At 41.4% G+C, this 288,358-nt stretch overlaps 1 protein-coding gene across 1 annotated transcript; it reads right to left on the bottom strand.

Annotated features, from left to right (window-relative positions):
* Nucleotides 1-91,067: 91,067 nt before the first annotated feature.
* TOX3 (TOX high mobility group box family member 3) lies at nt 91,068-214,077 on the bottom strand. Its single transcript, XM_070386863.1, has 7 exons — nt 213,557-214,077; nt 125,646-125,711; nt 121,179-121,433; nt 105,248-105,517; nt 100,705-100,932; nt 98,515-98,595; nt 91,068-94,103 (listed from the first exon to the last, which is right to left on the bottom strand). Exons 1-7 carry the CDS (start codon nt 213,641-213,643, stop codon nt 93,423-93,425), a joined length of 1,668 nt encoding a protein of 555 aa, XP_070242964.1. The 5' UTR covers nt 213,644-214,077; the 3' UTR covers nt 91,068-93,422.
* Nucleotides 214,078-288,358: the final 74,281 nt, after the last annotated feature.

Here is a 288,358-nt window from a genome sequence, read left to right as displayed (position 1 = left end):
CTATAACTGGCAATACCAAGTACTGGTGAGGATGTAAAGCAACCAGAATTCTCAGACATCACAGGTGACAAGGTGCCACAGTATAGTCACTCTTGAAAACTTATTGGTGGTTTCTTGTAAAGTTAAACAGACACCTCTCATGTGACCCAGTTATTCTACCCCAAGTTTTCACCCGAGAAAAATGAAAGCATTTATCCAAGTAAGGATTGATCGATCACGTGAATGTTTATAGCCAATTTATCTGTAAGAGCTGAAAGCTGAAAACAACACAAGTATCCTTGGAAGGGCAAATAAATAAACAGTGGTACAGTTGTACAATGGAATACTTTTCAGCCATAAACAAGAATGCTTTCTTGATAAATATACATTAAATGTACATCAAACAAAGACATTTAATAAACAAAGACTTTACTGCTGCTGTTGTTAGTCACTAAGCCCTGACCGACACCTTTGCAACCCCATGGACTGTAAACCACCAGGCTCCTCTATCTCTGGGATTTGCCAGACAAGAATACTGGAGTGTGTTATCATTTCCTTCTCCAGGAGATCTTTCCAACCCAGGGATCAAACCCAGGTCTCCTGCATTATGTGAATTATTTTACTGCTGAGCCACTAGGGAAGTCACCCTAAAGCTGACAGAAAAACAAATCTCAAAGCATTATGTGTATATGTTTCCATTGATGTGACACTCTGAAAGAGGCAAAAGTATCGTGACAGCAAACAGAACCCTGGTTGCCAAGAGTGGAGTGAGGATTTGGCTACAAAGGGGCATTTCAGCGGGTACTGGGGAGGGTGACAGAATCCTGACTGTGGTGGTGGTTATGTGACTCCATGAATGTGTTAAAAATTCTTCAATCAACACACCCACACATGGACACACATACATAACATTTAAAATGAAAAAGAGAGGAAATAAATGGTTCAGGATCAATAATCCAACACTTCAGAAGATGCCAACATGGTATGCTCCCTTCTTAATGAGATTTGTGATCTAACTAAAAAGACAAAATGAGCAAATTCTGGGGAGCTATCACTAAGCATAATATTAATTCCTGTCATTTGTTAAGCATTTACCCTGTGCCAGGTCTTTTAGTGATGCTATCTACCATCTAATCCTCCCAACAATATTATGAGTCAGAGAAATGGTGTCAAAGCCAGGAACGACTCCAATGGCCAGGCTACCCTGCACGTAAAGCCAGAAGAACAGAACCGTTTCCATCTTTGTAGGGTCTCTATCAGAAATCAGGGTTCCAGAAACACACTGGCACGTCATTTTTCACAACAACTGCTTTGTTGCTGATGAAGACGCAAGGGTATTTTTTAATGTGTATGCCTTATCACGACAACAAAACCGTCTCAGCACAAACTTAAGTGATGGCTCATATGATCCCATCACTTCTTGCTGCCATGTGGTACACAAATGGCTTCTGATCTAAATAGAAACTGTTGGCAACTTCTCCCCATAAGGAAACGAGAGGTAACTGTCTAGTCTGGAAAATTAGATTGCATCCATCAGAAATGTAGTTAAGGTACAACCAGGACTGCAGAGACTCCCCTATAAAGCAAAAATACAGTCAACGTACTAGAAGCTGGAAACATACTGATGTTTCTCAACCCTGAATTCACACTTAGTGCAGCATCTACAGTGATTGATAACTTTCAGCATCATTAAAAAGCAGATATTTTCTAGCAAACAGGTTCCCCAGGTCTGAAGGAGGAAGTCGAGGCTTTCCTAAAATGCTCATTTCTGGGTTTCATGTCCCTGTTTCAAGCCCTGCTTGTTTATCAGATGAAGAACCAACATTAGCTGGGTCTCAAAGCCTTCCCTACCCTACCTTCTCTGGCCACATACCAGGAAACCCAGCCATCATCTTGCTAAGCTTTACCTCTCACAGTCTCAGCCATCATGGGGATAATGGCTTTCCTAGCTCTACATTTTCTGGGGAGGAACTCTGATTGGCTCCTCCTCCATCAGATGACCATGCTTAGACCAACCAGCTGTGACCAATGAGGCAGACAAAGCTATGAAGTGGGGCGACGGTGGAGCAAAAAGACAAAGCAGTATTTCCAACCCAAAGAAAGCCTCTTTTGACCACCCCCAGGGTTCTGTTCCTCCTAAACTCTTTACCATAAAAGCTAACAGGTACTGAATACTTATTATGTGCTGAGCCCCTTACACCACCTTCACGTGACGTTTGATGACGTAAACGTTATCATGCCTATAACTGAAAAAGCTGAAGCACATGGAGGTTATGTAACTTGCCCAAGATCTCACAATTAACAAGTGACAGAACCGGGGCCTGGGCTGTGACCACAGGGCATCATTTCTAATTTTTGAATATGTGCTGTCTGATCGGGTATTTATCATTTCACTCTTATTCCCACCTCTCCAGCTAGACTAGGGATGGAAGTCAGGTCTTCTCACTCTCTCTCTATGCCCACATCTTAGCCTCGGACCTACCCTGCAATCAAAGCCCAGCAGTGCCAGCGCCCCAGGTGACATGCGATCAGAGTGCCTGCCAAGGAAGGAACAGATGGGTCTGCTAAATGGTGAAATCAAGTCCCTGCCACTGTAATGGCAATAAGCATTCCACATAAAATAATTACTTCCAGTTTGCTTGGCGGGTTGGACGAAGTCCGGGGGAAGGTTAATTTATCTTTCACAGCTTTGAGCCTTCAAGCTGTGGTTTCCCAAGTGAAAAGGGCCTCTCTTCAATGATTCTTTGCAAGATCCATTTAATCATGACAGAATTACCTCCTCATCACTGAGTGGCAGAGTCTATTTGGAGTCCACTTGCCAGAGAGGAAACAGAATGGAGGGGATTATTTAAGTCACATGGAAATTTAAGTCTATAGCAAAAGTCTACGATACAGTAGGTAGAATACTTAAATAGCATCAAGTTCTAGATACCATGTAAAATCTGTGTAGTGATTTTCTCATCTAAGGAATGGGTACAACCACATATAGCCAATATATTTACAGAATATGAAGGATATTACATAAGATAAAGTTTACTAAATAAAACCTAGAATGGTTAAAGGTGCTTAGATCCTTCCAGGAACAGAATCCAGTCATTGATAGAGCCTTTTAGTCTAAGCTCAAATGGCAGAACTTTCTGTCTTTCCTTGTAATTAATGCTTCCACCCTTCTTCATCACCTCTGTTTTCTGAGGCTCTGCCTTTCTCCCTTTAGAACCATCTGTTAAGATTTTTGCATTGAGAGGGTCGGAAAAGCCAACTTTTTTGTTTATGTGTCTTCAATAAACAAATACCTACTCCCACTGAATGGCAAAGGTCTAATATTGATCAGAATTTGATGTCATCATATTATCTGATTCAATTCAACCCAATCTCTTTTTCAGGGAAATTTGGTTTGTCATTGCAATTCCTGGTGGCCAAAGCAAAGATAGGACATGGATTTCATCCACAAATGCCTTATCTGGTACCTCAGACAGACACTAATCCTAAAGCAGCCTTGCCTACTCAGTCTGGCCAGAAGCTACTCCCCAGTAGTAGCAAGAAGATAATTCCACACACTGGGAAGACAAGCACAGCGTAGTAAATGTTTGTAGAGATCTGTCAGTGGTGGGAGACATCCAATATATTTTCTAAAAGAATACAGAAATAGGCATAATCATAGAAGCAAAAAAAACTGTAGCTGACTTGGAAAATGGCCTTAATTACCCATTATGTTTTGAGGCAACATGTATTCTTGCAGTCTCCCCAACAGCTAGATTCCCTTCTACTGTTCAAGTCTTTTGTGTGTAACTTCCTTTCCCCAAGTCCAAGTAGTTTTCTGAATTTAGAATTTAAGGTTGACAGTCCTTTTATTTCAATATTTGAAAAATGTCAAACATCATTTTTCTTACATCCATGGTTTCAAAAGACAAATCCACAATCACTTGAATTCTGTCTTCTCCTTAAGCTATCCTTTGTCTCTCTCTAGTCGCCTTCAAGATGTTTAATTTGTCTTTAGTTTTCAGTACGTCAATTGTGGTCTGTCTTGGCATAGATTTCTTTATGTTTATCCCATTTGGGATTAACTCAGCTTTGTAAACATGTAGGTTCATGGTTTTTGCCAAATTTACCAAGTTTCGGTTTTTATTTCTTCAAATATTTCAATACTGCTCCATCTTTCCTCTCCTTCAGGGACTCCAGTAGTACATATGTCAGCTCTTTTTGTTGTCCCACAGGTTCCCGAGGACTTTGTTCATTGTTCTTTCCATTTATTTTCTCTCCTGTTTAAACTGAGGAAACTTTATTATTCTGTCCTCAAGTTTACAGATTTTATCCTCTGTCATCTCTACTCTACTATTCACCCATCCACTGAATGTTTTATTTCAGTTATTTTATTTTTCAGTTTTATAATTTCCATTTTGTTCTTTTTTTATAACTTCAACTTTTTGCTGACATTTGATATTTTTTCATTTGTGTCAGGAGAATTCATAACTGCTATAAGACGGCTGCTTTAAAATCCTTGTCAGATAATTCTGCTTTATTGTAGTCTTGGCATCTATTGATTGCCTTTTCTCACTCAAGGTGTGATTTTCCTCATTCTTGGTATGAACAGTGATTTTTTTTTTTATTGTATCCTGGGAACTTTGGATATTGTATTATGAGAGTCTAGATTCTATCTAATCTACTTTTTTAAGTAGGAAGTCCTCCTGTTGTAATGTAGTATGAGAGCTAAGTAAAATGGAATAAAGTATATCCCTTAAAGAGTTATTTTAAGCATTTACTGAAGTAATGTATGCAAAGCAGTTCAACCGATGCTTAGCATGTTGTGAGTTCTCACTAAATGAAGAGAAGAACTGACATAATTGATACAATTGAATAACTGATAATGGTTGCTAACGGCAGGACAATGTCTTCTACTTGTCTTTTATCTTTTATAGGACTGAGCTCACAGTAAGTGCCTAGTGAATACACCACACTAATAAAGGTATCAGGAAGGAGCAGATTAAACCTGCTAACTCAATTTCTTATCCCACAATGACACTTGTTTTAATATGAAGATTAGAGCTGGCTGACCAACGGCATTCACACCATTTGCTGTCACACAACATAACATTACTGTCTCTTCCACGTCTGTCTCTCTAGGGACTTCTGTATCAAAAGCAATTTCCCATGGGACTGACATCCTTAACTGCACAGAATAAAAATCCTTTATCCACAATGATGCGGATAGTCTTCCCTCCCTCCTCTAGTCCACTAGTTTCCTATTGCCACTTTTAAAAAATATAACCAATAGAACTTGGATTCAAGTAATAAATGTACGAGGAATGGAGGGCAGAAAATTGTCAGATGACACTGATAGCAATATTGTACTTATGGACTCATATTAGGTTTTTGAGACAGTTAAATGGAGAGAAATGCAGACAGACTGGTGGTACTCTGTACTCACACAGATGGCAAGAATCGCCCCTGCCATGCTGCCAGAACCTCAGTAAAGAGGGGCTCTGAAGAGAGTGTATCTGAGGGCAACTGTGTCGGAGGAACTTCTCTTATTCTAAACCCTAATTGTGAACATCATTGGAAACAATGGTCAAGCATTCCCCTCTATCTCATCTACCACTCTATAGCTGGACTTTTCATTCCACTGCCATTAGCATATCTAAATAGGTATTAGTATATCTAAATATAATATATAGTATATCCCTATATACTAATATAGGGATTAGTATATCTAAATATCTAAATACTATTAGCATATCTAAAATGACATTTTTGTATCACTGATCCTTGAGCTATCAAGGAATTTCTTTTTCTTCAACACTAACCTCCTCAATGGTAAAGAATCCACCTGCCAAGGCAGGAGACTTGGGTTCAATCCCTGGGTCAGGAAGATTCTCCGGAGAAAGAAACGGCAACCCACTCTAGTATTCTTGCCTGGAAAATCCCATGGACAGAGGAGCCTGGTGGGCTACAGTCCATGGTGTCGCAAAGAGTTGGACATGACTGAGCAACTGAACAACAACAAACAACAACAACCTCCCGTTAATCTATTTTGTGGAGTATGGCAGTTTATTTAGTCCTATTCCCACTCCAGTCCACCATGCTTTATTACTCTGGAGGAGCACTTCCCAACAGGAGGCAGTTTTTCCCCCAGGGGATATGTGACAATGACTGGAAGCATTTCTGGTTGTCACAACCTGGAGAAGAGAGGAGAGATACAGGCCAGCGCTATCAGCATCTAGTGGATAGAGGCCAGGGATGTTGCCAAGTATCTTACAACATGTAAGATGATCCCCATCCCCCAAAAAAGTATCTAGTCTAAAATATCAATGAAAATCAAAGCTGTGAAATCTGCCTGGAGACGGGAAAACAAAGCTATCTCCCAAGACAGAAATATCTTGCAGCTAGAGTTCCACATGTACTTAACTGGAAAGCAGAAGTGAGATCCATGAGGCCACAGTGGTAAAGCCCTCCCGCAAGCTCACTTGAAGTTTTTCTGCCGAAGTTGTGGTTCTAGCTCTATTCTGAGTGTCAAGTGTTAGAAGCATCAAGGTTTCCACTGAAAGTATGCTACACGTGACTGGATTTTCTCTTGGCTTCTCTGCTCCAGGCTGTGTAGCATTTAATTTTCTTCCACTAGCTCTCCTAGAAATTCTTGTAAGTGACTTAATGACCTATCATAAATCCTTTCCTACTTAAACTAGTTAGAGTGCATTATTTTGTCTGCAATTAAAGAAGCTAAGTAATACAGCAGATGATTATAGGCAATCAATCTTCAAGGAAATGGGAAATATGAGATTGATTAGGGCCTGGTTGAGTCTGAAATCAATGCAGATTCAGTTAGCATTAGAAAATGGAACTCTTGTAAGGTTTTGGAGGGCTAAGTGGATGATGCTAGAGACCATTACAAGACACAAAGAATGAAAAAATAGAGTGGATTAATACAGTAGATTAAGGATGGTTACAAATTCTGTGACTTATCCATCTGTTCCCTCCTTCCCCCAAACTGCAATTGTCTCTTGATTTCAGTGAATACAATACAGCAAAATTAGTCCTGTATAACTACGGAGGCGGGGCCTTAGGGGTCTGCAGTAAATGCCTTTCCCTCTTAGAACATTCTCTTTTGGAAGCCAGTCACCATGCTGTGGGGAAGCACAAACAATCAGGAAGAAAGGCTTGAGAGAGCAGAACCAAGGTGTCCTTAGCTGACAACCCCACCTAAATCTTCAACCAACATCTAGTATCTACTACCAGCCTTTTTTTTTGTCACCTGTCTTGAATATGCCAGTCCACGGTGACCCTCAGATTGTTGTCCCAGCAGTCACCACTAAATCCAGTCAATCCACAAAATTGTGAGAGGCAGTAACTGGTTACTGTTGTAAGCCACTAAGCTTCAGAGTGGTTTATTACGTAGCAACAGATTACCAAAATGGTTGGCTAATTCTAACTGCACAGGCAAGTCTAAAAAATAAAATGACAAATTAAAGATTTCATTCCCTATTTAAGGCATAATTAGAGAATCACAGTTTCGATGAATAACCTAAAAGGAGGTGGCTACAAAAATAAGATGTCAAGCTAATCTTGTGGGTTGCTCAACATTCAACACAGATTAATTAAACAGCCTCATTGGATTTCTTATGTACAAATTAGAAAATGATTTGGAAAGAAAAGGATGTTTAGAATAAGAATGATGAGAGTGAAGAGGGTTTGAAGGCTTCTGAAGACCTCTAACTTTCCAAATGTGACCTCCCATCGCCAACAGAAGCAGCCCATCTTTAGCTGTCTGATGAAGCGGGCCCTGCTTCCTAAAACCAATAAAAGCCTCATTGAAGAGAGTTACTATCACAGAAATCCAACTATTTATTTGACTCAATATACTACAGGGGCTTCAGGCTTAAAACCAGAGTCAGATCTCAATCTGCCCTCGGTTGTCCATTTTGGAGTAAAACTAGAAAAGAAGGGACACGCTAAAAGAATGCCAAGATTTTGCTAAACTATGTCAACACAGCCCAGGAAACATATGTGAGATTAAAGAGGGAGTAACATAACTCTTGGAGAAGGCAATGGCAACCACTCCAGTACTCTTGCCTGGAAGATCCCATGGATGGAGGAGGCTGGTGGGCTGCAGTCCATGGGGTCGCAAAGAGTCGGACACAACTGAGTGACTTCACTTTCACTTTTCACTTTCATGCATTGGAGAGGGAAATGGCGACCCACTCCAGTGTTCTTGCCTGGAGAATCCCAGGGACGGTGGAGCCTGGTGGGTTGCCGTCTATGGGGTTGCACAGAGTCGGACATGACTGAAGCGACTTAGCAGCAGCAGCAGCAGCAACATAACTCTGAATATGACTGAATTTAGTGATGTGGGTTTATCTACCAGAGATTCTAATATCAGTGGGCTCATTCAAGCAGCTGGGAGTGGTTCCAGATGACGGACAGAAATTTTGACTCTGTGGTGTTATACTGTAAATAAAGTCAATATTCATGATATAATGTAGAAGGAAGATGACAAAGATGCAGGGAGAAAGGATGTTGGAGCAAATTCATTATATTCCATTCTACTCACCCACCTTTGAGAGTGTTCAAGAACACTCCCTTACCAAAGCAGTGAGAAATACACTGACAACAGAAGCAGCAGAATCTTTGAAAAGGGCTGTAGTGGCTTCTACTCCATGCTAGAAGTGAAGATTCAAGACACTGTCATTGAAAAGCACCCTCTGATTTCAGTGGGGTTGATGGCGTGGCACAACCACCAGAGGCAAAGTTAGTATGATTACTGTAACAGGCAGCACGGCTGGAAGGCTGATCAGAAGGGTGATCTGCGTGGCTGGAAGGATGACCCAGAGGGGTTTCTGTTAGGGGTCATTTTTGAAGGTTTTTTTTTTTTAATTGAAGTATAGCTGATTTAGATGTAATCATTAAACAAACCTCAGATGTTATCATTAAAATACACATTTTCTAATTTTTATATGGTTGCTATTATAGCAATTATATAATACAAAGAGACTGAATTTATAGTAATGACTATTATAATTAGCATTTTTATAATCCTAGTTATGGTTGAATATTTTTATGTATTTATTGATCATTTTTGTCTCTTTAGTTATTTTCATGATCTTTCCTAATTTTTTAGAAAATGAATAAGCATAATTTTAATATAAAAAAACCTATTTGAGTACATGTAACTTTTTGTCTATTACACATAATTCATCTTAGTCTCCTATTTGGGTTTTAACTCTTATTCTATCAATTTTTAGATTTTTGTATTCTAATGTAGTCATATTTGCATGTACATATAACTTAGGAGTTCTTTATTTTTTATAGGGGACTTCCCCATTATGAGATTAGATTTAAATCAAATTATGTTTCAATTTAGTTATTTTTGTTTAATACTTTAAATATTTACATTGTCATTCCATTTGTATATTATTCTTGACTCCACCTTCAGAAAATCTCTATGTTCAAATAATCCAAAATAGAATAAAGCACTCGAGGAAGTATTTTCTGTCTTTCCAATATTTGATGTACATTTTTCCCAATACACTTATTCTCTCTTTATAATATAACATAACCTAATATTGTAACTGGAGCAGGAAATGACAACCCACTCCAATATTCTTGCCTGAAGAATCCCATCAACAGAGAAGCCTGGCAGGCTACAGTCCATGGGGTCACAAAGAGTCAGACACAACTAAGTGACTAACACATAGTTGATTTATGTTTTATTGATAACTGTTCAGTGGGAAAGAGGAGATGCATAGAACTTTGAAGCACCATTGGACTGAATTCTTCTGAATTATCACTAATCTGGGACCTCACAATGCAATTATGGACCAAGGGTTAGAGTGGGGTTGATAGTAGAATTTAGGCCTAAGCCACATAACCGTGGGTTCAATGGATACATGAACCCATGTTGATTATTTCACTAGTTCCTGAGTTCACAGTAGGAATAGATATTCTCAGAACACTGTTCGAGTGAGAGGTTTATGGGAAAAGGATTGAAGGGAAGCTCCTTACCTCTGTACAACAATAGTAAACCATAAACAATCCTAATCCCTATAGGAATACAGAGATTAGTGCCAACAACCAAGTCTTGGAAGATCAACCCTATCACAATCTCATTTAGTTTGTCTATTTAATCTCAGCAGAAGATGGATGGATCTTAGAGAATTACAATGGCTTATTCTAAGCTTAATTAGGTGTTGACTTCAATTGCAGCTACTATTCCAGATGTAGTCTTCTCAGTGGAGTAAATCAATACAGCCTCTGGCACCTAGTGTGCAGATATTGATCTGTCTAATGCATTTTTCTCTATCCCCATTAGCAGAAAATATCGAAAGTAACTATTAAGTAACCCATAAGGCTGCCAATTTAGAGGGAACGTCAGAGCAAGAGAAGACTCTCCAGCTGGCCCAGCTCAGTCAGGTGGCCTTTATGTTTCCTCAGATCCAGTGATGTTTGATTTGCGAATGGTCCAGGTACTGTTAAAGGCTTGAGGCAACAAATGTTAGGAGAATCAGAGTTGCAGCCTTTAGAGTTGGTAGCAAAGCCATACTCTTTTCTCCTTTGAAGAAAACAGCTTTCTCAAAGCACCTAAATGCCATGAAGTCATAAAAACAGAGCTTGCTATCATGAAGTGGATGTTGTCTGATTTACCGAACCATAAAGTCAGAGAGGCCCTGCAGTGGTCCATCATCAAGGAGATGTGATATATATAGAATTGGGCTTGAGCAGATATTTAAGGTGTAAGTTATTTTCACTCTCAGCATAATTATTCCTGCCACACTGCAGTCCCAGGACTCATAAGGAGTCCTTATGATCAGATGTCTGAGGAGGAAAATCAGGCCTGATCAATGGTGGCAGTGAGAAATGGATAGCTGTGCCATTTCAGACCCACTCAAGAATGACCTTAAAGGACAATGGAGAATGGGAGTTTTCCAGTAGGCAGGATTTTAAGGACTTCGTCTCATGATGCAAGGTCTGGGCATTTGGAAAGAATAAGATTCCCTGATTGGTAACAAGAAGGTTTTAATGAAGGTTGGATGATTCTAAATGGGCTCAGAATATGAGAGTACTTTTGTTCCATGTGAGTGTTCAGAAAAGAACCCCACTGTATAAGTTCTCAAAAATAATGCTGCAAATCATATCCCTGTGGATGTCTGTCAATGTTTTTCCAGACACTAATGAATGGGTTCATGGACAAAGTGGTCACGGAAGCAAAGACAGAAGAAATGCACAGGCTTAATAACAAAACTAATTCTGGCTATCACCATCAATCAGTGCACCAGGGTTTTAAATACTGCATCATTTTCTGAGGACCAGACTGCTACCTGGTGGCAACTGATTTCACTGGAACTTTTCCTTTATGAAGGAACAAAAATGTGCTCTTACTGGAATAGATATTTATTCTCTCTATGGATTTGCAGTCCGTGTTCACCATGTCTCCCACAGTCCCACCAGGCACAGAATCTCTAAACGCTTTGTTTATGATCATGGTATCATACACAACACTGTCTCTTTATTTTACCACAAAAGCAGTAAGGCAGTATCTAATGTTCATGAGGATTTACTTGTCTTTCCATGTACCCCACTATCCACTGGAGCTGGTCTTACAGAATGATAAGAGTGATCTACTGAATTATCAGCTGTTGGAGATAATATCTTGAGATACCAGATAACTGTCCTATAGCATGTAACATGTGCGTTGAACAAACAAGAGACCAATATTGTGGGGACATTTCTCTCACAGACTGAAGAGACAAGAGATAGAAACACAAACAGGAAGGTGAATGGCTCCTTTCACCACAACTAGTAACCCCTAAAAAGGTATTTCTTTTTTATTTCCACAGCCCTGATATAGCAGTCTTGATAATTCAGGCAGAAATATCTTCTTCCATAAAGGACACGTATGTTCCATTGAATATGAAGTTGAAAGTCCCTGTTGGCCACACTATGTTCCTCAAAAGAAAGTGCTGGCTAAGATGATCGAGGCTTACTCTGAAGGAGAAAGAGAATTTAAGAGAGGGACCCAAAGGTTCCTATTACTACCATTTTCAGTGATAAAACTTAATGAGAGATGAAAGAAACAGCAACTTAGTAATACCAAGACTTGTACCCCTAGAAATGAATGAGTCAGTAGATAAACCCCAAGGTAATATGAACTGGGATGCAGAGGAAAAAAAATTTTAATTCTAACTATGAGCTCATGACACACTGCAGAATCAAAGACTGAAGATGTTACCCATACTTATCCTTATTCTAATATCTAGATATTTATATTAACTATTTTTATTTTCCCTATTATCTCATATGATGAGTGTTCACAGTAATTACCTTTACAAATTAAGGTATAGTTTGCAAGTATCAAGATAGATTATGACCAGAAAAATAAGGTAACATCACTCAAGAGATGAATCCAATGACTGATAAGAATTTGGATCTTACCTTTTGGATATGAGGATGAGCCGCTTTGCTTGTTTGAGAGGTAGGTTTCATTATATTAAGCAAGAGCATGTTATTGATATTCTTATTTTCTGGAAGTTTCGGTGGAATACAAAGAGTAGGTATCCTGCTGAATATACAATGGACAAGAATATGATAGAAAATGCAGAATGGCTCACCCACTACTATTCTAAACTCCTTGTATTTCTTTTTCACAGTAGAAGTCACAAAAGCAAAGACAGCATTTCCCAGACTCTCTTGCAGCTATGGTTCTGCAAATAGCTTCCCCTCATCAAGTAGACCTATCTGTTTGAGATTAAAAGGATGAAGCAAATATCACAAGGCTGAGACCACATGACTCTTCTGGCACACATAATGCAAGTGTTTCCTTCTTCTGTGATAGTTATGTCCATGTTTCTCATGATCATTCCCTAGTTTCATGAGCGTGGACTTAGGCCAGTGGCAGAAGTATGGTTCTAGCTTGGCAGGGTAGACCATTTTTCCCAGTATGTAGCATCCAAGCTTGATCCCCCAACTCCCCCAGACCTTAAATGAACTACTTTGTATCATATATCAGCATGCATCTGGTATGTACAACTAAATCCCTGATTAATATATGGAGAAAGATAAACATTCAAATAGAAGAGTTTAGCTTAATTGTCTCTTTCTCTGGAAAAGCTTCCTTCTTCTCCTATGCACTTAGGCAAATTCTAGGCGGTCTTGCTATAATCTCTAATAGTTATTTACTTTCCTCACCATAGCATTTGACACTGTTGTTCAAGGCAGTGTTAGATCCTCCCTCCCCTCCACTTAAAATGGATATATTTTGGTAATAACTCCCTGTAATTTACTCATATTCTGATGAGAGCATATGGGGTTTCCTTTAGCAAACATCCTTCTCTCACTGTCAGTTCAGGGTATTTGGGCATGTAACCCCAAACTGGTCAATCAACATTGGCCCTGGCAACAAGTCTACTTGTTTCAGAAGTAGACTGTGATGCAAAGTAGGACCAGAGTATGAACTTTTTGTTGGAACTATTACAAACAAGATGTTCTTGCACTGGGCTCCCTGAGGTAATAATATATTCTGTTATTTCTTGCTATATTAGTTATCACTTGAAAAGAAACACAATAAAACCAACAAAACACAGAATTCAGATATAGAGAATGAGAGGTCAGTTCTGATGACATTATTTGACCACCATGAAAAAAAAAATCAAACAGTACAAAGAAAATGCAAACCCCATCTGAAACCTCATCATTCAGAGACAGTCTCCATTAACATTTGTATGATATATATATATATATATATATCATAAGAAAGAACAAACACAGTTTTTCATAAATGAGATCCTCTTATGGAAAAAACTTGAACAAATTTTTTGCCAACCCAATATATACTATTTTATTATAAATATTTTTCTTTTTATTCTGTAATTTAATTTTGTTCCCCTTTCCCTGTTTCTTCTCTCCTCACTTTTTAATCCTCTGCCCCACCTCCCAGCAACTGTTATAGGCCTAGTGTATTTATTCCATACATTTCTTCTTGATCAAATACATATATGCATTAATATATGTATTTAGAATTATTGTTGTTTCTCATTATTATAAAAATGGTATCATACTGTACACCTGACTTTGCATATAACTTTCCTCACTTAACAATACATTATGAAAATTCATCCAAGTTAAATGATACAGATTTAAGCTATTATTTTTTAAATTAATTTATGTATTTTAATTGGAGGCTAATTACTTCACAATATTGTAGTTGTTTTTGTCATACATTGACCTGAATCAGCCATGGGTGTACATGTGTCCCCCATCCTGAACAACCCTGAGGGATGGGATGGGGAGGAGGGAGGGGAGTTAAGCCATTATTTTTATTGATTACAATTCATATACTGTGGATGAATAAGCCACATTTCACTCCGCCATCCCTTTGTTATTTGATAGTTTGTTTCATTTTATTTTTCTTTTTTTTCCCCACCCCACTACAAGGTATGCTAGAATAAAGACAATATAATATACTGGTCTTTTTTTTTTTTTTTTTTTAGCAGCAGATTCCCAGGAATGGTATTGCAGGGAAGGAAGGGATATTGCCAGACTGCCTTCCAACAGGCTGCAACAGTTTCCATCTCCATCAGCAATGTGTGAGTGCCTCCTTTTCCTTGGCACATCACCAGCATGAGGTGATAACGCACTTGAAATGTTTGCCTTATATCTTTAATTAGAAATACTGCTGACTAGCAGTGAGGTTAAGCATCTTTTCATATGCTTCTCGTCCATTTGGATTCTCTCTTCTCTAAAGAACTCTGAGTTGTTGGTCTTTTTATTATCAATTTGATGATGCACAGGATACAATGTATAAAATCACAAGATACTCTTTTAGGAAAATCTGCAAAACATATATGTAATATATATATGATATATATGTATGAGACAAATATACATATGACAAATAACTAGTTAATAGATCTAATATACTAAGAAGGTCTTTATGATTCCAAACTTTCACCCTCACAATGAAATATGGCAATGGGAACAATGAAAAAGATGGTTGATTTGCTCAGAGATCCAGAGATCCCCAAAGCATACCTGCTCAGAGATCCCCATAGCATACCTGAGAAGAATTCAGAACCCCTAAAAAGTCTGGTGGTGAAGAGCAAGTTTTGTTCATCCCAAATAGGAGAAAGTAATGGAAAGTATGAACTGAAAATGATGAAGAGGAAAGAAGAGGCTGGAGCTTTAAATAATATGAGTCAAGGCATGGCTGTGCTGCTCAGGCTTAGAGTCAAAGGTGGGAGTGAATCAGAGCTTGATAAAGGTCACCCTTAATCCGCCTTTTCTGCAACTCCCATGCTGTTCACCACTTTTAACTACAGCGGGGGTGTCTCATCACCCATACCATGCAGAGGCCCAGATCTTCGTTCATTTGTTCTTCCAAGCAGACCTAAAAGGTAGAGTGCCTTTGTGGTCCACAGAGCTGGCAAGAAGACCAAAAGTCACAGGAGAAAACGGTTTGCAGTGAGACCCTGGGCCACTCCTCACAGCTGCCAAGCCTTGAATTGTTCTTGAATTGTTCAAGTTGCCATAACAACGTGCTACTGTTAAGTATAAAGGTGACCCTACTGGTCCACCCCAAGAGGGCAGCTTAGACTGGTTTCCTGCACATATGATGAGCTGTTGAAACATAATCAGAGAAGACTAAATATGGCAGAAACATAGAAACCAACCAAGTCAGTATACAGCACATTCATATACTCGGCAGACATCACCAATCAATCCAAGACCCTTTTATTTTGAGCCTGAACACAGCTCCACAATTCTTCTTTCAGTGCTCCTTAAACATGGATGCATGTTGGAACATGAGACTAACACAATCTGACATCCCTGACCAACCTTTAGATGATAAAGGAGAAGTTGAGAGGGGGAAATGAGTTATCCAGTAGCACAAAATGAGCAAGTATCAGAGCAAGGGAGAAAGTTCAGTTCAGTTCAGTCGCTCAGTCATGTCCAACTCTTTGCGATCCCATGAACCGCAGCACAGCAGGCCCCTCTGTCCATCACCAACTCCCGGAGTCTACCCAAACCCATGTCCATCGAGTCAGTGATGCCATCCAACCATCTCATCCTCTGTCATCCCCTTCTCCTCCTGCCCTCAATCTTTCCCAGCATCAGGGTCTTTTCAAATGAGTCAGCTCTTCGCATCAGGTGGCCAAAGTATTGGAGTTTCAGCTTCAACATTAGTCCTTCCAACAAACACCCAGGACTGATCCCCTTTAGGATGGACTGGTTGGATCTCCTTGCAGTCCAAGGGACTCTCAAGAGTCTTCTCCAACACCACAGTTCAAAAGCATCAATTCTTTGGCACTCAGCTTTCTTTATAGTCCAACTTTCACATCCATACATGACCACTGGAAAGGGAGAATGAGGTTGGGAAAAAATCAGAAAAGGAAAAGAAATTCAATTTACTCAGTGTGTTCCTGCCATGTAACTGAGGCACTGTGCTTGCTGCTTTGCACATATCATCTTAGGACAGACCTCAGGTCCTGTAAGTGTGCGGTATCAGCTGTTCTCTTGATTAGTGTCCTCTATGGACAACAGCACAGACATACAAGACACAGTGCTAAGATGATTGCTCCTACTGCGGCAATGGGCTGAGTGATGCTAACTAGGTCGTGGGTGCAGTGTGATGAAAGGCACGACCTTGCTATCATCACCCCTAGGCTCTAATCAGACATTTTCACTTTAGCATGATGACTTTGGACCTATGCCCAGAAAGCGTGGCACTCTTAAAGGCAGCTGCCATGCCTTATCAGGTGACAATCTCAGCCATGTACTTAATATGTACAAGAACCAGTTTGCTTGGCACAGAAAAATTCCTACTCCAGGACCACATGCTGTATCAGTAGGAAGTACTGTGCTTTCTCACCACAGCCAAGTGCTACCCTTTATCACAAAAAGAGCCAAATAAGAAAATGAAAAACTCAGTCCCTCCCCAAAACACACTCTACCACCATCACCACTGCTGACACTGGGCAAAATTATGGCAAAGACATAGGTGATGACATCATCGTCACTGAGGATGATGTTAAATTTATCTAACTATTAGACACTGTATGATTTCACTGTTTCATAAAATTTAGTCGGCATTTGCCAAACTCCTCTGGGATCTCAGAGAAAAAGACCTGGGGAAACAAATTCAACAGCACATGTTCAAGAACTATATTTTCAAATAATGCAACATGAACTTTGCAGTCTGACAGACACCGGTTCATGTCCTGACCCTGCCACTCAATTATGTGACCCTGGGCAAGCTACTTTTCTGAGCCTCAGTTCCTTCAACTGTAAAACTGAAGGTGAATAATAATGAACTAATAGAAGGGCTTCCCTGGTAGCTCAGATAGTAAAGAATCCATTTGCAATACAGGAGACCTGGGTTCGATCCCTAGGTCGGGAGGATTCTCTGGAGAAGCAAATGGCAAGCCACTCCAGTATTCTTGCCTGGAGAATCCCATGGACAGAGGAGCCTGGCGGGCTACAGTCCATGGGGTCGCAAAGAGTTGGACACGACTGAGTGACTAACACTTTGAATAGGAGGCAAAATACTTCTCACAATCCTTAGCACACAATAAACTTTTTATATTTAATGTTATTAAATATTTTAGTATCAAGCCCAATAGTGTAATAATAACAATGATGCCAGCCAGGGTTCTTGGTCTTCCTCAATCATAGATATTAATTAGAGGCCAGACAAGAAATTCAGGCAAGGCTTTGTTTGGGCCCCTGCCGCACCAGGGAGCAGGGAAAACAAGTAACAGGTTTCCTTGTTGCTTGCTCCTGGAGTCCAGGTGAGCTGGTTCCTTACATGCGGTGAGGGTAGGGGTGCATCCAAGGGCAAGGTAAAAGGGGTGGCTCCGGTGTTCTGCCCACCTCTTTGTGATGCTGTGTGCAGGGAGCATGCACAGTACCCCTGCTTTAGCTTCCAACTCTTCAGAAGTGGCCTCTGTGTTTTTTAGTCTTTTTGTATCTTTTATTGAGAATTTGCCCCAATTGCCCATGCACACAGTTATCTTTAGTCCCTTATAGTTTCTTTGTATTTTTTTGCTCAAGGAGACATCTGTCCAGGTGAAAGCACTGCAGCGCCACAGCAAAGGGTTCCAGGTCCCAGCCTGTCTCATTAATAGACGATTACTATTCCTGCAGTCCCCACAGTCATCCTCTCCACTCTTTCAACCCATTCTCACATTCTCCTAAATGAGACCACCCTACAGAGCACTTTTGTTCATTCCTTTTCCCAGGGAAAGGCCAACCCTTCCCCATCTATCCAGAAGGTTTCATCTTCAGAGTCAAGTTAAATGCCTCCTTCTGGGAAGCTCAGTCTCACCACCTAAAAACCGTCCTTTGTCTCTGACCTTCTGAACCATGCACTCTGGCACTTCTTTCAGTCAACACTGAAAGAACATCTATACTGTACTAAGATTTTTTTCATCACACTGTCTCCTATCACATAGGATTGCATTTGAGTCTTTGCACTGACTGGTTTTCCTAAACCATGTTTTCCTATTTCCCCTGCAATGTCACATAATTTGATCCTCCCCATTTTACAAGTGTCAGATCAAATACTGCCTCTGCAGAACACGTCTCACTGTTTTCCAGTTGCATCCTACTCCCACCAGTTATTCTTCATCGGTTTTCTTCATTCGTTTACACAATTTTCCATATTCCTCCCCTACTGTAAGAGATAATCCATTAGAATAGGAATTTTACTTATTGTGTTCACTGCTGATCAACCAACACACAGAAAATTACCGAGCACATAGTATATACACAATAAATATTTACTAGGTGAATCAATATTTTTTCTTTATTCTTCCAATAATATTAGAAGCTTCAGGGCAATACCTTCTAGAGCAGATATTCCATTCATAATCAATTTACTGTGTCTGAGACAGCATTACTCAAGAGTTAAATAAAATAACTGGTAATATACAAACTCAGTGGGAAATAATATTAGAGTATATATCCTTGTCACATACTCACTAGATTATAAGCTCCTTGGGGGTAAAAGTCATCTCTTTTTCATCCTGTGCTTCCTTTAGTGCCCAGCAAGCACCATGAAATGCACATATATAATAACAGCTTAGCTGTGTCAAATGGAATTGAATAGAATAGCACAAGCATCTGCAGAAATGTTCAAACACATACAAGCAGCAACAATAAAACTGCAAACTCATACCCAGTTCCTCTGCAGCACTGGCTCAGATCTTAGAAAAGCACTATCTATAATTAGGCATTTTGTTCTTTTTATATCAGAGGGATGAGAAAGGAGCTCTTACTTTCTGGGTGGCTGGGGAAGCAGAAAATAAACCAGTGCCTGAAACAGAAATGAAGATGCTTGATTCTTTGTTTTATCACCAGAACTCAGATTAAATGTGCCAGTCTGCATTTCCTCATTCTTAAATGGACCCTCTTTCCAGTCTCAGCCTTGTCATACCTGACCAAATATATCTCTTCCCACTGGAAGTCTAGGCTGATAACAAAATATTAGTCACATTTCCTGTCTAGGAAACATCATGTAGGTGCTATGGCTAATGATCTTCTTCTCATTAATTTATATATTAATGAGGAAGAAGATTGTTGTTCAGTCTCTCAGTCATCTCTGACTCTTTGCAAACCCATGGACTGCAGCACACCAGGCTTCCCTGTTCTTCACTGTCTTCCAGAGTTTGCTCAAACTCATGTCCATTACGTCAGTGATACCATTCAACCATCTCATTCTCTGTGGGCCCCTTCTCCTCCTACATTCAGTCTTTCTTTCCAATGAGTTGGCTCTTAACATCAGGTGGCCAAAGTATTGAAGTCTGCGTTTTAATACACTGTCTAGGTTTATTATAGCTTTTCTTTCAAGGAGCAAACTTCTTTTAATTTCGTGGCTGCAGTCACCATCCACAGTAATTCTGAAGTCCAAAAAAATAAAATCTGTCACTGTTTGCACTTTTTCCCAATCTATTTGACATGAAGTGATGGAACCAAATGCCATGATCTTAGTTTTTTGAATGTTGAGTTTTAAACCAGCTTTTTGACTCTTCTCTTTCACATTCAGAAGAGGCTCTACTCAAACTCTTCCAGAGAACTGAAGAGGAAGGTAAACTCCCAAACTCATTTTATGAGGCCACCATCACCCTAATACCAAAACCAGACAAAGATGTCACAAAAAAAGAAAACTACAGGCCAATATCACTGATGAACATAAATGCAAAAATCCTCAACAAAATTCTAGCAATCAGAATCCAACAACATATTAAAAAGATCATACATCATGACCAAGTGTGCTTTATCCTAGGGATGCAAGATTCTTCAATATTCACAAATCAATCAATGTGATACACCACATTAACAAATTGAAAGATAAAAACCATATGATTATCTCAATAGATGCAGAGAAAGCCTTTGACAAAATTCAACACCCATTCTGATAAAATCTCTCCAGAAAGCAGGCATAGAAGGAACATACCTCAACAAAATAAAAGCCATATATGATAAACCCACAGCAAACATTATCTTCAATGTGAAAAATTGAAAGTATTTCCCCTAAAGTCAGGAACAAGACAAGGGTTCCCATTCTCACCACTACTATTCAACATAGTTATGGAAGTTTTAGCCACAGCAATCAGAGAAGAAAAAGAAATAAAAGGAATCCAGATTGTAAAAGAAGTAGAACTCTGTTTGCAGATGACATGATCCTCTACACAGAAAACCCTAAAGACACCACCAGAAAATTACTAGAGCTAATCAATGGATATAGTAAAGTTGCAGGATATAAAATTAATACACAGAAATCCCTTGCATTTCTATACACTAACAATGAGAAAACAGAAAGAGAAATTAAGGAAACAATCCCATTCACCATTGTGACAAAAAGAATAAAATACTTAGGAATATATCTACCTAAAGAAACAAAAGATCTATATATAGAACACTGATTAAAGAAATCAAAGATGACACAAATAGATGGAGAAATAGACCATGTTCATGGATCCAAAGAACCAATACAGTGAAAATGAGTATATTACCCAAAACAATCTACAGATTTAATACAATCCCTATCAAGCTACCAATGGTATTTTTCACAGAATTAGAAAAAATAATTTCACAATTTGTATGGAAATACAAAAAACCTCAAATAGCCAAAGCAATCTTGAGAAAGAAGAACGGAACTAGAGGAATCAACCTGCCTGACTTCAGACTACACTACAAAGCTACAGTCATCAAGACAGTATGGTACTGGCACAAAGACAGAAATACAGATCAATGGAATAAAATAGAAAGCCCAGAGAAATCCGCACACCTATGGACACCTTATCTTTGAAAAAGGAGGCAAAAATATACAATGGAGGAAAGACAATCTCTTTAACAAGTGGTGTTGGGAAAACTGGTCAACCACCTGTAAAAGAATGAAACTAGAACACTTTCTAACACCCTACACAAAAATAAACTCAAAATGTAATAAAGATCTAAATTTAAGACCAGACACTATAAAACTCCAAGAGGAAAACATAGGCAAAACACTCTCTGACATAAACCACAGCAAAATCCTCTATGACCCACATCCCAGAGTAATGGAAATAAAAACAAAAATTTAAAAATGGGACCTAGCCAGGACATGGAAGCAACCTAGATGTCCATCAGCAGATGAATGGATAAGAAAGCTGTGGTACATATACACAATGGAGTATTACTCAGCCATTAAAAAGAATACATTTGAATCAGTTCTAATGAGGTGGATGAAACTGGAGCCTATTATACAGAGTGAAGTAAGCCAGAAAGAAAAACACCAATACAGTATACTAACACATGCATATGGAATTTATAAAGATGGTAACAATAACCCTGTATACGAGACAGCAAAACAGACACTGATGTATAGAACAGTCTTTTGGACTCTGTGGGAGAGAGAGAGGGTGGGATGATTTGGGAGAATGGCATTGAAATATGTATAATATCATATATGAAACGAGTCGCCAGTCCAGGTTCGATGCACGATACTGGATGCTTGGGGCTGGTGCACTGGGACGACCCAGAGGGATGGTATGAGGAGGGAGGAGGGAGGAGGGTTCAGGATGGGGAACACATGTATACCTGTGGCAGATTCATTTTGATATATGGCAAAACCAATACAATACTGTAAAGTTAAATAAAATAAAATTTAAAAATAAAAATTAAAAAAATAAAATAAAAATGGGACCTAATTAAACTTAAAAGCTTTTGCACAACAAAGGAAACTATAAGCAAGGTGAAAAGACAGCCTTCAGAATGGGAGAAAATAATAGCAGATGAAACAACTGACAAAGAATTAATCTCAAAAATACACAAGCAGCTCAATATCAGAAACATAAATGACCCAATTAAAAAATGGGCCAAAGAACTAAACAGACACTTCTCCAAAGACATACAGATGACTAACAAACATATGAAAAGATGCTCAGCATCAGTCATTATCAGAGAAATGCAAATCAAAACCACAATGAGGTATCATCTCACGCCAGTCAGAATGGCTGCTATCAAAAAGTCTACAAACAATAAATACTGGAGAGGGTGTGGAGAAAAAGAAACCCGCTTACGCTGTTGGTAGGAATGCAAAATAGTACAGCCACTATGGAGAACAGTGTGGAGATTTCTTAAAAAAACTGAAAATTGAACTGCCATATGACCCAGCAATCCCACTGCTGAGCATACACACTGAGGAAACCAGAATTGAAAGAGACACATGTACCCCAGTGTTCATCACAGCACTGTTTACAAACACTAGGACATGGAAGCAAGCTAGATGTCTACTGGCAGATGAATGGATAAGAAAGTTGTGGTACATATACACAACGGAATATCACTCAGCTATTAGAAAGAATGCATTTGAATCAGTTCTAATCAAGTGGGTGAAACTGAAGCCTATTATACAGAATGAAGTAAAGCAGAAAGAAAAACCAATATAGTATATTAACACATATATATGGAATTTAGAAAGATGGTAATGATGACCCTATATGTGAGACAGCAAAAGAGACACAGATATAAAGAACAGACTTTTGGATTCTGTGGGAGAAGGGGAGGGTGGGACAATTTGAGAGAATAGCATTGAAACATGTATATTACCATATGTGAAATAGATGACCCGTCCAAGTTTGATGCATGAAACAGGGCACTCAAAGCCGGAACACTGGGACAACCCAGAGGGATGGGATGGGGAGGGAGGTGGCAGGGGGTACAGGGATGGGAGACACATGCATACCTGTGGCTGATTCATGTCAATGTACAGCAAAAACCACCACAATATTGTAAAGTAATTAACCTCCAATTAAAATTAATCAATTATTTTTTTAAAAAGAAATAGAGAACAGACTTGTGGTTGCCAAGGGTGAGAGGGAGTGGGGGCAGGGAATGATTGAGAGTTTGGGATTAGCAGATACAAACTATTATACAAACTATTATCCTTGTTGGATAAACAACAAGGTCCTACTGTATAGCATTATATTCAATACCCTATGATAAACCATAATGGAAACGAATGTGAAAAGAATGTATGTATGTATAACTGAATCACTGTGTTGTACAGCAGAAATTAACACAACATTGTAAATCAACTATGCTTAAATAAAATATTAAAAAACAAACAAAAAAAAAGAGTTTCTTTAGTTCCTCTTCATTTTCTGCCATTAGAGTGCTGTCATGTGCATATCTGAGGTTGTTGATATTTCTCCCAGCAGTCTTGATTCCAGCTTGTGAGTCATCCAGCCCAGCATTTGGCATGATGTGCTCTGCATATAAGGTAAATCAGCAGGGTGACAATATACAGCCTTAGTGTACTCCTTTCCCAATTTTGAACGAGTCCATTGCTCCATATCCAGTTCTAACTGTTGCTTCTTGTCCTGCAGAAAGATTTCTCAGGAGACAGGTAAGGTGGTCTGGTATTCCCATCTCTAAGAATTTTCCACAGTTTGTTGTATTCCACACAGTCAAGGCTTTTTAGCATAGTCAATGAAGCAGAAGTAGATGATTTCCTGGAATTCTATTGCTTTTTCTACCATCCAGTGGATCCTGGCAATTTGATCTCTGGTTCCTCTGCCTTTTCTAAAACCAGCTTGAACATCTGTAAGTTCTTGGTTCACGTACTGTTGAAACCCAGCTTGAAGAATTTTGAGCATTACTTTGCTAGCATGTGAAATGAGTGCAATTGTACAGTAGTTTGAACATTCTGTGGCATTGCCTTTCTTTGGGATTGGAATGAAAACTGACATCTTCCAGTTCTGCGGCCACTGTTGAGTTTTCCAAATTTGCTGACATATTGAGTGTAGCACTTTAACAGCATCATCTTTTAGGATGGGAAATAGCTCAGCTGGAATCCTATCACCTCCACTAGCTTTGTTTGCAGCAATGCTTTCTAAGCCCCACTTGACTTCACACTCCAGGATGTCTGGCTTTAGGTGAGTGACCACACCATCATGGTCATTATCTTAACGACCTATTTTGTATAGTTCTCCTGTGTATTCTTGTCACCTCTTCTTAGTCTTTTCTGAGGAGGAGGGTAGTAGCTACCATTTATTGAATGCATATTATGTGGTTGATTCAATGTTAAGTGAGTTACACATGCCACGCTCTGTAGTTGTTATAAAAATCCTATGCCTAAGTATTATTGTTGCTGGTGTGTTTCCCTTTTTAAAAAAACTAAACCTGGGAATGGTGAAACCTGAGTATGGCATGTTGTTTGGTCCACAGTATTGTATCAATCACAATGACATTGATATGTCATGACATCATTGATATCAATACCAAATTTCTTGGTATTGATCATGTCCTTTTGAATCTGAGATAATATTGGGAGAAGCTGGGTGAAGAATGCAAAAGAATTTTGAACTATTCTTACAACCTCTTATGGGTGTAAAATTATTTCAAAATAAAAACACTTTTTAAAAATAAAGAATAATCCTGGGACACAGGGTGATTATACAGCTTGTCCAGATCACAAAGTTTGTATATGAAGAGATCAATTTGAACCCATGTTCTTCTGGTTCTAAAGCCCAGGTCTTAAGGGCTGCAGTCCATGTTCCTGTCTTCTCCGGTTTTCCTTTCAGGTAACATGAGCCCTTTAGCACCATGTTGTTCTCCTTACACTGGTCACTGGGAAGCTCGGGGTTAAGTGGTGCCAAACTGCAGCATAATTGGAATGCCTATTTCATTTCTCTTAGGTCTATTTCCTTCCAGCATTTATCCAACTTGGTCTTTCACAGACTCATTTTTTTCACTTTTTTTGTCTTTTAGCAAACTAGCTAAATCTTTTTGGAAAAGATTCCAGGTTATAAATAAAGTTAAGAATCTTTCTCCTCAAGTTTCAAGAATATTCTTACCCTTGATTTTCTGAAACCAGAGATTACTTGGTACCACTCAGTTAGCATCTCTGAGTCCAGATCCTAAATCAGGGAGGCACTCGAAGCAAGAGATGAGATAGAAAACAATGGCTTCAGGTTGCAAAGGTAAGAGGCCTTTCTTATCTTCATTTTATTTTCTGAAAATTAAATACTTGGCAGGGTTTTCCTTGAGCTAATTACCATCCCTTCTTAACATTTTAAGTAACTGCTCATTTAGAGTAGTGAATGATTGCTCTGAGATTAGAGTATAGGGAAAATCTTTCTGTTGGGAATAATCCACTTATGCGGCTGTTTGTTTGAAGCAGAGATAAACAGAGATTTTTTTTTTTTTCTTGACATGCCAGGCATAAGAGAGAACAGGGTGATTAATGAAACTCTGCTTTTTGCCAATAAATTTCTGACTTCAGATACAAGCTCATAGTTGTTGAGTTTTCTGGGGATTTTTTTCTTTCTTTCTTTCCTTTTAACCCAAAGGAAAAAGAAAATGGCACCACTCAGATTCTAGAGCCCATTTAAATCTGTTACACTGCGGACTATTTTCGGTTCTTAAAATGGTTTAGGTAATTTTTCATTGGCTCTACTGGGAATGCCACTTTGTGCTCTGTTATTTATAATCTGCAGAAATTAATTATGCTGCTAATTAACAGCTTGCAAACAAATTATTGCTCAAGGAGTTATTTATTCAGTTATGAAAGCACAACTTTAGGCTTCTATGTAGATTCTTTCTGACAGCTCTTTTATATCTTGCTTTTGTTTCTGAATTTTTCTGCTTCTAAGGTTCAGCAAAGGTCTGCTTGCAAGGGATGACAATTAGTCAGGATCTGGGTAGCCAGGAACTGGGTCAGCTGCTCTACTTGGGGGGAGGAAAAGGCAGGAGGGTTGCAGAGCCTGCTTAGTATGCACTCTGGAATTGATAAAGACATTCCTTATGTGAGTGGTGGCTCTTGCAACAACCACCACAAGGTTTCACATGCCCATTTTTGCACCTCCAAGACTCTTAGGAGAGCCCTGGAGGGCAGTGCTGACATCATACATGGAGGAAAGCAGGAATGTAAACACATGCCATGTGTTTATCATTGGTAACACTACCATTCTCTATGCCCATGCTCATGGCAGACAGCAAAATGGATCACCGACCTACTTCAACCTCTGAAAATTTTTCAACATGGTCTTCCAGGTAGGCATTGCCAACTGTTGGTATCCTGGTAGGAGTTAAAGGGTTTGCCAAATTAAGCGGTTTGATATTCCCAACTCATGTAAACAACTTTTCATGGCTAACCAAGCTGTGGGACTGGACAATGGGATGGAAGAAACTGTAGAGAAGAAACCTCTTTTTCCCTTGGCAAGACCTCAGAGGGGCACTCAGGACACAATCTGACTCTAATTGACCCTACCTGCCCAAGGAGACACCTAAGAACTGCCCCCAGGCAAAGTCACAAAGCATCAGCTCTGTATGAAGGGCCACGTTGGACAGTTCCTGCAGGAGCAAGGAGTTCATCACAGAAAGAAAACAGAACACTGGCAGGGTTTGGAGTACCTGCTTCTGATTCTTTGTATTCCATTCAGTAGCTGTGAGATCCTTAGTGAGTCTCTTTCTCTTTCTGTTCCTTAGGTGTTCATCTGCCAAATGAAGATGGTGCACAGGGTCTCTGAGATCCTTCTAGCTCTGGGTGTCTGATGTTCCAGTGCTGCTGTGAGTATCAGATACACATGAAGATTCCCATGGTCAGGTCTATTCCAATTAGAAAAATCAAGACGCCAAAGCAACTCACTAAACCATTCCTGCAGTCAGATAAGAGGAGCAGAGATGGGTTTCAGGATCACACTGAAGAACGTTGAAGAAAATAATATGAGAAAAACAAGTGTGAAAGTCACCATGTTCGCATTCGATAGCTGGCACACTCCAAGCAACATTTATCCCTAAGTTCAAAGGAATCAAAACCACCTTGTGGCTCTGGAGACATTCATATCCCCAGGCTCCTTTCAGTACTTCAACACCCCTAGAAGCTCCTCTTCCTCTGTCTTAACTCACCAACCCACCTCTCACATATTCCAGAGCTCAAAGCCTAGTCCATTTTCAGCAAATGCAATCACTTTCTTTAAGCCCCTGTTTTTAAGGCTAAGAAATAAGAACCTACATTTATCTCATCAGAGAAGTCAAGTCACAAGCCCAAGTTCTACAGCCCAGAAGTAGCAAAGCTAGGCTTTGATATCATGACTTATGATCATTGGTCCTGCACTGTCCCACACCACTGCGTTCCCTGTCATGTCTTTACTTAGTGATCAACTTCAGGAAACTGAGAAGTCAATTTCAGGCCAATCCAAGGAGGCACCCATGAAGCTCCCTTTCTCAGAACCCCCTCCAAGCAGTAAAAACTTTGTCTGAGGACTTTTTAGCCTTTGAGGGAGGCTAAGTGCAGCAAAGGACAGAACATGGGCTGAATTTGAATTCTGGCTAGCCCTAACCTGATTAACTTTCTGACATTGGACAAGTTTCTGAGAATGCTTTGAGCTTCAATCTTTTCATCTGAAAAAGGGCCACAATAAACCCTTACCATGCCCAAAGACATGTACAAAGATGTTCATCACAGCCTGGTTTACCATTGTAAATATAGCAAAGAACTGACGATAATCCATCAGTAGGAAAATAAACAAAGAGATTGATCTTTAGTCATAAAATGGAATACTTTACAGTCAAAATGAATGAATTAGATATGCCTGTATTAAGGTGAACAAATTTCAAAAACTAAGAGTGAGTAAATGGCTGGGAAGTATGTAATACAAAACATAGTGTATATTCCATATTTTTATGTTTGTATGCCGATGTACTAAGAAATAAAAATATACTTGGGAGTGACACTCAACAACCTCAGAATATTGTTTCCTCTGCAGAGGGAAGAAGGGAAGGCCTGTGAGTAGAAACTTCTGTTTCTGCTATGAGTACTACATGATTGCCTTTAGGTCTAGTACTTGTTTCTAGAAAAATTTCAGCAATTTGGGGCTTTCCACACTGCATCCTATTTTAGGTATACTATGGACGTTCAATATTTAAGGGAACCTTGAATAATCCCTGCTTTAACAAAGAATCCTTCTGTTAAGCAGTCAATGTCTAATTTTGTCTGTCAACTAGAGTAAAGTTTGAAGCTGCTTTCTAAAAGATGCTCATTCATTTAACAAAGATTAGTTAAGGTCATCGCTCTGCCAGTCACTGTGCTAGGTTGCTAGGTAGGCGTATACAGAATTAAGCAAAATAAACATGGATCCTGAGAGTTTGCAGCATGGAGAAAACTAAAGATGTAAACAAACTAAATTCTGTGTAAGACATGAACAGTGCTAAATTCTGTGTAAGACATGAACAGTGTGTTACGATAAGAAATACTGAAGAAGTGGCAGAGTGTTTCAGTCATCTATGAGGTGTAAAAACCAATTCAAAATTCAGTGTCTTAAAATAACAACTTACCATTTCTCACAATTCTGTTGACTGATTAGAAGGTTCTTCTGCTTCCCATGGTATTGGCTGGGGTGCAGAGCTGCCTGAAAGGTTCAAAATCGCCTCATTCCCCTGGCTGTAGAGGTGCTGGCTGGGAGCCCAACTGGTGACTGGTGCGGAGTTCTCATAAGTCTTTCCACAAACCTTCTAGAACTTCATCCACATGGTGGCTGGCTTTCAAGCAGTGTTCTGAGTAGAAAAGAGGAAAACTTCAGATATCTTAAGGCCCAGCCCCCAAATTACACAGGGTCACTTCTGTTCCATTCTGTTGGTCAAAACAAGTCATAAGATTATTCCAGATTCAAGAGTAGAGAAGTCTGACTCTATTTCCAAAAAAAACTGATTTTTTTTTTTTAGAAAAATTTTAAAACATCAGTGCTGGCGGTCAGGGACAAACTGTGCTGCTTTCAGGCACCTCTGAAAAGCATGAGGGGGGTCCTCGCAACCCCCGATCCATCACCGTCACTCCCAGGGCCCCTACGAGGGACCTGAGAGAAGCAGGAACACAAGACGCATGCCCGTCATGTACGCAGAGAGGACAACTGCGGGGAGGAGGCCTTGGGTCCCACGAGGCAAGAGGCGCGCCTCCCTGACCGTCTCCACCCACGGAGAGCTGCTTACCGGAAGCACCTCTGCAGTGGGGACCCCAGGGGTTCGCTGGGCACAGAAGATGATGCCACCGCCGGGCCTCGGGCACCTGAATGAACTGCCCGGAGCTCTCCAGGAGCATCGTCCAGGGGCTTTGCCGAGCGCAGCACTGCAGCAGGAAGTCCCCACCGCTATTCCCGCCCAGCTGAGCGAGAGGCCCTCTCGCCAGATAGCAAGGAGATCGCGCGAGAGCTTGTGCTGCACAGAGGACCAGGACCCTCCCGTGCTGCGAGGTAGTGGGTGAGACATACATACGGGGTCTGACCTGAGGCTGCACCCCAGCCTTCCACGCACTACAGGCCACCTACAGGCAGCGAGGGGAGGCGAGAGTCTCGCAGAGGGAACCAGAAGAGCAGCTGTGTTTGCCATGATCTTCCATCCCTTGTCTGGTGTAGCTTAGGCCTGGGCCTAGCCGAGAATGACATCACTACATCCATCTGCCCCTACTTCTTTTTTTTTTTTTTTAATTTTTAAAACTTTTTACTTTTTTTTTAATTAAAGTATAGTTGATTTACAATGTTGTGTTAGATTCAGTTGTTCGTCAAAGTGATTCAGTTATACATAGATATAGATCTGTATTTTTATTTTATTTTTTAATTGAAGGATAATTGCTTTACTGAATTTTGTTGTTTTCTGTTAAACCTCAACATGAATCAGCCATAGGTATACATATACATCACCTCTCTTGTGAAACTCCCTCCCATCTCCCTCCCCATCCCACCCCTCTAGGTTGATACAGACCCTGTTTGAGTTTCCTGAGACATACAGCAAACTCCCCCCCTCCCCTGGTGTGGAAGGAAGATTCCACAAGTGGTTTGTTGGGGCATTAAGTGAGATTGAAACAAACACCCAAAAACGAGAAACCAAAGATGAACCCCAGACAAATGACAGTTACAAAATCAGGCAAATGATATTTAAATTAATGGAATATACACATATACATATACACCCATAAGCAAAATCAAAACACTCCAACTAAAATACAGTAGATTGACCAGGCAAACAAAGGAAATAAAAATTTTATCTACCAGTTAAGAACAAAACTAACTGAAGCACAAACTGGAAAACAAAACTAAAGCAAAGTGCCAAGTGGGGAATAAAGCAATGAAAGCAAAACTAACAAATATGTTGAGAGGAAAGGAAAGAAAGAAAGAAAGGATACTCAAAGTTATATAGAGGTAGATTAAGAAGGTTTATATACATTAAAGATTAACTGCAAGGGGAAAAGAACAGTAGGAAAAGCAAACAAAGGAATAAACGTAGAAAAAAATAATAATAGGTTTAAAAATTAAAATTAAAAAAAAAGAGAAAAGATAGAAAAAAAAAAAAGAGAAGAAGAAAGAAAAAAAAAGGAAAACTCCACAGAACTGCAAAAGCCCAATGTATAGGCAGAGGTTTATAACAACAATAAAAAATGTTACTTAGAAAAAAAACAAAAACCTCAAAAGCTTAATTAAATTTCATAGTGCCAATAAAATCAACAACTACAAGGCGGTGGGGGGGGGGGCGGGGAAAAAGAAAGTAAAAAAAAAAAAATCCAAAAGAATTTACAGAACAAGTCAAAACATAAGAATAAGAAATACTTTTCTTGAGTCACTGCTGTCAGAGTCCTTTCCCTCTTTGAAAGTCACACTCCACACCTCACCTCCCTAGGATGCCCTCTAACACTGTGCTGGTCTCTGGACCTGCTGTGGGGGCAGCTCAGATTCTAATCTGTTCCTACTCCTGTGTGTTCTTGCCTCCAATGTCCATAGCTATCAGAACTAGTGCATTTTCTTTTGTGGGAGCTTTCAATGTCCTTTTGTGTACTCCATAGACACAGAGTCTGCCTAGTTGGTTGTGTGAATTTAATCTGCAGCTTGTACAACTGGTGGGAAGGTTTTGGGTCTTCTTCCTTAGCCACACTGCCCCTGGGTTTCATCTATGGTTTTATTTCCACCTCTGCATGTGGGTCATCCACTGGGATTTGCTCCTGAGGCTTCCCTGGAGGACTTGGGTCTGCCCCAATGAAAGCCAGGGGTGGAGGTGGTGCAGCTGCTTGGGTCACAGGGGTTCTGGCAGCACCAGGTACTCAGGGGAGTTGGTGTCTAGGGCAGCAGGAAATATGTGCTCTAGAAGGGTATGGCAACCAGTATTTGCCAATATGCTCCAGTATTCTTGCCTGGAGAACCCCCCTGACAGAGAAGCCTGGCAGGCCACAGTCCACAGGGTCGCAAAGAGTCAGACACGACTGAAGTGACCCTGCACACAGACGCAAGACTTTTTTTGCCTGTAGTGGCTCTGCCCCAGTGAGGACTGAGCATGGAGGTGGTGCAGCTGCTTGGCTTGCAGGGACCCTGGCAGTGCCAAGTGTACACGGACACGGACTGCCTCTGCCACAGTAGTTATGGCCCTACCAGAGTCTTTTTTCAAGCCTCTTGTAGCTGGCGATCAGAAAGCCTCTTTGGCCAGTCTTTCTCCATAGATCCGCCCATTCAGGCACTTAGAGGGCTCCTTGCCTGGGGTCCTTCTCTGTTGTTCGCCGCATCAGGCACTTAAAGAGGCACCCTAAGTAGTGTCTTACTCTATAGTTTGGGCATCAGTCACTTAAAGGAGCACCTTAGGTGGGGTCCTACTCTGTAGTTCAGTTTGTCAGGTGTTTGATGGGCCAGCATCTCTATTGTTCAGCTGCCGATGTCGGCACATGGGGAGAGAGAGGCTATGGTGATGGCTCCACCCGCTACGCATGACTCAGCAGTATAGCCTTGCTTCCATGGCTGCCTGGCTTTCCTCCACAGGCATTTCCCACCACAATCTCCTCCCTCACATCCCCTTGATCCCTCTCTGTACTTAACAGCAGCCCACGCCCTGGGATTGCTCCACAATCCCTAAACTCCAGCTCCCAGCCACTGCACCTGCTAGGGGACCTGCATCCCTGTCTGGGGTATACATGGCTGCGGCAAGGACTGTCTGATTCTCATTCCATTTCAGCTACCACAGATCAGCTGTTTCACTCTCAGCCTTAAATGTTTGTCCTCTGACTCAGACAACTGCCCCGATATGGGGATCGGACCCCTGCTTCAGTTCTGCCACCTGCCCACGGCTCATCCAGTCCTACGAACACTCCTGTTTTTCCCGCTAGTTCCTTCATCCCACCTAGTTTTACATGGTTCTATGTGTTTTTCCCGCTGGTCAGGTACTCCTGTTTGCTCTCAGCTGGTGGTCTGCATGCACTTGTGTGTCTGTAGGTGTATTCCTGGTGTATCCATAGAGAGATGTACTCCACGTCCACCTAGTCTTCCACCATCTTGTTTCCATTGTTTTCTTTCTTTCTTTTTTTTTTTAGGTTATTTCCCCTTATAAAAGTGAAAGTGCTAGTGGCTGAGTCCTGTCGGTCTCCTTGCAACCCAAGGCACCGAAGCCCACCATGCTCCTTTGTCCATGGAATTCTCTAGGCAAGAATACTGGAGTGGGTTACTATTCCCTTCTCCAGGGCATCTTCCCCCCCAGGGATGAAACCCAGGTCTTGTGCATTGGAGGCAGAGTCTTTACCATCTAAGCCACCTGAGTAGTCCCATATACATTTTTTTTTTCAGGTTCTTTCCCTTTATAGGTTGTTACAAAATATTAAGTTGAGTTCCCTTTGCTATACAGTAGGTCCTCACTGGTTGTCTCTTTTGTAGGTAGGAGCGTGTATATGTTAATCCCAAACTCCTAATTTATCCCTGACCCTCTGACTCTACTTCTTGATGGGAGGATTGGCGAACAATTGACCACCTTGTTCAGTCCACCAAGCAGAAACAGGAATTGACTACAGTTGAGGAACTGCTGTGTACCATGTTTTTTTCACAAACATTCACTGAGCTTATCATCAAAGCAAAGTCTCTAAGAAGTCTTATGGTAAAGAACATGATTTCACTTACTGTTAAAAAAAAAAAAAGTATCTTTTATTTATTTATGTCTGTACACATTTTTCATTTATATTAACCCAAGTGTCTTTCAAGGTAAGTTGACCATAGGTACTTTTTTTATTCAGAGAATTCCTGTAACTAGCATCTTTGCATTCAGTTTGGGAAATAAGCGTTCTAAAAATGAAGTCGATTTTTATAGATTAGAGTTGCCTAATGCAGAGTCCAAAATGACATGTATCTCATGTTCTTTGGAGAAAAAGTTCTTCCGTGTAAATCAGAAAAATTAATAAACACTCTGACACAGCCTGCATGACACAGCCCAGGCCTGAGATTGGGGAGGCCGGGGGGGCTCTGTCCAGGAGAGAGTGAAGGAGAGGGATCTGGGTTCTGTCACCTACTCAGGCCTCCCTAGACCTTCAGCAGTTTCCTAATTCCTCCGGTCTAGGAATGACAAACTCTGGAATTTAAATTTGCGTCTAGAATAAAAATCTACAAGGAAAATGCCATCAACCTATATAATACTACAACCACCTGGATAATTATTAGAGATGAACTGCTGTGAATTACATGAAAGACCAAAAAACCCCTCTTGAACACAATCCAGCCTCCAGCAGACAAGCTGTGATGTTCGGCAGCCTTGGCGGTTGTGTTACAATTGAATTACAAGGAGAAAACAGCTCTGTGCTGATTTCATAATTATCATGATCTACTATTATGATCCATCACCAACAGAGCAGTTGGTGAAGCAGCAATAAATCACCATTATTTATATTGCAACAAATCACAAGGAAGTATCATTGAGAATCATAATTCACATTCACTTCAGATCATAATTACCCACATATGACTGTCTAGGTATGTCATGAAGGAAGCATGGAAAAAAATCATAAACCACACTGTCTTGGAGACTTGGCTTCCCTTTTTAAGATGTGCAAGGAAAGAAAAGACAAATCTTGCTATTTGTTCCCCCCAATTATCTATCCTGGCCCTTCTCAGATCACACCAAAAGTGGGCTAAGTTGTAGGGTCCACCTTTAGGGTGAACACTAGCCAAATTTACAAACTTCTGGCTTGACACATGTCCTGGGACATGCTTTAGGCAAGATTAAGGTTTCAGACAGAAATTGGATTTAGATAAGCCACTTTTTTTTTTTTTTTTTTTTGCCATGTACCAAGATTCTAGGATCAGTACGAGTACTATGCTCTTCCTATTGGGATCTGAGGCAAAGAAAAAAACAGTGTTACTGGTCCTGTCTTTCTTTAAAATTATGATATTTTTGCTCATCATGGATTGCTTATATTCATTTTAATTTTTTAAACTCTTCCATGAAAAACATTATTTATCTCAATGACTGGGTTTTCTGCCTTTCTCTTAAATTCTGCACCCTAGAAGAATGCCTCAGGTCCTCATTCTAATCCCAGTCTGTAATTTTCTCAGTTACCTCATGGGGTAGATACAATTATTTACATTTTAGGGATGAGAAACTAAGTCTCAGTAACTTGGTCAAGTTATATTCTGGATGGGTTTGAAATTTCACTGAGAGGGAGAATAAGTTATGTACTTCTTTTATTTTCTTCTCTCATCTTACATGATGTCATTGAATAAGGAAGCCGAGTTAGATTGGGTTCTAATTCAAAGGCAGAGACCTGCAGCAACAACTTACCATAACAGAAAGGAGAGTGGACTTCTTGTTAGGGAACCATTGAATGAAACCTGCCTGCCTTGACCAGTCACACTAATAACCACTTGCATAAGGAATTCTGGTGCTGCTGCCAAAAACTAACCAGAAGAATTCGGGAGGGGCCGAATGCAGAGAGGAGATGCCAGTCAGCCTCCCAGAAACCTTCACTCTTGAATCCATCTTGGCTGAGAGATGCATGTGCCACCAGGAAAGACCTTGAGTCAGACCAGATATGAGCACAAGCAAGCTGATTGGCCAAAGACAACCAGAAAGCTAACCCCATTCCCTTAAAACCTAAGACTGCAAGCCACATGGCAGGCAGTTTCTCCTGGGTTGTCTTACCCTGCTGCTCTTCACCCCAGCACCCCTTTTCAGTAGTCTTTGGCTTTCATCAGTATGTGTGTCTCCTCAGACAATTCCTTTCCAAGTGTTAGACAAGAGCCCCTCTCTGGGGTCCCCCTTCCAGAGACATTCTGTGCAGCCCACTTCCTTATTCCCTTGAGAGCAAGGACTCTTAACAAAGAGCCTACAGGGGTCAGCGGGGTTTACAGGGTCCACAAACTCCCTCAAAATCATATGAAATTTGTGTGTGTATACATGTATGCTCTAGACAGAGGATCTATAGGTGTTATCATACTCTTAAAAGAATTTGATCCCCCCAAAATTCAGAACCACTGCCTTATGACAGCTGGGGTAACTTTTAGTGTAAAGTCTTACAGTAAGTGATCCAGACACAACGTGTTAATTATACGTCTATCAGAATCAAAGAGGCTCCATCAAAGTAGCATGCAGGTATTGGTACCAAAGGTCCAACAGAAAGTTTTACATCACACTGTCCCTCTCCAGAAGCTTGAAGTGTGTTAGTTGATCAGTTGTATCCAGTTGTTTACCACCCCATGGCCTGTAGCCCACCAGGCTCCACTGCCCATGGAATTCTCTAGGCAAGAATACTGGAGTGGGTAGCCCTTCCTGATTCAGGGATTGAACCGAGGTCTCCTGCATTGCAGGTGGATTCTTTACCATATGAGCCACTAGGGAAGTCTCTAAAAATGATGAGACCACAGTAACTAAAATCTTTATTGGGTACTGCTGCTGCTGCTAAGTCACTTCAGTCATGTGCGATTTTGTGTGACCCCATAGATGGCAGCCCACCAGGCTCCCCTGTCCCTGGGATTCTCCAGGCAAGAACACTGGAGTGGGTTGCCATTTCCTTTTCCAATGCAGGATAGTGAAAAGTAAAAGTGAAGTTGCTCAGTCGTGTCTGACTCTTAGCGACCCCATGGACTGCAGCCTACCAGGCTCCTCCGTCCATGGGATTTTCCAGGCAAGAAATGGTAAGTGCTTTAAGTGAATAATTCATTTAGTCCTCACAGGGATCAACAAAGGGAGGATGCAATTCACTCCCTCTTCCTCATCAGTGAAAGGGAATTGAAACCACTTTGGGGGAAAAAATGGGGGAAAAGAGTCCACTCCTATAGAAACCTCATTTGGAAATAAAGAAACAGTAAGGTGATTGCCCTCTGTTCCTTATTCCTTCCTATTGCCACCCCTAAGCATCCACATCAGTAGAGAAGAACTGCAAAACCATGGGTCAAACATAAGGAGGCTGGTACCAAGTTAGATGCACAATTCAACCCCTCTGCTCCACCCTGGGCCTAAGTATTAGGTTCTCCAAAACATTTTACACAAAACCCAAACTGAACAAACATTTTTGTCAACCCAAAATTTTCCTGGTTTATGAAGCAAAGGAACCAGCAAATACCCTTGATCAGGACAAAAATAACTTGTAAAAGTAGAAGAGAGCAGGACCTATGGGGCCTTCCCAAACAGACCCCTCCTCCATGTCCTCTGCTTTAGCTCCTCTCTGAAGCACCTAAGATAATAGTATCTGATGCTTGTTTCTCAATTCTTTCAGATGCTAAAACCATCACCAAATGGAAGAAATATACTACTTGAACACCAGGAACAGTAGCCCCCAGACCTAAGGAGGGATGATATTAACCCTGTGACACCACCTGGTTATCTCACCATAAACCAATCAGAATTATGCATGAGCTGACCACATATCCTGGACCACCCTTCCTTCACTTTGCCTTTCAAAATGCTTTGCTATCTGGATGGGAGAGGAGTTTGGGGGAGAAGGGATACCTGTATATGTGTGGCTGAGTTCCTTTCTGTTCACCTGAAACTATCACAACATTGTTAATCGGCTATACCCCAATATAAGGTAAAAAGCTTTTTTTTTTTCTTTCCATCCTTTATTTTTTTTAATTTTTTAATTTTCAAACTTTACAATATTGTACTGGTTTTGCCAAATATCGAAATGAATCCACCACAGGTATACATGTGTTCCCCATCCTGAACCCTCCTCCCTCCTCCCTCCCCATACCATCCCTCTGGGTTGTCCCAGTGCACCAGCCCCAAGCATCCAGTATCGTGCATTGAACCTGGACTGGCAACTCGTTCCATATATGATATTATACGTATTTCAATGCCATTCTCCCAAATCATCCCAACCTCTCCCTCTCCCACAGAGTCCAAAAGACTGTTCTATACATCAGTGTCTGTTTTGCTGTCTCGTATACAGGGTTATTGTTAAGAAATGCTTTGCTGACACCCTTCCCAGAGTAACAAACCCCCATTCTCCTTGTACTGTTGTCTTACAATAGAGCTGCTCTTTCCTTCACCACAACCTGGCGTCAGCAGATTGGCTTTACTGCTCATGGAGAAGTGGACCCAAGTAGTTGGGTAACAAACGTTTCCTTGACACAAACTCAAGTGTGCTTTCCCTATGAATATAAGGGCCGTTTGTGCATGTATGTGTACACACACACACACGCCTCCCTTCTGGGATAGGAGCATCCTCCAGCCCCTGGAAATTCACTCTCACTATAGCCCATCTTTTCTAGTATCTGAACCCTCCCAGAGTAATCATTCTCACTACCTTGCAGATAGTGCCAAGACCTTACCAGCCCATTCAAAAGTAGCATCTCAGTCCCCCATCTCTCTTGTACATAGCAAGACTTCCAGCTAACACTGGGCATTGCACAGTCACAAGTGAATCCAGTTCATGTTCCTGACCATTGATCCACCATCAATTTTTTCCAAGCCCCAGGCATGTGATTATCTGCAAAGCTGACTTACAAGATAAAATCCCCAGGCCTCTCCCCTCCCCCTCCTCCTCCAACAAGCAGACATTGATTTTACACAGAATGTGCGTGGCTTTGATGGTGTTATTGCAATCAACATGAAAAATACCACCGCAGTGCTTATCCGGATGTCTCAGTTGTTTTGCCTCATAGCACAAGTGATTGTTTAAAGAGGCTTGACACTGTTGGAGTCTTTTGTTTTATGGATTTTGCAAAGCATTGCTCTTTGTCTCCTGGGCTGGCAGAGGAGAAAGCTCTTTTTTCAAGGCAATGGGCAGTGCTTTTAGAAAATAGGATCCAAGGTGGGAGCTGATTCTATAATTCCTTTAAGCGCCTGCATTTAGGCAGCCATGGTTCCACAGGAGAGACTGCACCTAACTTGTCCATGCTTGTAACTTGCTTCCTCTGGCCAAGTTGAGGCAGGAGATAGATGGGCCCCCAGAGCAAAAAGCTGGACTTCATTCTCTGTTGACAGATACTCCAATAAGAGTATGGCAGGACAATCAAGGGAGGAGGTGAGGCCCTGCCCAGATATGATATAAAAGACCACATATTCTTCATTCTCAAGTCAGGAGACTTCCCCAACTACACATGGGCAGAAAAGCTCTTTGGAGGTTTAAAAAGGAGGGTGCACCACCCCATAGAAAATGATGTTAACTACCCATAGGCCTCTTCGGTAGAATCCATCTTGGTTAAAAGATGCATCTGTACACATGGGAGGATCCTGAGATAAACCAAATACGTACTTAGAACCAGGCAAACAAGATGATTGGCCAAAGGACACTGGAGAGAAATGCCCCATAAAAGGGTCTCAAACCACCATGAGGGCACAAATCTCTCTCTGAGCCCATCCGTGTGTCTATCCACATATACTGTACTGACTTTCCTCCTAATGAATGCTTTACTTGCTTCACCACTTTCCATATCTATGTGGAAATTTATTTCTACACAGCTGACGGGCCAGGGCCTTGTCACTGGCCATTGGTTCCTGATTGTCTAGAGGCTAGGATTCTGCTCTTTCACCACCTCAACCCAACCTCAATCTCTGACTGGGAACCAAAAGCCCTGCTTCAAGTTGCTACAGGCCAAAGCCACCCAAAATCATGTTCACCCCTGATCCTTATCGCCATCTGTTTTCCATGATGTTCTACATTCTTATTTCAGGCAGATCCTCAGTAACTAAATGGATTTGCTCCCTCTCTTTTACTTCCCTACATCTCTCTTTCCCCCATGTCATTGCTGAGCGATTATCTGACTGATCTGATCCAAAAAAAAAAAGTCAAGAAAGAAACTTGGAACACACACCATACCCCTCCCACACAAGCCAAAGATCCAGACACCCACCCCCAATCTCCTCTCTCCCCCCAGCTGTAACAACACAGCCGTCTGCACCCAGTGCGCCCACCTCTCCCATCAGAATGAGAGGGAGGCCCTCCAAAAGGCTGGACTCTTCCACATGTTTGCCCTATCTACCTGTGGTATATTGTCTAATTCAGTGCTGAGTTTTGATTACGTTGTAAATCAAAGTGTGGATAAGGATTTAGTTGGATAATTATGAGACTGGGTATGTGAAAGCGATTGATAAATTCTCAAGCAGGTTAACTAAACCTGGGCATTACTGACATTTTGGACCTGATAACTGATTCCCTTGTTTGGGGGGAATGTCCTATACTTTGTAGGGTGTTTAGGAGCATCAAAAGTCTGCAGATATTGCCAAATAGCCCATGAATGGCAAAGTCACCCCAGTTGAGAACCACCGTCCTAGCGCATCACAGGATTACAAGACCAACCTTAACACAAGTTCATGAAGAGGTGATAACCTAGGACAAAGAGAACTGCTGAATTTAAATTTAGGCTCACTCACTCATCATGCCTTTTCCTACCTCTAATCTCCTTGGCACCCTCTACCAAACCGACACAATGATATCATGTCGAAATCACTGACCTGTCTCCTGAGGGTCAGCATGAAGCTGTACATTTCTGTTGGCCCATCAAATCTCCTGGCTCTAAATTTAACTGTTGAATTTGTTAGATAATGCTTATACCCTAGTTGGGGTTCTCTGCTTATTAAAGTATATAAAACAAAACTGGGCAGTGCTTGATGACACCCTTAAAGAAAGGGATCTAAGCTCAGAGTTAGGGCAAGTGGGTTTGGGGTCCAGGTCATCTGGGAGCCACTGAGCAACTCCCCTGCCTTCTTTGGCTGCCTTGTTTGACTTTCTTTCAGTAGAAGTGCAGAAAAAGAAGAGCTTGGACCCAATTAAGGATCTTCAAACTGTTGTATGCATTTCTAAAGTTTAATAAAGGTATTATTGCAGGAACCCCCTTGGGAGAAAATGTGAGATGAGGAGTGCTAGGCTGCCATTCAAATGCTGAGTCAGTAAGATCAATTTTCTTCTTATCTATTCTTCATACTGGACTTCCAGGTTACATTTCCTTCCTGAGAGAACGTTTCAGCATCTTGTGTGTGTGTGTGTGTTTAAAAGAAATAATTCAATGGCACTTGTCAAGTCACAGTAAGGAAGACTTCAGTCAAAGGGTGGGGAGGCTATCTCAGTAGTTATAACCACAGGCATGGGATTTCGCAAAGGGCAGAGAGATTACACTCAACTCTGAATATAGCATAGGCAAGAGGAAATTTATGGGCAAGTTCTTGCGGTCAGTGGATGGAAAATTACTAAGAGAAAATAACAGGGGTAAAGGGGGGTTCCATCTAAATCCAGCTAACACAACTCTTGCTGAAAACTGGCCAGGTTGGTCAGATATTACCTGGAGGTGGGCGGTAAAGAATGAGGAATCCGATCAGATATCAAAGGTGATCAGATATTGAGAACGGGGGATTCTGATTAAATTGCATTATCAGTATTCTTGCTAAAACTGGATTTTACCAAAAAAAAAAAAAAATGGACTGATAGGCCTGGGAGAAGATTCAGGAGTCTGACTACAGTTTGGTCAAGTAATCTTTATCAGTATGTATAAGTGTTATTGGGGATTCCCAGGTGGTGCTAGTGGTAAAGAACCCACCAGCCGATGCAGGTCAAACCCAAGAGACTTGGGTTTGACCCTTGGATCTGGAGTATCCCCTGGAGGAGGGCATGGCAACCCACTCCAGTATTCTTGCCTGGAGAATTCCATTCACAGAGGATCCTGGAATCCATGGGGTCTCAAAGAGTCAGAAACAACTGAAGCAATTTAGCAGGCAGGGAGGCATAACTGTTATTAAAATTTTTAAATCTCTAGGTTAGATAATATAAACGAATCCTTCAGGTTCTAGGATTCTAGAAAAACTCTTAATATAGACATAATTTTGTGTACAAAAATACTTGAATAGCCACTAAAGGCAGACTTAAAGAGACCAAGAATTTGAGGCAGAGCAAGGGTAGGGGTTTCCTCTACCTTTCTAAGTTCTCAGCTGGGGTCCCTATAACAAAATACAGATTAACAAGAGAAAAATATACAAATGTACTTAAAGTAAGTTTTATGCAACTCAGGAGTTTTCCTAAGGAAATGAATACCCAACGAACAGTCAAGGAGTATTTTTATACCAGGTCTGATAAAGAATGAAACAGTTGTGGGAGAAAGTGACAGGACAAAATGGGATAGGAGGTCATCCAGGCAAATGGAGGAAGCTTAAGCTTATCAAGGCCTGTTTATTTGGATTCCTGATGGTGTCCTTCCACTTCCAGAGATAAAGGTGCTCCTATGGGAGATGGGAGGACTCCTCTCATCTGAGGGTCTTAGGATCTGCGTCCAGGGAAGACCAGAAAGTCCTTCCTGCCCCTCCCATTTCCCAAATTCCTTCCGTTTAAAATACTAGTTTTGCCACAGGGCTATATCTTGGCATAGAGTGTTCTGAAGCCTATCAACCCATTCCTCCTTCATTTCACTGATACAGCATAACTGCGATGGGAAAGGACCAAAAATAGAGTACAAGTAAGTCCTCTACACACAAACGTCAAGCCTCGAACTTTCAAAGACGCACAGGAGCATTCACATATCCAGCCATGTAAATTAGTTCACCTGTCTGGCATACATTGTCTCATCCGTGCGTCCTCTGCAGATGGCTGTGCAGCTTGCCCTTCGTCTCCTGTTGCTGACGATCCTTCATCTCTCCCATCTCCCACCCCTCTCCCTCCTCCAGTCAGTAACTCTTCTTGCCTGTTCGTTCAGTGCCCGCCCCTGTACACCAGCTGTTGTGCTGTACTACTGCACTTTTCAAGGTACTGTGCAGTAAGGTTGGCTTCCCTTGTGGCTTAGACACCACTGCCTGCACTGTAGGAGACCCAGGTTTCATCCCTGGGTCAGGAAGATCCCCCAGAGAAGGAAATGGCAACCCACTCCAGTGTTCTTGCCTGGAGAATCCCATGGACAGAGGAGCCTGGCGGGCTACAGTCCATGGGGTCCCAAAGAGTGGGACACGACTGAATGACTAACACTTGCACTATTTTCACACAGTAAGGCTAAAAATGTTTTCTTTTTTTCATGTGTTTCTTTGTAGTTTAAGTATTATTTGTGTTGAAAGAATTATAAACCTGTTATAGTACAATACTGTATAGATGAATGTGTCACTTGGGTACCTGGGCTAATTTTGTTGGACTTAATAAATTGGACTTAACGAACACACTCCTGGAACAGAACTTTCTAGTTTCTAGGAAACTTACTGTACATTGAGAAGAGCCTGAATTTAAAGGATATATGAGATGGTAGCAAAGGAAAGGAGTGGGTTTGAAGTTGGGGTTTAATCATCTCTTCTCTCCTCAACCATCACCTTCTCTGGCCCAACTCCTTGCCTCTGTGCTCAGGACTTGAATGCAACCCAGATCTACCAGCGCAGGCAACCACTTCAGCCTCTCCCAGCCCCTCTGAGCCTCTGCAGGGGACTGACTGGAGCCCTCTGACTTATTTCTGAAGCCTGAACCTTTGACAGCAGGCCAGTCTGGCAGCCCAGCTCTGCAAAGTTTGCCCTGAGCCCCACATTCCTCCTGTTTTATTAATACTGCACAGAACGAGAAGAACCAGCCTGAGTGGCAGCTACAAAGACACTCGTCTCCTAAAATGTGATATTTGATCACAGGAGGATTTTGCGGTGGGATAGTTTATAATCCTAAATTTAAATCCTTCCTGAATTTCAGACGTTCCAGTATCAAAAATCCTTTTAGGATTTTTCAAAGTGTGTAATCTGTTTAGAAATTTAAAAAAAAAAAAAAAAAAACCTCTCTGGCCCATTCTTTCTCCAAAAATAGGCTTGCTACATTTTTAACTTCCTTTAAAAGAAAGAAAGAAATGCCTTTTAAAAAAAATTAAATTTCTTGTTTATTTCACTTCAGGGGCAACTGTTTCTAAGACATCCAAAGAAATATTCTTACTAAAATAAAGTGAGATTTTTTTTCCAGTGACTGCAAATGAACCCAGAAGAAACATTTATTTTAAAAGGGATTAAGGAGGGAGAGAAAGGAGAAGCTGTGTTAAGGAAAAGAATTAGAAATACACAAGAAAGGAAAAAAAAAAACTGTCTTCTCTTTCTGCCATACCTCAAGCAACCTTAGGAGAAAACAGGCAAGTTTGCCTATTATAATTTAAATGAGAGGGTGGAGAATAAGTATTCCCTTGAGAGCAGAAGAAGGTGAATGATTGGGAGGGAGGAGGAAGTGGGGAGGGCAGAGAAGGAAGTCAAAGGAGGAAGACTCAAAGGCCACTGAAGGCATGTGCCCTGTTCTCTTCCGAACAAGCCTTTCTCTCTGGGTAGACTTGAGACCTTTCTGAGGGTTGAATAAAGGCTGAAGTCAGGAAAGAGTCCCTAAAGACAGTCCACAGGTAGAGATTGCCTCAGAATGGCTGAACCTCCTGGACAAATTTTTCAGTGTGATTTTCATTCCATTTTCATCATCTGTTATAACATAAAATTTCATCAACTGTAAATGTCAGTTCTTCCCTTTATTATTTGCTAATGTCATAAAAATCTGAATTGTTTGCTTTGTTAAAGGGCTTGCTGGGCATTGACTTTTCCTTATTTGTACTTTACTACCCCAAATGTGTGGGGTTTATTTATTTTTTTAAGAAAAAATAACATCCCTTTTGAAATGGGATTTAAATAACAGAGCAAGGTTTGCCATTATCATAAATGTATAAAGTGCCTTGTGAGTAATAAAATGGATCATGGATTCAGGATAATTCAAACTGAAATGTTATGTTCAGTATCAAGATTAGATTACGTTAATGCAGTTCATTTTAAATGGTTTAAAGGCCATCAGATGCATGTGAAAAGAATCTGTATCATAACTTAGAATAAATAGACTGAGACATTTGTTTATAATGTCAGTGCTAAACAAATCTATTACTACATTTCTGCATGTAGCGTTATATTACCACTGCTATTAAACAAACAGAGCATGAAGATAAATTATAGCTTTAATTATAAACATTACCTTTGCGTATTTATTAATTTAAAATGGAACAATGTTCAATAACCTTAGGTTATTTATATCAGCTAACATTTTAATTAACTGTGTTGTGTTTATGCGTCTTGGTAATTGTTGCTACCAGGCACATGGAGCTCCTTGAATAATGGAGGCAATCTAACCTATCCCTGTGCATATTACCCATTAATGGCATGGTAACGTTGTAACTCCTGCCAGAGTGAGACTCTGCTGCACAGGCTTCCTGGGTGAGAGCCTAAGGCTCCAAAATTTGCCTTTCTCCTTGGAAACCACCACTGAGGAGCACCTGAAATTCCTGGACAGACTGTGGAGAAAGGTGGCAGAGGAGCCAGGAATTATCTTGTGAAGTAAATAGTCAGCATCTTTCAACAAGGTTGAGCTACAGAATCAGCATAGTTGAGCATATGGCCAGAGGCCATGGCCCTGCCCCAATTGAGCTTCACCTGAATATACCCAGCACAGACAGGAACCTTGGTTGTAAGATTCAGACAGGCAATAACACAATTCTTTATTTTTCATTAATCAATTTTTTTTTTGAAATCTCAATTCCAAGAGGTTGGTGAGAAATCCTTCCTCAGTCTTTAATGAAGCTGTACTAAAATTCAGAACCCAGAACAAAAAGGCGGACAATTCTAGACCCCCTCCCACTGTATTTTTCTAACAATAATCTTTGTCTGCTTTTCCATTGCTCTCTTGGAGCCTTGTTGCTACCCATTTTCATGCCTGGAGAGGTCTGTGAAAGCTTTCCCGTGCCTCTGAACTTGTCTACTGTAGACAGACCATGCATTCATAGCCTCTAGGCCAGGCCATCTCTTTAAGGAACTGGCCCAGACCAATGATTGAGTCAAGTTATAGCAACAGGGCTCTTCTATCCAAAGCGAGGAGAATCTCCACTCCCTCCTTCCTGTGTAGTATTCTATCCATCCCAAAACATTCCTTCCTTTTGTCCTTTTCAGTTCAGTTCATTTCAGTCACTCAGTCGTGTCTGATTCTTTGGGACTCCATGAATCGCAGCACGCCAGGCCTCCCTGTCCATCACCAACTCCCAAAGTTTACCCAAACTCATGTCCATTGAGTCTGTGATGCCATCTAACCATTTCATCCTCTGTCATCCCCTTCTCCTCCTGCCTTCATTCTTTCCCAACATCAGGGTCTTTTCAAATGAGTCAGCTCTTCGCATCAGGTGGCCAAAGTATTGCAGTTTCACCTTCAGCATCAGAACTTCCAATGAACATCCAGGACTGATCTCCTTTAGGATGGACTGGTTGGATCTCCTTGCAGTCCAAGGGACTCTCAAGAGTCTTCTCCAACACCACAGTTCAAAAGCATCAATTCTTTGGCTCTCAGATTTCTTCACAGTCCAACTCTCACATCCATACATGACCATTGGAAAAACCATAGCCTTGACTAGATGGACCTTTGTGGACAAAGTAATGTCTCTGCTTTTGAATATGCTATCTAGGTTGGTCATAACTTTCCTTCCAAGGAGTAAGCATCTTTTAATTTCATGGCTGCAATCACCATCTGCTGTGATTTTTGAGCCCAAAATAATATAGTCAGTCACTGTTTCCACTGTTTCTCCATCTATTTCCCATGAAATGATGGGACCAGATGCCATGATCTTCGTTTTCTGAATGTTGAGTTTTAAGCCAACTTTTTCACTCTCCTCTTTCACTTTCATCAAGAGGCTTTTTAGTTCCTCTTCACTTTCTGCCATAAGGGTGGTGTCATCTGCATATCTGAGGTTATTGAAATTTCTCCTGGCAATCTTGATTCCAGCTTGTGCTTCTTCCAGCCCAGTGTTTCTCATGATGTACTCTGCATAGAAGTTAAATAAGCAGGGTGACAATATACAGCCTTGACGTACTCCTTTTCCTATTTGGAACCAGTCTGTTGTTCCATGTCCAGTTCTAACTGTTGCTTCCTGACCTGCATATAGGTTTCTCAAGAGGCAGGTCAGGTGGTCTGGTATTCCCATCTCTTTCAGAATTTTCCACAGTTTATTGTGATCCACACAGTCAAAGGCTTTGGCATAGTCAATAAAGCAGAAATAGATGTTTCTCTGGAATTCTCTTCCTTTTCCATGATCCAGTGGATGTTGGCAATTTGATGTCTGGTTCCTCTGCCTTTTCTAAAACCAGCTTGAACATCTGGAAGTTCATGGTTCACATATTGCTGAAGCCTGGCTTGGGGAATTTTGAGCATTATTTTACTAGCGTGTGAGATGAGTGCAATCATGTGGTAGTTTGAGCATTCTTTGTCATTGCCTTTCTTTGGGATTGGAATGAAAACTGACCTTTTCCAGTCCTGTGGCCACTGCTGACTTTTCCAAATTTGCTGGCATATTGAGTGCAACACTTTCACAGCATCATCTTTCAGCATTTGAAATAGTTCAACTGGAATTCCATCACCTCCACTAGCTTTGTTCATAGTGATGCTTTCTAAGGCCCACTTGACTTCACATTCCAGGATATCTGGCTCTAGGTGAGTGGTCACATCATCGTGATTATCTTGGTCATGAAGATCTTTTTTGTACAGTTCTTCTGTGTATTCTTGCCACCTCTTATTAATATCTTCTGTTTCTGTTAGGTCCATACCATTTCTGTCCTTTATCAAGCCCATCTTTGCATGAAATGTTCCCTTGGTATCTCTAATTTTCTTGAAGAGATCTCTAGTCTTTCCCATTCTGTTGTTTTCCTCTATTTCTTTGCATTGATCGCTGAGGAAGGCTTTCTTATCTTTTCTTGCTATTCTTTGGAACTCTACATTCAGATGCTTATACCTTTCCTTTTCTCCTTTGCTTTTCACTTCTCTTCTTTTCACGGCTATTTGTAAGGCCTCCCCAGACAGCCATTTTGCTTTTTTGCATTTCTTTTCCATGGGGATGGTCTTGATCCCTGTCTCCTGTACAATGTCATGAACCTCTGGAAGTTCACAGTTCACATATTGCTGAAGCCTGGCTTGGAGAATTTTGAGCATTACTTTACTAGCGTGTGAGATGAATGCAGTTGTGTGGTAGTTTGAGCATTCTTTGGCATTGCCTTTCTTTGGGATTGGAATGAAAACTGACCTTTTCCAGTCCTGTGGCCACTGCTGAGTTTTCCAAATTTGCTGACATATTGCGTGCAGCACTTTCATAGGATCATCTTTTAGGGTTTGAAATGGCTTAACTGGAATTCCATCACCTCTGCTATCTTTGTTCGTAGTAATGCTTCCTTAGGCCCACTTGACTTCACATTCCAGAATGTCTGGCTCTAGGTGAGTGATCACACCATCGTGATTATCTGGGTCACGAAGATCTTTTTGTATAGTTTTTCTGTGTATTCTTGCCACCTCTTCTTAAAATCTTCTGCTTCTGTTAGGTCCATACCATTTCTGTCCTTTATTGAGCCCATCTTTGCATGAAATGTTTCCTTGGTATCTCTAATTTTCTTGAAGAGATCTCTGCTGCTCAGTCACTTCAGTCATGTCCGACTCTGTGTGACCCCATAGAGGGCAGCCTACCAGGCTCCCCAGTCCCTGGGATTCTCCAGGCAAGAACACTGGAGTGGGTTGCCATTTCCTTCTCCAATGCATGAAAGTGAAAAGTGAAAGTGAAGTTGCTCAGTCACGTTGGACTCTTAGCGACCCCATGGACTGCAGCCCACCAGGCTCCTCCGTCCATGGGATTTTCCAGGCAAGAGTACTGGAGTGGGGTGCCATTGCCTTCTCCGTGAAGAGATCTCTAGTCTTTCATATTCTATTGTCTTCCTCTATTTCTTTGTCCTTTTAGACTTTGTTAATCCATTAAACCTAAAGACCTGCGTGCTGAGTCACTCAGTCCTGTCTGACTCTTTGCAACAACCCTATGGACTGTAGCTCACCAGGCTCCCCTGTGCCTGTGATTCTCCAGGCGAAAATACTGGAGTGGGTTCCCATTCCCTCCTCCAGGGGATCCTAAAGACAAAATATTCAAAGCAGAAAAATGGATTTCCCTGTTGCTGAGGGCAGACAGATCTTAGTTTTCATATGCCACCTCAAACTCCAAGAAATTAGGGTGAAAAAGAAAGTAGGATTACGCAGGAATGGGGAGCAGGGCTCTCTGTAAACTGTTGCCCCACATTTGTGTATCCATCACCTCCTTTATTCTCCAGTCCCAGCAGTCACCACTCTATCTGAAGAGCCTCTGGATAGGGAATATGCTGAGGGGAGGAATTCTTTGTCACTAGACTTTTAATGTTTCTCTGGGATTCCCTGATTTCTCAGCAGGGAAAGAATCCAGCTGCAAATGCAAGGAGACACAGGTTTGATCCCTGGGTTGGGAAGATCCCCTGGAGGAGGGGCACAGTGACCCACTCCGGTATTCTTGCCTGGGAAAATCCCATGGACAGAGGAGCCTGGTGGGCTACAGTTCACAGGGTCACAAAGAGTTGGACCCACCTGAAGTGACTGAGCAGATTAATATCTCTAGAACTGAGCACGCAGCCAAGCACAAAAAAACTACATAATATGTATTTGTTGAAAAAATGAAAACAAGAAAAGTGATGATCTCCACATCAGGTATTAGCCGACTCTTGGTGTAACACGACCTGAAAAACAGCACTGTCTCCGCCTTCAGCAAACAAGAGGATCAGTCCTGCAGGTCAACGTATCTTGTTGACCTGTAAGTGTTCTCACGCTAGACCTGGTATTACAGTGATATCTGCAGCCAAAATGTTCATGCTTTGTTTTCTGTGACAAGAGTATGAGGTAATCAAAATGGCAAATGTTTTAAGGGACATACACCAAAAAATTATCTAAACAAACTCTTCTTGTATACTTATTCTTTTTGTTTGTTTTCCTCCATTCTTCAAAAATTTTAGCCAAATGGTGAGAATATGCACACACACACACACTCTGCAGTTTTCACTTCCATCCTCTCACCCTTCCCATACACCCATTTACCATCACCTCCATCTAGAAGACAGGAGATCTGGATTCCATTTTAAATCTTCTACTGACCATTTAGGTAAGCCTTAAACATCTCCAGATCCCTAAGACCCTGCTTATTCGTCAACGGAATAGGATTGATAATTTCATCCTTACTTTATGAGATTGCTCATTGCATCCAATAATACAATGAATAAGAAGACATTTGAGCAGAAATAATATCTCATCTGGTGAAAGACATTATTTTACTAAAAATTTCTTTGTGAGGATTCCTAAATAGAGAGCACTTTTAGCAACAAGGTCATGGACAAGCTCAAAAGTGCTGCATCACACTGTCAGTGGTAGCAAGGAGCTGGATGTCACTGGATATCCATAATTCGATGTGGAGGTGGGTAAACGTGGTGTATGACAGTGAAATACTACACAGCAGTCGAAAATAATGAACTCCGGCGACAGAGCAGAATCGCATCACGTAAACCAAGTTAGAAGTAGAGCACGGTTTATCAAACAATGTCATAATTCAGATTCAAAGCAAACACATGGAAGGCAGCACTAGTGTCTTTCAAGGCTGCATTCTCCATACATGTATAAATGTATATAAAGTGGGTCAGAAGCAGTGTGTGCATTTAAGATATTAGCAAGGACATCTATAGGCAAAATAGGCATGGGACTGGAGATGAAAAGAGATGCAGAACACAATCAGAAATGAAATAAAAATGGTTCAAAGGCTCAGATGATAGTATGCTGTGAACTGAGGAATAAGAATGACCAAATCTCTGCACTTGATATATAAATACTAACTTTTTTTCCAGAAGGTAAAAAAGCACTTGTATTAATTTGCCAGGGATGTCATAATGAGCCATCACAAACTGAGTGGCTTACAGAACAGAAATTTGTTATCTCACAGTTCTGGAGGCTAGCAGTCTGAAGCAGCGTGTAGGCAGGGTGAGTACCCTCTGAGGTTTGAGGGAAGGATCCATTTCAGGCTTCTTTCCTTGGCTTGTAGGTTGCCATCTGAATGCTTACATGGTTCACATTTCTTCCAGGTAAACATGTCTGTCTCCAGATTTCCCCCTTTTAATAAGGACATTGATCATATTGGTGAAGAGTTCATCCAGTGAAGACTTCGTTGCCAAATAAGTTCACATTCTGAGGTATCGAGGATTAGGACTTCAACTCACAGATTTGGCAGGGGCACAATTCAACCTCTAACAGAGATGTATCTCAAAGACAACTTAGACAAGCATGAATATGATGATCTAAAAATTATTTTGGATGTCTCAAACTATGGTCCTAGAGATCATAAAACATTGAGGCTGAAAATTAAGGAATTATGATAAGTATTTCTTTAATTATGAGCACAAAAGCAATATGTATAAATAGGTATGTTATGTAATTCGTGATTTTTAATACATATGTCTAAACTAATCAAAGGAACATAATAAAACATTTGACTGTTTCTAAATATCTCTAGAAGTTTATAAATTAAGTTAGCTATAAAACTTTAAAAACCTTCTCCTTAGGAAGTTAAAGGATCATCCAAAAGTCAGCTCTCTTTGTATGAGAATATATATCTGTAGGCTTAGCTAGAAAAGTGTATATTTACTCAACTCTGGCTTGCCTAGCCAGGTATCTTCTCTACGAGGGGCCCCCTCCTTACCCATTAAGAATTAATCACTCTGTTTTCTGGATGACAACTTGTTTATTTATTCTCTTGTTGTATGCTATAGTCATTTAAAAATACACATTTGTCTTCTGTATTAAATTATGACTTTCTTAGGGGAGAAGACTGTGTCTCAGTCACCTTTGCAGCGTAAACACCTGACCCATTCTTCCTAGATGCATAATAAATATTGTGGAACTGAACTCAGCCTTTGCTTCAAGATTTCCTTTTTTTAATTAAATATGTAATACATGTTTCTTACCGAAAATTTAAGCAATGTAGATTTTTAGATTGTCTGGAAGAATGCTTTCTAACAAAATATAGGCCATGTAGTATATTTGACCCTCTCAACAGTATATCTTGTATAATAAATAGTTTTCTTCATTGTTACATTTAATGGCTGTACCATGTTCTACTAAATGGATGTTGTAATTTATTTAACCTAGTACTTCAATATTAACTAAGTATTTATTTTCAAGTTTTCAGCATTGGAAATGCAAGTAGAAACAGATAGAAACTTATAAGACTTTAACAGTGGCCAAGTATAACTAAAATAAATAATAATATAAAAGACTTGAATAGCATAAGAAAGATCAGATCTTGAGGGTAAACATTAAAATGTCCTTCCCAAAAACAGAAAAATTTTCTTTTCTCTAAAGCATCATACAATAAATAGCTTATGAAAAATGAACACTATTTCACAGAAAAAAAAAGCTTTCCAAAAGATATAAAGAATACAGATCACATTCTCAGATTTTTTCAATAAAATAAGAAACTGACAATAAAAATAAAGAACAAGTCCTCTTCTCTGGAATTAAAAAACAATCCATTTAACATTCTCAGGTAAAAGTTGAAATGTAAACCAAAATGGCATAAGTCTAAAAATATTAAATTGTAGAATGTGCTACCTGTCAGAATCTCTGGGATACTAATAAAATGATAATCATAGAAAAATTATAGCCTTAAATATTTATGCCAATAAAAATAAAGCCATTAAAACAAATTTCCATCTCAAAATAGTAAAAAAAAAAAAGAAGAAGAAGAAGAAGAAAGGAAGCAGAATAGAAATAGTAAAGATAAAAGCATAGTTAATGAGATAAAATCCAGAATACAGTTAAGAAGTAAATCAAGGATGGTTTCCTTTTTAAAAAATCAGCAGATACACAAACCACTCAATAATCTAATCATGATGAAAAGGCTGGTGGGAAGAGATGGGTTGGGGAGAATACAAATACATATACATAAAGTACATGTTGACTTTGAAATACTTGAGGAAGATCCAGGTGAAGATGTCTACAAGTGGTGGACGTGTGTGTCTGAAGCTCAGGAAAGAGCTGCAGGCTGGGAATAGGAACTTTACAGCCCATAAAGGTGACTGAGTGAGATAGACTATTGTCTGGCTGTCTCCTATTCACTCAGGTCCATTCTTTGTCCCTTTCCTGCTAGTTGTAGTACATTTCCTGAGCGTCATTGACTACTAGCTTCTGCCTGGCTTCACCCAGTGGGAGACTCTGGAGGAGACAGGAGGGCAGAGATGGGAAAAGTCAGGGTATTGCTTCCTCTGTCTCTGTTTCCAGTCACTTCTCCCACAGTGGTTGCCCCTTCCTCTGGGGCCCAGCTCCGGGCTAGGTAGCCTCTGCTGTGCTCAAGCTTTCACGGGCAGCCCTGGCTCTGGGTAGTAGATCCTGCCACCTGCTCCCATTATACCTCCAAGCCTAGGAGTGCCGGAGGTTTCCCCTTGTTGCTACTGTCTAGGTTGTCTCAGGTTCCTGCATTCAGCTTTGCCATTCTCACCATCCTTTTCCTGGTTTTCCTGGTGGCCCAGAGAGAAAAGAATCCACCTGCAATGCAAGAGACCCAGATTCGATCCCTGGGTTGGGAAGATCCCTGGAGAAGGGAATGGCTACCCACTCCACTATTCTTGCCTCGAGAATTCTGTGGACAGAGGAGCCTGGATGACTACAGTCCAAGGGGTAGAAAAGAGTCAGACATGACTGAGGACTAAGCCTCTCACTTTCTACCATTTTATAACCAGTTGCCCTTATTAACTTGTCCTCTGTTCGACTATCTGGTGTTGGTTCTATTTTCTGAGTAAGACTTAAGTGTCAGTTTCCCACTGCTGAGCAAGAAGGGAAGAATTGATCATCCAAACTGGGAAGCCCCAACATTCAAGGGTCAGACAGAAGAAAAGGAGCCATCAGTGAGGCAGAAACAAAAATAGGAAACTCCATTCAGTGGTCCTTGTGATTCTCTCTCTTTCCCTCATAACAAAGCTGTATTTGGGGACTTTCTGGTGGTCCAGTGGCTAAGACTCCATGTTCCCAATTCAGGGGGCCTGGGTTTGATCCTGGCCCGGGAGCTAGATTCCACAAGCTGCAGCTGAAGACCCCTCATGTCACAGCAAAGATGGAAGACCCTGCAAGCTGCAGCTAAGACTTGGTGCAGCCAAATAAATTTAAAAAATTAAAAAACCAAAATATTTTCATTGGTGTCCCCCAGAAACAAAATGTTAAGCACCAAAGGAGAAATGGCAGGAAGATACTGGGGTCCTGCCTTTCAAACTCCCTCCATACATCCAGGACACTCACTCTCTCGGAAAAAGGACCCTCAGCCAGACATAATATTTTCCTTAGTGGCTGAACTGACTGTGTTTATAATCTTAATAAGACACCAGTTAAGTCAGCCCTACTGCTTTAGCTATCATTTAATTGCCTGTGGTTTATATCTTATATATTCAGTGGTTATGCAATTGAAAATGTAACCATTGAGGCACTTAACAAAGAAGACAAATATTAACACACACTGCATAAGAAACTCAGATTAAAGAAAGTGATTTTACATTTCATCAGAATTCCCGCCCCCCCACCCCCCCCACCCCACCCCAAACTACTGGATAAAGCTTGGGTTCACATGCTGAGGGCAAATTCTCTTCCACCTAAGCTTAACTATGCATTTTTTCCCCCATCAAAAGATCTGCATAGCAGGGCTTATAAAATCATCTAACTAAATGTGCCTCATTAACCTGTATTTATCTGTGTTGAGTACCTGGTAATCCCTGATGTTTCTGAAATTGATTCTCTCCCTCCAGGTGAGTCTGAAAGAAACCTGGGCCGAGGAAACTTTAATGGATCTGTTGACATTTCCACAGATCTTAAATGCCAATCCCTCTTCCCTGACTACTAGTTCCCATCCATTTTACTTGTTCCTGTGGATGTTACAACTCGCTTTATCTTTGCCTCCAAGCAGAAGCTATGACCTAACAGGGAACTTTGACCTCCCCACAGCTGCCCAGAACTCCTGCAGCCCGTCAGAGGGATCTGGTGGTCTCAATGACAGATGACACTGCAGTCAGGAAGTGAGCAAAAATTAATTATGTTTTCAGGAACTGTGCAATGTAGTCCCTACAGGATAAGAAGCAGGACTATAAAAGACAGAGCCCATGGGACATCCAGGTTTCCCTGGTGGCTCAATGATAAAGAATCCACCTGCCAATACAAGAGACACAGGTTCGAACCCTGGGTCCAGAAGATCCCCTGGAGTGGGAAACAGCAATCCACTCCAGTAGTCTTGCCTGGGAAATCTCATAGACAGAGGAGCCTGGCAGGCTACAGTCCATGGGGTCGAAAAGAGTCAGACACAACTTAGCAACTAAATGACAACAACATGGGACATCCTCTGGCTGTATCCACAGCTGCCCAAGCTTCCTGGACAGTGCCCCCAGCTGACCTGGTGGTGGGTGTTCCATGAGGGCAGGAACCCACTTTGCTTCAATGCTCCCAAGCCTTTGCCCATAGTAAGCGCTCAAAAACTATTCATTGAATGGCTGAAGGAATGGATCTCAAGTAAACTTAATGTTACTTATTTGGAATGGCAAATATAGACACCAACTTTCAAATCTGAAGAGATTTAAAAATCATCTAGGTTTCTGCCTTCTTTTGAAGGTAACTATGGTATCATAACCAGCCTTTGGAATCAGACAAGCACTCCACATGTAAAAATGTCGTCTCTGAGTGAGTGACTGACTGAATTGCTCCAAGACTCAATTTCCTCATCTGTAGAATGGGATAATAGGTACATTACAGGGTTGTTGTCAGAATTAGATGACATAACACATGTTATTTATTAAGAAGAGTGATCAGTTCTCAATATATATTAACTCTCATTACTTAGATCAGGGAATTTGGTTTAAGTTCACATACATATTTTTTATTTTTTGAAAAATGGGAACTTCTTTCCCAGACAAAATATTGATAGAAATCTCACTAATATGAAACAGATTGGACCTTGGTAGACTCTGGTGGGGGTGGGGACTCACAGATTTCTAGTCAGTTTTTTTCTTGTCCCGGGAGGTGGCCCCAGAGTCCTTTCCAGTAAAACCTAAGTTTCTGGAGAAAATCATACTGTATTTACCTGGATCACTCCTCTCACTTCATAGTCAAGGACACTGACCCTCAGAGAGGGGAAGTGACTGACCTAAGATCACACAGCAAATCTCTGACTCAGGGTTCCTGGATTTTCCTCTCTGCTTTTCCACTGCTTCCTGTAGAAATAACCTAGTCTTCTCCTTCTAGAAATATCTCTTGTTGGTGTTAGACCAGCTCATTGAGGTCTCTTCTCTTGATTAGGAGTCCTAATGCTATTTGCCTGCCTGCAATGTCCCCTTATAATAAGTTATTATTTCAGTGTATTATACCAAATTACTTGCTGAGATGGATAAAGACAGGGTAGTACCTTGCATCTGGCATTGAGAACACATCCAGTTTCACTGTGGTCACTTGTCTTTTTCTGTGCTTTGTCATTTTGAAAATAAGCCAGAAATGTAAGAACTGCTTAGCAAACCTCAGATAAATGGTGACTTACAGAATGCTTCCCTCTGAGATCACACATAAGTCAGGATGCCTGATACCACTACTTCTACTAAACATTGGAATGAGGTTCCTGGGTACTATGATAAGGCAAGAAAATAAAAAGACAGAAATTTAAAAGAAAGAAATAAAATATTCACTATTTATAGGTGACTTCATTTCTTATAAGAAATTTTTTTTTAATTTACAAAACATTAGAATAAATTAGTGAATCTAGCAAAGTCTCTGGTCATAAAGTTAATACACAAAATTCAACTTATTGTTAGCTACCAGCAACAAAGAAAAAGAAAATAAAATTTTAAAAACTGACTGAAAACATCAAAGCATTAAGAATAAATTGAATGAAAGATATGTAAGATTTCCATGATAAGAACTACATGACATTGAGAAATATTAAAAATAATCTAAAAACAATAACATAATGAGCACTTTGATGTTGTATGCCAAACACCCTGGTAGACTGAGCATACAAGTCATTTATGCTCTTGAGCTTGCAGTCTGGTGGGATAATCAATAACCATAACCATGCAAATTAAATGTTATATTGCAAACATGGGAAGGGCTACCAAGGAAGGTACACGGTGTTTCTGAGAGCTTTAGAGATCGGCCCCAGTCAAAGAACTAGGGAAGAGTTCTCAAGGAGAGCACTGAAGAAGAAAATCAGTTAAATAAATGAAGAGAAAAGAACGTTCCAAACAAAGGCAAAAGCATGTGCAAAGCCTTTGTGCAAAGAACAAATATGAACTGTAATTGAATCAACCATTCTTGGTATGGGAGCTACAGTATCTCAGATGGTAAAGAATCCGCCTATCATGCAGGAGATCCGGGTTTGATTGCTGAGTCAGGAAGATCCCCTGGAGAAGAGAATGACAACCCACTCCAGAATTCTTGCCTAGAGAATTCCATGGACAGAGGAGTCTCGCAGGCTACAGTCCATGGGGTCACAAGGAGTCAGATAAGACTAAGCAACTAACACTTTCACTTTCACACTTTCTCGGTATTGATGGTTATTTAGGTCATGTGGTAGACTGTCTGCCAAAGAGGCTGCAAAGATTCCCTTCCCTTGGGAAGTACCCTATTATATGTGCTCTGGGCTACTTCATATGACTTGCTTTGGCCAATGGAAAGAGAGCAAACGTTGATGGAAATGGAGACTTAAAAAAATGTTGTACGCTGGGGCTTCCTCTCTCCTTTTGTACTTAGAACTCTGAGACCACCACATGAACAAGCTCAGGCTAGTCCACTCAAGGTTAAGAGACTACGTGGAGCACAGAGCAGCTATCTCAACTGACCATCCAGCCTGTCAACCTCCAGACACCATCCAAGACCTTCCAGCTGCAAAAAGACAGCTAATCACAGACCTCAGAAAGTCCAAAAAGTGGGACTTCCCTGGCAGTCCAGTGGTTAAGACTCTGTGCTTCCACTGGAGAGGGCACAGGTTCGATCCTCAGTTGGGGAACTAAGATCCCACATGCTACGAGCTACAGCTAAAAGAAAAAATAAATAAATAAAAGGAGAATGTTTTTGAAAAAATAAAGTAAAAAAAAAGTCAAAAAGCCAAGTCAGCTGAGACTAGAAGAACCACCCAGCTAACTCATAGAATCATGAGCTAAATAAAATGGTTGTTATTTTAAGCCATTATAGTTTAGAGTAGTTGTTGGGCAGTAAAAGCTACCTGCTGCAGGTGGTCTGCAGTTTTCTGCTCTGACCAGCAGTGCATCAGGAAATGTCTTTGCATATACATCTTAGTGTACCTGCCACATAGCACGCCCCTAGTAATTGGTACCATTATTATTATTTAGATAAATTAGGAAACTGCGCAGATGAAGAAACTGAGATATAGCTAAATTAAACTGAAATTCCAAACGCACACATGGGGAGGGAGATATTTGGGAATTAGTGGCCAGTTCTTCAAACTCAATTCAACATTTATTCAAATCCACCATCATCTTATTTTGCTAAGTGGAGCAAAAGCAACACAAATTTCAAAGTCAAAAATCAAAAAAGTTCCAATTCAGTTTGCTGGGTTGCAATGAGTCTACATTTTTAAAAACATATGCTATTTATTCCTGAAAACAAACTGGAGCTTGTCAGGATTTTAAGAAGTGTGTTCCCACAAGAAAGACCACTGGGAAGTTTGGCTTCAGTTTCAGCGGAGAAATATTGCTGTCCCCCAGGAAGGAAATGTAGACAAACATTTTTCTGCTACCTGATTGGTCTAATAGTAGCCACAAATCATGAAGGGTTAAACAAAGATTATGAATTCTCTTCTGCAAGGGATGGTAAAGTTTATTTTTTTGTCCAGTTTGTAGAATTACAAAAATATTACTTTCCTAGAACTTGGAAGGAGAGTTTTGCAGACAATATGAATTTCAGGAAAATATTTTTGCCATTAATTATGTCATAAGCAAAAGAGTAAAATAAACTGTTTATTATCACATATAAAATGCTTTTGATCAGTCAACTGAAAAACTAATTTCATTTTCTCATTACACTGCCTCAGGCATCCTTTAACGTCAATTTTTATTACACCAAAAGCAAGGAAATTAAAATGATCAGTTAGGGTGCAGAGAGAAACATTTGCTTCAGAATATTTTTAAGTGAGAATAATAAAGCACTGAACCTCTTTATCATTCATAATAATCACAACTCATCTGATGAGGGAAGAATTCTGTTCGAAGGGTCTAGGATACCATCTCAACCTAACCCTCTCCTGGAACCCTCAGGGTTGCTCAGCAGTGAAAGATGTACCAGAGGCCCTGTTCATGTCGAGGTTGTGTTAAATTTCCAGCCCAATTGGTTCAAAGTTTCACAGATAGACTAGAGAAAGGAGAGGGCTCTATTTTCACCCAAAGAAGCTAAAGGAGAAAGCTTTGCAGGAGAGTGGGGAAGCATGGGCTTGGTCTCAGTCTTTGGGCTCAGAAGCTGATTTTATGGAAGAAAAATAATTTGATAAAAAATAAGAAGTTAGGAGACACATTTTCAGAACTTGGCCCTGCACCTTTCAAACTAAGTGATCATGGGCTCCATTCACTGGCTGAGTGTCCTGACTCACCACAGAGTTATAGAGCATTAACAAGCTGTGTATGTGAAAGCACTTTGTAAGTCATAATCAGAGCCCCTTTTACAATGGTTGTTGAGATAACAATGTCTGGGCTGGGGTGGACGGAAGACTTCACTGCTTCTAATGGAGGATCATTTTCTATGTACAGAGCTCTTGCTTTTTGGTTATAGAGGAAGAAGTTATTCTGCTGTAGTGGGGGGATGGGAAAGGAAGAAAGAAGGCCTTGGCAAGGGAGTGTTGACAGAACCTCTGTCAGCTGGAACGATCTGAATGAGTGCCCCACAGCAAAAGGGATGGGGAGAAACTGAAAGAGCCATAGCTGTGTGGGACCTATGCCAATGTCCTGATCCAGAGTCTGGATGACAAAGCTGTTGAGGGGTCTTGTTCTCTGACCCACTTCTCCACATACACTGGATATACATCCTCAGCGTCAGGAGTTGGATGCTGTTGCATTTTAGGAAACACAGGTGGTGATGCAAGCCTTGACAAGATGGCCAAGGCAGAAGGCAAAGAGGAGACTGGCTCTTCAGTACGCAGAGCTGTCCCTGCCCCAAATCTGGGACTGTCCTAAAAAGCTCTGGCCAAATTCCCTTATTTTAACTGTTGTGCCTCGTAAGAGAAATGAATATTAGCTGAGGCCACAGCCTGTCCACTCTGGCTACACACAGGCCCAGTGGAGAAGCACTATCCTCTGAGAAGTCAACAAGCATCCCCATTTTCCCAATAGTCAAGGCATAGATTTTTGAGCCTGTACACTCTAAGTAGCTCTGTATGCCACTACTGCTAAGTCACTTCAGTCATGTCCGACTCTGTGCTACCCCATAGATGGCAGCCCACCAGGCGCCCCCGTCCCTGGGATTCTCCAGGCAAGAACACTGGAGTGGGTTGCCATTTCCTTCACCAATGCATGAAAGTGAAAAGTGAAAGTGAAGTCGTTCAGTCGTATCCGATTCCTAGCGACCCCATGGACTGCAGCCTACCAGGCTCCTTCATCCATGGGATTTTCCAGGCAAGAGTACTGGAGTGGGGCGCCATTGCCTTCTCCGTCTGTATGCCAAGTAGGAGCCAAAACAAAATAAAACCCTGCCCTCAAGGTTAAGTCAATCTACTATGGAGTCTAAATGGGACATGACCTGACATAACTTTAAGAGCAAATAGTAAACAATATATAACTGTGTATTTCCAGTTAGGAAGGATGGACAGTGACGGGTGGGGACAGGTAACTTCTCAGAAGAGGACACAGCACTCCCCAATATGTAAGACCTTATTATTGATAAGTCTCATTTATTTTACCTTTGTCCGACTCACTTCTGAGAAATGTGTTGGTTTTATTCCCATTATAAATTCCAAGAAAGGACTTGCTGATGGGTCACTAAGTCCAGATATTCAATCAATATGGTCAGTGAGGTCTCCTTATCTCTCAGCTTTGCTTTTCTCAGTACCGGCTCCACTCTCAAGCAGGCACTATCATGGGATTGGCTACCAAGAATTCCAAACTCATATCTTTCTAATATCAAGAGAAAGAAGACTTTGAAGCAACTCAAATTCTCAGCAATAGAAGACTGGTTTAAGATGTGACTATATATACATATATATGTATATACCCATGCATACATAATGTGGTATGGTGTATGTGTATGTATATATATGTTGGCTCACCTGTAAAGAGTCCATGTATTAATGCAGGAGATGGAGGAGATGCGAATTTGATCCCTGGGTCAGGAAGATCCCCTGGAAAAGGAATGGATAACCCACTCCAGTATTCTTTCCTGGAAATCCCATGGACAGAGGAGCCTGGCAGGCTACAGTCCATGGGGTCCCAATGAGTCAGATACAACTGAGCAACTTCACTTCATTTCATATATATACACATATATATAATGGAATACTTCAGCTATGAAAAAGAATGAAACATTGCCATTTGCAGCAATGTGCAGGGACCTAGAGAACATTATGCTTAGTGGAACGTTAGACAAATACTATATGATATCACTTATATGTGGAATCTAAAAAATAATGCGAATTAATCTATATACAAATAAACTATATAATCTATATAGATTCATAAATATGGAAAACAAACTTATGGTTATCAAAGGGGAGAATGTAGGAAGAGGGACAAATGAAAAGTATGGGATTAACAGACACAAAATACTTTATATGAAATAGATAAGCAACAAGGATTTACTGTATAGCACAGGGAATTATACCCAATATCTTATAGTGGAATTTCTATAGCATAATCTTGAAACAACAACAAAAGAACGAATCACTATGCTATACACCTGAAATCAACACACTATTGTAAATCATTTACGCCACGCTAAGTCGCTTCAGTCATGTCCAACTCTTTGGGACCCTATGGACTGTAGGCCACCAGGCTCCTCTGTCCATGGGATTCTCCAGGCAAGAATACTGGAGTGGGTTGCCATGCCCTCCTCCAGGGGATCTTCCTGACCCAGAGACGGAACTTGTATCTCTTATGTCTCCTGCATGGGCAGGCGGGTTCTTTACCACTAGCACCACCTGAGAAGTTACCTCAATAAAAAAAGAAAAGGGAAAAAAAGAGAGAGAGAAGGCATCTCTTTTCTGATAGTTTAAAGGCAAGTTACCGAATCAAGTCTCTTTGGCCCTGGATGCCCTAGTTTGGGTCATGTGCCATAAGAGCCAGGACAATACAGTACCCTGATTGGACAGACTTGGGCCACATAACCTTTTCTGGGGCTGAGAGAAAGGTGGTTTCTCAAGGTAAACAAGTTATCCTTGCTGGAAAAGGGTGGCAGGAAGGCACACATCAGCAGATGGCTGTGTAAGCACCAGCAACTACGCTTCACCCTCTCCCCAGCTTCCTTTAGGGTTCCGTTTGGAGCAGGAGAGAATCTAAGGGCAGATCCTCGATTGCCTCAGGCCTGTGGCATCCGACAGGCACATGCAGGTACAGGGCCAGGATGGAACCACCCTGCTTTCTTCCAGCCAAGATCTCCCAACCTGATGAAAAGGATGATTAATCCAGCTGCCTCGCTCTAATCCACCAGCCCATTTGGTAACCATCTGCCCTTCTCTTTCCACAAGGCAGCCCCAATTAAAGAGGCCTGTATTTGTTTTTTTGGAAAATGTTATGATTTTTCGAGTAAACAGTAGAAACTTTATAAAGCCATGAGATTTATTGAAACTGCCAAACTGTCTGGACTTGATCAAACTGGTTTATGCTGGTTTCAATATGTGCTCCGTTCTCTCCGTTTTATTATCATAAACAACCATTTCTATTTATTTACATAGGACCAGAACTTTTCTTTATGTTTTTCACATATTATTTCATTTGATCCGCACCAAATCCATGTGTGGATAAGTACCATTTCCAGGCCTGCTTGACCAAGGGGGACTCTGGCAGCCTAAGTGATGAAAGGTTTCCAGACTCAACTTGGTGCCAGGCATATGGTGCTTGGAGCCCAGGTCTCCCGACTGAACCCCATGTTTGTTCTGGTGTAGTCTGTTGTGCCTTGTAACTTATCCTGGGGAGATATCTCGGTGGTCCCCACTCTACTCACATACCCTCTGGCCTCTTTCGTCATCAGTACAATATGAAAAAAAAAGGAATAAGGCAAAGACCCACTTGCTCATTATCCATATTTGCGACTTGTACTACTTCAGACCTAGACAGCCAAGGTCATCACTTTATTTCAGTACAATCAATCGGCAATTTACTGCTTTTAGAAAAAAAAAAAGCCACTGTCCTAAACACAAAGATACACAGATGAATAAGAAATATCACTAATGTTCAAAAAGCCTGATGCCTAGTTGTGGACACAAGACAAACTTGAAAAAAAATTATCTATGCTTTTGTAAGTTATATAAAAGTTTAAAAAGATAGATGATAGATAGAGTTTGAAACAAAATAAATGGAAAGATGTCCCTACACAATCAACAATAAAAAAAATCCATACAAATTGTAAAGAGGGCAAATGAAGAATAGGTTCAAAGAAAAAAATGGTATCTTAAAAAGGCACCCTTTAAAGACACTCCTTGCCAAATCAAACCTGTTGAATGACAGCAAATTTCTTGAAGTTCAGGGTTAAGACTTGGGTCCTCCTAAAAGTGTGGCAAACCCTATCCCTTAGGCTGTTTATGAACAATTAGACATTATATTTTAAGCAAGAATCTAGTGACGTACTGGAACTGTTCTTAAATTTTGAAGTGCATGGGCTTGTCTTGTCTTTATTAGTTAATCATAGGCCTTGTTAAGGTTAAGAAATAAACCTTGTTTTCTACCTTTTCTTCCCCTCCTCACCAAGAGTCTGTATTCACAGCAAAAGCTAAATTCTATAAGACTGGTATTGAAACAAATCTAATTTAGCTAATGAGCTCTAAGTACACTGGCTGCTTTAACCATGCAGTGTTTAGGGAAAACATTCCCTAAGAGGCTGGCAAAGCTCAGAGCTAGATGAGAAGCACACCATCGATTCAGCTACTTTCAGTAGCTTGACTTCCATTTGCTCTCACCTTCAGTTTTCCAGCTAGCATACCGTGCTACTGCTGCTGCTGCTGCTAAGTCGCTTCAGTCCTGTCCGACTCTGTGCAACCCCATAGACGGCAGCCCACCAGGCTCTCTAGTCCCTGGGATTCTCCAGGCAACAACATTGGAGTGGGTTGCCATGTCCTTCTCCAATGCATAAAAGTGAAAGTGAAGTCGCTCAGTCGTGTCTGATCCTTAGCGACCCCATGGACTGCAGCCTACCAGGCTCCTCTGTCCATGGGAGTTTCCAGGCAAGAGTACTGGAGTGGGTTACCATTTCCTTCTCCTAGCATACCATAGATCACCTTAAAAGAAAGGGAAAGATGAGGAGCTTTGTTGACTAGAGACTTATCCTGGGGAGATATCTCAGTGGTCCCCACTCTACTCTTAGAGACCTTTCCTTCATGGTCATTTGAACCAAAAAGGGACCTATATCTCATGGAAATTCAAACAGATTTGAGCACCCAGGACTATTTGAAGATGCACCTGAAGAGTGCACAGAATAAATAAAGTAATTGGAATCTTTTTATTAAATTCCATGCTTCAAAAATTTCCATTTTTTCTCCTCCTCTACCCTGTTAAATACTTCCACTTGTGCTTGTAAGATCTGTGCTGAAACTGCCTTAATAAATTATATCTCTTCCAAGCAATGAGTTGATCCAGCCTTGTTTGGTACATCTGTTATAACACATCACAGTCTCCCATAATTACTCTTTTATTTAATTCTACACATTCTGATTTGCTGCGTCGGTGCCAGGCGAGCACTAGGAGTGTGGTAAGTGCCCTTCATTCAAAAGGAGTTCTTCAGAACAGTGTGAAGTGAAATTAAAGTAATTATTAAGTCATAGAAACGAAATGCAATTCCACAATCAACAGCAGGGCTGGCAAATAGCTAGCACGCCAGAGTAAGAATTGTTCCGGGCTTCTTTCTCCGGTAACTCCTCATATCTGGTTCTTGATGATGACATGCAGTGAATGAAGAGGCAGGAAAACATAGACTTGAGGACTGCTTGAAGATTTAAAAGGAGGCTCCTCCCAAACACTGATGGAAACCAGAGAAGCAGCAGTCTCAGAGGCAGAGTGGAGGGGATATGTGTGATACTGTGGCTGGACAAGCCTGCCTTCTCCAGCAGCTCTCTTTAGTTTCATGAATATTCTGTAGGCCGAGAAGCTTTTAGGATAGCAGAGACAATTAAATTCAAGCTTTTCACCATTGGCTCTCTTGCCCCAGAGTGAGTAATAGGGCACAGAGCAATAGACTGAAATTAGATTGTAGCAGAACATGTGTACTGACCTTTTCTCAGAGCAGGTCTGTCTACTTTGTGCTACAGTTCCACTTGTAGGAAGTATTGTACTCCTAGCTGGAGTAAAGGTTAAGAAATATGTGCATCTTAATTCATCTGGATTTCAACCCTGCTCTAGTCTTCGGCTTAACATGTAAGACCAGCCTGGACTGGCTTCAATGAAACTGAGGAGACAACATTTTTTAGAGCTTAGTCTTACACTGAATTTTTTTTTTAATTATTATTATTGTGCAAAGTGGTTCTCAAAGCGGTTTCTTGGGAGGCAATGTTAGTGTTACCTGGAATCTTGTCAGAAATTCAAAATTCGAGATCTTATGTTAAACCTACTGAATCAGAAACTCTAATTCAATAAGCACTGCCAGTGATTTTGACACACACATTGCTTGAGAATTTGTGTGTGTGTGTGTGTGTGTGTTAACCCTCCAGGTGCTTTTAATGTGCAGCCACTGATGTAGTTCAGTGTTTCCTAAAATGTGGACCGTAGCAAGTAACACAGGTGACACCCAAATAATGAAAGATAAGTCACCTTGGGTGGTCTGGAGGATATGATTTCAAATGACACTGGAACGCAATTTTAAATAATATTGAATCTCTTAGAAAGAAAGCTAAGCCTTTTCAACACTTCTCCCTACTCAAGAAGACTCAGTTTGGTACTAATAGGCTCTCTAATATCTCTCTAACACTTAGTAATCTCTCTTTTAAATAAAAACATAGCAGGTCTTGGCTCAGAACCTTTTAACATTCAATAGTATCAAGAGAGAATGTGATTAATATCTTTACATTTCATGTGGGTTATCCTTATAGGTTGCTTTCTATTAATCTCAAAGGATACCAGGTTTCATTGTGATAAAAATTTTCCTTTTCAATTAAGTCTTTTTCTGGAAGAAGAGTAAACTAATTTAAAAAGAAATTCTAAGTAAATCTTTCAAATAATAGAGTACAAATGACTCCCAGGAACTCACATATAGGACAAGGAGGGCAGGCAATTTCTAGGACAGTACTCCATCAGTAGAGACTAAGCCTAATTTCCCACGCCAGCTCAGCTTGTAATTCCAGGCCTTGACCTTCAGAAAGATGACCTAAAGCTGGAGACATCTGCCATCAGCAAAGAAAAATTCCATTCTGGTTACTGCCCGATTTACTAAGATATAAAAGTGACTCATGTATTTCAGAACAATTGCTAATCACAACATTTGGAATCAAAAGGGTTCTAAATTACCCAGAAAATTAAGATATCAACAGTAACCAATCACTCAAAATTTAGATTGACTTAATTGTTTTGGTCTTGAAAATTTTTCCATTTTCTAATTTTTATAAAAGCAACAAGTTTCTCAATATAACATTTTTTGGGGAAAAAAAAGAACCAGACAGAAGAAAAATATCACACCATCTATATGTGTGCTCAGTCATGTCCACCTCTTTGGAGACCCCATGAACTCTAGCCCACCAGGCTCCTCTGTCCATGGAGTTTTCCAGGCAAGAAAATTGGAGTGGGTTGCCATTTCCTCCTTCTGGGATCTTCCCTACCCAGGGATTGCATCCACATCTCCTGCATTGCCTCTTGCATTGACAAGTGGATTCCTTACCACTGAGCCACCTGGGAAGCCCCTTCTATATTAAGCATAGATGTCCCTAAAGTGAAGTATTAAGATTTTGATCAATTTCCTTCTAGTCTTTTTTTCCCCATGAGCTTGTAGTACCAATACATATACAATTCTGTACATGATAGCATAGCTTTTTCTTTTCTATTTTAGTGAGTTTTGTTGTGTGAATAATAAAAGAATAAATAAATGATATTATAATAAAGGTTTCTATGTCTATATCTTCTATACATAAAGTATACCACTTAGGTTGCTTTTGACTACAAATAACAGAAAACCTATCTCAAATTGGCTGAAACAAAAAAGATATTTATCAAGTCACATAATAGAAAGCCCAAAGTAGATCAGACTGCAGTACTCTGGCACCAAGGATCTAGGTTCTTATGTCTTCGTAGCATGGGCTCCATCCTCAGACTTGTAGTAAAAAGGTTCAGTAGTTCTAGGTATCAGGGTCAGCTTCCCATAGAAAAAGAAAACAATCTCTCCCTTTAGGCCTTTCTTAGCAAAAATAAAACTTTCTGCAGAAATTCCTCCAACAGACTTCTCACCTCTCATGAGATAGAGTTGGATCTCATGCCCACTTCTGACTCGGTCCCTCCCTGGTCAAGGAAAAGGGCCTACCCCGATTGGCTCACACCAAGCTTCTCGCTAGGAATGCATTTGGGTGAGTCACCTGCCATTCCCTTCAAAAAATGAAAACAGGTAGAGAGGTTTTTTTAAGTATATTGACATTGCAAATAATGTGGTGCAATGTTTAACGAAGATATTTAAAACTCTTTCAATGGCTAGTTGCTTTTGCCAAGGGCATAAAATTTAACTAGCCTCGAGACAACTTCCTCTATACTTTGGTCCACTCTGTTTCTCTAGCTTTATTTACTCACCATTTTCAAGATATTTTACATTCTAATCAATTTTTATTCTCCCTTGTTCCTTGAACACAGCATTTTCTTAACGGATGATGTCCTAATCAAGTTTTACATCAACTGCAACTCCATAAACCAACCCCTTATACTTACTTATATTTATAGAATATCTCTTAGTTAAACAGCATCACCCCATCATACATTTGTTGACTTACCTCCTACAGCCATGTTTTACATTTGTCTATCCAATATCTACTCTCCCCTGGGTCTTGCTGATGGCACTCTAAATTTCCTGAGAAATATCCGTTCCCCTCTATCAATCCATGTGACACTCAACAGGGAATAAGGACCAGGCAGCCACAATGACTGTTTTAAAGAGGGACACATGACCCAATCAGAGTCCATGAGGCTGAAACCCAGAATTTTTAACACTGTTTAGAAGAGAGTTTGGAGAAGGCAGTGGCAACCCACTCCAATACTCTTGCCTGGAAAATCCCATGGACGGAGGAGCCTGGTAGGCTGCAGTCCATAGGGTTGCGAAGAGTCGGACACGACTGAGCAAGTTCACTTTCACTTTTCACTTTCATGCATTGGAGGAGGAAATGGCAACTCCTTCCAGTATTCTTGCCTGGAGAATCCCAGGGACAGCGGAGCCTGGTGGGCTGCCGTCTATGGGGTCGCATGGAGTCAGACACAACTGAAGCAACTTAGCAGCAGCAGAAGAGAGTTTGCTTTTTGTTGAGACTGCTGATGAGATTTAAGTCTGGAAATCCTGGCAGGTATCTTGTTACCAAAGAGATGTCCTATCTGGGAATAAAGCCAACATAAGGCAAAGGAGATATAAATCAAGAGATGGAGAAGATGAGGGACTTTCCTGGTGGTCCAGTGGTTAAAACTTTACACTTCCAATGCAGGGGTTACAGGTTCAATCTCTGGTTGAGGAACTAAGATCCTGCATGTGGTTTGGCTAAAAAATAAAAGAGAGGGAAATGAAGAAGATGAAACCAAACTTGGAGAGGACCATTGACCACCAAGGATCCAGCTATGCCTAACACAATACTACCTCTGGGTTTTCAGCTGTGAACCAAAGCATCCCCTTTTTCACTTGCACCAGTTTGAATGTCATTCCATCACTTGCAACCAAGACAACCATGGTTAACATGGTCCCTTCTTCATCATTCTAATTCTGTTCACCTGTAAAGGTTTAGTTCAAGCTGCGATTCATGGGGTCGCAAAGAGTCGGACACGACTGAGCGACTGATCTGATCTGATCTGATCAAGTACAGTGCCACCTCCTCCAAGAATCCTCCTTCATCAATCCTAAGATTCACTTTCCCTCTCTCTTCTGAACACATAGCACCCAACTTATAAACAGTTTCAGCTATTTATGGCCTATTGTGCCTTTAAAAAAAAAGTGGGTTTTAACCCTAAGTAAAATATTGCAGGAAAAGGCCATGTTTCACAGATACTTTGTAGTCATATTAAAACTTAAAATAGAGCTTAGCACATAGTAGAGACTTTAAAAAATGAGCTAAAGATACTTACTATGCACCAGGTACTTGAGAAGGGACCAAGATGCGGGTGAACTTTTCAGATACAATGTGAATTTCCTGCTATGACCCAAGAGGACACAACTATCTCAATCTCTGAGGGAGGTCTTTGAAAATTAGAACCCCCAACCACTGCTGGCAAAGAAAAAAAGATGAAGGCCAAAATGTCATCTCTATTAAATTAACAGAGACCAAGGTGGAAGATGGGGATTCCATGGTGGCTCAGTGTAAAGAATCCACCTCCCAAGGCAGGAGATTTAGTTTTGATCCCTGTGTTGGAAAGTTCCTCTGGAGAAGGGAATGGCAACCCACTTCAGTATTCTTGCCTAGGAAATCCCATGGACAGAGGAGCCTGGTGGGCTACAGTCCACGGGATTGCTAAGAGATAGACATGACTTAGCAATTAAACAACAGCAACAAAGATGGAAGATGAACTGTCAGGAACGATAGTCTCATGAGTTTACTAACTTTCAAGCCCACATCAGGAAGAGCTAACTATCTAGTCTTGGCAGCACTGAACCAGGAAAGCTTCCTTTGGAGTGAAAGGAGAAGCAGAGAAATCATACTCTGATTTTATTGCCAACAGACAGCTCACTCCCAAGAGGAAAAAAGTCAGATTCGAACCTACCATAGCCAGTAAATCCCTTCATGTTTACAATCAAGTATATCACTTTCCTGCTCCAAGGAAGGGATGAAGAGGAGAAAATCAGAGGTGTCACATCTGAGACTTTCCTTTCACCCGGAAGGAAACATCAAGGGCAGAAAAGAAGCATTCCCCCTACATGTGCTTCTAGCTACTTACCTTGGTCAAACCTTAGGGGCTTGTGACTTACACTTGCTAGTGGTCTCCTCTTAAATTCCTAGTGACAGAGGACTTCCCTAGTGGTCTACTGCTTAAGACTCTGCACTTCTAATGCCGGGGGCACAGGTTCAATCCCTGGTCAGGGAACTAAGATCCCACATGTGGCTCAACCAAAAAAAAAAAAAAAAAAAGCAAAACACTCCTAGGGATAGAAAAAGGTTCTCAGAGTGATTATATGGAGATAATCTAAGAGACTTTGTGATACCATTGAGGAGAAGTAGACACAATGTCACTTCATATGAAGAATTTCATGATTTCAGCCTTGGCTTTTCCTCCTTCAGGGTTTGCTTTCCCAAGTCTTTCTTTGCAGGTTTTTGGGACTATGCTGCAGTGGAATTTTATGCTTCAAGAAGAGAGTTGATGAATCATGGGAAGTGTAATTGACAAAGAATTGGCATGTTTTTCACTCTGCTTTTTTCTGCATCAGCTGAATAAGATTAGTGTCTTACATGGATTATTTTTTCAATAATAGGGAAGGCTATGTTGGCAACAAAAATTGCAAAACAGCAACATCATAAGCTTGCCTAACCATCCAGTGGAAAAGAATTTTCAACTTGAAAAACACTCTTGGTCCAGCAGATCAAAGGTCTGAGTAACAATTACAACTGAAATCATTAAGCATCGCTTTTTTTTCCCCCTGTGGAGAAATCAGGTCCTCTAGGATTCTTAGGGAGAAAAGCAGAAACATTAGTGGAAGACCTTACGTAATAACCTTTCTGTAAAGCCTGGATGGCACACGTGATTTTGTGAGACATTCAAGTCACATGTCATTAATCAGAAATGACAGTCTTTATTCACGTATATTTGACTGAAGCTGCATAATTTCAGACTCCAATAGGTCTAGATAAATGACCCTAAGTATTGTACTTTTTCAAATTGACAGTGATTGATGATAGAGGAAAAAAACAAATGCTGAAAAGGGACCCTGAAGTAAACATTGAAAATCAGTCATAGTACTTTGTGGGGAAAAAAAAAAGTTTGGGGATTTTCTTCACAACTTTTCCTCTTTCTTAGCATCTCTACCTCTTAATTTTCAGTTTCCTCATTTGTGCAATGCCAAACAATCTGTATTACAACTCGAATCTCAATGAAATACTATGACTGATATAGCTGTGTTCGTTCAAATAGGAAAAGAAGATAGTGACTAATAAAAAAATCCTCCATTCAACAGATATTTCCTGGGACTATTCTATATACTAGGGCTTCAGCAGAAACTGAGACAGGTATACTTTTGGTTCTTTGGGAGCTTACATTTTAGTGGCAAAAGGCAGGCAATATCTAAGTTAAAAAATGAATTAAAAAATAAGATCATTTTAGAGTGCTAAGTTGCATAAAGAAAACAAAACAGAGTGACTTAACAGAAAGTGATGTGGGATGAAGAGATAACATTTTGGCTAAATAAGAACCAGTTTTTCAAAGAGCATATTATGCAGAGGGAGTAGCAAGTGCAAAGGCCCTGTGGCAGGGACAAGCTTAGCACCTGAGAAGACTAGAAAGGAGGCCGGCACAGCTCCTTTACTAAGATGAGAATGGTAGTAACTCAGGATGGAGAAGTAGTCAGTGTTCAAATTATATAAAGCCTTTTAGGTCATTATAAGGATTTGAGGTGTTAGGCTGTATGAGATTTTAATAAAGTGGAAGGAAGCCTCAATCCTATTAAAATAATATCTACAATCCATTAACCATTATGAGCAAGGCACTGTGGCAGATAACACTACGTTTTCATTATTGTACTACCTCCTTGCAAAAAAGGGTTATCATTGCCTTTGAAAGATAAGGTAATAAGCTCTGAGTAAGATCACAGGGCTAGTAAGTAATGAAAGCAAATTGATATTCAAGCTTCAGTCCATCTAATGTGTGAAAAGTGTGAAAGTGTTAGTCGCTCTCAGTCATGTCCAACTCTTTGCGACCCCATAGACTGTAGTCTGTCCATGGGATTCTCCAGGCAAGAATACTGGAGTGGGTAGCATTTCCCTTCTCCAGGGGATCTTCCCAACCCAGGGATCAAACCCAGGTCTCCTATATTGCAGGCAGATTCTTTACTGTCTGAGCCACCAGGGAAACTCTCAGTCCATCTAGTTTCAAAGTCAAACAGTGCCCATTACACCACACTGAGTCCCATCATCTGTATTTTCTTATTTTCACAGAAATATTAAGGAACTAATGCACACATATTCCAAACGGCTGCCCTTAATGAATATATAAGAATGTATATTGATACTGGATAGAGCTCTCTTTATCCCTTGAAACTAGTTAATAATTATTTTAATTATATATATAATAATTTATTAAATCTTCCCAGTTCAAATTACTGTGTAGCTTCTGTTTCCTGACTAGACCCCAACTAATACCATTCATAGCCACACCACCCATATCCTGCAGTGTCATATTGTTCACTAATGTAAAAAGGCTCTAAAAAGCACCAGTTCAATTTTGTTTAACCAAGTTTCCCAGGTTTATTTGACCATGAGACCTTCTGAAGAGCTGAATACCTATTACTCAAGTACTTTCAAGTGCACAGTATTCCACAGTTCAGTTTCAGAAATGCTGCTTTGGGGACTCATCACTAATCTAATTAATGTTTCCTAAGAAGGCAAAAGCTCTCACAGCCTCCAAAGGTCCTAATTTCAATTTAATACATTACCAAATATCTAAAACATTCATGAAACAGAAAGCTTAACAATACATGGAAATGTGAATGTGAAAATTGCCATAGAGAATTTTCTGGTGGATAGAGGAGTGAGCAATTTATCTTGACTGGAGGAAATACCAGGAAAACATGCTTTTTGGAAACAGGGACATGTGTAGTCAATCTTAGAGGATGAGCAGATTTTGACAGAGATGCATACAATAGATTGGGAGAGGAAAGAAAAGCAGTCATGTGTAACAGGATGAAAAGAGGTATAAGCATTAGTCAAGACTCATATGCTATGAATGACAAAACCTGACTACGAATGACAAAACCAACCCAGTGGCTTTAGTAGGAAATGGAATATATTGGCATGAAAATTTGAGAAGTCCAATCTATGCTATAGGCAGCTGGAACCAGAGACGTACATCATGTCCCCAGACTCAGCTTGACTCTTGCACCTCTTGGCTTCATTTTCCTCCCTTGGACATCATTTTCACCCTAGTGTGTTTCTCCTAGAGGTGACTGTGATAAACTTAATGTTTGTTCCTGAGCAACGTGAGTTAACCAAGAGATTTTTCCATCCTTAGCGACCTTGACTGTGACCGAGTCACCTGCCCACCTCTAAATCTATCCCTGTTTACCAGTAAGATGTGATTCTCTGATGTGCCATGCCTGGTTCGATCATCTATCTCTGGTTCAGGAAAGGATTCAGCAATACCTATACCATATAGACAAGGGAGAACCAGAATTTAGTTACAAAAAGAAGAGGAACAGCTACTGTTGTTTTTTAGTCATTAAGTTGTGACTCTTTGGGGACCCTATGGACTGTAGCCCGCCAGTCTCCTCTTGTCCATGGGATTCTCCAGGCAAGAATACTAGAGTGGGTTGCCATTTTCTTCTCCAAGGACTCTTCCCAACCCGTGGATTGAACCCGCATATCCTGCATTGGTGGGCAGATTCTTTACCACTGAGCCACCAAGGAAGCCCAGAATAGTTATTAGGCAAGCAAAAAAATCTTATAACTTCTACTTAACTATGAATATAGGAAAGAATAGAAGATGAAATAATGCTAAATTTGATACTGAAACTGACAACCCCCAAATTCAGGTGAGTCTTGTCCATACATGAAGTCAATAGGACATGAAACATGGAAAAGTCACAATTCACTCTATGGCACACATCAGCTCTCTCAAACTAGCAACAAAGCTAGGTGGGAGGGGTGGGGGGAGTCCATAAACTTAGATCTAAAGACAGTTGCATGACAGCAGAAGAGAGCGAGATTTGAAACTTTTCAGCACTCACGGAGTTAATTCCATTCTGGTATTTTTTGAGCAAAGTCGACTGATGACATTTTTGCGGGGAGGAGAACAGGGACCGAAAGTAGGACAAGAGGATACTGCTTCCTGACAGTGGGTTCCTAGAGCTGATGTTAGATATTCAGGTGCAATACAAGAATAAGGACAGCAAATATCACCCTATTTGAATGTTCTTTCTCAATTCCTCATTAGCCGAGAGACTTAATATTAGATTAACAAACTAAAGCTGCCACAATGCTGATGGGGCCTGGTGAGGAACTGCTAACAAGATGTGAACATGCTTAATAAAATGACCAACTCTTGCTGATATAGAGCCAACTAATTACCTGCCACATAGCCAGGCTGTGTTCTCCCGGCTGGAAATTGATAGCAGGCTGTCAGTGTGAGAGGGGACAAAAGGCAGCTCAGGGTTGAGGAATAAGAAGAAAGGCTTGACATATTACAGTGGACACTGTTACCCTAGATCAAATTATCTTGGTTTGCCAAGAGTCATACTGTCAGGCAAGTCCAAAGTAGGATTTTTTTAGGAAAATCTAGAGTGATTAGAATCCCATCCATGAACCAAATATTGGAGAAGGGGGGGTGGGCATGGAAGCTATTTTAAGGTTTGGTTTTCAGGAACAGAAATAAAAGAAAGTATACTAGTTCTGCTGCTACTGCTGCTAAGTCGCTTCAGTTGTGTCCGATTCTGTGCGACCCCATGGACTGCAGCCTACCAGGCTTCTCCGTCCATGGGATTCTCCAGGCAAGAACACTGGAGTGGGTTGCCATTTCCTTCTCCAATGCATGAAAGTGGAAAGTGAAAGTGAAGTCACTCAGTCATGCCTCACTCTTAGTGACCCCATGGACTGCAGTCTACGAGGCTCCTCCATCCATGGGATTTTCCGGGCAACAGTACTGGAGTCGGGTGCCATTGCCTTCTCCCATACTAGTGCTATAGAACTCAATTTGAGAAACATATCTTTTTGCAGATATTCCTTTCTCTGTGATTTTAAAATATGCACACATTACATTTCTAGTATAAAGAAATTCCTTCTTACAAAGACTGTCCATTTGGGAGACTCTGACTATTGCATTGTATTACTTTGAAGATCACAGAGTTGCAAATCTTGTAGTGTTTAAGACTGAAGTTTAGCTAGAGATTTCTGGTTAAGTGAAAACAAACAAACAAACAAATAATATGATCCCTAGAGTTTGGCCTTTTGGGAAGCATATCCATGTCCATTTAGCAGACTCACCTCACTTAAGAAGGCAGAAGCTACCTCCCAGTGCCTGGGAATTAAGAAACTTTGAATGAAAATAGAACAACTCACTGACTATGTGCTCATGTCAAAGCATTTGGCCTGTTGGCCTTTCTTGACCCAGCTGTCAAACAGGGGATCATGGTTCTTTTTTTTTCCCACCACATGTTTATCTCATACATCAATGTTACATCCAAAGATGAACATTCATTCTCACACAAAGGAGATATTGACCAAGAGAGCCCAGGGAATTGGCTACTTTCTGAAAATAAAATGATAGGAAGCAAAATAAGGCAGCAGACACAGAACAGTAGGTCACACAGGTCTGCAAAACAATAGCTACAGTTTGTTCATTTGCTTAAAGGGTCAAAGTCCCTCATTTATCATGTTTTTCTTCTTTCCAGGGCAAATGAATGAAGGGTATACTATAGAATAGAATCTTCTTCAACCAGCTAGCAGGTTTATTCTATTAGCTCATCAGTAACTCTGACTTCAGCAAGTCATACCCTTTGGTTGGTGCCTCAAGCACCAAGTGTATTTCCATATTAGTAGTCTTTCATTGTAAGTAACAAAAACTATCTCTGATCAATTTAAAGACAAAAGAGAATGCATTAAGCTTATTGATGGAGTGAAGAATTGAGTACTCACAAGAATTTGGGAAGGAAGAACCCAGCCTACTATGGAGATCCCATAGAGAAGTTCCTAGACTCTTTCTTAACTAGTATATTCCACATCAATGGGTTGATAGGACTCACCTAGGAGTGCTTGTTAAAGGAGGAAGGTTCAAGAGGGAGGGGACATATGTATACCTATGACCGATTCACATTTATGTTTGATGGAAAACAAAATTCTGTAAAGGAATTATCCTTCAATTTAAAAAATAAGTAAATTTTTAAAAATAACAACAAAAACAACTCAATTTTCAGGGAGTAGCCTAGAATCAGCATGCTTAACAGAAAAAAACAAGAAACACTGAGAAGTAGTAATATGAATTCTCCTCTACTGGTCCTCTGGCTCCAGTACAACTGGCAATTCCAGAAAGAGATAATCTGATTGGCTCACCTGGAGAAAGATGTCTCTGATCCATCAGCTATGACCAGAAGGGCTGCATCAGGGGACACTATCCCATGCGTCAAGATGCAGTTCCAAAGAAGGAGAAATCACAAATAGCTTGGAAATCACCACTAAGTCATTCTATCACCAATAAAATAAGCCAAGTCATGTAGAAACTCATTATCAGGTCTTTACAATTCATTTAGAGTTCTGAAATACTGTATCAATAATTTTTTTAACTATGAAACATAATTCTGCTGGAAAGTTGGAGGAAATGTCCTATTTGCAAATCCAACCTGGATTAGGAGTTTGGATGGAGCAAGTGGAAAGAAATCAAAATATAGTTACAGTTACAAATGAAACATCAGAGACAACACTTATGTAGAGACAACCCCCAGGCCCACACCCTGAAATGCTCCCAAATAGGAGTGCATCCCTATCGTGCTGTATGGAAAGCATCAAGTCCGTAGACAAGCTTGAGACAACCCCAACACCACACTCTGAGCTGGCTTTCAGGAGGTCACCTTCCACGTCTTCTCCTCTTTCCCTAGGAGGCCCCACAGCGACTGATTTTGCCAATAATGGAAGGTTTACAGTCTTCTTTGTCCACGAGGTCTTAGTCACAGTGAACGTTCAATAGATGGCTTTGCTGCGGGCGTATTTTCAAATGCCAGGAAAGCATCTGACAGTGTTGGATGTTTGGAGGGCCATTGTTCAGAAGATTAAGTGCTGTCCCATGTTCAATCATTTATTCCACAGCCACACAGGGAACCTAACCGGAGGAGAAAAGTGAAGTCTGGGTGCTTTACTGGATGTTTCGGGGAAGAATGTCTCTCCTTATTTTATATAGTGTTCAAGGAATTTATTTTATATATTGTTCAAGGAATCTGAACAATAAGCAGGTCATATTGTCACATTCTGAGGGACAGACAACTGGAATAGACTCCAGGCAATGTCCTCTCTTCAAAAGGCAGGCTGAGGGCAAGAGAGAACACATTCCCAAAGCCACAAAACTAATTTTGGCACACACCCAAAGCAAGTGGTACCCTTTCCCCAGACTCCTGCTAGATGCTTTGTATCAGCCAACTCTCTAAGAAGAATTTCCTTTGCAGAAGTGTTTGACGAGCACTGTCCATGCTACCCAGTGGGCACTCTCTCCTTCTGGCAACAGTACTCTGTTTTCATAGGGAAACCACCTCTCCCTGTTTTCAGTCCATGTACTTCTAGACGAGCCGCATCCATTCTCTCCAAGGTAGAAGAGGTGACGAGCTTAACCAATCAGAGCAGGCCATTAAAGTAGTCGACAGTGATTGGTTTATGCTCAGGCACAAGACCCAATCAGAACCAACTTAACACAATGAAATTTTCCTGGGATGGTGAGTGGAGTACATCCTCTTTTCTGTTGAGAATGCCAGCAGACAGGATATCCTGAGATGGTACTTCCAAGAGTCAATAAGTGGCACCTGAGGATGCAGATGGTTCTGTAGATGGCAGAGCAAAAGCACAGAGAAAATGAGGCCTGACTTATTGATGACTTGCTTGTGCTCTTGGTACCAGCTGAGCCTGAAACCAGTCCTGTCCCTGGACTTCTCAGTTACTGGAGCAAATCAATTTCTTTATTTTCCCTTGGCCAATTTGATTTGCTTTTTACCTCTTGCAATTGAAAACCCTAATTAAAACAGGAATGAACAGAATAATGCATTTTGGTAATTCTGTTTCTTTAAAGAATACTACCTGTTGAGCACTTGCTGTGGGCTTCTAAAGAAGTAGAAGGCATTGTCCTTCTACCAATATTTGCTTCGTTGCTGAAGGAAAAGACAGTGCTCATACTGCTCCAATCTGCACAAGGTATGGAATCACTCTCCCACTTAAAGCAAAGAATAATTTGGTCATTATACCAAATGATTTCTGAAAGAGTTGAGGTGATACAAAGAGAAAGATCCACATGGAAGGTAAAGGGAGGTTTTCTAGGAGGTGAGATAAACTGGGTTTCTTTCCCCTTATGGGCCTGGTGGAAAGAGCTTCAGGTTGACCAGTGTTAAGGGTCTTGTTCAACTCCATAATCCTCTTTGGTGCCACCAGGAAATAATGAATTTAGCTTTCCTTTCTTATGTGCTCTTTGGCCAGTTGCGTTTTGAGAACCATCCTGATGCTCCAGAGGCTAATTTAGGTCAGCTGAACTTATCCTGTCATCCCTCTGCAATTACTGTTAGGGAATGCACTATTCTTAAATGTCTTACTATTGATTTCTCATGAAAATTACCTAGAAATCAGTCAACCAATATTTTTAAGCATCTTTTGTAGACTCAGCACTTTCCATGGTGGTGAAGGAATACAAATGACCACATGTAAGCCGTGATCTCTGTATCCATCTGATTTAAAATCAGTAGTGACGTACACAACAAGTTAAAAGTCTTTAGGTACTTATTTGGCTTTAACTAAAGCACAGTGGTTGATTCAAGAAGAGGGAGGTCAAAATGTAAGCATCTTCGGCTACTCATTCTCATTAAGTCCAATTCATGACCTTACTGAAGTCACACTCAGTGGATAGATTAAGCAAGGTTTACTGAAGGTCTGGGCTTCCCCAGTGGCTCTGGGGTAAAGAATCTGCCTGAAATGCAGGAGACACAAGAGACCCGGGTTCTATCCCTGGGTCAGGAAGATACCCAGGAGGAGGGCATGGCAACCCACTCCAGAATTCTTGCCTGGAGAATCCCCATGGACAGAGGAGCCTGGCGGGTTACCATCCATGGGGTCTCAAAGAGTCAGACATGGCTGAGCAACTAAGCACAGCACAACACAGCACTGAAGGTTTGCTGAGAGTAATATTTGAAAGATACAAGTCAGAAGGATGAGAAATACTCCATTTCTACTTGTAAGTTTCCATCATATGGGAAAATATGCTAAATGTCATTGAAAAACTGGTTGATTAGTTTGGCAGAACTTCCAAAGCATTCTGTACATTCACAAGTCAGTGAAAGATGGTTTATGAGATGCTAAGTTCCTGCATGTTGGACTCAAAATGTATTTCTTCTTTATAACCTTTCACTTCGCCCTCTTTGTTAAAGATCAGAAATCAGGGAAAAGATTGGACAAGTAACCAGGACATAATTGCTTCAGGTAAAGAAAGTCAGAAGTCTTAAAGGGCAAGTGACTTTATCCTGCTATGGGAATTTCCCTGGGTTATTGTACTGTCACATACTAACTGTATTCTGTCCAGCACCTGCCTACTACCATTACTCTTTTCCCATAAATCATCTAGCATATTTTGGGATGTCCCTCAAGGTCCAGCAGTAGTCAGGTAGAGTGAGAATATGCATGTTGAGCCTACCTTTCTATGTGTCTGACATTCTATCACAGTCCTCACCAAACTGTTTTATAATGACTTTCATCTATAATTGCCTAGATTGCCTTGCTTCTGCCCTTGTTGCCCCTTGGTTTATTTTGAACCCAGAAGGTTCTGTTTCAAACATAAGCCAGTTTGTATCCCTCTACTGCTCAAAATTCTCACTCCCTTTTCAGAGGAAAAACCCAAGTCCTGATAATGGCCTAAAAGATCCTATATAAGTTATTCTCAGGGAATAGGAAATTAACAAAACCCAGGGACACTTCCCTGATGGCTCAGATGGGAAAGAATCTGCCTGCCATCCATGCAGGGGACCTGCATGGATTCGATTCCTGGGTTGGGAAGATCCCCTGGAGAAGGAAATGGCTACCCACTCCAGTATTCTTGCCTGTCCATGGAGGATTCCATGGACAGAGGAGCCTGGTGGACTACAGTCCATGGAGAAAGCTAGGGAATTCCAAAAAAACATATACCTCTGTTTCATTGATTACGTCAAGGCCTTTGACTGTGTGGATCATAATAAACTGTAGAAAGCTCTTAAAGAGATGGGAATACAGACCATCTTACCTATCTCCTGAGCAGCCTGTATACCGGGCAAGAAGCAACAGCTAGAATCCTGTGTGGAACAACTGATTGGTTCATGATTGAGAAGGGAGTATGACAGGGCTGTCTGTTGCCACCCTGTTTGTTTAATCTATACTGTGAGCACATCATGAGAAATGCCGGACTGGATGAGTTACAAGCTGTAATCAAGATATGCAGGAGAAATGTCAACAACCTCAAACATGTGGATGAATTCACTCTAATAGCAGAAAGTGAAGAGCAACTAAAGAGCCTCTTGATGAGGGTGAAGGAAGAGAGTGAAACAGCCAGCTTAAAACTAAATATTAAAAAAACTAAGATCATGGCATCTGGCCCCATTACTTCATGGTGAATAGAGAGGGAAAAGGTGGAAATAGTGACAGATTTCCTTTTTTGGGCTCTAAAATCACTGTGGATGGTGACTGCAGCCATGAAATCAGCAATGACGAACCTAGACAATGTGTTGAAAAGCAGAAACATTACTCTGCCAGCAAAGGTCTGTATAGTCAAGGCTATGGTCTTCCCAGTAGTTATGTACAGTTGTTAGAGCTGGACCGTAAAGAAGACAGAGTACGGAAGAATTGATGCCTTTGAACTATGGTGCTGGAGAAGACTCCTGAGAGTCCCCTGGACAGCAACAAGATCAAACCAGTCAACCTTAAGGGAAATCAACCCTGAATACTCTTTGGAGGGACGGATGCTGAAGTTGAAGCTCCAGTATTTTGGTCCTTTCATATGAACAGCTGACACTTTGGAAAAGTCCCTGATGCTGGGGAAGATTGAGGGCAGACAGAGAAGAGAGCATCAGAGGGTGAGATGGCTGGATGGCATCACCAATGCAATGCACATGAACTTGGGCAAACTTCAGGAGATACGAGGGACAGAGAGGCCTGGTGTGCTGCAGTCCATGGGGTTGCAAAGAGTCAGACGTGGATGCGCGACTGAACAACAACAACAACTTAAACAAAAACAACATCGATGCTGCACCCCAAACCAACTATACCACTCACTGGGGCCGTTGCTTATTTATAAAGGTTCCCCAGGTGGTTTCTTTTTTATGTTATTATTATGGTGAATTTTGAACATATACAAAATTAGACAAGAAAGTAAAAAAGTACACTGACATACATGTATTCATAATCCAGTCCCCACATTTCTCAAATCCATGGCCAAAGGGGATGGTCTTCACATCCCCATCCACTTCCCCCATCTTGCACGATTATGGAGCAAATCCTAGACATCATCTCTTTCTATCCATACATATTTCAGTAGCTTGAAATGTTAAGGACTCACTTTTCTGAACATAACCACAATATCATAATCACAGCTAAGGAAACAGTGATTGTGATTCACCGAGGACTGAGAGCCACCACCCTACAAGGCCTAACTCCCTGTTTCCACTTGAACTTCATCTACTTCCTCCCATACCCATTTCCTCCAGTTCCTTCAGTCACACTGCTATCTTGCACTGTCTCAGACACAGTCTCGAGCCCTTGCACTTGCCGTTCTCCTTGCCTGGATGCTCTCCCCCCAGGTAGACAAACGCCTTTTCACCTTGCCCATCATCACTCTCTCTGTTAGGCTTTCTTTTACTGTTCATAACAGCAGTTTATCCTTTGCCCATCCCTTGATACCCTCCCCATCCCCCTTTCTTGCTTCTTTTTATTCACTGCATTTTGTACCCAAATTCTTATTGAACTAATAAAACCATATCCCCCTTCACATTATAATTCCACGAGAGAAGGCACCATGAAAATATTTACTGAACAAACGCACGAGTCAATGACTCAATTGGGTATTATTAGGCCTACCAGTGTACCAATGAGATGGTGGGATAAAGGGTAAGAAGTAGAATAAATAGATACTCTATTTCATAAAGCTTAGAGAAAACCCATAAAATCTGTAAACACGAAAAGGTAAGACTAATTAATAGGTAACATATTCACAGAGAGCTATTAATGGAAAGCACAGTGTTGGAAATAAAATCTGAAGCTCTGAGGTTAACATCAGAATGGACAACTGTTCTGTTTTATTAACATTCCCTTGGGCTGCTTGTACCAGAGAATTAAGCCTGGTTGTTAAAAAGGCACACCATAGAATACAGTCATAAAGAAATTGCTGGGACTTCCCCAGTGGTCTAGTGGTTAAGACTCCATGCTTCAACTACAGGGGGCATGGGTTCGATCCATGGATTGGGAACTAAGATCCTACATGCCATGCAGTGTGGCCAGAAATCAAAAACAAAACAGCTGCAATATATTGATCAAATTTAGCAGTACATAAATACATACACATGTGTTATACATTCTACATAGAACAAATGAAGTGTGCAAGGACAGGTCCAAGTAGACAAAACCCCAGCACCCTTGCACACTAAGCATTCATTCATGGTCTCTTTTGTAGGAGAACCTGGTCTCAGGGCTTACTGTGCAGGCTGCCACTCTCATGGAGCATTCCTGGCCATCTGCCAGGTATAGGGAATAGCCTGATGGCTGAGAATTTCTGAAAGGCTGGGTCTGCTCACTCTGGCATAATACAGTACTAAAGCTATACTTCACTACTTCCTCTTCTAGGGCCAAAGAGGATTCCTGGAAGCAGTCCCTTTGGAAACCATACTTAAAACAGGTTGTTTCAATCCAGGCTTGGAACATTAAGTATTGGCCGTTGCTATAACAGAGACATAATCCTCACTCTCCCTGGCTTCTGAGGCACAGACATCATGCTTGTATTTACCTGGTAGATAAATAATCAAGGACACCATCATTAAAGCAACAGGTGGTGGACTTGCACAAATAATGGTCTCCATCCTGGCACCCAATGTTCAGATGGGAAAGATGCTTTTCACTTTTCGATGATAACACAATGCACCTTGGAAACCCCAGATGCTACTGTAATAAAGACTCCAGTCATTAAAACATAGCAATTACTTTTGAGATTCACAGGCAAAAGTTTAACAGTGGCTGCCCACACATGAGTTTGCACAAGGGGCAGTGGGAGAGCTCTACTGATTTCCATGCCCATTACACATGTGTTCAGAAACAAGTCTCTCACCAAAGTCAGTCCTTCTGAAATTTACTTCCCATGCTTTACTGTTGCCTGCAAGAAACACCACAGAACCCATGAACACAGACCCGCTTTGTAAATGCAATTAAGAGGAAACAAAGTTTCTCTTAAAACTCTAATGAATTTGTTTTTTTGCTTGCTTTCCTTGAGGGCAAGTAGGACTAGGCTCATTTTTTTTTTCCTTTTAGAAGACATGGGTGTTCATGTACATAATGATTGGATGTCTGTAGATTGACTAATTCCATTTAGAAGCATTAAAATAAGAACTGAATTGATGTGCAATGGCTGTTATTTGGCCCAACAGAATTTTCTTTTTGCTGGTTTGGAGAAAGATGAAGAAATGAGTACTTTCCACAGATTAGACCTGTTTTTTTGTTTTTTGTTTTTTTTTTTAACTTCTAAAACATTGTTATTCGCACCCACCCATTCATTTGGGTGACCGAATGCAGTAAGCTTCTGAAGCCCTGTGGGTGATTAGAAAGTGACCTTACTGTTGGAGGTAAGTTAGCGCAAGTGAGTCTCCCAAGGATGCAAGAAAGAGAACCTGGCCTTTTATATTTGCCATTTTGCCAAACCTGGTATGAGTTTGTAAACACCATAAAATATGTTACAATGTTTACAGCATATGTCTCTTATTGTTAAGAACTATTGTGAAAGTAGAAGCAGAGTCTACTTCTTAAAATATTTTTTATATAATAGTTATGGCATCCAATTATACAATAGTAATTGTGAATAATTATACCAAACCCCAGTCTGTTTTACGACTACTTCTCACGCTGAGCTCGTAGACTCTATATAAACACCATCTGTATCAAACATAAAACTCTTAGTTGCTCTAAGAACACAGGCTGACGAAATGTAGCTGATTAGTTTTGGAGCCAAGTAGCTTCATGGCTATTGCCTGGGTGCCTACAAACCACATGAATCCAACAATCTCCTTCTTCTTGGGCTCCATTCTGTTTCTTTGACACACAGCCTAGTTACCTGTGTGCTCAGCATCCTTGCGGAAATGATGCCTAGGTGCTCAGACCAGTGATATGCTTCTGCAGAGGTTTTGCTTAGCACTGAATGTGCTTAATTTGCTCTGCAGAGTTCTGTTCATTTTCTTTATGTGTAGTGGTGATTTAAGCACTTGAAGCTGGCCAAGAGCACCGCTTCCTAAATTTCCCTTGGCTAAATGCTATCGAGGTCTTTGGGTGCCAGACCATTCCCCGGGAAATCTCCAAATGAAGCTTTCCCCTGAAGATGTTTGTCTCTATGCAAAAGGTTTTAACAATGAAAGGGAAGAACAATGAAAAAAACAGGACTCTGGGCTCTGAACAGTTTTTGGTTCAAGAACTTAAACCCTAAGAGTCAGCAATCCCATTCCTGGGGATATACCCAGAGAAAATAGTAATTTGAAATGACACATGCACCCCAATGTTTGTTGCAATGCTATTTACAAGAGCCAGGACATGGAAGCCATATAAGTCTCTATTGACAGAGGGATGGATAAAGAAAATGTGGTACATATACTATGGAATATTACTTAGTCATAGAAAAGAATGAAATAATGCCATTTGTAGCAATATAGATGAACCTAGAGATTATCATACTAAGTGAAGTAAAATCAGACAAAGACAAATATCATATGATTTCACTTATAAGTGGAATCTAAAAAATGGTACAAGTGAACTTATTTATAAAACAGAAATAGAATCACAGATGTGGAAAATAAACCTATGGTTACCTGGGTGGGGAGGGGGAGATAAATTGGGAGATTGGGATTGACATATACACATTACTATATATGAAATATATAACTAATAAGGTCCTGCTGTATGGCACAGGGAACTCTACTCAATACTCTGTAATGACCTATATGGGAAAAGAATCTAAAATAAAAGTGAATATATGTAATGTATGACTGGTTCAATTTGCTTATACCTGAAACTAACAACATTGTAATTCAACTACGTTCCAATTAAACGATAAATAAATAAAATACTAAATTTAAACAAGAAATTGTAAATCAACGCTATTTTAATATAAAATAAACATTAAAGAAAAAGAATTTAAACCTCTATAGATAATTACCTATCTCAAGAATCTGACCTTCACATTTTGTCCAAAAAATGAACGACATACATACTTTGTCCGCAACAGACAAGTAAGTTGTTATTTGGCAATAAACAAACTTCAGACATAACTGACAACTGGTAACTTGTGTCCAGCAGTTGAGTGAACCTCAGAGGCCCATTTCTGGGCTCTTAAAGATCTATATGCAAATGTTATTGCCACCCTTTTAACATACTTACATCTCGCAAATTTTCTGTGCCAGAAAGTCCTGCTCTTCTTGCTAGATTTTAGAATTTATGCTGCAAGAAAAAAATGATATTTATTGGTAAGACATTTTCTCCAAATAGCATAAACAATGATGACTTTTTTTTCTACATGCAAAAAAATACTGCATTTCTGGGCTTCCCAGGTAGCACTAGTAATAAAGAATGCAGGGGCCAGTAAGAAACGTGGGTTCAGTACCTGGGTCAGGAAGATCCCCTGGAGGAGGACGTGGCAACCCACTCCAGTATTCTTGCCTGGAAATCCCTATGGACAGAGTAGCCTGGTAGGCTCTGGTCCATAGGGTCATAATGAGTAGGACACAACTGAAGCAATTTAGCAGTGGATCAATTAAGGGGAAAAAAAGTACATTTCCCTTGTGGAATTAGCTCTTTGGAAAGAGCTATAACTGTACTCACATTAGTCGGCCAGAATATTCTGAACATCATTAAAAAGTTCCATGCTAGGTATGCCAGCCTTTGGATACAATTTATAAAAATGTTATTATGAAGAAAATGGTGCTAGTCCTTCCAGGTAACCATCCAAACAGCCGAAGATGGATATCTTAATTTGGAATCCAAAAAAAAAGCACACGAGAGGTCAGACTCTATGTAGGTAATTTCCTCAGATGCTATTATTTGTCCCCTGGGAATCCACATATTCAATATCAATTATGGAGGAGAGGATTAAGAATGGGCAGAAAGGGTGAGGGTGGAACAGCAGGTCTGAATGATTTGGGCTAAGATCTTGTATCAGATTTGCAAATTACCAATTAAGGTGGGTTTAGAACATAGCATCATCTTCGCTCATTGCGACAACTTGGAAATTAAGGCTTCCACTGCATGGCAGAGGGATGTTGCTTAACAGGAATATTATCAAAAAGATCTTACTTGATAACAGTAGATCCTTGGAAGCAAGGCAGACTGACCAGAAAGAAAAAGCAGGCAAAAATCTGAAAATAAACATAAGACCTGGATCTCAAAATAACCACGATCCTGTTGACTTTGAATAAGTCACTCAAATACATTATGAATGAAAGCTCCCAAGTGTTCATTCACCAGAATGCTGGTATCTGGTATTACGAATCTGTTAGAATGGTATTCATTTCTATTCAACCTTAGCAAGTGACTATTTTCAAGGTATTTTTAGTAGTGTTTATATAAAGTTAAGACAATAATAAAATCTTGTGGTCAGCAGACATACTTAACTTCTGTATTTCCTTTAACAAGTGGCAGCCTCTGGCAGAACACTGCCCGCTTAATGAGCGAGAAATGGACAGGTAACTTATGAATCAGCGTCCCTACCCATAATCCCTAGGGAGACGCATTCCCTATCCTGTCATTGATTTCCCATGCTCAATATTGATTCACAGGATTCATTAAATTATGTATAACAGTGCACACCTATGTTGTGTTTATCCTTCTCAATTTTCCCTAAAGCCTGTTTCATTTTTCCATTCATAAACACAGAGAAATATCACGCTTTCGCACTTTTGTAGCACCTCCAACCCCAGCATTCGAAGCCCACAGGTCAAAGTTGTTTACCCAAATAGAAAATAATTAGAGAGATCTCAAACAATCAGACTGGAAGATATTCACACTGTAAAAACTGCCATGTGGCATTATGCCCCATTGAGAACACAGGCTAGGGGGCATTTGCTTTGGTTTACTGCATGACTAGCCATGAGGAAAACATGGATTAATTATTCTCTTTGCTACTGTGATGGATTTCTGTCATCTATCTATCTATTAATATCTACCTATTATCTATATATCACCCATTTATTCACACATATATTTATTTATACACCCTACATAAAAACATATGACAGATATAAGTACATGTCAAATATATATGTCATACCTATACAAATATTAGAAGATAAATGAAATAACAGGTCTAGAAGGAGAAGATTTCCATTCCATTTCTGACTATGTCTCTTACAAGCAAAGAGATACTGGAACAAGTCAAGACCCTCGCCCTGCCTCAGTTTCCTGATTTGTGACGTGAGGTTCATTCCTGTACTATCTAGAAAGGGAATTGAATGAGCAAATCCATAGCAAACTGCTTTGAAAAGTGCAGGGTGCTCCACAAATGCTGGGGATATAATGAGATGTTTTACAAAAGAACATTATTTCTCTGCTAAGAAGTGTACATCCACATTCGCGTTTTCTGTCTGTGAAGGTTCTTCTTTGAAATTAAATTGAGACCATAACCAACATCCCTCCCAGTGCTGCCTGAGGTTTTACTCAAGCAACAAAGCAAGGCCTTCTTTTTATCATTCATCGCATTTGAGTTCAAGCACCAAGAGGTACTTTTTACCAGTGGAGAAAATAGCTTTCTTTTCACAGCAGAAACACAGAAAATGCCCTCCCTCTGGATGCTAATGTGAGAATGAGGCTTATTCTGCGGTCGTCTCCCCAAACGCCTCGATTCGGCTTTGTTAGTGGCATGTTTCTGTACCAGGAAGTTGGGAGTGGTAAGAGTGAGTCTGAAGCCATTGCCTTATTATTTATGTGAAGAATTAAAATATTGGGATACATTTTCAAGTGGGAATCTTGTTCCTTTTCTCCTTTGGCTTTTAGGGCCAAATAGATACTCTCATTTTCAAAAGTAAGTTAAGATTAAATCCCTTATGCATTCAATCAACCCTGATTATCATACGTTCCTTACTCAGACACCTTCAGTGCTTTTCGATTTAAGTCCCCAGCTGGGCTTACAGAACTTCTACAAATCTATTCTCAAATTTCCTTTCTAGCCCTTTCTCCTGCTCAGTCTTCCCTCCCCCACCCCATCACCACCCAAAGCACCGTGTGTCCAATTTGCTATATCCTCTACAGCTGTTTTTGTTTTTGTTTTTGTTTTTAAGATTTGTTTGTTTATTTATTTCTGGCCGTGCTGCATCTTGGTTGCCGTGCGCCGGCTTTCTCTAGTTGAGGCAAGTAGGGGCTACTCTCTAGTTGCAGTGAGCAGGCTTCTCATCACTGTGGTTTCTCTTGTTGCAGAGCATGGGCTCTAGGCACGAGGGCTTTAGTAGTTGCGGTGCATAGGCTTAGCTGCCCCGTGGGATGTGGGATCTTCCCGGACCAAGGATTGAACCCATAGTCCCTGCATTGGCAGGCGTATTCTTAACCACTGGACCACCAGGAAGTCCTCGGTTGCTGTTCTGATGGTGTCTGTGCTTTCAACCCAGGTGACTTTTCTCCTGCTCCTTCTTGTCTGGAGATGCCTCCTTCTATCAGGATGGGGCTTCCCTCTCTGGCCTAGTGAAATTCTGTCCAACCTTTAAGGCACGTCTTAAATGCCAATAATCCCAAGGAGCTTTCCCTAATACCCCTGACCAATTGCAATCCCTTCCCTTTCCAAATAAATTGTAATTTTCTTCAATTACAACAGCAACAAAACCTCATAACCACCCATGTGTGTTCTGTTGGCATATCGATCTACTGAGTGCTTTCCCTACCACAATTGGAAAAAAAAAATTCCCAAAGTTAAGGATGGCTTTTATTTTTTTAACTTGTATTATGGAAAATCTCAAACATATATAAAGTCGTCAACAGAAGGCCCTGTTTATTTTTGCATCTCCTTTGGGATCTATCATAGTGTTTTGCATGTAGCAGAAGTAAATTTAAGTAATTAGGGCCTTAGGCAAATAGAGCTGTCGGTCGGCATCTCTGACTCCACGTTTCCTGGATGGTTACGCTTTTCCTTGGTAACACCCCAGCACGCACAACCCACACACCTGTGGGATCGCAGTCAACACGGGTTAAACCCGTTCACCAACTTTCAGATTTAGGGAAAGTGCTAATCCTCTGAGTTACATCAGACAGTCAGCAAAAAGAACCGTATTTGAGAGGATAAGAACAAAACCTAGATAAGAATATTTTCCAAGAGAATTTTAATCTGGGTGTTATTTATGTGGTCTTTCAAGTAAGGCACATTTCTTCTACACATGAAATATTTGATGGATAATCTTCAAATACAAGGGCTCTTTACACCCATTAGAATCATAGCTTTTCTTTCACCTTGCATTATTAACTGATACAAATATCATTTTGAAGAATCCTCCCTTTATCAAAACCTCATGCCAGACCCTTAATTCTAGCACTTCAGACAGATATTTCAAAAAATTTTGTGCTCACTAGGCCCATTAATTTTTGCTATTACGGTGTATTGTGTGTATGTGTGTGTGTGTGTGTGTGTGTTTTGGGGAAAACGAAATCTTTAAAGCAAACCAGAATTCTTGAGTGATAGATTACACGCCCATGCTGTGTCACTTCCAATTAACTCAAATTGACTGTACACCACGTTATTCTGTGAGTGCATGGAAGATCAATAAATATGGGGAAAATCCAGCCCAGCTCCCCACTTTCCCATCCGATCCTAGTAGGTCTGAGGCGGATCATGCTCCTGTGATGTGTGTGCCACGGCTCAGGCAGGCAGGTGGTGCGGAGACACCATTCAAACTTGGCCTATTCAATCCCAACTCCTCTAACTCGCCATTCATGCATAGCAAAACACCATCTGGTCCTATTTTGCCTCCAGCAATCACAGCTGACCAAAAACGATAATAACAGCTGTTGCAAAACAAAAGCCAAACAAAGGGGGTGGGGAAGGGGGGGAAAGAAAGGTTAGATGGAAGTCCAGTGCTGAAAAATGCTCCGTGAAGTGAGAAATGGGAGAGAAACCATTCAGATGTCTGAATGGACACAGCAGAGGACTTCTACTTAAACCTGAGATATTCATCCATCTGTCTAGAAAGCCTTCAAACCTCCGTCCGGTGGTAATGTATTGCAGAAATTATGCTGGACGAAGGCATTTAAGCTTCTGTTCTGTGAGTTGGGAGCTAACGACCCCATGTCAGCTAGAAAATGAAAACTCCTTATATTCTTTCATCATAAAGCAGGACAGGTTAATGCAAAAAATAGAGCCTGTTTAGCCAGAGTAATAAAATAACTTGCACACGGCAGGGGAGAGAAAAGGTGTGTGTGGCATGGAGGAGGGGATGAGGGGCGCCTTGTTAATGTCGGTGGACCCCTGAAGAGGGAAAGTAGAGAGGTGTCCCACTCATCAGCTTCTATAATGTTCATGCCTATTTTTCATTACCCTGATTCATTTCTGACTTGTAACCAAAAAAAAAAAACACACACACCACATACACCACGTACTTACTTATGTCTCAGAAATAGGAATCAATCCTATGTACAAAATGAAACACAAGTTGACTCATAATATGCTTTTAGCAGATCCTGAGAATAATATGGTAACAAGGTCGGGGAATTTGTTTCATGATTCAAGCTTTTTGACATTTTCAAGATATAGTTTTGCCTGGTGATTAATTTTTGAAACTGCAGTAATTAAGCTATTTCTTTCTTGAAATGGACCGTCAGTGGCTTAGCAACATTTAATCAGATGTGATAAAACCCAAACTTTATAAAAATCATTTAATAGATGATACACCACCTGCTTCTAACTGCAAACAGTTGAAAACAGACTTCATTTGCAATTAAGTCTTATCACTAGTGACATTTTTTTTCCGAGCAATACTTCATGGGCTTTCAAAATGACAATTACAGAACTAATACACAATTACTGTCACATGTAGTTTAGCAATTAATTTTGAAGACATTTGTCTAAAGGTTTCACAACAGAATATAAAATGGTTCTTATTGTTATGTAATGTTAGTTTCAATTCACAGAAAATCTTTTACCATCAGCTCTGCCTCTGATGGGTCTGGTGTAAGCATCTCATTTCTTTGTGGAATACAATTGCCCCCTTGTAGATGTGATTAGGCATCATTCTTAGACTGTTTGAACACTGATACCTGTCAACTAATACATCTCATGAAAAGCTTCAATTTAGACATAAATTTTTGTACAGCCAGAAATCTATAAATTTATAATTAGAATCTCTTGCTGTTCAATATTTGTACATAATACAGAGGACGAGAGGATTATGAAATATTGAAAGCTGAATTCATTATTCATAGCCCACAACATACAGTAAATATTCTTTGAAATACAACAACAACTTTGAGGAATCCATATTCCATTATTTTTTGAATGTCTTGCACACAGTAGCCATGGATACCACCACTCACACCCTCATTTTTTTTTTTCCAGATTAGGATTCTGGTCAGGGTTGACACTTGCTGTTTTTAATTTTCATTTTATCATAAGCAGTTGAAGACTGTTGCCAGTGGTAATTTGCAATTTTTATCAAGACCTCTTCATTATAGCTTCTGACAGGACAGATGCTGTAATTAATCATGCACGACAACTGGGGATAGTGGTCACAGTGTTCTCAAAGAGGAGTCACTACAGAGCAAGAAGAGGGGAAGGAGTGGGCACTGAAATAATTATTTTGGCTTAAGAATTAGCATTCACCAGCCATTTTAATAGCAATAAAGACACAATGCCAGCTAGTTCGAGCCCCAAATAGAAGACGATTGCTTTTTCCTCTAGACATACCTTGCCCTTGCATCTTAATAAAATGATAAGTATAAATGATTACTAATGGTTCTATTTGTTTTGTTATTTTTTGGCCCCACCGCACAATTTGTAGGATCTTAGATCCCCTACCAGTGATCGAACTTGTGCCCTCATCATTGAAAGCTCAGAGTCCTAAACCACTGGGCCACCAGGGAATTCCATTAATGGTTCTATTTCTAATGGTTTAGCTTCTTTTTAACAGGCCCTGGTGTGGGGGCCATGCAATCCACATTCTTAGCTGTAAATCTCATATTTTCAGCTAAAAATAGAAGACACCATGGCTTAAACACAGGTTGGTATGGGATCTATTTCCCCCATCTTCTACATATTCAAGGAACCACAAGTGAAATTTGACGTATCATTTTATTTGAAAAGTGAACAGTTGCCTGGTTGTTGCATCAAAATACAGTCCACAGTTTTTACTGAAATGTGTTTATTCTATAGCAAGATAAAAGCATTTTTGTTTTAGTTAAGCAAAATACAAACAACTTAATTGCTGCTATCATAACTCATAAAAAAGTATAAAACAGCATAAAAACACAATAAGCAACATAGCAATGAATGGTTTATGTCACCAGTGTTTACGTTAAAGCCTCATTTATGAAAACTTTACAACACATGATATGAAAACTTACAACTTTGAAAGAAAATATTTACATTGATTATTCAGATGTGATGCGCCTTTTAAATATTCTACCGGTATTACATCATAATAAAAACTCTTGCTTTTTTTTAAATCTTAACTTTGTAATAACTGTCTTCATTTAAGTGCATTTCCCTTTTAAAAATACAGTGTTTTTAATTTTCGAAACTTGTCACTCAAAACACAGAATATAATATTCACATTCTTTTCTTCTAATTGGAATGAATAGAATGGGCTAACAGTGGTCAGAGTGTTACAACATATACTGTGGTTTGGTTTGGAGAAGTCATGGGTAAAAAGTGAAAAGGAGTCAATCATTGAATCTAATCACTTGCATTTTTTTTTTTTTGGAGAGATTCAAGGAAAAAAATAAGAGCTTTGGCAAAAGTCTGTGATTTACATTATTTTTTTTTTCATGACAAAAAAATGCCATCAACGATTGACATCATACAAATGTTTGTATGAAACTGGATCTTCAGATTTCAGGTAGTTACTGACTGTGCTTTTTATTTTCAGGGCTTCGGAAGTTCCAGTCGCCTTGAAGTGGGGCTTCTTCACTTCAGGAGAAATAAGGCCATTTGCTATGACTCAGAGAGGCCAGTTTATTATAGTCATCAGTCTGTCCTAGGATTCATGACACGGTTTGATTCACATATTGTAGGTAGAGCCTGAATAAATAAAAAAGCCATCACATAGAAGAGCACAGCTTTTCTTATTAAAAACAGAGTAGTTTCGAGATCTTTCAGCTCCACTGTTTAGTTCTTCTTGCCTATCTAATAGACACTGGAGAGGACCGCCGCGATCGTTACACCTTTCTGCATCACCACCAAAACCCGACTCCACGAGCTGCAGCCGCCTGGGGTGTACCCTCTGACGGCCACTCTCTTCCAGACGCGGCACAACCGCCTGCCCCGCGCGTTCGTCTTTAGAAAATACTGACCTGCGATAATACTTGAGTCTGTGTCTGAGACTGTATCTGCGACGGGTGCTGCTGAGAGGCCGGCTGGGGGCTCCCGAGGGCAGGGATGGGGGACGTGATCTGGGAGGTGACTGGGGAGTGCTGCCGGGGAGAAGGCTGGGACTGATGTTGCATGTGCTGCAGCTGCTGTAGCTGGAGACGCTGCTGCAGCTGCTGCTGGTTGATATGCTGCTGGAGCTGCTGCTGCTGCAGCTGCACGTGGTGCTGAAAATGCTGCTGCTGCAGCTGCTGCTGGAGCTGCTGCTGCTGGAGCTGCTGCTGCTGCAACTGCTGCTGCTGCAACTGCTGCATCTGCTGCTGCTGCTGCTGCTGCGTCTGCACTGAGGGGCTCACCTGGGCGGAGGACGCCGAGCCCACCATGGAGCTGATCAGCGGAGCCCCAAGGTTCGACGGCATGTTGGCGGCGATGGTGACCGACGTGACCATCGGGTTCACGGGGAGTCTCATGGTCAAGGGTTTGGGAGCGATCGACCGAGGGAGCGACGGTTGGAGAGTCTGAGGGGACGCTGACACGGTTCCGTGCTGAGACAGCGGAGGGTTGAGAAGGAGGGAGGAGGTCAGATTGGTGGACGCCAGGGTCTGCTGAACGGAGCGAATGGTCTGGGCTTCTGCTGATTCTGCAGCAGCCTGCATTTGAGGGGAGATGGTTGGAATGTTTTTATAAGGACTGTGAATGGATGACCAAAATGGTCAGCGTTACTCTTGCTTCCCAAGCACTTTGTGGGAGGACTAGGCAGCTCCTCCCGGAGGTGAAGTCCAACTCCCCACGTTTTGAATCTGAGCTGGCTTGGCACCTTTGCTCTGGTCAACAGAGAGTAATGGAAATAAGGCTTCAAAGACTGTCTGTCTCTCTCAGAACCTACTACCAGGTGATGACAGACATGTGGCCCTGGTACCAGACTCAGTTACTAGCTTACTGCCAGCCAGCCCACTGCCACGTATGGTTATAAGTGTGCCAGCTGCACACAGATGAGAAGGATTTGGCGACGCTGCCTTGCCTTGGCCTAGATCTGAAGACCCAGCTAGTTACCTGGCACTCTCTGAGATACACGCTTATCTTTGTAAGTCACTGGGCTTTGAGTCTATACAAGTGTTCCACAGCACTACTGTCCTGAAAGATGACTGATGCACGTTTGAGTGAGTAACAGTTGCTCAGCATTGAACCCTGAACTAAGATCACCACCAAGAACCATTTTGAAAGACAATGAGAATAGACTGCCCGACTCCAAGTCTAGCTCCACTACTCAACAACTCTGTGATTTGCGGCAAGTTCATTCACCCATCTCCATTCACTCCGTTTCCCTATCCATAAAATGGGGTTTAATGGTATTCACCTTGTGTAGGGGTTGTGAGAATTAAATGTACTCATATATAATTGTTAAGCATTTACAACAGTGCCTGGCCTACAGAAAGCACTTGGTAAATGTTAGCTATTTTCACTCATTAACAAGCTCTACTGCCAAAAAATGACTATTACTAGAAAACTTCAAAGCCCTGTATATAATATACAGAGCCATGATTATTTATAACAGTGCTTACTTGCGTATAAGAAAAACATAATTGAATTCTTTAGAAACACTTAATTGAAGAACTTTACAACCTTAGAAATATTTTGGTTTACCAAATACTTTCAAATTTTTCCAAAATTTATCAAAGACGTCATGCATAAGTGGAGAGTGTTCAACTCTCATGTGACTGAACAATCTGATATAAACAAACAATCTGGAGCTCAACATGCAGAGAAACTGCCTAATATATTTTGTACTAAAAACACATAATTACCTCCACAAAAATATTTTACTAATGCAACTGTGATTGGAATGACTTCTCTTAAAGACTACTTTTTCTTCCTATTCTTCATAAAATTAGGGTTTTTTTGGAGGGGAGTAGGGACAGGGGAACTTGGAAGCATCAAGCTGCCATCTACTCTCTTTAATGATTTTGAATGTTTATTTCTAGATTTTTATTACTTACATTTATAAAATCTACTATTAGAAGACACTCGAGGAATGACTTTACATGGAGAATCACTGGAGGTAGGAAAAGCCATGGCTGATGGCTTCTGTTTGAAGACCTTATCAGTGTAAGACTCCATCCGTTGGTGGATAGTTTTCTGATTTTGCACAAAAGCTCAGGGGATGGGGTGGGAGCGGGGGCTGCACATGACTTGAGGGTGGAGGGTCATGTTCTAAAGTCTTTGGTTAAGAAGAAACCCACAAATGTTCATAATGATCTTTAGAAACCATTACGTCATCCACAAAGTAGAATATGCACAGTTTTCTACATGTAAACGACACATTATTTTTAAATACTCAAATATTTAAAAATTGCCAAGACAGTCTTAAGGAAGAAACTACAAGAGATGTCTATACTTAGACACCTGGGCAATCACGCCATTGCACCTTTAAGATGCTCCCCTAGCAGAGAATGGAAAAGCGGATGAGTCTGAAGAGCTCCTGCTCACCTGCTGGTTCTACTCCTTTATGGTTTAATATTAAGCTTCGATTAATTTTGTTGGTTATTCTGAAGACTAAAAGTGATAGCTGAGTCACATCTTAAGGGAGGGAGTTTCAGGCTCTGAATGTAGTGCATGCTCAGTTGCTCCAGTAGTGTCTGACTCTTTGCAACCCTATGGACTATAGCCCGTCAGGCTCCTCTGTCCATGGGATTCTCCAGGCAAGAATACTGGAGTGGGTTGCCATGCCCACCTCCAGGTGATCTTCCCAACTCAGGGAATGAGCCTGAATCTCCTGTGTTTCCTGCATTGCAGGTGGATTCTTTACCGCTGAGCCACTGGAGAGGCCCTCTGAATGTAGAGGCTTAAGTTCAAAGCACATGTGATGCACCCTTGTTTATTATTTCTAATGCTGAGGCTGAAATCTTGCTCCCTGTAATCCCGCTCCTTGAATGAGTTCCATCCAGGACACAGAGATCAAACTTAAGCTTTCCTTCCATGATGGCTGTTATACTTGAGGACCAAAATCAAATGACCCCAAATCCTTGCTTCCATGATTCTTTTAATTATTTAAATATGATTTGACTTTCAGCCCATACCATCATGGGGACAATGAACTAGAGGGCCTTCAATTAGTCACCATTTCTCTTTATATCATGGGGACCAAAAAAGAGAGAACCAATTCTTCAGATGTGATCTAGTCATCAAACTATACAGTTAGATGCTGCTTCCTGTGAGATCACCATATTAGCAGCTATTTCACACTTTAGGGTCTGGTTGAAGTTATTCTAAACTTATACCACAAGGGCCATTTTAGTTGCCTGCTATGTCCCTGGCCATTTAGTTGCCGGCTATAAATTTGAGGTGTTCTCAACTGCCCTGGGGCTTCCCAGGAGGCTCACTGGTAAACAATCTGCCTGCCAAGCAGGAGACACGGGTTTGGTCCCCTAGGTTGGAAGATCCCCTGGAGAAGGAAATGGTGACCCACTCCAGTATTCTTGCCTGGAAAACTCCATGGACAGAGAAGCCTGATGGGCTACAGCCCATGGCATTGCTGGAGCGCGACACGACTTAGCAACTAAACAACAACAGTCCTTACCTATTGAAAAAATAAAAGCAAAACAAACCTACCCCTAAAGAATTTTAGATTTTCTTTTTAAATCACCATCCTATTGGATAGATTTTCCAGTATCCATGGACTCAGTCTATCCATTGGGAAACATTTCTGAATCAGTTTTTAGTATCCGAAAGTAAAACTTTTAAGTTATCCCTTCTAAGTCAGTCATAGACCTGATCAGCCTAATCACAGATGCTATTTCCAGAGTGCACCCTGAGTTACTGGCTCTTGGCTTAAATCCATGTACGGTCAATTCTTCACACTCTAATGCACAAAGATCACCTACACCTGCTTCTGGCTAAGTGAATGAATAAATGATCCTCTTGAGTACATGCACATTGTTACTCTATTCACGTCACGCCATCTAATTAATCAATTCTTAACATCTATAGCCCACACATTCAGTGGTTTTCTACCAATGCGCGAGTCTGCATCCAGAATCGGTGTATCTCTCAATGTGCATCTTCCAGAGTCCCAGAAAAAGGCTTTGCTATGGACCACCTGATGAATATTTTCTCTTTCTAATGAAATGGGCAGTGTCCTAAGAACTGTCAAAGACAACCTCTCTTGATCAGGTTCTGAGCAGCTGCCAATGGTAGCTCTTAATATAAAGAAGAAACAACTCAGGTGAAAAAGGGAAAAAAGGGCTAAATTCTTTTTAAATGGCTTTGCCAGCAACACCGACCATGCCCTGAGGCCCTGTGTGGTACTTTGAGGCCACGACAAAGACAATGAAATGGAATCTCTGCTTGCCAGAGGAAATACATCAAGAGCAAAAACATTAGTTCACATTATCCTCCCCAAAGCCTTTCTAAATTCTAGGAAGGCTAAAGACAAAGTTAATTAAATGTTAAAATAGAAGGTAACAGCTCATGCTCCTTTTGGATCAAGGTAATAATAATCCAGAGTGACATTTGCTTTAGAATACCGGTGCATTTTATAATACAGCAGGGCCCATTGTATACTCTATGTATAATACATGTATACATGTCTTTTTTTTTTAAGTACTTGGAGCATAATTTTATTTTAAATAATCATGAGGTTTATTTATTTATATGATGTGGAACCGTTTGGTCAAAAATGCAACATCCTCTATTACAATAATGCAACCACTGGAGAATTTATGATCTGCTGTCCAAAAATGCCTGAGAAACATACTTCTCAATTTAAATAGAGGACATTAACACAGATCTCAGCCCCTGACAGGAAGAAAGGGGGCTGTTTAAGACTTGTCTAAATAGCTTCAGCCAACACACGCAGAGATCAGTGAATCTTTTGGAAACAGTTTGGATTCATTAGCTTGAATGAACTCTTATTTTTTATGCCATCATTTGAGTTATTTCTAAAGAGAACAAATAAGTTTATGAGTTATTCGAGGTGCTATCTTTTTGAGGAATAGCATTTATGTTTTCAATGCTCCAGGGCTGTTTTCAACTCTCTAACGCAGAGATTGGCCGCTCTTTTACCTTAGAAACGAGGCTGGCCCTGTATGCAGCCAGGGCTTTCAGGTATTCTTTCTTGGCAGCTTCCGTTTTCCTTTTATATACCTATTAAAAGACCACAATTAGCACCACCTTTAGCGTACACATTCTCAGCCATAAAATAACTGCTGTGCAAATTAGGTTGCAACAGAACTCACATAAAAAGTTGGTCTCCCCGGCTTTGATTTTTAAATGTGAAAACACACACACAGGTATTAAAACAAAACCAAACCCTGCCACCCTCACTGGGGCACGGTTTTGATGTTCACTATTACAAACAGAAAAATATTTCGGCTAGCAGCACAGAATTCATGAGAATAACAGCTGAGGGCCTCCTGTTCAGGCAGTAAATAAGGTAATGCGAATGAAATGTGTGGCAAACAGTTTAAATTATAGAAAATTAACAATTTCTCCATCATGTCTTCTTTCCCTCACATCCATTTCTAAACTGAAACAAATCAGAGGATGAAAACCCAGCAACAACAGCGAGAGCGAGTGAAGACAGAAGAGAAAAGATGGAGACCTTTCTTTTTGAGGAAAAAAAAAAATCAGAAATAGTGAAAGATATAAGATTTCCATTAGTGAGACCAATGATTTACATAAATAAATCCCAGTATACAAAACCTGATTTGGGCTTCCTTTTCTTGAACAGTGGTCTGATGGCTAGCTGTTACACCAAAATGCAACTATGTTTTTTTCTCCAGAATTTAAAAGTTAGACGCAGCAGTTTGCCAGCCCCTTAGGATTACATTTCTAGGGTAGAAGACGGGGCTGCTACCTAGAGCATGGAGCTCAGTGCAAACAAACAGGCGGATTCTACAGCAGCATCAGCCCAAGGTAACCAGCTGGTAGGAATGAGTTCTTGATTAAAGGAAGGAAGGAACAGAGAAAGAAAGAAAACCAAGGGTTTTCCATTCTATTCCTGAAACAATTATTCTGGTTTACTACTAACAGGTATAGGATATTCAAAAGCAGAGACATTACTTTGCCAACAAAGGTTCGTCTAGTCAAGGCTATGGTTTTTCCAGTGGTCATGTATGGATGTGAGAGTTGGACTGTGAAGAAAGCTGAGCGCGGAAGAATTGATGCTTTTGAACTGTGGTGTTGGAGAGGACTCTTGAGAGTTCCCTGGACTGCAAGGAGATCCAACCAGTCCATTCTGAAGGAGATCAGTCCTGGGTGTTCTTTGGAAGGACTGATGCTAAAGCTGAAACTCCAGTACTTTGGCCACCTCATGCAAAGAGTTGACTCATTGGAAAAGACTGATGCTGGGAGATTGGGGGCAAGAGGAGAAGGGGGGACGACAGAAGATGAGATGGCTGGATGGCATCACCAACTCGATGGACGTGAGTTTGAGTGAACTCCGGGAGTTGGTGACGGACAGGGAGGCCTGGCGTGCTGCAATTCATGGGGTCGAAAAGAGTGGGACATGACTGAGTGACTGAACTGAACTGAACTACTACAGGGGTCTATTCTTGTGAGGATCTGTGAAATTAATGCCTATGAATGGTCATTGGAATTTCACGGAGAAGACACAGGAGAACTGAGCCCCAAGGAAGCCATTCTTCTCTGCATTTGTGTGGAGGACTTGCATGGGGAAAGACAGGACACTAGGCCCTAAGGAACTGTCTTCCACCAGCATGGCTAATCTCTCAAGGCCTCTCATACAGCCACATTTTCAAATGAACATGGAATAAAATTTCAAATGCTCCTTGACAATAATGAAACACACAGAGATGGCTTCCAAGTTTGGAAACCCACCAGGAGAGCACAAGGGTTCAGAAAGATGATCAAAAAAAAGCAAGCAGGATGAACTTAATCTCTCTGTAGTGCCCTTTGTGACAAAGTGGGGGTGGGGGGAGGGTTGGGGAAATTCTGCATTATTTAAAATGAAAAGATTATCATAAAAAGTTTATGCTTGCAGGATACTGCCTGGATCTCCTCCAACTCTCTTCTGAATAGGTTCTGAACACACACCCTTTAAGGGAACTGAGAAATCCAGACAAGTGGAAGGTACTTTGGAGTTATATGTTTGTGTTTTTTTAATTCCATAGCTTAGAAAAATGCTTTCATGAGAATCAATCATATTAAGGGGAGGCATTCACCCAGAAAAGGAGTCAGGAATGTTCTTGGAACATTGAGTTATATGGCTGATGGGCCTTTGCCTGAACTTACCTGCTTTTGTTCCTCCCCGAGGCTGTCCCACATAGATGCTACGATTTTTGAGACCTCTCCAAAGGTCGCATTGGGGTTCTGACCTTTAATTGCTGCCTGTGTGTCTCTGAAAAACAGGGCATATGCTGACACTGGCTTCTGTGGCTCATTGGGATCTTTCTTTTTCTTTTTCTTTGGAGTCTTGGGCTTCTTGCCAGAATCTGGAGCAGCTCTTTTCTCTCCGATGGCCTGCAAAGCAAGATGAAAATTCACTGCCTAGAATGTACTTGCAGAGAATGCAGAAAGACTTACTCAGGTCCCCGGTCATTCTTTTAAGGTTTTGTTAAACATCATGAACAGATGAATCACCACCAAAAGAGGGGGAGGGGTAAATTTACTTAGTGTTAACTGGATGGCAGAGATTAGCATTTAGAACATTGATTAATGAGACCCAGAAGTATCTTCAATACATTTGCAACATATGCTTTAAATAGCAATTATGAGTAATGAAAAACAGGACGCTTTGTACCAAACATGTATGTATGTGTGCATGTGTATATGTATGTGTGTGTTACATATGTACCCATAAACAAAATATTTTACATTTTCAGAGGTTTTAGAAGTAAACCTAAATAATATTCAGGATGTTGATCAAACTCAGATATTTTAAATGAGGTCCCATGGCCAAAGACACATACCATCGTATGTATGATTGGTCTGAATTGATTTTTTGAAGCTTGTTTTTTTTTTTTTTTTTTTTACCAGAATTTTACTTTGCTAATGGTCTCCAAAACTCAAATGGAAATTAGCTCTAATTCCTAAGTTTGCACAAAAAGGGAAAGGACACTTTTATTTTCTAAAATAATAAAAACTTGCTAAAGAATAGGATAATAAGGAATGTAAAAGTATCCAAATTCTAACTAGAGCTAGAAAGGAAATTGATACTCTTCATAAAATTAAAAACCAGTAAAATAGCAGCATCAGTAGATACTTAAAATCACCAAGGCTAATAAGAAGACTAGTAAGCAGATGCTTACTATTATCTATAATAAGTAACGCTGCCACAAGAATACTGGCCTAGTGATATTCACACATATTCCCAATGAACTCTGAAATCAAAACTATAGGAATGATATAGATATAGTTTACCAAATTTATATATCACTGAGCTCTAATACTCACCTGCTGCTGCTAAGTCGCTTCAACCATGTCCGACTTGTGCGACCCCATAGATGGCAGCCCACCAGGCTCCCCCGTCCCTGGGATTCTCCAGGCAAGAACACTGGAGTGGATTGCCATTTCCTTCTCCAATGCATGAAAGTGAAAAGTGAAAGTGAAGTCGCTCAGTCGTGTCTGACTCTTCGCGACCCTATGGACTGCAGCCCACCAGGCTCCTCCGTCCATGGGATTTTCCAGGCAAGAGTCCTGGAGTGGGGTGCCATATAACAGACTCATCAGAGAAGCAGGGGAAATGATTCATCAACCTTGTTTTATTCCCCTCCTCATCCCCTAGATTATAATATGATGACTATATTGGAGATAATTTTGCAGTTAACTTTATCAAGAATCCTGAAGTATTTGACAAAATCTGTTTTAAAAGCCAGCTCTGGGCAAGATCAACAGAGATAGATTCAAGTTACTAACGGATTGGCTTTTAATGGCCTTGAGTCTTAAATCTTAACTCAAATTTTCCAAGAGTATCATTACTTTCTGAAAGAGGGTCATTTGGAACTTAATTCAATGACTAGAATTCATAGGGAGGAAACTGATAAGCAACTTTTTTTTGAGAGCTCTGAACCCTAGGAAGCCAGTAACCTTCTTGGTGGGCCTGCTGTTTGCACTATTTGAGTAATAACACACCCATACTTTACACAAGTAGCTTACAGATGTCAGTAGGTATTAAGCTAGACTTCACCTCTCCTCCAAAATGCCATCTTTCATAACTCACACAATGAATTAAATAAAATTCCATAGACGCCACAGTTGTTTTTCTAAATCTTCAGAATAAGTGAAACTTGTATTCTAGTTAATGAATCTGAACTTGCAAATGAGTCAGATGTCTTCTAGTTAGAGCTTCAACTTGAGCCAAATTTTCCTTCAATGAAAAATATTACTTTAGCCACAAGGAAAAAATATATACACAGATTTTTCTAATTGAGTCAAACTCTATTCTTTTCTTGGAAGAGAATTTGGCACTGTTTGCACCAACAATACTCTGACCTATTTCCAGTGTAGCTTTTTCCAAATAGGAGTTCAGTTCCATTCTTTGCAAAACAACATTCAAATGTCGACAACCTTTGTCATCTTCCCTGGACAACCATGACTTGCCACAGTCATCCTTACCTTTTAAGAATAAATCCAAAGTGAAGAATCTCACAAGTTCAAATAAAAGCTCAGATTTAATTCTCCTAAAGAAACTTTGCATAGTTGACTCAAAGGGCTATGAAAAAGTGGAGAAATAGCTTTATTCCAAAGACATAATCAACAATAACATTAATCTTCCTTTTTTCAGCTAAGTTACTTAAAAGATAAACTGGATTCCTTGTCTTTACTCAAAACCTAGACTCTGTCTAAAAATGGAACGAGCTAAGAGTCACATAAAATTTTCTTTATAGAGATGACAATTTCAGATTGATACAGCGGTAAGTATTAAGATCAGTGGGAATGCGAACGAAATGAAAGGAATCTATTTGAATTGTGTAATAGCCAGCTGTAACCCAGCTATATCTTATACACATCCCTTGAGTTTATTATTTCCCACTTCACCCTGCTGAAGTCCTTGTGAGTGTGCGTAGAGACTGCTAAGCAAATTTCTCCACTCTGTGTCCAGTGGGGAGTCAACATATCTGGACAGACCAAACCCTCCTTAAAATCCCTGCCACGTTTCTCCTCTTTTCAGCTAAACTCCCTCCTCTTTTCATCACCTGAAATCTTCTCTAAGCACCTTTTCTTCCATTTCTACTTAAACATAAATGATGCTAAAGGTAAAAATAAATGATGCTTAATATTCTGGCCTTGACTTGTTCCTTACCCACACTAAGAAATTCTGGTTACTTCTATGTGCTCCTATCTGTGTGCCAATGGTTCAAAAATCTATACTTCCATCTCTAACAGACTGAATTCTAGACTCTCTCCAATGGACTGAGTTCTAGACTCAAATGGAAGTGTCTCAAATTCAACCCCTACCATGCCAAACTTTCAGCTTCCCCATGGTGGAGAAAAATAACATTCCTCACTTCCTGGGTTAATCTTCTCCATTTACTGATATCCATGCTGGTTCTCAAACTAAAACCCAACATACCTTTTACTCCTTCAAATTCCAGGCAATTATCAAACCTTAATGGATGATTCTCTCTCTCTTGAATGTCTCACTAATCTCGCACCTCCTGTATGCCTTCCTTTGCTAAAATTAAAGGAAACAAATCATAACAAAAGGATGTTTTAATTGGTTTCCTTCTCTCTGGTCCCTCTCTTTGTAACTCGTTCTATATACAGCCTAAGCTATCTTTCTAAAGCAAAAAATCTGTTCATGCCATTCCTCAATGCAAAGAATTAATCAGCTCTCAACTACCAGCAGGGAAAGGCTACCACATTCCAGCAATTTCTTTCAAGTCCCATTTCTTTCCTCCTCCATGTCACACCATTCATGGTACCCATAAATGGACATATAATTCCTTTGCTCTTTCTACCACAAGGTGGGCCTCTCTCTTCTGCCTCACAAACTTTTGTGTGTCCTCTTAGACCTAATTCAAACATCACCTTCTCAATAAAGTCTTCCTCAAATCACTCTCCAAAGCAGAATCGATGACAGTCTCAGCACACCAGATACATCAGTTATGCCATTAATCACATCTGGAGCTAGTTTTAAACACTCTTACTTGTTCCCAGTGGGAAGTCCCAGGGGCAGCAATTCTCTCTTAAGTCTTTGTATCACCAGAACCAAGTAAAATGCCAAGCACAGAGTAGGTGTACCACACATAATTAATAAATGAGGAATGAGTAATTGTGTAACTAGAATAAGTAACTTTAATGAAACGATGTCTTTTCTAGGCATGCAAAAAAGTCAAACTGGCAACTAAGTTTTTGTTTCAAATTGTGTGTATTTGAATCAGGTATCATTTCCTCCACAAAAGCAAACGTGCAAACCACTGGAACATACCATGTGGTAAACACCTCTGAAGTGCAAGACTGTCCAACGGGCAGCAGTTCAGCCAACTAACCAGATGAAACGTGCCCACCGGGACGTTAATTTAGGACCAGAGCTGTTCAGAATTTCTGAAAAGTCTGGCGCAAGCCTTCTCCTTTGCCGATTTAAGTAAAATTCAGCCTATTAAGTGATTTGCTCAAGGCCTTACAACTAGTAGGAGAAGTCAGATCTCCCAAGTTTCAGTTGAATATACTTTCCACAGAAATAAACAGATATAAAAGAGTTAAGAAAAAATTAAGCTGTCATAAATTTAAGTGCTACTCCACATCCTTGAAGAAAAGGAAGGTAATATTGTGAATGAAGCTTAAACACAAGAACATGGGGGCGATCCCTGTATACTAAAGGCAGTTAACTTACTCTGTTGGTTTCATCAGCGTCCTCCTCGTTGATGGAGCTGGAAGGGGAGGGAGTCGCCGATTTGCTCGCAGGAGGTGAAGGAGACGTGTGGGGCACACTGGCCCCTCCCAAATTCAACCCCAGCTGGGCGCTGAGCTGAGACTGGTTGATGGTGGTGAGCTGGGCAGGCGGCATGATCCCAGAGCGAGCAGCGTCCGTCATGTGGACGATGGACCTCATGATCACAGAGGGATCCTGGCGGTATTGTGAAACTTGTGTGTGGCTCTGATCCTAAAGGGACAACAGAAATGGGAAACTCTTAGTTTTCCCAAACATCAGTGAGCTTGCAGGAGTTGGAGAAGGGGGTCAAAAGGTACCAACTTTCAGTTACAAAATAAATACATCATTGCACTGCCCTGTTGTTCAGTTGTTAAGTCATACCTGACTCTTTGCAACCTGTGCGGCTCCTCTGGCCATGGGGTTTCCCAGGCAAGAATACTAGAGTGTGTTACCACTTCCTGCTCCAGGGGATCTTCTTGACCCAGGGATCAAACTTTGCATCTCCTACATGAGTCTCCTGCACTGTAGGCAGATTCTTTACCGCTGAGCCACCAGAGAAGCCCTAAATACATCATAGGGATGGAATACACAGCCTGGTTGGCTGTAGGTAATAATACTCTATGACATATTTGAAAGTTGCTAAGAGAGTAGATCATAAAGTCTTCATCACAAGAAAAAGAAAAACCATTTTTTTTTGATAACTGTATGATGACAAATGTTAACTATAATTACTGTGGTGATAATTCTGGAATATACACAAATATCCAATCATTATGTTGTACACCTGAAACTAATATGTCAAGTAATACCTCAATTAAAAAGATCAATGAACATAACTTCAGCAGCTCCTTAGATAGGTTTGACTTGTTCCAATTTTGTTAGATCTGATTTATTGCAGGATAATGGTCTCTATTAATTTATTAACTAGAAGGAATCATGCTAGAAAGTTGAAAGGTCAAAAGCACAAAGCCCAAATTATCCAGCCTCAACTGTTACACTGTAGAACTGTCTTGTGTGAGTGTGCGTGCATGCTGTCACGTCTGACTCTTGGCAATCTCACGGACTAGCCCACCAGGCTCCTCTGTCCATGGAATTTTTCAGGCAAGAATACTGGACTGGGTTGCCATTTCCTCCTTCAAGGGATCTTCCTGCCCAGGGATCTCCTGCATCAGGAGGCAGATTGCTTTACCACTGGGCCACCAGGGAAGCCTAGACCTATCGCTGGATGACTTAACTACGTGAAAATAAAGGACTATTAGCAAAGGGAAGAGAAATCTTTACCTCTTGCTCCTTACTGAGGAAACTGATGTCAAGGAAAGGGGTGACGCCGAGGTCTAAGCCTTTCAGGCTCACCAACTCACTGGCCATCCTTCTTCCACACAGAGCTGGTTCAATTATCCTTTCTCCAGCTCTGCAATATGGGGAGAAGCTGTTCTCTATTTTATCCTCCCAGGCCTGCATACGCCATGTAGCAAGGATGGGCTAGGGAAACGCGGAGCAAGCATCTGTTTGCTTCAGGGCACCCTCTCTGTAAAACCCTCTGTGGTTAACCAGAGGATCATTCCAATTCAGAATTATACTGTCAATGGCATCTGGAAGCCATTCCATGTCTTTAGGATTGGATATCACTTTTTTTCATCTTAAACCTGCTTTGTTTTCTTTTGCTTAACCCATCCTGATTTAATGTATTAATGAATTGTTTAAAATATGTATCAGGAGGAGGTAGAGACCATCAGAATTAGCTCCCCTAAAAATTACTGCCGACACTTCAAAAGTAGCCTTCTCTGTTTTGGGGAGGCATAGAAAAGGATTTAGATTTGCTTCTTCTTCTCATTCCAAAGAATACAAAAATGAAGACATGCTTTTCAAATGACTTCATTTAAGTCTTGTCATTTAGAATGAGCCTGCGATTTTCTTGAAACCAAATTCTCTTGACTCACAGTGACCCAGAATCTAATTTTATACATAACCCTATGAATTCTTCTTTTCAATATTTCTCATAAAGCTTATTTTGCTCTTTAAAGAAACAAATGAATTATAAATATTATAATGCCACTAATTCAGAAGCCAAGAGCTATCAATAGGAAACTAGTTGAATAAATTATGATCGATCATGCTACAAAGTATTATGAAGCTTTTTAAAATAATGAATTAGATTTATGTGTATTGACCTAGAGAAGAGTGTCTTCATTTTGGCTCTAATGACATTCTGGACCAGATAATTCTTTGCTGTGGTGGCTGTCCTTTGCATTGTAGGTTGTTAACAGTAACCCTGGTCTCTCCCTGTGTGTGTGTGTTAGTTGCTCAGTCGTATCCAACTCTTTGTGACCACTTGAACTGTAGCCCACCAGGCTCCTCTGTCCATGGAATTCTCCAGGCAAGAATACTGGAGTTGGTTGCCATTCCCTTCTCCAGGGGATCTTCCCGACCCAGGAATCAAACGTGGAGATGCCAATAGCAGCCTCCTTTCCTTCACCAGTCATGACAATCAAAAATGTCTCCAGATATTGCCCCATGGAGGGCAAACTTGCTTCCAGTACTAGAGAGCCACTAATCTAGAATGATATGCAAGATCTAGCAAGTGAAACGGAGAAGGTGATGGCACCCCACTCCAGTACTCTTGCCTGGAAGATCCCATGGATGGAGGAGCCTGGTAGGCCGCAGTCCATGGGGTTGCTAAGAGTCGGACAAGACTCAGCAACTTCACTTTCATTTTTCACTTTCATGCATTGGAGAAGGAAATGGCAACCCACTCCAGTGTTCTTGCCTGGAGAATCCTAGGGATGGGGGAGACTGGTGGGCTACCGCCTATAGGGTCACACAGAGTCAGACATGACTGAAGCGACTTAGCAGCAGCAGCAGCAGCAAGTGAAAAACCAGGTTGCAAAACAGTTATGGAGTATAGCCCCTCTTTTTTGTTTGTTTGTTTGTTTGTTTTTTAAGTTTAGGGACTTCTGCGGTGATCCAGTAGATAAGAATCCACCTTCCAATGCAGGGGATGCAGGTTTGATCCCTGGTCCGGGAACTAAGATTCCACATAGTTGCATCATAACTAGAGAGAAGCCTGTCTGCAGCAAAGGAAGATCCCATACACTGTAACTAAGCCTGGAGGCAACCAAATAAATAAATATTTTTAAAAAGTGTAAACAGTAGTTACATCATACTGGATTGGAGGGGTAAGGAGGGGAGCATCTTAACTTGTCCCATTCACAAAAACACGAAACAAACAAACAGAAACTCAAACACTATAGTTAGGAAAATCTAAAACCAAGAGATAAAAACACTCAAGGAGTCTGTGGCTAATTGTCAGAGTTTACTAGAAAAGATACATATTTTCCATTAATAATTTTTGAGTTATCAAATTCCTATGGAATCCTGGAAAAAGGAGCTCCACATTTCAGAGCAACCCCAACTCTTTTTGTCTCACTAACAAGACACTCTGAAAATACTGCATTCTCCTTGTAGGAGTCCTTCTACAGTCTGGCATTACAAAAGTGGATTTCACGTTATCAGTGTGTCTTAATTTCCTTTTATTGGCACTCTTCACACATTTAGCTATTTCTCTTCAAAAATCTGAGGAGACTGTCCACTCTTCCATGTTCCTTTAAAGTTCTACCATTGCTTACTGATGTTTTTCAGCCCGCCACAACTGGGAATTATGCTATCTTTTTCTTAACTTTAGTCTCCAAATGTATCTTTCAGAGGCTTTTCAAAGATCCTTTCAGACTTCTTTAAATCTAACTATTTTAAAATATCTGCAGGCAACTCCAGAGTATTTTAATTCCAATGGTAAAATAATCAGTTAACTGGCATGGCCACGAAATATGAGGATGTAATTTACACAGCCTTCTCATTAACCAAGAAGCCACTTTGCTTTCTTTACTCCCATGCCCATGAACATCAGCAGGTATAGATACTTGACAGGTGCATCCCAGATGTACAATATTTCAGAGGAATCTCATGGTCACACAGAAGGCCATGGGGTTAGATTTTTGGCTTTGTCCACTCTTCCTGAACTCCACCTGCCATTTATGCATTTGTGATGGACCTAGTTGCCTAAGAGTTCCTGTTGACAAACAGCCAAGGTTCATGAACAAGGAACATCGACTGTGTGTTTCTTCGGATCTGGGACCTGTGCTAAGCTTAGTGTGCACTTTCCAATCCAGTCCTCTAAATAACTTCCTGAGTTAGATACTATTGTACCTATGCTTGGATAAGAAGGATCCCCTAAGCCACAGAGGTAGCTGGGGTGACTGGTTGATGGAGAAACTGTTCTCTAAGTCCCATGGACAGAGGAGCCTGGCGGGCTACAGTCCATGGGGTGGCAAAAGAGTCAGACTTGACTTAGCAACTGAACAAGGACACAGCAAAGGCGCCATGGTGCCACCACTGCTGGCAGCGTGTACTGACAGAGTGGGAGATGAAAGGGCTCTGAACTCTGTGCCATCACCACCCTCCTTTAACAAAAGCAGCTCCATTTTTATTTGTTTCATATAAATTGAGACTCATTTCACTAAAAGAAAAAACGGGGGGTGGTTTCTGAATTGGGGACAGTGTGAAAACCACTCCTGAAGCATACTGGTGGTGGTGGGGCCACAATCTTGCCAAAACTTAGAGCCATCCACGTGGTCTTCAAATCCAAAAAATGCTGGCCCACCTTTCTTATCTCCCACAGGACCATACACCAAGGACCTCTAAAATATTGTCAGGTAACCTGTGAACCACATAATCAATGCAACCAAATGTGCTAGCATCTACCATGGTCCATTGTTATCTGATAATAACTTCCTATGTGTGAGGATTATAGTATAAGAAGATTAATGGTGAAAGTATCTCTTTAGAGAATCAAGTTCCTTTAGGGTCACCAATTATTAACAACCTCCTTGGGGAACCTGGTGATCCTTAACAGCTCCAATCATTTTCTATTTCAAAAAGTAACCTTAAAAAAAAACCTCCTGTGATCTTAGGATTTCCACTTAAGAAGAAAAAGATGTCAGCTCAGTTGAAAAGTATTTATTGAGCACATACGATGTGGCAGGCCAGCGACGCCAGTATACCAATGCTCATATCTTTCAAAACTAGAAAATTACCATGTGATTCTTTTAAACATGACTCTATTTAGACAGAATTTAGAATGGACTAATGAATTTATTAATACTATAAAAAAGTGTAGGCAAGAATAATTCATCTATATTCCTCCAAAACAGCTCACCACTTTTCCTAGTAGTAATGATACTACAGGGCTTCCCTGATGGTTCAGTCAGTAAAGAATCTGCCTGCAGTGTAGGAGATGCGGGTTCGATTCCTGGGTTGGGAAGATCCCCTGGAGAAAGAAACGGCAACTCACTCCAGTATTTTTGCCTGGGAAGTCCAATGGACAGAGGAGTCTGGTGGGCTACAGTCCATGAGGTCGCAAAAGAGTCAGACGTGAATTAGCAACTAACCCACCACCACCACCACCACCACCAATGACATGAGATGGAAATGTATAACCATGGATATAGCCCTAAGAAATTTAATGTGTTTTTGTAAATCATTAATCTTGCTTATTAACATTAAGCATTGAAAGATTTACCAATGATCACTGAAAGACAAAGCAACTACTGGGTTATAAGAGATTCTATTATCACATCCAACAAGAAGGACTGAATGCTGGTAGCCTTTCTGACTCTTCATACAATTATGTTTTATATGGAGAGTTCACTTGTATCGTTTCCTAAATTGTTCATCATTGGAAAGCAACTCCTTCTTTCTTCTTATCTCACTTTGTCTTCTAACTGATAATATTAGATAAGAGTTTGTCAACCTCAGCAGTATTGACATTTTGGACTGGATAATTCTTTGTTGGGCAGACGCATCAAATCCTTTGCTTGCAATGCATCTTGAGCATTGTAAATACTTAATAGCATCTCTGGTCTCTATCCACTGGGTGCCAGTAACCTCCCCTCCCCACCAAGCTGTGACATTCAACTGTCTCCAGACACAGCAAAATTCCCTGATGGACAAAATCTGCAATGCCCCATTTGAAAATGATTTTATTAGAGAAATATAACAGAAATCATCTTCTTGTGGGGGAAGAGAACTGGGTGTCCAAAATTAGGTTCTGTCTGTAAAAACAGAACATATGTGCATAAAAAAGATTCAAACTGTGATAAATATTGTGGAAAAATAAAAAGGCTTTGGAAAAATAAAAAGGCTATGCAAAAAAAAAAAATTTATTCAGGAGAGGGTAGCTATATTTGATTCGGTTAGTAGGAAAGGCCTCTCGAAGGTGACTTTTGAGCTGATACCTGAAGAGTAAGAAGAAGTCCATCAGGAAATGGGGAGAAAGTATGTTCCAGCCAGAGGGAAGAGCATGTGCAAAGTCTGAGATGGGAGAAGGCTTGTCATGCTTGAGAAATGAGGAGGCCAGGAAAGGCGGGAGCGGGTTAGGCAAGGCGAACAGCGAAGTGCAGTGGGTTTGGAAAGGATGGGGATGGGCCAAATCAGGTGAGGTGGGAAAACTGGCGGATGCTCCCCTGCAGAGGTGACCCACTGGGTTGAGTTGTAAAGGATGAGTGGAAGCTAACAGAGCTAGAAAAGAGGGAAAAGCATTGTATGCAGAGAAGAAGAACATGTCAAAGTCCCGTGGCATAAGGGAGCACATGTGTGTGTGTGCTCGCTAAGTCGCATCTGACTCTTTGTGACCCTATGGACTACAGCCCACCAGGCTCCTCTGTCCAAAGGATTCTCCAGGCAAGAATGCTGGAGTGGGTTTCCATGCCCTACTCCAGGGGATCTTCCCGACTCAGGGATCAAACCCGTGTCTCTTGAATCTCCTGCATTGGCAGGCAGGTTCTTTACCACCAGTGACACTTAGGAAGCCCTAAGGAAGCACATGATGGATAAGAAGAGGTCCGTGTTACTGCCCAGGAGAAGCAAGGCTTGCTGTGAAGCTGGAGAACAAGTAATGGCCATAAGTAATGGGTCTATAGTCCATTCTGGGTTTTATTCACAATGGAGAAAGGAGCCATTGAAAGTTTAAAAGCTTGTACCTATTTAATGACATCATTCATCCCAATAAATATTAACTGATTGTACTTGATGGGCAACCCATCAATTGTGGACAACTTGGATTTAATTATAAATAGTATAAAGAGCCTAACACCTCAACTTATTTTTTTAATTGGTATGAACTTTTTTATTTTTTGTAGAATGAAGCAATTTTTAATTTACTTTCTAATAAAAAGTGAAGTGAAAGACTCCCACTTGTGTCCAATTCTTTGCTACCCCATGGACTATACAGTCCATGGAATTCTCTAGGTCAAAATACTGGAGTGGGTAGACTTTCCCTTCTCCAGGGGATCTTCCCAACCCAGGGATCAAACCCATGTCTCCCACATTGCAGGCAGATTCTTTACCAGAGGAGCCACAAGGGAAGCCCAAGAATATTGGAATGGGTAGCCTATCCCTTCTCCAGTGGATCTTCCCAGCCCAGGAATTGAACCAGGGTCTCCTGAATTACAGGTGGATTCTTTACCAACTGAGCTATCAGGGAAGCCATAAATTTTAATTTTCTAATAAAAATTAAACTGTAAATCAATAAAATATATATGATAGCTCCTAAAAGCCCAGGCTCCTTTATTTTATGTTTTTTGATTCTCATTAGTTATCTATTTTGTATATAATAGTGTATATATATCAATCCCAATCCATCCCACACACTCCCTCCCCTCCTTGGTATCCATACATTTGTTCTCCATGTCTGTGTCTCTATTTCTGCTTTGCAAATAAGCTCATCTATACTATTTTTCTAGATTCCACACATATGTGTTAATATATTTGTCTTTCTCTTTCTGACTTCACTCTGTATGACAGTTTCTAGGTCCATCCACATCTCTACAAATGGCACAATTTTGTTCCTTTTTATGGCTGAGTAGTATCTCATTGTATACATGTATAACATCTTCTTCAGCCATTCCTCTGTTGATGGACATGCTTCCATGTCCTGGCTACTGTAAATAATGCTGCAAGGAATATGGGGTGCATGTATCTTTTTGAATTTTCATTTTCTCCGGGTATATGCCCAGGAGTGGGATATGGTAGCATGATTTGAAGAGTACTCAAGCATTTGCAACCAGAGAAGATTATTCAGAATGGGCAGGTCACAGACTTCGAACAGGAAGCACACTGCCTTCTACTTGCCTATAAATACCATTTGACAAAGTCTTTGGGCAATGATGCCTTGATGGTTTGTCTATGTCTTCATGGGCAGAGTGCTTAGCTGAGACTCGCTCCTCTTTCCACCTGATGAAAGAGCCTCTTTGTCGTTTGTTTTTTAAAAAGGAAACCAAGGAATGGATGTTTTGGGTAGCGGTTCCTTGTTTTCTTCAATTGCCTGAAATCCATTCTATTAATGAACATTAATCATTGGAGCAAATGGCTAAAAATGTGAATAATTTTATATTAAAAAGGAAACTTTAGCTCGCTAGCATAAATTAGAAACTGGAATCACCACGATCGTTGCAATGCCAGGTAAATACTAAGTAAAGCAAATAACAACACAGTCCATCTAAATATGGGGATCTACCTAAGATTTGGGGCCAAAGTTCTGCTTTCTCCTTTTGAAAAAGGATGAAAGAGAGATGTGAAAGACTAATTAGCCTCAAACTGAGACTGCCTCCTTGATTTAATCAAGACTGAAAGAGGATGAAAAGTTGAAAAATGTCCCTACTGTGTAAATCACGATCTCATATTACCATGTCCATACTTCCTAGAAGATACCTGGGGTTTGAGGGGATGGGGAGGGGAATGGAAACAGTTTGTTCTTACTACCATAGCCAAGAAAATTCTACTTCCTTTACACATTCACATTGTTTCCACTCCTACTTTCAGGACAAGGACCAGTCCTTCCACGAAGTCCTCTCTGAGTACATTTCTCTTTCCTTCCCATGCCTGACATTTATCTCTGTGATACATGCTTGGTGATACATAATCACAGATCCTCCTGTATTGCTTTCTTGTTTCTTTTACAAAGTAAAAGATATTCAAATAGATTTTATAATTTTAAGTACCACACATTATTCTATCAACCATTACTCAGTACATTGGTGCTTACTTCCATCTTTGAAAGTATGCCAAAGGATTTTATCAAAAGGAATTTTAAAAATCTAAGATGCAAATGTATTTAAAGCATCTACCATCTGCATTTACAAACAATATTCTCTGTAACAATTCAACCTTACGATTTCATAATAAAGAACATCTAATTAAGAAGCAAACAGCCCAAACATATTAGCAAGTGTGACTAAATAAATTTTCACAATGTGTTATTTTAATCAATATTTCTTAAGAAATGGACCAATTAAACAATTATCAGTAATAAAAATTGCTTTGTATTTATAAATATCAGAGAACTACAAATAGGAAATCCAATAATTTTAAGCTCAATTATTTATATTCTAGAGCAATGTTAAAATTTTATTTGCAGATAAGCAATTAATTGATACTTAGGCATAACTAATGTATTCCTAACCCAAATAGAACCTCAAACAAATAAAGTTGTGCCAGATGCATACCAATGATAATTACAGACCTACATACCATAAACTTTATATTCATCAAAATATCTACACTGAAATAGATAATTTTTACTTAATAACTACTCTCAGGGTTATAATCAAACATACCTACACTTGAAAGTTTTGTGAAAAACAGTCTTCCCCAAAGATAATTAATAGCTTCTCAGCAAAATAAAAATTTTAAGAGTTTATGATAAAACAATGGTATTTTCTCATACACCCTCTAACTCCCTTTGTTTTACCAAGCAGTCAGCTCTATATTGATTTTATTTGATCCTAAATTAAAATTTTAAAGATTAATTCTATTTTTACAGCTGTTGATGTTTTAAATCCCCTTCCCCTCCATTTTTATTTAGTATTCAACGTACACTCTTAATAACCAATAAATATTCTCTCATGATCCTTTCATTCATTCATGTATTCAACAAAATATTTATTGAGAGCCTCGTGTGTTTCAGCGCAGACGCTTCTAGGTCTCAGGATGAACTAGTAGCAAAAGAGTCAGGCAAGGAGGTGAGGACAGGCCTTAAACAAGCAAAGAAGGCTGTCTCCTAAGGGCAACAAGGGCTGTGAACAGAAGAAAGTGAGGCAACAGTACAGGAGTAACTCTCATCCCTCCAAAAGTTGTTTGAGAGCCTTCCCGGTGGTCCAGGGAGCCTCTCAGATGGTGCAGTGGTAAAGAAGCCGCCTGCCAATGCAGGAGATGGAGAAGTCGTGAGTTCGATCCCTGGATCAGGAAGATCCCCTGGAGGAGGAAATGGCAACCCATTCCAGTATTCTTGCCTGGGAAATCTCATGGACAGAGGAGCCTGGTGGGCTCCAGTCCATGGGGTCACAGTCGGACACGACTGAGCACGCGCACACACACTGGTGGTTCAGTGGTTAAGAATCCACGCTGCAATGCAAGCCAAGTCCAGTTCAATCCCGGGTGTCGGAAGATCCCACATGCCACAGGGCAGCTAAGCCCATGCGCTGAAACTACGGAAGTCCACACACCCTAGAGCCCACGGTCCAGGACAAGCGAAGCCACTGCAATGAGAAGCCTGCACACCTCAAATAGAGAGCAGACCCTGCTCTCTGCGAAACTAGAGAAAGCCCATGAGCCGCAACAAGGACTCAGTGCGACCAAAACTAAAATAAATACATAAATAAAAATGCGTAAAATGGTCTGTCTACTGTCCCTAACCCACAGGGAAGTACTGCCAATGCTATAAAAGCTTATAACTGTAGATTATATGTTCAAATGAGACACAGGGAAATAAATCATAGGCTAACTTTTTAATAACATGTTTCTTTGAATGTGATAAACCAGCCAAGTCATCACAGGTTGCCCTTCACAACAGCTAATTGGGTTTAGCAGAAATTTGGAACATTCCCCTCCTTCAATACATGATCCTTTTAAAAACAAAAACATGATCCTAAAGGTAACTCAGTCTTAAAGAGAACACTCCGATGTTCAGGCTCAGGAGGTAGGTAGAGCTATGCATGGTAAAAGGCTATTTGCTCTACCAAGAAAGGCAGCTTGTAAAATGTCTGTGGCCTTGGTATTTTGAGCAGACAATTGTCAAGGTGTAGTAACAGCTAAATTAAAGTTGACTCCGAACAACATGCCTCTATGAAGCAGTCATCAGACTCTGCATTTTTGGTATTACATGGAAGAGACACTGCTAACCAAAAACTCAATTTATAAGTGATCAGTCTCTAATGATTAAGAATATATAGCACTTAGTAGGTGCTCAGTAAATGTGTGCTAGAGTTAATATGGTTTCAATTTTATAAGTTGGACTTTTAAGAGATGGGTCGCACTGCATTCAAAGTGAGTCATTTTGCTTATGTAAGACATGCCTTTTCTACTGTTAACTTACCATAAGAAAATGTTTCAACTATACTTGACCAAAAATAAACATTATTGACGTGATCGTTCAATTTGTATGAGAAATTGTTGGCCCCCTCCAATGGCTAAATGGTGATCGTCCAGCGGAATTTAGCTCTGCCACTTCTATTGACAATAGCAATGAACATGTCCATAACAATACTAAGGGCTTGTTTTAATAGAACGTTCCACGCATTAAACACATTAATGACCCATGAAATAACTGTTTTATCTGTAACACATTAAGCAACATTGCTAAAACAATGTATTAATTGAAAGTGGGCTATTTCTCTTTTAAGATTTTGGAAAGTACAAAAATGGCATGAAAGTTATTTTGTGAAAATAAAAATAATCCAGAATTAGACCCATACTAAATGACGATATGAAAAATAAAATTTTCTAAAATAAGCCTGGTAATTTTAGAATTATTTTGATACACTTCGATTTTTCTGATCAAAAATGATGTCTGCCTGGATTATGTCTTAAGAGCTTTACGAATATTTTAAAAGCTGCTACTTTTTCTTCTCTGTGTGCATATCTTCTATAGGACTTTTTTTTTTTCCTCTCTTATTCTCTTTCTTTAACAGGTACAGAGACTACCATACTCAAATTTACCTCCCTTACTTCCATCATTTTCAATTTTCTAATACTATGTTTGATATTACCAGAGCACCAGGAGTATTTTCTATAAATATATGCTGTCACAATTAGGTCCAAAGCAAATATCAAACAGAAAACGTTGGTCCTTCAAACATGAAATATAATGTACAAAGAAAAAGTATGTGAATTATCAGTGTGTTTTATAAATTCTCTTTGGGGGGGCATCTAAAATATCAGACTAGAGACAATTATTTTACTGTCTGTTTCTTGGATATCAAAGAGAATTTTGAAATTCATCAAAGCTAACCTTCTGTTATGTACAACAGGCTAAGCTGAAAAGAATGTTAACAAGTTCAATTTTCATTCAATCAGCACTACTGCTCTCTGAAATGTTTCATTGCAGGAAAGAAATAAAAATAATCTATATGGTAATTATGAGGATGAATCCCCCAGTAACTTTCAGCTACATGAAAGGTCAGTTCTATTCAAGATATTTTATCAGTCCCCTGCACATACTCCTGTCCTGTCATTTTAAATCTGAACAGCATTTTATTTTCCCATTTACAGCTACCTGCAGAATTAAGTACTTAAGCCAAATAAGAAAAAAAAAAAAAAAAAGAAATGTTGAATGCTGGCAAAGGCTATAATAGCATAGAGATAAATCGTTCAGCTGCTCTCTCTCAAGCCTCTAGGGCTGCAGATTTTTCTTCTCCTGGTGCACTGTGGGTATTCAAAACTTGTTCAACATGATTTCATTTCATTTCAGGCACTGCCTGAGAAAACTAAATTACAGAATCAATCATACAGAAGGTCAGAGTGAGACTTCATTACAAGTATTGCATGCTTGCATGAATATCTTTCATTTATGACTGACCCAATATGTCACAATAGCTGTCTAGTAAAAATAATCCACTTTCTGAAATTGATGTACTACTGATGTCAATGCTACTCAGCAGGCTGGGCAGATTATAGAGAGGTGTTAAAAAAAAAAAAAAAAAGAAACCCTTTGGAGCGCATGTTGTAGATTTTTAGGATTGCCATCTTTGGTAGATTAAAATAATTTCCAGATGATCATCTGAACTGACAATAATGCTTAGAGGTAAAAAGAATTTTTAACCAAACTACGACTGTTGATTTTGACTTGCCAACCACATCCTGTTTGAAAATACACATATCCACAACAAGCAAATCAAGGTTGTTCTTTGAAGTCACAAATGCATCAGATTTCAATTTTTTCAACAATTTGCTTTTGAATACCAGGGCATTATTTGCATACTTTGAAATGGGAATGCTAATCATTAGACTCTTTTTAATCCCCCCCTCTTTTCTTTTTTGTTCCTGCTTTCTGTTTTTTTAAATATAATGGCAGAAATTTAAAGAAGATAAACATGTTGCCAACAAAATGCAGTTAATCAGTAATGTAACAAACTGTCACTCTCTAAAGGAAAACCAACGAGGCTCTGAAGAAAAGCTGGTTCAATACTACACAAACAAGCTGGCTTTTCTGCCTACATGATAGTCCTAATTTACCATAGCAATTCTTAAGCGACAGCCATACTCATTAGGATAATAAAACTTCTTAGTCGCATAAGGTACGAAACAGACAGTGCACACTGGGAACCTGAATGCATGATGTATAAAGTATTATTTCTTATTTTTCTGGTGACCTTCCTGAGGGAAATCTCCGAGGAGCTGCCGTGGAGCATTACGATGTCGCCAGCCACCTCGGTGCCCGGAGGGAAATATAGAAGAACCTTGACATAACCTATTTTTAACCATGCCTCTGGCGATTCTGAATTCCAGTTTATAGGTGAACATGTCAGGTAGTACATAGAACAAAGCCAACGACACGTTGTATTCATCGTAATTCTGTCCTGGTACATTTTATTTTTTCCAACATTTGTGATTTAAAATCCCATGACATTTCTTCAAGGTGAAATTCTACTCGAATTTTCAACAAGATTAGTTTGTTTCCAGCCAAAATAAATATCATTCAGGTTCAGCAAAACTTCAGAAAGGCACCAATAAATGTGATGAGGTCCACGTAAACACCATGACAACCGTTTGCACTTAGCTAAAGGACTTCTACTTTTCAAAATCAATGAAATAATTCAACTGCGTGAGTGATTAGCAATACATTACAAAAGAAGCATTAAAAATTGAGTCCTCTCTCCCAACGCCACTCCGTGAAAGCATTGTTCTTTAAGTGTATGTGAATATCATAATTATTTTATGATTCCATCTTTAGTTCTTTCCAATATAGTAAATTCAATTGACCATGAAATGAAATTTCATAGTCAAAATGCCTCCTTTACACTTTTTTATAGCAGCAATAACAGTTTTATAGCTTTAAGGCAAGGTAATTCATCAGATGTTTAATTTAAAGGCAGATTCTTATATTATTAATAAATATTTACCAATTTAATAAAACACACATTTTAGCATGCATTATATGGTCTTTTAACTATTTCCCTAACTTAAATGAGCCTCGCTGAGCGTCTATGAATAATGGTGAACCCTGGGCAAACTCCCTTGGCAACTAAACACCCTTTTTATTTTTATTATTTTCCAGGCACAACATTGCAAGGCTGATTGTAGAGAGACAGAGGACAGAACCCTCCCTTCCAGTGTCAAAGGGACAGAAATGCAAGAAAGTCCACAGGAAACAATTATTTGAGATGGCGAGGAACATTTATGAATACTTAATGACCATTTCCCGACTGTTCCTTGCACTCTTTTCTGACAAAAAAGTAAAAATAAAAACCCTGATGTTCAGCTCAAACACAAAAGATCACAGGCAAAGAAAATTATGTTGCTGCAATCCTATTTGGGAAAGTAATCTTATATTTCAGAGCACACACTGAATCTTTGCACTGCTAATCCACTACATATTTTGCAATCATCTGCTGTTATCTGGGGAATTAACAATGAAACCAATAAACATCACTGGCATGGTCATAATGCGCAGAGAAATATGTAAACAAGCAATAGGATTTGTTTTTTGTTATACCAACACATCTGTTTCATTTTATCAGGGTTTAAGGGAAAAAAAAAAAGCCCTATAAACTATTAATCTTGTTTTAAAACGTCTGCTTCATACTTCACCTAGATAGACACCCAATGCCTTATATACTATGGTAGGGAAAAAACAGCCCCAGCAGAAGAGTTTAAAATATTTAAGTAGATTTACTCTGGTGATTGCTAACTATAATTGCACACCAAGAAAAACAGAACCAAAATTATTGCATTAGTAATTTTGGCTCTCTGGAGTGCCTTATTTGATGTTTACAACAATAAATAACACAATTAGGTATATTTCACAAAATAACCCGCTCTATACTTTCCTCTGCTGGTTATAAACAATTATTCTTTTTCCCTTTCTCTGTATCACAGTTTGATATTCCATTTCAGGTAGGAGCAAATCACATATCATAAACATGACGCTTTAATCCAACAAATGCAAAAGGCCTGAGCCCTGGTAAGGGCTCCCTTTTTTAAAAACTCTCCTGGGCAAACTTTCAACTCAAGGACATATCTCTGTCAAACCAAAAGCAAGGGAAAATTGGCTGCTTTCAAACCAACGAGTCAGACTTCTTTAAAAAATCAATTCAAACCAGAGGATCTTGTGGAGTCCTCCTTTTTCAAGTCAACCAACCCAATGCCATCTTGTCCAACACCAGAGACTGCTCCACTATCTGCCTTTAAATGGCACCAGGAGAAACAATCTGCATGTCCACCAGTAGACATGTCCACCAGTAGACAGGCATGAGCATGTTTCAGAACATGGGCTCTCGGATCTTTACCCTGTGAAGTTCAAACGATAAGCAAAATACTTTCAAGCAGTAAATTTGCTGCCTACCATATGCAACCCACTGCTATGAAGCACGCCATCTTGTTCCACGAGATTTCTTGAGATTGTTATGGAAGGAAGATCCAGGCTTTGAGGGGGAAACTGGGGCGTGAATTCACTTCCCTGGGAAGGCAATGGATCGCTGAGGCCTTGAAAGGGCAGAAGGACATCAGGCATGCCCAGGGCGGGATCCGACTCTGGAGGCGGCGTGATGGGGGGTATTTCAAACTCCTCATCCCCAAGGCTTGGTGTATGGAATGTCTGCTAAAAGGAAACAAAATATAGATATCTTCATATTCTGTTCCTAGATCTTATTTCTCCTTGGAGGGAAAAAGAACTATGTCACAGGAAAACACTACACAGATAGACCAAATATTTATTTCTCAAATGAAAACATCTTAAACACAGATTTCCATATATAAAGTTTTGCTGATCATTCTGATTAAAGATTTAAGTCTCATTATCATATGGTTTTAATGGAGTATCAGTATTAACAGTTTTTTAATGCGTACTTAATTAGCAACATCTGTCTTTGTTGTTAGTTGGAGCACCAGCGACATTAGATTTGGCTATATAACAAATTGCCACTTTATTGATATGTTAGTGAAACAGCTCAAACGCTTACATTATCCACATGCTTCATCAAATGCTGACGATTTTGTGGAGCGCACACACAACATTAATCCAGAAGTGAACATAACACATATTTACTTTCTGCCACAACATATAAAACAAGTGATGTCAAATGTATGGTTTGCTTTTTTAAATTTCCTTATTGGTATATTGCCAAGCGCAATACCTGATTCTATGGAAGTTGTTACTCTTTGTAATAAAGCATTTTATATAAGGATCATCAGAGCATATATATCCAGGGCTTTTATTTAAACAAAAAGGAGAATTTTCTTTTACAGGAAGATTTTTAATTTGTATTTATCGGAACACTTCTCTTCCGGTCTTCAGTTTTAAAACGCCATAGAAGGAGCATAGAGATGTATTGATAGAAATGTACTAATTCCATGGACGTCACTCAAGTACTCTCTGTTATTTCTCAAGACCTAAGTAAATAATGGATACTTTTTCAGTGCTACTTAGACCCTTAAAGATAGTATTTTCACATAGGACGTTGGGGTACAAATTAGAGCTGCCTGCTGAACCCCATTAACTATCTTTCTTAAAATAGAACTTCGATTTTGTGGGAAGAGGGGTCAGTGTCTAGAATATTCTTTTTGGTAGGGTGAAGCAGTTACTCAGATACTTTTTATTTCCAGCTCAGAGGGTCAACATTATAGTTCATTTATTATTAATAGCATTTTTTGAAGACTGAATTGGTGCAAGATAATTTGAATCTACTATAATTGGTTAAGAAAACTAATTAAGAGCTGAAAATCATCCTTCTTCAAGCTATCAATGATGATGTAACTTAATAACCATTTGAAAGAAAATAGAAACAAACCCAAGGGGAGAAACACACACACACACACACCCCATTTCTTGTCTATAGAGCCTGTCAACTGCCATTTGTATCTCACCAGAAATAAAGAAGTCACAAGCTATGGGTGTCTGTGGCTGGGCAACTGAACATCTTGAGTTTCTCCGCAGACTCAGTAGATGCAAAACATGAGAGAGAAACTACACATTTGAAAGCTAGAGTGAAATATTAGATTTTCTGACATATTGATTCCAAGAACAACTCCCCAAAGATGTCAGTTTCCGACTGCGGTACCCCGAGTTCTCAAACACAAAGGATGAATTGGCCACAAGCGTGGCTGGCTAATGAATGTAACCCTATGGCTGCATTTGCTGTTATTTTGGCACTAATGTGGTCTAGTAACAGATGCAACTGTAATTTGTGACTCATTTGCTACCCCATTACTGCTTAATGAAATCTAACATATCACATTAACAATACGGATAAACACTCATTCTTGATATGTGGCATTTGGCTGTTTTCATTACCACTGTAATTAACACTTGAAATATTATTTCAATAAATATTTAAAGTACTTTAAAAATGGTCAGGGTAATCATGACATAGACAGAAAACATAAAGCAAATGTGTGAATTTCAAACTCAGAGCATCCTGGTCCCCATAGTGTTATCTAGTGGGTGATATCTATGGGAAGGGAATCAGTTTCAGGCACAATTTTGACTTCACAGCATCAAACCTAAAGTCTTCCTGAAAGAGTTTGCACTCATTAAAATGTTAAAAAACCAAATAAATTTACTTTTAATGCTTTTAATGAAGTGATTGGGAAATTAGGCACATACTCTAATGTAGCGTATTTAGGTTAACTTGGGCTTTATTTTTTGCTCAAGAAAAGATGTACAGTGAAATCATCACATAGGATTATTTTTTAAACTTGAATATAAAGCATGTCTTTTGCTAGGCAGTTAAAATTAAGGAGATTTTCATTTTTATTTTTGTTAAGGCATAAAGAGATCTGACATATAATATGTCCCTCTAGTATATTTTTTAAAGAAATTAATTTTGACCTAGAATTCAATATATTACTATTTCATAATCTAATAAAACAATGCCATAACACTATATTATGTAACTAAGAAAAGGCTAAAACCTTAAATGACTTTTAAAGAGAGGTAATCCATGAAATATAAAGTTAAGCATTCCTTAGAGAAAACAGTAATCAAAGCACTGGTTGTCTGAGATAATAAAAATAACCAAGTATGGCAGCAACCAAAAAAAGACATTGACTTCTGCAACTATGCCATATGACCAATATCAGATTAATCAGTTAGAGTTTATATAATTACTTTTTACAGATATTGACTTTCCAGTGTTTACCTTGTACATGTTAAAGTAGTATGTACATGGTTAAATACCATCTGTACTGAAATGTTCAAAACATTTGTTCCTTTTGATAAAAATGCAAATCTGGAGAACTGTTGTATCAACATATAACAGCCAATGTCTGACACGGTGAATTATCACAGCTGGAATTAAATTGTCTCTGAACAGCTGCTGGCACTAGAGCTTTCATCAATGTTTGATTCAAATGTAGGGAAAAAAATCCTACAGAATGAAACATCATGTTGTCCTTACAGATGGGGTTTGTGCTCATTATCACAAACAACACAGCAGCCAGTGCCAAACAATATTCCCTTATCTAGCAGTCTTCTTGGTTAGAGAGATGACAGTCACTGCAAAAATGATTAATCTACGGATACCCTTAATTCTTGATTCCCCACTTTTTCTACTAATTTTGCCAAGTTCATTTCTTCCATACCACTTGCCTCCCTGTAACAGAGATCATTTACGAAGCCATTATGATTTTCATTCTCTGGGGTCAAGCTGGTTCAGTTTCCTATATTTGAATGTATTTGGAAAATGAAGAGTTTTTATTATGGGCATTGCAAGAGGAAATGTTCCATTTGGATCAATTTCACTTCTGCTTGTTTTTGTTTCCTTAAATCTCACACAGTCTACCACTTTCAGGAAAACATTTCTTGATCTAATCGAGATGGAGGTTTTTCTGGAGGGCAGACCAATGAGCCCAGGGAGCAGCCCTAAGTCATAGAGTAAGGAATGCAGTGAAAACAGCAACAAAAATATGTTCATTCCACATGCACTGATAACCTTCACACAATCTCATGGTTTCCCACCATGGTGCTGCCTTTTGATTCCACCCCTCTATGTTCCTAGCCCTGACAGAGTCTTGGAGCATGCTCATTCATTCATTCATTCAGTGCATATTTACTGAGTACAGGTGGTGCTAGAGGCAAAGAACCTGCCTGCTAATGCAAGCGACATAAGAGACGCAGGTTTGATCCCTGGGTCGGGAAGATCCCCTGGAGAAGGAAATGGCAACCCAGTCCAGTATTCTTGCCTGGAGAATTCCATGGATGGGGAAGCCTGGCAGGTCAGTCCATGCGGTCTGCAAAGACTTGGACGCGACTGAAGCAACTTAGCAGGCAATATGTGCACAGCACTGTACTCAACTGTGGGAATCTAACAAAAAAACACTCGTTTTACATCAACCCACTGAAGACCCAAGAAATCATGATACCATTCTGCCACATCATTCCCAAACCATGGCAACTTAATGAAATTATTCCCAGAGCTGTGTGAAGCTTAAATATTTTCTAGAAATGCCTTCCATCCTAGCTTCCAAAATAACCCCTATCTGCTTAAACACCAGTACAGGTTGGATAGTCTCTCTTTTCTTATATGTTTACTTCTGTTTGCACCTATGTATTTTTTTCATCAAGAGGTGTGTGTGTGTGTGTGTGTGTGTGTGAATTACTAACACTTGTAACAGCCTACAGACGAGTGATAAAGACTTGTCAGGTTATTTTCTCTTCCAATAGGTTTTTCTCATTTCTCCTCCAAAGTTGTTACCTTGTGCCATGTAAGAGCGAGAGTGAGATAAATTCAATACTTGGCTTTTCCCTTCAAGCCTTTTAAATGATCTAAATAACACACAAAACATGAACAGACACATTAAGACAGACACCTACCTCGCTGGCTGCAAAGAAAGCGTTGTTTGCCTCAGCCATATTCATGTAGTTATTGTTATTTCCAAACTGAAAGAAAACACATTGTTTTATGTTAATATGCAGTGTCATAAAGAATGCTGGGGATTTACTTAGTGCTCAGATGGGATCTGGAAAGAACATTGGGGCGATGAGATAAAAGGGTGGTCTGACTCAGACCAAATGTGAAGTGTGACAGGTTTCAGAGCACTATATGCTACATTCTATCGGCTGACTCCCTCAGAAAATAGAGCATCGAGTTGAGCTTACGTGATAATTCTAGAAAATAGTGTTGTTTCTCATCAAGACTAACAGCGAAAGGAGACAACTATAAACATTTGGCCAGCTGGTCACTAGTGGGTGTTGTTTATCGAACTGGCATTTGTCAGAGGTTAGCAGGAAAAGAGTTTCCAAGAAAATCACCTTGACACATTTTTAAAGCATGTTGGGACTTCATAGCTTACTTTTCAAGAACAAATGTCACAACTGTGGGTAGATTAAAATGTGAATTAAACTGAATAGAATTCAGTTCCCAGGACTCAAATTCTATTTTCCCCTGAATAGGGTGTGGCATGAATATAAATAAATAATAAGACTAAAGAATATCTTTTAAACCTTCAAATAGAGTTTAAAACGATATCTATATCCATCGGAGCTGTTGAAAATAGTGGTATTTAATCTCTCAGTATAACATTAAGTGCAAAGAGGTTTAAAAAATAAGCAGGATCCCATGAACACAGCAATTTTTATTTAATTCCCTAACACAATAGCCCATTCAGACCATCACAAATAAGACTGTATCAGCATTTCAGACATAAGCTCTTTCCTTCCAGAGACCTGTTATCAAAATGTAAAACTTGGATTTTGGCAGAAATGCATTTTCAGGTTCAGATGGTCTAAGAAGACACATTTTTGTTGCTTTAAACATTTCTGTTATCAGTCTGGCAATGCAGAGAGGCTCTGGGAACAAAATTATCTGGAGCTATATTATTTTCAAGATTTTTAAATGGTTAAAGAACGCCCTTCTTTTTATAAAGTGTATTATTTCCTCCCTTTCATGCATCAAATAACACATAGGTTTGCTCTCCAAAGGGTGAAATGTATATCCATTCTCTATTATAAATACAGCTAGTAATTATTTAAAGTAAAAGGTGCAATTTTCCCAAGGTAGACAGATAGATACAAATACAAAGATTGATAAAGACAGAGAATAAATATAAATACAGACATACAGATATGAAAGACCCACAATAAACCCACAAATCCTCCTCTCAATACACCCCCAAACACTTATTTCTGAGGGGCTCTCATCCTCCAACTCTGAACCTGTAGGATTCGTGCACAGAAGCGGGATTGACACGCTCTACTTTATCATGTCAGGGATCCAAGAACTAAGCAGGATTTATAAAGAAGGCTCTAATGGTTCCAGAACGCTGTTACGGTCTACAGAAGCAAAATCCCACCCCGTAAACCGACACCTAAATACATCCTCACACAAGGAGCCCTCAGATTCATTTGGATAAGTATCTTTATGAGGATTTCTGAAAGATGTACTTGTTAGCGCTTAAGAAAGCCCTTTATCTAGCTTTTCTGAAGGCATGTGATATCGAAAACACGTGGTGATGGGTTCACAGCTGTCTACTTATCTCCGAACTCATCAAGTTGCATACATTAAATATGTACAGGTTTTTTTGTATGTCTATGATACCTCAATAAAGTGTTTCAAAATAATTTTAAAATAAAAAAAAACACACACGAGCGGGTACATGCACATACACATATATTCTACGCTCCGCGCCCCGCCCCCGCCACCCGCCCATTTTTCCACAATGTTAAGTACACGCAAGAGAAGGGACAGGAATTTCTGTTGAATGAAGGATTTTAGAATTAAGATCTCAGGCCTCCATTTCAAATGTTCTTTTTAGGGTTTTTATGAGAGCTTGGATCACGATGTATATTCCGTGTACCAACCCTGGCTCCCAACCTACTGACAACAGCCTGTATCACAGCCTTACTGTTATTTAAATGTAGGTTTTGTTGGGGAATTAGAAATCCATTTAAAGCAAACAGCTCATTATCAGAGAGTTTTTTTTTTTTAAGATTAAACTCACTTATTATCTAATAGCACCTAAAACAACAAAGAAAAATAAAATGGCTATTAAACGAAGGGCTTAAACAATTCAAAAAACAAATTAAGCTTAGAGTGAAATAAGAACTGGGTTAGAAATCCTCTTCTGAACAGTTAGTATGCGAATGTAATTACTGAAGAAACTACAGCTAATCAGCTGTGAATTGTATCCATTAATTAGTATTTGCCCTGGAGAAATGAGAAAAATCAGTAACAACTCGGGCACGGTGGTGCGTTGATGAGCCACCGGCCGGCCCCACCATGGTTACTCAAGCAGGTGGCTTCAGTGGTCCACATAATTTGAAAAGCTCTCACCTGAAGTACTGAGCTGGCATTACAAAGCACTCCTTGCATATCTTTTGTATCTATATAAGGCCTTAATGAATGGCTTTTAATTTGGAAACACTTGGTGATCAGGCGGGAAGAGTTATAAATCATTTCAAATGGAAGTGAAGGTTTCTATTCTGTTTGGGGTAAAAATATCTCCTCTGGTTTGGAACTGGAAGGTACTCAGAAGAAGAAGAAGAAAAAAAAAAACAAACCAGGATGCCCAGCTAAATTTCCCTTTCAAATATACCACTGTATTTAAAATGGATAACCAACAAAGACCTACTGTAGAGCACAGGGAACTCTGCCCGATGTTACGGGGCAGCCTGGATGGAAGGGGGACTTGGGAGAGAGTGGATCCATGCATATGTATGGCTCAGTCTCTGCTGTTCACCTGAAACTACCACAACATTGTTGTCAGCCATACTCCAATTTGGGCTTCCCTGGTGGCTCAGTGGTAAAGAATCTACCTGTCAATGCAAGAGTTGTGAGTTCGATCCCTGGGTGGGAAAGATCCCCAGAGAAGGAAATAGCAATCCACTCGAGTTCTTGCCTGGGAAATGCTATGGACAAAGAGGCCTGGTGGGCTACAGTCCATAGGGTCACAAAAAAGTAGGACGTGACTAAACTCCAATATAAAATAAAAATGAAAAAAAAAATCCACTTTTAGTATAATTATGTCCCATGCAGTATTGGGGGCATACTTATACTAAAAAAGTATTTATTTATGGGGGACTCGAATTTAACTGCAGGTTGTATGTGTTTATCTGCTAAATCTGGCTACCCTCGTGCACTGATGGACCTGACAAGAAAGAACGGGATCCCATGGTCACTGGCTTTACCTTATCAAGTAATGCTAGCTTAATTTTATTTTCTTTTAAAACATGACCTCTGGATTTTGTTGTGCTTCTTTTGTGTAAGAACCAATTTGATTCTGAGAGGGAAAAGTGATCATTTGGGGCAGATCTCTAATATAATGACCCCAGAACAATTAACTTTAACTGAATTGTGTACAATTAGATTTACATTCTAAGAGACAGTGACATCTGTAAACACACTGTATTACAAAAACTCTAGGTCCACGAGGGAAGGGGCCTTGACTGTGCTCACCTCTGTCTGCCTGAACTAACAACAATGCCTGGCATATTATAAGCCCTCCGATATTTGTGGAAGGGAGGGTGATCATATTTTAATTTCAGTGTATCATAATCACCCATCCGAAGTAGAACAATTTTACCCCTTAGTTTTTTATGATGATAATGATAATAAAGGTTTACCCAGGGAAGTCCTCTACATACATAATTAATATTTCATTTAACTTTCCAGAGTGGGGCCAAATGTAATTTATTTTCCCAACAAACAGAGAAATAAAATTACTACCCCTGCTTTACAGATGAGTACACTGAGGCTTCTAGGGAGTCAGGAAACTTGCCCCAAACACAGATTCAAGCAGTAAAGTCTGACACCCCTCCTGCCTCATGCCTCTGCTCAGTTGTGTCTGACTCTCTGCAACCCCATGGACTACAGGCTCCTCTGTTCGTGAGAATTCCCAGGCAAGAATACTGGAGTGGGTTACCATTTCCTTCTCCAGGGGATCTTCCCAACCCAGGGATCAAACTTGTGTCTCTTGCATCTCCTGCATTGGCAGGCAGATTCTTTACCACTGAGCCATCGGGGAAGCCCCTCCTGCCTCATAATCTGTATCAATTACATTCCAATTGCAGCAAAAACTTGAATATTTCTCTTAGTGATCAATTTCAGAACTTCTTTTTTAATGATCTTACTCAAAGCTTAAGTTTCCCAGAGGGTAACTCATTTACTAAGTCTAGTAAAATGCACTTCAGGAAAAGTATTACAAAAACCAATGAATTTGGGAAAGGCTGTGGATCACTGCCCTCTCTTGGATGAGTCACAGGGCTTCCTGTAACATTAAAGATTGTGAGACGTCCTGCAGTTCACTCTTCAGCAAATATTTATGTGTTTACAATGTGCAAGACATGAGACAAAATGATGAAAAAGATGACAAGGTTCCTATTTGGATGGAACTGACATTTTTCTTTAATTGAGAGCTAGTAAACCCAGCCCCACAAAAACTGGCTGTGGAACACTTCATTTTCCCCCCACAACACCCTGTGGGAACACACTCTGGGACACCTTGTTCCAAATCCTTTATTGACAATACTGTCTTATTTTCCCTGAATCCGTCTTATAATAACTAATATCCTAACTTTGCACCATGGTAAAGTTTAGGTATTTTACTAATCAACTAAATATAAGTTTTTGAATTAGACATTCTAAGTCAAGATGGTTAGGCAACACTGACTCAATGGATATGAATTTGAGCAAACTCCAGGAGACAGTGGAGGACCGAGGAGCCTGGCGTGCTGCAGTCCATGGGGTCACAAAGTTGGACACAACTTAGCAACTGAACAAGAACAGCAACAACAAGTCACCTTAATTTGGTCAATTTCCAAACTTTCTCAGTGGTAACTCTTCACTAATGTTCCTTCCAAGATCCTCTACTCAATGATAACAAAGTTCTTCTATGTGATTTCAAGAGTCAAAACAAAATATGTCAAATAGATTAAATGAACCTGTAGGTGAAACAGAATTAACTACTCTAAAGAGCTTTCAAAATTGTTATGAAAGAAACAGGCTAATTCAACTGTTTTAAAGACCTCATCTATGTGGGGAAATGGTCACTGTGAGACAGGGGCCTTTATGAGGTGTGCTGGTGATGATCAGTCCTTTCCAATTTGATAGGCTTTAATAGATGGGATCCCCAAAGATATAATTATAAAGCAGAACTAAATTACTCTGCATGTTGAACTTCTCTACCTTAATAATTTCACAAAAGAACATCCTCATTGTACTTGGAGGTAGATTTGCTTTTGCTGCTTGATGAGTAATTATAGCTTCAGCAAATACAATTTATGAAGGACATCAACTGAAAAGGAGCATTGCAATATTTAAAAAAAAAATTATTAAAGACCATCATGTTCATGGCCTGACTAACCATGTGAAGTGCCAAAGCAAATTAATGGAGATTGTTAAGTCTCGCTCATCCAGCAAAAGGCTTGGAAGACAGTGGAACAGCAGACAATAACCCATCTGTAGTCACAAGACGAAGACTTCAGCCTGATGAGTCCACACAACATCATTCTCACTGAAATTATTTTGACACCCATGTGAAGAATTGTATAGGCTTCTAATAAAGCAGCATTAACTACAGGGTATCAAACAGCTAAATGGCACAAATTTAATCCTAAAAAAAAAAGATAATCCTTTGAATTCTCTTTTCTTTTTTCCCATTAGATTTGTTAGCAGACACCATCCAATTTGATGCCTCAGTAAGGACATCTGTCAAGTTGCTTACACAAAGGAACTGTGCCATCATGGACCAAGTGTGCCAAGCTCGGTCACGTGATGGAGAAGGCTGCACCGCTAAGTTTACACACTCTCGAAGGCTCTGTAACTATCCCGTGGAAAAGAGCTTGCCAGGGATCATCAAGATTTAACCATTTTCAGCAGTGGTAATCTCTTTAGAAAGCCCAATATGGCGAACGATAATACTGATGGTGATCAGGGGTAAATCTGGAGCTTCACTCCAGGAAACAAAGAGTGGCTTTGTCAAAAAAGTCAGTCTGTACCAAAGGTTAGGGGGTCAACAATAGGCTGGACACAAAAAAACTGCAAATAATGGACTATGAGGTATACTAAGTGTAAGAGCACACATGTGTGCGTGTGTGGAGTCGCTCAGTCATGGAACCCAATGGACTACAGTCCACCAGGCTCCTCTGTCCATGGAATTTTCCAGGTAAGAATACTGGAGTGGGTTGCCATTTCCTACTCCAGGGTATCTTCCAGACCCAGGGATTGAACCCACATCTCCTGCATTGGCAGGCAGATTCTTTACCACTGAGCCACATGGGAAGCCCCTTCCCAACCGCCAACACATGTGGTAACACAGTGGTAGCATATTAATTGCATACAAACACAATTCCGCTAATTATACAATTATAACCAGAGAGAATTATGTACACACACATATACAATCACATACACAGACATGCGCTTCCTAGGTTGAGTTAGAGGTAATGATTCTGCCTGCCATTGTAGGAGACATAAGAAGACATGAGTTCCATCCTTGGGTAGGGGAGATGCCCTGGAGGAGGGTGTGACAAACCACTCTAGTATTCTTGCCTGGAGAATCCCATGGACAGTGAAGCCAGGTGGGCTATAGTCCATAGGATCGCAAAGAGTCAGACCCAACTGAAGCAACTTGGCACGCATACACATACATAAGCACACATAAACAGGTTCAAGTACAAAGCAAGACTTTTTTAAGGAAATACACTTCCAAAAATATTATTTGCCTGTGCATATGCTAAAAACTTCTAGACAATTACCTGCAGAGCACCAGACTCATATATACAGTCACCCACAGCAGTTCCTCTTGGATATCAATAGGCATCTCCGTCATGAGAGCAAAACTGAATTCCTCATCTTCTCCCCCAACCACATCACCCTCAGCCTTTCCTCATCTCCTTTGAAAGGGAAGTGACTCAGTTCCGGTGACTCAGGCCAAAAATCATCCTTGAATCCAGTCTTTCTCTCTCCCTTCCCCCATCAAATCATCAACAGATTCTGTTGGCTCATCTTTCTAATTATATCCAAAAGCGACTGCTTGCCACCGCCGCTGCAGGATTCAGGCAGGCCCCAGCATCCATGCCCTCCCGGATCCCTGTTGCAGCCTCCTGGCAGGTCCGCTGGCTCTGCCAAGCCCCTACTACACAGTCTATTCTCAGCACTGAGCCAGAGACCCTTGGAAAATCCAAGTCAGATCACCTCCCTCCTCTGCTCAAAACTTTGCAGTGGCTGCCCATTCACCCAAGGGAAGGAGCCCAAATCTGCACAATGGCCCGATGTCTTCTCCACCCTTTGTCAATGTTCTTCCTGCTTGCTTATCCCATCCTATCCCTGCCAGCCTCTCCTTGCTGTTCCTGCAAGACGCCTGACACATTCCCATCTCGGGGTCTTGGCACTGGCTGTTTCCCCTGCCCAGACTGTTGTGGCTCCAAGTGTCCCTGGTGTGCTCACGTGCAGCCTTGTGCATGCCCAGTTGTGTCTGACTCTTTGCAGTCCCATGGACGATAGCCTTTCAGGTTTTTCTGTCTGTGGGATTCTCCAGACAAGAATACTAGAGTGGGTTGCCATGCCCTCCTGTAGGGGAATCTTCCTGACTCAGGGTTCAAACCTGAGTCTCCTGCATCTCCTGCATTGGCAGGCATATTCTTTACCACCGCAGCACCTGGGAAGCCTGATGGCTTGCTCACTCCCCTCCTTTTAAGACTTTTTTCAAATGTCACCTTCTCACTGATCACCATATAACATTTCTTTGCAGTCCTCCTCCACCTCTAGAACTCTACCCTTCCCCTACTTTCCTTTTCCATAACACTTTTCAACGTAACCTCAGTCAGTTCAGGTCAGTTGCTCAGTCTTGTCCGACTCTTTGTGACCCCATGGACTGCAGCACGCCAGGCTTCCCTGTCCATCACCAGCTCCCAGAGCTTGCTCAAACTCATGTCCATCGAGTCAGTGATGCCATCTAACCATTTCATCCTCTGTCGTCCCCATCTCCTCCTGCCTTCAATCTTTCCCAGCATCAGGGTCTTTTCCAATGAGTCAGTTCTTTGCATCAGGTCTTATCACAACATAACCTAGGTCTTATCTTTCTTCTCCACTAGATTGTAAACTTAGAATAAGAATGCGTTATCTATAGTTTACACTAATGTCCCAGTGCCAAGGTGAGTGTTTGATAAATAGTAGGTGTTCAATAAATCTCAACTGAACAAACAAATAGGTAAATTCATTTCTAGATGTGAAATGATGGTATGTGGCATTGTTCTCCAAGCCAAGCAGAGCACAGAGTCAGCACATGAAATTCAAATAAGAAGGAGAAACCAAGCATCCATCACCACTGGGTTTCCCAAGGGGCTCAGTGGTAAAGAATATGCCTACAGTGCAGGAGACAGGAGACAGGGGTTCAATCCCTGGGTCAGTAAGTTCCCCTAGAGGAGGAAATGGCAACCCACTCTAGTATTCTTGCCTGGCAGGCTCCTCTGGGCATTACAAAGAATTGGACATGACTGAAGCAACTGAGTAAGAACATTACCAGAGGGTCCCTTGAAAAACCAAGCCTATGGGGAAAAAGTGGTAAAAGTGGAAAAAGAATTTGCTGTTATTGTTCATTTGCTTAGTCGTGTCTGACTCTGCGACCCCATAGACTGCAGCACACCAGGCTTCCCTGTCATTTACCATCTCCTGGAGTTTGCTCAAACTCATGTCCATTGAGTCGATGATGCCATCCAGCCATCTCATCCTCTGTCACCTATATACTCTAATAAAATGAATATTTTAAACACTAGAGATACTTAGCTTGGAAGAAAAATGCTTTATTCTAGAAAATGCACTAACCCTTTTCTAGGAAGGATAAAGAGGACTATAGGTGGGTGGGGTTGGAGTGTTAAGGATGATGCCTTCAGTGGCTAAAAACAAGTTGCAATGAATAACAGAGATTCTGGCTGGCAGGCAAGAAGAGAAGAGAAAGCCAAAGGCCTTTTTTCTCATTGAAATATCCTGTTTTTTGAAATTTTGGCTTTCAAATCTAGGTTAGAGTTTCTCAGTCTGGCGCTAGGTACCAACGAGTAATCAGATGCCTGGTATTAAAAGCAGATGACCTGATACCCAACCAGGATTTAGTGTATCAGAATCTCAAGTGGGGACCTAAAAAAAAAAATCTGTATTTTGGGACTTCCCTGTGGTCCAGTGGTTAAGACTCCATGCTTCCACTCGTAGGGGGTACTGTTTCCATCCCTGGTCCTGCATGCCTTGTGATATGGACAAAAAAAGAGAAAAAAGTATTATTATTATTTTTTTAATCTATATTTTGAACCAATTTCTCAGGAACTCAAAAATAGACTCCTATTTGAAAATGATGAGCCTGATTAATTTTAGGCTAATGGGTGGAAATTTCTTTTTTTTAAAAAACCCTTTCCATACATCTGATGCTGATCTTGCCAAAATGCTGACATAGCACAAGCTGTACTGTTTAGAGTAATAAAGGCTTCGTTCAATTATTTATCATCTCTTCTTACCTTCCTTGCTTAGAGGAGAAAGTAATCACTTGAAAGGTGACCATGATCCCCCTCCCCTCCCCTCATGACCGGGAGGAAGGACAGAAACATCCTGACTTGGACCAAGTAGGAAACGCAAGTTCCCCTGTTAGATTTTGCAACACGTTGTGTGGAGCCACACAAGGAACAACAATGCCTAAACATATGGGCTCTATGCAAACAGGGAGGCCTTTGGAGTTTCATGATCTGGACACGTTTGAGTCTGTGAATGGCATAGCCATCTGGACTAGTTAGAAGTAGCAAGAGAAATAATGGAAAAAAAAAACCCAACACCCTCTCAAACCCAACTGCACTTGTTTAATATAAAAAAAAGAAATATAAGTAGAGGAGAGGATACTAAATTTCTCAAATCAAGTTTTCCTTTTAGCAAAAATGGAGCAGTCCTTGGATTGGTCCAGCTACTGAGCATCACCGATATTCAGGGAACAGGAAGAGGCCCGATTTTCCTTAAATACATACCCAAAGGGGCCGATGGTGAGGCATCTGCTGTGAAGTGACCACACCTTTTGTGTAATTATAATTTATCTCACTTCCTCCTCCTCAAAGCCTTACCAACACTTCACTGAGGACCTCATAGAGGCTAATTAAAAGGATGTGGTTGGGGCTCTATCTGCAGACGTCAAGAAGTTGAAGTAGGAGACGTGACTGCTGGTTTTAAGAGATGACAACTCAGTTCAGGTGATAGCACAAAAACATCTATCAAGGGCCAGGTTGGTTGGTGAGTGACACTGACAAATGGCCCGCAAGCTTAGAAGATGGAATCAAAAGAGAATGGCCTTTTCAAAAAACATATCTTGAATGAAGTAAGAAGGTGGGGGTGGGGCATGGCCCAGGCAGAGAGAATGGGATGAGCAAAGCTGCAGATCTTAGCAAGCACAGGCTTCCTTCCAGGAACAGACAGATCCATCTGGCTGTAGGCGAAGGGCAGGTATTGAGAAAAGGCAAGGTCTCTATGGAGAGATGGTCAGCAGCCAGGCTCTGAGGGGGCCCTGAAGGCCAGTCTAAGTATTTATTGCATGGGCCAAGAAGTTCATTTGGGGTTTTCCATGGATGTTATGGAAGAACCCAAACAAACTTCTCGACCAAGCCAATATTTTGAAATGCATTAAATAGGAAGGTCCAGGAAGGGTTTTGTTGAAGGGAAGATTCAGTGAGAGAGATGCAAAGCCCCTCTCCCCTGAGCACATCGCCTGTAGGAGGTGTACAAGATTGGTATCAGGATAGAAGCTGAGAAACCAGTTTACATGGCAAGGTTGGCACCAAGTTGCAGATGCTGAGACCAGGCAGGGCCAAGAGCAGGAAGAATGAAATACATTTCATTACAAGTCAGACCAATTGGCTTTGCACTCCAATCCCACTGAGCTAGTTATGGGAAGGTAGGTAAGTTAACTAACTCACTTTTGGGACAAGTTCAAACTCCAGCAGTTATTGACTACTTGCGAGTCATGTAACTATGCACAAGCTAGTTAGCCTAGCTTATTCTTATTGTGGGCATAAGAACAGCATTTGCCTCATCCTGGGGTTTTGAGAACGAAATGGGTTGTGCACAGAAAGCTACTTTTTCTATCTGTACTCATGACTAAGGTGACATTTCAGAGTCTTGCAGAAACCAAAACAGACCAAGCATGGCTGTTTTACAAACTGTGAAGGCTTAAAAGATTGCACAAGAGAATTTTACTACCTAAAGAACTCCAATAGCTTCCCTTTGATATATAGAGTAAAAGCCTTATCCCTATCCATGGGCTACACATACCCAATGTGACCTGGCTGCTGATTCCTCCTCCAAAATACCTCCTAAGAGAGCCGCTCAGATCCAGGCACTGCCCTGGCTGTTCCTCGCTCCCTTATCCAGGCCAGTGCCCCTGATCTTCTCCCTGCCTGGACCACTATCCCCTCCACCATTAATTCATGTCAGTTTCTGCTTAAGGTCCCTCCCCAGATCAGCTTGGCTATAAAGGCACCCACACCCCATCCTTATTCATTCTGCTGCACTGGGTCTTAGTTGCAGCATGTGGAATCAGCTCCCCAACTAGGGATGGAACCTGGGCCCTCTGCATTGGGAGCTCAGAGTCTCAGCCCCTGGACCACCAGGGAAGTCCCTTCAATGTATTTAGTTGTCTGTCTCTGGCCTCACCAGAACAGAGAGTCCGTGGTGACAAGGAATTTATCTGGGTCTACGTGGTTTCCTCTGGCCCCAGTGTAAGTATGGTCGCTCACAGTAATTAACTGATAGTTGAATGCATGAGTGGATGAATGAGCCAGAAAGATCCCAGTTCAAATCCAGGCTTTACCACTTACATGTTGGGTTATCATTAGGTACCTTGCTTCATGTTCCATCCCTAAGTTTCTGTTTTCTTATTTCTAAGAGGGAAAGGATAGAACTTCATGGGACTGGGCTATGTAAGGAGACGTAAGACAAGACAAAGCCCCCAGCAAAGTGTTTTATATGGAAGAGGTACGTGACTAAACAAAAAAGAAAGTTGAGAGTAAAGAATTTGGTGTTTGGTAATCTGGGAAAAATAAATGCATCATTGAAACATTTCATGTAATATTTATTTGTGGCTCAGACCGTAAAGGATCTGCCTGCAATGTGGGAGACCCAAAAGCAGTCCCTGAGTTGGAAGATCCCCTGGAGAAGTGAATGGAAACCCACTCTAGTATTCTTGCCTGGAAAATCCCATAGACAGAGGAGCCTGGTGGGGTACAGACCATGGGGTTGCAAAGAGTCGGACACAACTGAGCAACTAACACTTTCACTTCCACAATATAAAAGAGGCTTTCCAGGTGGCTCAGTGGTAAAGAATCTGCCTGCCAATGCAGGAGACACAGATTCAATCCCTGGGTCAGGAAGATTCCTCGGGAGAAGGAAATGGCAACCCACTCCAGTATTCTTCCCTATAGAATCCCATGGACAGAGGAGCCTGGTGGGCTACAGTCCATGCGGTTGCAAGGAATCAAATGTGACTGAGCTACTGAGCACACACACATAATATAAAAGACACAGTGGTACACATTTGGTGGAATACATGTGAATAAAACTCAGTTTCTACCCTAGAAGTGCTCCAATGTTAAGGACAGGTAGGACTCCACATCACCGCACTATACACTACTACTGCTGCTGCTAAGTTGCTTCAGTCGTGTCCGACTCTGTGTGACCCCATAGATGGCAGCCCACCAGGCTCCCTCGTCCCTGGGATTCTCCAGACAAGAACACTGGAGTGGGTTGCTATTTCTTTCTCCAATGTATGAAAGTGAAAAGTGGAAGTGAAGTCGCTCAGTCGTGACTGACTCTTCGAGACCCCATGGACTGCAGCCCACCAGGCTCCTCCGCCCATGGGATTTTCCAGGCAAGAGTACCGGAGTGGGGTGCCATTGCCTTCTCCACTCTATACACTAGAGATAAGAAAAACATTCTCCATGGAAAGTCAGCAGAAGTTTTCAAATAACAGAGGCCACTTAAATGGGGTATTGAAGGATGTATAGGAGTTTGTCTATGAGACAAGAGCACTCTGGTAGAGAAAATTACTTGTCATCAGCGGGCCTGGCAGACAAAGAAACGGGAATGTGTGCATTCTTGGCAGTGAACAGAGAGTGTTCATATGGGAGCCAGCAAGTACAGACTACACTTTGGAGAGCTTTAGCTCAGACATGCTGTACGGATGTTTACAGGCAGAGGAAAGACTAAAGACAGAAGAAAAGAAGTAGCAGCCAACATTAAGCAGAAGATAAGGTCCAGAGTATAACTTCCAGAAGGTAAGAATAATGTCTTTTCTTACAGTGTTTTCCCTTGTATTTGGCAAACTGTGGGCATCTTTTATATAATGATAGCAACTTGTACATTAGATGTGCTTGGTCTCTTTTGGTTTCTTGAAAAGGACTGAAATGAGAGAGAAGAGTAGCCATTAATGTGAATGGAAAAAACAGCTACTTTCTTTGATGTCACTGTAAAAACCAGAAAGATCTCTGCCTGTCCCCCAAAGATCTGACATTCACATGCAAATTTCTGTTACTAGCTACTTAGGTTTAGAAAGGGCTGTGTCTCAAGATAAATTCTAACATCCCTGAAAGAAATAACTACTTTGTTCTCATCTCTCAAGGGCACTTTAGTGTGGGTTCATTTATAATGGGGCTTCCCTGATAGCTCAGTTGGTAAAGAATCTGCCTGCAGTGCAGGAGATCTGGGTTCGATTCCTGGGTTGGGAAGATCCCCTGGAAAAGGGAAAGGCCACTCACTCCAGTATTCTGCCCTGGAGAATTCCATGGACTGTATAGTCCATGGGGTCGCAGAGTTGGACACGACTGAGCGACTTTCACTTCACTTTAATTTATAATAAATAGACCCACTGATGCACACAGTAGGTATCATCTTCAGGGATGCTCAGAAAACAATTCCATGGAATGCAGAGAAAAGGGAGGGAACCCTTGTGCACTGCTGGTGGGAATGTGAATTGGTGCAGCCACTATGGAAAACAGTATGGAGATTCCTCAAAAAACGAAAAACAGAACTACCAGAAGATCCAGGATTTCCACTCCTGGGTATTTACATGAAGAAAACAAAAACATTAATTTGAAAAGATCTATGCATCCTGAGGTTCACTGCAGCATTATTCACAATAGCCAAGATATGGGAGCAACTTAAGTGTCCATCAATAGATGAATGGGTAAAGAAGATATGGTCCATACATAAACAGAATACTCCTCAGCCATAAAAAGGAAGAAATCTTACCTTTTGTGACAGCATGGATTGACCTAGAGGGTATTACGATAAGTGCAGTAAGTCAAAAAGGGAAAGACAAATACCATATTATTTCATGTATATGTGAATCTATAAACCAAACAAACAAAAAAAGAACAAATATAACAAAAGAGAAACAGACTCACAGACACAGAGAACAGACAGACAGCTGCCAGAGGGGAGGTGGTAGTGGGAGGACAGAAATATAATAGGGGCAGGAGAGTGAAAGGTACCAACCTCCAGTTGCAAAGTATATGAGTCACAGGTATGAAATATACAGTGTAAGGAATACAGTCAATAACCTTTGCATGTGATATATCTCAGTGATCATTTTGAAATGTATAGAACTATCGATTCACTATGTTGTGTAACAGGAATTAATATAGTGCTATAGGTCAATTATACTTCAAAAACAAATGAACAAATTCATAGGAAAATAGGTCAAATTTGTGGTTACTGGGGGAGGGAGGGTCAGAGGAGGTGATCAAAAAGAACAAACTTTCAGTATAAGATAAATACATACTAGGGATGTAATGTCCAACATGATAAATATAATTAACCCTGCTCCATGTAATATATGACAGTGGTCAAAAGAAGAAATCCTAGGAGTTCTTCATCACTAGGGGAAAAAACACTTTTTATATTTCTTTAATTTTGTATCTGTATGAGATGATGGATGTTCCTGATACCAGGATAATCATTTCAAATTATTATGCTGCACACCTTAAACTTATACCATGCCATATGTCAATTATATCTCAATAAAACTGAAAGAGAAAAAACATAGAAAACAACACCTTGGAAAGCCTTCCTTGGTAGCACCTTGTGCGCCCCCGGGCTCTGCTAGATTCTCCTCTTTCAAGCTCCAAAGTAAACTGTACAACACTCCAAAGGGAAGTGTGAAGAGCACTCAGTCGTGTCTCACTCTTTGCAACCCCGTGGACTATACAGTCCATGGGATTCTCTAGCCCTGAAGACTGGAGTGGGTAGCTTTTCCCTTCTCCAGGGGATCTTCCCAACCCAGAGATCAAACCCAGGTCTCCCGCACTGCAGGTGGATTCTTTACCAGCTAAGCCACAAGACATCACTACACTGTGCTAAAACAATCTATTTCCAAGTCTGTCTCCCTTGAGGGCAGAGGCTGTGTGTGGCCCATTGGCCATCCCAGCCCCATGGCCTGGCACACAGGAAGTACTCAACTACTGAGGCTTCAGAATCAACTCAGGGGTCCTTGCCACTGGCAGCTTCAGTGTGTAGCTAAGCCATTTATTATTTTTTTTCTAAACCATTTATTTTTGTGCACATGATTCAGTCCACTTCAAATTCAGGTGAACCACTGGGAGGGTTTGCCAAAGCACTGCCAAGTCTTAAAATAGAAATGGAAAGTCATCTAAAATAAAATCTGAGTTCTTTTCCTTGTCCTGCCAGACTTTGTAGTTCATACTGCAATCAAATGACCCAGGACCTCAGAAACTTTCCACTGAAAACAAACTTTAAGGTCTCTAATGACAGGACATATTTATTCTAAATACCTTTAGTAAGTCTCTTGGGTCTTACTTCTTGCACAACCCTATGAAATTTCAAATGTAAAAAAGGAACCATGCATTAAGCAAAATGTTCTTCACTATTTTTAAATGAAAACATTTTAACTAATTACAGTATTTTTTTTAGTTCAGTCACCAAACTCTCCCAACCAAAGGTAAAACATGTGTTCTCTAGTTTCAATCTCTCTAATTATGAGTTAGTATGAATTCCACCAAAAATGACTTTCTGTATTGTTTTCCACTCTTTGATTGATAAAGTATAAAGTTTAATGCTCCTAAACTGTATCATATTGTGTTGGGGTGCATAAAACAACTATGCTCATATAGAGATGAGATAAAGCTATAGATTTACAGATATAAATACACAGGTATAGAGACCAGTGATTCCCAACCAGGGGTAATTTTGCGCCCCCCGCCCCCCAGGGGATATTTGATGCTGTCTGGAAAGAGTTTTTATTGTCATGACATAAGAGTGCTTCTGGCATCTAGTGGGTAAAAGCCAAGGATGTTGCTAAATATTCTGCAATGCACAGAGTATCTCCCACGTCAAAAGTTATCCTATCCAAAGTGCCATTAGTGCCATATCCTGGATGGGAGGGGAATTTAGGGGAGAAGGGACACGTGTAAATGCATGGCTGAGTCCCTTTAGTGTCCACCTGAATCTATCACAACATTGTTAATCGGCTATACTCCAGTACAAAATAGGTTTAATTAAAAAACAAAAGACAATGGAAAAAGAAATAAAATATTGGCCACTAAAAAAACAAAACAAAACCAAAATGCTAACAGTGCTGAGACTGAGAAATCCGGATATAGATCAATTCATACATTAAGCATAAACAAAAGTTAAAGTATTTTAAAAGACATATTACAGGATTCTTGCTGTCACACCATCCAAACACAACCAGTGTTCTTTCTTCAAGTGGGCATTATGCTGACTTTGGATGTTATCTACTTATAAGATTATTGACTGCAATTAAGGATGATCTTAAATGGGTTTCAAATATGTATCAACTAGTTGGCTGTCAGCTCTGAAGCTTTACACTTATATAAATACCTAGTTGCATGTTTTTTCCCTGTTTTGAATAAGTCAAGAAACAAAAATAGTTTTAGCCGTTATTCTAAGGCTGTTTTAAAAAGAGAAATAAACCTATAAATTCTTCCCAAAGAATGATAAGTGACTTATTGTGTGTACTTTCCAGTCTCAGACATATTTGATGCACCGAATACTTGAAGCCCATTTAATTCAAAAGTTATCAATGACAAGATTTTGTCAGCAAATATATAATCGTTTAAATCAAACAGGATTACATATGTCTATGAATGCCTATTAATTCACATCTATCATTTCCAAAAGCTTAGGAACATATCTCAGATACCTGATAAGAAATTGTAAGAAGGTACAAGACCCTAGTTCTGTGCTGGCTATGGAAACATGTCAGGACTAGTGTTTTACAGTACAGGGCAGGGAGATTTTGCTCACACTGCAAGAATATCTTGATTACATACATTTTTTCTGTGATTTTATGATTGCCTGAATTCTGCAGGGACAACTTTTTACCAGATGGGCGATCATATAGCTTTCATTAGTTCTCTGTATCCTACCAGTTATGTTTGTTTATTTAGCTAAAATCTTTTACTAGGAAAGGGCTCACAGGAGATTCTAAATCCCACTTCTGATAAGGTCTCAGGGCAGGAGGGAGGGAAATTTCATGCCTCCCAAGCAACTACTCTGAAATCTGTAACTTAAGATTTTATATCTTATATTTATTTTTAAAGGAGGTTTTTTCCCCCTTTAGACCTATATTTTAATTAGTTCGAGTATGAGGCTAATGGTTTTTTAAACATAACCATAAAATAAAATCCCTTCAAAGTAGGAACTGTTGGCTTTCATCTTAAAAACAAATAATGGAATTCAGTCAAGATGTCACTGTTAATCTGGTGTAGAGCTCAAACTTATTTTAGCATTTTACATAAAATAACCATGAGTTTAAGCATTCCTAAATAAGAGAGGCATTTTATTCTTGGAATCCCAAACAGTCGTTGTATGCCAGTACATTCAAGATTACCTTAACATTTCTCTGCATGAATTTAAAAAGATGTGATTATACAGCAATTTGTAAGCAGCTCTTCTTAAATCATATATCAAATTTTACTCTTCAGCAAAATCCACATTCGAGTCTAGAAGAGTGACTCAACGCTATGAAGGAAAACCGTACCAAGTTGTAAATGCAAAAGTGACCCCAAATGAGGTAAAACAGATGAAAATCTTAAAACAATCACAAAGGGATATTAGCTAGGCTGGACTGTGTGCATCCTATTTGAACATGAACCAGTCCTCTCAATGTGCTTAGTTGCTCGCTCAGTCGTGTCTGACTCTTTGCAGCCCCACGGATCGTGGCTCGCCAGGCTCCCCTGTCCATGGGGATTCTCCAAGCAAGAATACTGGAGTAGGTTGCCATGCCCTCCTCCAGGGGATCTTCCCAACCCAGGGATCGAAGCCATGTCTCTTATGTCTCCTGCATTGGCAGGTGGATTCTTTACCACAGGTTCTACTTGGGAGGCCCCAACCCTCTTAATAGGCCACAGTTAAAAGGCCACCTATTAGGGGAGGAAATTTTTGCTTGGAAACTTCTTAGAAAAGGCAAACTACTTGGCTTTAAAGTAAAATGTTAGCACCTTATTTATAGTGACTCTTATTTTTTAAATGTACATTTTTATCAACCTATACTGACTCCATTTATCCCTAGGAAGAGAATTCTTTCTCATTACTGCTAGTGGAAGAATATATATGGCACAAAGGAAAAATTACTACACGTTCTATAGTGCTGATTACTGATGGGGGGGAAAAGTCAGATCCATCTATAAAGCCTGTCTATAAATTTCTTTGGCCCTAATAAAAAGAATTTAGGTATGATTGTTATTTTAACAGTTGTTTCTTTTTTTTTTTTTTTTTTTGCCTCCCATGGGCTTTTGTTACTTTGTGAGGGCTTTCTCTAGTTGAGGCGAGTGGGGGCTACTCTGTTGCGGTGCACGGGCTTCTCACTGCAGTGGTTTCTCTTGTAGAGCACTGGCTCTAGAGTGTGGGCTTCAGTAGCTGCGGCTCCCGGGCTCTAGAGCACAGACTCAGTAGCTACGGCACACAGGCTTAGTTGCTCTATGGCGTGTGGGAGCTTCCTGGACTAGGGATTGAACTCGCGTCCCCTGCATTGACAGGAGGATTCTTATCCACTGCACCACCTGGCAAGTCCTAGGGCATGATTTTTTAAAGAACCGCAGCTGCCTTCATATCAAGATTAATATTGAAAATGAACCCTGTCTAATAGGGCCCCTGGGATAAGGAACAGATTCCATGAGGGATGCCCTGGATTCCATCTGGCACTGGCGGCTGCTCCCTTCACTGTGCTGTCTAAATGCGCCATACCCAAAATAAATGCTCACAGAAAGATCATGCCCTTAAAAACCACAACTATCGCCCAAACTGTTTACTCTCATCATGTTTCAATGACTTGCATCAGATTATAAAGAGGTGAAGCTTCATATCCTAATACACCATTGGGGTGCAGGGGGGAGATACATATAATAGGGAAACTCTCGACATAAAAGATCACACATCTCCATCGAAAAATAAACCCTCCAGAGATAACAGGAAATGTATTCTATTAAGTCAAAGTCCTTGATCCTTGCATTGACCAGAAAAGAAGGGCTGAGAAAACACCAAGTGTTGAGTGTTCATCTCATTCTAGCGCTGAACAATGATCAACTCCCTGCGCATGCCTTTCGAAAACAAGAGCTACAAGGAAAGCCTCATCTGCTTTCTCTCCACTGCTGGGCAAAAGTTTTTCAAGTTGCTTCCCCTACTGGACAGGGCAGTTTTTAATACAAGGAAAGTGAGTTTACCAAAGAGACAAGACTTCATTTCTAATGGTAGAACCTGAAGTGGATGTTGTAGGTGGTCATCTGGGCCTGTATCAAGTGTTGCTTTGGGACAGATATTAATCAAGGAATCTTCACCCTGCTCTTGAAAAATCTGAATGAGGGGAGATCCAGGTAACAATAAAGGGTTTTAGAAAGTAGCAGTTGTCCTAAAGTAGAAAACATATCTTTGACAATGAACAGTGGCCGTATACTTTAAAAGAAGCCTGAGTCATCAAACCTTATGAACTCCAACAGCTCCTAACTCTATTAACTAAACAGGGTCTTCCCAAGGATGATATGCATCAAATATAAACATTCTAGAAAAGCTATATGTCTCACATTTGTGAATTTTATTTTAAATAATTCTAAAGTGGCTTTAATATTGTAGGAAAATGGTCATGATTTGTTAGAAAACCATGATTCTAAACCATATACAGTGTGAAATAATTTTTTCTTCTTCTTTTATGCTTTCTAAAATCAGCACCTACTACTTTGATAATCAGAAAACTATATATATAATAAAACTATATAAATAATGGAACTGCTCCCAAGAAGGATTTCCTCAATGTCTATCAGCACAAAGCACATAATAAATTAAAAAATACTGAAAATAAGAAATAGCAATAATCAATTTTTACTGTTCATTTATTTACTCATTCTTACAGTAAATATATTCTGATAAAATCTACATGCCAGGAAGTTTGCTTAAATACTGAGAATATAATGCGAGCCAAAAAAAGATGGTTCCTGACTCCATGGAGCATATAGCTGAGAGCAGAGAGATAAGATAGCAATTAAATGATTATAGAAATATTTGACGAGACTTCACCTGTGAGGTATGCCATGAAGAAGGACATAGGCTATAAAATGGATTAGAATAGATGCTGGTAGATCAGAAGGAACATATTACAACAGACCAGATGAGCAGTGATAGTAGCACGACCTAAGGTGGGAACGGTGGGGGTATGGGAGGGAAGGTGGGGAAAGTCGAGGAGTGGATGGCATCCAGGAATTTGTTTCTCCCTGGACTTCATGATGACTTGAGAGGAGTGAGGGAGAAGGCTGTTGTCAAGGAAGATGGCATGGTTTGAGGCTCATGAGACCGGATGAGTGACAGGGGATGCGGAACAGAATCAGACTTGGGTTTGGGGGGTGGGCTGAATCATGGGTGCATTTTAACTGTGTTGAGATTCAGGAGCCAAGAAAAACCCAGAGTTTTGCAATAAGGAAGAATAAATCTGACTCCATATTAGATCTGTTCTACTGCCTGTGCTTAGTCAAGTTGGTTCTGTATTTTTGTAAAAAAAAAAAAAAAAAATTGCCTATAGCCTGAAATAAACAGGATAGCCTGTTCTCAGGGCTCTGACCTTTAAGAGTCCATTCATATAGAGATAAAAAGTTTCAGAACAAAGAATGGCATTTGTTTTGTTGGAGGTGTATAGGAACATTGTGATCTGATCAATGTGGATAGCTACAAGAACAAAGGATTCAGACACCAAGAAGTTTCCAACAATTAATCACGCCCCCTCCTTCACCTTGCCTTTAAAAATGCTTTGCTGAAATTCTTCACGGATCGAGGTTTTGGAGGCGCAAGTCACCTGTCTCCTTGCATGGCCCTGCAATAAACCATTCCCTGCTCTAAACACCCATGTGTAGGTATTGTTTGGCCTCCCTGTGCACTGGCCACTTGAACTTGTGTTTGGCAACAACTGGGATTCAGAGACCCAAGAAACATCTGTAGTGTGCGGGAAAGGCCTGAAACAGTGAGAATTTTTTTGGTGAGAATCTTTGTTAAGACTCATGGGTGAGATGTTTAGCGCAACCATGAACAGGAATGAGACTGGGAGGAGAAGAAGCCTAGAACAGAACAGTGAGCAAGTCCAGGACGCTGACTCAGCAAAGGAGCCTGTGGAAGCACGGCGAGGGTTGCAGAAGTGCCGTTTAGACAGAGTGGCATTCCTGATACCAAGACAAACTTCAGAAAGAGAGGAACGGGTCCTGTTAAACACTGCAAAAACTTGAAGTAGGATGAAGTTGAAATACATCTGTTGGATTTAGTGACACCAAAATACTTTGCTGTTCACAGAAGGCGCTGAGCAGAAAGATGACAGAGGGAGAGTACCAGCTGCCCTCAGGGGTTGCGAAGACAATACTGACACACAGGCAATGGCACGAAACCACCTCCCAAAGGAACTCCAGGACTCAGCTCCAGTTTGGGTGGGAGAAGAGAAAAGGGGAGAAGCAAGGGGGACGCATGTGGCTAAGGAAGATTTCACTTATGTAAAAAAAAAAAAAAAAATATATATATATATATATATATGGGACTTCCCTGGGGTCCAGTGGTTAAGAATCCACCTGCCAACACATGGGACATGGGTTCAATCCCTGGTCTGGGGAGATCCCACATGCCACAGGGCAGGTAAGCCCGTGAGTCACAATTACGGAGCCCGTGTGCCCTAGAGCCCATGGCTCACAGACAAGAGAAGCCGCCACAATGAGAAGCCTGCACAGCGCAGTGGAGAGTTAGCCCCCACTCTGTGCAACTAGAGAAAGTGAGCAGCAGCAATGAAGACCCAGCACAGCCACAGATAAATAAAACTTTAAAAATAAAAACTGATGAAATTTACTTAATGTTATAAATCAATGTAAATAAATGAACAAGTAAGTAAATAAAAGTGAAGGACAGCTACCCTACAGTTTTCATTTATTATGGGAGAAAAAATAATGAGCATTATGGTCTTCACATATAAATCATCCCTTAATAGATAAAAAGGGTCCCAAAACATCTGTAAAGGAAAAGCCCTTAGAACAAACGGACAAACAAGATTCTCTTATAATAAAGCAGAAGGTGCATTTTCTGGGATGAGTGAAAAGGCCTTGTTTGCTGATGAGCTCAAAGAGCTGGATGTCCCAAAACTGTTGGTTTCAGGTAGTGATGAGCACGAGGCAATGCCATGTCAGCTCTCCACCTCACATCCCTCCTCACCAGAGCAGCTGAGTCATAGATGACAGACAAGGAAAAAGGAAGACACCCGCTTCATCATGAGTGGGGCCACGAGGGAGAAAAGTGAGCTTTCCCAATATTCTTTCATGGCTGAGAAGTGTCACATATTAAAAGGTACTGTGAGACAGGGTACTGATGAACCTATTTGCAGGGCAGCAACGGGAGACGCAGCCAGAGAGAGCAGGCTTGTGGACACAGTCGGGGAAGGAGAGGGTGGGATGCAATGACAGAACGGAACTGAAACATATGCACCACGATCTGTAAAACAGGGAGCCAATAGGAGTTTGCTGTGTGACACAGGGAGCTCAGTCCAGTGCTCTGTGACAACTTAGAGGGCTGGGATGCGGTGGGAGGTGGGAGGGGGGTTCAAGCGGGAGGGGACATGTGTATACCTATGGCTGATTTCATGTTGATGCATGGCAGAGACCAACACAATATTGTAAAGCAATTATCCTCCAATTAAAATAATAAATAAGACAAAAGGTATTATAGATTGATTTTAGGACAATGAAAGTGAAAGTGAAGTGCTCAGTCATGTCCGACTCTTTGCAACCCGATGAACTGTAGCCTATCAGGCTCCTCCATCCATGGGATTTTCCAGGCAAGAGTGCTAGAGTGGATTGCCATTTCCTTCTCCAGGGGATCTTCCCGACCCAGGGATCAAACCCAGGTCTCCCGCATTGCAGGCAGGTGCTTTACCTTCTAAGCCACCAGGGAAGCCAATATTTAATTCTAAAATAGGGTAGTTCAAAATTAAACATACATGTAATGGAGGAAGAAACACTTCCTCTCTCCACTTTTATTCACCCCTACCCTTTAAAGATTTTTTTTTCATATGGACCACTTTTTTTTTAGTCTTTATTGAGTTTATTACAATAGTGCTTCTGCTTTTTTTTTTTTTTTGACCATGATGCATGTGGAATCTTAGCTCCCCAATCAGGAGTCGGGTCCCCACCCCCTGCATTGGGAGGCAAGGTCTTAACCACTGGCCCACCAGGGAAGTGCCCCCCAACACACACACCATTTAAACATAAGGAATTATCCAGATATGTTCAGAAGGAAATAACATCTAGAAGAAACAGGGTTAAAAGGATTGCTTCTGTTTCTAGGACAACAAACTTGTAAGCCTGCAACTGCTATTGTCACATTATTTTCTCAATATTGTTTTAAAAACAAGAGAATCAGACTAGATGTTGTGGTTGAAGTTAATGCATGAAATTTTAACTGAAAATTGGAGGAAATTTCTAAGAAATTTGAAACTATTTCTCACAAAGCAATTTGGTTGTGATAAAGGTTGCTGTTGGGGCCTTTGAAAACTGACTCATTGTCTATGAAGCCATCAATATGAATTCTACAAGTCTATAAATTTTGGGATCAAAAATGTAGTGGCCAATAGGGAAAAGCAAAATTTCCCTCCTGATTCTGATATGTATACAGAATGAAATTCAGAAATAATGGCATTTGCAGCAACATGGATGGATCTAGAGATTGTCATATTAACTCAGACAAAGAAAGATATGATATCACTTATATGTGGAATCTAAATAAACTTATTTACAAAACAGAAACAGACTCACAGACATAGAAAACAAACTAACTTGTGGTTACCAAAAGGGAAGGGGCAGGGGAGAGATATATTGGGAGTATGAGATTAACAGATGCATACTATTATATATACAATGGATAACCAACAGGAATTTACTGTATAGTACAGGGAACTATATTCAATATCTCATAGTAGTAGCCTATAGTGGAAAAGAATCAAAAGAATACTATTGACATATACATATATGTGTGTATGTGTGTATATATATGTGTATATATATATGTGTGTATATATGTGTATATATGTGTAACTGAATCACTTTGCTGTACATCTAAAACTAACAGAATATTGTAAGTCAAAACTATACTCCAATAAATAAAAAATGAACTTTGTCTACCTTGAATCTGAGGTCCTGTCAGCTTTATTAAGTAAGTGAAAGATAAATTTTTGGGTCCCTAAACTTGAAAATGAGTAACTGACTGACTGTACTTCCTCCATATGTAGCCTCCTGGTATATATGTTCCTTCTTGAACACATCCCAGCCTTTTCCCAGCTCCAGGCCATCTTCTCCATCTGAAGTGCTGCTTCTCTCCAACCCCATCCCAACACACTCCTGCCCCCAGCTAGTGGCCTCCTGTTGAAATTCTATGCATTCATCAAGATGCACTGGGTACACCTCCTCTTCTGCAGGATCCTTCTTAGCCCAGGCCAGCAGAGCTGCTTCTCCTTCTTTGAAATCTTCAAAGCCCTTCCTTCCCATGTCTTTTATGATGCTCAGCATGTGCTGAAAATGATGCATTCTTCCTAGGCTTTATTCCACCTCTCCTACCACACTAGAAGCTCTTTAAGGCCAAGGACTATCTTGTCCCCTCCGACTCTTCTGCAAGGCTAGCTACATACAATGCTTTATCCATAGAAGAGACACAATAAGTATTTGGATTTGATTTTTCATTCTGACATTAACTTTTTATTTTAGTGGAAGAGAAAATATCAACTGAAGAGAAAGGAAACCAAGGTTACAAAAGTAACAAGGGAAAGGGATTCAAATCTTGACATATTACTTGGGTTCTAGGAAAAAGTGTCTAACCCCAAATTATCTGCCAACCTATGACTGACTCTTTTGTTCAACAAACGTGTGTGGAGCCTTCATTATAGAATACACATACACCCATACACACACAGACAAGAGACTACGGAAACACAGCACCAAAAATACATAACTCCCAATAGGCATGATCTCTGTATTATTAAGTTTCTGATCTCAGCAGAGCCCTGAAAACACTCAGCAGTTCCCTGCAACTGCAGATTCATTTCCCAGATCGGTTCTGCCAAATCCCTCCCTTCTCCTCAAGCTCTTTGCCAGTCCTCACCTACTCCTCCACAAGAGAACTGTGTCCCTTATCAAAAAAAAAAAGCAGAGGCCATCAATTGAGTTCTTCAACTATCACCCCCAAACCATTCCGTCAAATCATCCTTTTCCCTCCTTTGCCAAGGAAAACGTGTTCTTCTTCCTGTACATCCCACTCCCATCTAGACTTGCCTCTATTAATTTACCTCTCATTTGACCCTTCAGCTTTTCCCACTTCACAGCTTCCTCCCTAGACTTATAAAAATATTCAAATCCTTTAGGGGAAGGGGAACCAAAGACCACTGAGACCAGAGCCCCTCTTAAAATAAATCTCTCCTCTTTCCCACCCCATCCCTACCCACCCTATCCCTACCCACCCTGATTCCACGCCTGAGCTTTCATTCATTCCTAAGGCGCAAGTGTCTTCCTCTAATGCACTGCTAGGGTTTTTGTTGTTCTTGTTGTATATGGCTGTGCTGGGTCTTCCTTGTTGCTGGGTCTTCCCTAGTAGCTGCGAGTGGAGGCTACTCTCTTGTTTCAGAGCACAGACTCTAGGGCACATAGGCTTCATCAGTTGTGGCTCCCGGGCTCTAGAGCACAGGCTCAGTAGTTGTGGCACACGGGCTTAGTTGCTCCTCGGCATGTGGGATCTTCCCAGACCAGGTATTGAGCCCATGTCTCCTGCAGTGGCAGGTGGATTCTTAATCCTGGTCCACTGGAATACCAGGGAAGCCCACCGCTGTTCTTGGACTCCTAATTACCAAAATTCACCGACACTTCCCTGCTCTGTCTCAAATGGTCACTTTCCCTCCTCTGATACTTTCAACCATCCCCTTTTTGAAAGAGTATTTTTTTATTTGGAAAGACTCTCTGCCAGTTTTCTTATTCCTCTGAAGAGTTCTCAGTTACTTCTTAATACATACTCTGATAATTCATCATGTGCGATGCATCAGTCACTACCAACACTCTCCAGGCTAAATATCTGTCATTATACTGAGTTTCAGTTTTCCAGCTCCTCCTGAGAGTTGCAGTGGATGTCTTACCAACAACTCAAATTCAACACATCCATCCATCCAACCATCTCATCCTGTGTTGCTCCCTTCTCCTGCCCTCAATCTTCCTCAGCATTGTGGTCTTTTCCAATGAGTTGGCTCATTGTATCAGAGAAGGCAACGGCACCCCACTCCAGTTCTCTTGCCTGGAAAATCCCATGTACTGAGGAGTCTGGTAGGCTGCAGTCCATGGGGTCACTAAGAGTCGGACATGACTGAGCAACTTCACTTTCACTTTTCACTTTCATGCATTGGAGAAGGAAATGGCAACCCACTCCAGTGTTCTTGCCTGGAGAATCCCAGGGACGGGGGAGCCTGGTGGGCTGCCGTCTATGGGGTTGCACAGAGTTGGACACGACTGAAGCGACTTAGCAGCAGCAGCAGCAGCTCTTTGTATCAGGTGGACAAAGTATTGGTAATTATTTGATGAATGTGCTTGACCCACCCATTGACTGTCAATATCACATAGAAACTGAATCCATTTTTCCTATTTTGTTCTGAGTATCGGACACATTGTGGGACTAGACAGGTGCTAAGTAAATACTTCCTGCAATAAGTGACTCCATGAGGTCACTGACAGCATGATCTCCAACCTTAGAGAGTAGAAACTGAATATCAAGAATCAGAAGATGACACACTCATATGCTTCAGCATCCCATAATCATTTTTTCAGAGGATTTCTTGTTTCTCATGAGACACAGGCCAAGCTGCTTTCAGGGCCACATGCCCTGGGGCTGGTAGCAAGAGGAAGGCTGGCTTCTGAAGGACTTGAATCTGCTGGGTCCCCGTGACATGACAAAGGTTGGCTTTGAAATATTATTCCTTCAGTTGTTCCAGGATTTATAAATTAGATCAGTTTCTCAAAATGGGTGTGTGCAATGAATCTGGGTATCAAATTACTTTGGCCATTTTTATAAACTTTTTAATGGCGCTATTTTTGTCAATCATTTTTTAAAATTATACAAAAATTCCTTAATTTTCCTTTTTATGTAGAACACTCATGAACAACTGAATTTTCACACACTGTATCTGGGATCTAAGACAGATGGCCGATCAAAATTAAGGCACTCTTCTCCTTCCCAATTGAGTCAGGGCTCCAAACATTACCAGGTGTTATCGGATATGACGAGAAAAATGAAAGGCCGTATCTTTGCTTCTGATTTGCAGAATGATGAAAAGTGTCTTTATTTTCTTTTTCCTCAAGAGTAGACTCTTTCAACTCCCAATTTTGTTTTCATGCGAGGCACAAGGTAGATCAGACAATCCAACTAAAAAAAAAAAAGTTCACCCCAGCTTTCGTTCTGAGAACAGTCAGATCAAAAGAATTTTTCTGAAGGCAAAACAGGTGGGTTTTTCCCCTTTATACTTACAAGTGAAACAAACATGTACTTTGTACTTTCACTGAACACAGAACAAGTGGACAGAAGCATGCTTCCCTTCGCTTTGTTAATCCTCACACCTGCAAAGGACTTCTCGCCTGCAAAAGGCAGAAGTAGCTGAAACTAGTGACTTAAAACTGGGGCAAAGGCAAGAGGATCTCAGTTCAGTATTTCAGACAACATGTGCAGAGTGATGTACAGGGGAGAAATAAATGTAAGATGATGTCAAGAAATATTTAACCTTGAACACACAGCCATACACCGCTCCCCCCCCACAACACAAACATTTTCATATGAACGTGTGCATATCCACCCTCTCCCTCTCAGAAACCAGTTCTTTGGAAAAAGTGAGAGCTAAAATCTTTATTCAAGTTCAGCATATCCATAAATTGGACCATAACATAAAAGTAATGGTGAGTTCCCAGGAGAGCTTAAAAAATAAATGCACTAACAAACTACAGAGTGATGAGAAACCATAAAGCCCACTTTATACCAAATATCACCTGAAGAGAATTACCGGCAAGAAGAGAGACAATTGGTTATAAATATTTGACCACCCTAAACAGTCTTTTTTGTCCTTTCCAACCTCTCTTTTACTCACAGGAAAATTTCCTCAGTTTCTTTATTTTCACCCCTGTCCATCTCAGAACCTTCCTAAAGACTATGTCTTATTTAGAGAAGGCGTCTTTTCATCCAAATACTCAGTACCTTTGCTTCTATCTCTTGAAAGCCCACCTTTCCTATGAAGTCTCCCCCTTTATCGGAAGAATTATTTCCCAAGTCCTAGCGTTGAAGCCCACAACCAGCCAGACAACTCTTGGTCACAGCCACATTCTCTATATTCAGTGTCAATATTTTAGATGCTCTCTCAGTGTTTATAACTCTCCCTGTGGGCACATGCTCCTTAAACATTTATCTTCCCCAACATTGAAAGGTTTGAATTTCATATCTTAGAAGAGCAGATATTTTCCAACTGATCATCCAAAACTCCTTTACAATCTTTCCAGCCACACTTCTAAGAATAATTTTATAATCTCTTCTTGCAACTCCCCAAAGAATCCTCTAATACTAGCAAACAAATCTTTCCGTCATGTGTGGCAGCTCCAGCTAATTATTTCTAAAAGTCAGGCTCCTCTCTTCATGGTATAGAATTACTGGCTGTTTCTAAACCCCTTTCGCCAGCCTGGGCAACTAGCTCTCATCACTGCAGAAAGAATGTGCGTCACGTTTGGAAGGAAACAGTTGAGAAGTAAGTGTGGCTTCTCCATCTTCTACTTCCGCTTCTATCACAGCTGTTGCTGGCACTTAAAAGAAGATGGCAGAAGCTCCACAGCCTAGTTTCTCAACTAGTGGACTCAATCTTAATCGGTATGGGAACAAGAACTACACCTCTATTATGCGTATTTCATTACACATTCGAAGTCTATTTGTTATAGAAAAGTGTAGTCACTCAGTCGTGTCCAACTCTCTGCAATCCCATGGATTGTAGCCCGCCAGGCTCCTCTGTCATTGGGATTCTCCAGGCAAGAATACTGGAGTGGGTTGCTGTGCCCTTTTCCAGGGGGTCCTCCTGACCCAGGGATCGAACCCGGGTCTCCCATATTGCAGGCAGATTCTTTACCATCTGAGCCACCAGGGAACCAGGGAAGCCCCTGATGTTATAGCTGTTAGGCTCTACAGCTGTTGGGCTATTTCGACCAGACCACCATCTTCTATTTGCTCAGCTGCATCTTCTATTTGGTCTATTCATCTTCCATTTGAACATTTCTAGTCTCACAGGTTTTGAGGCCATCACTGAATGACTCATTCAGTGTCCACATTGACCTTCAAAGCTCTAATCAAATCTACTTCTCCAATCAAAACTTCCACCAAAAACCATATTCTCAGCCCTTGTGTATTGCTTGTATTATACTCATTTGCATTTGGTCACATGACTCTTTTAATCCCTCCATTGATAAATATTTATTCAGTACTCATATATCAGATGCAAAGTTATTTGGCAACCTGATGATATCACATTGGAGGCGAGAGTAAGGTTTTTTTAGCTTGCTTGCTTTCCTATGACAAGCCATTCACCTGTGTTTATACTGCAGGTACAAGAGTTTATGTCAAATGGCCAACAGGGTGTCATTAGCTCATTGATGACAATATCCACCTCAGCACCATACACAGAGGGGTGGTTCTCAGATCTTCCATAGGAGAAATTTTTCTTTTAAAAACAGGATCACTGTCTGCTAATACTGAAGAGGGCAGGGGTTTTGAGTTCGCAGCTGTTGCTGCTGCTGCTGCTAAGTCACTTCAGTCATGTCTGACTCTGTGCGACCCCATAGATGGCAGCCCACCAGGCTCCCCCATCCCTTGGGTTCTCCAGCCAAGAACACTGGAGTGGGTTGTCATTTCCATCTTCAATGTGTGAAAGTGAAAAGTGAAAGTGAAGTCGCTCAGTCATGTCCGACCCTCAGCGACCCCATGGACTGCAGCCTACCAGGCTCCTCCATCCATGTGATTTTCCAGGCAAGAGTACTGGAGTGGGTCGCCAGTGCCTTCTCCACACATGGGTTCAAATCCCACCCACAGGCTGTAGTTATGTAAGATCTTTATAAGTGTCTTAAACTCTGTAAGCTCCCATTTCCTCATCCAAAGAACAGAGATAATACTGACCTAGACCTTGTAAGACTGTTGACCATCCACCAATAAGAGACATGAAGAAAACCCCTTTTACCTTTAAGATATCTTTACCTCTACATTACCGGGTACTTTGGAAACAGAGATTCTCCTACCTCCTCAAAATGCAATTCTCCAATGCCTTATTTTTGTCTTTAAAACACATTTCTTCAAAAGATATGGAGAATTGCCATGTGACCTTCCTAATAATGATCAAATAATTATTAAATACTTGGCTGGTGAAAGGAAATTTAAGTATTAACCACTCTGGATCCATATTCCCAAATCTCACTAGTTCTAAAACATTGAATGAATAGACCATACTTATTGTTCAGTCACTAAGTCCTGTCTGACTCTTTGCAACACTGGACTGCAGCCGCCAGGCTTCCGTGTCCTCCACTATCTCCTGGAGTTTGCTCTAGTTTATGTCCATTGAGTCAGTGATGCTTTCTAATCATCTCATCCTTTGCCACACTCTTCTCCTTTTGCCTTCAATCTTTCCCAGCATCAGGGTCTTTTCCAATGAGTCATCTCTTCGCATCAGGTGGCCAAAGTATTGGACAATCAACTTCAGCATCAGTCCTTCCAATGAATATTAAGGGTTGATTTCCTTTAGGATAGACCACACTGGAGTAATATTTATTGGGATTTCAGTACATTTCACCCGGATCACAGCCCTGAATGAGGAGTGTACTGCTGTCTCCTCTGGTTATCAATGCAGACGCTGATTCTCAGAGACCTTTGGCAACTTGTTCAGAAACCACAGTGCATGCTTGTGCGGTGGACACAGGGTTCCAAGCCAAGGTGGATCACGTCAGATGTTGTGCTCTCAGTGACCACAACAGTGTCGATACCCACCCCTGCCCTGCCAGAGCACAGCTGGCCACTGATAATCTCCAAATTCTTGCAGCAGGGCACTTGATTTTGAAATCCCCCACTCCAAATTAATCTAGAAATTCTCGAAATGACCGTGGAGAGAGGGTAAAAAACGATCTATAAATGTCTATTTCAGAAGAGTGAAGCTTGAGTACTACATTTTCTTCCAGTTATTCTCACTAGAATTTCAGCCTGAGAAACTTTGAAAGCAGACTCTACACCATCAACAATGATCAAACATCATCACTAAGAACTATGGGGCCGGTGAAAAGAAGTGCTGTGTATCCAATTTTACTAAATGCTGTTCACAAAAGAGGATCAAATTCTACCCATGAGTTTTTCTCATTCTTTTCTAAACTAAAGACTTAAAAGCCTGCACAAAATAGTAACTCGGAGCTTTAAAAAAAAAAAAAAAACCTGTAAAATACCATATAATCAAGATTGTTTAAATGTATAAAACTGTCAAGTAGATTATCCTTTATGCAATTCAAATGAGCCTTTGGGAGACAGAATTAACTGAGGGCAAACAGGAGCTTAACTTTAAAAGACAAAGACTTGGCTTATATCAAGTTGACACTTCCAGATAAGATACTGCATTATACCAGGTTACACTCGCAATAATAATTTTTGATTGGCATATCATTTGCCACTAACTACTGCTTGGCTTCCACAGAGCACAGGCAACATACTATAAACTGTTATGAAAGATGTCTTTGTATTGTTCAATATTTACAGGGTGTGTTATTTTATAAATGCTCGAGTTGGCATAAGCCAAAAAAAAAAAAAAGGCATTAAAGCATTTCAGATCAAAATGATCCCCTTTGCCTTACAAAAGAAGCACTTTCTAAAGACAGGTGACAATTCTGTTCAGAAATTTCACACCACGGCTAAGTAAATGTTCAGCGGTAAAAACACAATTGCTTTGTTCAGCTGCACAAACAGATTCCTCCATCGCCTCCATTTGCGTATTCCTGAATATCCTCTTTTAGATCCCACTTTTATAGAAAGCAAAATCAATTTTCTTTTGGACCAAAAAAAAAGTGAGATCTGGTCTAATGAATTTAATCTTTTAAATAAACATGAACTGAACTTGGAGCACAGGATTTTCCCTTAAGAAAAGATCTTTGTGGTCCAGAAAGATCTCTTTCAACCTATGAACGGTTAATGCCAGTGACAAATCTAACCTGGGGAAAAAAATGGAAAATACGTATTTATACTCATGTTCTTTGAAACGTTTATACATGCACACAACCCACACACAAAGACCCTGCAACCAAATGATCCTGCCCCAAAGGTAGACTGATGTTAAGTTTAATTTTTGAAGCAAATTAGGTTCCCCAATTCAATTTTAAACAAATAGAAAATGAGAAACAGAAAACTATAACATCAAACTTTTATTGCTACTTTGCTAAAAAAGCACACTCATGTTTATGAAATAGAGTCTCCCTCAGCCTCCAAAGGGGAATTATTCTGAAATTCAGCAATACTTCAGGATCCTTGCAAACACCAGCCCAGTGTAGCTTTTCCAGGCCTGTTTCAGCCCTGCTAATAGTTATTGTTTGTACAACTGTAACTAAGTACATTACCAACCAGTTGTTCAATCTATATAAATTTAAGAAACACACATTGCCAAGGAGTGACTCATATATCAGTCTATTATATGCTACAGGGCTGACTGTTTTAAACAAATCATTCTGCCTACAGCTGAAGAATAGAAGCTATATACAGAGCAGAGGTTATTGTCTAATTTAAATCTTGGCTCGCTTCCCAGTGCTGTACAAGATTCCAATTTGTGGAAATGTTGCTCTTTGCTACTGCCAGAAAGGCTGCAGAAAATGGTATTGGGAGCCTTCCAGAAATATGTCTGCAAAATGCCAATCAACAAGTCACTAAAGATTAACAGTATGACTGTACCAAATTAATTTAAATTATAGAAACATATGGCTAGGATGTTTGCTTTGCACTTAAGACAACACCTACCTCACAAAGAGCTAGGTTTGTGCCACAGCAGAAAATAATATCCCAACGTTGAGATGCCTGCAAAATGTGAGTATCAGCTAATAAATCGGGATGTCCTTGCAGAGCCAATCTCTTCACGTATTTAGGGTCTTATCTTTTCATATATTCAAAATATATGGGAAAATACTTTGTGGAACACAGTATTTTTCTCCCACAGAGACAGAAAGGAAAAAAAAAATCAACATTATTCAGCGACTGAAAACAATTTGCTCTATGATGTGAAGAAAATGCTAGCTTTATTGAGATTCGCCATAGAACCCAGAGGATGATGCGATCTACTGCACATTATTCCCAGTTCCAAAATATGATATTGGGCTAAGAATTTAATATATAGCCAAGAGGAATCCACCAATTACATGACCAAATCATGAAAATCAAAAGACAGCACAATTTATACCCCACCAGCTGCTCTTAATATACATTATATTCATTCCACTTCCCCATTATTTTCATGGGACTCTCTAATATATACAATCATGTCATCAGCCAAAAGGGGGGAAATTCGTGGCACTTCAAGCTGTAGTTCTACATTAGTGTATGCTGTATTTCAACTGAATAGGAAGAGAACTGTTTTATGTTTCTCTCCACTGCTTTTCTATTATTGCCTAGCTAATGGAAATACATCAAACAAATGTTCTACAAGAGCAATAAATATTAACGTTGACCTATCCATCTGGGAGAAATGAGAACAATACTGCTCACTTTTAGCCCAAATATGACACTGATAAATGAAGCGATGAGTTTCCATCACACTTTCAACAACCTGGGCTGGGAGCCCCGGCATGATCCTGGTACCAGCAATTTCCTTCATTCATCTTTATTAGGCAGTCACTTGACCGCCCTCCCAAGATTCCTGTCAAATCAGAACCTTTGGTGGGGGGGGGCGGGGTGGGTGGGTGGAGTGGGGGGTTGTTGTATTTTCTAACAATGTAGCCTAAATGTGTTCTTCAAGTTGGATTTTTTTGTTTTTGTTTTTGTTTTTGTTTTTTTAAGCCAGGAGAAGGCCTGGATGCGCACGAAAGCAAGTGCAAACAATTCTGGAAGCAAAGAGACATCAAATGTTACTCATGATTAAAAGGGAGGCTTCGGTATGATACTGAGCCACACGACCTCCTGCTCGCCAGCCTGAGCGTCGCCCCAGTGGCAGGGAAGGCCTCCGAGCGTGTGGACCGACCGTCACTGCCTGAGCCATAAAAAGACAATTACGTATTCAAATGAAGGATATACGCGGGGCCTTATCACAGATGTAGAAATGCTTTCCATTTCCTTCCTCAATCACAGTTTCAAGAGAGCTGGAACAAGAAAGGAGGACATTCTTACCCTCACACAATGAGCGAGTTTCATCACATTAGCAGTTTTACATTACAGTCCATTATTTTCTATTTCAACCGCATAACAAGAGAGGTGCTGATTTGATTATTCTGTAATAGTGAAAATGAATACCAATGCAATATAAAATTGCTATTATAACAGAAAGCTACTAATATGATTCACAAGACCCCCCTGGAAATTAGGTTTTATAACTATGATCACAGGGGAAAAATTAGAAAGCCAGTAGGCAAGAAGGGAACTGGGTGCTCCCACACCAGTCTTAGCGAGGCAGACAGCTGCTTGGAGGAAGCCAGGTGGCATTTACTTGGGAACAATGCATACACCCTGTCCTCATGAATTATCTGAGAGGTATTCCTTCGTTTTTCTTCATGGCATATGTTCCAGATACTCATAATATTAACTAAAGCTGTGTTCACGTATATCATTAGTATAAGGTTTCTGATTTAAAAAAGATATAAGATAACCAATAAGGACCTACTGTAAGCACAGGGAACTATACTCAATATTTTGTAATAACCTATAAGGGAAGAGAAGCTGAAAAAAAGAATACATGTGTATATGTATAATTGAATCACTGTGCTATACACCTGAAACTCACACAACTTTGTAAATAAACTATACTTCATAAAATTTTTAAAAATTGAAAAAAAAAACAAACCATAAACTAAAGGATTCTAGACAAAGTATGAAGAATTCAACACTTCTGGAATCAGAGTTTTAAAGATCACAGTGATTCTAAAAGTCCAGAATAAACAAAATGATGATGCAAAACTGCCTGAAGTATTTTGGTTCAAGGCCCTCTTTCATTCCTGTCTCCCAGCCCAAGTGAAAAGGATGTAAATTTCATTTCAATTATTTTATTTCTAAACCAATCTCCTCTCCAGCAATCTTGAAGGCTCTAAGATCCACCTCAGGATACTCTCAGCTGGCAGAGAGTGCTCACCTGGACTCATGGTTCTAGCAAGATGAGAATATGCTTTCACTATGGTCTCAAAAATATATCTTCCTGGACAGGTAGAGGGTGAGCACAAAAGTACCAAACAGCAACTTTTGCATCATCTTAGGTACAAGGTATAGACGCATGACCCTTCATAAAAGCTTTTTCCAAGTCAGTTCTCTGTCAGTTTCTGAGAGCGTACAAGATGTCTGAGACGAACACAAAACCATAGCAAGCATCAATCTTTGGTTTAAACACAAAAGTCACTGGCTTCAAAGTGACAACTATGAATTTCTGTTTCTGGCTCCATGTAAGAATGGATACTGTTATGCAAGCCAGAAGTTTTCCATCTTTACAAAGACATGGCATTCTAGAACAGGAAAAAGGATCACTGACTATGGTTTTCCTCTCCAGATAAAAGAAATTATGCTATATTTAAGAGATTTAAAAGAAGTAACACACTGACATTTAGTTGGCAAAGGAAGTCATATCACATCAAATTTTACCCTGTAAATGCACAAGTCCTTGTTTAAACATCTCCTTCATTGGAGGAATGGCACTATGACTCAAACAAATATCAAAGAGTATGTAAATAAAACACGTACACCCCATGGATATCAGCTCCTCAGCATTGGCCGAGGACATAGCTTTATAGTCAACAAATACCCTGCTAACTGACCATTACTGGCACTACCTCATCAGTATTTGATCACATGAACCAACAGTATCACACTGGATGTTTCACAAAGATTTCTGGAGAACGTTTAAGTGCCGCCACATTTCTCAAGCTGGGTACCATAGAGGAATTTCCAAGAGTTGTGAAGGCTGAATCTACACTTCTACTAGTTTTCAAGAGCTGATCTCCAAAACCTTACAGTGATGGTCACTGCATTTTGCTTTCTTACCTCCCTTTAGAATAATTCATATGCCAATGTGTCTTAATAATAATAACAGTTAACATTTATTGAGTACCTTCTGTATGCTAGGCATTCTGCTAATCACATCTCATTAATTATCTAATTTATCCTTCACAACATCTATGTGAGGTAAAAAAGAAACTATCATATTTTATAAAACCTAGGACACCACCGATTATAAGATAAAATCCAACTACAGATTGTTAAAATGTGAATAAATGTGTGCCTTGATCAATGAAATATGGTATTTTTATTATTACTATACCCATTTACAACTAAGGAGACAAAGCTCAGAGAGGTTCAGTAACTTGTCCACAATTGCACAGCAAGAAAACGTGGACTCAAACTAAGAATGGTCTGATTCTGAAATCTTATATTCTAATTAAGTAGTCTACAGTTTTTTTATTGTACATCTCTACTAAAACATTCTCATAAATAATAATAGCCAACACTTTCATATTATTTACCATTGTACCAGGCATACTTCAGAGCCCTTTCCATATGTTAATTCATTACTTCCCCACAACAATCTGAGACAGGTACCATGACTATACCCATTCTACAGAGGGACAAACTAAGGACCTTGATCAAGGCAACCAGGTGATGCAGATAAGCAGGCTCCACACTCGACTGAAGTGTCTCCCTAAAATCACTGACATCCACTGCCAACATATGCAGGTTTATTTAGTTTAATTTATATAGCTAATTACCACCGTTCTGACATGGTATACATACTTTAAAACGTACCAAAAATTATAATGAAAAGGATGAGAAACATAGAGACAATTACTAATATTTTCTTTTCTGATCCTAAAGTCACTCCCTGAGCTATGTGAGGCCATAATAGGGAAACCACTGCTAAACAAATTACTTGTGACAACCCTCCTTATCTAGAATGATCTATGAGAGACAACCACACCACCAACTAAGGCTCCCTCTGCCTTCCTTCCTGGGGTGGTACAGACTTGTCTCACCATCCTGCAATTACTTGAGGAAAGGAAGCAACAGAAAAAGGAAGGAAGGTATCAGTTTCCTGTAAGTTGAATACCCACCAAACAAAACATGGGCATGTCAATGAGTCCTGTCAATAAAGTGGCCACATCTTCCCAGGTGGCTTATCAATGCATGGTTTTCTGGAACACTGCAACTACATTTTTTTCCTTACAGTCCCTTCCAACCCTACAATAAGGCACATACTCAAGCATTTCCTGAGTGCCTACTGTTTGCCAGCCCATGCACGTTACCAGGAACACACACAAAAGCTGCAACCATAAAAAACAGGAAGAAAACCTAACATGGCTAGAAAAAGCTACACTCTTCCATGCTTTAAGTTTAACTCTCATTTCTAAAATATCTTCTCTTGTATATTAGCCAGAAAGCCAGTTTCTAACAAGATAAGCAGTAGTCAATACCATACAGATCACACCTACAAGAATGGGGTCTTCAAGAAAAGGAAACAATTTTCAGTTAAAATGTAAAAGTCTATTCTCAACAAAAAGGACAGATTGAGAAAATAGTTCAGTGGCAAAGAAGGAAAATTACCATTGATCCTGGCTGCCATGTCTAATGAAAAGCCCTAAGGTTTTTAAGGATAATCTTTAGCAGTGAACTTCGACCAAATAAATGGATTATATTGTAGTCAAAATGAAGAATGGCACAATGAGCTCTAAATATAACTTTTTAACAAAACTAAAAGAAGAGAAAGTATTTTACAATTATTATCAACTTTTTTTGAGAGACTAACATAAGAATTCCATAATATCCTGATGAAGACTAAACCTTGGTAATTCAGTTTCTGGGAATTTCAAAACATAATCAAACAATATTGCTTCTTGTTCTAAGTATAACTTCAGCTTGCTGGTATAATATTAATATGAAGAATAATAATAACAATGCATTTTTACATTTCAGAGAGTTCAGCAAACTTTTTCTTAAAGGACCAGATAGTAATTATTGGGTTGGCCAAAAAGTTTGTTTGGGTACACTTTCACAGAACATTGGCCAATTCAATATTTTGGGCTGTATGAGCCATCTGGTCTGTATTGCAACTACTCAGCTCTGCTTGAGGCAGCATGAAAGCAGTCACAGAAGACAGACATACATAAATGAATGAGCGTGGCAGTGTTTCAATAAAACTTGATTTACAAAAACTTAACGACTGGCCCTCGAGCCATAGTTCTCCATCCCCTGGTTTAAATGATTACTTGTATCTACTTAACTTTTTTTTCAGCTTGCTGTTTATTGGGATCATTCCACCATAAACATTATATTTGCCCATTAAAAATTATGTTTGCTCATAAAAATACAGGATGAAGAAAGAGCCTTGGACTATGAAGTCAAACAGGGATGGGTTCTAGGACAGCTGTGGGACTCAGGCCAAGTGACCTACCATCAACAGGTATCAGTTTTGTCCCCTGTAAAATGGAGATGATGACAGTCCTGACCCCATAGTGTCATTCCTTTTGAGGACCAGCAGCGACTATAAAGCACATTTCTACTACACAACCTATAACAATTACTGCTATCAACTTTCTTCCAGCTTATCTCTAATGATATTAAAAAAATCCAGCACAATGCACCTGTGTTGAATGAATGAGCAAATTAAATAAACGAAAGAGTGGGAGATGGCGAAACGTTACCTTAGCTTCCAAGTCAAGGCATAAACTGGACCTTCCAGTGTTTTACAAGAGAGAAAAGCAACAGAAAGTAATAGTTAATATTGAAACTGTATCAACAGGTTTTCTAGAGAAAATTATATATAATGTGCTTCTCTCCAACTTTCAAGGAATAAGAAATAAAAAGTAAATGAAAGCTGTTATTTTACAACCTTGAACCAGGGGATGCATTTATGGAAACAACACACATATTGTAAATTAACCGGTTTCAATACTACGAAACAATACTCTTTTAGAACAAAAATGTGAGATAATTACACATCACTCCAAAGTTTGATTTATTGTTGTTTTTTAAATCAAGTAGACATATTCTGATATTTGTCCTCCAATAGAATCAACAACTTTCTATTCACACAGCATGAGATGAGATATTTAATAAAAAGTAGGTCTTGAAAGTCCAGGGATTAAGTAGTTTCTTTTAGCAAAATTGAACATAAGGGCAACATATGCCAACCATTCCTGTTGTGCAACAATTTTTGTGGTTGGGAAAGAACCAAAAGGCCCGGCTTACTCCCTTAAGATGATCACATTCTCAAATGAAGAGAATGAGAAATGTCTGTGTGCACACAGGACTCTACACACACACACACACACACACACACACACACACACACACTGCTTTCCTGCTCACACGACAGCACTGAAAAGCACAGGTGAGATTCAAAGGATGGAAGAGATGTGTGCTTCACTGTTGGCATAAAGAAGCCTCTTAAAGACCTACTGACATAGATAGAGCAGCAGTGGTACATTAAAGACAGAAACTTTTAAAGCACTAAGAAAACACAGATCAGTTAAGGATACCAATACATGGGAGAGAACAAGCCTGGCTAAGAATCTCTGAATCTGACTCTTTTGCTACTCTTATTTAGTCATCAATGCAGTTCAGATGTAACGATTCATTTCTGCTACCAATAGTTCTGACTTTATTAACTTCTCATTTGAATAACAATAATAACTGGCTTATCCATTTTTTTCAGAGGGATGACTTGTTTCTTTTTTTTTTAATTTTATTTTTAAACTTTACAAAATTGTATTCGTTTTGCCAAATATCAAAATGAATCCGCCACAGGTATACATGTGTTCCCCATCCTGAACCCTCCTTCTTCCTCCCTCCCCATACCATCCCTCTGGGTCGTCCCAGTGTACTAGCCCCTTAAGCTATAATAAACTCTGAGTGTCGGGGTCTCCAAACTAAGCATTAAGCATGCTGATTGACAGTTTGGAAGCATAGGAATAATTACAGATTATACTAGACAATGTAACTAAATTGAGTTTTCATGGAGCTGATGACTGCATTTTGCCACAAAAATCATCAACTGCTTTGACCTCATGGATAAGCCTCAAGTTCCTTCTGGTGAATGCAAAATCAGGATCACAATCAACTAATTAATAATTTTAAATCACAAGAAGAATGAAGAATCTCTAGGAGAATCTCAATTTTTATTTAAATCTATTTGAAACCTGAATGATGAATTTTATTAACTTAGCCCTGAGTGGACACATAAAATTACAATCACCAGAGAGGGATCTCAATATTCAATTCCAAGGCTATTTTATCTACATCCAAGAATTTGGGAAGCAGTGCAATTGAAACTCTTCTCATGCTGAAAACAATGCACCGAGGGCCTCTTGGTTTCAAGTCTTAGCAGGCAGATGCCTGAAACACACAAAATGCTCAAGCTTCATTACTCATATATCCAAAGGTCTAATTACCAAAAGACATGAACAAATACAACAGATAGAGAGGTGTGTTCTTCTCTAACTGCTAGAAGCCAGGTCCAACAGAAAAGAGGAAAGAACAAGAAGGTGACAACTTACCATAGGTAAGAATTCAAAACACACAGTCATCAGAACCCTCATATGAACCCCACTCATCAAGTGATTCATCACACAGAATGGTAGACCATAGTCATCATGAAAGAGCTGCAGTACGTGACTCAAGGGTCTTACGGATTCTTGACTTTTCTCTCCAAGTTCACAGGGTCATGGCAGCCAGCCTCCTACCAGAAGTTGCTTATTACAAGCATATTATTCAGGTTCACAAAGTAATCAGAACCTCAAGGCAAGGTTCAAGGTACGAGACTTTTTATGGGGGAGTAAGGAGGATGGAATTATTGTGGAGGCCCGCAACAATGGGATACCACTTATGGTCATTTAAAAAATTCAAAAACATGACTAAATCATACATTAACATTCTCCTCCTTAGAATTCTGATTTCCCTTAGAATGTCCTTCTAAATCTACTTCATCTAAGAAGTACTACCATTTATAACACAGTACTGTTTGTAAGCTCTGGTTTTTCCCCGTATAACATAGTATTGTTTGGAAGCTAAGGTTCCTCCAGTAGTCAAGTATGGATGTGAGAGCTGGACCATAAAGAAGGCTGAGCACGGAAGAATTGATGCTTTTGAACTGTGGTGTTGGAGAAGACTCTTGAGAGTCCCTTGGACTGCAAGGAGATCCAACCAGTCCATCCTAAAGGAAATCAGTCCTGAATAATTCCCTGAAAGGATTGACGCTGAAGCTGAAGCTCCAGTACTTTGGCCACCTGATGTGAAGAACTGACTCATTAGAAAAGACCCTGATACTGGGAAAGATTGAAGGCAGGAGAAGAAGAGGATGACAGAGGATGAGATGCTTGGATGGCATTACCAACTCAATGAACATGAGTTTGAGCAAGCTCTGGGAGTCGGTGAAGAACAGGGAAGCCTGGCATGCTGCAGTCCATGGGGTCTCAAATAGTCAGACACGACTGAGCGAGTGAACAACAAATGTTTGTGCCAAGTACTCACTGACGTCATCATAGAGACTAATGAATTTAAGTGGCAGGAAACTGTGATTAGAGTCCCCCACAGAGATCTTAATTCTGCTCACACTGTTCTAAGGCTTCCAACAAAGTGGTCACTGGCTGTCAAGGTGATCACTGGCTGTCAAGCTGATGATAGTTCATATTTAATGCTAAAATAGATGGAACACCACTATTTAACTAGGGCACACGGACGCATTGGATATACATAAAAATATTTTCCAAGTCACAGAATGAAGTTGACAATCTTCCAGACAAATTTTATTCAAAGAATGGGGGTGGAGGGAGAAAGCCATGATTTGTATTATAGTAAACATGGAGGAACTATGTTTAAAAAACAAAACTGTATTAAAAAAATAAAACAAGAGACTTTAGAGAATTGATGGCAGCAAAATGACCTTGAAGAATGTGAGTTCCCTGCCTTCTTTACCATCAGGGGGCTTCTGCGATAAAGTCTAAAAAGGTGCACCTCAAAGGAGTCATGAAGTCTTCATTTCAACATTTATGCTTAATTGTTTGCACACAGTTCAGTAAGCAAAGTAAGCCACAAACAAGAAGAGACGTATTTAGGAAAACATTATGTCAAAAATAGAAAATGAAACATATGATTATTTTCCTATTAATAGAGCAAAGAAATGCCATAGGTTACCCAAAATTATCAGTTCGTACAGAACTGGTACTAAAGTCCAGAAGTTACATACTGAGGATTTCATTTATACATGAGATCATTTTTACAGTTTGTCTATTATATGATCTTAATTACATTTTATTAGGGCTAACACGTAGGCTTCCCTGGTGGCTCAAACAGTAAAGAATCCGCCTGCAGTGCAGGAGACCTGAGTTTGATCCCTGGGTCAGGAAGATCCCTTAGAGGAGGGTACGGCAACCCACTCCAATATTCTTGCCCAGAGAATCCCCATGGACAGAGGAGCCTGGCAGACTGCAGTCCAGGGGGTCACAAAGAGTCGGACATGACTGAGCGGCTAAGCGCACACACAGGCCTAATACTATCTTTTTTCTTTCTTTTTTGAGTCTAGATTATATTATTTGAAAATAGTGACTTTCAATTATGTTAGGTGACAGAAGAAAACCCAGGAAAAAGTGAAAGTATATCAAAGGACTCAATTCTATCACAACTAAGCTATGGAGTTTGCATAGGTGTTAGTCTCTGAGTCATGTCCAACTCTTTGTGACCCCATGGGCTGGAGCCTGCCAAGTTCCTCTGTCCATGGAATTCTCCAAGCAAGAATACTGGAGTGGGTCAGTTCAGTTCAGTTCAGTCGCTCAGTCGTGTCTGACTCCTTGCGACCCCATGAACTGCAGCATGCCAGGCCTCCCTGTCCATCACCAACTCCCGGAGTCCACCCAAACCCATGTCCATTGAGTTGGTGATGCCATCCAACCATCTCATCCTCTATCGTCCCCTTCTCCTCCTGCCCTCAATCTTTCCCAGAACCAGGGTCTTTTCCAATGAGTCAGCTCTTCACATCAGGTGGCCAAAGTATTGGAGTTTCAGCTTCATCATCAGTCCTTCCAATGAACACCCAGGACTAATCTCCTTTAGGATGGACTGGTTGGATCTCCTTGCAGTCCAAGGGACTCTCAAGAGTCTTCGCCAATACCACAGTTCAAAAGCATCAATTCTTCGGTGCTCAGCTTTCTTCACAGTCCAACTCTCATATCCATACATGACCACTGGAAAAACCATAGCCTTGACTAGATGGACCTTTGTGGGCAAAGTAATGTCTCTGCTTTTTAATATGCTGTCTAAGTTGGTCATAACTTTCTTTTCAAGGAGTAAGCATCTTTTAATTTCATGGCTGCAATCACCACCTGCAGTGATTTTGGAGCCCAGAAAAATAAAGTCAGCCACTGTTTTCACTGTTTCCCCATCTATTTGCCATGAAGTGATGGGACCAGATGCCATGATCTTAGTTTTCTGAATGTTGAGCTTTAAGCCAACTTTTTCACTCTCCTCTTTCACTTTCATCAAGAGGCTCTTTAGTTCTTCTTCACTTTCTGCCACACTTTCTGGTGTCATCAGCATATCTGAGGTTATTGATATTTCTCCTGGCAATCTTGATTCCAGCTTGTGCTTCCTCCAGCCCAGTGTTTCTCATGATGTACTCTGCATAGAAGTTAAATAAGCAGGGTGACAATATACAGCCCTGACATAGCTATAACAATATTATGAATGAGCTTTAGGCTTATTTCTGAACACGTTTAATATTTGATCAAAAATACTGAGCACTTTTGACTAAGCATTGTAATCAAAGAAATAAGCTAACATAGCAGAACTCCTTTAAGTTTCCATTATATAGGGGGAAAAATTCCTTTGATATAATTAGAGAATTAATTAATCATACAAGTATCTGGAGGCATTAATACGAAGACTATTTTGAAGGAGAGGTCTAACACAGATATATCTGGGTGCAAGTGTAAATTCATACAGTCACTTTGGAAAACAGTTCAGCATCATGAAGTCAAGCACATATTCTGCCCTAAAACTCATGAGCTGCACTCCTAAGCAAATACAGGAGAGAAACACAGGAGAGCACTGGGATACAGATAGAGGATGTGTGCAGGGATCCTGTTCATAACAGCAAAATGTTGGTGATGAATTTAATTCAGTCCATACAGTGGAATAGTGTACAGCAGTGTATACCACAGAAGTGTAGTGTACAGCTGTGAATAACCAAAAACTGCAGCCAGATGCATAAACTCGGATGAATGTCACAAAAATAACACTGAAGGGGGGGAAAGCAAGCAGAAAAGAAAATGCCGGGTAGAGTTCTACTTATTAAACAGGTTAGAAATATGTAAAAACCAAACAACATGTTGTTGAGGGATAACTAGATGTATAGTTAAACTATAGAGAAAAACAAGGGGTGATAACTGTAAACTTCAGGAAAGTGACTGCCTCTGGGGGTGGGATGGAAAGAGTTGCAATTGAGGACACGGAGGAGGTGTCAATGTTATTAATAACTTTCAACTAAGCTGGGTGTTGGCTAGATAGTGATGGCTTTATTATTATTCTTGAAACATTAATTATATTCTTGCACGTAAAATATATTTTCCAATCTAAATTCACATATATAGTTATCTGTGCATGCTCAGTCACTTCAGTCATGTCTGACTCTGCAATCCCATGGACCATAGCCCACTAGTCTCCTCTGTCCATAGGATTTTTCTGGCAAGAATACTGGAATGGGTTGCCATGCCCTGCTCCAGGGGATCTTCCCAGCCCAAGGATCAAACCCACATGTCCTGCATCTCCTGCATTGCAGGAGGTTTCTTTACCACAGAGCCTCTAGTGAAGCCCCTATATATAGTTATATATATATATATATATATATATAGTTATATAGTTATATAGTTATATACATATATATAACAATTAAGAGGCTTAAAGTGCAATAAAAGACTGAATAAGCATGAATCTCTAGCATACTAACAATCAAAAGATGATTGTTATTGAGAAAGTAATTGTAAAAGAAGCATTAGAGTATTTCTAGAAATCCTGGTTCTTGTGATGTTGTTTCAACCCAAGATAATAAGTTTAGGAAAGTTCCACTCTGTGTATCTTTCTTATAAGCTGAAAATATGAATAAATGTTTCTTTGGAATTATCTCTGTAACCATGTTTGAAGCTAATGTTGCAAGTAAAGTTATATATATAGCCTCACCATTGGTCTGAATGCTTATCACTGCAGTTTTATTATAAAGTACATCTAATAGACTTCTTTCCAAGCTAAGAAAAAAACAGTACTATAATAAGGTATGGTACATTTGTGGGTAAAAATACTCCTTTTAGAGAACATAACATAATTAGTTTCTATTCCAAGTCTGTCAGTGTGCACTGTTAACCTCTGACAACTATACATGAACCTTTTAATTAGTATGTTATCTTTGGTGCAATTAATAACTTGTACTTCATGTTATAGGCAAATTAACATTTTCCCACTAAAGCCAAATTCTTCAGTGTAGTTCTAAAAATGTTTTGCCATTTAATGAAATTTTAACATTCAGACCTCTTGCTCCCAAAACACATAAGCCATTTTTCCCAAAGCTAGACAGCTTTTCACTACCAGCGTCCTTTCAAATATTTTACCTAAGACAGAGAATCTCATATTAAATTTAATTTCACACTTGCCAATCACACACACCCACTCATAATTCCTTGAGATAATGCACTGGAGTCTAACATGTATGCGTATGTGTGTGTACCTGTACACACACAAGCACACCTAATACTTATATACGTATAAACACATTAACTGCTGGGTATTGGTTAAAATAGATTTTAACATATCATCTTATTATATATTAAACATAATGCTGATATTAGCAATGCTACTAATATAATTAACTTTTAAATAGAAATTGGCAAGTCCAAACACTAAGCTGGTGCAAAAATAATGGCCAATCATGATATTTGTGAGACGATTCTAAAAGGACCCCGTGTCCCACCCCCATCCCCAGAAACCAGAGCTATTTCCTGCTGATAATGGTTTGAAGCGAGCATCCAAGTACAAAATCAGCTATATTCTTCTAGTCCCTAGTAATGCGTCACCTCCCCTCATACATCAAAAAAATATCTGTTGCATTTCCAAGAAAAAGAGCAAAGACATAAAGCTTGGTCAAAATGATGCCACTTAAAAGATGAAATGCAAGTCTCTCATTTTCACGTATTTTCCCCTTTTCTCTTATGACAAGCATAGATAATCTCAAAATTATTTTGTCAATAAAGTGATTACAATAAAATGATGAATGAGACATTAAATATTATAGAAGAGAAAGGAATAAAATATAATACTTAGGAGGACAAGGGCCTTAAAAGTCCAAGAGTAGGTCTGTTGAGCAGAAATATATATATATATAATTTATATTTAGAATAAAATAAAAATGGATTTAGTAATACTGGATTTAAACTGGAAATAGCTATTTGAACTCATGACTTTAACCTTTACAGATCTCACCCTAAAATGACCTAACAGAGGAATCACTTCTTTTCAGAGGCACTTGAATGGCACAGCATCCAAATTTTAGACTCCAATACTATTCTCTACTAAAGAATCAGAGCTCCTTGGAGAATAGCTGATTCCATGTGTTGAGGACAGGAAAAGAAAATCGAGGTCAACTGGAAATTGTTTTGGTTCTCAGAAAATAAAAGTGCTTTCAGGAATGCCTGGAGAGATGCTGAGAGGACCAAGGAGAAAGCTTAAGAAGATTCCCTCAGGTCAAGCTGTGACCGTCTGAGCATCAACCTGAGAATATGCATCATAATTAATTAGAACAAGTACATCCTATAAAAAGCTCTGAGTTCAGGATGCTAAAATAGAAACATTAATGTGGAGTATACCCCAAAGAAAGGTATTTGTAATACAAAAGACGAGTGAGTATGTGAAAAAAAAAATAACCTTAAAATTGATTTTTTTTTTTCCTGCACCACTCAGCATGTGGGATCTTAGTTCCCCAACCAGGGATCGAACCTGTGCCCCCTGAAGTCTTGCAGTGGAAGTGCAGAGTTCTAACACTGGTCTGCAGGACAATTCCCTTAAAAACAATTTTAATAGGTGGTAAAAGGTCCGTCTAGTCAAGGCTATGGTTTTTCCAGTGGTCATGTATGGATGTGAGAGTTGGACTGTGAAGAAAGCTGAGCGCCAAAGAATTGATGCTTTTGAACTGTGGTGTTGGAGAAGACTCTTGAGAGTCCCTTGGACTGCAAGGAGATCCAACCAGTCCATTCTGAAGGAGATCAGCCCTGGGATCTCTTTGGAGGGAATGATGCCGAAGCTGAAACTCCAGTACTTTGGCCACCTCATGTGAAGAGTTGACTCACTGGAAAAGACTCTGATGCTGGGATGGATTGGGGACAGGAGGAGAAGGGGACGACAGAGGATGAGATAGCTGGATGGCATCACTGACTCGATGGACGTGAGTCTGAGTGAACTCCGGGAGTTGGTGATGGACAGGGAGGCCTGGTGTGCTGCGATTCATGGGGTTGCAAAGAGTCGGACACAACTGAGCGACTGAACTGAAAGTGCTCACAGGTTTGGATATTCTGTTTCCCCTATTAGGCATGTGCTTCCTTATAACGCACAGATCTGCATTTTTCATTATGTGTATTAATGAACCCTGAGTAATCCAAACAGTCCCAGAAAAGTAAGAACTATTCCAAGAAAACATGAAGAATCCCAGCAACCTCTGCCAGAGTGAGTCTTCAGGTCTCAAGAAGTTTGAGAACTATTAGCCCACACTTGAATGACTCAAAAACTGCTGCTGCTACTGCTGCTAAGTCGCTTCAGTCATGTCCGACTCTTCGAGACCCCATGGACTACAGCCTACCAGGCTCCTCCGTCCATGGGAGTTTCCAGGCAAGAGTACTGGAGTGGGGTGCCATTGCCTTCTCCGACTCAAAAACTGAGTGTACTTGAAAAACAAACTCTTCAGTGAAAAATTGTGTTTGACTGTATAATTTCAAAGAACACTTAAAACCAAGGAAGATATTTATTGCCTAACTGGATAGATTCAGTTCTGAGGGAGGAAACAGAAGACAATGGAGAAGTTAACTTGGAATCAGAGAATTCAAGTCCAATTACATTTTGCTATTTCCTAGTGTTTAAAATGTTAAGACCCATCAGATCTCTCTCTGTAGTAAACATGAAGATCAAATGTGAGAGAACCTATGCAAAGTGACCATCTCTATAGCATTTGTTTGATTGTACAGATATTTGGTGGTTCATCTTTAAGACAGTTTGACCATGAAAAGAATGATGTTTTTTATTACTATACCCCCAAAATCAGGACATATTCTGGAAAAGACACAGAAATATGGGTTCCAATTGATTTTCTTTCAACTGAACCAAGAGAATAAAAATTTGCCTCAGATATAATTGCCAAAATGCCAGGGCGATTTTTTGAAGAAAAACGACAAACTGATGGATTGTGTTCAACTCCTTCAAAAATGATCCCAACCCTAAATACTCTATAACTCCGAACTTTACTCCAGGAATATGCCAGTCAACATGAGCTTCAGTTTCCTATTTACCGAAGCACAGCTACTGCTCAATACAGCCATTTATGAATCAAAAGCTATATTCATCAGCACATGCCAGGTATTACACTATGCACTTAAGATGTAGCTAGCAACAAAAGAGACCAAGGTCTCTGCCCCAGACAGGGGGTGGGGGGGACAGACAAAGAGAGATGACATTACATAAGAATTTCAGATGAAGAAAATAAGGCTATGTTACTAAAAAGGCCTGTGGGAAGGATGTTTTTGAGAGGGGGAACAAGAAAGGCTTCTGGGAGGAGGTGACAGTTTGTGCTAAGGCATCAACAATGAGAAGAAGCCAGCTGGAAGAAGATCAAGAGCTGGAAGAAGATCCCTTGAGGAAAGTAGGAAAGCCCTGAGTAAGGAACATGCCTGGCATGAGGATGGAAGGAAGAAGAGAAAGAGAAAAAAAGAAAGATGGTTTAAGCAAAAGGAATGCCAGGGAGGATTTCGACACAAGTTTGGACAGGGTGGAAGAGACTGAAAAAAAAAATGGTGCGAGCAAAGTAAGCAAAAAGAATAAATAGTACCCCTCATAACAGTCAATATTAGATCAATTTTCTTTTTGCAATTCTAAAAACTATATATGCACATACCATATTAGGCACCATAGTAGTGGATCACAAGGAAAGAATGGCTATAATGCAAACAGACTGCAACTAATTTGGGGGGCGGAGCTTAAGAAAAAAGAGGTGGAGACACCCACACAAAGACTCAATATTCACAGCCTTCCCCAAAGCACAGTAATAAGGATGTATACTGTACAAAAAGCCAAGTGGCTCTCCATTTTCACTCCTGCCCTCTGAGAGTCATCTCTACCAGCAGCACCATTTTCCAAACAACCAGAAATACAATGTTATCTGTGTTCCAGAAACATTTTGTGTTATGATACCTGGAGATGTAGGATATATTCATCACAAAGATGATAGACAACCATTTCCTCTTTGTATATTCAATGTATAGAAATATTGAGGACCAGCCCCACACTTCACAAACATTCATATAATTAGGATCATTACAAGGGTAAAGGCATGAGTGAAAATTACAGAAGCCTAGATGAGGGAGAAATTGAAAACATACAATTTCTCTCATGGTTAAAATGGGATAAGAAATACCAAGATACTAGCAGAGTACCTGGGGTCCTAAAGTTCAGTTCAGTTGCTCAGTTATGTCTGACTCTTTGCAACCCCATGAACTGCAGCATGCCAGGCCTCCCTGTCCATCACCAATTCCCGGAGATCACCCAAACCCATGTCCATTGAGTCAGTGATGCCATCCAGCCATCTCATCCTTTGTTGTCCCCTTCTCCTCCTGCCCCCAATCCTTCCCAGCATCAGAGTCTTTTCCAATGAGTCAGCTCTTCACATGAGGTGGCCAAAGTATTGGAGTTTCAGCTTTAGCATCAGTCCTTCCAAAGAACACCCAGGACTGATCTCCTTTAGAATGGACTGGTTGGATCTCCTTGCAGTCCAAGGGACTCTCAAGAGTCTTCGCCAATACCACAGTTCAAAAGCATCAATTCTTTGGCGCTCAGCTTTCTTCACAGTCCAACTCTCACATCCATACATGACCACTGGAAAAACCATAGCCTTAACTAGATGGACCTTTGTGGACAAAGTAATGTCTCTGCTTTTGAATATGTTATCTAGGTTGGTCATAACTTTCCTTCCAAGGAGTGTCTTTTAATTTCATGGCTGCAATCACCATCCACAGTGATTTTGGAGCCCCAAAATATAAAGTCTGACACTGTTTCCACTGTTTCCCCATCTATTTTCCATGAGTGATGGGACCAGATGCCATGATCTTCGTTTTCTGAATGTTGAGCTTTAAGCCAACTTTTTCACTCTCCTCTTTCACTTTCATCAAGAGGCTTTTGAGTTCCTCTTCACTTTCTGCCATAAGGGTGGTGTCATCTGCATATCTGAGGTTATTGATATTTCTGCCAGCAATCTTGATTCCAGCTTGTGCTTCTTCCAGCCCAGCGTTTCTCATGATGTACTCTGCATATAAGTTAAATAAGCAGGGTGACAATATACAGCCTTGATGTACTCCTTTTCCTATTTGGAACCAGTCTGTTGTTCCATGTCCAGTTCTAACTGTTGCTTCCTGACCTGCATATAGGTTTCTCAAGAGGCAGGTCAGATGGCCTGGTATTCCCTTCTCTGGGGTCCTAAAAGGGCTCAGTAAATGTTGGTTTCTTCTCCAAAATGAAATTGACATGACTTTTCTGTGTTGCTTCTATTCTAGTTCTAAAACTAAAGCTGTACTGAGTAAAAGCAGAGTGACCTAGTATTTGGAATAGAAAAACCAATCTAAAACTGAAAAATCTAAAACATAGAATTTTACTCTAAGGGGAAATTCACTACTTGGGGAAATTCACTACTTACGAAAATACAAAGGAGGGCAGGGAATTTACATATATTTTTCTACATGCTTTATATTCATTAAGACTTACAATGTCTTGAGGTATTACTATTCCCTTATTTATAAAGAAATAATGGTTCAGAGATCATTAAATACATATACAAAAGAACCAAGCTAATAAATGGTTAATTGTGGGAGTCAAATAGAGGGTTATTAAGTTCCAGATCTATGTTTTTCCACTATATCAGACTTCCTGAACATAATACAAGTTGTAGTTCAGTTCTGTTCAGTCCCTTAGCCGTGTCCAACTCTTGACCACGGACTGCAGCACGCTTGCCAGGCTTGCCTGTCCATCACCAACAACGCCATCCAACCATCTCATCCTCTGTTGTCCCCTCTCCTCCTGATTTCAATCTTTTCCAGCATCAGGGTCTTTTCTAATGAGTTAGTCCTTTGCATCAGGTGGCCAAAGTATTGGAGCTTCAGCTTCAGCATCAGGCCTTCCAATGAATATGCAGGGCTATTTCCTTTAGGATGGACTGGTTGGATCTCCTTGTAGTCCAAGGGACTCCCAAGACTCTTCTCCAACACCACAGTTCAAAAGCATCAATTCTTTGGCAAGTTTAGCAAATTCCAAATTATTAGAGGCTAAATAGATACCGTTTTAAAATTAGACATTGTATGTCTTCTGTTTCTGGGTATCATTTCAGTCATAATTCAAGAGCCAATGCTTACAAACTTAATTCCATATGATTGGTTTTTCTTTTTAAGATTTCATTTATTTATTTTTGGCTGTGATGGGTCCTCATTGCTGATCAGGCTTTTCTCTAGCTTCAGCGAGTGCAGGCTATTCTCTAGTTGTGGTGTGTGGGCTTCTCACTGCGGTGGCTTCTCTTGTTGCAGAGCATGGGCTCTAGAGCACACTGGCTACCGCAGTTGCAGCTCTGGGCTCTCGAGCCCTGGCTCGGTAGTTGTGGCACATGGGCTTAGCTGCTCCATGGCATGTGGGATCTTCCCAGATCAGGGATCAAACTCGTGTCTCCTGCATTGGCACATGAATTCTCTACCTCTGAGCCACCAGGAAAGCCCCAAATAACTGGTTTTGAGCAAGAACCCAACTGATACTTAACCACTAAACTACTCAGAGCACCCTTCATTCATCTTTAGAACAGCCATTTAAAAATAAGGAAAACAGTAATTATTTTTTCAATATGGTTATAAAAGCTGAGATAAGAACAATACTTACAACTTAAATAGCTCTAGAAATAGAAAGCTAGTGAAAACTAGGCAGGGTGAATGTAACAGAAGACCAGTAGGTTGAGAATCTAACAGGAGGTATTTATGTAGAAGATAGGAATTACCCTGGAGGAGGAGCCAAGCCCCAGAAGATGAGAAAGAGCATATAACTTTATAAAAGAGCTAACTTTAGAAAAGGACCCAAGAGAAAACAAGTCTCATGAGGGCAGAGCTCTGATGTGTCTTGTTTTGCCACAAGATAGATACTCAATAGATAATTGCTGAATGAGTAAATGAAGCAAGTGGATAACTTAAGGTGTAACTATGAAGAGTTTACCAAAAAAGGGGGGGGGAAAAAAAGGAAGGTTTTAAGTGGGAAGAGGCTTGCCTGTGCCCCTGTCCTTGGTCCTGAACAGTTGTGTTTGGCTTGTTATGATAGTTTCCTAATTCTTGTTCACTGATGTCCAAATTCTACTCATTTTCCTTTGCTTGAATCTTCATCTTTATGAAATTTAAAAAAGAGTCTGATTTTTTGAGCTGCAGAACAAATCATTTCATGACTTCTGTTCCGAGTTGGCATAGCTGATTGCGTGTACTTTCAACAGTTCTACCATGCTTGACACATAAATATTTTCCCTACTCCCCTTGGGAAGTTAATCATTATGTGTTTCTCATCCTCCTCTGATGTTATACTTTAGTTTAAAAATAACAGTCATTATCACTCAATTATTCAGTGATCAAGTGTAACACCAGGTGCAAACAAAAGTTCTGACAACACTAAAACATGCCCTTGTTACTGCAAAGGATTTAAGAGCCTGGCATTTATGAAGCTAGTGATCAGGTTACTCTAAATTTGAAGGAGATGAAACCGAAGGACAGAATAAACTGATTTTTTTTTTCTTTTTGTCCTTTAACTTCCTTCCCTGGTGGCTCTGATGTTAAAGAATCACCCTGCAATGCAGGAGATCCAGGTTTGATCCCTGGGTCAGGAAGTTAGCCTGAAGAAGGGAATGGCTACCCACTCCAGTATCCTTGCCTGGAGAATTCCATGGACAGAGGAGCCTGGTTAGCTATATATAGTTCATGGGGTTGCAAAGAGTTGGACACAACTGAGGGACTAATCAGAGAAGGCAATGGCACCCACTCCAGTACTCTTGCCTGGCAAATCCCATGGACGGAGGAGCCTGGTGGGCTGCAGTCCATGGGGTCGCGAAGAGTCGGACATGACTGAGCGACTTCACTTTCACTTTTCACTTTCATGTATTGGAGAAGGAAATGGCAACCCACTCCAGTGTTCTTGTCTGGAGAATCCCAGGGTCGGGGGAGCCTGATGGGCTGCCGTCTATGGGGTCACACAGAGTCGGACACGACTGAAGCAACTTAGCAGCAACAGCAGCAGAGGGACTAACAAAATTTCACAGCAAATAACTTTCTGTCTTCATCATTGTTCACACTGGTATTATCAACATATAGAATGTTTATTTTAATGATCTTTACAATCAATCCTCTGAACATGATAGCTCTAAAATATCTACAGCACAACATTTGGGGTTTTTCTCTTTTCATGTGTGAATCTGTATATACAGTCCTATAAGTACACACCTATACACACACACACACACACACACAAATCAAACACACACACATATAATTGCAAAAAAAAAAAACACCTCAAAGAATTATCTACTTCAGAACTGAAAAGACCTTTGAGCTGATACAATTCAAAGCCATGGCATTGTAGATGACCTTGAATGTAAAATAACTTTCAAATTCCACACAGATTTCCAATATAGTCACAGATATAATGTCTGAGAAAACTGACCAAAGATGAACATGAATGCATTTAGATTTAAAAATCATCTCATTTAATATTTTTAAATCAAATTTCAAATTTCAGAAAGGAGGTCTATGTAGCTCTGTGGATCTAATATTATCAACAAAAAATATGATATTTTTCTCATGTAGAAACAGACACACAAGTAAAAAAAATAAATAATTGCAGGAGAAAGGGACCTTCACCTGCAATTTAATTGCATCACTTGTGCGCATTTAGAAAAATCTGTCTTATTCATTAGCAGTAATGAAGGAGAAAAGTTGGCAACAGAGTCAATTACATTATTTGCTAAGTAAAAAATAATTCAGAGCATTTAAAAATCTTTTTTACTATAATTGATATAAACTTTTTACTCAAATTTTCCTCTTCTTGATTATGACTCAGTATTACCAAAATTTAGCAGGCTAAAAAAACTAACATTCATGCTAACCATAGTGGTTTACTAATGTGGACATAGCTAAACATTTACCCATTTATTGATTTAACCTAGTTCTCTTAAACATAAATACATATTATAAACATCTTGTAGAGAGATCAGTGATTGGGGGTAAGTTGTGCTAAAGGGCATGAAGAAACCTTTCTGAGGATGGAAATGCTCTCTAATCATTGAAATGGTTGTTAACAACGGTACAAATTCAGTACAAATTCATCAAAATTCAAACAGTACACTTAAGACTGGAAAGTTGCATTTGCATGTAAATTATATCTCAATAAATCTGACAAAATAAAACCCCAAACCCTAATGTACCATGAACCTAAAGAATCATTTCTATAGAATACCTGCCATGTGCACACAAACATTAATTATGACCCAGCCTAATACTACAAAGAGGGACTTCCTTGGTAGTCCAGTGGTTAAGAATCCACCTTGCAGTGCAAGGGACCCAGGTTAAATCCTTAGTTAGGGAACAAAGATCCCACGTGTGGAGAGGCAACTAAGCCCTTGCATCACAACTACTGAGCCCGAGCTCTGAGATGGAAGATCCTGCTTCATACAACAAGGATCCTGCTTGCTGCAACTAAGATTCAGTGCAGCCAAATAAATAAGTAATTATTTAAAAAAAAATACTACAATGAATGCATTAAGCAAACAGTGACTCTCTAATAAAACACAGAGAGAGAGATATTTAACATAATATTAAGTACAAAAATTAGGTTAGACACTATTAATACAGAGCAGAAAACAGCTTTCCTATCCCCTGTCCTAACTATTCCTTGTGCTGTGCTGTGTGTTGCATTCAGTCGCTTCAGTCGTGTCCAACCCTTTCGACCCCATGGACTGTAGCCCGCCAGGCTCCTCTGTCCATAGGATTCTCCAGGCAAGAATGCTGGAGTGGGTTGCCATGCCTGCCTCCAGGGGACCTTTCCAACCCAGGGACTGAACCGACATTTCCTGGGGTTCCTGCATTGCAGGTGGATTCTTTACCACTGGGCTACCGGGGAAGCCCAGCACTCGGTCTAATTTAGGACAGAAGTGGGGAACTTCTGGGAGTGTCTTAACTCACTCCCCCTAGACATCACCACTCAAAGCTTCCCTTGGACATTTTAGTCTAGTCTCACTTGACACTCGTCATTATTCTGACCAGAAAAGATGAGTGGCCAACTCCACCTATGCTTCTGCCTCTATACTAGAAAGAATTAGATGGAGAAAGAAACTCCGATCCTGGGTGGAGGATGTAGTGGCAGGCCAGGATGGTTTGCTACAGGAAGATCTCTTCCTGCCTCATTGAGAGCTCCCTTCACCTTGATGATGCCCTAATCAGCTCCCAAGAGTGTCTATAAACACAGAGGAGAAGAGAAAAGCACTAATAATGATGAATGTAACATAATTAAGCAATTCATGAAGGATAAAATATTGGAGCCATGGGAACTGATAGGTTACATGTATCTTACCTGCAAGTTAAGTAAGTACTAACTGTCCTCTGCCATCATACCAAAGGAAAAAACCTAATAAACTGGGAATACTGCTACCTTTTCCATCAGATTAAACACACCAAGACCATTTTGAAAATATATAGGGAAGGGAGGTGATACATGTAAAATTATGGCTGATTTGTGCTGCTGTATGGCAGAAACCAACACAACATTGTAAAACAGTTTTCTCTCAAAAAATAAATTTGAAATTTTTTTAAAAAAGAAAGAAAAGTTACTTAACAGAAAAAGAAAAGAAAATATATAAGGAAACACACAATTAAGAACAAAAATAATATTTTAAAAATATAGGCAATGAAAAGAATGAAAAAAGTTTCTATTGAGTCCATCTGTGCACCTTCTCCCAAACCCCCAAAGGAGACACAGATTTCTGCTTCCAAAAAATGATTTCTTGCAAACCATATAATACATATGCTTTCAATTTTATTTAATAAAAAGTAAGGCAAAGTAAAAAACAGGTGCCTCTGCAGATGGAGTATGGGAAACACATGTAACACTTCTGATAATGCTGAATTCCACCCTCCCCTCCTTTGGAATTTAAAGCATCTCTAAAAACCTGCATGTCAAATATTACCAAATATTTAGAGTCTAAAGGGATGAGGTTCGTTATTCCGCCCAGTAACACATCTTCAAATAATATTTCAGTCTTGTTTTGAAGAACTGCAATTGATATCTTTTCCATATATATTTAACCTCCTACAGATTTATTTGATTCTCAATAATTACTATTCTCTGGTAAAAGGCATATGTTATTATAGTACACTATGCTCCCACAAGCTGTCCATTCAGTGTATTTTAATAAATCTCTGCCAGAGCTGTATAAATTTGATCCTGTTTAAATTTAATAAGGATCAGAATATATCAAAGCACAAATACCCATGGGAGAAATAGATATTTTGCATAGTTATTGAATGGCCTATTCAGGGAAACACTAGGTAAGACCCAGGCCATCAACCTGGAATTAAAAAGAGAGATTAATGTGCTCAAAGCCAGCTACTTGTTAAATAACATATGAAATTAGTATTTAATAAAACATCTTCTCTATATTGCTGCTAATGGTATCAGTCTTAATACAGCTTTAATATCAATATTCCTGTACAGAATTTTAATATTTACAAGAATTGCCAGCTATGTATTTCTCAAATATCTACATTTACCTTCATAAAATGCAATACTATGTGTGTGACACAGGGAGGAAAAGCACCTTATGGTAACTTAGAATCAGGGGCTTAATGTCCATCTGAAAAATATAAATAAAAAGAACAACTGTTTTTCTTGATCTATTTCTCTCAGATTTCAAGCATGAGGAACAACGCACGCTTTCCCAAACATTCTCTTCTATGGTAGGATGGGATGTTTCTGATTTGAATCATATTTCAATGATCATTAACATTCTGTGGTTAAGTAAATCACTTCAATTCTTTTTTCTACCAAAATTTACACTTGAGTATAAACATCAAGGACAATAAGCAATGAGACTGACTTTAGTAACTGGAAGAAGTTACAGAAAGGCTAAATGTCAGTTATCAGGAAATCCTTCCTCGTGGTAAGGACAATTAAGAGACAACTATTGCCAAGATCAAAGAAAAAAAGAGTATTACTCAAGGCACGCAAAACCAACCTTTTCTCACACTAAATGTCCTTGGCAGATGGATGGGCTGAACTGTCTTGAGTTATCTACAAATACTTTGGAGGCTACAAACTGTTTAAAACCCATGAAATCTATAGTAGCTCACACATGTTATATTGAAATCTATACCTCCTTATTCCCAAATGCTTTCTTCTTTTTTAAACTAGAAATACAAGGACCAGTTTACTCATCACACAAAGTGATAAAATATACTGTCAGCTGGCCCACCAAGATCCATTAGCCAACGCACCAGAAAATTAGGTCTTTCTATGGGAGAGGTGGTTGCTGGGCACCCTGAGGCAGGATGCCCCTCATCACTTCTCATTGTCTCTTCTATGAGCACATGAGTCTTGCTTGTCTACTACTTCTGCCTCTTCTGTCTCCTTGCTGGACTGGTTTGGATGAAAGAAGTGAATCCTAGCTGAGCAAAATAAAGGGATATGATGGTTGGGCAATCAGCCATTTCACACTGAGAAGATGCGTTTAAATACCAGACATCTCCTCTTACATAGAAGTAGCAGTAAAACGACCTACAAATACCATGCCTCATGGAAACTGGATTATGGGTGCAGATATCCCATGTCAGATATGCCCAATTTTATGAAGCAATGGTATATAAGATCTAAATATAGAAAGTGAATCCATAGGAGTAATTTAAAAAATCCTGAGAACGTATCTCTGCCTTGCAATGCAGGAGACACCAGTTTGATCCCTCATCTGGGATGCCCGCAGAATTAAGCCCATGTGCCCCAACTACTGCGTCACAACTCTAGAGCCTGCTCACTCCAACTAGAGAAAGCTCTCATGCAGCAACCAAGACCCAGCACAGTCAAAAATAACTAACTAAATAAAATTATATTTAAAAAACTAGCTCTTGGTTGACTATCTTCAGTTTGCCAATGAAAATATTGTCATTTATTATAACTTTCTGAAAAGCCTTTATTTCAAAAGATCAGGCTTAGCAGCAGGACAAGCACCTTATCTGATGCAAAATACAATTACAACAAATAGAGATGCAACCACTAGCAACTGTTCACAGCAAGCTAAAGCTGAAAAACTATTAAATCTTATGCTTGCTTTGCTCACCCTAATGTGTGAGTGTTAAGTCGCTTCAGTCCTGTCCAACTCTCTGTGACCCCATGGACTGTAGCCCGCCAGGCTCCTCTGTCCATGGCATTCTCCAGGCAAGAATACTGGAGTGTATTGCTGTGACCTTCTCCAGGGGATCAAAAACATGCACTTCAAATTACGGCTCTTCACCTTAGATCAGTGTCTGCCAAATTTCAAATATTTGTATACCACCTCTATGAATTTTATTTAAAACAGGTCCATATTCTTCTTTCTCCAAAATCTTGGGGACAGATGGGTTTTACAGCTGAGCGTTTTTAAGATTTAGAAAAGTAATACAATGTATATTCCATCTATGATATGATACCTCTAGTGGCCTGGGTAGCATCCCATAATCAAACACACAAATATTTCTGCAGCAAAATGTCTGTATATTCACACAAAGGGGGATAAGTAGAAAATAAAAACAGTCTTACCTAAGTTCGGTTCAGGTTTTGTTGCAAATGTATTATCATAAACTTTTTTTTTTTTTTAATAAAGAAAACTTTGTTTTTCAGAGCTTTCAGAATTTGGGAATTGTGGCTAAGGCATTGTGAGCCTTTACTTCTCTTAAATTCAGCCATTTGAATAATAAAAATTATACTTTTTATTAACAAAAAGAAAATTTATATCATAAGTAGAAAACCAGTATTCTTTGCCATAAATACAACATAACCATCAAAAGTAATACAATAAAAGAAAAATGATCAATTTCATTCTAGCAAGCTACTAGCTACAGAAAGTTTGTGATGAAGTCCAATGTTTCCCCCCTTCCTCCTCTTTCTCTCTGCCTCTGTCTCCTTCCTGATTCCTTCCTTCTCTCCACCCTCTGCTTTTGCCTCTCTCTCTTTCAAGCTCTGTTAAAAAGGAGAGATTAGCAAGTATTAGGTCTTAATGACATAGTGTCACCAAACTGAGATTTTTCTCATTGCTGTAAAAAGACTGAAAAGGAAATGGAAAAGAAACCCTTTCTTCATCATTCCGTATGGTTTAATGACATATCCTCATAGCTGGGAATCAAATCACATCCCATTGATGGCTGAAGCTCACCACCACCTCCCTCCCTCCAGTCTTACACAAACTCATCCCAGCTGTCTGCTCCCATCCCTGGCTGGCCCTACCTTCTCTGACAGCTGTTTGGAAACACATATAGAGAGAGGTCTTCAGTATGCAGCTGCAAAGAAACTTAAGTTGTGTAAGACCACAAGGGTCCAGGAAGCACTTCACTCTACATGAAACCCACATTATACTTGTTAAATGTGTTCTGCCTTTGTCTATGGCTGCCTTTGTGGAAGACGCTGTAATCACCAGAGTATGCATTTTGCAGAGATGGACTGAATGTACACAACTCCAGTGGATGGGAGTATATTCTCTCTGATGGTCTCTGGTCCCTTCAGAGGCCTTGGGATGGTTCAGAGCAGTGATGCTCACTCAGACTGAGATCCTGAGGCTGCAGCAATAGCATCACCTGGGAGCCTGTTAGACACGCAAATTCTTTGGCCCCACCACAGACCAAGTCAGAAACTCTGGATGTGAGATCCGGCAATTTCGGTTCGAACAGACCCTCTAGGTGATTCTGATGCTCATTAAATTTTAAGAAGCATGCAAGTAAGGAGCACAGGCTCTGAACCAGCCTGCTGAGTTTGAATCTCAGATCTATCCCCTCTGAGCCTATGACCATGACTAAATTATTTAATCTAGTCACGCCTCTGTTTTCTCATCTGTAAACTGGGACCTTAACAGGACTTACCTTATGAGTTAAGGATTAAATTTACCAATAGAGGTAACATGCTTAGACTAGTTTTTGGAAATACTCCACAAATATTTATAGTCCAAATTTCCACATGAAACTTTTACTTACAACTAACAATGGGATTTGTTTTCTCCAAACAACAAAGACATTGAATGACTGTTTTTGTTTAAGGATTAAAATTAAGGTTCAGAGGACTTGTCTCCTAAAGAATTGGGAGCCTAAGTCTACTGCAGCAGAGGTAGCTAAATGACAGCCCACAGGCCATATGCAATCCCTGGATGGTTTCAAACTAGTTGGCAAGATTTAAAAATTGAAAAATAGCATGGGATCAAAATTTCTGGATCCCCTTGAAAACTCTGGAGTTTAGAAAATACTAAACTAAACAATTAGCTTAGCTAATTAGAGAACTTGCTGCTGCTGCTGCTGCTGCTAAGTCACTTCAGTCGTGTCTGACTCTGTGCAACCCGAGAGGCGGCAGCCCACCAGGCTCCCCCATCCCTGGGATTCTCCAGGCAAGAACACTGGAGTGGGTTGCCATTTCCTTCTCCAATGCATGAAAGTGAAAAGTGAAAGTGAAGTCACTTAGTCATGTTGGATTCTTAGCGACCCCATGGACTGCAGCCCACCAGGCTCCTCCGTCCATGGGATTTTCAGGCAAGAGTACTGGAGTGGGCTGCCATTGCCTTCTCCGAATTAGAGGACTTAGCTCCTCTAACTCCCTGGAGCTATGGTTGGTCAGAGTAGAGTTGCAACCATGCCCTTAGACGGGGTCCATGTTCTGCTCTCCGTCTGCGGCCATATACACAGGCACGTTAGCTGCAGTCACATGTTACCTTCCTGGTGCCTATGGCAGGTGGCTTTGTAAGCCCTTTTCTCCTTCAAACTCAAAGAGCTTTCAGCACGTTCTCTGTGCACAGAATGGCCAACCATCCCAATCTACCTGAGACGGAGAGGTTTCCTAGGACATGGCTCTTTCCTGTGAAGACTGGGACAGTCCCAGGAAACCCAAGATGAGTTGGGCACCCTACCCACGTAAATTGCTCCCAAAGCTATACCCCAGGAGTCTCTTCTGATATTCTGGTCCTCATGCCCAACTACCATGGGTAATGCTCCCCACCTTTATCTCAAAAAACAGTTTCTTTATTCATTTGTGCATTTTGCAAATACTTCTTGAATGTTTCTTCTAAAGCAGGCACAGGTCTGGGCAATGGGGATTAAGCAATGAAGAAGAGATAAAACTCTCTGCCCTTACAACATTATGTCCTAGCACGAGGGAGACAGGCAGTCAGTGAAATACATACAGAGTCTATTTTAAGACCAAATGAGTAGAGGAAAATGGAGACGAGAAGAGGGAATAGAAAAACATCATGGAAAGGGAAGAGGGCTCATAAAAGTTCCTAATAGGTTGGTCATTAAAGGGTTCCCTGAGAAAGGGACATTTGGGAAAAAAGACTTCAGGAAGATGAGGAAGGGAAAGATGAAAACATCTGCTGAAAGGGGTTTGGGGCCAGACTACAGGCAGTAAACTAAAGACAGGTGTGTGCCTGGAGTTTCTGAGGGCACAGGAGCAGAGTGCACCTCACCTAAGAGATGAGATCAAGATCATGGCAGCCACCAAGCTGAGACCTTACCAGCCTTTATGTGGACTTTGGCTTTGCCTGAGTGAGTCACCTTTTTGCCTGAGAGAGTCACCGGAGAGCTCTGAGCAGGGGAATAAGAGGAGTAATAGGACCTAACTCAGTTATGTTTCTAGAATAGTCATCAACATACAGTGGTTTTTTCCTTCATATCTAAGCAAGTCAGTTCAAGCAAACTAGGTTCCACTCCTATAATTTCAGCATCCTTCTCATTGAAGGTAAGAACCTTGTTTCACACCATGGGTTCCTTAGGCAACAAAGACTGAGAGAATCAAACAGTGAAAGAGAGACTTACCTCAGTTCCTCTACTGGGATTTATGTACTGGAGGCTAATATGCTTTTTTTTGTTCAGGGATATTTGTGTTTATGAAGACATTCTGATGAATGATACTTTTTTTCCGTTCATGAAATTTTCAACATAAAAGAACCCTGAATTCCTATTTTGAAATCCATTGTGCCATTTTTATTCTGCCTGTATTTTAATATAGCATCAATATTTAACTACTCATTAAATGAAGTGTGACTTTTATAGTGAAAATGTCAGTCTTTGCAGTTCATTAAATTCATTTAAAGTATAGCTGCTTGATATTTTTTTTTTTCCTGGAAGAATAAAAGGACTACGAATTGAAGGCATACACTTGAAATTTAAGCATGTGTTTTCTTCAAAATTAACATTCAGGTTCTGTAACATTATTCATAAGACCCGGGGACTGTTTGCATCTTCCTGCATTTTACTTAGTGACCGTCGTCTTTATAGAGTACAGAGCTGTTTATCACAGCTGGATATGACCAGTGGAATGTCACTTTGGACATTAAGATGTCATAAGCTATTATGAATCTCTGGAATTCTGCATGTAGTATTAAAAAAACATTATCTTGAACTATGGCATCAGGAAAAAATATACCCTGGAAGATGTGAAATTTAATAACTCACTGAATCCAATAGGCCCTAAAAGGGGTCTACTTCAGTTTTTAAAGATAACTCTGATAAGATGTTTGATCGTCTGAAAGAAAAGGATATATTAGAGGTGGAATTTGAGAAATGAATGTAAGTCAGTTTTTTAGGTGTTTGTGATTCTTTCTTCCTAAAAATGACTACGATTTACATGATGGGCCAGAAAATGCAAATGATGTCAAATCACCATGGGGACGAGGACAACGGCCCTTAATGAGATGTTGGAAGACTTCAGCATTTCTGAACCAGACATAAAGGGAATGAACATCCCCAGGCCCTTCCTCTTCTCAAAGATGCTAAAAGGGACTTAAGTCTTGTGAGAACACGGCTATCCCACTCCCCGCACCCGGGACCCATTAACCTCCCCTCCCCAGGCCACCCCCAGCCCCTCATGCCAAGTCTACGCAACCTCCAAAATAGAAGTATAAGCATGACCCTTGGAGCAAAGCGCCTGAAAGATAAAGCCCAACCTCTGAAGTGTGCCTGGAGAGACCTTTCCAAACGCAGCCTCTGTCCTCCCCTCTGGGCTTCCACTGAGATCCCCCATTTGCTGCCTGGTCGTGGCTCTATGACTTTCCTCCTCCCCCGCCAAGTTCTGCTAAAGTAAAATCCCCCAATCAGTTTCCTTAGCTGGAATGATCATAAAAAGAAAAAAAATTCTGCTCTGTTCTATTCCAGTTTCAAAAGTCTAAGCAATGTAGTGTTAGTCACTCAGTCGTGTCTTTAACTCTGCGATCCCACGAACTGTAGCCCGCCAGTCTCCTCTGTCCATGGGAGTCTCAAGGCAAGAATACTGGAGTGGGTTGCCATTCCCCTCTCCACAAAAGTCTAAAAGGCATGCTCTTTAAGGGGAAAAAAAGGAGGCTTGGGGTTTGACTTATTTTTAACCGGAGTGTAATTGCTTTTCAGCTCTGTGTTAGTTTCTGATGTGCAACAAAGTGAACCCGCTCCGAGTATACATACGTTCCCTTCCTCTTGAGCCTCCCTCCCATCCCCCATCCCACTCCTCTTAGGTCATGAGTTTAGGGGTTGAGTTTTGGAAAGTAAACTTGCAGGACTTGACTGCCACCGTGTGTGTTGAACTCACTGCAACTAATTGGCTACAGTAAATAAAATGAACTGAAGAACATTTTGGATGAATACAAAGGTTGATGATTGGGGGAGGAGAGCTACCCACGTACTTATTAAAATGTAATGATCCACGCGAAGAAGTTTGTGGGGTTGTTTTCTTTTTTCCTTCTGCCCTTTTCCCTGAAGCCCTCCTACTGCAAAGGAAATGGGAAAAAAAAAATTATCTGGAGTCCAGAGCACTTCCCTAAATTACTTAGACACATAAGTAAAACACATACAAAATAAAATAATAAATCAAATTCTACTTCAGACATCTGGCCACTTGTTAAGAAGCGTGCAGCCTGCTATCAGCAACTTTACCAGCTACACCTAAAGGGAAAAACATCAATTTCAAATCAGTGGCTACTGTCAAGCATGTATAAATGTATATCATTGCTTCTTTGCAATCAGAGATAGTGGAGGCCTGAACTACAAAGGCAATAGCTAAAGAGAGGGTCTCTTCTCACACCTCTGCTACTTTCTACTGCTGGGACGTTCATCTGAGTCCCAGTACACGTGCCTGCACGCACGCGCGCACACACACACACACAGGCCCTTTCAACGTTTCCCAATTTTTTTTTTATATTTTCCCCACTCCCTCCCTTCCCTGTTATAAGTATTAATACTGCATTAATTTATAACACAAACCTGCTAGGTAAACCCAAAAGGAAGAGTAAATGAGTTTAAACAAACAAAAAAAAATATACACACACATTATACATACACACACACACACACACACACACACACACACACACACATCCCACTGAAAGATACCCACAATTGAATTATTTCTCTCTTTAAATAGCAAAAACATTGGTCTGCCCATAAAGAACTAAATGTTCACTTGTTTTCCTTTAGATTTTCCAGAATTGGCTCTCCAGGAACTTCTCCCATATTGGCCAAAGTAGCTACATTTTATAAGCTACTGCTGCCTCTAAGGCATGCTCCAACATTTCCACTGGCTTAAGTATTCTCATACTTTTTTCAAGTTTGTAGTTGCCCAAGTTTAATTACCCCAGAACAATTCCGTCATCGACAACTAACTAAAAGAGTGTGGAATTCCCCACCCCCATCCATCTATTCATTGAGATTCTACCATGTCTGGAATGTCCAGGGAAAGATTCAATAATCAAGGGAGAAATGAGTTGCAGAAACTCAAAGAGCACAGAATAGCCAAGGCAGGAGATTACGAAGCCTGGAGATGAGGACTCACTGAATTAAACATTCTTAAGCAGACTTACATACATAATGAATTGGTCAATTCTGTCCAATGTTTCTGAAAGAGATTACCCTTCCAACAAGCCAAATGAGTGTTCAAGGATGGTGGCTCAGATGGATTCCTGAACAAAATAAGTGTTAATCACTTTATCTCCCCCAATCTTTCTTTGTGAAGAAGAGCAACTTTTCATTTCCATAAAGCCTTGAAATCTGTTGGCTGGTAGGGGATGGGGGAGCGGTTTAGAGGAGGGCTGGTTAGAGGATGTAGACAATGAAGTCCCTGAAAAGGGGGATTTCCTGACAATAAAACCCTGATCAGAGCCCAAGAGGGCACATTGTTGTCTGCAGCAGTCCCCCTTCCCTTTGGGAATTCCAAGCATGGTAGAGAGGGAAAGGTCATGGCGACGACCGCTCTGGGAAGGATCAGCCAGGTAGGCTTTGCAATTTATTGCTTGGAAAATGATGGACCGCCACAGTACATGTTCTTGGAATTTGTTCTTTTGAACACATTGCTACAGGTTCCTTAAGACATCCTATCAATTGTTCAAGGAATGTGTAATCAGTCTATAGAATCTTTATACAAGGGACATTGACTATTAGCATAATACATTTCAACTAGTTATAAACTGAGATTTTTCTGCACGCCAGACAGAGATGTGTTCTGAGGACAGACAATCAAGACTGACAGACATGGAGGTCACCGTGTAGAAAGTCAAAACTATTCCTTAAGCTTCTATGCACCATACGCAGGGGCCCCCAAACCTGACAGGTACTGGTCCATTGCCTGTTAGGACCTGGGCCTCACAGCAGGAGGTGAGCAGTGGGTGAGTGAGTGAAGCTTCATCTGTATTTACAGCCACTCCCCGTCACTCGAATCCCCCCAGTCTGCAGAAAAATTGTCTTCCAGAAAACCGATCCCTGGTGCCAAAAACATTGGGGACTGCTGCTATACAGAATAGTCACTGCAAAATATTTGAGGGATGAATGAAGAAAAGATTTCTGAGTTTGGGATTCATGTGACTCAAGCCTAAAAAGAATAACTGCTAGCAGATAAACTGGAAATGACCAAACACATGAAATAATCAACTTGAATGTGACCCCCAGATTAGAAGAAATGGGATGAGAAACAGAAATCCTTGATATCCAGATTGTATCTGTTATTTAATGTAATCATTGCATAGAACCAGTCACTGATGTTATTTTAACAATTCAAGTATCTAGAGACACAGGTGGACCCTAACTGAGCCAAGTCCCAAGTTCATGAACAATTATTCCGTCTAGTGAACACAGACCTTCTCTTCTCAATCTACTGTATCACATAGCTTTGCAAATTCAAAAGTTTTTTCTATTAGCCCAGAGAGATCCCCAAATAGAAAGAGAGAGGAAGAAAAAGAAAACAGTTGCCAGATGCCAAGACAGCTGTTGATTCTCTTACCTGGTCCAGGGACTTCCTTCCCCGGTGACTCCCCAAAACAGACACTGGCCTTCTTAGCTATTCTGAGGCACACACGGTAACGGAGCCTCCTTTTAGCTCCATTAGGCCCTAGAGAAAAACCTGCCCTATATTTAGATAAATGCCCTTTGTAGCGAAAGAGTACTTCATCCCAGTTAGCACTTTCTAAATGATAAGACCAGAAAGTTTTCCAAAATATTTCTCCAGCTCAGCGGTTCCCAACCAGGGGCAATTCTACCCCCCAAAGAACATTTGGCCAAGTTGAGAGACATTTCCAAGAGACATTTCTCGATTTTACTAGAGGTGCTACAGGCATCTAGTGACTAGAGGTTGCTGCTAACACCCAATAATATACAAAAAAGCTCCAAAACAAAGAATTATCTGGCCCCAAACATCAATAGTGCTGAGGTTGAGAAACCCTGACCTAGTTATACATTAAGCAAAGAAAACAGGATCCATCTATCAATGTTTAAGGTGTAAAGTCCTCCAAACAGTTCTGTTCATATATTTGATATTCCGGGGCAAGATCCTTCTCCCACAGTCTATTCAGCAATCTCTCCACATCTGAAGAAATTCACCTGATCTCAGGTGAAAAATAATAGCCTAGAATAATGATGATAATTACTGTGCCATGCATGGTGCTTAGTGGTGTCCGACTCTGTGACCCCATGGACTGTAGCCTGCCAGTCTCCTCTGGAATTTTCCAGGCGAGAATACTGGCATGGGTTGCCATTTCTTCCTCCAGGGGATCTTCCCGACCCAGGAATTGAACCTGTGTCTCCTGCACTGGCAGGCAGATTCTTTACCATTGTGCCACCTGGGAAGCCCCATTGATGATAATAGCTAACAATTATGAAGCCATTAGTATACAAAGAGCTACAGTCAATATTTACAACAACCCTATGCTATAAATGCTGTCATTAATTTCTACAAAGTAAATTTATTTATGGGCTTCCCAGGTGGCTCGGTGATAAAGAATCTGCCCACCATTGCAGGAAACTGGGTTCGATCCCTGGGTTGGGAAGATCCCGGATAAGGAAATGGCAACCAGTATTCTTGCCTGGGAAATCCTATGGACAGAGGAGTTTGGCGGGCTGTAGTCCACAGGGTCGCAAAAGAATTGAACATGGTTTAGCAACTGAACAACAAGAAGCTTATTTATTACACACAACAATCCCATGCAGCAGGTGGGTCTACAAGCCTCTAAAATGGAAGTCCTATGAGCAGGATTTCTCCGTTTTGTTCACCAGTGTCTGTCTACCACCCAACAGAACAGAACTCCCATCTTAGAGATGAGGCTCACAAATGTGCTGGAGATCAAAGAGCCCATACATAGTGGAAAGTGGCTCCAACCGGGCTTCTGCCCCAACACTCTGCCAGCCTGCCAACTGCTCGATATTCAGTCATTTAAATCCATTAGACCTCTTGAGCCAACCTTAGATAAACAACTGAAGGAGGAATGAGTCAGGCTGCTTTCCAAAGTTACCAAAATAAAGTTTTCCACTTTTCAGGGAGCTGATTAAACAAAACAGTGGCCCCAAGACAATGGTAAAGTACATCTGCATTGCCATGAGTCACTTTAAAGCAATCTAAGAGGGTGGCTGGTTTTACAAGAGGTTAACTGCTCCTCTTAATTTGGGCAAAGCTCACGTGGTACCGGGCAGGCTTCCCAGAACCAAGACAGCAACACTTTCTCAAAGATCAAATGCCCTGGGTGTGAGTAGAAATGTTTTCCAATTATGAGGGAGCCAACTCATGGGCCCTGGAATGTATGTGTGGACCAGTCACCACTTGACAACTGGTCCAATGGACTCCCAACGCTGGCGTAATCTTAGCACAGTCTTCAGGTAAAATTAAAACCGAATCTACTCAATTGCAGGTGGATTCTTTACCAGCTGAGCTACCAAGGAAGTCCAAGATAAATGCTAATGATGGCATAATGTGAACATATAGGAATTAGGGGAAATTTTTGACTGATAACAGAGCTCAAACACTGATTTGAATGCTCAGGGACTATCCCAATTTCTCTGTTCTCATCAATTCAATAGATTCCCTAACTCTGGGGAAAATATCCTAAAAGAGATGAACTCTAGCAAGAGTTTTAAGTTGAGAATTAGACTCGTCCTTATAAAAAGACCAAAAGGGGAAGGGATGTGTTTGGTGATTTTTTTTTTTTCAGTTGCACAATATTGACATAACCAGTAGACTTTAATTTCCTAAGTGGAAATTTCTCTTGTAGAAAGATATGCAAGGTATCCTTGACACTATATAAACACGCTCGTTGTACTTAGGAGCATTTTAAGTATTTATTCATAACCTGTCTTTCTCCACAAAAGAGTTGGGCGACTTTTAAAAGTACAATTGATTCTAAGAGAGAGTTTATATTTCTAAGAATCAAGGCAAAAAAATTAAGAAAATAATAAAGCCAAGATGACCAGAATGTACATTCTACTCTCCTGGATAGTTACTGAGTAAGTTTCATGTTGGACTCCAAGCTTCTTGGCAGCCAATGCAAAGAAATGAGAGTAACAAGATTAATAATACCTATTAGCTAAAGCTAAGTGATTTTTTTCCCCCCAGCTTTTCCTGTACAGTAACCTAAGATTCTCTGGTAAGACATCATAAAAGAGGACACTGGGATATGTAATGGGATACAGCCTAAACAGAACTGAAAAGAAGATATTCATGAAACCATTATTCCTGCAAAGTGAAGCCCTAGGAGTGTGCAATCAATGTATGAGAAAGACCCAGTGAAGCAACTGTGGAGCGGGGTGCACAACAGGGCATCGTCCTGAGCAGGCAGCTCTCAGGCTGGCAGAAGCCTTACATTAAATTAGGTTATCTGGTTGAATGGCTGCACTGCATCTTCTTCAGGCCATTCGCCATAAATATATTATCTCTTACAACCATTTTTACTAAGGATTGAGCAGCAGACTTCAAGAGCATCATTTCTGATAGGAAACTAAAGGACAAGAATTCTGTGTCAACCATTAAGTATAGTGGCCAAATTTATCATCAGAAAAACATTTCCCCGAAAGCTGAGTTCTCACATGTGGGTTACATTTCACTGGGAAATTTTAGTAGTCAAGCAATAAGGTGTTGCTGCTGCTGCTGCTGCTGCTGCTAAGTCGCTTCAGTCGTGTCTGACTCTGTGCGACCCCACAGTCGGCAGCCCACCAGGCTCCCCCGTCCCTCGGATTCTCCAGGCAAGAACACTGGAGTGGGTTGCCATTTCCTTCTCCAATGCATGAAAGTGAAAAGTGAAAGTGAAGTCGCTCAGTTGTGTCCAACTCTAAGCGACCCCATGGACTGCAGCCTACCAGGCTCCCCTGCCCATGGGATTCTCCAGGCAAGAGTACTGGAGTGGGGTGCCATTGCCTTCTCCGAATAAGGTGTTGACTATAGTCCAAAAGTTATCAGTTAACTTAAGGTTGAATTGGCCTCTTTAAAAAAAAAAATACCCTTTTCTTTTTCCTCCCCACATCTGGACATCGTTTTTGTCTCTCTAGATATGAGTCTTCTGGATCACTCTCAACCACTGTCTCTCTTGCCTCCTGTTGTCCATATAAGTCTATCCGAATCCCTTTAAACTGACTTGCTTTTCCTTCACTTGGTTTCTGCCCTGAACTTCCACCAGTTTTACCCTAATAAACACACAGGTTCAAAAGTCGTGGGGAAGGCAGGTGAGTGCCAACTACAACCCCCCATCTTGCATCTGCTCAAACATCAGTGTTTTCAAAGTGTCTAACAATGAGGTGACTTTTCAGATGATCACAATGGTATACATCACAACTAAAATCTTTCCCAGGAATCTAGAATTAAGACAAGCCATGAATAAGGGAATATGTAGTACAAAATTTTAGCCCACTGGCAGCTGGAAACCTGTCAAGCCAAAGTCAGAACTGGAGATAATATTTGAAAAATTATTAATGCACACAGAACAAGACTATTATGCCACCAAGAACGTAAGTATGAACAGCAGAGCTTTGAAGGCCAGGGAAAATAGCTAATTCAAATTAATATGTTCAAAACAACTGATATATCTAAGTAATGCACAAAAATATTAAGACAGGCAATCCTACTTTGTGATGCTGATCTATAGCCACTGTAATGACCCTTAATAAAATTCAATAATCTTTTCTAAGGAATTTTATTTTTCCTTAATGTGGTTAACTTTGGTACTAGATATGAAGGGTCTTCAATGTCAAGTTGAGGACAAAGCAATTTAGCCAGTAGGCCAATACTCCCAATATCTATTATGCATAAATGGATTAATTTAATAGATATATAAATAAGTATTTTAAAAATATTAACAGTTTTGCATTTATTGTATGGCTAATTTTTACATATTGCAAGCAATACAAGATTGCCTTATGCAATAGTGATATAAAATAAAAAGTGAGCCAATGTAAAAAACAATTTTTTTTAATTTTTTGATGTAAGCTATTTTTAAAGTCTTTGTCAAATTTGTTACAATATTGCTCTTATTGTTTATGTTTCCGTTTTTGGCCTCAAGGCATGTGGGATGTTAGTTTTCTGACCAGGGATCAAACCCACACCCCCTGCACCGGAAGGTAAAGTCTTAACCACTGGACTGCTAGTGAAGTTCACAAAATATTTAATAAATAATATCAGTGGTGTATAGATATGACCAAAAAGAGGTGGCAAGGCTGAGAAAGCAGTGGTATACACAAAGATGAGCCACTGGAAGTGCTTGTAGAAGGAGAATGATGCTTAGACTAATATCCTTTTGAGGATCAAATCAAAGTGGAGCACAGACTCAGCTGCAGGTGGGAGAAATTTAGAGAATACCGAGTTGGTGAGGAGCCTTGGGTTATGACAGAGGCCTGGGCTAGGATGCTGGCAATGGAAAGAAAGAAGATAGATGCAAAAGAGTGCATGAGAAGAAAAATGAAGACACTATGAAGAGTTATTGCCCTAAGGGAATGAAAGGGGCCAAGTAATCATGATTAATTTTTTGTATCTGAAAATAGTGAGGGCACTGAGAGAAATGGTGAAAATGTGAAGGGGAGCTTCGGGGGAAGAGGGATGCAGGTGGCCATATGGCTTATGTTGGATTTGAATAGATGGCAGACGGGGAAGTGGTAATATCTTCTAGAGAGCTGCCATGTAGGAGATGAGAAATGCATATGAAGCCAGAGATGAAGATTTGAGGCCTTGGGGGGGCAAAAAAAAAAAGCCCCACATCTCCCTGTATCCACACGCCTTTGTCATGTGAATTTGCAATAGTTCCTTTCAAGAAATGGAATCTACTTCTCCCCTTGAAGCTGGCTTTGAGCAGTAGAATGTGCAAGAAGGAAGAGTTTCTGAGCCTGAACTCAAGGGTTCTTTGAACTTCTTAAAATGCTGCCATCCAGACTCCTGTGTACAATTTGGCTTGCCAGAGGGGAGAGACTACATGCGCTTGCAGGAGAAGCGAGGACCCCCAGCAGACAGTCAGCCAACCTCCAGAAGCAGAGCCTCCTAGCCGACCTGCCATCAATCACAAACACATAAGGGAACCCAGCTAAGTAAGAATAACTGTGCCATACTGTAGAGCAATTATCCTCCAATTAGAGTAAATAAATTTAAAAATAGAATAACTGTGCCTCTGGATCCAGCCTAACCTGCAGACTAGCAGAATCCCAAGGGAAACCTGTTTTTTGTTTCAAGCCACAAGGTTTAATTTGTTACACGGCAATAGATATCTGATACAAACAACATCAGAGAGAGAACAGCGAAAGGCAGATGACAAGACCTGCACATGAAGTGGGGGAAAACATACAGGGCCAAAAGAGCAAGGAGACAAGTTTTGGGAGGACATTTCCACTCTCTGGGAAGAGGAGAGAAAGCAGACAGGACAAAAGAGCAGAAGGACCCAAATGCACTGTATTTGGGGACCAGAGACAAGGAAGGTCACAGGAGATAGAAGGGTAGGGGTAGAGACAGGAGATTTCAAGGAGCCATCAGAAAAGCATAGCCCCAGGGCTTAAAGTAGGATCTCACCTAAAGTTGCCACTCCATGTTCTTGCAAGAACGAACGAAGTCTCCCTGGGCAAGGCAGAGCTCACAGAAGAGGGAAAAGACAGTGTCAATAAATACAAGGAGAAACAGAAGCAAACTGCAGTGTGTTGAGAAGGGCCTGGGAGTAAGAAAGACATGGAACTCTAGGTAGACATTTCCAGTCTGAGCAACGGTGTAGAGAGATGTTAAAAAACAGGGAGTCAGATAAGTGTCAATGAAGATGGTCCTTTCTCGACTCACAACTACCAGAGTGGCCGGGACCCAGCAGCAACAGGTTAGCAATGCCAACCCTCCGGCACCCCCCAGACCCACTGATCTGCATTTTATCCCAACCCCCAGCTGACCTGCATGCACATCTCAGTTTGAGAAGCACTGCTCTTCGAGGTCTACAGACAAGGAAGAAAGAATGTTTAATCACATCTTGAGAAAGTCCTTCTGTTTTGAACTCCCTTTCAAGACCCCAGATAAAATCAAAGGCAGCATCTCCGTTTGGTACTAACACAGCTTCCACACCTCGCTAACACTTGCAAATCCTCCTTTTCAACAGACAGACAGCAGAGCCTGAGGCCAACAAGGTCTCCAGTGAGCTTTCCAGAATACTGTTTACTCCCCTGGTGTTTATCTTTAGGATTTTCCTCTAAGTCTGGGAAGTGATAGGGTTTTCCACTGGTGATAGTCTTCATTTACCATTAATTTATGTAAGGGAGAAAAGTGAGTTGAACGGAGACACGTATTATAACGTGTGTGTGTTAGTTGTTCAGTCGTGTCTGACTCTGCAACCCCACAGATTGTAGCCCTCCAGACTTCTCTGTCCATGGAATTTTCTGGGCCAGAATACTGGAGTGGGTAGTCATTCCCTTCTCCAGGAGATCTTCCCCACTCAGGGATCGAACCCAGGTCTCCTACATTGCAGGCAGATTCTTTACCATCTGAGCCACCAAGGAAGCCCATGGATGGACTGAGGAGACAGCCAAAATTATGACAAGTGAGGTGGCCCTCAACAAACTGAAGGTGGAAAAATCTGAAGTGCATGTAGTGGAGGTCAGAGGACATCTAGGCACATTTGAAAGTAGACAGGAACCAGACAGGAAAGACGGGAGTTGTCTGCAGAATCAAGAATATTTAACAGTCAGAAAAGGAGTGGCATTGTTACGGGGGTGGGGATGGGGTGGTGGGGATTTCCCCCCAAGAGTAGAAACTGCTCTCCTCTGGGTCTGGATGAAAGAGAGAAGTGGTTCCTACACAAGTGGGGATGACAGCAGAGCAATTCCCAGCAGATAATATCAACGTTCCTGTGAAGTGAAAGCTGAGAGTTCACTTCTAAGACTGAGGGGAAAGCTTGTCTGACTGTGACTTGAAAAGAGTGGGGAGCCCTTGGGCTCTCCATTTGGAAAATGTCCAAGAGAATAAACAGATGAACAAAAGGACTCAGGCACACTCAGACAGTTTTATTTTAGTAGGGAAAATGGCCACAGTTCTCAGTTACCCTAAAGTTGAGAAATAGGGTTGGGCAAAGGCTGACAAAGCCTACATGGCAAAAGGGGAGGGGGCTGAGGAGGCATGGTGGGGAGGGATGCCTTGGCTTTGCAGTGGTCAAAGGTTAACTAAAGGGACCAGGGGCTTCAGGGGGTTAAGTGAGGAGAAAGGGCAAAGAGAACCATAGGCTTCTGGGGAAGATGATTCGGTGGACATATGGATATGATGAGTTAGAAGTAAACTGGGTTTGATCAAAGAGGAAGCATGTCCATTGAAAAACAATCTCATTTAAAAATGCAACTAAAGATTGACTTCTGCATAAAACTCTGTTACCACGAGTTTGGACTTGAGAAATGATAGTGTAAAAATTCAAGAGGTATTTCGAAAAGAAAAGAAATTTGGACCTAAAATATAGGTAATCAATTAACGTCAGGACATTGAATTTGCAGCTCCCGCAAAGAAGATCAATCATCGTGTATTTTAAGCTGGCCCAAAATAAAACCCCAAAGCTGAAGAAAGGATTGAAAAGATAGCATGGTGTATCTCTTTCACTAAAAGAGGACCCTCTAAGGGGCAAATAAAAGCTAAAATATTGAATGAAGTAAAACACAACATCACAGTTTGTACTTGGAGATAACCGGAAAAGGTTCCTCAGACCACACTCACAGGCACTCATGCCTGCTTCCTCAGTACCTGAGTGTCTGCCTGGGCACACGGCCAGCCACAAACTTGCACTGATAGGTGTGGCCTTGTGTCTCAGCTCTGGCCAGTGAGGAATAAGCAAGTGTCCTGTGGCAGCCTCTGGAAACCTCCCTTGACCGCATTTCCTTCCTGCTGGTTGGACCATGAGGATGACGGGCCCTCCACCTTGAACCATAAGTTCAAGGGGCGTGTGAAAGTTGGAGGTAAGCTCGGGTCTCAGACGTTTAGGAAGCCCCCATAGCAGCCCTGTACTACTTACCTCTAGTCATCAGGGACAAGAGAAAATCTACCTCACTTAAGCACTGCTTCTCAAGTGGTTTTTTTAAGGTTTTGTGTTTTGCTTGTTTTGTTTTATATTTTGGCCACACTTCACTGCTTGTGGGGATTTTAGTTCCTTGACCAGGGGTCAAATCCAGGCCCCCAGCAGTGAGAGCAGAGACTGCTAACCATAGCTATTGTTGTTCGGTTGCTCAGTCGTGTCTGAGGCTTCCCTGTCCTTCCCCATCTCCCAGAGCTTGTTCAAACTCATGTCCATTGAGTCAACAATGCCATCCTACCATCTCATCCTCTGACATCCTTTTCTCCTCCTGACTTCAATCCTTCCCAGCATTCTGGTCTTTTCTAATGAGTCGGCTCTTCACATCAGGTGGCCAAAGTATTGGAGCTTCAGCTTCAGCATCAGGCCTGTCAATGAATACTCAGGACTGATTTCCTTTAGGACTGACTGGTTTGATCTCCAAGGAACTCTCACGAGTCTTCTCCAACACCACTGTTCAAAAGCATCAGTTCTTCAGTGCTCAGCCTTCTTTATGGTCCAATTCTCACATCTGTACATGACTACTGGAAACACCATAGCTTTGACTATATGGACCTTTGTCAGCAAAGTAATGTCTCTGCTCTTTATATGCTGTCTAGCTTTGTCATAACTTTTCTTCCAATGAGCAAGCATCTTTTAATTACTGGGGGTGGGGGCGGGGGGTGCCCTCAAGATTTTTTTTCCCTGTTACTTGCAAGCAAACCCTAACTCACAGGTTCTTCTTTACCTGCATCAAAGTTTCCCCTTCCTTGACCATTTCTGGAACACTTGGAAGATCCCCTGGAGAAGGAAATAGCAATCCACTCCAGCACTCTTGCCTGGAAAATCCCATGGATGGAGGAGCCTGATAGGCTACAGTCCATGGGGTCACAAAGAGTCGAATACGACTGAGTGACTTCACTTTACCAAACCAACCACTGGCCTCTGTCTAGAATATCTCCCCATGTACCCATATTGACACACTCACACATACACTTGTATTTCCTGAACACTCACTTATAAACACCTGCTCTCCCACCAAACGAGAGGTTTCTCAAAGGCAGACCACATCTAATAGGCCCTCATAAGAAGTGGATTCCTAATAAATGCATAACAGGTAACAACGAATAGGCACAGGCTATCTCTGGTTTCCACAAAGAACAAGAAACATGAACAACTCAAATCTTCAAAATTCTTCAAAAGCATCAAGCTTCACTTCATTTAGCAGTCTAAATGGATTTTTTCCCTCTTTTTTTAGTACCACACATCTGCTTCCTTTCACTGTGACATCAGTGTTTTGCTGTCCCTCTGAGGTACCATTGCTCCATTGTACCATGTACCATGGTACCATGACTCTTGGCTCATCTGGTTTCTGTGGGGGCTGCCAGTACACACCTCTGATTCTAAGATGGGTATGTGACACTGGGCCTGGGCACGTGACCCAATTCTGTCCAATGAGACTTGATGCACACCAGGTACTAAGACAAGTGGGGAAGAGAATTGTTTCCTCTTGGGAAGGCTGTGCAGGTGTGACTTGCAGCTGTTACTGGACATCTTTCCACCATCTGAGTATAACTTGACTGAGAAAGAAGCCAAACAGATGAAACAGAACTAATATAAAAGAGCCTTGACAGCTTCCCTTTGGAACACCTGGATCCAGCTATGCCTGAAGCAAAACTTACAACCCTTTTTCTATTTAACTCAGTTTGAGGATTTTCCCTACTTGGATTCAAAAGGAGTTTTACCTGTACAACAGTTTTGATGGTTTCTCCATTAAACACTGCTAGAATTTTTTGTGTAAGCCAAATAATAAGAGTTGGGTTTCTCCCTGAAGACAGGCATGCATGAGTGCTAAGTTGCTTCAGTCGTGTCTGACTCTTTGCAACCCTATGGACAGTAGCCCACCAGGCTCCTCTGTCCGTGGGATTCTCCATGAAAGAACACTGGAGTGGGTTGCCATGCCCTCCTCCAGAGAATCTTCCTGACTCAGGGATCGAACCCATATCTTTTACATCTCTATCACTGGCAGGCGGATTCTTTACCACTAGTGCCAACTGGGAAGCCCGAAGACAAGCATAAAAGATTACAAAACAGATCTACTACTATTCTTTATGAGTACTCTATAGTTCTAAATTTAACTCATCCTTTTTTCCAAAAAAAAAAAAAGTTTCAAGTCAAACATACATATTTAATATAAGTTTTCTGCAGGTCAGCATTTGGGACTTCTACTTCCTATATCTAGAAGATTTTTAAAAGAAAGTGGAAAACTTCTGTTATTCTATGGCACATCAAAATCCCTTGCTCATTACAAATTAGCTGTAGAAACTGCTGGAAAATCTCATAATACGGTATAGTTCTACTATACCAATTTAACATATGTTGAGAACTCACTTCCGTTACAATATTTAACATAATTCTTTTATATAAACAATTTATAGTCAGTGTAGCAAAGGCCACATTAAACTTGCAAGCGCTGGAATAGAAGGGCCCACCTTAAAATCTAGTTCCTCTAAAAGAATGAATCTACATCATTCAGATAGTATTTAGAGTGAAATCCAAACACTTCTTGATATCGGCCAATTTGTTTAACTTCAGGATTATGAAGACATTAAAAGTATTCTTTTATAAACAAAGTAAAATTAAATTAAGATTAAAGACAGAATGTTAGTCCTACAAGAAGGGCCATTTTCCAATGGCTCATGGGTTTTACACACGCATGGAACATATTTAAAAGAACGTGGCCTCCCAAAGGAAGGGATTAAGATACAAACCTAGGAAACAAAGAACATAAAATGATCTACTACAGAGAGAGAAAATAAAATCTGTCAGAAGCTCATGCAGACCTTGAATAAAAGCCTCTATTTCTTATATTTTAACAGTTTTGTAAAGAGTGCTGAATCCACCTGTAAAATATATTGAATTTATAGGCATACTTAGCTGAAATCCTGTCTTTCCTCATCAACCACACTCAAAACAGATTCCCTAAGATACTAATGCCATCATTAACACGTCACAAAATCCAATTTGAACTTGTACCTCTTACATCAAGAAAAACACATGAAATATTTTAATTCAAAAGTGGCTGACGTGGTTGTAACATAAAGTGTTACAAATTTTGCATCATTCCCAGTTGATGACCACTATTTAAGGATGCTTCTTTCCAAATGACTGTTCAGATAGAAAAAATATACCATCACACACTCACACTCCTTTTTTGTATCATAGTTGTAATGGTAGAGCAAGATTTCCAAATTTTCTGAGTTTCACATGTCATGTCCTAAAATACCACCTCCCTAACTGGGAAGCTGAATTAACAAATACCGCATCAGCCAACCCTCTTGATTAAGTGCATATCCTTGCACCCCTGTCTCCTTACATTTAGAGGAGTCACTTGCATTTGCAGTGCTTTATCACATGGAGGAAGACCTCAACTTTGGTCCTTCAGCCCCGATCTCTCTCTGTCTCTGAGTTCCAGGGCACTGGCAGGTTCCAGGGCACCTACTTGATATCTCTGTGGGAATGTTCCAGCAAAACATCCTCAATCAGCTCCATCTGTCCTTCAACACCAGCTCCTCCTTTGGCCTCTCTGCTTCTGTTTGAGGTCAACGTTCACTCAGGTCCCAAGTTCAAACACTCTGCCTCCTTTTCTCCTTCCTAAGCTACAGAGATGCTCTGTTCCCTGCCTCTCTCCTTCACATCCATACCCACCTCTCCTTAGCTCAAATCCTTCCTCCCTGCCCCTACCCTCACAACCTCTTCTCAGGTCCCACACGAAAAAATCGGAGCCATCTTCACACAGGGCAACCCCACCCACACCGCCAGTCCTCTCAAAATTGTTCAGATGTGCCCCACAGTAGACACAGGTGTCTTTCCAACAGCCTTCCTCCTTGCTAATGGAGCATAACATTCATTATGCTCATATGACATGTGCCCAGCCCCAGGGGATGACATGGGATTGGTTGATCACAGCAATCTATTTGCCAATGATGGATCTAGGGTGGACATGTGATCCATTTCTGATCAATAAGTCAAAAGAGTTTAGTGGAACTGTTATCAAGAAAGCTATTCTTTAAAAAAAAAAATTATTGGAGTACAGTTGCTTTACAATGCTGTATTAGTTTCTGCTGTACAGCAAAGTGAATCAGCCAGAGTACGTACACATGTGCTCAGTTATGTCTGATTCTTTGCGACCCCATGGATGGTAGCCTACCCACCAGGTTCCTCTGTCCATGGAATTTTTCAGGCAAGAACACTGAAGTGGGTTGCCATTTCCTCCTCCAGGGGATCTTCCCGACCCAGGGATCGAACCTGCAACTCTTGCACCTACTGCATGGGCAGGCAGATTCTTAACCACTGGGCCACCTGGGAAGCCATGTATATACATATATTCCCTCTTTTGCGAATCTCCTTCCCACTTAGGTCACCACAGAGCACTGAGTAGAGTTCCCTGTGCTATACAGGAGGTTCTCATCAGCTATCTATTTTACAAATAGCCGTGTGTATATGTCCATCCCAATCTCCCACCCCATTTTCCCCACTTTGTGTTCCTAAGAGATGTATAGGAGGAGAAAGTGCTCCTTTGCTACCACTCCCACCACATCGCTATTCTGTTTCTCATTTTGCATGATATCATGTGAGCATGTGATGCCAAGAGCTACAGCAGCCACCCTGTGACCATGAGGAGACTGTTGAAACTCCCAAGGATGGCAGAATAAAAAGAAAAGGAAACAGGTTTCTTGAAGACATGACTGTACTGTGCTTGGTCACTCAGTTGTGTCCGTCTCTTTGCGACCCCATGGACTGTAGCCCACCAGGCTTCTCTGTCCATGGGATTCTCCAGGTAAGAATACTGCAGTGGGTTGTCATGCCCTTCTCCAGGGGCTCTTCCCAATCCAGGGATAGAACCCAGGTATTCCACACTGCAGGCGGATTCTTTACCATCTGAGCCACCAGGGAAGACATGACTGAACCATCCAAAACAGCCAGAGATGGCCCACCCAAAGGCTTACAAGTAAACCAGTGTCCTTATGGGTGATGCCACTGTTTGCTGGATATTCTATCCCCTGCAGCCCAAAGCATTCTAACCCATAAACGTACACAGAACAAACTCTTTCCCTTACCACTTAACACCCTCCATGCCATGCTACTCACAGCATAACATCATCACCTGGCAGCCCCACCCCAGACTGATGCTACAGAATCTCTAGGGGTAAAGTCCAACAGTCTGTGTTATAAAAAGCATTCTAGGTGATCACCGTACATGCTAAAGTTTAACAAACACTGCTCTATAATATGATCACTCTTTTCCATTTAATCTACTCTCCTACATACCATAAGGAACACTTCTCTAATGACAGTGACCTCATTTCACTAGGTCTGGGCATCATTTGATGCTCGCTTAATTTCATCTCTTTCTAATCAAAGTTTTCAAACTTGAAGCCTCCTGGGACCTCAGAGATTTACCGAGGTCTAAGTATGAGGAAGAGAGAGAGGAAAGGACCATGGTGAACGGTGGAATGCATGGTTGTCTGAATCAGGGCAACAAGAGATGATGCCAAGAGGGTACAGGTCTAGTACTGCCAGATTTATGAGGAGGGAAAAGCTGGAAATCCAGATTTATATGCAAAGACTTTTAGAAGCATACAGCTCATTTCTTTTTAAAAAATACTGGTGCAAAGTAAACAAAACCAGTCCTCAAGTGGATTCAGCATTCCCCTGACAGTTTATGATCTGGAATAGAAAGTTCTTGCAATATCCACACACACTTTGAATGCTGTGGACACAGACAACTGTTGGCTTCACCTGAAATGACTGAAATTAATACTCTTTGGCTAACTATGTTAGGCTCCACTGAGCACAGGGTGCTCATCAACACTCCACTGTTTGGGACGGCAAAATGCGGGTGGTGGGGTGAGGGGTATGGACATCTAGTTACTGTCAGCAGGATCACTTTATTCATTAGTCACCACAGCCTGGACACCTAGAACTCCAAGCCTCTTGGGGGCCTATAAAAATGTTCAAAATATGAGAAAAAAAATAATTGGCCACACAGTACACACACACATGTGCACACAGACACACACCATAAAATTAAAACAAATAGATGCTTAATTAAATGTCTACAAAATACAAACACAAACCACCTCATCAATAGCAACTGAGATATGGTATTACATCATATTATATTAAATGGAGGACGTGGAGGGGAGCCCAGACCGATATGACTGAGGCATTGCCAAGGTCCTCAGAAGACCCTGAGTGCCCACCTGGAACCAACCATTCTGCCCTAGGTCTTATCTTCTTTATAGCAATCACAAACTTCACACCCAGTTTTACTGCCCCTTGACACTACTCACTCCAGGATCCTCAGCCTAAAATAAAGCTTCCAACCATGGCTGCACATTAGAATCACCTGAGGAGCTTTTAAATGCTGCTGCCAAGATCCCATTCCCAGAGATTCTTATTGACCTACTCTAGGGTAAGGCTCGGAGAAAGTGATGGCATCCCACTCCAGTATTTTTGCCTGGAAAATCCCATGGACGGAGGGGCCTGGTGGGCTGCAGTCCATGGGGTCGCTAAGAGTCGGACACGACTGAGCGACTTCACTTTCACTTTTATGCATTGGAGAAGGAAATGGCAACCCACTCCAGTGTTCTTGCCTGGAGAATCCCAGGGACGGGGGAGCCTGGTGGGCTGCCGTCCATGGGGTGCACAGAGTCAGACACGACTGAAGCGACTTAGCTGCAGCAGCAGGGTAAGGCTAAGTTTCAGTATCTTCTACAAGCTTCCTCCTACATAACCATGACCGAAGGCAGGGCTGAGACCCCACTGTTCTAGAACCATTTCCAGAAACATTCTCTGAGATAGACATCTTTCCAGTTAGACCAGCTTGATTTCCTTTCTGCTGCCTTGGCTTGGAACACAGGAAGATTACGGCACCATCAGTGGACTAATTATCTAGAACAGGGGTTGGCAACCTTTCTCTATAAAGGGGCAAACAGCAAATGCTTCAGGCTTTGCAAGCCATGCAGTCTTTGTCACCATGACTCATCTCTGCCACTGCGGCATCAAAGCAGCCCACCTCCCAGATAAGATGTAAACAAATGAGTGGGGCTGTGTTTCGATAAAACTTTATTTATGGAACACGAAAGTCAATTTCATGTAGTTTTCACAGTCACAAAATATTGGGTTGGCCAAAAAGCTCACTTGGGACTTTCTGTACCAATTTACTTAAAACCCAAACGAACTTCTGGCCAATCCAATATTATACTTCTTTCAAATTCTTTCAACCATTTAAAAATGCAAAGACCAACCTTAACTTGCAGACCGCAGCAGAACAGTCAAGGGGCCAGATGTGACCTGCAGGATACAGTTTGCCAAATGCTGGTCTATAACAACTATTCCATTGGTTTGAGACAATGAAAGTAACAAATGATAGAATCCAAACGATTAGATTAATCCCCCACTCACTCAAATAAACAATCCATGTAGGTGAGCACTGCAGTAGAACTGCCCACAGAGTTGAACATAAACTAGAAATGACATTAAAAAATGATATTTCGAACTCTCATCTGCCTATGAGTTTGTCAAGACAAAAGTTGAGCATGCTTCAGAGTACTACATAATGATTTCAATTGTTTGTTAATTTGCAGTATTTAAAATTCAGACTATTTCCCATAAAAAAAAAAAAACAGATTATCATTCTCTTGAAAAAAAAGAAATGCAGAATATGGAGATACTGGGTCAAATGTTGGCATGACAAAAATCTAATAATGCTGAGCAAGGCGCCCCTTTCAATGGGGCATGTTCTCCACTTAACCAGAACACCTGGCTTCATGAAGGTTAACCAGATGTCCCTATTGACATTTTGTGTTTATGACCCCTGCTTTAAGTTCCTTAGAAACAATTTATTTCCTTCACAACGTGGTTTCCACATCTTATTTAAATACCTGACATGAAAAATCTCTCAATCTGATCTCAAAGTTCAATACTCCCATACTCTAGAACCTATAAATGAAATCATGAGTTCTTATGCTAGTGCAAGATATTAACTTAAAGAGAGTTTCAGTCATACGCCCCTGCCCTCTCAATATGCTCTCAATTTAAACCATGGTCTCCACCAATATAGACCAATGACAAATCACCCTTCAGGTCCTCCTACTCTTCAAGCTAGGTAAGGAAGAAGCCCATGAGGTGGAGGAAAAGAGTTCACATCAGAGCGTCTTAATTAAGCAGAGTGATCGATAACACATATAGTAATTAGAAAGGAATGTTTGGGACTATAGAGTTACAACAGTTAGGACCATTCTACCTAGGGTAAGAAGTCAATAGCGGTATTTTGAAAGGGGGCAGGGAAGCCCTAAGAACATGCAGAAAAGTAACTAGAGTTGGGTCCAAGTTCATTATTAACCCACAGTGTGATTTTATCTTGCTTACACCCACGTTAAATACAACAGTTTATTTAGGGGGAACAGACTTCTGAACATGCTGATGGATATGTTGCATATTATCTTCTTACTGGTGAAGACAAATTGAACCCGGAGAAAGAAAAAAACCCAGATATATAGACAATGGGTCATTAATTCACTTGAGTAAGATAAGGCCTTTTTCAAAAAAATATATATAGGTGTTAGTTTAATTTGTTAGCTGCATCAGAAAAGGAAATGCTCAAACAATAGATTTTCCACTTGAAATTAAAATGGAAATTAGCCCTGAGGAAATAGAGATGACTTTAAGTTTATACATCAGTGGCTGGTTCATGAATTATTAACTGATTTTAATGATCCTGGCTATATTTTATTTGAAGTTATTCTCCTACTTGCAATGACTTTTGAACCCTCAAAACTCTTTCATCCATTCTCCATAGACAGAGTTACACACTTTCATGATCGCTGACATTTAAAAAGGATCCATATACTCACAGAATGTAAAGGTAATGCACATAATATAATTTATACAAAGGACTCTAGTCATTTGTTAAAGAGAGAAATGAATGAAACCCTATTATTCACGGTTTGTAAATAAATTTAAAGATAAGCGCTAACTTTGCACTTGTTAAGCCTGAAGCAGAGGGCTCTGTATTTCTTCTAAAGTTTCCCAGATGGTCGTTAAAACAAGAAAGGGCAGAAACAGACTTTCTTAGAAAGCCATCATTTCCCATCCAGAAAGATAATATATATGATTAAAAGTTAAAGTCTTTGGAGATTAATAATTACAGGTGTTTTCAAATAAAATAAATGCATGCCTTTGTCTGCTAGTTTTTACATTTTCAATATAAATCTGTATTGAATAATGCCACTTCAGACACACAAGTTAGCTATGAAACGAAGTGCTATAAACCTTTAATTAGCACTTGCTGTTTTATACCCATGAAGTTAATACTTCCTCTTCTCCTTCATTCTCTCCATAAAGAAAAATTACAGGGAATAGAGTTGGGTTGTTCACTTATGAAATGAAGAGTAGGAAAATATAGTATCGTGGCTCAATTGAAAGATTTTTGTATTTTTATCTGCAAGGAATGAAATGCAAACATCCCTTAAAATAAGGGCAATCTGATTTGTACCAATATTAAGTGCTAACTTTCATAAGTTGGGTACACAGAGCACTTAAGATGACAGACTGCAGAATTACTATGAAACCGAGTTATTTCAGGCAAATAGCTGCTTTAAGAAAATATGACAGCAATCCAACTTGTGTCCCTACTCCTGAAGGTGAACAAGCATTTCAATAAATATTGTCTGTTTTTAAGCTTTCTAGACCCTCCCTGAAATAAAAAATGTTCTGAGTTTAAATTGATTCCAAATAGCCTTTCTCAAAAAATAAAAAGAGACACACACAAAACACCCACAATTTCCTCTGGTCCCTTGAAGTACCCTTGGGATCCTAGTGAACAGAGATTTGCCACGCATTGCAGTGACTGGATTAGTACAAAAGGTTTCTATTTTGGTGTCATTGGAGTGTTGCTGATCTTAAATCAGAGAAAGAAGTAGTTACATTAGGAAAGGTAATGGCTTCCAAAAATAAGAGCCTGCCCAGTTAGACAAGGCTTGCATACACAAGGCTAAGTTGTAAGGAGACAAATAATACCCCACTGGAACAATTAGGTGGATTCTCAGATACACTACATACTTAATTAGGCTGCCTGAGTCCCTAACTGAGCATACATGGGGGACTTTTTAAAGCATTGAATAACCTGAGTAAATCCAAAATCAGAGGACAGAAACTAAACGGTAACTCTGGCTACCTCGGTGGGCTTTTTGTTGCTTCTCTTTCAAAGCTCAGGAATTTGGAGAGCTTGAATGCCCCCGCCTCGCCCTCGCATCACCAAAGCGTTAAAACACACTGAATAGTGTCCCTTCCTTCTCTACTTGCTGGGAGGCCCCTCAGTGCCAGGCGCAGAGCTGGACGATGACGACATAGGGGACAAGCGTGACGGAGAGAGACCTTGATGGTCTTTCACGAACTTCAGCACTGGAGTTGCGATCGGATGGGAGTATAAACAAATAGAGAAGGACAGAAGCCTCCATCAGCCACGGGGCACTGCAAACCGTTCCTCCCTCGATACAATTCCCCTTCTTCCTGCTATGTACTCATTACTTTTGTATAGCATCTTTCTTTCTGCAGGCTCTTTATTTCCTCCACTGTTATCCAAGCAATCATAAACAAACTGAGATTTGAAAGAAAAAGGGGGGTGGGGGTGGGGGAGGGAGGAGCAGGGGTGGGAAGGAGAAAGAAAAACCACATTCAAAAGGCACAGCTCTTTCTCTGAATATCGCCCTCGGGGTGATGTTTCCTCCAAAGCTTGGCCTTGGGGGCTTCAGGAAGGATGGAGAACGCGAGTCCGCGCTGCCCTGGCCCAAGGACTCCGGCTCCCGCACGGACTCTCCGCTCCGCGCGGCGCCAGCTGCCCTTCCGAGAGATCCACCTTCCGCCACCTGAAATGCTCGGTCCTCAAAGTTGGCGCAGGGGGAGGTGAAGGAGGTGGGGTGATCCAGGGCGTGGTGTGGAGGTCTCCAACCCTGATCTCCCCGAAATGCCAAATTTACCCCTCCCCAGAAAATGAAAGATGAGAAGCCACTCGCGCTAACCCGGGAAGAGCGGGCCCCTCCGTTGCGTGGTCCAAAGTGCCCCAGCGAGAGGGCAGCAAAGGCCACCTGCGGGGGTCCCACCACTTCCCGGCCCCCTCTTCCCCCCATCCAGGGCACGCTCAAAAGTTAGTTCCTTTCCTTCGCTAAGCGGCCCCTAGTCCAGCTCTCGGGGGCGTGGGGGAGGTGAGATGGACTGGGAGGGGGGTGGCGAGATCATCAGACCACGAGATCGAGGACTCCTGAGTTGCCCCCCTCCACCCCAAACTCAGGGAGCCTGCGATCGGGTTTACTAATAACAACAACAAAGCCAGTCCCCCCTTGCAGTTCTTGGGCTGCTCCTTGCTTCTTTGGGGGCAGCCAAAGAGAGTCGGCGGAGTGGGGGGTGGGGGAGTGAGATAGTGGGAGGAGAGGCGGAGGGGAGAGGGGAGCGCAGGCTGAGGGACAAAAAGGGGGGTGGGAAGGGGGCAGAAAGAGTAGAGAGAGAGAGTTGGACAGAGACGAAGGCGCAAAGGGAAAGGAGTCGAGTAGGGAGAGAAAAGTGCAGCAGGCAGAGCTGGGCGCGCCCGGGATGGAGAGATGGCCCCCGCCCCGCCGCCCCCCGGCCCCAGCCTGGCCCGGTCACCTTGCTGTAGCCGTAGTACCCCAGGCACTGCGCGAAGTCCAGGCCGGCGGGGTCCCCGGCCGCCGCGGGGTAGAACCTCACATCCATGCCTGAGCCGGGCCCGGGGCCGCGGGGCCGGTACTAGGGCTCGCCGGGGCCGGTGCCCGCCTCCTCGAAGCCGCTAGATCCACCGTCGGGGGGCGCCGGGCCGGGGTTGTCCCGGGGGCGGCGCGCGGGACGCGGGGCCGGAGGGGCGCAGCGACCTGGAGCCGAAGGAGCCCGGGAGCCGCGGCCGCCGCACACAAAGGCGCGGCCACGCGAACCGCGGGAGAGCGGGAGGCGGCCCGGGGGACGCGCCCCGCCGGGGCACCGAGGCAGCGCTGCGCGCGGGCCGGGGGCCCGGGGCGCGGGGCGCGGCGCGGGGGCCCGGGACGGCGCGGCGAGTTCAGGTGCGCGGGGCGAGGCTGGGACGGCGGCGGCGGTGGCTGGCCGCGCTCCTCCTCCTCCTCCCCGGGCGGACTGAGGAGAGGAGCCGCGGAGACAAGGGGCCCGGCCCCTCCCCTCCTTCTCCCCCTCCTGCCTCCCTCCGCCGCCGGTCCCCTCCCCGCGCTGCCGCCGCTCCGCCCCTCCCACCGCGGGCAGCTGGCGCGCCGCCCGCCCCGCCGGTGCGCTCTCGGCCCGGACCGCCTCCGGGCGCGCGGACCCCGCCCCGCCGGCCCCTGCCCCGTGCGGCCCCTCGCCGCTCACCCTGCGCCTCGCGCAGCCCTCACCCGCCCCGTCGCCCGCCCGGCGGTCTCCCCCTCTCCGGGGCCCCTCTTCTTCCCACCGCGCCCCCCTTCCCTCTCCGGTCCTCTTTGTCCCCGCTGCCTCGGAGCGCTCCTCGCTCCCCTCCTTTCCTCGGCCGCTTCGGCCAGCCCGGTGCCCGGTGTGGCCCTCCAGACCCCTTTCCCACCACCGCTGCCCTGGGTCCCCCGGCTGCAGTCATCAGCATCCACGCGCCGTCCACTCCCTTCCCACCACCCTCGGTTTCCACTCCTCGCCCCCATTCCTTTCTCGTGGGTCCCCCGGTCCCTCTACGGCACTCTGCCTTCCCCTGCGAGTGTCCCCTTCCTCTCAGAGGTACCTAACCCAGCAGGTCACCTGCACGATTACCTCTCGAGAGCGGGGAGCCAGGGTACACCTGTGGGGAGGGGGTGGGGGCCTGACCTTTCACAGGTAGGCAGACCTGAAGCTCCGGAGTTCAGGCTCGTGTCGCTTCTCTTCGTGTTTTCTTTGCTCTTGTTTATATTCGAAAGGCATTTGAGTAACTGGATCTAGGCGGATCACTCACTGCTCTAGGAGAGAAAATGTCCCTATTTTCCTAAAAGGTTCTGGGTGATTGATTTCCTCACACTGCACTCTCCCAGCCCCTCTTCCTTTCTTTCTCTTTCTTTAAGCTGCATCTTACACCCCACTCCCACGTTCCTACCCTCCACTTTGCTTCGGGTTCATTTGAGAGTTTGGCCCTCAGCCTTGGCAGAAGGGAAGGGATTTTATAGCAGACGAGAACGTTAGGGAGAGTCTGTGAGATTTGCCCCCCTCTCCAATTTGGTTATCTAGAAACTAACCGGAAGGGAGACATTTACAAATATTTTAGCTGACACTCACTCACACTTTCATCCCTGTTCACACTTTGCTGGCCCACAGACTGAAGTTTTTCGGACAAGCATCACAGGACTTTCTCTCCGTTTCGTCTATTCTCCCTGGCTTGGTGACACCTTGTGTCTGTACCTTTGCCCAATGTTATCTTTCTGGAACCAAGCAGGAAAAAATAAACTTTAATTAGGCGAAAGTTTGTGTATTTGCCCTTCTCTTAGCAGAGTCAGGTGTTTGGAGACAGCGTGAGAGAGCGGTGTGTATTCAGGAAAGGAACAACTGCTTACATTGTCGCAGGGTTGACTCCAATCCCCCCTCCTGAAAAAGCTTTGGTCTCCTCTCCCGAGTCTCCATTTAACGTTGACAACCCAGCGGCGCTCCCTAATGGCCCAGCGGGTTGCACAAATTGGCAGTGAGCTGAGATATTATCAGGACAACACCCCATCGAGCAGGTTCTTGAAACGCAGAAGTGGAGGCCTTTTCTCCGGGCCACTGGGCGCCTGTGCCCTTTTCCACCAATCAGAGCCCGGGGTTGCAGTGGCCACCTGTTGTCTCGCAAGAGTACATCTTTTAAGTTTCACTATTAGTATTTAACAATGGCGGAGAGTGCAGCATCTGGCCACAGGAGAGGAGCAGCCTGCTGAGCTGAGGTACCAAAAAAGAAATCTTTTTTTTTTTTTCCCTTCCAGATAGTTGTTAAAGGAGCCCCCAAAGGCTGGGAAGGGGAGTTTTTCTTCGCGCACTCACAGTCCTCACCTTCTGCTCGTTCTGTCACGCATCCGAAGCAATCTGAGCTTGATTACAGAGGATGAAGCAAAGTATAATCAAAGTTACAGAGAGACAAAACCTGAAGCTGTAATCAGACTTCGAGGATCAGGAATACAAATATTCGCACTGGAAACCCCACTAGCTGCGAGATTTGAAATTGCATGTGAGCGCATGCGTGGCATTGAGCATTGCGCTGTATAGACTAGAAACTGACAGGACAACCTTCTCCCAGGAGGCTCCCAAGAGGCAGGAATGTCAGGCGCTAGGGGTACCACCTCCTGGCCATTGTTGTGAGAAAGGCTTGCTCTTAATATCCCCTTCCCCGTTACAATGCAGATGTTTTGGGGGAAGGAAACAATATTGTCAGTCGATATTTTAAGATGATGATGATTTAGGAAGTAATGTAAGCGAAAGTTCTGAGTGTAGATCTTGATTAAGGAGAGGAAAAAAGAAACTGTCTGATGAATCTGAAGATACATATGTTGAGACACTTTGAATAAAAAAATCCCTAGACCAGAAATAGTCATCTGGGAAGGGCTGTATGCCAACCCCTCCCTGACTTTGGCCACTGTCCATAGCCTGTGCATTCAGCAGCTACTTTCGCGTGACTTCCCCTGTGCTGGACACTGTTTTGGACACTTGGGAATGAGGAGGAGGAGCTCAAAATGACACATGTGAAAGCCCTCAAAGAAGTGGACCCGTCACACTCCTGCACACGTTACATACACACACACATTCGCATCTAGTTACCTGGAGATACCGTCATGACATACCTGCTGCTGCTGTGGGGAGAAGCCATCTGATATGCAAATTTGCATCCATAGTATGTTATCCATAGTAAAAGGAAGTTCCGGGGAGGGGGCCAAACCACTGCTCAAGAGCCCAGGCAGGATCACTGCTGTTTCCCAAGAACCTGGACCACCCTTGCAATAAGTAAATATTCATTTAAGAAAGGAAAGTGAGAAGGAAGAGGGAAAGAAGGAGTTGGGGGAGAAAGGGAAAGAGAAGGAGGGAAGAGAGACAGATGTATTCATAGTGGAATATCCTTCCCAGGGAACCCGGTTGAGATAAGATTTGGAAAGAGTAAACCCAGCAGTTCTGATTTGGAGAAGAACAAACTGCCTGAGGGTGGGGGAAGGGGGTCTTGTGTATCCTGCAGTTTTCGAGCCTTTGTCCACATTAAGACTAGAATTATATGTTGTTTCATTTAGCGCTGTTCTGATGATTCATTGTATTCAGAATGCCGCCCCAGTTTTAAGGGTTCCAGTGGATCTGAAGCCCATTGGTTAAAAATTTTAGAATGATGCTTTTAAAAATTTAATGCAATTGTAACTGTCATGCTATTTGTCATCGTAAGGGTGTCACCTTTTTCAGGCTGTCAGCGTTTTATGCCACAAAGGCTTTCTTTGTATTACATTAGCCTTGAATTTGAAGAAACTTCTCCAAGAGCATATCTTAAACATGCTTTGAATTTATGCTGCATGGTGCTAACAGTCATTGATTTAGAAGTAGGCAGCACAAGAATCAGTTATGAAGCCAAAATACAACTTTGGGGCATAAGAAAATTCCTGTAGTGTTTTTAATATGATTTGAGTCCAAAATACCAGTCTTATTAGCTTGATGTTTGTAATTGGATAGTTGGTGTCATCCAAGACATCTTTTAAAAATGGGGGTAAAATATACAAACTTTAAGAAACACCATTTTTATATCTTGACAGAACTCAAAAACTTTATTTCTCTGCTTTATCTGGCTCCAAATAAAGCAAGAGAGTCCCCATGAGGATGCATTAAGCCTGCTGAGTTTTGTAACCAAAGATCTTAATGAGACCCCCCCTCCCCACTTTTAGGGACCTATGCATGGTAATTTAACCTGTATTCTGCTTCCTCACATGAAGATTGTACTAAACATTATATACAGTTTAATTTTCTTGAGTTTGGGGGCATAAAAAGTTCTATCCAAACATTATGGTCCTTGTTTGCAATATGTAATGTAGCCAAATTAACAGCGGCTCCAAATGGAAATTAACAAGGCCAGAGCTACTGAAGTTTCTTTTCTATTCCCATAGTAACAGCTAATGTATTATATTGGTAAAACGTCTTATACTTGGCTTTATATCTGAATTTGGCTTCACGTCATAAAGCATACATTTCTATCTAGCATGGATTCTTAGTGTCTGTATAACTCATCTCCGTGAAATTTAAGAGAGTTTCCTGTCAAGAATCAACACTTCACTTTCATAGTCTAAATCACATGCAGATAAAATCAAGTCAAGACCAACCAAGGCTCTCACAACAGTGAATGTACCCATGGTATGGAGGAAGCATTCTGACCTCGGGGCCCTCATTACACATCTCTAGCTCAGGCTCAAAAACTCACCACCAGGAAAGAGTTTCATCTAGGAATTACAGTGTGAAAAAAAAATCCCCAAGCACTGTCATGGTTAGTTTCAGTTTTCAGTAAATCCAAATTTTTCTGGTCTGGAAATGTGAATTATTTTTATAGTTTTACTTAGGTCAAGATGTACAAACACATGAGACGGTGGGAAAAAAATAATAAATGTATATTGTTATGCACATGAGGTTGTTTCTCATATTACTACAACCAATTTTGGCCACATGGGTCTCTGTGCTACCAGGCACAAGAAGAGCTCTAGAAAAGGAATCATTTTCCCAGCTAAGTTTGACTTTTACTAGGAATAGATATACCTATGGTTTCCAACAGATATACAGTAATTATGAAACAGTAACCCCAAAACCTTAGTAGCAAAAAAAAAAGTACTGAGCTGAGAATTCATCCCCAGAAATATGAAATATAGCCAGTATTTGCTTGTGACCTAAGTAGCTCTTCAATAAAGCTGTTTTAAAAACCAATACACTCCATACAACCAGGAGGTGTGCAATTTTCAACGTGTTTACACCCTGTTTTAAAAAAAATATGTCTTGTATTCACAGAAATCCTAAAGTGTTGCCTTGCCTGTTTTCTGAAATATATTCTATTTCTTTTAAAGTGAAAGAATGACCTCTTTTGCAGGAACAATTTTCAGAGACAGCGTGTTTATCAAATGGTTTCTCTGCTTTCATAAAAACAATTTATTTTCACTGAACTCTTCAAGATAAGCATCAAAGCCAGGAAGAATGTACAATGAAGTTTATAATTACACTCCAGAAACAAATACTGGGTAGTTTTTATTTTGCTCAAGTGAAAAGGTTTTTTCCCCACTCCCCACCCCCCAAAGAGACAAAGGTAGTGATGGGGGAGGAGGTTTTTACAGGACTAGAAATCAGGAAGCTCAGAGGGTTTCCAGCAAGAGGGGCCCTGCAGGGTCGCCCACAAAGCCTACTGACTGAACAATGAAAGCTGAAGACCCAGGACTCTCTTAGCGATGGGTGGCAGTCAGTCCGTTTTTTATTCTTCAGCTATAGGGCCATTAAGGCAAAAAAAATCATTACACAGATATTAAGTCCTTCCACAACAGGTCTATATACCAATGCACATAAATTCCTCCCGTAGTTGGAGCCTCTGATGATATCCTTTCTTTGATAAGCACCCAAGTCTCTAGGTTGAATTTATAGGACATGTTATTTTTAATAACCATAGAACAATAAAATTGTAAAAAAAAAAAAAACCACCACCAAAAAAAGAACTGAGTCCAGTAGAGATTCTGTTTCTTAAGAATTAGGAAACAATTACATTTTGATCCCCGAACAGCCAAGGACTAGCAGCAAAATAATCTCCCCTAATTTACATAGATCCGTGTGTGCCAAACACACGAGTGTTTGCTTTTCGAGTAATAGTGCAGGTGCGTATCCCGCAGTAACGAAATCTCTAACTCATCACACTGTTTTCGCCAGAGTGGGACATGCCCTCTTTTCCTGGAACAGTTTCAAGCTTTCTCCCCCAGCATTCCAGCCACCTGTTTATGGAGTTCATCCTCGGGAGTAGATGCATGCAGTTAGAAACAAGAAAATGAAAATACATGACCTTGTTTGTTATTTATAACAAAGAAACTCAGCAAAATTAATGCTGTGGAGCTTGACCTCTTGACCCGGGAGAAAGAGCCACCTCATGGCTTTGTCGCCAATGAACAATACTCCCGGCAGCTCCCATTGTCCAGTCAGCCTGACTTTTGGATGGTCATGAAAGCTGTATACCCAAAATATTAAATGTTTTACAAGTTAGGTTATAGGATTTGCTTTTTTTTTTTTTTTTTTTTTAAAAACATGTTTAAAGAAGTGAAGCTAGTTTGCAAAAGAGCTTTTCTGTTGAAGGTAAGCAGGTAAAACCATTTCATTTTATCTACTCAGTGTGCCCTGGATCAACAGCATGTTGAAGAAAAGGAAAATATCAAAAATTTCCAACCAGGACTCTGAGAATTGAAAACTGGTTACATATGTAATAGAAATTAAATAGAAAGAGGGTCATGGCAAGTGTTTCAGAGAAAACATCATGTTTCCTTCTTTTATGGCTATTCGTGGGAAAGGAGAGGACAACTTCCTTCCCTTACGTAGAAGCCATGTGGGCGCTGCCCCCTAGAGTTGTTCAATGAAACAGCACCTCCTTTTCCTTCTTCCACTTACCCCAAGCCACAAACCAGAAACCCAGGACAGGCAGGAACTGAAGATCATGGAAGGCTCTTCAGAACTGATGCCTGCTTGAAACCTCTTGAGGTCGACTCTCCAGTAAAAATATCACACTCTATTGTAAATAGTGCTGCAATGAACATTGGGGTACCTGTGTCTTTTTTGATTATGGTTTTCTCAGAGTGTATGCCCAGTACTGGGATTGCTGGCTCATGTGGCAGTTTTATTCTTAGTTTTCTAAGGACTCTCCATATACTGTTCTCCATAGTGCCTATATCAATGTACACTTCTACCAACAGTGCCAGGGAGTTGTCTTTTCACTACATCCTCTCCAGCACTGATTGTTTGTGGATTTTTGGATGATGGCCATCTTGATGGGCATGAAGAGATACCTCGTTGTAGATTTGATTTGTATAGCTAGTGAGAAGCTGCTCTATAACACAGGGAACTCAGGTCAGTGCTTTGCAATGACCTAGAGGGTTGGGAAGGAGGTTCAGGAAGGAGGGGATATATGTACCTTTATTGCGGATTCACGTTGTTGTATAGCAGAAACCAACACAACGTTGTCAAGCAGGTATCCTCCAATTAAAAATAAAATTTAAGAACAATGACAGCCTCCTAACTTTTGCGATTGGTCCTAAGGCTGGCCTCTGTCCCCACCCACTGCCTTCCTTCCTGCTTCTGGTTTCCTCCCTTGGTCACCCTCAACACCTCCCATGAGAGTCTTGGATTCTTCTAGACCTTAAATCACAAAATCAAAATTTAATTTTTCCCCTCAAGTTGCTTATCTATTGCCCTATCTGTCCAGTGCCACTATTTTATTTTTCCCCAGAAGTAAATAACTGGTTTTTAAAGGACTCTCTACTATGCCTCAGCATTTCTTTTTCACTGCAAAATGAAGCCAGTTTCACAAGCTATGCAGGTCATCATACAAACACTACCCTAGGTATCATAGGCCATCCTACCCCACCATTTATTTCCCTTTTGACCCCATGGGGTGGTTCATCATGTGTTTCTCCCCATCTTTCACTGGGGACGTTGCAGTTGTAAATCTGGAGAGATCCCCACAAACCCTTCTTGGTCTGTCACAGTCCCTTAACAACAATAACAAAATTATAGCCATAAAAGGTCTAGCTTTCTTGCAAACATCTGTGAGTCTAGCTCAGTCCCAGAGATAAGAGTTTCCAAAAGTTTTGCATTTAACTGTTCTGTTGTTGTTGTGTTCATTCATATCCAACTCTTTGTAATCCCCACGGACCGTAGCCCACCAGGCTTCTCTGTCCATGGGATTTCCCAGGCAAGAATACTGGAGTGGGTTGCCATTTCCTTCTTCAGGTGATCTTCCCAACCCAGGGATTGAACCCATATCTCCTGTATTAGCAACCGGATTCTTCACTGCTAGTGCCACCTGGGAAGCGCTTAAACTGGTCTAAACAAGAAACCTATTCTGCTGTCCAGAGCCACATATCATCAGCAATGATTTTACTGAAAGATTCTCTTAATCTAGAAACATCACCAGATGAGTCCCCACTGTGTACTTCAAAGTACCAAGTGCTGTGCTTAGTGGAATAGAGAGGGTAGAATGTGATTACCCCATCTTAGCCAGAACTGAAACTCATGTCATTTATTGTTCTTTTTTTTTTTTTTTCCTGTGCCTTTCTAGGTACCTGATGCTGTTTCCAGAAATGGAAGCAAGTATGATCCTTGTTTACAGTGAAGATTATAAGACACAGGGAAAGTGTTATAATGATGAAATATTATCATTAGTGTCTTGCACGAGTGCTTGGTCACTTCAGTTGAGCCTGATGTTTTGCAACCACATGGACTGTAGCAGGCCAGACTCCTCTGTCCATGGGATTCTCCAGGCAAGAATACTGGAGTGGGTTGCCATTCCCTTCTCCAGGATATCTTCCCAACCCAGGGATTGAGCCTGGGTCTCCTGCATTGCAGGTGGATTCTTAACCATCTGAGCCACCAGGGAAGCCCATCATTCATATCTTAGGAGAAGCATCTCCTAACTAATGTAGTCAACAAACATTTATTCACAGATATGTTTGCAGATAATATGTTAGGGTATTACTTAGAGAATAGAGAGATGGTTTAGGATCAGGGTTATCAGGGAAAGCTTCATGGAGAAGGCATTTAAAAGCAGAAAGCATTTGGGGGAGACAAGAGGGAGGAATAAGTGTCCTAAGGAAAGGAGTTTTTGAACACAGTCATTAAGGAGAAGAGCTCATATGTGTGACCAGAATATGGAGTCCAGTCAGTCATCCTTGAGAGATTATGCCACAGTGACAACCTGTAATATCTTAGTGATTACCACTACAAAGGACTATTTCTCACTAAAATTTTGTCTACCATCAGTCACATTTCCATTTCAGGACCAAAGTTGAAGCAGAAGTTTCTATCTGGTCTTCTGGAACGAAAAAAGAGGTAGTGAAAACATCTATGGCTCTTGAAGCCTCTGCTCACATCACTTCCACTCACGTTTCACTAGTCAAAGTGAGTCAGATAATCAGGTGGCCACGCCTGATGTCAATGGGGCAGAAAGTACAGTCCTCCATAGGAAATGGTCTGATATGGAGGGCTCACAATATTTTGAAAAAATGAAATCAGTGACAAGGGAAGAGTTTTTTTTAAGAGACTTATCAAACGTCTCAGGCAACGAGTAAAATTGTTTAGCTGGAGCAGTGAGTGAGTTTTGAAGAGCTTGATGAGATAAGATGCCAGCAAGTTGTAGGGGGGTGGGGGGAGAGGCAGGCTGAAAAGTGAAAGGTAATGAAGTTTTGAAGTCCCTGCAGCTGAGTTAGATTTGATGCAAGAGTCTACATGGAGGATGACATGAAAACATGGCTGGGTTCTCTGATCTAAAATTTGCTTTGACTCATATTCAGCAGACTCATTTAACATTTAATGAGTTTATCCTGTGTGCCAGTTGTGGTGCAATGTAGACATTTGCATATGTATATTTAAAATTTTAATCCTCATGACATCTCTCTGAAGTAGATAGTATTATTCCGTATTTTTTTTTTAAGTTGAAGAAGTAAGCTCACAGAGGTTAAATGACTTGCTTAAGGATACAAAAGGAGCACATACGAGAGCCATGATGCAAATTGAGGTCTTTTCTTTCTACTGCATCACTGCAGGGCAAAGAAATAAAAATGCCACCTTTCTTTAGTATTGACTTGTTATTCTTTATCTTCTCCTTATACCCAGAGTCTGAAAGCAAGGTTAATATGATACTTTTTCTCCTCAAGCAGAAGTTGTCATTAAAATGCCTTTTATATAACCACTCCTTGAGTAGGACAATTGTATAAGTGAATTAAGAAGAAACAAATCTTTACTTGAGTTTATTTATTATAAAACCCTATGGCAGAAACAGTTACCATTTTCAAGTGTTCATGTGCTGCCCCCTCCCCATATCATGTATTTCCCAACCTTTTCTGTCATTAGACAAGGGGTCATATGGCCAGTTCTGATCAATGGGCTGTGAGCAAATGTGTCATTTTCAGGCTGAGAAAATTTAAGATCCGATATGCATCCTCTGTGGGTTTCCCAGGTGGCACTAGTGGTAAAGAACCTGCCTGCCAATACGTAGACGTAAGAGACATGAGTTCTATCCCTGGATTGGGAAGACCCCCTGCAAAAGAGCACGGCAACCCACTTCAGTATTCTTGCCTGGAGAATCCCATGGACAGAAGAGCCTGGGGGGCTACAGTCCATAGGGTTGCAAAGAGTCAGACACGACTGAAGTAACTTAGCACGCATGCATCCTCCGTGTCTCTCTTGCCCTACTGTGCTGTCCTTGGGGGCCAGGTGTTTCAAATGCCACAGATAGAAAATAGAGGAAGGCTATTCACACCTCGGAATTTACATGAGCAAAAACACATCTTTATGGTTTTGAGCCGTATGAGTGTTTGTTATTGTTGCATAGTCTAGCCTATCCTGATCAATACAGATTCCCCTGACTTTAAGTGACACAAGGAGGACTTCCCTGGTAGTTTAGTGGTTAAGCATCTGCCTGCCAATGCAGGGGACCTGGGTTCGATCCCTGGTCTGGGAAGATTCCACATGCTGTAGAGCAATTAAACCCATGGGCTGCAACTACTGAAGCCCAAGCTCTAGAGGCCCTGCTTCCTAACAGGAGGAACCATCTTAACGAGAAGCCCATGAAGCACAGCTAGAGAGGAGCCCCCAGTGGCCACAGCTAAAGACTGCACGCAGCAATGAAGACCCAGTGCAGCCAAAAAGTAAAAGTAACACAAGGAAAGGCACTGTATCTGTGTTAATCATTTCCTGGTCCCTACTGTTAAATACAGGGTCTCCCACAATGTATGTGCTCAATAAACGTTGACTGAAGGGTAATGAATGAATCCAGAATTGAATATGGTCCTTATGTGCTATTTAGTTAAGACACCTATGAACTGTTTTTGGAGATGACTTGTTGATCAGTCTTCCCGAAATACCATTGCATCTTGTCACTCCTCAGATTAAGATCTTACAATATTAAGTTAATCAGCTTTAAACCTCCTTCCCCTAACATGCGAGGCCCTCATAAAGTGACCTAGATTCCTATGATTTTACATCTCTAATTTTATATCTCTAATCTATTCTATCATGACTCACTGACATGTGCCCCTAGTCATTTTCCCGTTCTTCCAGGAGTAAATAATGTATGTTCTTGAGGAAATTATTTTAAGTCTCTGAGCCTCATTCTTATAAAAGGGATCTGTAGCACGTATACAAATTTTTTAAATTATGCAAGGTTATGAAAATATCAACATCCAAACTTATTTGTTTCTGTGTGTAAATATTAACAAGATCAACAGATTAGAGGAGTGATATGAAAGAAGTGTTTCTAATTCTGCAATGCATTTGTCAAATTTCTTGTACATAGAATTGTGGTCTAGCACATGTGCTCCGTCACTGAGTCGTGTCTCTTGGAGACCCCGTGGACTGTAGCCTGCCAGGCTCCTCTGTCGGTGGGATTTCCCAGGCAAGAATACTGGAGTGGGGTGCCAGTTCCTTCTCCTTGTGGCCAAGGAAACATAGTAAAAGGAACCAGAAAGACACAGTTGTTTTCCTGGCCCAAATCCATTTCCTCTTACTGCTTAACCCCGCCTTTGTTTTATGTAGGCCCATTTTCCTCCACTGGCTCGTATTCATTCAGAGTAGATTCTATCATGATGTCCCCAATTTTCATGGCCAGTGATTAGTTTAGTCTTTGGCTGTGATGTATTTCTGTTTGATGAGACGTGCAAAAGAGTGCAGGAGGGCTTATTAAGAGTTTCTTTGCTCTTAAAAGGAAACAAGAAGATATAATAATTTCTTCTTCTGGACAGTGTCATGTCTGGAAATGTTGTCAACGTGAAGGGAGTCTAGCCTGAGGTCAGAGCTGACATACTGAGATAAGAATGGTAACGCAGAAACATGCAAAGAACACAGATCCTTGACAATGTCATGAGTCACTGAATTAACCAGCCCCGGAGCTCTTTTCCTCCTGATTTCTAGCTATGTGAAATAATACATATTCTATCTTCTGAGTCAATTAAGTTGAAGTCTTCTGTTCCTTGCAACTGAGAGCAGTGAAACCCACTTAATTTGCTATCTTGGTTGGTCAGGGCTGCCATATGAAATACCAAAAACTGGGTGTCCTACACAACAGAGGCTGGAAGCACCAGACCAAGGTGTTGGCAGGACCGGTTTCCTCTGAGACCTCTGTCCTTCGCTTGTGGATGGCCACCCTCACGCTGCCTCTTCTCGTGGTCATCTCTCTGTGCTAGAGCCTCTATGCTGTCTCGCTGCATGTCCTAATCTCTTCTTATAAGGACACCAGTCAGGTTGTGTTATGAACACACCCTAAATGCTTTGTTTGAACTTGATCACCTCTTTAAAGGCCCTATCTCCAAAAACAATCACATCCTGAGGTTTTGAGAGTTGGGGTTTCAATACACGAACTTTGCAGAGAGTACAGTTATGAGATTCGCCCAAGCCAAAAGAAAGCTTATTTTAAAACTAGAGAAAAATTCACAGAATCAAAGTACGAGTTATAAAGTTAGACCTCATAGGAACTGGAAAGCCAACAGGGAGCTCTTCTTTTCATCTTTTTTCCTCTTTTTGGTCTCAAACTTCTATTTTTCTTAGCTTGTAGGTTTTGGTTCTTTTCTTTCCCTCTGCCAATCAGCACCCCCACTTTTCTGCTTGTATAAGGCCCATCATGGTTGCCATGTGATGGTGGTCTCAGGTCCCAAGTCACAGGACCTTCCTGTTTGGCTTCTTAGAGCTGACCCAAGCCTCATGCCTTTTTTGAAATTTTTTTTTATTGACACGCAACATTAAGTTTGGACTTCCCTGGTGGCTCAGTGGGTAAAGAATCTGCCTGCAGTGTAGGAGATGCAGGAGAAATGGGTTCAATTCCTGGGTGGGGAAGATCCTCCAGAGGAGGGCATGGCAACCCACTCCAGTATTCTTGCCTGGAGAATCCCATGGACAGAGGAGCCTGGCAGGCTACTGTCTATGGGGTGGTAAAGAGTTGGACATGACTTAGAGACTGAGCATTGTATAAATTTAAGGCATACAACATAATGATTGTGTGTGTGTGTGAGTGTGCGAATAAAATTGTTGACCCTCAAACAATGTGGGTACTAGGGGTTCCACTGCCTGTACCCCTCCTTCAGTGAAAACTCTGCATACTGCTATCTCTGCCTCACATGCAAAGGAACTGGTAAATGATAAATGACGCACCTGCCTAAGGGCAGAAAGCTGAAACAGTTTGTATAGAAACAGGACTCAAACCCTAGTTCTTTTGCCATCTATCGCGATCTCTAATCAAATGCAAACTTTTCCCCACACTCAGTTAACTTAAAGGTCTGAAAAATGAAATTACACGTGCTGTATTTGTTGAAAACAATCTGTGTATAAGTGGACCTATTTGTTCATTGTGTGTAAGTGAACAGCAGTTCAAACCCATGCTGTTCAAGGGTCAGCTGAAAACATGCTGTGAAATGACTATCACAGTATGTTTAGTTAGCATCATTCACCTTGCATAGTTGTAATTTTTTCCTTGTGATGAGAACTTTTAAGATCTACTGTCTTATCAATTCTTTACAGGCTCTTCAGATAGAAAATCTGGCCCAGTTTGTTCATCCCTGGTTTAATCTAATATGGTCAGATACCTGAGGATTGGGTCTTATGGTGTATGACTAAGTTAGTCATAAAGAAGTTCACCAAAGAGAAGATTTGAATGGGAATAAAATATTTGGTAGCTCTAGTGGCACAACAGAAATGTTAATGGGTTTATACTGTAGTTAGGTGGATTTGAAATAGATTGAATATCCTACACAAAGGGTGTTGATTTGTTATTGACAACCTACAGAAACCCTTTAGTAAAGTCCCATTTTATTCTATCCCTGATTCTGATTTTTTTAAAAAAAAATTTCCAACATTTTCATAAATAAATTAGGACATAGACATAGCTACTGAATTTTTAGTTGATGAAATGATGGAAACATTAGTTAATATAGTTAGAGACAAAATTCAGACTCAAAATGATCATAAAAGACCTGGGTAGAATGAATAAGATGAAAGTTATCTCAGACTTATATTTACTTCCTACTTTGGATTTCAAATCTGGAAAAGCAGTAGAATGGAGTTTATAAATTGAGTCTTTATATAAATTTTAGTACTCTACAGATCTGTATCTCTCTAAGAAAGAAATTTTTTTCTTTTTTTAATTTAGTTGCATGCTAAGGTTAGTTTATAGTAAAGTAATGCTCAAAATTCTCCAAGCCAGGCTTCAGCAATACGTGAACCATGAACTTCCAGATGTTCAAGATGGTTTTAGAAAAGGCAGAGGAACCAGAGATCAAATTGCCAACATCCGCTGGATCATCGAAAAAGCAAGAGAGTTCCAGAGAAACATCTATTTCTGCTTTATTGACTATGCCAAAGCCTTTGACTGTGTGGATGACAATAAAATGTGGAAAATTCTGAAAGAGATGGGAATACCAGACCACCTGACCTGCCTCTCGAGAAACCTATATGCAGCTCAGGAAGCAACAGTTAGAACTGGACATGGAACAACAGACTGGTTCCAAATAAGAAAAGGAGTACGTGAAGGCTGTATATTGTCACCCTGCTTATTTAACTTATATGCAGAGTACATCATGAGAAACGCTGGGCTGGAAGAAACACAAGCTGGAATCAAGATTGCCAGGAGAAATATCAATAACCTCAGATATGCAGATGACACCACCCTTATGGCAGAAAGTGAAGAGGAACTCAAAAGCCTCTTGATGAAAGTGAAAGAGGACAGTGAAAAAGTTGGCTTAAAGCTCAACATTCAGAAAACGAAGATCATGGCAACTGGTCCCATCACTTCATGGGAAATAGATGGGGAAACAGTGGAAACAGTGTCAGACTTTATTTTGGGGGGCTCCAAAATCACAGCAGATGGTGACTGCAGCCATGAAATTAAAAGACGCCTGCTCCTTGGAAGAAGAGTTATGACCAACCTAGATAGCATACTGAAAAACAGAGACATTACTTTGGCAACAAAGGTCCATCTAGTCAAGGCCATAGTTTTTCCAGTGGTCGTGTATGGATGTGAGAGTTGGACTGTGAAGAAGGCTGAGCACCAAAGAATTGATGTTTTTGAACTGTGGTGTTGGAGGAGACTCTTGAGAGTCCCTTGGACTGCAAGGAGATCCAACCAGTCCATTCCAAAGGAGATCAGCCCTGGGTATTCTTTGGAAGGAATGATGCTAAAGCTGAAACTCCAGTACTTTGGCCACCTCATGCGAAGAGTTGACTCATTGGAAAAGACTCTGATTCTGGGGGGGATTGTGGGCAGGAGGAGAAGGGGACGACAGAGGATGAGATGGCTGGATGGCATCACTGACTCGATGGACGTAAGTTTGAGTGAACTCCAGGAGTTGGTGATGGACAGGGAGGTCTGGTGTGCTGTGATTCATGGGGTCACAAAGAGTCAGACACGACTGAGCGACTGAACTGAAATGAATTGAAGGTTAGTTTGAGAAAGTCAATGTTTTCCTAGAATTGGAAGATTCCTATAACTTTTGGTCCTTTGTTATCTAGTAGGTAACAAAGCAAATAAGTTTGTGTTCCCATAGGTAACTCACTAACCTGGAAAATCGCTGAACTAAGAAATGCCTCTCTAATGTAGCTTAGTAAGGAGAAGCTATTGTAATACAGCAGGAGGCTAACCATAATACAATTTCTCCACATATAACTTGATATTCTGTAAACTTGTCTCTCCCAAGAAGCAGATAAAGACAAGCTTGCTTTCTAGCTACTTTTTTTATTGCTTTAATTTTTAAAATGACCATATTATTTCCCTTTATATATGAATATATCCTCATCAAAAAGTGAAATCCAAACTTTACAAAATATGTAGTATACAAAACGAAATAGTGCAAAATGAGCAACCAGCATAAATGGTTGCATGCATTGTGTGTTCAGTCACTCAGTCATGTCCAACTCTTTGCAACACCATGGACTATAGCCCTCCAGGCTCCTCTGTCCTTGGGATTTTCCTGGCAAAAATACTGGAGTGGGTTGCCATTTCCTTTCCAGAGGATCTTCCCAACCCAAGGATCAAACCTGTGTCTCCTGCGTGGCAGGTGGATTCCTTACCACTGACCCCCTGAGGAAGCCCAGTATCAGTGTAAGGATGGACAAATCGACTAAAGGTGGTAATAGGGGTCCAGAAGACCCATGCATACATAGACACTTGTTTTGTGAAAAAGGCAAAACTGCAGAACAGTGAGAAAGGACAGATTTCTCAGAAAATGGTTTTGAAATCCTATGAAAAATCCATATGAAATGAAAACAAAAAAGTGTTTACTCATAATTCACCCCATGCACCCAAAGTGAATTATAGATGTGCATGTGAAAGGTAAAACATTAGAGTTTCTGGAATACAGTGTAGAAGAATATCTTCATGATCTTGAGATTAGCTAAGATTTCTTTCTTAAAATATTATTTATTTGTTTGACTGCATCAGGTCTTAGTTGAAGCATGCGGGATCTTTCTTTGTGGTGCACGGACTCTCTAGTCGTGGCACATGGGCTCCGGGGCACACAGGCTCAGTACTTGTGGTGCTTGGGCTTCGTTGCCCTGTGGCATGTGGGATCTTAGTTCCCCGACCAAGGATCAAACCCAAGTCCTATGCATTGCAAGGCAGATTCTTAACCACTGGACCACCAGGGAAGTCCCAGCTAAGATTTCTTAACAGAACATAAACCCTATAAAGGAAAAGATCAGATGTTTGAGCTTCTTTAAAATTAAGAACCTTTCTTCAGGAAAAGACATTATTAAGAGAGTGGAACTATACAGTGAGAAAAAAATTGGAATATTGAAAGAAGCATATCCAGAATATACTTTAAAAAAAAAAAAAAAAAAAAACTCCTTCAAATAGATAAGAAAAATACAGGGAAAAAAAAAAAAAAAAAAAGGCACAAGATTTTAAACACTTATCTTTCGAAGTGGTATCCAAGTAGCCAATAAACACATGGAAAGGTGTTTAACCTTATTAGTCACAGTGAGAATGTAAAGTAAAGCAACAAGGATTTAGCACTGCACATTCACGAGAATAGCTGAAATGAAAAAGATGTTAGTAGTAAACAAGGTAAGGAAATGGAATAACTGGAATTCTCATACTTCTGGTGGGTATTCAGTTCAGTTCAGATAAGATCAGTCGCTCAGTCGTGTCCGACTCCTTGCGACCCCATGAATTGCAGCACACCAGGCTTCCCTGTCCATCACCAACTCCCAAACTCAAACTCACGTCCATCGAGTCAGTGATGCCATCCAGCCATCTATCTCATCCTCTGTTGTCCCCTTCTCCTCCTGCCCCCAATCCTTCCCAGCATCAGAGTCTTTCCAATGAGTCAGCTCTTCGCATGAGGTGGCCAAAGTACTGGAGTTTCAGCTTTAGCATCATTCCCTCCAAAGAAATCCCAGGGCTGATCTCCTTCAGAATGGACTTGTTGGATCTCCTTGCAGTCCAAGGGACTCTCAAGAGTCTTCTCCAACACCACAGTTCAAAAGCATCAATTCTTAGGCACTCAGCCTTCTTCACAGTCCCACTCTCACATCCATACATGACCACAGGAGAAACCATAGCCTTGACTAGACGGACCTTTGTTGGCAAAGTAATGTCTCTGTTTTTGAATATGCTGTCTAGGTTGGTCATAACTTTCCTTTCAAGGAGTAAACATCTTTTAATTTCATGGCTGCAGTCACCATCTGCAGTGATTCTGGAGCCCAAAAAAATAAAGTCTGACACTGTTTCCACTGTTTCCCCATCTATTTCCCATGAAGTGATGGGACCGGATGCCATGATCTTCATTTTCTGAATGTTGAGCTTTAAGCCAACTTTTTCACTCTCCTCTTTCACTTTCATCAAGAGGCTTTTTAGTTCCTCTTCACTTTCTGCCATAAGGGTAGTGTCATCTGCATATCTGAGGTTATTGATATTTCTCCCGGCAATCTTGATTCCAGCTTGTGCTTCTTCCAGTTCAGCATTTCTCATGATGTACTCTGCATATAAGTTAAATAAGCAGGATGACAATATACAGCCTTCACGTACTCCTTTTCTTATTTGGAACCAGTCTGTTGTTCCATGTCCATTTCTGGTAAAAAACTACTTTTAAAACTCTGACTGTGTATATAAAATTGAACATGCAGATACCCTACGGCCCAAAATAAATGCCCAACATAAATGAATACATATGTGTACCAGAAAGATATCCAGGTTGGTATTAGCATGTCTTACATACTGTCTTAATACTATTTGATTTTTCTTTAAAAAAAATTTTTTTTTCAATTTTCTTGTCACACCATGTGGCATGTGGGATCTTAGTTTCCCGACCAGGGACCGAACCCTCATCCCCAATATAGGAAGTGCAGAGTCTTAATGAATGCATCACCTGGGAAGTCCCTGATTTTCCTTTTTAACAAAGAAAGAAGAGGCCTCAAGCTTGGACCATTGCGGACTATATCCTCGTATCTCTTCTCGGGGTTCTTTGGAACAATGCCATGGCTCCTATGGAAGTCTGGTAAGACTTATGGACCCTATTATTTATTATTTATATCAAAATAACATCTGTAAATGCCTACAACAAAATGCCTAGCATTAAGAGAAAAAAATATATAGAGTTCTATCCACCATAGAAGGATCATTGTATTTATTTTTATAGTCCCTTTCTATGTATGGAAAGTGATTAATGGTTTCTGTTTACAGTCATGGCATACTGAGTGTGTTTGAAATAAATTTATGAAAAGAGGAGAGATGAATTAGAGAAATATATTAAGTAAATTAGAGTAAGAGATATGACCCAAACTTCAACAGTGCTGTGTCATAATTGAGCGAAGCATGCTGACTTAGCCCAGAGAGGTGAGTTTAGTGGTGCAAATGTCAGGCCCCACATCAGGCCAGTGACCACACTAGACCAGGCTTGGAGTTAACCTTACTCATTCATCATTTGGCCAGGATCTATTGGCCAGGCAGTCCCACCCAGTATAGGACACCCCTCCAGGTGTGGGAAGAGGGCAATGAACAAAACAGGCGAATCTTAAGGTGTTTCCATTGCAGGGGAAGGCCATAGCAAGTAGGCAAAAACGTTCAATAATAAGATAACTTCAGATGCTGATATTTGCCCTGGAGGGTCACTAGAGGAGTGACTAGGGGAAGGGTGGTGGAGTGAAGGTGGGAGTCTTGTTCAGGCTGAATCAGAGAAACACCAGGCTCCCACTCCAGTAGTGCCTGGGAAAATGTGGAAAGGCAAGCCGGGATTTCTGGGTCATTACCATGAGGAAAGGAATAAATGTGTGTTCTCTCTCAGTGGCTCCTCTTGACACCTGGGTAAATGGCTGTTTGCACAGGCACATCACCCAGCCGCTCCCATGAAGGTAAACAGCAGCTTCCTCCCTTTCGTGCTAGCACAGATTGGGGCCCTGGAACACTGTGTACCCAGGGGAACGAGGAGGTAGCCTCCATTCATGTTTTTGTTAATTCATTCAAGCAAGATTGATCGAAAGCCTCCTAAGTACCAGGTTCCATGCTGGATGCCTGGCATACAGTCAGGAGCAAGAAAGAGGACACGGCTCCCCTGATCTCTGTCCACTCCACTTAGAATCCAGACTTGTTCAATCTAGAAGTGCCTCAGAGTCCCCAGGCCACCTCTCTTGTAGTACAGATGAGAACATCAAAATCTGAAGAAGAGGGCTTCCCTTGGTGGTTAAGAATTCGTCTGCCAATGCCAGGGACCCATGTTCGATCCCTGGTCTGGGAAGATCCCACATGTCTCAGGGCAAATAAGTCTGTGTGTTGCAAGTGCTGAAGTCCATACGCCATAGAGCCTGTGCTCCGCAACAAGAGAAGCCACTGCAGTGAGAAGCCACCCACCACACCTAGAGAATAGCCCCTGCTCACTGCAACTAGAGGAAGCCTGAGTGTAGCGACAAACAGCCAGCACAGCCAAAAATAATTATACAAACCTTAAAAAAAAAATCCAAAAAGGAGAAATGACTTGTCCAAGATACTGAGTTGAGTCTTTGTAGGTTTCAAGTTAGTCCAGTCTAAAACTCTTTTGTCAAGTCTGTTGCGTTGCCAACTCCTTCTGAGGTTATCTCGGATATCTGAACAGACGCTTCCTGTTAGATTAGTGAGACTCCTTTACCAAATTATCATGACTTAGGGGAAGGAGAAAAGAGTGTGCCTCCAAGTGCACAGGAATGCAATCCAGCTCCAAGTCCCCAAGTTACCACATGGGCTGCCTGCACTGGCTGAATTTCTCTTATGTTTATACACCTTTTCTCCAGGGGATGTGCCCCAGTTTCAGTTTCCCATGCTGAAATTAGCACAGGCTACAGTTAGGACAAGACCACGTTACATTGAACTATAACTTCCATTTTCATAATGCTGTTTATTTTCCATTGTTTCCTTCATATGTTAAATCGGCAGGTGTTTACTGAACACCCACTGTGTGCCAGGCATAAGCCAAGATAGAAAATGTGCTCAGTCATGTCCGACTCTTTGCAACCACGTGGATTGTAGCCTGCCAGGCTCCTCTGTCCCTGGGATGCTCCAGGCAAGAATACTGGAGTGGGTAGCCATTTCCTCCTCCAGGGGACTTTCCTGACCCAGGGATCGAACCCATGTCTCCTGCATTGCAGGTGGATTCTTTATAGCTGAGCCATTGGGTAAGCCCCAACATAAGCCAAAGATATCCCTGCACTGATTTGACCCTTGTAGTCTAGTCCGAGAGGTAAACATTTGTCAAATAATTACACATATAAATATAAATCTACCACTGTAATAGATGTTTGTGTTATTTCATGGCCTCCAAGAAGCAGATGCTAAGACAGGACTGAACATGAAAAAGATTTATTTGTGTGTAAGGCTAGAGAGGGGGACAGAGAGCCTGGGAGGGCCATTAGACAGTAAAGCAGCTCTGGGAAAGAAAGAGAGGGGTAGTCCCAGGCTGCAGAGTTGTTCTAAGGAAGACTTTGTTGTTCAGTCGCTCAGTCGTGTCCAACTCTTTGCAACCCCATGGACTGCAGCACGTCAGGCTTCCCTGTCCTTCACTATCTCCCAAAGTTTAGGCAAGGCCAAGGCCCGCTCAGAGTCTCAAGTTCTCAAGAATGGACCTGCCTTTGTATTCTTGTTATGCTTAGTCATAGGCTGGGAGTGGCCTGTGGGAAGGGCAGCCTCAGCAGAGAGCTGCTGGTGGGAGATTCAGAGTCAGAAGTTTGAGATGTCACTCAATTACGATCCCCTGGAGAAGGGAAAGGCTGCCCACTCCAGTATTCTGGCCTGGAGAATTCCATGGACTATATAGTCCATGGGGTCACAAAGAGTCACGACTGAGCAACTTGCACTTTCACTTTCTGTAAGAGAGGATGTGAACAGCCGACTCACTGGAAAAGTCCCTGATGCTGGGAAAGATTGAGAGCAGAAGGAGAAGAGGGCACTAGAAGTTGAGATGACTGGATGACGTCACCAATGAAGTGGACATGAACTTGGGCAAACTTCGGGAGATGGTGAGGGGCAGGGAGTCCTGGCATGCTGCAGTCCATGGGATAACAGAGTCAGATAAGCCTGGGCACCTGAACCATGACAACAGTAAGAGATATATAAGAAGTGCATTTTTGCGACCACCAAAATGCTATAAAGGAGGGAAATATGGTCCTAACAGAGGCTACATTAGAGGAACTTGAGCTGGTCTAGGAGGATGGGGATTCCCTGAGCAAATCATCTTTGTGTGGAGTCAATGAGGTGCAAGTTCAGTGTTGCAGGAAGAAGGGAGAGCAAGTACAAGGGTCCTTTGGCAGAAAGCGTGAGCTGTTCAAGAAACCAAAAGAAGGCGGCTTAGTGAAGAGTGGAATGTTAGACTGGAGAAGTGGGCATGGCAGGGGAGGCCAAAAAGGTCTTTAAGCAAAGAATTATTTTGAACGTGCATCTCAAACTTATTATGAGAGACATAGTGTAGAAGATGGAGCACTCCGTGTGTGCCCCTGGTTTTCCAGGTGATTTAACTGCAGCATGACTGGTGGGAATAGAACACTGGAGAGACCAGGGCTTTGATGGCACACACTTCTGTTAGGGTCAAAGCGGCAGTTACAAACCGGTGGCCTCTGTGACAAACACAACTTAAGGACGTGTTTACTTTGGCTCAGGCAGTAGTATAAACCTTTAAACCTTTTGTGGCTCCCATTGAAAAATCAGGTCATTCTACACAAAAATCTGAATGAGCAGTCTCTCTTAAAAAAAAAAAAAATCAGATCTAGCAAAACTAGGCCCACATTCTTGCCTGAAAACAATTGTCGGGAAAAGAATAGAGGCTGTCTTCTGCAGACAGGGCCTATCACATGGCAGTTGATCAATAAACATTTACTGAGTGAGTGAATAAACGAATGAAAATAGAGAGGCATATAGGTCACCAGGGCCTGTGGTAAAGGAATCCCTCCCTCTCAGCCCAAAGGAGAATGTGATTTAAGATTCAGTCCAGGGAGTGCTGGTAAATGACTAACAACCAACCCTTTGGGAAAAAGAAAAGAGCAACGATTTGTAGTGTTTGCTGGGGTTTGTGCTGTGAATTTTTCCACCATGGCGATTTCAAGCCACTGACAGGATGTCACTCAATGTGAATTTGAACATGAGCACTGAGATGGCCCAAGCACATCACTCCTGCACGTGAGGCTAGAATTACTGAAATACTGACCTTCTGAGCAGTGCTCTAGAGGCTCGTGCCCATAACAGGTGCTCAACAAATGTTTGTTAAACCAGCAACTGAATAGGTTGAAGCTCATAGATGGAAGATCAGTGGGAACTAGGGCTCAAGAATGGGGGATAAAGACTTGCGGTGCTGACCCCAGGACCATGAGTCACAGGCATGTTGTCATTCTTTTGACCGTTAATTAACCTTTGAGATTTTCAGCTCTCTCATCAGTCAAATGAAGGGGAAGGGTTGGATGATCTCCCTAAATCCTCTTATAACTCCATGATGTAAATTAGTGATTTTCAGCCATTATTAAAAAGCATAATTATCTTTTCAAATAAAATATCACAAATCCGATAAAAGAAGCTATACATCTGCTGGGAGCCCTGATCCTCTAACTAGTTAGTTTCCCCTGAAGTCTCCCATAATGGTCTAGCAGACTAGTGACCTCCAATGAACCCCAGCTCCCTGTATCCACACCCCCAAGATGTTTCTTCTCCTTGAATCGCTGTGAAGCCCATGACCTGGTCCAACCAACAGAAGATCGTGTGCCTGAATACTCAGTTATGTTTGACTCTTTGCAACCCCATGAACTGTAGCCTGCCAGGTTCCTCTGTCCATGGGATTCTCCAGGCAAGAATACTGGAGTGGGTTGCCATTGCCTCCTCCAGGGAACCTTCCCAGCCCAGGGATCAAAGCTGTGTCTCCTATGGCTCCTGCATTGGCAGGTGGATTCTTTACCACTGAGCCACCTGGGAAGCCCTATAGAAGACAGAGAGGTAAAGATAAGCCAGTTTCTGGCCTAACTCTAAGAAGGCCTGGAAGATTCCAGAACCCTGTTGCTTAGTTGCTTCAGTCGTGTTTGACTCTGTGCGACCCTATGGACTGTAGCCGCTGGTTCCTCTGTCTATGGGGATTCTCCAGGCAAGAATACTAGAGTGGGTTGCCATGCCCTCCCCCAGGGGATCTTCCCAATCCAGGGATCAAACCCAGGTCTTCTGCCTTTTAGGCAGATTCTTTACCATCTGAGCTACCAGAAAAGCCCAAGGATACTGTAGTTGGTAGCCTATCTCTTCTCCAGGGGATCTTCCTGACCCAGGAATCAAACCGGGCCAGAACCCTGAGCCACTACATAACAGGTCCAGTTACCCTGCTGGGGAGCCCACATAGAGAGGCCATGGAGGGCTCATGGGGAAAGACAGAGGCCTTGAGACTTAATGGAGTGACAGCAAGAGACCCAGCCACCCCGGTGTGCCAACCCCAAGTCCACTTGCCAACTGAACACATTTCTGTGCGTGACCATAGACTGCATCAGCAGAATTCCCCAGCCAAGCTCAGTTCAGATCGCAAAGAAAACAGCTGTTGTTTTAAGGTTTTATTGTTATAGTTTAGATTATGTTAAAGACCCATGATTACCTGAACAGCCAACGCAAAACTGATCCATATCATAGAGAACTTCACATTTATTAAAAGGAGAAGGCAGGTATAGGTTTGTTGGTGTGAAACAATCACGAAGATTTACTCTCACCTGAGTTTGGGATTGATATGTACACCCTGCTGTTTAAAATGACTTACCAACAAAGACCTACTGTATAGCACAGGGAACTCTGCTCCATATTATGTAACAACCTAATTGGGGAAAGAATTTGAAAAAAGAATAGATACATGTATATGGACAACTGAATCACTTTGTTGTACAACTGAAACTAACACAATATTGCTAATCAATTGCACTCCAGTATAAAATAAAAAGTTTAAAAAAATGATCTACTCTCACATGAGACGGCAATATTCAGAAGAGTCTGAAGAGTATAGGACAGGAGTCTACCAGTCCTCTAGGGACACAGGCACGTGTGCCTGTGCAAAGATGTGTGTGTTGTGTGTGTAGAGTGTATGTGTGACTGTTAAGGCATACAGTATTTCTGGAAAGATATTTGTAACAGAATGATAGACTTAGGTTAGGGAGGGGGCTTACTTTCATTATCTAACATTTTGCACATATTTTTTTTTTACCATGTTCCCATTTATTACCCATTCAAATGACAGAAATAACATTTTGACAAAAACGAAGCAAAAAAAGCAAACTCTACTAACATAATGTTGCAGATGACAAGCTACAATACTATGGTAACAGGCTATTACACTAACCTTGATGATTCAGATCTTTGACTAAATGTTACCCAAAATGGTATACAGAAATAGTGGAAATAATTAAAAACTCATCTGGTCAACAGATTCCCTTGTCACTCTTTCCATCAGATTGGGAGCCACTCATGAGGAGGGGGCTCTTATCATGGGAAAAGTCTCAAGTTCTCTAGGGCCTTAGGGTCAGTTTTCCAAGAAGCAGATGCAGAGTCAAGGATTTTAGAAGTCATTTGTTCAGGAGGTAATCCTGAGAAGCACCAAAACAGGAGTAGGGAAATGAAACAAGAAAGGAAAGAAAGTCAATAAGGAACGTGTCAATGGTTGGCATTATGGGTAGCTGGGGTTCAGTCCCCCTGGGGAACTCTGAGAGACAGAGTAGAACTTGCTGAGTTGTCCCACCCAAAGAGGAAGGAATATGAGTTATTGATCCTCTGCTCCTGGTGGCATCAATTCTCCCCACTGCAGGCTGAGATGCCCGAGAGGGTGCTGGTGACAGGAAGTCATCCATGAGCAGAGGACATGAGTGCCAAGGGTTTAGAGGGCAGGACACTATGGGCATTTGGCTAACCTGGAGGCAAAGCTTGTGGTAAGAACTTTTGTACCTAAGAAGCAGGGAGGAGAGAGCGCCACACGGGGAAGTGTGTTGCTTGATAAGACGCTGATTGCTTAGTTTTACTGGATCTTTTTTTTTAATTTTATTTTATATGTGTGTGTGTGCATGTATATACACACACACACACATATATGGGTCTCTGAAGTGGCGCTAGTGGTAAAGAACCTGCCTGCCAATGCGGAAGACCTGAGATGTGGGTTCGATCCCTGGGTCAGGAAGATCCCCTGGAGGAAGGTATGGCAACCCACTCCAGTATTCTTGCCTGGAGAATCCCATAGACAGAGGAACCTGGCAGGCTACAGTCCATGGGGTCGCACAGAGTCAGACACGACTGAAGTGACTTAGCATGTATGTGTGTGTATATATATATATATATATATATCCAGAAGTTTTGGGGGGATTTTTAGACAGTATTTGAAACCACAACTTCATAGTCACTCTTGTTAAAATTGAAAATTGTACTAAAAACATAAAATGACTTAGGATATTAATGAATAATGTTCAGAAGCATCACTGTCAGCAACTAAGGACCTAGAATATTATTAATAACATACATTATAGTGAGAAAATATTTTTGTGCTGTTCATTTTATTTTTATTTAAAAATAAAAACAGATGTCTTCTTGAAGACCATAGGAAACTCCCTCATCTCAGTCTCATCCATCCGCGAGGAGGAAGGAAGAAGGATGTCTGAGGGACGTCAGTTTCTCTGCACTTCAGGATCAGAGGCGCGAAGGTGCCTAGTAGATGCCCTATAGCAGCTTGCACCTCAGGAACATGGGCAACCCCTGGGGCAGGACATGAGAAGTGTGGGTCCTCAGCGAGCCATTCCATCTATAATATGGGCAGATGCTGTGGTAATCCAGCTTCATGACTGTGGGAGAAATGTATGCCCACGCTGGGGCCAGGATGGATTTCGGATGGTGCACAAATGTCTCTGGGCCAGGAGGCCATGTGGGAAACTGAACCAAGTGTGGGGGGTATGTCCTAAGACACGTCATCTTAGAGCGCACTGTACCAAATTAGGCTACTGTATCAATGAGAAATTTCCTTAGAAGTTGTAAAGGTAGATCCTCAAGACTAGAGACATTATTTCAACATGGCTTCCTGACAGTTATATGGGAGAGATTCTTAAACAATGTCACACGTAGGAAAGAATTATTACTAAGACTCAACATCAGTTCTCCAAGAGCAGATGATACTGTACCCACCAATTTCCATTTTTTATAAAATTACTCCACTGCTAAACATTGTTCTGAGCAAGGCTTCTGATCATGTCACTCGCAATATTCATGGATATGCCAAAACACAGGCAGGATGACTGTGAGGTTAAAAGGGAATTTGTTGCTGATTTCACCCAACCATCCGTTCAGTTCAGTTGCTCAGTCATGTCTGACTCTTGGGGACCCCACGGACTGCAGCCTGCCAGGCTTCCCTGTCCATCACCAACTCCCAGAGCTTGCTCAAATTCATGTCCATCGAGTTGGTGATGCCATCCAACCATCTCATCTTCTGACATCCCCTTCTCCTCCTGCCTTCAACTTTCCCACCATCTGTCTTTTCCAATGAGTCAGTTCTTTGCCTCAGGTAGCCAAAGTATCAGTCCTTCCAATAAATATTCAGGACTGATTTCTTGAAATCAGTCAACCAACCATACTTATATTTAACCTGGAGGATATGCTCTGGAAGAATATCTTCAATCTGGAAGACATTCTCTCTAGAGATATGCCATAAGGTTATTGTCTTTACACCTGTTATGTTCAATATTCCTTCTTCGGTGATTCGGATAAAGACATAGCAGGCATACTCACCCAATTTATGGATGGCATATATAAAGGAGGAGTGGTGGTGTGTTTGATGACAGAATAAGGATTTAAATTGTATTGGCAGTTCAGGTTGTTAGGTCAAAACCAACCATATACAATTTAAGTGAAATCGAATCTTGTTTTTAACATCTAAGATGTCAACGATGTAAATACAGGGTCAGAGAGCTAGATTGACAGCAATTGAGTAAGAAAAGATCGGAGGGTTTTAATTAACCCAAAGCTCAATACAATGCAACAACAGAACTGCTTTTTCATTTAATGCAATTTTAAGCAGTAATAAAGTATTATTTTCAGTTGAAGGGCAATGATGATCCTAATAGAATCTGTGAGGGGCATATTACATCTGGAGTATTGTTTGCTCAGTTCTGGGTGAAAGAGTGAGCAATTATATACAGCAGGGATTTGCAATGCATGTCACACAAGAAATGGTTATCAGCGCTGGGGACAAATAAGAACAAAATGATAATATTTTCGGGGAATAATAATGACCTCGATCTATTTGAAGAGCATTCAGGTGTAAAAGGGAGTAAACCTAATCTTTGTTGCTGTCTGTTTTAGTCTGCTATTGCCACATTAATGCTGCGGCTTATTACTACATTTATTTACCTCATAGGTATCTGCAGGAGAACTGGAGTTTGTCTGATCTGATGTAGGCTTGCCTGGGCTTGGCTGCAGGTCCTGATTTGGGTTCAGTTTTGTTCTCTATGTTCCTTTTTCTTTGAGAATCAGTAGGTGCCCTGGGGAATAATTTTTTCATAGTGATGGAAGAAGCACAGAAAGGCACACAAAAATCAGAGCCTCTTCTGGTATCACATCCACCAATTCTCCAGTTGCCCAAATCAAACCATCTCAAAGTCAAGGGTCAAGAAATTACTATGAGGCCATGGGAAGGAAACTGGATGTATTAGTATTACAGAGTAGTAAAACCAATCATTCAACACAACCCACCCCCAGACTAATAGGGCAAAACTAAGTTCAGTGGGCTAAAGAAAATTGATTCTGCTATAATGTAATAAAAATGGAATGATCGTTGAAACTGTCCAATGATAGGTGTAAACTAGCAAAACCCTTGTCCCAGATGAGGTTAGAGTCCAGTGATTCATTTTCTGAGAGCGTCATAAATGGAACTCCGGCATCATTTAGGAATTCAGACACTGAGGCAACTGGTATCTTTCCAACTCTAACATCCTACTATTCTTGATCCTATTCTACCCCACACCCTTCTTTCCAGACTCTGCTGTCCTGAGGCTATTTCTCCCCAAGCCATCTGCTGGGAAGTTTATATATGGCTTTTCTGTGTCCCTGAGAGTTTCACATGAGCATTCCTTATCTTCCCAATTGCTTTGGAAGCATTTCAGTGGCACAGACTGGGTCTTAAACTTCTTTTGCCAGTGTCTATAGACTAGCTCAGTGTCAGGCACCAGGTTCTTAGCATGGGATTGAACAACCATCCAGCACCCAGCCTGGCCCCAAGCCATCTTGCCAGCTTCATCTCCTACTTTTCACACACTGTGCTCCAACCAACTTGAGCTACTTGCCCTTCCTTGTACATAGCCTCTGCTTCTCAGGATTTTGCTCACTCAAATACCATTCTCTCTTATCCTCACAGGCACAGATCCTATCATCTCACCCAGGGAAAATAATATGCTATGTTCTCCAAGATATTTTCCCACTGATACTCCATCCATAAAGAAGTTTCTTACTATTCTGAATACCCTAACCTTTTTTTGTGAAACTTAAGATTTTCATGGGATATAAAAGTGGTTCTCAATTCTAACCATATTAGGGTGGTTTGAGAGTATATGAAACATTTATATCCAGTTCCCATCCCAAAGTCATCTCATATTATTGACCTGTTAAGAGAAACTCCAAGTAACAGTGGTTTCGGTAAAACATTCATAATAAACAGTTAACTGACACAGCAAGAGTAGTGGAAGTAAGTGGTTTCAGTATTAGCCCAATGCTTTAATAATATCACCAAAAACTTAAACTCTTTATGTCTCTCTGATTTATCATTCAATGAATCAGTAATGTCTTCCCTCATGGTTGCAAGATAGCTGCTGTGGCTCCAGGCATCACACCCTCACACCAGCATACCAAGCAGGAACAAAGCAAGCATGAGAAAAGTGTTCTTCTCACATCTCTTTTACCAGAGAAAGAGAGCCCAGAAGTTTCCTGCAGACATTTCCTTACCTCTCATTGCTTAGAACTGGGCCACATGCCTATACTGGACCTATTACTGGAAAAAGAGAATATGTTGTACAGATTGCTTTAGGTCAAGCACAATCCATCATTGTGGTTAGACAGTCCTGAGAAAAATCCAACTTCTGATCTGAAAGTTACAACAGGATAATGGCAAGTAAGAACCGCTTCTATCACAGATGCCCCTGTGGGACAGTAAGCTTGCTGAGGGCAGGACCATGTCCATGAAAGCAGAAGCTTTAGGAATCATCAGAGATGCTCCATACTCACTTGCTACAAAACTGAACCCTCTCTCCCCAAGCCATTGTCTTGAATGCTATTTTTACCCGATTGTAAGGCAGGCAGTCGTGTGCCCCACTTATTTTGACTTCTGAGAATGTTCATTTCCCTAGGATCTCCAAATATAAGTCAGGTTTTCACTGAGGGCTGCACAGCCCTCTAGGTGTAGAAAGCATATATATGTGCTAATGATTTTGGTTCCTAGACAAAGGTGTATCCATGAAGGAAGCATGGATTAAGCATAACAAGGCTGTAGGATTTTGTGTGTCCTCTTATCACCTTCCTGCCATGAGGCAGGATGGGGAGTGAATGTGTCAGGCAAACCTGGGATCAAATACAAGCTGCAACATTTACCGCCTACGTGACCTTGGGCAAAATATTTAACCTCTCTGAGCTCAGTGTCCTTGCATGTAAAACATGAATGCTCTCCCAGGGATGCTCAGTGGAGCAACACTGATGAAATCTGCAATAATAGTAACCATCACTATGAGTGTCCATTCCATGGCTGACCCTCTTCTAGGTATTTTACATACACTATCATTTTTAATCGTCACTGAAGCACAATGAGATAGGGGCTTGTATTGATCCTGCAGCTCAGAGAAGTTAAGGAACTTATCCAAAGTCACACAGTTTATGGATGAGGGTTGAACCCAGATATTGGATTTCAAAGGTAGTTCTAGAATGTATCAACTGCTTAGTATTTCTTGATTTCCTTTTCCCTTTTTCGCTAATTATTTGATGTGCTATGCTGCACTGTCTCTTCGGTTGTGTCTGACTCTGACACTGTGGACCATAGCCCACCAGGCTCCTCTGTCCATGGGATTCTCCAGGGGAGAATACTTCAGCGGGTTGCCACGCCCTCCTCCAGGGGATCTTCCTGACGCAGGGATCCAATTCACGTCTCTAGCGTCTCCTGCATTGGCAGGCGGGTTCTTCACCACCAGTGCACCTGGGAAGTCCCTTGCCTTAATTCTGTAATGCATCACTCTCTTTTTTTCTCTGCTTGGTTCTCAGGTAAATATTTAGCATTTTTTAAATGCCTGTGTATTAAATGCCTTGTTAACATACAATTCTTTTAAACTGCCTGCCTGTTTGAATTAGAGGGGGAGTGGATGGAGAGGCAAAGAGAAAGACCTATGAACTCCAATAGCTTTTGTAGCTTTTATTTGCTGTTTTCACTTCAGAATGTCGTGTCCCTCCGTGATGCCCTCCTCTCGCTCACCCTTTTCCTGGAGGATGCTAGTCTGGTTTCACTTCCCTTTGAAAACACCCACGGCTCTGTGTGCCCCGGATCACTTCAGCTGTGTTGCACTGGGCCTCACTAACGCCACCATATCCTTTTCATCAGAAGGTATCCAAAATGGCACAGAAGACTTTTGCACAGGGCCAGAGTCACCACATTCATCACAGATACCGCGCACTGTTCTATCAAATACGCTCCTTTTCCTTTTTCAGGAAGGACTGGTGTCAGCTTTCATCCTGCCTCTTGCGAACCTGGAGCTTCCTTTCCCCTAAGTCTCACGGCTGCTGTTTCCCACCCTCTGCCAGTGTTCATTTCTGCATGACATCAGTGAGCCAGGGTGCCCCTACGCAGGACCGGGACTTGGGTCAATCAACACTTGGCGTTCTCCCCAAGGGCTGCTCCGCATAGATTTCAAATAACCTGTTGCTTTCCTGTCTACCGTCTTTCCTCCATAAGTAGAGTGGATGCACCACTCTCTTTGCTGCCTGTGTAGCCTCACCTATCATCGTAACAGAGCCATTCTAATTGTGAGGACACATTCCCATTGTAGGCAGTTTAGCCTGAATCTGTTGTGGCCACAGAACACACTTTCAAAAATTTAAAAGAATAATATAATTTTAAAAAAAACCCAATGTGACCTTTTTCTTGAAATATGAGCATAGCACAAAAACTTAAGAGGAGACAGCCTGAAAATAGGTTAATTGCAGTTTGACTGTATCTAACAAGAGCTCTCGTGGATGGAGCCCATAAGAATGCCAGGCAGTCTCCAAATATGTTCTATACATCATATCATTTAATCTATATCACAACTCTCAGAGGAATATGTTATTAGTACCCCCAGATTCACAGAGAAAATGAAGGCTAAAAAGGGTTCAGTCATTTGCCCAAGACCCCTGGAGAAGAGAATGGCAACCTACTCCAGTATTCTTGCCTGGAGGATCCCGTAGACAGAGGAGCCTGGTGGCTACCGTCCATGGGGTCACAAGGAATCAGACATGACTGAGCGACTAATACGCACACACACAGCTAGTGAGCATCAAAGAGGGGATCTGAACTCAGGCCTTGGCTGATTTCTGAGGCCACGAGCTTAGCTACTGCTATCGAGCATCCCTTGCTTTTCGCTCTGTGCACCAACTTTCCTATGTTTCCGTGTTTGCCTTCTGGTTAATGTTTAGTCTCTCTTTTCTAGTACACCACATCAAGGGTGTGGCATGGCCTTTCTGCTTCCTGAATAAATGTTCGTTACTCAGCTTAAACCAGCCCTACTCCCTTCCAAAGAAACATTAAAAGTGACAGCCCTAAGCTAATTGGAAAATCAGTGCACCATAAGCTATCATGTAGGATTTATTTTTCTTTAGTGGCAACATGACCCAAACATTATTTCACCTTCAGACAATCCCAGAGGAACTGGAGGACACCCCCAAAACACCCAGGAAGAGGTCACTGGAAAGGTGGGAATTAAGGAAGACTGCAACACAAGATTATTGGTGGAGAAGAAAGCATTGTGGACAGTTTTTTTTTTTTTTCCTATTGCAGAATCAGTGTGGTAGAGGGAATGTGGGCTTTGGAATCAGTTCCAGGCCTGCAGGATGATCTTGGGCACTATTCTGAGCATTCTGGGGCCCTCCTCGGCTTCCTCAGTGGTGAAATGGAGCCGGCCATATGCTTGCCTTGAAGCATCTTGTGGATTTATGAGATTTTGTCTATAAAGTACCCAGCACATACCCGGCACATTGCAGATGCTCCCAAAACCGAAGCGATAATTCTTCCTGAGTGGAGAAGGAAATGGCAACCCGCTCCAGTATTCTTGCCTGGAGAATCCCATGGACAGAGGAGCCTGGCGAGCTACAGTCCATGGAGTCACCAAGAGTTGGACCCAACTTAGCGACTAAACAACAATTCCTCTGAGAGACTCAGCTTCGCTCACTCTGAAGTCCCAAGTGATCCCAGGTTCAAACTCAGCCTCGTCTCTAAGCCACTGAGTGAATCTGGGGTTGTTCATCCCATTGCTGACTCACTATCCTACTCAGAAAGTAGATCTCATCATCCACTCTGCCTTTTATGGATTTTGACAAGGATCACTGAGGAGTCCATGGAGCAATTTGAAAATCTGAAGTACTGTTAGGCCATTCTTTTGTTTGCATAGTAAAAAGAAAGGAAGAAAGAGAGAGGGGAAAAGAAGGAAAAATCCAAAACCGATGTTTCCAGATTTGCAAAGATATTAAGAAGAGGTGGCAAGAATACACAGAAGAGCTATACAAAAAAGATCTTCATGACCCAGATAATCACGACGGTGTGATCACACACCTAGAGCCAGACATCCTGGAATGTGAAGTCAAGTGGGCCTTAGGAAGCATCATTATGAACAAAGCTAGTGGAGGTGATGGAATTCCAGTTGAGCTATTTCAAATCCTAAAAAATGATGCTGTGAAAGTGCTGCACTCAATATGCCAGCAAATTTGGAAAACTCAGCAGTGGCCACAGGACTGGAAAAGGTCAGTTTTCATTCCAATCCCAAAGAAAGGCAATGCCAAAGAATGCTCAAACTACCACACAAATTGCACTCATCTCACACGCTAGTAAAGTAATGCTCAAAATTCTCCAAGCCAGTCTTCAGCAATACGTGAACCATGAACTTCCAGATGTTCAAGCTGGTTTTAGAAAAGGCAGAGGAACCAGAGACCAAATTGCCAACATCCGCTGGATCATGGAAAAAGCAAGAGAGTTCCAGAAAAACATATATTTCTGCTTTATTGACTATGCCAAAGCCTTTGACTGTGTGGATCACAATAAACTGTGGAAAATTCTGAAAGAGATGGGAATACCCGACCACCTGACCTGTCTCTTGAGAAATCTATATGCAGGTCAGGAAGCAACAGTTAGAACTGGACATGGAACAACAGACTGGTTCTAAATAGGAAAAGGAGTATGTCAAGGCTGTATATTGTTACCCTGTTTATTTAACTTATATGCAGAGTACATCATGAGAAACGCTGGGCTGGATGAGGCACAAGCTGGAATCAAGACTGCCGGGAGAAATATCAATAACCTCAGATATGTAGATGATACCACCCTTATGGCAGAAAGTGAAGAGGAACTCAAAAGCCTCTTGATGAAAGTGAAAGAGGACAGTGAAAAAGTTGGCTTAAAGCTCAACATTCAGAAAACGAAGATCATGGCATCTGGTCCCATCACTTCATGGGAAATAGATGGGGAAACAGTGGAAACAGTGTCAGACTTTATTTTGGGGGGCTCCAAAATCACTGCAGGTGGTGATTGCAGCCATGAAATTAAAAGATGCTTACTCCTTGGAAGGAAAGTTATGACCAACCTAGATAGCATATTCAAAAGCAGAGACATTACTTTGGCAACAAAGGTCCATCTAGTCAAGGCTATGGTTTTTCCTGTGGTCATGTATGGATGTGAGAGTGGGACTGTGAAGAAAGCTGAGTGCTGAAGAATTGATGCTTTTGAACTGTGGTGTTGGAGAAGACTCTTGAGAGTCCCTTGGACTGCAAGAAGATCCAACCAGTCCATCCTAAAGGAGGTCAGTCCTGGGTGTTCATTGGAAGGACTGATGCTGAAGCTGAAACTCCAATACTTTGGCTAACTGATGCGAAGAGCTGACTCATTTGAAAAGACCCTGATGCTGGGAAAGATTGAGGGCAGGAGGAGAAGGGCACGACAGAGGATGAGATGACTGGATGGCATCACCGACTCGATGGACATGAGTTTGGGTAAACTCTGGGAGATGGTGATGGACAGGGAGGCCTGGCGTGCTGTGATTCATGGGGTGGCAAAGAGTCGGACATGACTGACTGAACTGAACTGAACTGAACTTAAAGGGAGCAAAATACGTGTTTGGTAGGTTTTGATCTCTTCTTTCCCTGTCCCTTTTGTCCTTTCTTATAAAAGGGCTGGAGGAATGTATTAAGGCTTCCCCCATCCAGAGAGAGGGGGCTTCCTAGGTGACTCAGTGGTAAAAAATCTGCCTGCCAATGCAGGAGACACAGGTTTGATCCCTGTGTTGGTAAGATCCCATGGAGGAGGAAATGGCAACCCACTCCAGTATTCTTGCCTGGAAAATTCTCTGGACAGAGGAGCCTGGTGGGCTATAGTCTATGGGATCGCAAAGAGTTGGACATGACTAACTGAGCACACACAAACATACACACACATCCAGAGAGAAAGAAGCACTGACAGATGCACACACATATACCTTTCCAATTATTCTTCAAATTATGCCACCAGAAAACTACCTACTCTGCTTTTATGCCAATTGAGCTCACTGCCTCAGTTTCCTTACTTACTGAAATGTGTTTAGTGAGAGCTGCCCTGCACACCAGACACATCATCACAGGAGCCTAATGGATCAGGTGATGGGGAAACATTAGATAGTATTCAAATCAAGGTGGAGAGACTTCCTGGTGGGGAAGGAGCACTGGGCCAGGAGTGAGCAAACCTGAGTTAGAACTTGGGTGTTGACATTCAGCAGCTCTGTGACTTTTTGCAAGTCACTTCCCCTCTCTGGGCTTAGGCTTCCTTATTTTTCAATGAGCAGAGCAGAACCTGGTGGCTGTGCCTCTCTGGAGAACCTATAATCCCCTACCTGTCAGGATACCTTGAAAATGGTGCATCCAGGGCACCTCATTTCTGCCTTATCTAAGATCCATCTCAGGTTATTGCTGGCCTTTTGTTTTCGATCTTTCCTCACATAGTAAAAGCACAGACATGTAAACTCCTTAACTGTATGCATTTTTCATTGTGTCTGAGGTCCCTTTGGGGTTCTATCTTTCCATAGACTCATATAAACCCAGAAGGTGGTTGTTGCCATTTAGTTGCTCGGTCATGTCTGACTCTCTGCAACCCTGTGGACTATAGCCCACTAAGCTCCTCTGTCCACAAGATTCTCTAGGCAAGAATACTGCAGTGGGTTGCCATTTCCTCCTCCAGGGGAAATTCCCAACCCAGGGTTCGAACCCGGGTCTCCTGCATGCATCTGGTGCATTGGCAGGTGGGTTCTTTACCACTGCCATCAGAGAAGCCCAGAAGGAGGAAACCCAGGAGGGTGGCATAAAACAGAGTGAGTGGGCTCTGGTGGGCTCTGGTGGGGTGTACATGCCCTTTCTAGAAGAGACAGCAGAACTCAGTGCCAACAGACAGTTGGCACAGATGAGCAGAGGTCCAGGGTGGCCAGATCTGACTTTCCAAGGAATGACAATGATCTTGAATTTTCTTAAGTACGAAATCTACCATTTAAAAATAAATTGTATAAAAATGAAAACATTTAAAAAATAAAACTAGGCATAGGTGTGACTGAGTGAATGAAAGGCACTCAGTCGTGTCTGAGTCTTTGCGACCCCATGGACTACACAGTCCATGGAATTCTCCAGGCCAGAACACTGGAGTGGGGAGCCATTCCCTTCTCCAGGGGAAGCATAGGTAACTGACTCTTTTTTTTAAAAAGGCTCAAAAGTAATTGTAAGTGGCATAAGAAAAATTTTATTGTCTTTTCAACAGTGCTGAAAAACCATAAAGTAGTTCACCTGGCCGGTGCTGCAGATTGTGAGCTGCAATCTAGAGCAGAGGAGGGATGTTTGGCTGGTGGGCAATGGAAGGAATGAGCTGGGACCTCCTACCTCCGATCAGCATCCTTCGTTTTTTGCTAGTTACAACCAGGTCTCCTGATTTCCTGGGTAGGGCTTGCTTGACCACACGGATTTCCTTTTCTGGAAAGGATCCTGCAGAAGCGAGAGGCACACGAAAGAGAAGAGGGTAGAAGGAGCCAGTGAAGGAGAGAGAGAGGAAGCCCCTGCTTGGCGCCCCCTAGTGAGGGTCCAGCACGCCCCGCAGAGGAGCCGAGGCGGGTACCCCTTCTTCCCGCATGCTCTACCCCCGCTTGAATGGCCGTGCACCCTGGGCAGGTTTGGCCGTTGTCCCCATGCACGGAGCAGAAAGCACTCAAGTCCACCTTGTGGGGCGTGGCGCTGTGTGGTGTGCTTGGTCTTAAAGACTGACCAAGAGTTTTCCGAAGTGTTGTAGGCGTGGCTCCTGACAGACTTGCGGGGTTGGCTCCATTCTGGGAAGCCTGCCACTGCGCCAGGTGAAGGGGAAGTAGATTATAAAACACTCTGGGCATTATCACAGGTTATTCAAAAGAAACAGCAACCACCGGCGCTGATTGTGCGCGTTCCTGATAGGAAGCAGAGCTGGGGAGGGGGGGTCTTTGATGTTCTTAATGACCCTCTTTTCTGGCCTGACCTTTGACCCACCTGCTTTCTCTGGGTCAAATCAGGGGATGTAACTTGCTTTCTTCCTCTCCTTCATCCCTGGCCAGCTCCCTGCGGTGTGGAGTAGGAGGTGGGGGTGGGAGTGGGGGAGGGGTGGGCCAGGTAGGAAAGTCAGTGTCTTGAAATCACGAGCTTTGGTGTCTGGTGTGCAAGTCTGTCTGAAGCTTGACTCTTCCATTCACCAGGTGCGTGAATTAATCTCTCTGAACATTGCCTGCCTTAACTCCAAAATGGGAATGAGAAAATTAAAACAACGAATGCAAAGCAGGTCCCTTAGGATGAGACATGTGAGATGTTATCAAGTGACAGCTAGAGCTGGAAAGGGCCTTCCCTGGTGGCTCAGATGGTAAAGAATCTGCCAGCAATGCAGGAGAACCGGGTTTGACCCTGGGTTGGAAAGATCCCTTGAAGAAGAAAATAGCAACCCACTCCAGTATTCTTACTTAGGAAATCCCATGGGGTTGCAAAGAGCTGGACACGACTGAGTGACTAACATTTTCACTTTCATAGCTGGAGAAGTGGTGATCTCTGGAGCTTCTAGACTCCGAATCCAACCAGAAAGCTGGAGAAGCAGTCCAGTGGAGTATCCCCGAGTGTTTGACCACCCTGACAGCACTTTGTGCGTCCGTGCGTGCCAGGTGGCTTCAGGCGTTTCTGACTGTACCTCACAGACTGTAGCCCGCCAGGCTCCTCTGTCCGTGGGATTCTCCAGGCAAAAATACTGGAGTGGGTTGACATTCCTTTCTCCAGGGGATCTTCCCAACCCAGGAATCAAACCCACATCTCCTGTGGCTTCTGCATTGGCAGGTGGGTTCTTTACAGTTGAGCCACCAGGGAAACCCTGACAACACTTTAGCGAGTAACTTGAACTCACTGCACTTCCATAGCCTCACCTGAAATGGAGGTAATAATGACCTACCTCAGGGGGCTCTTTTGAGGCTTGATAACACCATGCTGGGATGTGCTTAGCAGTACACCTACTGTGAGTGCCAAATGGAAATATGATTACCCAGGTGAGCACTATAGAACACAGAAGAGTGCATGAGCTCACCCATGTTATTACAGAGCTAATCATCTAGGGAAAGACAGAATATGTCTCCTGCTACCCATTCATGTCCTTTCAGGAATTCCTTGTGAAATCCCATGGACATAGGAGCCTGGAGGGCTACAGTCCAAAGGGTCCCAAAGAGTCGAACACGACTGAATGACTAAACACACAAGCGTCACGAGCATTGCCTCCCAGGTGACACAGTGGCAAAGAATCTCCCTGCCAATGCAGGAGACACAGGAGACCCAGGTTCAATCCCTGGGTCGGGAAGATCCCCTGGAGCACAAAATGGCAACCACTCCAGTATTCTTGCCTGGAGAATCCCATGGACAGAGGAGCCTCGGGGGCTACAGTCCATTGGGTTGCAAAGAGTGGGTCATGACTGAGCATGCATGCGTTATATTACATCACGTGCATTGCAGGGGCCCACCTTCCAATTGCCAGCCTTTGCATCTCACCTGAGATCCTGCTCTGGCATACAGAGCCTGCTCTGTTCACATGTTCAGCAGAGCCAAAATCCCTGAGAATTAATGCCGCCAAATTCACCCTGCACTGCAGGAAGCCATCCTCAAGAAAGGATTAATGGGAACTGCTGTATAAATTAGGAGTCCCCAATCTCCAGGCCACAAACTGGAACCAGCCCACAGCCTGTTGGGAACCAGGCCACACAGCAGGAGGTGAGCAATGGGTGTATGTGCGAAGCTTCATCTGTCTTTACAGCTGCTCCCCACTGCTTGCATTATTGCCTGAGCTCACCCTCCTGTCAGATCAGCATTAGATTCTCATAGGAGCACAAGCCCTACTGTAAACTGCGCATGTAAGGGATCTATATTGCACTCTTTTATGAGAATCATCCTGAAACCAACCCTCTGCTTCACCCACTCTCACCCCTGGGATCAATGGAAAAATTGTCTTCTATGAAACCAATCCCTGGTGCCAAAAAGTTTAGGGACAGCTGGTATAGATACTCCCAACCCAGCTTTCTCATGCCTCAGTGAGACAGCTCTGTGTGCATATTCTGTGTTGGATCCCCAAGTTCCAACAACAGGATTGAGCCCCAGTTGCCCACTGGCTTGATGACATGTCATTTATTGGTTATCTTCCTACCTTGCCCCATTCCCTCCTTCCTCTCCTGGTGTTTACTGGGATCATCTCCAGATAAGTTATGTGCACTTGAATTTTTGTCTTAGTAACCATGTTACAGCAGATACAAACTGAGGAGTCTCACTGAATATCCCAAAGTGCTATGATGTTTGTATATGCTGCAGGTGGCAGGAATCCACGGTCAGGACCTGGAGAGATGATCTTTGCTGTGGTTTTCCCTTGGTCTGAAACTGCTGTAGGCCTGAAGACCTGGTAACTGAGCTCCACAAATCTACTCTAAGGTCCCTATTTGGGAGCAGGCTCCCTTAGAGATGTCCCCAGAGGCGAGGAGCCATGGCTGGGCTGATGCAAGAAGCTGGGATCATGTCACTAGGCTGGGATCACATCCCAGCTGCAGGCTTCTCAACTCAAACACAGCCTCTGTGGACAAGAGAAAGCACACTCCAGCCAGACAAATTGGAGTTCTCTCTTCGTTCTTTTACTTTAAAAAAAAAAAAAAAAACCAAGGTAAAATATAAAAATAGTTATGTCTCTGGGCCCTCTTTCTATTAGGGAAAAAAAAGAACAGGAAACCCGGCTGAGAAGAGTTTATTTCATGACAATGCTACTGAAAGATGCATTCCCTGAACAAAAAGGGAGACGTGAGGACTTCCCTGGTGGCCCAGTGGTTCGTGCTGTCGATGCAGAGGGCATGGGTTCCATCCCTGGTCAGGGAACTAAGATCCCACATGCCATGCGGCATGGCCAAAAGATTTTTTAAAAAAAGGAGACAGTGAGGGAAAAAGTAAAACTCAGTAGAGCTACTTCTCCACTGAGTAACTGGTGTGTAAGCAAGTCAAATTCTAGCTCAATCTTCTGTGAAAAATAAAAACACAGAAGAGAAAAACAAAACAAGATACTCAGAACCAGCACTGACACTCAAGTGTTCACTGGAGAAAATTAATACATTTATGAGACAAATCTACCTTCTGTTTAAAGTTGCCTGATCCAAGTTGTTTAGTCGTATCTGACTCTTTGCAACCCCATGGACTGCAACACACCAGGCTTCCCTGCCCTTACCATCTCCCAGAGCTTGCTCAAACTCATGTCCACTGAGTTGATGATGCCATCCAACCATCTCATACTCTATCACCCACTTCTCCTCCTGCCTGATCCAAAGGCATATGAAGTTTGTAGGAACATGCTCCATCACACTGACAGATCATTTGAAAATCTAACAGGAGACTAGAGTGTGGGTGCCCAGGCCTCAGAAAGAGCAGAGATGAAAGGACAGGCTTTTTTCAAAGAAATTAGATTTTTGCAAAAAAAAAATCAGGGCCCAGACAGTGTAGAGGAGGACAAAGAACACTCAGAACCCCCTCTGCAGGCTCTTCCAAAACAGTCATTTTCAACCACTCACAGGCGGTTTTCCTCCCAAAGCAAATATTTACAGAGTTGTGAAAGTTCAACATAAGTCACATGGGCATGAGGTTCCCCTACTTGTACCCAAGATCTCGGGCCTGGAATCATTAAGCAGAACCTCGTGAGTTTCCACTATGGGACAAGGAAACGCTTGGACCAAAAAGAATTGGTTATGAGAGTGTATTCATAAGGATAAGGGCTGCATCTTTTCAAGAAAGTGTTTGCAGTTCCAAGAAAAGAAAGGATTTTAGACAAAGGTGATGCCAGTGGCTTTTTCCTCATCTGCCAACCTTGGCAGATTCTGCCCTTAAAGAGCTCATGACCGCTCTGCAAATCAATCCATTATGATCATCAGATCAGCAAGAACACAAAGTGTGGAGCTGGCTGTCCCTCTGACCACCTTGAATAATATCTCATTTGGTTGTTTGCGGGAAAGGCCCTCGCTTGCTTTTCCCGAATGTCCCAGGGACGTGAATGGGTCTCAAAATAAAGAGATGCAGCCCAGGTGGGCTGCTGTCCACACTCCCCACTTCTCCCTTTGCCTTCTTCAGCGGCTCTGGAGAACCAGGCAAGACAAGAAAGTGAATGTGGTTGTGGAAGAAGGGAAGAAAGGAAAGAGAAAGAGGAAAGGAGGGAAGAAGGGAGCGGGGGACAGAGAAGGAAGACGGAGGAAAAAAGGAAGAGAAGGAGGAAGGAAAAATTACAGAAAAGGTTGGAGAGGGATGGAGAAAGGAACAGGAAGGAAGGGAATGAAGACAGGAAGCAGGGAGAGAGGTAGAAAGAGAGAAAAGCTTGAGAGAGAGAGCCGGAGAGATAGACAAAGAGATAGAGAGGCAGAGAGAGACAGGGCAGTTCTGCGGCTGTCAGATCCTCACTGGTTTACACCGAGGAGCCAGATAGCCTCTCAGTGAAAAGCTGAGATTAAGCTCACAACATAATTTCCATTATGTTAATGTTGCTTTAAAATATATTGCACAGAGTGCTGCAACAATCAAATTATCAATTATAATGTCTACTCAGAGTAGAAAAGTGTTGCAAACAGAGGGCTGATTACTGCTTCAGTACATCCAATCTGCATACTCATTGTTCAGTACAGGGAAAACAAATTATCTCGTGTTGGCCCCAGTTCAAATTTAATTAAATGAGTGCAAAGCAATTATAATAAAGTACAATAGTGTAGTAATGAAAGGAAAATAACTCATTAACCTATTAATCTTTATTTATGTTCCTCTCAAATAACTATGTAATTTCTTTATCACCGCATCCCATAAGAAAAAGTAGGGTCTCACTGCTTGTGGCCTGGTTAACAGGTTCTATTTGCCAAAGATGCCTTTGCGTGGACAATTCAGACCAACTTTCCTTAGCTTGGGGGCCACCCCTCAACTCTCCTGTCAAGCTCCCCACCCACAGGAACATGTATGTAGCTTAGATCGAACCCTCCCCATCTGCATTTTCCTGACACTTGTCAGTTGCCCAAGGTAAATTTCTCTAGAAGCTGAGATGTGCTTACCGCAGCATCAGGGGAAGAGGCTTCTTACATATCTGCTGTGTAAGGCATTGCAGAGCCAGAGAGAGGACAGGATCCCTCAGGTTGAGAGACAGCCCGGTCCTTTCAGCCTGAGAAGAATCAGAGCTCACACTTTCGCTTGCCGGGAGACAATGGTTTTCACGTGTATGATCTCATGTAAGCCACCTTGAGGTGGTATGGTTATTATTGCCTGCTTTGTCGACAAGCCCTGGAGTTTTATACCCTGTCATGCTTTAAAAAAAATAAAATAAAATTATTTATTGGCTGCTCTGGGTCTTCATCGCTGCAAGCAGGCTTTCTCTAATTGTGGTAAGCAGGGGATAGTCTTTGTTGCATTGCGCGGGCTTCTTCTCATTGCAGTGGTTTCTCTTGTTGCAGAGCCCAGGCTCTAGGGCGCATGGGCTTTAGTAGCTGTGGTGCACCGGTTTAGTTACTCTGCAGCATGTGGAATCTTCCCAGACCAGGGATCAAACCCATGGCCCCTCTGTTAGCAAGAGGATTCTTATCCACTGAACCATCAGAGAAGTCCCCACGACATGAGTTTTGAAATAAGAAAATGTTTTGCCCAAACCTTGAAGTTCACCCACAATGATCCAGGATCCTAAGTTAGAATAACCACCCCTAAATCCTGATTTCTGTACCGTGGGACTTCACTATGTGGTCCAGGGACCGGTATGTTTGGCATCATCTCAGAGCTTGTCAGAAGTACAGAATCTTGAGCCCCACCTTAGACCTAAAGCATCAGAATCTACATCTTACAAGATCCCCTGGTGATTCAGATACAGGGAGAAGTGTGAGAAGCGCTGGCAGGTACTGCTGGATACCACAGTGCCTTTCCTGGAGAGAGGAGCAAATCTCTCATAACAACTATTATGTCCTCTGGTTTGCCCTGTAGACTCTCCCCCCATCTTCACCCAACTCTGTTCCCCAGGAGGCTGATCTTTATGAACCCTATATACCAGCCCCCAGACCCTGCACCTTCCAAGTGGATAGGGCCATATGAGGGCTTGGAAGGCAGGAGGAGATGGTGGTGGGTGTGCCCCATGTCCGTCTGCAGGGTTGCCATGCACTGATTGAATCTCTGCCCAGAAAGTCACAGCTCCTGTCAGGAAGCTGAAATCAGCAAAACAAGCTGAGACTAGGCCAGCCAAGTGTGGTGGCTAGTGTGCAAAATTTAAGGAAGTCCCGACTCTTAAGACCCTTGCCTTGTCCTGGCACTGATGTGCATTTTTTTTCTGTCAAGTGTCAGAGAGTAAATACTTTAGGTACTGCAGACCATCCAGTCTCTGATGCAACTATTGAATTACACCTTTGAAATGTGACAGCAACCACAGACAATAGTAAACAAATGGGCTTCTGCGTGAGCTCAGCTGAGTCTGAGTCTTTGCGATCTCACCCACCAGGTGAGAGTCTTTGCGATCTTAGCCCACCAGGCTCCTCTGTCCATGGAATTTTTCAGGCAAGAATACTGGAGTGGGTTGCCATTTCCTTCTCCAGGGGATCTTCCAGACCCAGGGATTGAACTTGCAAACTTCCCAACCCAGGGATCAAACTCACATCTCTTGTGTCTCCTGCATTACAGGTGGATTCTTTACGGCTGAGCCACCAGGGAAGCCCAAAACAAATGGGCTCAACTATGGTTAAATAAAACTTTATTTTCATAAACAGGTAGCAAGTCAGATCTGGACCATGGATCATGTCTCGCATAGAGCCAACCCCTGCTCTACTTGAGACAGTCCCCATGTCTGCTAACTCTAGGGTACGACACTGTCCCTCATAGTTTCCTTTAACCCTGCTCACATCTTTGCAAACAATGCTTTGCTAAGCTTCCCTTGAATTATCCAAATTGAGTGTGCCATCTGTTTCCTGCTAGGACCCTAATTGATGCACTTGGCTTTGCGTTTCTCCAACACAGGCTTTAATTGCAAAGTAACAACAACACCAAAATAAACAACAAAAATGGAGACTATGACCAGTTACCATACAGTGGGGACACAGTGCTTTACATGTATTCATCCACCTCAGAATATGATCGAACATTTCACAAAGTTGCAATATGCTCTTAAAGTTGGCTGGAGCTTAAATAAATAATTTTTTTTTCGTTGGGGCCTGGAGTCTCAATCCGGCTGCCCTACTTGTCCTCTTCTAATGGAATGGAGGTCTGTTCTAATTAAACAAGAAAACACATCTTTTCACAAGGGGAGAACGGAGGGCATTGTACTCTGTGCTCAAAGAAAGCGTGCTTTAATAAGAATCCTTTTATAATCCCTGCTTTTATTTGTTGCTTCCCAAAGCTTTTGCTGGTAATAAAAGGATTGTAAAGTTGACAAATATAAGCAGGGACAAAGAAGTTTGGGGAGATAATGCCTTGGTGAATGGGAAAGTATTTGAAAGTGTATTGATCCCACAACACGGAGAAGATGATCGTGAAAAGCTGAAGCTGCCATCAGGGTGATATTTCTATTACAAAGTAAAAGTCCCTCCAGGCAGGACCATATATTCCTCATATCATGTAGAGTTATGCTCAGTCATGAGGAGGAAAAAAATAATTCAAACTGGAGTGTAGAATTTGGGATCTGAAGATCTGAGCTCAAATCTTGGATGCATGGCACTTCTCCTAACCTTCTGTGTTAGTCTACGGAACCAACAAGCTCAGACTCGGCACATGTGCTGCATTCTATTATGAGTACCTTATGGGTGTCTGCTGTCGTTCTGCAACATCACTGTCACCAGCAGCATCCATTACTCCTCTTGGCAAGAGCCAACGATTTTGACTTGAGATTCAATCACTCCCCTACTTAAAGCCTTCCTATTTCTACTGGGGTTTCGTCTGCAGTGCATGGGCGGAACATGTAGTCAAACCTGGGCTGATCAGTGTACTGCATCCTCTGGTCACAAAGACTGATTTAGTGATGGGCACACATGACCCGGTTAGCCAATGAGACTGAAAGCAGTAAGTGATCTGATGGGCTGTTCTTTCCCACTAGACTTGAACATGAGGGCTGGAACTTCTGCAGCCATTGCACCAACATGTGGAGCTGGAGGCTGAAATCAACAGAATAGAATGATGACATTGTTCAAGTCCCCAGTACAGCTTTGCCTAAAGCTAATCTTAAGGAAATCAACTGGAGAGAAACGGAAGCAAGTTTTTACCCTTCACTGCATCCAAGCCCTTTGGAATGAGTCTATAGATTCTCTCGTTTGGATCCTTGAGAGATGGAAACTATTCTACCCCATAAATATGGACTGGTCCTGTAACTTTTTTGGCCAATGTAGTGACAGCGGAGGTGGTGGTGTGCACTTTCTCTTTCCCTCAGAATCTGCCCAGGATGCAGCAAAGCTCGGGATAGGAAGGGGTGAGCCAAGCATTCCAGTCAACTGCCAGAAACAGTGCTACCAACCCCATCCACAGCGATTACAGATGAATGAGGGAAGTCAGTGGAGACCAGAACCATCCAGCTGAGCCCAGCTTACATTGCTGACCCACAGGTTTTGGACTAAATAAGGAGCTGGGTTTTGTTATTGTTGTTGTTTATTTTTGGCCACACTGCATGGCATGCAGGATATTACTTCCTGACCAGGGATCAAAACCACACTCCTTGCAGTGGGATCATGGAATCTTAACCACTGGATCACCAAAGAAGTCCAAAAGTAGTTGTTTTAACTACTATATGTTGAAGGAATCTCATTATATATTGCTCATCAATAACTAACTCACACCCAGAGCTACACCCCTCAATCTTTCACTTATATGAACCAATAGTCTATCTTTTTTGTTTGAGTCCATTAAGGATTGGGTTTTCTGTCCCTTGAAATGGAAAGAATCCTAATATAATAAATGTGTGCCTTCATTCTCCAGCCAGATAGGGATCCTATGCCCATTTTCCAGCCAGATAGAGATCCTATCTGTCTGATATGGAGCCAAGATTTGTCTAACTGGGATCCAAGGGTAAGTGAGTAATCAATAAATTTTAATGGTTGCATAATATTTGGCCAGTTCTCAAATCACATTTGGATATATTTGCTCTTGAATCTCCAAAGTAATCTCTACAGGGGTCAGAGTTTACTCAGCCTAACTCCTCTACAGGAATTTGGAAGATATAACGGGTTTTTTCAACCATCACAATAGGTGAAAACAGGTAAGCTCAAGTGTCTAAGGAACCACACTGAATTATCTTCCTCAAGGGAATCCAGAAAAGTCCAGGGCTCAGTTCCACTCTCCTTGCTATAGAAACCTGAAATTAAGTATCACTTTTTTCTTTTTGTAAAATAAAAGGCACATACTCTTTTTAGGCAAGAAGCCCAGATCCACCCGCCCTTCCTCTCCTCTAGGCCTTCATCCATTCATTGCTATAACTTGCCACATTATTCCTATAATTTATTTTCTTGTTTTTAAAAAAGAAAGAAGCTAAAGCAGGGACTCCATGGAAATCATACTTCATCCCAGTAAAAGATAAAATCCATTTGATCTATGTCAGAGAGGAATCCAGCAACAAATTCTCACCAACAGTTGACAAATTGTGAGCATGGGTGTGTGTGTGTGTGTGTGTGTGTAAAGAGAAGGGAAGGGAAAAAAAACACTGTTATTTTTATTCTTTAACCAGAGGATAACCAATGAGTTTACATTTTAGGTTCTTAAATGGTTGTTTCTTCTCAAGTCCACAGCCAGTGTTCAGGAGAAAGAAGGCCTTGTTGCAAACTGAAAAGAGAAATGTACGCTATTGACAAAGATAACATCTCTCAGTCCAGAGGTCAGGTGAGGGAATCACTAGCTGACATTCACCCTTCTCTTGAAACTCTCCCAGGCCTCAACAGCTCCTAATCTTTCTTTCCTTCCTTCTCAATCCTCCTTACTTATAGGCTCATCTCTTTTCCCCAAAAGACTCAAAGAAAAGTCCAAGGTAATAAATGCCATTCATGAGAAAAGGAAGATATGGCTTCATCTGGTTGATCTCTTCCAACCTAGATAACTGATGTGAGGTCTGACAATTGCCAGTCATCATGATGTAGTCCACAACCATTCAAACTTTCCTTCCTCATCGGATTGCAAGTCTGCAGGCTAGCAAAAACACCAGATTGAGAAATTGGATCTCAGTGAGAAGATATTCAGAAGATAAATAAATGAACAGGGTGGAGGTGGGGTAGGTAAACTCTGAGGAGACAGGGAAGCTGGCATGTGATGGAGAACACTCTGTTGAAACTAGTAAACAGAAGAGCAACAGAGTAACAGCAGGAATGCAAATTATGGAGACAAGGTGGGTAGCAGGAAAGAGCTTTGATCACTCACCCCTTTCTTGTATTATAAAATACTAATTCCATATCATAGTCTTATGACCCTACATGATTGACCCTCCCCCATCTCTTCCCTAATAAGGCTTCCCCTTGTTTCAAGAAAACAATCATTCAGTAAGTATTGAATAAAACAAAATGCCATTTTGAAAACAAATGTGTCCTGATGTAGAGAACAAACATATGGATACCAAGGGGGAAAGAGAGGATGGGATGACTGGGAGATAGGGGTTAACATATATACAATATTGATACTCTTACTGTCTGAGCCACCAGGAAAGCCAATAGATAACTAATGGGAACCTGGGCTTTCTAGGCGGCTCAGTGGTAAAGAATCCATCTGCCAATGCAGGAGATGTGGGTTCAATCCCTTGGTTTGGAAGTTCCCTTGAAGAAGGAAATGGCAATCCATACCAGTATTCTTGCCTGGAGAATCCCATGGACAGAGGAACCTGGTGGGCTACAGCCCATGGGGTCACAAAGAGTCAGACGTGACTTAGTGACTAAACAACAAATGAGAACCTACTGTAGAGCACAGGGAACTCTACTCAGTGCTCTGTGGTGACCTAAATGGGAAGGAAATCCAAAAGCGAGGGAATATATGTATACATGTAGTGCATTCACTTTGCCGTATAGTAGAAACTAACATGGAGAAGGCAATGGCAACCCACTCCAGTGTTCTTGCCTGGAGAATCACAGGGACGACGGAGCCTGGTGGGCTGTCGTCTATGGGGTCGCACAGAGTTGGGCACGACTGAAGCAACTTAGCAGCAGCAGCAACTATCGTTGTAAAACAACTATCAGTCCGTTAGTTCAGCCGCTCAGTCATGTGTGACTCTTTGCGACCCCGTGGACTGCAGCAGGCCAGGCTTCCCTGTCCATCACCAACTCCTGGAGCTTGCTCAAACTCATGTTGAATATATTTTTTAAAAATATGTATAGTCCAATAAAATATTTAAAACAACAACAACAACAACCCAGATGTGTCCTTACTCAGTCTTTGGTGTCTGTGCCAGTTGAATCTTCACATCCCACAGGGAGTTAACTTCCCCAGTGTTCCCTGCAGGCTTCAAATATGCTGATCAAGGCATAGTGTGAGGGGCGGGGAAAACCATTTAGAATTGCTGGAGTACCATGATACCCTCAGATGGTAGTTCAGATGGTAAAGAATCTGCCTGCAATGCAGGAGACCCAGGATCTATCCCTGGGTCAGGATAATGCCCTGGAGAAGGGAATGGCTACCCACTGCAGTATTCTTGCCTGGAGAATCCCATGGACAGGGGAGCCTGGTGGGCTACAGTCCATGGGGTTGCAAAGAGTTGGACATGACTGAGCAACTAACACTTTCAATGTTGACAATTAAAAGTGAAATAAAATTAAGTCAATTTTATCATTGTTTCTAATTCTTGACAAAATTAAATTCTTTACATTTAATTCTTTCCTGAACCCTGGGGGCACTGCTCCCAACTTCACCCCTTCCTTACCTTGGCACATCACTTGGTTTTTTCCCTCTGTTCTTGGCTGTGTATGTTTACAGAGAGAACAGTTGTCCTTGAAGTCACCCAGGAGAGATTGTTCCATGACACCACCCACATCTTCACAAACACACATGTTAGTAAACATGGTAAAGATTAGACTCTTTACCCTGGCCACTGGGCATCCTTGCTCTCAGGCCACTAAAACCTCTGGATAATAGATTTTTTGCCTGCTAACTCTCTCTCCTCATGCCCAGGCAGAAACTCAATCTCTCATTCTAGCCCCACACTGGAGGACAGGAAGAGCTCTGTTTAACCAAGTCCGTGAGCCATGCTAACCAATGACTCATGGCCTCTTCTTCTCCATTAGGGCTACATAGACAAAGATGCAAGTGGGGTCGGGTGTGGGGAAAAGGAGAGCTGGTCTATCCTGGGAATAGGAAAACCATGATGACAAGAGACCTAAGTTTAGTGATGCTTACTTCTCATCTCTGTTATAGCCCTTTCCACATCCAGCAAAGTACGGCCATAGGACTAGTGTTGAACAGAGTGACCTGCCATCTTAGCTTCTTGCCGTTGGACACATTATGCCCCAACCCCAGTAGGGTGTCTTGGTCACAACACGGGTCTACTCTAGGTGCGATCTCCTTCTTAATTCCATTCTTGATCTTTCTTCTTTATCCCCCTTTAAAGAGTTAGTCTCTCAGTTGTGTCCAACTCTTTGCAACCCCATGGACTGTAGCCTGCAAGGCTCCTCTGTCCATGGGATTTTCCAGGCAAGAATACAGGAGTGGGTTGCCATTTGCTACTCCAGGGGATCTTTCTGACCCAAGGATTGAGCCTGCGCCTCTTGCATCTCCTGCATTGGCAGGCAGATTCTTTACCACTGTGCCACCTGGAAGGCCCCATTGCAAGGTGAAGTGTGTATCAAATGCTTTCCCCCTGGACTCAGGGCATGGCAGTTTTAGCTTACTTGACAGTTATCATAGATGTAACCATTTTTGTAGCGACCCAGTAGATATAACCATGCAACTGGATTCTGGACAAGGACCACTTCCCAGCCTGGCTTGAAAATCTCTCCCTACCCTCTCGTTTCTCTCATCTTCCAGCCTTATGGAGAATGCCAAAGTCCTAGGGGTGACAGGCCACTGGATGGAAAGAACCTGATCCAGAAAGGACTCGAGGGAAAGAGTTTCCATTCCCACTCCTGCTGACCCACATTGCACAGGTATGTGAATTAGGAATACACTCTCATTCTCTTCTGTTGTGGAAATTAGGGATCTTTGTTACAGTAGCTAGTGCTACTTACACTAGCTATTACACCAACAAAGCCCTGCAGACGTGTTGTAAGAAGACCCACATAAACACAGCTTCTCTGAAGTTTCCCTTTCCCACAATTCAAGTCTCCTGGGCCTTGCAATATGGATTCTGGCTGCTCCATCAACCAATGACTAGAGCTGTTTTCTCCATTGACCACAAAGTCTTCTTTCACTGGGTGCCTCCAAACACATTCATCCCCTGGTGCTACTTTCCTGGCCTACAAGCGAGTGAGGGACAGAAGCTCCCTGGATTTATATGCTCTATTACCTTTATTAGTGAGAACCCCAGGCTGCAGCCATTCATCATCGGCCAGCCCACCAGACACAGTGATTCACTATAGACTTAGAGGTTGAAGTCAATTAGGTATCATCTTAACTGGAGGGAGAGGCGCTTCCATCAAGTGGAGAGAGCTTTATGGCAGAAAGTTGTATTAATGACCCCACTTCAGTGCTTATCAGGAGGAGGTCATATAATCCCTTCCCGGAATTACATGCTGGCCAGTTCAGATAAATAACACAGATCTCCAACCATTCATAATCCAAAATGTTAACAATTAATTTCCGAAATCAATCCTGAAGAGGACTGGAAACCCAAATCCCTAGACCCAGACAGGCCTTGCTCGCTGGATTTCTCATGAGTCAAAATTTAAACCTCAAACTCATAATGAACTGTTGTCAAGACACAGCTGACTTAGGCAATCAAGATAATATTATTCAGCAATAACCTGGGTAAAACATACTCTAAGTGTGAATTAATAAGTCGGCTGATACTAGGTCCCAGATGTTTCCCACTCTGGCAATATGCCCAAAGTGATGATAAGCAGATTTACATACTTAACTAATATGTTTATTTAAAGGAAATTTCCAAATCCAAAATAACATCCAGATTTCTTATTTGGCTGCAGATCAAAAGACATCCTATCAATAAAGACAGAATCCAGGATAAACCTTTTCAACATCTGCTTAAAACCAAACAACAGATTTGAGGGTTTGGGTAAAACTTAATTGCAGACAAATTTTACTGCCTCTTATATAAATATATATCTTCATGTCCCTGGGGTGGTTCTGACCTCATCAATTCCCCTGTTCACAATACACAACATTGTTCTTTTACCGGCATCAACAGCTCTGCCTTTATGGAACATTCCAGTCTCAAGGACGAACAGACTTTCTCCCTCATCAGGAAAGTCGAGCAAAAGTCAGGGGCAGGAGCGAGAGCTCAGAATGTTGTAGAAAAGAAAAATGTGCCCCTCTACCAACCAGGAAATGCTTTGTTACTAAGGAGCGTTTACTTGGTCTCACTCTCCCTTCCTTTCAGAAGAAGGTGGTAGGAATAGTGATCCTCTTTGCATATCAACATTTTCCTTTTTGTTGTTATTGCTGTTGATGATGATGATTCCCCAAAGGTGAGCTTAGTAACTGAACAAAGTGTTACTAGATCAAAGTGTTAATAGATCTCTGAGCCTGTGAGGGATATACCAGAATGGGTGTTGGCCCTGATTGCTCTTATTCTGTAAATGTGAAATAGTTCACTGTCCGTATCAACTGCCTAAAACTGAAACAGAATTGTTGGGCTGAGAAGCTTTTTTACATTCAACCACAGGCCAGGGCTGTAATTGAACTATGAATCTGCTTCAGAAATTCCCTTTGCCTAGGGATCTGTTCAGCGTCAAAACCAGTATCAACTGGTTGACCCTGGCATGGAGGAACTTAGACAGTCAGAAGCAATCCATCTTCGCTCCTGCTCCATTCTCTGAACCGAGTTGTGTTAAAACTCCAGGGTCCAATCACAGCCAAGCCAGAAAGACTAGGTTGGTGAAAGTGACCAAAGAAAAGGAAACCAGAACAGTAATGATATACCATATTCTTTCCCTCTACTGGCAAATATGGGCTTCCCTTATAGCTCAGTCAGTAAAAAATCCGCCTGCAGTGCAGGAGACCTGGGTTCAATCCCTGGGTTGGGACGATCCCCTGGAGAAGGAAATGGCAACCCACTCCAGTATCATTGCCTGGAAAATCTCATGGACAGAGGAGCCTGGTGAGCTGCAGTCCATGGGGTTGCAAGGAGTCAGGCACGACTGAGCGACTAACACTTACTGGCAAATGTATTTATAAATACTCCATTGTCATAGTTCAGATTTTCCCAATTAGAGGTGATATGTAGATGAATTACATATGTATGAAATATAGATATTAAAAGTCTTAAAATTTGTCTAACCTTTGACCCAGAAATTCTACTTCTAGAACACATCTTAAGAAAATAATTAGGGGTTTGTGCACAGATTTAACTATGAGAATGTACATCTTTGCTTATGATAAGGGAAAAAAATATTACGAATGACCAGATGTTAAACAATTGAGACCAGCTAATTAAAGGATGATGCACAATTTATGAAATTATTCAAAATTGAAGTAATGGAATAAAATTTAATGACAGTGAATGATGCTTGCACTCTATCACTGACTGGGGAAAAAGACATTGCTAAAAATAAAAATATGTATTGCCTCTTGCCATTAAAAGTTATGCATGTACAAATATGTAATATGAGTATGTCTTAATGACACAGAACAAAATTATGACAGTGATACAGTCATGCATAGTTACAGCTTGTTTTTGCCAATTTTTATAAGTGATCTATTGTGTTACTTTTATTACCAAAAATTCTGAACATTTTACAAAGGTTTTCATTTTAAATCAATTATATAAGGGTATAATTTACATATAATAAAATGTACTCATTTTACATATTCATTTCAATGAGTTTTGACAAATATATATCCTTCATTATCACCAACAAATTAAGATACAGAAAAATTAAATTACAGAATTATAATTTAATTTATGGACTTTCCTGTTTGCTCAGATGGTAAAGAATCTGCTTGCAGTGTGGAAGTCCTGGGTTTGATCTCTGGATAGGGTAGACCTCTGAAGAAAGGAATGGTAACCCACTCCAGTATTCTTCTACTATCCTAAAATATTTCTTCATGCCCCTTTGTAGCCAACTCCTTTTCCACCTCTGGCTTCAAAGCAACTTTCTGTCACTGTTACGGGCTGAAATGTGTCCTTCCCTGTTTCCTAGGTGGTGTGGTGGTAAAGAATCCACCTGCCAATGCAGGAGACATGGGTTCAGTCTCTGGGTCAGGAAGATTCTCTGGAGGAGGAAATGGGGGGTGCTCAACTCCAAAATTCTTGCCTGAGAAATCCCATGGACAGAGGAGCCTGGCAGGCCACAGTCCATAGCATTGTAAAGAGTCAGACATAACTGAGCGACTGAACATGCACACACAAAATTCATATGCTGAAGTCCTAAGCTTCAGTATCTAAGAATGCGACTGTATTTGGACATAGGGCCTTTGAAGAGGCAGTTAAGGTGTTGTGAGGTCATATGAGTGGACTGGACTGTACTTTAGTATGACTGTTGTTATCATGAGAAGAGGGGATCAGGACCTGGACATACACAGAGGGAAGAGCATGAGGACACGGAAAAGACAGCCAACGATAAGTCAAGGAGAGAGGCCTCAAGGACTTCCCTGGTAGTCCAGTGGTAATGAATCTGCCTTCCAATGCAAGGGATGCAAGTTCAATTCCTGGTGGGGGAACTGAGATCCCACCAGCCTCAAGGAAACTAAGCCCATGTGCTTCAAGTACTGAGCCTGTGCATGGCAACTAGAGAAACATGTGCACCGCAGTGAAGACCCAGCACAACCAAAAATAAAAAAAAAAAAAGGAAAGAGGTGTCAGAAGATACCAACCCTGCTGGCACCTTGAACTTGGACTTCCAGTTTCTAGATTCATGAGAAAATAAATTTCATTTTTTTAAGCCACCCATCTCAACAGCCACTGTAGAAAACTAGTACGGTCACTATGATTTCTTCTTAAAGTTTCATATGATGGAACTGTATAGTATATGTGTCAGGTTTCTGAAGCTCAGGTTCAGCCTGGATGGTTTGTGTTTTATTTTTAATAATTAAATTTATTTATTTTTAATTGAAGGAGAATTGCTTTACGATATTGAATTGGCTTCTGCCAAACGAAGCCTGGATGTTTTTGAGATTCATCCCTCTTGTGTGTTATCTGTAGCTCAGTAGGTTATTCCATCAGTTGATGATTCCTTTTTGTTGCTGTGTAGTATTTCATTGGGAGAAGGCGATGGCACCCCACTCCAGTACTCTTGCCTGGAGAATCCCATGGACAGAGGAGCCTGGTGGGCTGCAGTCCATGGGGTCGCGAAGAGTTGGACACGACTGAGCGACTTCACTTTCACTTTTCACTTTCCTGCATTGGAGAAGGAAATGGCAACCCACTCCAGTGTTCTTGCCTGGAGAGTCCCAGGGATGGGGGAGCCTGGTGGGCTGCCGTCTATGGGGTCGCACAGAGTCAGACACGACTGAAGCGACTTAGCAGCAGCAGCAGCAGCAGCAGTGTTTCATTGTTTGGCTGTACCACAGTTTTGTTTATTCATTCACCAGATAATGGATATTTAGGCTGTCTCTAGTTTGGGGCTATTATGAATAAAGCTACTGTGAACTTCTTGGACAAGTCTTTTTTCAGACAACTATTTTCATTTGTCTTGGCGAAATATTCATAAGTGGAATAGCTGGATCATCAGGAAAGTGAATGATTAACTTTAAGAAACTGCCAAACTGGTTTCCAAAATGGTTATACCATTTTACAACCCTGCCAGCCATGTATGAAAATTCTGGTTATTCCACATCCTTCCCAAAACTTGGTTTCCCAGTACTATAGCGATTCTAGTGGACTTGTAGTGGTATATCACTTTAACAGTAATTTACATTTCCCTAATGACTAAGAATATGAGCATCTTTTCATGTGCCTATTGGTCATTTGTATATTTTATTTTGTAAGCTGTCTGTTCAAACTTTTTGTCCATTTTTTCTTGGGCAATTTGTCTTTTACTAGGAGTTCTTTATATATTCTAGACACAAGTCTTTGTCAGTTATGTGTATCACAACATTTCCTCCTAGGCTGTGACTTTTCTTTTTTTCTCCCTTTTCACATTTTTAATTTTTTTACACAATTTTAAAGGTCACATTATATTTACAGTTACTACAAAATATTAACTACATTCCCATGTTGTACAATACATCCCTGTAGCCTATCTTATGCCCAGCAGTCTGTACCTTCCACTTCTTCACTCATGTATTGCCTTTCTCCATCCCCTCCACTGGTATCTACTGGCTTATTCTCTATGTCTGTGAGTCTGCTTCTTTTTTTTTTTGTTATATTTACAAGTGTATTGTAATTTTTAGATTCCACATAACAGTGATTTTATACAGTATTTGCCTTTTTCTTTCTTATTTCACTTTGTGTGATGTCTTCCAAGTCTATCCATGTGGCTGCAAATGGCAAAATTTCACTCTTTTTAAGGCTGAGTAATATTCCATGTTATGTATATGTATGCCACATCTTTATCCATTTATCTGTTGATATATACATAGGTTGCTTCCATATCTTGACAATTGTAAACAATGCTTCTATGAACATTGGGGTGTATGTGTCTTTTTGCATTAATGTTTTTGGTTTGGGGGTTATCTATCCAGGAGTGGAATTTCTGGATCATATGGTGGTTCTATCTTTGTTGGTGTTTTTTGAGAAGCCTCCATTCTGTTTCCCACAGTGGCTGTACCAATTTACGTTGGTGCCAACAGTGTCTGAGGGTTCCCTGTCCTCCACATCCTTGCCGACATTTGTTGTTTGTGTTCTTATTGATGATGACTACCCTGACGGGTGTCTGGTGATATCTCGATGTGGTTTTGATTCGTACTTCCCCAACGATTAGCAACATTGAGCATCTTTCCGTGTGCCTGTTGGTCATCTGCATTTCCTCCTTGGAAAAATGTCTGTTCAGTTCTTCTGTGTGGCTTCTCTTTATATTTTCCAAAAATCAGAAGTTTTTAATTTATTTTGCTTTTGAGAAAAAGAAATGACTGGTGGTACCTCATGTGAATTCAAGAGCACCTGCTTTTCAGTCTCAGCTGAGCCTCTGGTTTGTTACTTGACTTCTGTCTCCCTCGCCACATGGGCTTTGCCTTGTTAATCCAACCAACTGGCACCTACTCACTCAGTTGTGTCTGACTCTTTGCAACCCCGTGAACTAGTCCATGGGAATTCTCCAGGCCAGAATACTGGAGTGTGTAGCCTTTCCTTTCTCCAGGGGTTCTTCCCAACCCAGGGAATGAACTCAGGTCTCCCACTTTGCAGGCAGATTCTTCACCAGCTGAGCCACCAGGGAAGCCCCATGCTGGTGGAAGCTGCAAGCAAAAAGAGCAAAAGAAGTGCCAGGGAAGCCATAACAAAAACAGAAGCAAAGCATAACCCGCCCTGGTGCTTCCTCTGACCTCTAGGAAGGAAAGTGCCATGCCTGCTGAAGTCTTCTAGTACTTCCTGGCTTTAAACTGCCAGCCTTTAATTTCAATTTCAATTTTCAATTTCATTTCCTTCATTCACAATTACACAATTTTTTAAAAGGTATGATTTGGTTAGTGCTGCCATGCCGTCCTGCTAAAAGCAGAACAAGAAAACAGAGACCCTTCAAAATTCTATTAGAAAATAGACCTTTCAGGAGATGTAGAATCAGGCTCTCTGAGTGGTAGGGTTAACTCATTTCTCCAGTTCCCTAGAATTATCTGCTTTCTGCTGCCTGCCCCAAATGAAGCCCATGCTCACATATCTCACACAACACAAGGTTTTTAGGGTGCACATTTCCTTAGGTGTCTATCTGCTTCGATCACACAGGAAGCCTCTTGATGGCATGGCCATGTTTTGTCCATCTTTGTATGTGTGACCTGGCACAGAATAAGAGTTTGGCAGATACTGTCCCAACCTCTGAGAGACCTCTTCATGATCTATAGTCTACTTGATAAAAGCTTTCCCTCTAGAGGTGGACTGACCCAGGATCATGCCTCAGCTCTAACTCGTATCCTTGAGTTACTCAACATTCTCAGTCTTTGAGCTAAGGAGAATGATGGTTATTGCAGAAACCACCTCATCAGTTTGTATGAATTAAATAAGTTAACACAAGTTGTGTAACTCAGTGCCTGGTTCATAGTAAGTGCTTTGAAAATGATTATTTTTATGCAGTATTTTATGTGAGTCATTTCTTATCAAATTACTCTTACTGTTTTCTATAGTGGTAATGGTGATGACGATAAAATAACTATCAGACCAGGTGCCTGATAGGCATTGTATCTTTTAATCTTTACAACACAGATTTGAATCACAGTTATTTCATCACTGTTTTTTTTTTTTTTTTTTCTCTCTCTTTTTTTAAATTTTATTTTATTTTTAAACTTTACATAATTGTATTAGTCACTGTTTTATTTTTTTAATTAATTAATTTAAATTTATTTGCATCATTTATTTGCATCACATGGGATCTTTTGTTGCAATGCTTGGGCTCTCTAGTTGTGACCCATGGGATTAGCTGCCCCATGGCATGTGGTATCTTAGTTCCCCAACCAGGGATAAAACCCACGTCCCTTGCAAAGTGGATTCTTAACCACTGGACCACCAGAGAAGTCCTCATCACTGATATAAAACAGCAATATTATATTTATATTAATATAAAATTTATATTAATATAAAATAATAGCTATAACTGAAACAACTGCACAAGGTCACAAATGTAGTCAGTGATGAAACTGGAATCCAGATTCAAGCTTATCAGACTCTTTTAAAACAATCACTCCATCCCTTGATATAAGAAGGTGTTCTCTGATGCAGAAGAGAGGATATACTTGTAGCCAAGGAGGAGAGATTGAGTTATAGACATGAGGTTGTTAGACCACTCAGTTCAGAGCAGGAGACAGCCAGCCTTGAAGACTGCCATTTCTATCATTCCCTCCTTTAGATACCATGTCAATTAAGATTGAGTTCTGTTGCATATTACAGACAATATGAATAACAGTGGCTAAAATATGATAGCATTGTTTTTTCTTATGCAAGAAAAGGACAGAGATGTTTTATCTAAAGCTGGTATGGTGGGATTCAATCAGCAGAACCAGGTTTCTTCTACCTTTCTGCCCCACAGAAGAAGCAGCTGAAAGAAGTGCTCCCTTCCTCATAATTCCTCATATGTTCAGAAACTCCTCGACTCCACCAGGAGAGTATTCCAGCCCCAAGAAGCAGACCAGCCCAGAAACCTTCTATGTCTTGGGGATTTGAATCTCTCCTGCCCACAGAGCGCCATCCTGCTGGCCGAGGAAGACCCTTCTGTCCCCTCCAGTGGCTTGATTAGAGACTGGTGGGAGCCTCAGTGGCACCCAGCTGACGAAAATTGTACTAGAATAGCTCTGAAAATTAAATGGTCATTGGATATGTTCATTCTATGAACTCATCCTATGAGTTCTCATCTTATGAGATGTATCTCAGCTTTATCTCTCCCCAGGCCACAAAAGCATGTCAGGGACTGGGTATTGAGTCTAGTTTGCTTGCTGAAATAAGAGATTTAAATAGGGCCCAGAGTCTCCTAAAAATAATAGCCCAAATGTCCAGGATACAGTTGAAAACCATCATGTCAAGAACCAGGGAAATCACATGAGAAAATGAATGAGAAGGGACAGTCAACTGACACCAGGACTGAGATGAATCACACGCAGGGTTATCTGCCAAGGACTTTACAGCAGCCATCACAAAAATGTCCCAATCATTAACATGTTCCTCTGAAACAAATGAAAAATATAGAAAATCTCAGCAGAGATAGAAGTTTGTGTGTGTTTTTTTTTAAAGAACCAAATGGAAATTATAGACTGAAAAATATAATAACAGAAATAGAGTATATCTTCCAGCTGGGTCAGCCTCTTCAAGAAAACCCAGAAGAACAACTCAAAGATTACCACTTAATCTCATTGGCTACTTTCTAGCTACACGGGAGGTTGGGAGATGTAGTCTTTCAGCTGGGCCACCAGGGATAGAGTTTTGTTTATTGGGTAAAAGCAAAGAATAAGTATTGGGATATTAACTACCCATGTCTGCCAATGAAACAAATGGCTCATACAGGGAGATGAGATCAATGCTCTGGGAGTGTATTGGAATATGGACTTATTATAGATAAGATTAAGAGAAATAGTTACCCATTAATGAGGAGGATAAACTTTTAGATCCAGCTGACATGATCCACAGTTACCATGATTCCTAAGAGCCTCCATAAAGACAATTTGATGTGACCTAATATCACTAACACCTCAACAGGTTCACCTTCTCAGGGAAGGCCACTTAATTACTTGATTAATTTGGTCATCTTAATTAACTTGTCCCTATTGTTGATAACCTTGTATTGATTGCTCTGCTGTTAGTAATTAGAAAAGTGGTAGAGATCTAAATGGAGAAGCCACAAGAAGGAAAAATAGAGCATGCATTCCTGTCTCCCAGGAATCCACCCTCCAGTCTTTGAGCTCAATGCTTTTGCTTCTCCTTCTGGGCTAATACATTACAAATGCAAATCATTTCTAGGCTGATAATTTCAATTTGCTCCATATTCCTTCTTAGAAGATCTGCCCTTTCATTGGTATTTTCTCAAAAATTCTGCTTCCATATGCCAACATGGTCCTACCCCTCAACCACAGCTGATTCGACAATGGATAAACATATAACCTAAGGTGAACCAATCATGTTCTGTTTTTTTTTCAGATTTTTTTGGAACATGAAGAAACAGTATCAGGTAATTTTGGGTGTTGAAACTGTAGGATTATGTAGACTTGGAGGGTGGCCAGGGCAGCCATTTTTTTGTAGTAGCCATCTTTTTTTTTTTTTTTTAACTGAAGTATAGTTGATTTGGGCTTCCCAGGTGGCATCAGAGAAGGCGATGGCACCCCACTCCAGTACTCTTGCCTGGAAAGTCCCATGCATGGAGGAGCCTGGTAGGCTGCAGTCCATGGGGTCGCTAAGAGTCGAACATGACTGAGCAACTAGAGAAGGAAATGGCAACCCACTCCAATGTTCTTGCCTGGAGAATCCCAGGGACGGCGGAGCCTGGTGGGCTGCCATCTACGGGGTCGCACAGAGTCGGAAACGACTGAAGTGACTTAGCAGCAGCAGGTGGCATTAGTGGTAAAGAACTCACCTGCCAATGCAGGAGACATGAGATGTAAGTTTGATCCCTGAATCAGGAAGATCCTCTGGAGGAGGAAATGCCAACCCACTCCAGTATTCTTGCCTAGAGCATCCAATGGACAGAGGAGCCTGGCAGGCTACAATCTATAGGGTCACAAAGAGTTGGACATGACTCAAGGGACTCAGCATGCACACATGGCTGATTTACAATGTTGTGTTAGTTTCTGGTGTACAACAAAGTGATTCAGTTATATACATTCTCTTTTTCATATTTTTTTCCATTATGGCTTATTGTAGAATATTGAATATAATTCCCTGAGCTATAAAGTAGAACCTTGTTGTTGTTATCTATTTTATATATAGTAGTTTGTATCTGAAGCAGCCATTTTGAACCTTGTACCCCCACTAGCAATTAGAAAGAGCTGGTCAGTTAAGTTTACCAGACCCCTTAAAACTTTACAATTCCTGGTTCTAAATTTCGCCCCCCCTCCAGCCACGCTTCTTACTCAGGAACTTACAGGATACCTCCAGTTCTTTTACAAAAGTTTCCTTGTACATAAGTGCACTCAAATTGGTTGCCATTTTTTGCAACTCAGTGAGCCCCTCATAGTAAAGCACTTCTACCATGGACTTCTCTCCATTTTGTTGTTAAATGCCTCTACTGAAAAGGCACATATAATGAACCACAAAACATAAGTAAAATGGAAGTTGCATCAATAATGTACAAACTGAGAACAGATTGGTGCTTGGCCGAGGCCAGAGGCGGGGGTAGGAGAAATGGGTGAAGGTGGTCAAAAAGAAACTTCCAGTTACAAGATAAGGATATAATGTACAGCATGAAGACTAGTTAATGATACTGATTTGAATATTTGAAAGTTTCTAAGAGAGTAGATCTTAAAAATTCACATCCCAAGGAAAAAAATTGTAATTCTGTGAGGTGATGGATGTTAAGTAAGCACACTATGGTAATCATTTTGCTATATATATATATATATACACACACACAGGTATTGAATCATTGGAGAAGGCAATGGCACTCCACTCCAGTACCCTTGCCTGGAAAATCCCATGCATGGAGGAGCCTGGTGGGCTGCAGTCCATGGGGTCGCTAAGAGTTGGACACAACTGAACGACTTCACTTTCACTTTTTCATTTTCATGTATTGGAGAAGGAAATGGCAACCCACTCCAGTGTTCTTGCCTGGAGAATCCCAGGGACGGGGGAGCCTGGTGGGCTGCTGTCTATGGGGTCGCGCAGAGTCGGACATGACTGAAGTGACTTAGCAGCAGCATTGAATCATTATGTTATACACCTTGTGTGTGTGTGTGTGTGTGTGTGTTAGTTGCTCAGTCGTCTCTGACTCTTTGCTGCTGCTGCTGCTGCTGCTAAGTCGCTTCAGTCGTGACTCTTTGAGACCCCATCAGTTATAGCCTGCCAGGCTCCTCTGTCCATGGAATTCTCCAGGCAAAAGTACCGGAGTGAGTAGCCATTCCTTTCTCCAGAGGATCTTCCCAACCCAGGAATCAAACTGGGGTCTTCTGCATTTCAGGCAGATTCTTTACAGTCTGTGCCACCAGCGAAGCCATTATAGGCCTTGCTGCTGCTGCTGCTAAGTCACTTCAGTCGTGTCCAACTCTGTGCGACCCCAGAGACGGCAGCCCACCAGACTTCCCCGCCCCTGGGATTCTCCTTAAATGAACACAATTCTATTATGCTCATTGTATCTCAATAAAACTGGGGTAAATGTATAAACTGATGCACTGCTCCACAATCAGGACCCGTGTTGCATTTCTTTTCCACCAAGGAAATCAGAGCTCTTCCTGCCATGAACATGTCACCACTGACATTTCACCACTGGCTTTAGTCCTCTGAAACCCCCTCATTCTCAGACCTCACCCAGATTCCCAGAACTCTATTGCCTCTCAGAAGTAATCAGAGTCAACACTGGCTGCCAGTTGTTTTGGCTTGGGGCCACGGCCTGGCAGTGCTGGAAATGAGGTGATGATCTCCTATCTAATTTGATTGAATCGAGTGTTCCAGTAAGACTAGTGATGCTTTCCTTGCTTCGGGGTCCATCCTTATGAACAATGCCGCTGCCTTTTCATAGAAGGCTCCAAATGTGGGCTTGTAAAGAAAATCTTTATAAATGCTTCTTGGTGTCTCAGGGATCACCCAACACAGTTACACATGGGGCTATGCTGGGAAAGACTAAATGAAACCTAATTTACCCTCCACATACGCCTTTTATTATTGTAGCATCATATTTGAAAAAAAATGTGTTTCTCCAAACTTTGTTTATTAATTTAGAATATAATGGAAGTGAGAGAGCCAACAAAAATTAAAAGCAGCTTAATCAGGGAGACAGAGTCATGACCATCTGGAGTCCCATGTTTCCAACCCTGTTGTCTGTAGAGTCTTCTAAGCCCTGCCTGAGTTTGCACAAGTCACACAAACAAGAACAGCTCCAAACTTCGTTGAGAAGAATAAGGACCTCATTACAAAGAAGGAACAATGCAAGGGAAAGCATGCGCTTCTTACAACTCTTGGATGGCTACCCAGTGCTTAGGGTTTTTACCATTCCTAACAGAGCAGCCTTCTGAAAGCTCAGTTCTTTAAGTCTGTGGAGTCCCATCAAAGCCTTAAATTTGCACATAAGACACTAGAGCAACCCTTTTTCTTCTCTTTTACCTGAGCCTGACCTAATCCTCATGAATACACAAAGTTCTTTGTTGACAAACACATGTCTACAGCATCATTTAAATGGCAGCATGGACTGTTATGTGAAAATTTTATAAATCTTAATTATGTTGAATCGGTTTGTGGTGCTTTTCCGGCCTACTGTACGTCCTAATTTTCTCTATATTCATTCTATTAATTTTTGGGAGCTTGATATTGAAACTCCAACTAAAAATCCCAATTTATCTACTTAAAAAATAATTGTAATGTATAGTGGAGCCATACATAACTTTGTTCTGTATTTTCCAAGTCTACTATAAATGTGTTATCATACTTACATAATTTAAAAAGCTAAAAAAGGGGAAAGAATAAATGGCAGCACGGTATTCCAGAAAAGACCACAATTTACTGTTGTAGAATGGTTAAGCTATTTCTGATATTTTTCTATCTTAAATGAATCATCAGTGAACATCCTAGTAGTTAAACATCCATGCTGCTGCTGCTGCTGCTGCTGCTAAATCACTTCAGTTGTGTCCGACTCTGTGTGACCCTATAGATGGCAGCCCACCAGGCTCCTCCGTCCCTGAGATTCTCCAGGCAAGAACACTAGAGTGGGTTGCCATTTCCTTCTCCAACGCATGAAAGTGAAAAGTGAAAGTGAAGTCGATCAGTTGTGTCCGACTTAGCGACCCCATGGACTGCAGCCTACCAGGCTCCTCCGTCCATGGGATTTTCCAGGCAAGAGTACTGGAGTGGGGTGCCATTGCCTTCTCCAAACATCCATGATATATCCTCTAATCTCTCCTAAGGGTAAACTGAATAAGTTTATGTACACCAGTTTACTTGGGTACTATTTTTGTAGCCAGTTTTGTACCTGGATACAATAGGCACAAACTATTGAACATATTTAAAATTTTTGAAGCTTATTGCCAACATTCTTCTCCAGAGAGGTGATATCAAATTATGCTTCTACAAAATTTGCAAGAAGTTGTATGTTTATTGACTCAACACGCTGATGATGATTATTTATCTTTTTTTTGATGTGGACCATTTTTTTTAATGAATTTTTAAATTTTTATTGAATTTGTTATAATATTGCTTCTGTCTTATGTTTGGGGTTTTTCTGGCCATGGGGCATGTGAAGTCTTAGCTCCTCAACCAGGGATCAGACCTGCACCCCCTGCATTGAAAGGTGAAGTCTTAACCACTGGATCACCAGCGACGTCCCTCTTTTTTATTTTGTTGACAGTTTGATTTATTCTGGGCTCTTGCAGCCAGAGTCAAGGTGGTGCATTGTCTCTTAGTCAAATAATAACTTTCCCTCCCCGTCACCACCACCAACACTACTCATTTCTTTGCACTTGGGATACCTGCGCCCCTTATACTTGTACCATGTTTTCTTGATTTGGGGGAAAGAGGAAATTTGTAGCGATTCATTCATTCATTGAACATAACTGAGCACATGGATTGTAGCAGCATTGTGGTAGGTGCTGACAATATAGTGATGAATGAGACTGACAAGACGCCTATCTTCAGGGAGCAGATGGCCCCTGCTACCAACATAGCAGACTGCCCGGGGCTCACAATCTGTTTCCATCTCAGCACACTAGAAGCAGGACCCATCATTCCCAATTCTCCTCTCTCTCTCTCCCGTGGTACTCACTCATCAGCCTTGGAGAGCTTCACAGACATCTTCTCATCTTCTTAATCCTGCTGGTCATAATTGGAGACAGTCACCATGACAACACTATCATGGGCAACTCGTGAGTAATTCACATATTAGACATATCAGAGTGGTCCAAATTTGCTGAAGAGGAAACTCAATCTTGATCTCTTAAAAGGTTAAGTTTTCCTGAGAGCGGTCTCTCAAATGTAGGTGGTATTCTCTGTGACATCCAAGTGAGTTCAACCACATGAAAAAGCCATAGATCCCACCACCCTTCAATTTCGGAGCATCTAACCAGCCCAAAGAGGTCAGAGTCTTGGAATATTCCAGGAATCACTGGAATTCCAAATCTTAAGGAATTCCAAATCTTTAGGATCTTAGAATCCTAAAGATCCTAAAGAGGACCACCTCTCACGTTCTCTCATCTTCTAGCTCCTTAACTTTCTAGGATAGACACATAGGGTACAGGACCTAGGAGCTGTGACCCTTTCCCAGATACAGCCAGAGTCAGACACAGGTTTTGGGACTTCAGAGAAGTATGCTAAGTGAAACAAGCATAGTGGTTCAGTGGTTAAGACTTCGCCTTCCAATGCAAGGGTTGTGGGTTCGATCCCTGGTTAGAAAGTTAAGATTCCACAAACATTAAAAAAAAAAAAGCCAAAAACATAAAAATAGAAGCAATATTGTAACAAATTGAATAAAGACTTTAAAAATGATCTACTTCAAAAAAAAATCTTAAAAACAATTGTCAGAGGAAGCCAAATACTCTCTGATATCACTTATATGTGAAATCTAAAAAATACAACAAAGTAGTGGGTATAACAACAAAAAAAGAAACAGACTCACAGATATCGAGAACAAAGCAGGGGGTACCAGTGTGGGGGAGGGGCAGTACAGGGAGAGAGGGGTGGGAGACACAAACTGTTAGGTGCAAGATAGGCTTAAGGATGTATGGTACAACATATGGAATATTTTGTAATGACTGAAAATGGAAAGAAAATTGTATAAAAGTTGTATAAAAATTGTACAGAAGTTTTTAGAACTTAAAAAAAGAGAGAGAGATGGGGACTTCCCTGGTGATCCAGTGGTTAAGACTCCATGCTTCCAATGCAAGGGGCACAGGTTCCATCCTTGGTCAAGGAACTAAAATCCCACATGCCCTGCTGCATGGCCAAGAAAACAAAAAAATATATGTCTAAATGTTTTGATTTGAAGGATGGTGATCTGAGAATATATGCTTCCCTGGTAGCTCAGACAGTAAAGAATCTGCCTGCAATGAAGGAGACCTGGGTCCGATCCCTGGGTTGGGAAGATCCCCTGGAGAAGGGAATGGCAACCTACTCCAACATTCTTGCCTAGAGAATTCTGTGGACAGAGAGCCTGGCTGGCTACAGTCCATGGAGTCACAAAGAGTCGGACCAAATTAAGCAACTGAGCCGTCTGACAACGGCTCCAAACAAACCAAGATCTCACTGGATCCTTGACTAGATTCTCAGTAAGGTCACATATGTCTGACTCCTGCACATTTTTTCAGAAAACTATCGTGTATATTTCTGGAGCATTACAAGTCCAAGAAGATGGCGTGTGTCAGTCTGCATGTGTGTGTTTATACACATTAGCACGTGTCCCGTGGAAGGGGATGTTCTCTGAAAGCCACCCAGCAAACAGATGAATGGGCCTGACCATCAGTGTGATGTGCTTACAAGTCTCCTCCCTTTCACTTCTTTCCACAGGAGCAAAAGATCCAAAGTAATTGAGTTCCACACCTTTCATTGTGTGTTTATTTGTTTGTTTTGGTCTGTTCCCTGATGGAAGATAAGCTTGATGGGAGCAGGGATCTTGTCTATCCTGCGTGCCAGTACTCCCGAAGCCTAGAATGGTTCTCAGCATATAGAAGGTGCTAAAAAGTTAATGTAAACAAATACATCATCACATTTCATTCACACAATCATGCTGTGAGGGAACCTCTGTTATCCATTCAGTCATTCAACAGTTTTGCTTGAGTGTCTACTCTGTGCCTGACATCATGCCAGACACAAGCCATAGTTCATCAACATTTTCTGCCCTGCCAGGTACCCTCCTGGGGCTTACATGCAGGTTGCACAGATCGTTGGCATGTTTTCTGTCCTTTCCAATCCATTTTGGAACAAGGGAGGGGGATAAAGACATTTGATATATTACTGATGATGTGAATGAATTTAGTCCTCCCTAAACATACTTTCCCAGTGTCTCATCGGTAAAGAATCTGCCTGCCAATGCAGGAGACACAGGTTCGTTCCCTTGATTGGGAAGATCCCCTGGAGTAAGGAAATGGCAACCCACTCCAGTATTGTTGCCTGGAAAATCCCATGGACAAAGGAGCCTGGTGGGCTACAGCCCATGGAGTTGCAAGAGTCAGACACAACTTAGGGACTGAGCAGGCAGGCAGGCAAAACCTACACACACTCACACATATGAGATTTAGTGGAAGGCATGTGGTTCTAACTACTCTACATGTATGTTCCTTTGTGTTCCCAGGCAGGCAGACAGGCAGGATCCCATCCAACTCATAGTATGTCTCAATGTCACCATCTCTCCACCTTCCCCAACAGTCTCAGCTTACATGGAGCCTTGTACTCCAGAGAACAAACATGTCTCATCCTGAGCTGGGCTTTCCAAAGGGGGCTATACCTTCAGCCAGGTACAGGTGAGAAAGTCGGAAACATGCTTGAGGGGCTCTCAGTATTCTTAAGGGGAGGTGAGGAGTAGGGTCCCCAGAGGGTGATCTGTCTCCCGCAGCCAGATCGTGCGTAGTCGGCACCTACGTTTCAGGGAGCTGTCTTTGGGTCTTGGGTTCAGGCACGCTGCCGTTTCAACAGATGGACGTGAGGGGAGACAGCCAACAAATAATGTGTGAGCAACAAATGTGTTTGTCAAGGGCAGTTTCCCCAGGCAGGAGCATCGAAGCAGGCTCATCCTGAGTCTCCACACCTGGGCTCCCCTTCTGTTTAAAACTCTGACAGAGGCTGATGTCCCAAATACCAGGGAGGGCCCCTCACAACTGCTATCTAATTTCTGCAAGAATGAGGAAGGAATGGCTCCCAGGAGCATGAGGGAAGGATGCCCCCAGTGGGTAAAGTGATGCCAACTCCTATTCCCAATGAAGGCAACAGGAGGGAGCAAGGTCTGACACAAAGAAGACCCCCCATGAGTTTGTCTATGTGCCCCCTCTTACAGCTGAGAAGTAAAACCCGTTTTTGCCACTCATGTAGTCATGATGAGTTTGGAGGAAGAATAAGAAATGTGTAAAACATTGGCAACTGCTCTAGAATCTTCTCCCTGGGAAATAAGAAGCTCTATCTTCACAAGGTATAAATTATGGAAATCATGACTAGGGTCCAGAGATAAGAAATACACCACTCATATGCAGACATTGCCTTATCTCCATGGGAGACCCCATAAATTGATGACAATGTATTTAGTATTTTCTCATGATTCCAAGGTAGGGCTTCAGATCTTTTAAAATGTATTCTCTGGTACATTCACAGGGGGGGAATACAAAAGTATGTACTTGAGAAATGTCCCTCCCACCCCTGGCCCCCAGCCACCCAGTTCCCTTCCCCAGACTCAGACCAAGGTGCTCAGACTTAGAATCTTGTATGAGACTATATTCGAGGCAACCAATAGCTTTGAAAGGATGGGGATCAGGAGATGAAACTGATTTCCCATTTAGAATCTAGTCTTTCAATCTCAGAAAAGTGGCCCAGCTACATTTTTCTAGTTCTAGTCTCTGTCACCCAGTGGTCATCTGGAACAGAAATGACCTGGCTCTGATTAGATTAGATTCATGATAACAGCTTTAGTTGGGCATCTCTGTGCCCACAACACCCTGAGGAAAGTCTGGGTTTCCCAGAGGCTGAGATCCACTGAGCAGGAGCAATACTTCTGGGCAAGTCTTTGCCGACTAGATCGCCTCATGGACTATCTGAGTCCTTCTTTTGGGGATGAGGGTCAGCTGCCAAGCTGGAACATTTCACTGGGCTTTGGGGTTTTTCAGTTGTTGTTGTTGGGTTTGGTTTTGACTATGCAGCGTGTGGGATCTTAGCTCGCTGACTAAGGATCGAACCCATGCCCTTTGCATTGGAAGCTCCGAGTCTTAACCACTAGACAGCCAGGGTAGTCTCCCTGGGCGTTGGATGTCGACAAAGTCTTGAGAAAGCAAGGGACAAAAGAGCAAGCACGAGCTTTTCTCCCCATTCTGGTATCTCTTAGCTGTGTGACATTGGGAATGATACTTCTCACTTCTGCTGTAAGATGAGGGGGTTGCCTGTTGAAGAGAAGAAGCGGAGTGGTTGCATCCACGGACCTTAGAGGCAGGGCTTCTAAGCGATAATCTTGTCTCTAGGGCTCACCAGTCTCGTGACCCTGTATGAGACACATAAGCTCTCATAAGCTTCATGTTCCCCTAAGTAAAGGGAGGATCACAGTACCTCCCTCCTGGGGTTACTGCAAGAATTAAATGGGCTCCCAATCCACTTAAACTGTGTCATAATACCTAACACATGGTACGCACTCAATAAATGTTCACTGTTCTTATTTTATGATGACTTTCAAAGGTGGCAATGGATAGTAAAGGGAATAGACTGAGGAATTAACTACCTATTTTTATGCCAAAATGACTGATGACAACCAGTCACTAAGTTATTTGAAACTTCTCAATTTGCTCTAATTGTGGTAATGTTAATTTTAAATCAATGATTCAATTTAGAGGTGTGGGTGACGGTAAGCTGCTTCCACCAAAATAAAGTTTCAAAATCACTTGGGTTAAAAGACAAATAAGAAAAGGTCCATAGGGAAGCCAGGCATTCTTACATGCTGAAGATGGAGTCAAGGTTTCTGCCCTTTGTAGGCAAAATATGGGAGACCTATCTGGTGGTAGGAGGGTTTGACCCCCGTGTTATCAAAGTAGCGTTAGAACTTCATTAAGAAAATTTCCCAAGAAGTGCCATCAGTGTCTCTGCTCTGCATTGAAATGTGTCCCCCCAAAAGAGACATTGAGGTCCTTACTCTCAGTACCTGTGACTATGACCTTATTTGGAAATGGGGTACATAAAATCAGGTTAGGATGAGGTCGTACTGAACTTGGCCCCTCATCCAATATAACTTGTGTCCTTACAGGAAGAAAAAAGACACAAACACACAGGGAAAATGTTATGTGCTCATGGAGGCAGAGAGCAGAGTGATGTATCTTCAATCCAAGGAATGCCAAGGACTGCAGGCAAATATCAGAAATTAAGAGAAAGACTAAGGCATATTTTCACTTAGATTCTTCAGTGAGAGCATGGCCCTGCCAACACCTTGCTTTCAGACTTTGGCCCCCAGAACTGTGGAGAGAATACATTTTTCTTGTTTGAAGTCATCCAAGTTTGTGGTATTTTGTTATAGCAGCCTAGGGAAACTAATATAGTCTGACTATGATCAAGTGGAGGTTTGGGGAGAAAAATCATGGAAGAATGAAGAGATTCAGTCTTCGGAACCACATGTAACTATTCTCATTTGCACATATTTAGGTAATTATGCATGAAAGGACTTATATATATTTTTAATTGGAGTATAATTGCTTTACAATGTTGTGTTAGTTTCTGCTGTACAATGAAGCAAAATCAGCTATATGTATACATATATCCCCTTGCTCTTGGGCCTCCCTCCCATCTCACTGCCATCCCGCCTCTCTCGGTCATCAACAGAGCACCAAGCTGAGCTCCCTGTATTATACAGCAGCTTTCCACTAGCTAACCATTTTACACATATAGTGTATATATGTCAATCCCAATCTCCCCGTTCATCCCACCCCCTCTTCCCCAACTGTGTCCACATGTCCATTGTCCCACTAACCTCACTCCCATTTCAGGGTCCATCTCTCTGTCCTCACACTGGAAAGCTTTGTCCCAGATCTTACCATATAATCTCTCTTCTTGCACTCAGCTTGACTTCCTCAGAGAGACCTTCATGGACCATCCTCACCACAGTAGCCCAAGCCTCCCAGTATTCTTTATCCTTTTTTCCTGTTGAGTCATTCCAGAACACAATACTGTATGCAGTTCTTTGCCTGTTTGGCTTGCCCCACTCCTCTGTGGCAGGATGTGACTATTACAAGAGAGGGAACATATAGTCTTGGGCCCCACTCTCTGCAGCATCCAGAAGAGAACCCAGTTCTAAGAGACACATGATTTCATAATCCATCACATCTAAGATGACCTCGATTGCCAGATGCATCATTCCTCTGTGTCACTAAGAAAGAGGAAGAGTCTCCTAATGAAACTCTGCCCTGTGACCGAGAGACACATCCCAATGCAGAGATGTTAAATTGTGGGGGGAGAATGTGTGTCTTGCATGCAAATGTTTCCATAACAATGACTCCATGAAGAGCTCGGTTCTTGAAGAAATCTTTTGACCCCTGTGAAGACCCACACAAGTCATAGTGCTGACCCTGAACATGGTTCCAGGTCTGTGAGGGTCCCACACAGGCAGAGTGGAGGGACAGAGCAGGCTGGATGCCAGAACCCGTGGGTCAGGGCCAGTGTGTCTGTAACAAGGAGCCGTCTGTCCATTCCAGAGATCGTGTTGGCATCTCTGAATTTCAGACTCCCAGCATGAGGTCGTGTGGCCAACTGGATTTCACAGCTCATGCTTGAGGAGCCTGTCCCAGTCTACAACACCCTTTTACAAGGATTCCTGCATTTCCTTCCACCTCACAACAACATTTTCAGGCAGGCAGGTAAGGGAACTGAAGTTAACTGACTCACTCAAGGTCACAGGGATAATTAGTACCATAGCCAGGAACTGAGCAAATTCTCTAATGCCATGTCCAGACACTCAATTGACTCCAGTCCTTAACCCAAGCTAATTATAGAGATTGCTAATTACAAATTATAGTATTAAATGGAGTTGAATTGAAATGAATTCAGCAGATGAACATTCTGGAAGATTCCAGAAAAGTATAAATTCAAATTTGTGCCCCCTTGAGTCATCTATGGGAGGTCCCCTCCCCCCATCATGTCCCCCATTTTGATTCCAATGTCCTTTTCATGTAAATGAGCTATTGAGCCAGTGGGAGAAAAAGTCTGGGCTCTTTGGAGGGGTGCATTTTGGAGCAGTTTGCTGTTTTCTTAAAGCTTGGGGAAGAGTAAGCGGTAATCAATAGTGAAATCTGCCTGAATCTCGGAGGCTCAATGAAGGTGCTTTTGAAGCACATCACAGAGCTTGATTTTCTGTTATTTAGTGCCAAAAGTTATTACCTCAGCAGCAGTGCGATGTCTAATTTATACCAAATTGTTAGCTGAAATCTATTAAAGTTTATTAGCACCATCTCAGAATACAGTAACATCTCACTGGTTCTGCTCCTGTTTAAATTGACCAGCTGGTTTAACTCTATTAGCTTTGAGGCTGAGATAAACTCAAGTCCGCGGGAGCCATCCATGGCACCGGGGGAGAATGAATACAGATGAAGCTCGGGGTATTTGGGGTGTTAGCTGCTACCAAATTGCTACAGGCTTCATCTCTCTTGATGCAGCCGTGACCCCGTTACTCCATTACCAGTGGAATGGGGAGCCATTCTCAGAATTCAGAAAGCAGCTGTCAATGTGATGGAGTTTCCAGCAGAGAGGGAGGCATTCCTGGAATTGGAAGGCTGACAGCCCACAATAGTGACTTGGAGGAACGTGGATTGTCTGAAACTGGTTTTTCAAGACTTGTCCTCATTGCCTGCAAATCTGCGACTTCTACAAGGGGGACTTGCGGTTGGATTGAGGGAGCACAGAAGATTTAATGTCACCAGTGGAAGATGCTCTGATCTTGCGTCCATCCTACCCATCCTCAGGGTCAAGACCTCAAAGCAATCAGACCACAAACACATGGAAACATTTAACTAGAGAATGAATGTTACTCTGGAATGGACTCTAGAATGGCACACAGTGTTTGGCTGTTTTGAGTGGCCCAGAGAAGTGAGGATCCTGGCCTTCAAAGTCACCCAGGTCTGGTTTGAGAATTGAGAACCTCTTTGCTTACTACCTGCACAGTCATGAACAAGTGACCTAAACATTCTTGTTCCCAGTTTCCTCTACAGAGATTATTTGGGGGAGAGTGCAAGTGTTGTACATCAAGTGTTCAGCACAGGTACCCAGGAAATACATAATTAACATTAGTTTCTTTATCTAACTCTCGGCTTGGCATTTTACAGCCATTGAGTTCATGGTATTTTCATTTTCCTCTAAGCTCCCTTATAATTACTTATTATCTTATTCAAATCTGAGAAGAACTCAAAAAAGTAGTTCAGTCAGTTCAGTTCAGTTGCTCAGTTGTGTCCATCTCTTTGCAACCCCATAGACTGTAGCACGCCAGACTTCCCTGTCCATCACCAACTCCCAGAGCTTGCACAAACTCATATCCATTGAGTCGGTAATGCCATCCAACCATCACAACCTCTGTCACCCTCTTCTCTTTCTGCCTTCAATCTTTCCCAGCACCAGTGAGTCAGTTCTTCACATCAGGTGGCTGAAGTATTGGAGCTTCAGCTTCAGCATCAGTCCTTCCATTGAATATTCAGGACTGATTTCCTTTAGGGTTGACTGGTTGGATCTTCTTGCAGTCCAAGGGACTCTCAAGAGTCTTCTCCAACACCACAGTTCAAAAGCATCAATTCTTCAGCGCTCAGCTTTCTTTATGGTCCAACTCTCACATCCATACATGACTACTGGAAAAACCATAGCTTTGAGTACATGGACCTTTGTTGGCAAAGTAATGTCTCTGCTTTTTAATATGCTGTCCAGGATCATCATAGCTTTTCTTCCAAGGAGCAAGCATCTTTTAATTTCATGGCTGCAGTCACCATCTGCAGTGATTTTGGAGCCCAAGAAAATAAAGTCTGTCACTGTTTCCATTGTTTCCCCATGTATTTGCCATGAAGTGATGGGACCAGATGCCATGATCTTCGTTTTTTGAATGTTGAGCTTTAAGCCAACTTTTTCACTCTCCTCTTTCACTTTCATCAAGAGGGTCTTTAATTCCTTTTTGACTTCTGCCATAAGGATGGTATCATCTGCATATCTGAGGTTACTGATATTCCTCCCAGCTATCTTAATTCCAGCTTGTGCTTCATCCAGCCAGGCATTTTGCATGATGTATTCTGCATAGAAGTTAAATAAGCAGGGTGACAATATACAGCCTTGACGTACTCCTTTCTTGATTTGGAACCAGTCCTTTGTTCCATTTCCGGTTCTAAATGTTGCTTCTTGACCTGCATACAGATTTCTCAGGAGGCAGGAAGGTGGCTTGGTATTCCCATCTCTATAAGAATTTTCCACATACCATTCAGATATGACCTAAATCAAATCCCTTACAATTATACAGTGGAAGTGACAAATCGATTCAAGGGATTAGATC

This window comes from Bos mutus, chromosome 18, assembly GCF_027580195.1.
Source record: "Bos mutus isolate GX-2022 chromosome 18, NWIPB_WYAK_1.1, whole genome shotgun sequence".
NCBI lineage: Eukaryota > Metazoa > Chordata > Mammalia > Artiodactyla > Bovidae > Bos > Bos mutus.
This window is presented reverse-complemented; position numbering and strand designations above follow the sequence as displayed.

What these genes read in the sequence shown, in the direction of transcription:
- TOX3 (XM_070386863.1), bottom strand. Translation starts at nt 213,643, where the DNA reads ATGGATGTGAGGTTCTACCCCGCGGCGGCCGGGGACCCCGCCGGCCTG. An exon ending in GGTACTACGGCTACAGCAAG is followed by an intron (nt 125,712 to 213,556) that starts GTGACCGGGCCA and finishes GTTTTCTTTCAG; the next exon opens with TTTGGAAATAACAATAACTA. An exon ending in GGGCCAGCCTCGTTTCTAAG is followed by an intron (nt 94,104 to 98,514) that starts GTAAAAGAGCGG and finishes CCTCAAATGCAG; the next exon opens with GCTGCTGCAGAATCAGCAGA.